We start from the raw sequence: 205,267 nt of genomic DNA, 5'->3' as shown, positions 1-205,267 counted from the left end.
CTTCTCTTGGCTGGATCTGTAACATGTCTATTCATCCTAATATTTCACAGACTATCCACAAATCCTTTTTCTGCCACACTTGCTGAAAGAGCATTAGGAGTTAAATGACTGTGGTGGGGGGAAGAGGCAGGAATGGGCTGCACCTGCCCTGGACAAGGATCACTTGTACCTTCCTTCACACCAAAACAGATCAGAAAAAACTACTCAGTTCTACGTCCACAGAACTCTCTTTCCTTGTCCCGTCCTGCTTTCCCTTGCAGGCTACCTTGACAGCAATATAGAAGATCCCTTTTTGCAGTCCGCTGGACAATGGCAAAGTGCTCCAGAACCTGCCCGTTTGAGGAAAAGGCAGTGCAGGGGCTGGTGTTTCACTGCAGCCACTGCCAGCGGGAGCAGCCCCGGGGCCGCAATGACCGCAGCGGGGTCCGGCAGCTGCGGGAGGCTGAGTCGCAGCGCTCCCTTTGCACATCAACCCCAGCAGAGGCCACCAGCAGCCCATGGCAGGAGCTGCAGGGAAGCTTCCCTGCTGATTCAGGCAGATTGTGTTCTGGAGGGAGCGCCTCTCTCCTCGGTGTGTCTGGATAGGGAGGACATGGAGGCAGTGCAGGGATGTTCCTGTGTCCTGGCAGTCCCTAAATGATTGGCAACACGTGCTGGTTGATGACTATATCACAGTTCTATATTACTGCCTTGGCATCTTCCCTTCAGCTTTCTGTGCCTTGCTGCTTTCAAGGGTGTCTCTTCCAAGTGGTGGGAAATGTGACAACAGTTAGAGCTCTTTCATGTTGTGTTGTGATAGCTTTGGGAATCAATTTTTAAGAGAAATACTAAAACCAGCTTACAACGTTTGAAGGATCCTTCAATCCTATGGCTTAGTGTTGTGATTCCGCCTGAGTTTGTAAGTGGAGGTTTAGAGATGTTCAGTAACTAGCAGGGACAATATGATGTGCCCTAAGATGTTAGAAGCAGAAGGCTGCTGAGGTGCAGAGGTTTGTAACATCCGACTTACTGAAATGACCCCTGCATTGCCTCAGAATGTATTTATTGTTTGTATCCTACCCTCTTTTCCATGATCCATTCCTCCTTTTTGCAGCAGCCCTTTTGTGTTTAAAAATTACTACTCCACTTCCTCTTGATCTTATCTGCACTGAACAAGTCAATTCCTTTTACCTCTTTTTCACAGGTCACACTTGTCACATTCATCTGGAGTCCTTCTAACTGCTCTGGGTCCTTCCCAACACATGACACAAAGTGGACACATCTCACCAGATGAATTAGTGGCATTTTGAAGTGCAGGGGTTTCTTTCTGTCTGTACTCTTGTAATTTGCCTGTTTCTTTGCAGATGAGCAATGGGTCTGAGTTGCGGTTAAGGCCCAAGTGCTTGCAGGGAGCTTCTTGGCATGAGTACATAGGGTTAACCAGATCCAACCCACAGCAGAGCAACTGAATTATTTCTTTTAATGAATTCAAATCTATTGTGACCTATTTGCCACTTCTACAAGAAGAAGAAGCTGAGTTTGTCAGATGATAAATCAGCCATTGCAAATTAATGGATTTGAAGGCCAAAGGGGACCATTACGCTCATCTTGGTGTGACCTCCTGCATAACGCAGGCTGTGGAATTCGACCCAGTGATTCCAGTGTCATTAACGTGCGGGTGACGTGTTTGCCCAGAGCTCTGTGCAACACCATACATCTGGCCAGAGCCCAAACTGGAATCTGGCCTCCACCCTCCTTTCTCTTACTCCCCTTTCCTGCATTGTTTCTCCAAAGGGCAATTACTCTCTCTGCCCACATCCATTTAATGCTGGCCCAGCGCTGGGGCCTGCTGTAGCGAAGCATCCTCTGTTGCCTGCTGTTGAGGAAGGGCTGTAACAACAGCAGCAGGTTTTCATCTTTAACATTGGTATTCTTGTCTGGAAGAGGGGCTGGGGAAGGGGGAGGCGCGGACAAACACCCCCTGGAAATAGTAAAGATTTCAGGGCTGAACCATTCTTTGTTTCCATGGGCTTGTTACGAGCTGCTTGTACCAGGCTGTTTGCTGAGTGAAACCACAATCCTGAGTGAAGAGTGGCTGGTGTGAGGTGCAGTGGCCAGGCCCAGGGTCCCCCCTGTCCCTCCAGTGGGGCTTCTCCAGGTGGTTGCTTGGGGGTGCAGAGGGGTTCCTTGTGGGGTGGTACAGCACATACCCTGGACACCATGGCACCACCCTGGGCAAGGAGGCAGCTCTTGGCAGGATAGTTTCAACTTTCCCTGCTGTGGTTTATCTACAGGACTGAGATAGTTCCTAAGCCAAGACACAAATACAGGTTTATGGGTGTTAGTTTTGAATTTAAATGCTCAATCAATTAGCTCTTGGGAAAGAGGCTTTTGTGGTCTGTTAGTGGGGTGTTACTGGTGATGTTTTTCCTGAGCAGAATCTCTGCTTGCACTTGAGAGGGGCTTTTGTGCAGGGTGAAACAGCCCAGTAAGTAGGACATGGCTCTGGCTTCCCTCCAGCCACAGGGTTCCTGTGTCTGCAGAGTGAGCTGCTAGAACCCCCTGAAAGCCACAATTCATTCCTGTGCTGCTTTGGGTGCCTGTGACAATGGTGATGTTTAATTTGGTGATGTTGTAGAAGTGACACTAATTTATGACAGACTTCTGCTGAGTGGCCAGCTCACGACTTTTCCAGAAGCATCTCAGGCCTTGGAAACCAGAGGGAGCTGGGTGCGGCACATAAAGATGACCCACATCCATCTCTAGATATCTGGTTAACGATAAACAGCAGGGGCCCTGGGATTAAGCAGGACACAGTTAACACAGGAGCAGGCTGCTGGACGGAAGCATCCCTTTTCCAGTGGATTCTTTGCTGCTAAAGACAGCAGTCAGACCTGGGTCTCAGCCTGCTTGTGGCACATCCCTTCTGACTCAGGTAAGGCTGACACAGCTGGGCTGAGTTCTGCTACTCATTCTGGTTGTCTCAGGTGTGGGCACTTACTCCTGAGGATAAAAGAGCTCAGGCTGAGCCAAATCAGAGGCTTCTTGTCATGGAGTTAAGTGGCCGCACATGGGGTGTGTTAGCAGTGCTGTGCCACTCTTCTCCTGCAATAACGTGCAGGTGTGGTGTCTGCACCTTGCTGTGGCTCCGTTCGTCCCTGCTGCGGCTGCTCTGAGGGCTGGGGCACTGCAGTGGGATGTTGAACGCGGGGACAACCGTGCCCCGCAGCCACCCCGCTGCCGGTGCTCCCTGTGGGTGGCGGCGGCGCAGCGGGGTGCTCGGCCCCGCTTGCCCCGTTCCGCCGGGCGGAGGAGGAGGAGGAGGAAGGGCCGCTGCCCGCCGCGGGGCTGACATCAGCCGGAGGAGGGGCCTGCCCGCGAGTTTCTTTGCTCGGTGCATCACTTCCCGCCGCTGCCATACTCCGCTGCCCGGTGCCGGGCTGCAGCCGCGCCTGCCTCCGCTGCGGCGGGCGGCTCGGCGGGGCTCGTGCCCATGGCGAGCCCGCCCGGCGGGGACAGCCCGGGCTCCGCCGCCCGCCGGCTCTACTCGAGGTGAGTGGGGCTGCGGGGGGAGCCCGGCCGGGCCCCGCGGAGCCCCGGGGCTCCTCGCCGGGAGGGAGCAGGGCGGGGGCCCCGGGGTTTTTCTCCCTCGCGGAGGGAGAAGCTGTTGCAGGGCTGGGGACCCGCAGGAGCGGGGTGAGGGAGGGCGGAGGGAACGATGATGTGGTCCCGCCGTGGGGCAGCGCTTCCTTCGGGTGTAGGATGGTGGGTGATGAGAGGGGGGGGAGCTGTGGCTTTCCTTGGCGCTAGCCCGGGGCGAGCAGCGCCTTCTGTTAAAGAGGCTGATGCTGGAGCCCGCTCTGTGCTGGGCATTTGCATGGGAGGCTCCTGATCGCACTGCGGAGACTTTAAGTCTTAGCTTTAAAATTGGGCGCTACAGAAAAATCACATAAGGCTGGGAAAAAATAGCTTCAGGCTGTCTGGCGTTCACGAAAACGCTGTGTCTTGCCTGCTCTTTTCATTTAGATAAAGTCTAAAGTGGAGTCAATTTGAGGCCTTACGGCATTGCTTGGAGCATCGTTCATATCATTGTTCATCCTCATTGTGCTTTATTTCTCCTCTAGCAGCCAGAAGTGGAGGTAGTGCAGCATCGGGGCTAGAGGGCAAAACAAAAAAGTACTAGAAGTCTATGCAATATAGTAGCTGCTCATCAGTTCTCTTTGCAATGATTAGCACAGCAGCTAGTGGATTGTGTAGTTTAGTGGGACAGCAGGTGGGGTTGGGTTTGTTGTATAGCAACTCGTGGGGAAATGAAAAGAGAACTCAGAGTTAAAGCTGCTGCTGTGCCTGCCCTGGGGGATGAGGACCCGGCTTATAACCAGTTGCATCTTTTCCCTTCTTTCTTGTTTTTCTTGAGAACTTGTTAGGGAATAGTCTTCGGTTGGTTTTGCGAAGGAAATCTGGGGGGTGTGTTGTGTACCGCTGTTGTGACTGGCACAGTTATAACCCCTCTTTAGTGGGAAGAGAAATTGGAAGCATCTCTCCTGTGCCTTATTCTGGGGGGCTCTGACAGGGCCTGTGGTGATAAAATTCCCTGTGTGCTCTTTGGACTTACTCTCAGGCCTTGAAAGTACACATCAGTGGTACTCTGCCTTTATTGCACTGTTTTAACTGGAGTTGGAGCTTCGAGTTTCTTAACTTCACCTTCACCGCAGTGTGGAAACTTCTAGCTTGAAATACGTGACTCTAAACTTCATCCAGTAGGTGTATCTGGGGTGATAGGCAGAACCAGGTGTACTGTCTGGGTGGTAAAGCCATACTGACTGGAATCCAAGCTTTCTCAGTGTGGGGTGTTTCTTGGCCTGGGAGCAGTAACGCGTGTGTACGCACTGCAGAAGGTGCCAGTGCAGGCAGCGGGTGCCAGACCCCTGATCTGGGGGGCTGTGGGAGATGTTTTCTCTAAGAAGAGAGATGGGATGGAAGAAATGTGCCACAAACCTGAAAGTGTTTGTTCATTTTCCTACATCCCTTGGTATTTCCCTAAATCCCACCCATCCCAAGCAAAGATGTGTGTCCTGTTGTGCTCGCAGCAGTATCCTGTTGCTGCCTAGGTCAGACTTGGAGACCAAAGTTGGGAGCATCTCTGCTACAACAATAACACAACATTTTACAAGAGAGGTCCTGTGCAGCTCTGTGTGGCCTCTCTCACCTTTCTAATGCTGTTTATTTTGTTGCTGTTGTCTTCAGGGAGACTTACTGGGAGAACAGGGCTTGGGAAGCAGGGAGCAGTTGTGGCTTCCAACAGTGTGCAAGTGGTGTGGCTGCCGTGCTCAGCTCCTGGTGTTGAACATGGTGGGGCTTGCTGGAAACATCAAACTCTGTGCTTGTGCTCCATGAGCTTGAGCTGAGCAAGTTTTGCATGAGCTCAGGTTAACGCTTTGCCTTCCATGGGGGAGGTTGATCTGGAACTAATATGTGTCTAATTCAGCTGTGTGTGACCTCTGAGGACTTCTGTTGGGGCTGGGCTGTGGGAGCTGTGAAATACCTGCTTGCAGCAGTGCCTGCTTCTCGCTGCCACAGATACTCTCGCTTGTTTTCTTGGGATGGCTGGATGACCTTTAATATATAGGAAGCACCAAGTCCATGAGGTGACTCCCTTGGATCATGGTTCCGGAGAGTGTGTCAAGCTCATGATGGGGATGGGCAAGTGTCCAGAGAGCTCCCCTGGATTCTGCTCTACTCTCCAAAGAGGCCACTTTGGAGAGTTCCAAGTGTGAGAGTGAGGCACGGGTGTCTTGGGAACCCATTACTGCACTGACATCACAGATGTTATTGATCCCCCAACAGAAAGAACATTATCTGTTGCTGCAATTAGACCAGGAATGTATAAATCAGTAAATCTGGCATGAAAGCTCAGATTAAAGCACGTATTGTCCCTCCTCTGCCCTGTTCTCTCCAGTGCTCTGTGTTTTCAGCAGAGCTGCTGGGGTTTGTGATGTTTAACAACTTCTCTTGATTGTATGCTCAACAGTCTCCATCTCGCTCATTAATGTCACTACAGCGGTACCTGACCTGAATGTGCTGCGGGCAATTAGTGCTCTGAGCACCAGGATCTCCAGAGGAGGGAAAGCTGAGGTGGAAAAGTTGTTGGCCTCCTGACGTGGAAGGCAGCAAGGAGGGGCATAGCTCAGCACAGTGGTTAAGGCAAAAGAAACCAGTGTTTTCAAAGTAAATCAGAAGGCAAGCCCATCACTGGAGTGGACCTCCCTCTGGGTTGGTTCCTGTTCATTTTGTGCGTACCCAAGGGATCACAAGACCATGTCATATTCTCATCGTTTTCCTGCTGCTAGTGCTTGCAAAGTAAACTTTCAAAACCTTAAGTCTGGACTTGCTATCATGCTAAAAGCAATGTTGCCTTTTTCGTTCAAAAGGAAAAGTTACATATTACTTGTTTTCAAGATGCATTTGTCCTTTCAAAGAGGTGGTGTTTAATTGTGTCAGCCTCGGGAGAAAATCGACACCCCAGCAGTGCTGGTTTTTAGTGTTCATAAGGGATTTCACTGAATATTCAAGTGAAGGAGCCTTCTGGTGCTAACCTGGGCTGGATTTAAGCAGCAGTGCGGTGCCAAAGAGCTTTGTGTCTGGCTACAAATCCTCTGATCCCAAGGGCTGGGGAGCTGCTGGCTCGCAGGAGGGTGGCAGAGGCTGCTGCAAGGTTGGTCTGGTTGTGCTGTGCATGCTCTGAGGGAGCAGCCCTGTGCCCGGCAGCCAGAGCTGTGGTGGAGCTCGCAGGACGTGCTGGGATGCTGATGCTTGGGGTGGCTCCTGATGGGGGGATGGGAAGTAACTACTTGTTGGTTTTTACCTTACAGAAATACCTGGAGTTGGTGCAGTGCTATCGGTTGTGCAAGCAGGACTTACGTAGAGAAGATAATGTGTATGTGATTTTGATCTTGCAGGCTAGTTTACCTACTGCTTGTGTCTTTGACTTCCTGGCAGATTTTCCCTATCTCCCTGTTCTGATGTTCCAAATAGTCACAGCTGTGCTCTTCTTGTCTCCAGGTAAGGATTTTCCTGCTGAAAATGACATTGTCATTGGTGCTGTGACTGAAGGTTCTTGGTCCTGGATGGGCAGATGTGCAGTGGAGGGTAGTTGGCATCACAGTGAAAATGCAGTGTTCTGTACCACCAGGAAGCTGGGAATGGCCCTTTTTAAATCTCTCTTCACTTCATAGCTCAAACTCAAGATCCCTTGATTATGACATTTAAGAATGCTGATTGAGAGCTTTCTGAAAGATTCCATCTTCTCCTTTGGAGGCCTGTGCAGTCAGTCTCCATTAGGCAGATATGAAAACAGGACAAACATCTCTAAAATAGCTGTGCTGCATCATAGGTGGCCTGAGCAAAAGTTACAGGAGAGCTGAGCACGCAGGGCTGGGTGTGCTGACATCTGGTTTGGGGCATTTAGAGCAACTTGTTCATAGTTTCAGCATTTGTAAGTAATGTGGTCATCCCAGCATGGAGCCAGGCAGAATATCGTCTCTACGCGGCAGAGAGAGGGACCCTTGCTGGTCAGGCCTTGGACTGGGAACCAGCCCCTGGTGCTGTGCAGGTTTCCCCAGGAAACACCGGATTGGACGAAGCCTTGGGTGAGATGGTTTGATGTGAGGTGTCCCTGCCCATGGCAGGGGGTTTGGAACTTGATGATCTTAAGGCCCTTTCAAACCCTACTGTTCTATGATTCTATGACCTTGGGCATCCCTTATGACTCTTCTTTGTTTTGCCTTGTGGGATGCACGGAGAGAAGCTCTTTTCCCCTTCTCTCTTTGGTCTTTGACGTTAGACAGGTAGAGGATGTGCCTTGTACCTGTGCGGTGCCTACCACAGCCTGATCTTCATCTTACTTCTGACCTCTAGGTGCTGCTGCAATCCAAACGATTGGTGTCTGCAGGGTGTTAATTTGATGTGTAGGTGCATGTGTAAACCAAGCTGAGGTGGTACATGGTGCTTTCCTGCTGACTTGCTCTTCAGTGTCTCAGGTTATGCCAGGCCTGCTGCTTGTGCCTCCTGCTCCAGGGGTGGGAGCTGTCCCTTTATCCCAGAATACTTCACATTGTATAAGGCACCTGTGCCAGGCAGACTAGAAAGAGCTTTGTATGTTGGCCATGTATTTGTAGGTTATATGGTGTTTGCTACTGTGTCAACTAAAATCAAATGAGTTTATGCGACTCGTGTGGCCTGAGGACACCACTTGGAGCCAATTCCCTGTGAGAAGAATGTGAACGCTTGATTTGGTCACGCCAGGAATGGAGAGCTGGCTCTGGAATCAAGGCAGCCTTTGACTCTTCCCAGCTGGGTGCTGCCTGTGAAGCATGAGTGAGCCGCAAGCACGGTGCTCCATGACTAACCACTGAGGTGCCTTTTGCCTGCTGTTATGTTAGTCATCACATGCATTCCTCCTGGGAAAGTATCTGAAAGTGTTCATGGCTAACGGGTCTTGTATTTTTGTGCTTTAGGTGATGTCCAAACTTACAGTCAGCCGTGCTTGAAAAACAGGTTTGAACTCTGCCAGATCTTGGGCTGCAAGAAGTTTCTTGGAGGGATGCATCTGATTTCACTCCTGCTGCTGTTCTGCTTTAAAAGCAATTGTATCTTCAAGTGTATGTAGCTTCCTCCCTTCCAGTCCTCTTCTGTGTGCTGCTTCCAGCCCAGCTTCCAGAATGCAAAGCCACTTCCCTGTTATAAAGAAAAAACAACTCCTGCCAACCAGAGCCACAAAGCAAAAGTCCCTCCTGTGCCTGGGCACACAGGCTGCATCTCCCGACCACAGAGTGGGGCTCTTCAATTCCAGGCTATTTATACTGCCAGTGGGAAAGCAGGAAAGCTTTCCACTGACCCAGCTGCTCCTCCCTAGAGACACTCAATTAAATGTTATTTGACAGATATGCTTTTCAACTGGCTTAGATTTAACTGGGATAAATGGGATATTTTTTTCCCCACTGAAAGCTGAAGAAAGTAGGGATAATCATAATCTTGTTGGAAGGCTGCTTGTGTTCAGAGTCGGGTCTCTCTGTTGTCTAATGTACTAAGCAAACCCCACAACAAGAAAGGTCACAGTCCTGCCAGTGCTTGGGGAGGACAAGGGGAAAGGGACACCAGCACCAGCTGCCTCTGGCTTGGAGCACAGCAGCTCTGAACAATGCCCTGCAATGTTATGCAACTGCCTGGGGAAGGAAGTGGAAATTTATCATTACAGTGCAGTTTCAAGGGCAATATTCAATGAGCAATTTGCAGCACAAGCCTGTAACTGCCTTAACTAACTTCTCCCAGGATAAGAGGACAGTGCTGGTAAGGGCAGTAGCTGTAGCCTCCATTCCACCAGGAGTGGAGCAAATACAGTGTCTTCTTAGGACTGAATCTGAGGCATTGGACTGAGAGTCTTCCAAGTGAGTATCCAAAGCCCAGACCTGTGTAATGGCCTGATCTGCAAGTGCCTGACTGATCCCTGCCCCATTAAAGCCTGGGAAAGGGGAAGCAAGCATGTGCTGCAGCATCTCAGTGATCTGTTTGCTCTTTCTTCTTTTAGTGGTAGCAATAAAAAGACCCCTGTGTAAGGCCCCAGAGAGTGGAGCAGCAATACAAACCCTGAATGAATTACTTGAAGTCAGTGCTAGTATGTGATCACTGCCTTCAGGGCAGAAATAGCTTACAAACCTTTTATTCCCGGGTTTCTTTCAGCAAGAGGATTTTGCCCAGGGATGATGGGCACTGAACCATAGGCCTTTTCCTTCTCACTCTGAGGTTAAAACTGATGTATCTAAAGAAGCTGCTGCTTCTGCTGCGAGTCAGTAGCTCTGTGGAGCTGCTAAAACTGAAGGAATTGTGAATGAAGAATATTGGATTCTTTTGTCTCTCCTCATGCTTTGCTGTTACCTTTTGCATTTGCACCTCTGGAGCAGCCAGAGAGGCTTTCCTCTGGGAGCGTGGAGCTAATGCATCTTCCCCCAGATGCTGCAGGAAAAAGATTAGGAAAATGGATTTAAAATGGGAGAAACACCAATGTTATTCATATACTATAACTCAGCATAGAAACTATTTCATGTTGAGCCCTGGCTCCACCTGAGAGCAGATGTTCTGTCCTGGAAGCTGCTTTTAAATAGCTGTCAGTAGATGGATGTGGTTTGCTGCAGAAGCTGCGCTGGGTTTGCTCCTGGAAGCAGCTCTGCACACGTGCTGAGCCAGAGGGTTCCTCCTGCCCTGGGGATCAGCTCCAGTTCCTCCCAAGCTCCGGCTCCTGGGAGCACACAGGGATGGTGGACAAGCAAGTGACCCATGGGAGGGTGCTGAGGCACTGGCACAGGGTGCCCAAAGAAGCTGTGGCTGCCCCATCCCTGGCAGTGCTCAAGGCCAGGTTGGACACAGGGGCTTGGAGCAAGCTGCTCCAGTGGAAGGGGTCCCTGCCCATGGAACTGGGTGAGCTTTAACGTCCCTTCCAACAAACCATGCTGTGATTCTATGATCCACACTGCAGAGCTGAAGTGGTTCTATGTGAACTTCATCTATGGAGAATTCATTCATGCCTGAGGCAAGCTGGAAGGTGCTGGTTAATATTAATCTCTCTGGGGCTATTTGTTAATTACAGTTTGTGTTATGGTGCTGCCTGGTGTCCTGTGCTGCTGCACTGGGCTGAGTGGGTCCTGGAAGGCTTAAATCCATCCCAGTGTTTTGGAAAATATCAATATTTTATTTCAGCCTTTCTGGGAAATATTTCTGTTTTCATGGGTGAGAAATTATAGAGTCTTCAGGGTGAAAGGGAATGTACGTGGCAAAGCTGGGAGCTGAATGTCCTGACCCCGCTCCTTCACTTCAGCACTTCCTGACCTGTGTCAATGAGGTTAACTCTGAATTGAAAAGACCTTGACATTGTTACTGACCCGTGCAGGGCAGCGCTTCCATGGTATTACAATGGTTCTGCTGTTCTGCTTAATACAGGAGGAGCCAAACAGTTGTGTAAAGGAAGTTAGTAGCTGGTGAATGAAATACCAGGCTCTGTCCATTCACAAGGTGTGCCTTGTGGTGGGAATGCTGCAAACCACAGGCCCTGGGCGAGGAAAAGGAGCAGCCTGGGCAGCCCCGGGATCTGGTCACCAGGAAAAGCCCGGCTCCAGGTACCGGCTTGAAGCAAGCAGAGCGGCAGCCCTGAGCTGTCGGTGCCCAGCAGCTGTGACTGCAGTGATCTCAGGCTTTGGGAATGGAGCAGCTCATTTAGAAAGGGAGAGAGGGGCACTGAGGAAAGCATTCCCTGTCAGAAAATCACCTGCAAGTTAAATAGCATCAGAACTGAGTGAGTTCCCGGCCATCCTGCTGGAGGGGTGCTTGTCTCTGGGCTATGGTGAAAGATGGAGAGAGAAAACCACATATCTTGATTATAGCAGTCAGGCAGGAAGCCCTTGGGATGGGCAGCAGCTGCCAGTGCATTGGGGAGGGTCTGTTGTTGCTGTGTTCCAGCTGTGCTCTTGTGAAGTTACTGTTTTGTGGCTGGTACTGCTTCAAGAAACGGCCCCTTTAGCAACTGCCTGCAGAGATTTGTGTTGAGAAAGTTGGGGGTTGTATCTTCTGCAAAGCACAAGCCATCAGATCCAGCTTGTTCCCTGGCCAAGGCAGGGCTAGAAACCACCAGTGACTAATCAGATGGAAATCTCTAACATCTGAAGCAATGGGGGCTTCTCTTTCCTTTCTGACAGATCAGCCCTTTAATTTCAGTGAGGAGCAGCAGCTTGGGGGACCTGTGGGCCAACATCTCATGGCAAGTAAGCAGGGACTTGGATGCATAAATGCAGACGAATGTCCTGGAATCAGGAGGCTCCACGTGTGCCTTGAGGCATTTCCTGGCCTCTGAGTTCAGCCTTGTCTGAGCTCTTGCACGGTCTAAATAATAAAACACATGAATTCACTCAATGCACCCGGAATTTCCAGGCTGCAGCCCTCGGCCAGGCCTGCATCCATTGCTGCCATCAGGGCTGTAATCCAGGAAACTGCATGCATCTAGTTGTTTGAAGTCTGTGGTTTGGTGCTTTCCTGGGTAAAGCCGGAGAAGAAAGGGAGGCTCTTGTGTCATCTGCATCCATCCTTTCATGTGCATGCTGGGCACACAAACAGCAGTGTGCCAGTGCCACAGGCTGTGTGAGGAGATCACATTCCATTAGGAGCACTGACAGTGTGGTCAGGTTCAAGGAGTTAACAATAAAATGCTTGAAAATAGCCACTTTTTCTTCTGTTGTGGAAGAAAATGGAAGCTCGCAAAATGTACATTTGGTTCAATCAGGCCATTCTTTGGCATCCATGGTTTTGGTAGAAACTTATCATTGGTCCTGCCATTGACTACATTGCAGAGTTGGGTGAGAGATCAGTAGTGGGAAGAGAAAGCCTGTGAAAGCTGCACGGTGTTGAGATGCTGGCCTGGCCTTCCTTAGGCATTGGATAGAAGTTCTTCCCTGTGAGGGTGCTGAGGCGCTGGCACAGGGTGCCCAGAGAAGCTGTGGCTGCCCCATCCCTGGCAGTGTTCAAGGCCAGGTTGGATGCAGGGGCTTGGAGCAAGCTGCCCTAGTGGAAGGGATCCCTGCCCATGGCAGGGGTTGGAACCGGATGAGCTTTAAGGTCCCTTCCAACACAAACCAGTCTGGGATTCGGTGAGGAGTGAGCAGAGAAAGCTGTTCTGTGCCCTGCCCTTGGCTCCCTCTCATTGAACAAAATGACCTTCTGTGGTGGTGGTGCCTCTGTCTGAAGGACCTTGGGTGAGGGTCTGAGCTGTGGTTTTGGGGAGCCCTTTGAGGTTGGCTGGAGCAGGGCCTGCTTCCAGCCATGCCTGGTGGAGCTCCAGGCTCTGCAGAGGGCAGAGCTCACCTGCCCAGGTAGCCGTGGGCAGGTAGGGGATGCTCCACAGACCTGGCTTCTATGAGAACCGAGTCACTTGTCATGGCTGGCAGCTCTCTGGGGCTGGTTGCCTGAGGCTAACTTGGCGCACAGACAGGAGACGTAAAACTGTAGCTATCTATACACAGAGGAGAGAAAAGTAACAGCTCAAAATGTGTGACTGGAATGAAAATTTAAAGCAGGATTCCCAATTAAAGCTGTGCATGTTGGAGGATGTTCCCGCTCCTGAAGGGCTCCAAGGCACAAATGCAGCCACTCCATAATGCCCTGGATTAGACCAGGAAGGCTCCTCCAGCACACGAAATCCTTGTGGAAGCAGTGTTGTTCCTGCACATCAGCACCTTTCCCAGCCTGCCACCCCTGTGCGTTAAGGTAAGGAGCTCTCTTGTCACCTGCTCCATAGCCCTGTCGCTGCTGCCTGCATCTCTGCTGCCTGCTGTTGTGCCGTGTCTTTCACTGCCAGATGATGATGTCTCTATGCCAGAGCAGGGATGTCTTCTGAAGACATGCATTATTCAGCAGCCAGGATAATTAACCCCCTGAATTTGGGCATGTGTGAGCCCTGGTGCTATATCCTCCCTCTTTCACCAGTGTAAGGCAGGAGGGGAGCTGCTAGAGCAGCCTGTGCTCTGTATAAGGTCCATTGCAGTATCTGTAAGGTTGCAAGAAGGATCCAACCTAATCCTAAAATAGGTCTGTGGAGAGGTCTCAGCTAGCCATTCCTGCTTAGTCTCCTTAAGCGTGTGTTTCCATCAGGCAGGTAATACGTGATAAAACATTTAACTTTTGGCTTCATTATTTCTACATGCACGGTAACAAATGCTGTGCCAAAGGCGACTGCGCAGCAGCAGGGAAGGCTTGGGAGAGAAAGAAATAGGGAAGGTGTGGGGAATTGGAGGTTAAAGCCATGAAGAATGTGGCCTTAGGAAGCTTGGTTTGGGGAGGGTGTCCCCTTTCCAAGGATGCTGGGTTCTGGCTCTAGCCCAGCAGGCGTGGATGGCTGCAGCTGTACACGGCCAAGGCAGAACATCCCGGTAGGCTGAAGGTCTGCTCCTGCTCTCAGCTGGACTTGAAGTGTCCCCCAGTGTATGAGGGATGGGAGAGTGTCTGCTGTGGTGTAACAGGAGCTGTTGTGTTTGGAGGGAGTGCAGGGTGTTTTGCTGGAGTTGATGTGCTGCACGTCTTTACCTTCCTCTGTGAGGAAAACAGAGGAGGATTTCTGGCATAGGAAAGCTGAAAAATCTGATGCTTCATCCTTTTATTCCCCTTAGCAAAGGCTCAGTTCCAAGAAACAACAGGAAAACAGAATTTTGGGTTTGGGTTTTGTTTTGTTCATAGTAAGTTTTGCAATTCTCTCAAGAGCTCATGATTTTGTGATAACAATGAGAAAATTATTGGGGAGAGCATTGGTGTTCATGCTGTATCCAGGAAGACTTTCCCAGAACTATATTTATACAAATTCCTCCCACGGAAGAACAGGACCAGAGTCTGTTTCTCAGATGCAGACATACCATGGCTTGATCAGATAGGGATATATGCTTACCTGCTACATCCACACGTGATGGAATTGCACTAAGTCCATAATGCTGGAGCAGCCCCTGGTGTGGAGCTGTGTTGGGGACTTGCCTTCGTGCACGTGCTTCATGCAGACGTACAGTGCAGCGGTGCCAAGCGCTTCCAGGGTAGGTGTTATCCATGGAGCTATACTAGGACAGAAGTGCTACCAAGAGGAGATAACGCAGTGGAGGACTAAGCCATAGGATCCTCTGGAAGATGTGAAACCAGCCTGCAGGATGCTGGAGCTCCAGGGTTCCCTGCAGGGGCAGCAGACATGGTGCTAGACAGTGGCTCTGCTCTCGGATGAGCAAAGCAGAGCGTAGTTCTCACCCTGCACACAAGCTGCGTCACTGTGAGGTGGTGGCCCGGCCTCCTGGGAATCCTGCCACGCTCTGGTTTATGGGCTGTGAGATCAGACTCATGGCACATGGGGGTTTTTCCGTAATGCCATGAAGAACCCAAAAGCAATTTTGCTGCTGCTCTGCAGTCTGGGTTGCACAGAGGATCCGTGTCTATAGATATGCTGGTAAGGGCTGCAGAGGACCCTGGCTGATATTAGAGCTCTTGGGGAGCCGCTGTTTCCTGGTTTTTCAGACGGATGTGGAATATGATCTTTATAAAACCCAGAGGGATGCCCTGGGGCTGTGCAGCAGCCTGGGAGAGCAGCGGTGTCCTGCACCTGAGCTCTGGCTCTGTTTGCCAGGACAGCCTTGCAAACACATCCGGGCTCGTTTCCGAGTTCTAGCACCCCTGAAATTTCCAGGAGAGCAGGATAATGCTTTAACAGCCCTCAGAGCATGAGCCAGCTGCAGGCAGACAATGGAGAATTGGTACAATCTGCTCTGCCAACAACAATCTGTCCCAGTGTGTGGCATCGCTTCCAGCCTGGACACGGGCTCTGCCCACCCGCAGGAGCCACCTTTGGCTCTCTCTGGGTTTGGCACAGAGAAAGGGCTGTAATCACAGAGGGAGGAACTGCCCTGGGCTCTTGCTGGTGTGCTCTAGCTTGATGTCAGCCTCTTGACTGGTTTTCCTAAGTGGCCATTTGAAAAAGGAGCTGCTGCTTGTTTGCATTCACTTGCCTTGATCACTTGGTTCCTGCTGATCGCTTTCCATCGAGTTCTGCAGGAAGAAGGACAGGTTCATGCTCTTAGCATCCCTAAAGTCACATCCAGACCCCTTGTAAGAGTGAGTGTTGGTGCTAGAGGGCTGCAGAGCATCGTGAGCAGTCTCCTGGTGAGCTGGGACTGCTCAGCATCTCCCTGGCTCAAAGCCTAGATAGCCTAGAGTGTGTGTGATCAGATAGATCCCAAAGACCTCTCTCCTGGACTGAAATACGTGGCTTGGGGCTGAAGGGAAGCAGATGAGACGGGAACCTGTAGGTTGCTGAGAACTCGGTGAAAAACCCACTGTAGTGTGAACTTTGCCATCATTGCCTTTTACCCTGCATTGTGCTGTGCCCTGAGCATGGACCAGTGTGTGGTAGGAAAGAGGCGGTGGGCAGGGGAGGTTTCACATGAGGCTGGAGGGGGCATGGGCAAGGTGCTGGGGGCTGGGACAGGCAGAGGTGGCTTCCTTTGGCTGGGCTTGACCATGGTCCAGCCCCTGGTGCTGCTGGGACTTGGCAGCATCTTTTCAATAGGCAGTTGTTTTCCTGCTGCAAGTCAGTGCTCCAGGGCTGGAGCAATTGGCAGGTTGAGAGAGGAAGGAGAAGGGGGGGCTGGAGCTGGAGGGGATTCCAGGCAGCCTCAGCTGAGGAAGGACTTGGGCCTGTGAGCTCTGCGTTTCTGGGAAGACAAGGCTTGCTTTCATTTGGCTTCAGGGACATAGCCTGGGTGTGCAGGGAAGGAAACCTCCTCATGCCCCTCAGCCTGTGCAGTGGCACAGCACAAGTGGAACAATTGTGCTGGGTGGCACCTGTGGAGCTGAGGCTGATCCTGCTGGCAGGACTGGGGGAGGCTGTGATGCCTCAATGAACCCCTATATAAAAGTGGGTAACAAAAGTTGAGTAACATAAAAAGGGATAATAAATCATCTGTTTTCATTGTATAGCTGTTGACTATATGTTTTTCTAATGTATATAGTAACTGTAACCCAATGTAGCAGCAGCACTATATGCTGATTTAAATCCAGCATATATTGAGAGGATGTATTGACCTAATTGCTGAAGTAATGTCATAATGAAAAGCCATTCAGACTGCACGTCCTCTCCTGCCCTCTGGTTTCTGAAGTAACTGAAGGAAATAGCACTTCTGGTGAAATCATCCCGAGGGGGTTGTTTCATCGCAGTGTGATGGATTAATTTCATTGAAGGCACTGTACAAGACAGCAAAATTCTCTTGGAAAAACTCAGGAAGTTTCCATGGTTTTGCTGAGCTCATTTGAAGCATCCTCAGTGACAAAATATGAGCTCCTAAACCTCTGCCCTGCTGCAGGAGCTGCCTTGTTTGGTACTTTGTGTGGCAGATGTCAGATGTTAGAGCTGTTGCTTTGACTGTGGTCTGCAGGTACGGGGGTGAGGCAGGTACTGCCAGCATGGGCTGAGCATCCTCATTTGCCCGTCGTCCCCCCCCCCCCCGGGATGGAGAGAGCATCCTCAGCCAGGAGCATGGTTAATCCAGCAGCACTTGGCAAACCAGCACTGCTGACCTTTGTGCTCCTGTCCCTGTAGCTCAAATGGTGGCGGTTGGGTTTGTACCCTGCTGATGTGCCATGCAAAGAGATGATGCTCAGCCTCTTCAGAAGGTTTAATTCTCACTCCTCTCGAAAGTGAGCTCTCCTGCACAGTTCCCCTTGAGAGGCATTTGATCTGTTCATATGTTCAGCGGATATGTTTTTAATAATTTCATTTGGGAGTCAGCATATGTTTTAATGAATTAATTTTCAAATTGGTGTCTCCATCATACTTTTCTTAGACCCTGAAAGTATTTGCAGCTTATAATTTAAGTGCTTTGAAACTGGGCAGCAAGTGAAACTGTTAACCAGGATGATTCACATTTGCACCTCAATCCCATCTGAGCTTCCTCAGCTGCTGTAAATTAATTACATCCCACCAGGATCCTTTGATATTTGAGTAATTTTGGAGCACCAAGGCTTAAATTTGTGCCTGTTGTTTTTTCGAGGTTTCACTCCTCATATGACAGAAAAATTTCATTGTGTTCCCTGTGCTTGCTCTGGGTTAAGCTGTATTTTGGGAAGGATTTGGTACATGGGTTCAAGATAATTACCAGTGTATGACGTATTGAGAGCCCAATCCTTCCAGGTGTAGAGCCACTTCTGGAAGTCAGAGTATCTTAATCTCCTGGAGTTGAGGCATCGCTTTGGCCACGGATCAGAGCCATGGAGGTAAGTCATGGTCAGTCAGTGAGTGGTGTGCAGCCCCAGGTTGCTGTGAGCAGGGAGTGCCGTGCATGACTTCTGCTTCCAAGCAGGCAATGGGGAGTTTGAATCTGAATTTCCAACAATAATGCAGCTTGTTGGAGCCATTATGAATTGAAATGGGGTCTTATTCAGCTCTGCTAATAAGAGGGTAAATGCAACTAAATACAGCTGTCTTCCTCGCTGCCATTTGGTATTTATTAGCAAATATGCAGTGGAATTGAATTCCTTGTAAGTACTGCGCAGCTAATGGCAGATAGCAATTAACTGAAATGACTACTCTTGAACGCTGATGCTGCCATCAGTGAGTGGAAGAGGAAGTCTGGAGCCATCCCACAGACCCAGCAACTTCCAAAACTCCCTGTAGTTTTCCCCTCTGGATTCTGTTTCATACCCTTATCAAAAGACTGCAGTGAAAATAGGTTCATCTTGGTACACCCTGGTGATTCTGGAAGGGGGATACATCTCAGCTTGATCGCAATCTTTAAGGATGTGCTGGCAGTTAATTATTTAAATGCATTTTTAGTTAAGCCCGTGAATAGACAGTTACACTGAGCACCTGGCAAATGTGATCCTTTTCTGGCTGGCAAAAAGTGTGTAACTGCCCCTGTCATCAGTGCTCTGAAATTTGTATGCAATTCAACCAGGTTGCAAGTAAGATAAGTAAAACCTGTTCCTTCATTAATTCGTATCAACAGGTACACTAAGGATTTGGGGATTTTTACTACTGTTGGTGGTTTTGGTGTTGGGTTTGTGTTTTTTTTCCTGCTGTTTCTCCTGTCTAAAAGCTTTGGGTTTTATTCCTGGCTTTAGAACTACAGGAGCTCTGAGTTTTGAGTTTTGCAATTGCCTTCATTAATATGAATCAAATACCTGTGTGTGTATAAATAGATATGTATGTGTATTTTTTAAAGGCAGCTTCACCTGGTCTCTTGCCCTGTGAGGCTTCCAATATTTAAGGCAGCAGACAACTGTCTCCTGGCTCTGTCTTGACATGATTATTTTCCGTGTAGCTTGATGGATTTGCTGTCAGCAGGGTAAGTGCTGTGAGCACGGCAGCCCTGAGCGGGTGAGAGGGAGGGCTGGAATAAGATGGATTTAAATTCTGGACGCTGTACAGTCTGCTCTGTCTCTGCCTGCTTGGAGCAGACTGGGGCGGAGGTGCAGAGCTGAGAGGTGGGATGGTGCTGTGTCCTTCTCTGCTTCTGTGGCCATATCTCCTGGCTGCAGGAGCTACGGCAGCGCCGAGCTTTGGGTCAATGCATGGCCCACAGTCCTGCTGAAGACACTCTGTCCTGTTGTTCTCCAGCCAAGGAAGGGAGGGCAGTGTGATGGAGTCCATGCAGTGTTGTTATCTTGGACTATTTGGCAAGAGAAACACAAGATGTGGGTTAGAGCTGGGTGTTGGGAGGTCTGACTAGTTCTAAGCTTCGGAACACAGGTTATGAGTAGTGTTCTACCTCTGGGGACCTGTATCATCCCACAGGTCCTGATAATTGTGCTGTTTTGACAGCAGTCACAGACATCATTGTAAATGGCATTGATAAGACCTCACACTCCTGGCTTTGGTTCTCACTTGGCAGTGTTCTTGTCATCCCCAGTGCTCCTGGGACCCGTACTGTCTCCTCTGTATTGCTGTGTTGCTTGAGAATGTTTGATGTGTACAAGTCGTTTTGCCTGTGCAGCTTTTGTAAAGGAATGCTTCTGCTCTTTCATGCTCCTAGCTAGCTTGCCAGGCAGCCAAGTGGCAATCTGTGATAGAGATCATCATTAGCTGCTATCTGACAGTGGTGAATGACCCTGGGAAATCTTGCTGTTAAAGGCAATACCTGCTCTTCCTGTTCTCTCTTTCCACCTTCACATCAGTTATCCTTTAAAGAAGTTAAAGAGGAGGGAGGGTGGCCCTGCTCTTTGTTGAGCTGGGAAGTGATTTCCTCATCCCTGTCACCACACAGTGGAAGGTCACCCTTTTCTGCCTTATGAGTGTCAGAAGCAACATCCATTCCTGGGCTTGAAATTCTCAGCTGTCACATTGATGGGAGCCGAGTGATGTGCCAGCATTATGCCACTCCGTTGTTCCTCCAGCAGAGCCCTGTGCAGATTGCCAACTCATCTGTGACCAAACACTGGGTTTCTTTGGTCTCTTTCTGCTTATAAGAAATTGTTCTTTTGCTGTGGACCTGGAGTCTGGGATGTGACTTCTGGGAATACTTGGATGGAATCCTGCCGATCTGGAGGAACACACAAATCTGTGTGTGGTGTGCGCTGATTTAGGGCAAGGCTTGTGAACAGGGGCTACTTCAAGTGAGCTTCTCCCCTCCCCAGGTCTCTGCCCAAAACCCTCAGTCAGGGATGTCCTGTGCTGTCAGCAAAAGGTTGAACGTGGTGGGAGAATTGCGTAAGCAAGCCCCAGCATCTAAGCTGTGGAAAAGCAGCTCATGTTCTGCAGTGTCTCTTCTGAACCACACCATATGGCCAAGCCCAGCACCTTCAGCTTGTCAGCAGTCATTTGCTGGCTCAGGAGGGCCTGAATCTTCTTTTCTGGTATTAAGACGTGAATAGTACATACTTGCTGAGGTCGTGCAGGCCCAGGCATGCTGCAAGCCTGTCAGCAGGGGAGGAGGGTAATATCTGGGGGGTAGAAGGCTGTGCATCATGGATGGGGATGGTTTGGAGCCCATTTAAATGGGCAGAGATGTGCTCCATGGGATCCATCTTCTGCTCTTCTCCAGTGTGAGAACTGCTCCGATCATTTCTGGAACTTGCAAAGCTTCCCGGGTGGCAGACGGATGAGACCCCTTCGGAGCCTGCCAAGCCAAGGGGTGCTCCTGCCCCAAAGCGGCCCTCTTTTGGAGGAACCCTTGGCTCTGCGCCTGACAAAGAGACAAATTCTTTCTACTCTTGTGTCTAAGAGGCACCAACAGGAATAGCTGGTGCGACCCCAGAGGCAAAGTGTTTTGGGAAGAGCAATTCAGAAAGGTGGGAGCTGCCTTGTACCATCTCATGGGCTCTTCTAGGGCCCTTTTCCTTTGAGCAGTACAGAAAGTGAGTGAACCAAGACACTCTTGTTCCTGGATTTCAGCTGTGGACTCTCCTATCTGCTGCCTGAAGCCAACCTGAAGACAAAGGACATTGTATTTCTTAAAGGAAAGACATTGCTTTCTCTAGATCTCTGGAAAGAAGAGCAATGCTCCTTTCTCCTTTCAGTGACAGCAGAGACAAAAAACACCCCAGATAAGCACAGCTCAAGATTCCAGTAACTTACTGGTAAGGTTGCCCCTGTGGTTGGAGTGAAGGCTGGAGCGCAGTGCGCGCTGTACGGACGTGGGAATGCCATCAGCATCTTTAAAACCCCAGATCCTGCCTGTGAACTTCAGGGAGAGACCTGTCTGCAAGATTGTGCCAAGCAGACCCCAGTCCCGCTGCCTCCTGCTGCCGGTGGGGCTGGAGCTCTGGGTCTATGTCCAGAAAATGCGCAACCTGCAGAAGAAGAGGTGGGTGAGGGCTCAGGTGTTGCTGTGGGGAGGAACCGGGGCTGCAGCTGGAGTCTGTTAGTGCTGGGTTTCTCCTATTGTCAGTGGTTTTCCCTTTGTCAGTCTGTCAAGGTGGGTCAGGTTGGCTCCATTGAACAGCAAATTCCTATAGTCACCTTTCTAGTCTTTTCTGATGGACAGTGGAGCTGTGGCCTTTGGAAGCTGTTGTATGTGGAGTGATTCAGTGTGCCCGAGCTTGTTCATTGACCTTTAGTTGGTTCCTTTGCCCTCGGCGCTGTGTTTCTGCTTGCTTTTAAGCCTGCAGCGACTGAGCTGCACGCAGAGCTGCTTCCCCAAACCAGCCCTGGCTGTGGGGCCCCGAGGATGTGGGAAGGGCAGGTGGGGTTTAGGAGTGGGTTGTGTTTCTATTAATAACTGCTGTCCTGCAGCCTTGTCCCTTCCCGTGGCAGCAACATGATGCGGAGGAAAAGCCTCCTCTCCCTTCCCCTTGCTTGTGTCGGTCCCGGCCTGAGCACTGATGTTAATCAGATCAGGCGGGTGCTCTGCAGGGCAGCCCGTGCAAGGACAAGCAGGCTGTAGCTAAAGGCTGTGTCACTGGGAGGGCATGCCACTGTCCTGTGCTGAGCAGCTACTGTGGGAGCACCAGGAGAGCACCCAGAGAGCGGGTGTGAAACTGTGTGAGTGTATTGGAATGCGGCCCCAGGGCACAGATTTCACTTCTGGTGGGTGCCACTGGCAAACATGGCCTGAGGGAGATGCCACCCTTGGAGGTGGAGCTGGGTTCTGTTGCTGAAGGGTTTTCTGTGTTGGGGGGACGGGAACCCTCACTTCAAGCTATCCAAATCACGCATTTGGTTGGAGCTAGTCTGCAATGCTAAGTCAGGGAAAATGGTCTTCAGCTCAGTTTTCAGCCTGTTTACAGGTGGTGAGCTCAGTTTCTTAAAGAGAACCTGGATATTGGGAAGAGTTTTGCTTGTGTTGAAATTTGAACTGGTTGAGATTTGCTTCTGTGTGCCATCCTCTGACTGGAATCCACAGTTAATTCCTGGGACAGTGGCTCTTTCGTGCACCTCAGCTGCCTGAATTTAATCTTGCTGATGTGAGTACAAGGTGTTCCTCGTCTGTCTTCGGTTCCAGTCAGCAGAGATTTGTCAGTACCTGATTATGACACTGGATAACCCCTCAAACCATGAATGTGTCTAGGGACTGATGGCGCTTTGGTATCGCCCCCAAGTGGGTCCCTCTAATTCAACATGCTGTAGCAGAAGCTCATTCTTACTAACCTCCATGTGGTCTGCCAAGAGGATCAGCAGAGAGTTGAACAGTTTTAGTACTGACAGTCCGAACATTTCTATTTCCCCTATGAAACAGAAGCTGAGGGACTGGTGCTGCACTGGCACCGTGAGCAGCCTCTTTGTGCAAGTGAAATAGTCACCCAAATGGGGCTTTGCAGTGAGCTTGAAATCAGATATTTGTGGAGGAGTTTGAGGTGGGAGCCCAGATGAGCTGCCTCAGTCCTGTTCTCCCTTGTGTGCCTCCGTGGTTTTGGGGACACATGAACAGTGAGACATGAGAGGTCACCAGGGTGTTCGGAGGGAGAGTCCCAAACCAGCTCTTTCACCATTTTGATGTTCATTGTTCTGTTGTTTGGACAGTCCCTGTGGGTTGTCCTGCTCTGGAGGATGCCATTTGGCTACCAAGCGTTGGGTGTTTGGAGCCATACGGAGCCAGCTCAGCAGGCAGGTTGCCAGACGAATAGGATTGGATTTTAGGCAGTTTATGCACTGCTCACAGAGGAACTGGCTTTGTTTCCTGGCAGCCGAGAAAACGCCATCCTTCCTGTTTGTAGGAAAAATATATCGGGAATTGGCATTTCATATGTGCATCTCCCCGTGCCCCTTGGCAACAGGCAGAGGCAATGCTGGCTGTGGGCTTGGCCAGAAGGTGCTGGAGCACAGCCCTGGAGCAGGAGGAGCTCTGCCCTCAAGTCAGTGGGCACAGGATGTGTGTGGGGGCACAGTGGCAAGTTGCCCCCTCAGGGAGAGGAGCCAGAGCAGCACAGGGTGCCCTGGCTTGGCCAGCACACCTCAGCCTTGGTCTACAGAGACCCTGGCTGCAGGGGCTGGGCTCGTCACAAGGGTGGTGTGGGGGGAAGCATCTTCTAGGGCTCAGCAGGAACCTGCTATGGGAGCTGCCAGCTGGGCTGCTGCTACCCCAGTGACAATGAGCAAGTTGTTCTTTTGCTGTGGGTACCACAGTCACGCTTCCTGCAAGTGCTCTTCGGCTGAGAACAGAGGAGCCACCTTTGGACGCTATCTTCTGCCTGTCCCTTGCTTTGCTGACTGGACAAGTGAGCTGTGATTCCCCTGAGCAGATGTCCACCTTTGGCCGGGAGGGTTTTTGCCTTTTAAAAATCCATTGAGCAGAAATGAAAAAGCCAAACAGAGCCAAGAGAAGTGTGAGCAGAGGAGCAGGAGCATGCTGTGTCCATCTGCCTCGTGAAGGGGCTGGCTTTGCAGCAGCTCTCAAACACGTGCTCTGCCCCCTCTGAGAACTTTGGGTATGTGTGGTCTAGCGGGGACAGCTGGCACTTGGAGAGCGCTTGGAGCACTCGGAGGAGCACGATTCCCTTCTCTTGAAGCAGCATCCCTGGTCTCACTCCTCTGCTGGCTCACACTGTGCTTACACTGACAGCACAGCATGTGCCATTGCCAAAGGTGCTGAGAAACACGAGGGAGGGAAGCTGGGCTGGAGGCTGATGTGCAGCGTGCCTGTGGAAAAAGTGACAGCAGGAGAGGTAATGAGAAGCAGACAAGGAGCGCTGGAGGCTGCTCAGGAATCCTGCACGGTCCAGGGTTTCCTCTGGTATCCAAGAAAAATGCGTTATGCCTTGGCTGCCCTCTCTGTTACCCCGGGAAGGTGGAGCAGGCATGGACAGTCTGGGTACGTGGCTTCTGCAAATGCCATGTTGCTCTTGTCATGTGTGTGCATCTTGAGAGCCACAAGCTCTGAGTTTCTTGTTCAGATTTACTGGGAACCCAGGGGCTGCCTCTGGCCACTTGCAGATGTGCTCTGTGAATCTGGATGTGTCTCATGCCTCCTAGGCTGGTTTTTCAGGGGGGATGAATGCCCACTGTGTCCACTGGAAGCTGGTGGCTACAGCACCGAGGTTTGCAAGCTGCCCATCCCTGAGTTGGTGTCACCCAAGTTCTATTTAACCTGGGGTTTGGGGCTGAAGGCAGAGATGCAGCTGTGGGTTTGTTCTCCTGATGCAGTGAAGGACACCATTGCATACAGTGTGGGGCACAGCAGGCCAGCTCCTCTAGAACTGATGGTTCTTGCTTTTGGCAGAATGGAGGCATCCTGCCTGGAGCTGGCCCTGGAAGGAGAGCGCTTGTGCAAGGCTGGGGACTTCAAGGCTGGGGCAGCCTTCTTTGAAGCAGCGGTGCAGGTGGGGACAGAGGACCTGAAGACTCTCAGTGCCATCTACAGCCAGCTGGGCAATGCCTATTTCTACCTAAAGGAGTACTCCAAAGCTCTGGAATACCATAAACACGACCTTACCCTGGCCAGGTAAGTGTGTCAGCAGCAATTCATCCTCGATTACATACTCATCTGTGGGGTCTGAGCCCAGCAGCCTGAGGGAATCTGCCCCAGAAATAAGCATCCAAAACTAGCTCTGAAGCATGGGGTGAATGTCCTTTGGAGAACTTGGGAGGCAACTGGAATGGGTCAGCCACCTTCAGAGCAGGGAGGTGGAGACAGGGATGTGGATGTAAGGATGTGGAGCAAGAGCCGGGCAATGTCCAGTTCTCCTATCCCCAGGTACTCATTGTAAGTACACCTGAAGTCATGAGAGCAGTTCACCTCAACCAGCAAAACTGGGAACAAGGATCTGTCTTCAAAATAGAGGGAGCCTGTATGAAGCACTCCAGCCAGGTGGATGTGCTGGGAGCTGCTGGATGTGGTGTACGTGCCATGCAGTGCTTGGGGCAGCTTCAATTCTGCTCCAACAGGTGGTGAATAAAAGGTTTTGAGCTCTGTAACACCTCATCCTTCCTCCCATCACCTTCCATGTAGAACCATTGGGGACCGCATTGGAGAAGCCAAAGCAAGTGGCAACCTTGGGAACACACTGAAAATACTTGGGCAGTTTGAGGAAGCTGTCGTTTGTTGCCAGAGACACTTGGACATTTCTCAGGAGCAGGGAGACAAGGTAATGTGTTCATGGCATCCAACAGGAAATATTCCCTAGCTCTAAAAATACCTGCCTGCGAGTCAGTAAATGTGATAAGGTGAAGGTGGGCTTTGGGAGGAGGTGGAGTGTAAAGCTCTTCCTTCTGGCTGCCAACACAGGTCTCATGCTGCTCACAGCAACAGCTGCCATGACAGTGAAGATGGGAAAGGAAAATGTGGCTTTGACCATCTCTGCCCAGCAATGGAAAAGTCCATATTGGGATGTGAAGTGTAATACCTTGCTGCTCCCTCTTCTTCCTCCCTTTAGGTAGGTGAAGCCAGAGCACTCTATAATATAGGAAATGTTTACCATGCAAAGGGAAAGCACTTATCTTGGAACATGGCCCAAGACCCAGGCTACCTGCCTCAAGAAGTCAAGGAGACTCTACAGAAAGCTTCAGAATATTATGAGTAAGTATTTAAGCTTGGCCAGCCCTCTCCCCTGAAGGGAACAAGGCTGTTGAGGCATCAGTGATTGCTGACATACACACAGGTACTCTGTGGTTCAGCTTCTCCTGCTCAGATCATAATCTGCAGCTGTGGTGCCCCTGTTCTGCTGACAGCTTTCGGATTCCCTGAGCTCTGATAACCACTGGGCTGATGAGAGCTGCAGGGGTGCAAGATGACAGCTTTTGCTGAGTCCTGTTGGAAGTATTTCTCATGGGGGGGATTTGTTTCCTGGGCCACTGAGGATGCGGGAGCTCTGGAAGATGTTTGCTGCAAAGAATGAATCTGTGGGCTCAGCACTGTTAAAAATCCGGCAGCTGAATGGGATTGTTTGTAGTGAATGAGGAAGATTCCCCTGAGATGCCAAGTTAAAATGGCAAATTCATCTCGAGAAAGGTGAGAGAGGATGCAGGCTTTTATAGAACTAGAGCTGAAATTCACCCTGGCATTGCTTTGCTAAAACCCACTGTAGTTTTTAAGTATGATCATGCAATTAAGTTCAGCAGTCTGCTCCCGCTCCCAGCTGTTTGGAAGCTACACTATCGGCTCCTGTAGCCCCTGCTGCTCTCTGCTGGCCTTGATGAGAATGGATCCCTGGGCGTCTCCATCACTGGGACCACAAAAACCCAGGGAAAGAGGCTTTCGCTTGCAGTCCTGCTTGTCCTTGTCGTGGATCTGTAGTTTATCTTGCTTGTACCACCCTTCACTTTCCTAAACAGTCTAAGATCAGCCTGTCCCACGCAGGAAAGTTGTCAGCAGACTTCTGGGCAAATGTTTTTCTCCTCCTACTTCAGAGTTTTGCTTCAATAACGCTGGGGGTTTAGGAGCCTTTTTAGGTGGAGTGACAAGATCTCATATCTGAGGATGTGATAGTGCCTATATATAACTCGCCATCCTTTTTCCTGAGAATGGTGCATGTAGCACAGGCAGTGGGTAGATTTGTGCTGGCTGAGAGCTCTGTGTGTGCTGTATGTGTAAAGGGTGGAAAAAACAAGGTAAAAAAATTGCTGGGATGCTCCGTGAACAGAGCCCTGGCATGGGACTGGATCTTGCCTCTCTCCCCAGATTTGTCCATGTCCTGCTGTAGGTAATCTCCTTCCTCCTGTGTTCCTGGTTCTCCCCTGCACAGTGAGGTGGTTCTTTCTTAGTTAAGGTGGGATTCTGTCAGCCCGTGTGTGTGTGAGCACTTGTGAGTGCCTGGACACAGCCACAGATTGTGTGAGGTTGGGGGAACAGCAGGGACTTGCACCACTGGATCTACACAAGCTCCTGGAGCTGCAGCTGCTGTGGATCACCAGACCTTCACCTGCCAAGGGGTGGCTGTGCACAGGATGGGCAGCTGGGGAGGGGAAATGCCTTCTCCAGGGTTAGCTCTCCTTTATGGTGTGGGTTTCTCTGCTGTGTCTCCTGCAGAGATTTGCCTGTTCTCACCAGATCTTACTGCTCTGGTTTCTTTCAGGAGGAACCTGTCCCTGGTGAAGGAGCTGGGGGACAGAGCTGCCCAGGGCCGTGCTTATGGCAACCTTGGCAACACCCAGTACTTGCTTGGCAACTTCAGTGAAGCTATAGCCTTCCACAAGGAGGTAGGATACTGCTGTGCCTTCTCCCTGGGTCCAGGGGCTGTGACTGGATGTAAGAGAGAGGCTTTTCTTCTCATCACAGCCCAGGAAGTTCTGCATGTACCTCTGGGTCTGGCCCTGTTGCACTAACTCTCTGAGTAACACCTTAGGCCAGTCACCATTAGCACCTGATGAGCAGCTTGAGGGAAGGGTGCTGTTGGCTTGGAAACCAGAGGAGGTACCCAAGGGCAAGTTGCAGCTGGGCCTGGCAAAGCTTTTCTGCTCTTAATTTGTATCCTCCTAGATTTTAATAAATGCAAGCCATGAATTTAATTAAGCTGCTGGAAGAGCAATTGATCAGGAATAAATGATGCTTGTAGAACATAACTCTGTAAAGCTTTGCAGAAGGGGGAGCTGACACAGTCCTTGCCCCAATTCAAATGCAGTTCAGCTCCTATTTCAGTTTCCTTGCAGTGGAGGGTGCTCAGCAACTTGGAATGTCAGCCCTGTCACAGCTCTTGTGATTCTTAAATGCTGGAGACAGCAGCCAGCAGCCCTGTGGCAGAAGGGGCCTGGAGAAGGGCAGGAAAACTCTAGTTTGGGACCTGCTTGTTAGTCTGATCAACCACATCCCTTCGCAGCTTGACCTACAGCTCTCTGCTCTGTTTATTCACCCGTTGAAGTATGTGTGTGGCACATTTTGCATTTTAGCTAGAGAGATGTGTATGGGCCAGGCTGGAGTAGGACTTAGAGGAGGATGTGATATTGCTACTGCTTTTCAAAAGGCCCTTTCTGATGCTGGATTGCACAAGAGGAAGCCTTCCTGCTGCATCCAGCCCCAGCAGCGTGTGCACCGCTACCTTGGTGGGTGGGAGCCTTGCAAGCCACGATTAATCTCCCAGCAATGTTGCTGTGTAACAGAAACCTGGTAGTGTCCAGCCTGTCCTCAGCAACCTGTGTCTGCTGCAGCGCCTCGCTATTGCCAAGGAGTTTGGGGACAAGGCAGCCGAGAGGAGAGCGTACAGCAACCTGGGCAACGCACACATCTTCCTTGGGAGGTTCGACATCTCTGCCGAGTACTACAAGTAAGCGACGGGCTGAGGCAGGCTTGGGGCACACGTCCCCTGGAAATCTTGACCTGTTGCAGTGAATTCACAGGCTCGGGGGGATGTGACAAGGGACCTGGAGGCCAATGGCATATGTGTGCTTAGCAGTGATGAGTAATGCAGCCTCTTGATACCAGTGTGTGACAGGCACCTCAATGCAGTACATGCTAAAGTGGTGACTTTCCTGTCACGTTGCAAAGGTGCCCTTCAGTAACCAGGTCTCTTCATCCCCACTTGTTCCATGTAGGAAAACACTCCAGCTCTCCAGACAACTCAAAGACCAAGCAGTAGAAGCTCAGGCATGCTACAGTCTTGGAAACACATACACACTGCTTCAAGACTATGAAAGAGCCATCGAGTACCATCTAAAACACCTGGTGATAGCGCAGGAACTGGGAGACAGGTAAAGAACTGCCCCAGGGGATGGTGCCTCTGCCCTGGTGGGTTCAGAGCACTGACCATTCCCTGTCCATGGCACTGTTCTGCTGCTGGGGTTAAACAGCAGTGATGTGTACTCTTGAAAGTCGTTAGAAATCTCTCAGAACCCAGGCCTCAGTCCCATCATCTGTGGAAAAGTACCATGATTGACACCTCTGTCATTCCAACCTGGAGATTGTGCCCTGAGCGCTTTGTCTGCGTGGGCTGAGCGAGGTTTCTAGTAAGAGGTAGCTGAAGAAAATGCATTGTATTTGGTGCTTTGTCACGTGGCTACTGCTGCTTTATCCCAAAAGGGCCCTAGAAGCTTCTTCAAGCACACAAGAATGTATGTTTCTCAGGAACTGCCTGCTTGGGGCACATATACCTGTCACTTCCTCCTCCTCCTCCGGGGTGAGGCTGGAAACTTCCATGTAGAAACGAATGATGTTACATAGAGCCAGTGGAGATGATATATTTTGCTTCTTGACTTCACAGAATCCCATGACCTTAAAGCTCATCCAGTTCCAACCCCTGCCTGGGCAGGGATACCTTCCACTAGAGCAGGGTGCTCCAAGCCCTCATCCCTTCTTCTGGCCTCATTCCTTCTTCTTTAGGAGGTTTGGCCTTTTTTAACTCTTTCCTTTTTAAAGTACATATTTCTGAGAGGTTGATTCCTTCCTCCTCGATGTTCTCTGTAACCCTGGAGCCTTCTTGCAGCTGAAGTGACTTAGCAGCCCCGTGTTCAGTGTTCCTGCTGATGGCCCTCAGGAAGCCCTGGGTGTCCTCCACTAGATGGAGCAGAGACATTACGATGGGAGATGAGTGGCACTACCCAGGATCTCTATCTGAGGCAGAATCTGCTCGGAGAAGGTCTAATCCCACCCTAGGGTGAATCATGCTGTGGGGGTGCAGGCCTGTGGGCTCCTGCATTCCTGGGAACACACCCTGTGAGCAGAAGGTATTGAACGGGCTGACAAGAGGAACGTTTAAATGCTGATGAACCCGCCCAAAGCCCTGCCAAGGGAGCTGCAGAGCTGCAGTCATGCTGAGCCGCCCCCTGCGCCCCCAGTGCTTTTTTTATCCCTTGCCCCCCACATCTGCTCCCCTGCAGGGCTCAGCACGCTCCCAGCAGCAAACAGATGCTGAAAGCTGCTCCAGAGAGAGCCGGAGCCTGGCTGGGGCTGGGGGCTGCAGGGTCCACATTCACCTGCTTTCCCTGCAGGCAGGCAGCAGCCCTGGGGCCGGTGTAAATAGGTCGATATTTGGTGCTCTTGCAGGCACTTTGTGCATGCATCTTGGGTGATGCGGTGCTGGTGCTCAGCAGGAGCGTTGCATGCTGCAGTGTTCTCTCCTTGCCTTGTTCTTGCTAGCTTAGCTCTGGGCTGCTGTTGAACAAAAGGGCTGGAGGAGGCTCAGGAGAGACATTATTACAGCCTTCCAATACCTAAAGGGGCTACAAGAAACCTGGAGAGAGGGGCTTTGGACAAGGGCCTGTAGGGACAGGCCAAGGGGAATGGCTTTAACCTGCCAGAGGGGAGACTGAGATGAGCTCTGAGGCAGAAGCTCTTCCCTGTGAGGGTGCTGAGGCGCTGGCACAGGGTGCCCAGAGAAGCTGTGGCTGCCCCATCCCTGGCAGTGCTCAAGGCCAGGTTGGACACAGGGACTTGGAGCAAGCTGCTCTAGTGGAAGGGGTCCCTGCCCATGGCAGGGGTTGGAGCTGGATGAGCTTTAAGTTCTCTTCCAACCCAGTCCAGGCTGGGATTTGATGTTGCACATCCCCTTGATGCATTGTGCATCTCTGGAGGGGAATCTGCACTGTGAGCTGGAAGCTGGACAGGAGCTGTGGCTTCTGCTTTCAGGGTGGTGCTCACAAATGAAGCCAAACGTCCTGGGCTCTTCCTCCCCTGCTTAGATTTTGCTACTGTGGATGCAAGCCTGCTTCTGAGGCTACTGCTCATCCCCTGCTCTTACTGACCTCAGCATAAGAGGAGTTGAAGGTGTACAGTGCGTTTCATGTTCCTTGGTAGAACCTTTCCATGGGTGAAAGCATAGCTCGGAGCTGGCCTGGCTGTCAGTGCTCTCGGAGGAGGCCCCGAAAGGGCTGCTGGGTTCTGCCTAGCATTTCTGTGGTTGACAGTTTCCTGTTTTGCAGGGTGGGAGAAGGAAGAGCCTGCTGGAGTCTCGGAAATGCCTATGTCTCCCTGGGGAGCCATGAACAGGCTTTGCACTTTGCAAGGAAACATCTTGAAATCTCCCAAGAGGTAAGAGAAGCTGGTTCAGATCAGAGGGAATTGGTCCCCCCTGTTGAGAGGAAGACTTTATTTTGTGCCAATAAGTTCTATTACTCTAGTTTTTTTCTTGCTGTAACTGCTCTGGAAAGCCCTTGTCTATGTGCTGTGTCAGTGGAGTCTTTAGGAACTGCAGAACTTGGCTGGGAAATATCCTCTTAATGGGATGCTCCCAGCCTTCTCCTTAATTACAGCTGATCCATTGCTGTACATTGCTGTCCAGCTGATGGTGAGAAGGGACCAAGGGGCTAGTTCTCCAGTCTGCTGGCCAAGGTGTTGTGAGCCCAGCTGGTGTGAAGGAGCTCAGGTACCTCTTGGGACCCAGTCTGTCAGTAAGACCCACCTTTCCTGAGCACAAGGCTGTGAGATTCCGACTGAGATGGACCTTGTGATCCCAGCTGTGGTATGGCTGGATTTGCTGGCAAATACCTGGGCAGGGTACTTGCCTTCACCCAGTGCCTGGGTGCTCTGAATCTGCAGTGGTTTGCACTGCAATTGAACAAGTTGTTTCCTCAATGTGGAGCTGGTGGGATCCCAGCGTTGTCCTGGTGCAGTTGGTTGCTGATGCTGGATGAGCACAGCTCACCCTGTACCACACTGCCCTGCCATGTGGGGCCTCATGCATGCAGCTCCTCTGGCTCTCACACATGTGCTTGCAGCTTTCCTGGCACAAGAACATAGGGCAGTTTTAGGTGGCCCGGAAGTACAGAAAGCCAGAATTCCATTGTTTGCTCTTTCTAGTGAGGAAATGGGCCATGGCCTCTTTAGTCTTCCCAGATGAAGAAATTGCCCTGCTGAAGCGCTAACTGAAATCACCATATGTAGGCCTTTGTGTGTTCTTTTCTTGTGTTTAGCCTTTAGGTTGGCTAAATCTCAGGGTAGGTTCTGCCAGTGTGCTCCTCTGATGCTGGCAAGGCTCTGAAGGTGATCTGGAATGCGTGGAAGTCAGGGAAGCATCAAGGACTGTGGGACCGAACCAGGACACAGTAACTTCTCTGGAGATGATGTCAACAGCAAATCTCTTGTAATTGGTGGGGGATTTGTGCCTGATAAGCTGTTTGATCTGCCTCCCTTTGGTGCTGGGGCTTTGTCATAATGTGGGGATTTATGACTTTGTCCTAGGCTGGCTCACACTGCAGCCTATCTCACAGGACCACAAAAGAGCTATTGCAAGGCATTTAATGAGGAGTCTGGCCTCTCCAAGGGAACAGCCAAGGTTTTCCTCTGTAACAAGCTGCTGCTCCTCTGAAGCTTCAAGGCTGTTTGAGTGACCTCTGTGTTCACTGGCAATGTGCAGTACAGTAACTTTGTGCTTTGGTTAAACTTTGAGGAGGCTGCAGCAGCATGTCCTGTGACTTCCCATTGAAGTAGCAGGAGCCATTGGACAGATCTCTTCCTGAAGATGTAAATTGGCTTCCTTGGATGGGAATGAGTTAAAATTTGGACTCTAATAGATTCTGGACCTTAGGTGGGCATCTCACTAGGAACAACTCAAAACTGTGTGGATCAGAGTGAGGAGAGAAGGGCTCTCAGAGCATCCAACCCCTGAGTGTGGCACTGCCCACATGGCTGGTAGTAGCGTGGCTGTCTGCTGCTCAGTAACTATGGAAATATTGGAGGAAGGGGGCTGAGAGTTTCAGGGCTCTTTGCCAAGCCATATGTGGCTACAGAATGGACCAGACATGCAGGTTTAGCTCTGCCCCAGTTCTGTAGCAGTGGGTGAGCTCTGCCCCTTTGGCTCACTGTATTGATCTCCAGAGAATCATGTTTTGTGGTGCAGCCAGTACATAGCGCAGCACACATGGGCCCTCTCCTGAAGTACCCCTGAGGAATAGGTTTAGAGAGTTCTTTGGTGTGAAAGCTGGGCTGTATAATCTCTTTGTGTCTCCAAGCTCTTTTGGCTGGCTCTGTCTTTGCTCTGATATGGGCCTGGCAAATCCCTTTGTTAGTGGCTCTTGGAGCACATGTCCTTCAACCAGCTGCCCTGTTGGTTTCCCCCTGCAGATCGGGGACCGGAGTGGTGAGCTGACAGCGCAGGGGAACATGGCCCAGCTCAGGACAGCCCTTGGCTTGGGTCCTGGTGAGGAAGACACGGGGACAGCTCATCACTATTCTGGCTATGAAGCACAAGGTGAGTTTTGGGGCTTTTGATGGCATTGAAAGGTTTCCTGAGAGATGTGGTGAGGTGCATGGGGAGGGAATGTGAATTCCAGAGCAAGATGAGGCTACCAAGTGCCTTTAGTAGAAAGGAGACTGCAGTATGTTTGCTCTGAGCTTTCCAAGAGCTGCAAGGGCAGGGAAGGATCTGCCCCCAGAAGGGCACAGAATGAGTTAATGGAATTAATCTGCATAAGGAATGAAATTCCACGATACCAAGCAGCAAATCAGCTTTTGTCTCTTTTAAAGCTCTTCAGGGCCATGCTAGCTGATCTGATGGATAAAGCAAGCTTCCACAAGGTGACTGGCAGGGATTTTTGGTTGCTCTCTTCTGATTAGCATCCAAGGAGCAAGTGTCCAGCATGGGGTGAAGACAAGTTGTGAGCATCAGCATGCTGGGTGCTGTCTCACACCTGGAACACCCTCAGAGATGCCCATCTTGGACATAAAGACGTGGCAAGGCTCAGTCAGAGCAGACAAAATGGTTTCACTGACTGCCCTGAGTGATTCTGCCTCCAGTCCTGGGAAGCAGGAGAGCAGAGCCATGTCCTCAGCACAGCACGTGGCCAGCCCTGGTGCCTGTCTGCAGTTCGGGGACCCTCTGCCTACCCTGAGCCTGCCCATTGCAGGCTTCTGGCATAGGGCACTTCCAGCTGGTTGCTGTGTTGCTGTGGACAGCCTCACTAATTCACACAGATGAAACTGCACCCCAGGAGGTGCCCACTGATTAAATATGACCTTGTTTGTGCAGCCACGTTTTCCCAGGCCGTGTGCTCCCTTTCCTGTTGATAGAACTGACGTAGAGAAGATGATGCTTCCTGGTAGGACTGACGTAGGGAAGATGATGCTGGGGTTGAGGCAGGGTGTTCTGGGAGGGAGAGGGCCGGCTCTGTGTGTTTGCTCTCCATGTTGATCTTGAAGGTGTTGCCTGCTATGTCAGTGCTAGAGCTTTTCCTGCGGAGTCGAGCTGTGGGTGAGGAGCCAGCATGTTCTGCTGTGCCCCAACAGGAGCTGCAGTGGAGCTGAGCTCCTTCCTCAAAGGCTGTGTGAGGCACAGCAGCTGCCCCAGCTCCTGTTTTACATCAGCTGCATCCTTACAGCTGCTGGGAAACTTATTGGCTGGAGCCTTCTGTTCGCTCCTGGCATCTTGCAGGGGCTTCCTTCTGGTGAATTCTTTTGCTCTGAAAGGGGAACAGGAAATTAACCTTGGTGCTGCTGCTGCCCCTGGGACAGAGCAAAGTGTGGAGGAAACGAGCTGGTGGGGTGCCAGGTCCCTTAGGCTGGTGAATGGAGGAGGCAAGGACAATGCCGAGGACTGTATGGGCATGAGAGCACTGCATGAGGCACGTTGGACTGGGAGGGTGAGCGCATTGTGTGGAAGGGTTTGGGCCAGTTTTACCTGGGAGAGGAGCTCTGCAGCTCTGACCACACTGCACAGTTGGGAGTGCATGGCCCATGGGCTGCTCACTGCCCTCCAGGGATCCAGATGTGGGAACATCTGGAGCCAGCAGTGATTTTTCTCCCATCTGACAGCCAGAGCCATGCCTGTCTCTGTGTGATTGCTGGAGGGTGGGAAGAGGGGCTGAGCAGCTGTGGCACTGACCTCCTTCATCTGTGATGCTATTGCTCACATTCTCAAGGCCGGGGCTTTGTTGACAGAAGGACAAAGTGTTCTCTGGAGGAAAACGAGGGAATGACAGGGGTTTGTGGTGTGATAAAGGGGGGACCACAGGGACTGGGACAGGTTCCCTGCAGAGGAGGGCTTCCTTGCTGTAGGAGGTGGGGGACGCTGTCCCTTGCTGTGTCCTGGGAACCTGCTGAGGAGGTAGAAGTCAGCTTCTCCTGTGTTTCATGTGCTGGAGCTGGGCAGCAGCATCTTGCCAAAGGAAAGGAGTGTGAGTGTTGCGGTGCTGAGCCACATGCATGCTTTCATACATGCATCTCGGGTGCTGTCCCTGTTGCGTAGAGACTTGGAGAGAGGATGGATCTGCAAGGCAGGCGGTGCCTCCCTTGGTTTCTCCTTAGCTTTTAGTCTGGCTTCAGCTCTCTTATTCTGAACTTGAGGAGGAAAAGAGGCCACCAATGTGCCTCCGAGCCCTTGAGAAGGGAGATGTATTTAATGTCTGTGAGGAGCTTTGGTACCCTCCTGTGCACCTATTACATTATTAGAAGAGCATAATTATTTATGTTATTAATAGCAGCAATTTAGAGCAGGAGGAACATCTGTTTCTGTAATGGGTAGCAGGTGAGAGAGTTGAGGCTCAAGCTGACTTCGGACCCAGCCTGCCTTTTGCTGGCACCAAGTCTTGTGCTGGGGAGAATTTCCAGGGCTTTTCCCTTCAGACTCTCTTCCCTGCTGAAGGTTATAAAATGGCTGCATGCTCATCAGGATGCTAAAATCACCTAGTAAGGCAGGCAAGTGATAAACCACACTGACCTCATCGGGCAGGTACCATAAACCTTCACAAGAAACTTGCTTCTGGGAAAACCTGTCTCCTTCACAGGTTTCTTTTGCTTCCAAGTCTCGGGCATTGCCCTCCACCAGGAATCTGAGGGTGGAAGGAGGGTCTGCTGCTCTCCTCCGCTGCTCCAGCTCCTCTTGCTCAGCTCTTTGTGGCCCTTAGGAATATTCTGAGAGCAATTGGAGGTCAGAAGCTTGAGCTGGGGGCCAGGGGAGCGCTGGGAAAGTCTTGTGAGAGCAAGGACCTTGCAAAAGAAGCACAAACACAGGGAGCATAAAGCAACAAACTGAGAGAGGCTGCAGAGTAGCTGAAACACAAAGCAAACGGGGGTTGAGTCCAGTTCTCCAAACAATGACGATGTGCCCCTGGAGAATGGTCTTGCTGTTTCAGACACACAGGACTCGGCTCTGCCTGGTGCTCTGCAGGTAGCAGTGAACCAGGAGCACCCCGGGCAGCCTCTGTGCCACTCCAAAGTGAAAACTGACTCTGGGCTGCCTTTCTTTTGCTCCCAGTAGCACATCGGCCTCAGCCATCTCCTCTGATGGCAGCAGTAGTGTTAGGAGACACCGAGCCTCCGTGCTGGGTACTGCTCATCCTCATGTGGGAGGCAGTCATGCTTCAGGTGGTATTCTCAGGTGGTGAAGTGGGCAGCCGAGCCTGGGTAGGTATGAAATCCCACTCCTTCCCAGCTGTGATCAGCTCTGCGTGGCTTTGAACACGGGTCTTTGCATCCTCAATGCAGTTTTGAGTTTGCCTTCTTCACAGGAATCTTTGAACCCTTGGATCAATTAGACAGGGATAGAAGAAATCTGCTTTTATGTTTCCCAGCCTGTTTGTTTTTGTTTGTTTGCTTGCTTTAAATATCTTTGAAGTCGCTAAGAAGTGTTTAGTGCTGCTGAAATACGCTGGATTGACCAGCCCTGTACTGATGCAGAGCAGGGAGGCAGCAGTGCCAGCCTGTGCCTCAGGCTGGGATGAAGCCCAGGGACAGGGATGTTCCCTCTCCATGGATTGCTCAACCCTCCTGTGAAGGACTGTGCTGGGTGACAGGAGAGACGTGGCTCCCTGAGAGCAGCAGTGTGCAGAGGGACAGCCCTGCACACACTGAGCTGTGAGTGCAGGGGCCAGGCAGCGTTTGCCTTCTGCTCAGCAGGTGATCGCAGGAGTCCCATCACTAATGGCTTCAGCATGGAGCCTGCCCTGTTCTTGCCAGGCAGACTGAGCACTGCAGTTGGAATTGCTCAGTATTCAGTATCCTCAACTATATTCCCAAGAGCTGCAGCTCAGCCTTTATCATTCTAAAAATGAAAGCCTGAGGCTGTGCTGGTTAGTTGTACCTGCTTATGCAGGGTTCTAATGGATGAGGTTGTTGATTGAGGCAGGAGCAGCTTTTGGCCGAGTGGAAGGCAGAACACAAGTGGTCTGGTTGCTTTATTGTGCTCTAACAGATGCTCAGTGGAGCCTCAGCCTCCAAGCTCGGAGGAGTGTTGGCACAAATGTTCCCAGAAAGGCACCTGCAGGAAGGTGTCAGAAAGACCTGAGTCTGCGGTGGTCCTTGCTGTGATGCTAAAGGGAGCAGAGCGGGAATGCCAGGAGTGCTGCTTGCATGGGGGGCTGCTTGGATGAGGATTTAGGACTTCTAAAGGATGCCTCCTCATAATCTTTATATTGATTGTTTCCTAAATGTGAGCAAGCTCTGCTGTTAGAGCTGTTGAATCAGCAGCACTCATGGGGGGGATGAACCTCTGAGTCATTTGGATTTAAACTGAGTAATTGAGCCTTCGGTTCAGACTGCCCCAATATTGGCTTTAGGAGGCTTTAGAATCTTCTCAAAGCATCAAGAAGTATTTCAGGTTCTTCTCACACCATGGTCTGCACCTGAGCCCCCTTCCCTTCATCCACAGCTGAAGCACAGCAAGGCTTCTCAGCTCACAGCAGAGGAAACCCTCCAGGACTGGGGGAGAAGATCTTGTGCTAACGGAACTCAGGTTCTCATTTTATCTTGATGCCAGGGGAGGGTGAGGAAGAAGCCAGCTCTTGAAGCCTGTGGTGGAGAAGGTACAACGTGGCTTTTGGCAAAGCCATCCATTGGATCAAGAGATCTCTTGTTGTGGGGAGAGCTGACTTTCCAGAAATTGCCAGGTCCTTACACAAACTCCTGCTCTGAGCTGGGAAGCCTGAAGTTCCCTTTGGCTGCTGCTGCAGGCTCCTGCAGCCATCCCAGCTCTGCTGTGTGCTGTCTGGCTCCTGAATGCACTTTCCACAGGCAGTTTCCTTTGGTAGCCAAAATAAGAAATGCCTATGGTTACGGTGATTTTCTGTCTCAGTGTACTGTATTACTATTAGGAACAAAATGCCTCTGCTTACTGTATTCCCCTGCAGCACAGAGCAAGAAAGGGACCAAGAAGAAGAAAGTTCTTTCTTACCCAGCTAGAATCCTTATTCTCAAAGGTTTTTGTATGGATGCCCATAGTCTGCTTTGGCACTTCTCTGAGCAAGGCAAGGCCAGACCCTCAGCATGAGCCACCTTTATCTCCTGCCTGACCTCAGGAGCCATGCCCCTTCCCTTGGCAGCAGGACTGGCCCCTGCCTGGCAGGAGCAAGCACTCAGACAACGGACCATTGCTTAGCAAAGAAAGAGACCTGGCAGCTTGTGGAGACAGAGCTCATGAATCCAAAGTCCAGTGTGGCCAGTGTGTTCCAGGAGCTGGAAAGTGCCTGGCTGCTGCAAGTGGTGACTGACTGATGACAGCATCCAGAAGGAGGGATTGAGTACATTGTCCCTCCGCTTAGAGGGCTCTACTCAGTGTTTGATCGCTGCAGAGCTCTTGTGTTGCTCTTTCTCTGCCCTCCCTGACTCAGCCTGTAGGACACAGCTGTGTAGTTGGGCTTGGCTGCCTGCTGGAGATGTTGCCTAATTACTGTGTGTCACTTTCTAGCTTAAACTCAGTTTCTTTCTGATCTCTGCTTGTTCAACACAAGCTGGTAATGGAGGATGGGTGGTCATGAGACTGCTCTATACTGGCAGAGAAAACCCTGCTCTCAGATGCAAGCCAGGTGTCCCTGCCAAGCCTTTCACACTGCTCTTGCATTAGCCCTGAGGCCATGTGCCTCCTCCCAGCCTGCTCCACCCCATTCATCTATCTCCCACAAAAGCCTCCTGTCCCCACAACTGTTAATCCATGAAGCAGACAGTTGCCTGGGGGAGGTTATGGTTATAAGAAGCCACCTCTAATATGGCTTTAAGCTTCCAACCAGCTCCAAGGCTTGTATTTGACTATCTGTTAGGTGTTGCATAATTGGGTGCTCTGCATTGTCTAGATCCTGCAAATACGCACCAAAATGCTTCATTCTTTGACCTGAATTGCCAGTACTTTATTTGCAATTAAGTCTTATTCTAGCCTTGCTCAGTCAGAGAAAACCTGATGCCTGTTGCACATGTGGGGGGAAACTGAAATCAAAGAGGTGCCCAACATCATGACCATTCCTAATAGCTGTAAGGCTACAAGATGCAAGATCACCTTGTCCTCAAAGACTGCAGCTTTCCTGAGCTATGTTGGGTTTGCTCCCAATGGGGGAAAGTAGCTCCCTGGTGCCATCTCTGTCTCCAAGGAGGACTTTGCTCCAAGTCCTACCTCATCCGTGTGAAGGCTCCTCTGGTATGTGGTCCAGGGTGTCTCCTCATTGCCTCTCCCCGTCTGAGGAGCCTCTGTGCTGGCTGCTAACCCTGACTGCAGCCAGCCAGATGTGAAGGTGCTCCTGGGTGCTGTGTGGATGTACAGCATTGCTGCTGTTTGCAGTTGCTCAGCTGTCAGACTGGATTCTGGAGGATGTGAAATGGGTGACACGTGCACAAAGCATCTTCTGCCAAGTCAGGCAGATGAGCATCTCTATTCAGAACTTCTCTTTATTACCACGTATTGGATATACTTTTTTTTTCTTTAAAGGAACAGTTTTGCCACAGAGGAAAAATCCCTCAGAATTGTTATCCTGGAGGTTTTTGTAGTGCTTGGATCTGTGTGGAAGGTTGGTATTTGCTCAGCTGTGTGCCAATGAATACGGCACAGCACACACACTGGAGCCCCATCTCCCCAGCAGAAGGGGTTTCATTCCTGTCACTTTGGCTCTGACAATGAAGAGCTGAGGCTTGGAAGGGCCTCGCATGGGACCAAAGCATTCCTGGGGAAATCTGATGTGACAGCACACTGAAAACAACCCCCCTGCAGCTTTCCCTGGCCCTTGGCTATGGGTTGACATCGTTATTTTCATGTATACTATCCCTTCTGTTGCAGTCCATACCTGCTTCTGCCTTTTGCAATAACTGGGCAGCCAGAAAAGTCTAATAACTGAGAGGGAGAATACTGTTGTCTTGCCCGTCTAGTCCTATCCTCAGACACAGAAGGGGCCAGAGCTGTTAGGATTCCCCTGGTCCTGGAAGCAGAGGGTCCTCCCCATGGATCAGCACACAATAGCTTGATGCTAGTGTTTTATGGTGCAGTCGTCATAAATAACTGGTATTATTTGCTTTCTCTGGTTAAAGAAAAGTATTGTTGTACCCCAGTAACAACGGGGAAAACAAATGCCAGCATTTATCATGCAAGTGCTGGCAATAATAGAGGTCAAGTGGATTTATAGTGCCAGAATCCATTATGTCTTTGAAGACTAATTAAAACATTAAATGAGATGCTTGTCCTACCGGAGGCTGCTTTTTTTCGCCCTCCTCCTTTCTTTTCTTGCTGCTGTGCTCGCTTCCCCCACTTCCTTGCTGTAATAATGGAGCATGAGCTTGGCAGAGCTTTCCTTGATTATATGTCAGTAGCATATGATTTGAGGTGGTCTGTGAGCATTTGGAGTGCTGGAGCGTATTTCCCCTGTCACCCCTGAGCCTGGGAGGGCTTACAAATGTCATGGTTTAAAAACCAGGCTGAAACCAGGATACCAGACTAGTCTTCTGCCCCAGATCAAGGTTCTGAACTGCTGGGCTCTGTACCAAGGAGAGAGGCAGTTGTCTGGGCTGGAAGAACTAACCCAAAAACCAAGTTGGTATCTCTCAGTTAATACACGTACAGAGAGAATTGACCTTTTCCTGTAAGTCTTGGCTGTCTAACCTTTCCCCACCGGTTGTCTTTGGAGTCCACTGTCAGGTTTAATTCTGCTTCCTCCTGTACAGCCACCCCAGAGGGATACAGCGTGTTCCCAGCCTGCAAATAGAACTGTCGCTTGATCTGCACTTGGGGGGGGGGGGATTCGCTTTGTCTCAAGCAGGGATGGAGTAGGCAGCTCTCCAAGCTGCTGGAGATGGGGGAGAGCCTCGGAGTTATCAAAGCGCATGTCAGCTTGATGAGAGCTCCTGGCAGGGCTCCCTGAGTCGCTGCTACACGTTCTCTGCTCGATCTTGTCAACTGCAATCTCGGGAGCACTGCTTAGATATGGAGACTGTCCACAGAGAACAAAGCTGCTCACACTGTCTACCCAGCTTTGCTCTACTGCAAATGTACAGGGCGTGATCCCATCATTATCCTCTGATAAAACACTTCCCTGTCTTTTCTGTGGCTACATCACGCTTTGTAGCAAGGTACTGTTAACTTCTGTTATGTGAGTGTTTCTCCTGTAATTGCACTTTGAAAACCAAAGACTTCCCTTGGTTTTCAAGGTTTCTCTTTCCTCCAGAGACCATACTGATCCTGGCAGTATGGAGCTGGGGACACATCCCAAGGGAACAGGAGAAGAATGGGGGGAAGATGCTGTGCTTGCTGTGTGTGCCATGTCTGAAGGGGGCCTATAGGGATGCTGGGGAGGGACTCTTCATTAGGGACTGTAGTGATAGGACAAGGGGTAACAGGTTAAAACTGAAACAGAGGAAGTTTAGATTGGATCTAAGGAGGAAATTATTTCCTGTTAGGGTGGTGAGGCACTGGAATGGGTTGCCCAGGGAGGTTGTGAATGCTCCATCTCTGGCTGTGTTCAAGACCAGATTGGACAAGGCCTTGGGTGCCATGGTTTAATGTGAGGTGTCCCTGCCCATGGCAGGGGGGTTGGAACTGGATGATCTTAAGGTCCTTTCCAACCCTAACTATTCTATGATTCCATGAAGGACCTGGCGCAGCTCTGCTTAAAATGAGCTTAAAAAGCCCAAGGAAGGTACAGAGCATGCACTGCCAAACATCTGGACATGAAAAGAGGCGTTAAATAACGGTCCCTGCATCCATGTCATCACAGGTAGCACAAGGATGTGCAGAGGGGCCATCCCTATCTCTGTGACAAAGTGGATGGGTCTAGATGGGTGTCTGACATGGATATGTTGGGTTAGTGTCCCAAAGACAGAATAGGGAATGTGTGAGGTGGAGAAAGCAGGGGTGTCTCACCTGCAGGCAGGCCAGCACATACATCACCCGTAGCTCTGTAGCAGTGCGCTTCCCCCTCCCTGGAGTCCACTGCTCCCTTTCAGGGAGGGAGGTGACTGCTTCATCCAGTTTTAAATCACAAGAATGTGAGAACCGTTAGAGGCACCTCAGCACCAACAGTAGAAATACCTCCCCCCCGGATCATGGGGGTGTTGAGCTTGGGGGGGGGAGATTGTTGAAAAAAACGATTTAAAAGAACAACACCCGAGGAGCTGCAGGAAAACAAGGCATGAATGCAGCCAGTCAGGAGCGTTGCTCAGCTGATGTTCACAAGAAGGTTTCAACTCGCCCTATTAGAGACCTCAGTAAACCTTAAAGACAGAGAGAGCATTTAGAAATGCCCCTGAGGTTTTCCGTTGCTCTGCAGCGAGCTTGGTAAACATGCCAATAAATACTGGAAAGGGAGGAAAAAACCTTGCAGAGGAACAGACCCGGGTTTTCAGCTGCTCAATCTGTTGCATCCACGGCTGCTGCTCTTGATCTGCACTGGGGCGAAAGGGGCAGAGTTGAATTTTTGCTGAGGATTGGGCAGTGCTGCAGGTATCTCTGGGAAAAAGAACTCGGAGGAGGCTGGAAGTTCTGTCCGGAGCCCTCTGAGGGAATGTCCTGGTCAGAGACAGAAAGTTAATGGAATTCCTTCTGTCGTGGGGTGCTTGTGAGTATGGAAATCCCTCTGCTCTCGGAAGATGAGTGCGTGGAGGCTACCGAGCCCGTCTGCGTGGAGTAAAGGGGAGAAGCTCCAGGCATCCAGTAGGAACTGCTGCCTGGGGGGATCTGGGTTACCATAGCCCTGACTGATGGTACCCTCTTAATCCTTCTAGCTGCTTGTTTGAATGGTGCTGCATGCTCCACCAGCGGGATGGCAGAGCCGGGGGCTCTGTGGGGCCAGCGCTCAGCCCCAGTGCCGCTTGTGTCGTCTTTGGGAAGAAAATAGCTGAGTTGATGGTTCTATGGTTTCATGAGTTGGGTGGCTCTGAAGTTGGGTTTGAAACTCCTGCCTTCTTCCCCTCTCAGCGTAACTGAACGTGGAATCCACACGGTAACAGAGGAGCACCAGCACCAAAACAAGCGAAGACAAATTGTTCTGTGTGCCCTAATTGCCGGGGCAGTCTCAGCTGACTGCGTTATTAAATTAGCAGAGGGGAAGGCAGGTTTTCTCAGATCAGAGATTAATGCTTTCTGGCCAGCAGTTTAATGCTATTGCAAACGCAGAGAAGCACCTGAGGATGGAGGTGTGTAATTAAGGACCTTTAGCCCGGTGGCAATGATGGGTGTTTATCTCATCAGACACGTTTGGCTCCTTTCTTGCTTTCCTGGAAGTGGCTGTTAAAAGCTGCTGTGACGCACGCTCACTTCCAGGTGCTGGTTTCACCTCTTGGGCATTGCTTTGAAACCCAAGTGTAGCAGCTGATGGAGTGCTTGTAGGCGGCTTTTATTCCTGACCCACCTCACTGCTCCACACAGAAGACTCTAGGTTATCCTGTGGGAAGCCAAGAGCAGCTATAGCCATGTCCAGAATGTGCTGATGCCCACAGGGAGTGCAGGGGAGTGATGGAAGCTGGGTGTAGGGCTTGTGTCTCCCACTAAGCTGGCCTCTGTTTAAGAGCTCTGGGTCCTCTCAGCTGAAAACACGCATCACTGATGCCTTGGAGGAGTGTAATCTTGAGTGGCATTTAGGGCATGGAAGGGGAGTCCTGTCCAGAGTGAAGCAGTGTCTCTGGCAGGGCGGTGGGTTGTGTCTGGCCACTGAGAGGGGTGCAGCTCTCCCCATTTTATGGTGGGAGGGGGATTGGGCTTGATCGTCTCAGCTGTCTTCATGGCTGAGTGCACATCCAGGCTGTGGTGATGGATGTGCTCAGCTACCAAATAACCCAGACCTTTCATTGGTGTCTAACAGCATGAGCCCTGCCCAACCTGTTCCAAGGAGATTCTTAAGATAGGTTCATAAACATAAGATACCTTATACAAGATCATAGTGAAAATAAGACTGAAATAAGAATGGTGAAGAGTTCTGCGTGCTTTGTGGAGGGCAGCAAAGTCCTTTCTTCCTGCCTGCTCCAAAGGGATGCAGCCCCATGTCTGAACCCTCGCCAATGTCAGCAGCAATTGCTGACCTTCCAGAATGAGATCCTGTTGTTACTGAACTGCTGCCAAGTGAGCAACTGGCTTTGCCTTGTGGAAAGGGGGAGAGTTTGGAAGAAATGATGGCTGCTTGTCGTTGGGTTTTCCTTGCTCTCTGTGTATTCACATCCATGCCTGTTCTGGGCCTGATGTCAGTCCCTTCTGAACCCAAAGCCTGGTAATTGTTTTGCTGATCTGAGTCTTTATGGCTGCAAAAATAAATCACTTTAGGGGAGTGAGGGGCAATGAAATGAACTTTAGGTCATTTATAGCTAAGATGTGATATATGTGCATGGACTTTAGTGAAGTCCCAGCTGATCTGAGCTTGTCTCGTGCCTCATGAAGCTGAGCAAAGTTGAACTTTCCGAATCAGCGGTGTCTGCTAGCTGGTGGCTTTTCCACCTAATCCCCATGTTCTGTGTACAGGCTTGACTTGGTTTCTGAACGCTGTGCTTTCCCTCTCATCAAGTTTGTCCAGTGAGCACTCGGTGGCACCACGGTGAGAACAGGGTCTCTGGGTGCTGCTGTAGTGTAAGCAGTGGTGCTGCCAGGTGGTGCTGGGAACGGGGGAATCTTTAGGTTTGGTGAGTTTGCTGTTGCAGGAACCACACAAAGCTCCGTGGTTTCCGTTCTCAGGGTGATGGGTTTCAATTCGCATGCATTCATTCACCCTCCCCCAGGGCTTCCCCTGAAGCTTGGAAGTTCTCATGGGACCTTGAGGGGACAGGTTTGGTTGCTGCCTCTGGGCATCGTGTGGTGCTCAGCTAAAGGGAACCTTCCAGGAAGATCAGGGAAGGAGGGGCAAAGTGGTAAGGACATGGTAAAGACATCCTAGGAGCATTTTGTAACCCTGGCCGTTAGTGAGCAAGGCAGCAGCAGCTGGAAGCAGGTTGGAGGGGGACAGGGATGTAAAGGAGAGCTTAGCAAGCAGGGGTCCGAACTGAGTGGTGTTTCACCCACTCTGTTATTGCTGGAATGAAATCTCAAACAGCTATCATGAATGCTGCCAAATTTGGATTTCTCTGTCAGGTTCAGGGCAAGGTTTTGCTTCTCTTAAGGCTGAACCTATGATAGAAAATATTTGCCCCTTCACTTCCTTTTCTAGCCCTTGTGACTGTAGAGAAAAGCTCAAAGCTGCATCCCAGATACACTCTTTAAGTTAGAAACATGAAGCAACAAATGCACCGAAGTATTAAACTATGGCTTTGTTCTCATTCTGCCATGCCAGTCTCATGACTTTTGTGGTTTAGAGTGGGGTTTGTAACTCCTGAATTCCAGAGGCCTCCCTGGAGATGAGGGTTGCAGTGTGACCCCCGTACTGGTCTGATAGCACAAGCTTCCCACCGCCCTCACTGCTGCTGACTGTGCTGTGATAGACCCAAAGCAGTAGAGAAGCCCCCCACATGTGAGCCTCAAGGAGGGCACAGCTGCAGCATCCCATCCCTTTGCCTTTGTAGTTAACAGGAGCAGAGCATTCTGCGTTGGATTTTGTCTGTGTGACATTAGTGCTGCCAGTGCGTGACACCCTCCTGATGCGAGAGTGCATTGTTTTGCAGGAGCCAGGCCAAAGAGACTCCAAAGGAACAGCATGGACAGCTTAGACCTCCTGAAGTTCCCTTCTGAAAAGGTAAGCAAAGATGTCTGGCCTCAAAGATGAAGTATCAGTAGGAATCTGTAATGGCTTGTTGACTGGCTTCATTTGCAGGGAAGTATGCAATTAGCAGATATCATTGGAGTCAATGGGATTAACCAAAGAGAGTTTCTAGAGAGCTTGGAGGAGAGGAACAGCTGGTCTGACTGAAAAGGCACTTAACTGAGAGCTGAAAAAGCCACTTCTGTGCTTTTTTGCAAACCCAGCCCTTCATTGAGAGGATAATTGTTAGCATTTTAGCCCCTTTAGTGGCTGGTGGCAAATCTCAGTGCCTTATTACCCCAGCAGAGAGCTGCACTGGGAGCAGATGGGGAAGGAGAGGGCAGGAGCTGGTGTGTTGCAGGAGGCAGAGGGGTTTGCTCCAAGGGGCTCTAAGGATTGCCCCTGCTCCGGTTCAGTGCTGGCAATGTCAGACCCACCAGCTCAGCGTTTCCTCAGTGTCCCCAAGGCAAAGGCTGTTTCCACAGTGGATGCTTTGAGCCTTTCCACCCCCCGGGATTGATTGAACTTCTCAGGAAATCCTGCACAGATCACTGCGTGTGCCCATTGCCATGGGGCTTGCTCATGCTCTTTCCCAGAGAAGGTGGCCAGGCAGGCAGCCGTGCTCTGCCTTTCGGGAATGGCTTTGGCACAAACCGTGTTCCTTCATGCAGTGCTTTCCAGGCACAGCTCTCCCCAGTGTCCAGGGAGAGGTTCCCTCGTACAGGAGTGTTGCAGAGAGGAAAACATGCCCAAGTTGCAGGAAGGTGCAGTCAATGGGAAACAGCCTCAAGCCTGCAAACCTGTTTGAGTGCCTAAACCTCCCAGTAAGCACTGGGAGGGCCAGACAAAAGCTCCTCCCTGAATTGACTCTTTTTGGGAGCTAAATGCCAAACATATTTATACATTTTTGCTAATTCTCCCAACTGCCTGTTGGCCATTTTGGCTCTGACCTGCTTTAACCCATTGACTCCAGCTCCAGGGTGCTGATAGTGGCAGGGACAGTGATACCCGGTGCCAGAGAGGCATTTGACTATGTATCCTCATCGCAGCAGCACGGCCCCAGGACTGGCAGGGAGAGTTTTGCTGATGTGTGATTTGCTGTCAATGCTGTTGCTTTCCTACTCTTTGCTGTAAAAGCTGAAGCTCGTTCAGTAGTTCAGGCAGGGTTATGGGATTTCAGGGGTTTCACAGGGAGGATGGAGCAAACGGGGCTGGGTACTCTGGAGTCAGACATGAGTAGTCCTCTTCCCCCTGCAGTGGTCCTGTGGGGTGCGTGCAGGTTCACCTCTCCTTGTGAAAGTGCTTTGGATGCAGTTCCACTCCCTCTGTCCCACTGCAGCTCCCAGGAAGGGTGATTACAGTCATGGGAGAGGGCTGTTGGCTTCAAGCTTGCAATGGTGAGGAATCAGCGGATTGAACTGCGATCAATCCAGCACCCTCATTATCGCCTTACCCTTTGCCCATTGTCTGTGCCAGAGACAGCCTTCGAAGTCCTCAGGGAATCCCATAATCACTCAGGCCAGGAATCCTTGCCCAATGCCCCCGCACAGAGCAGTGTCTGGGCAATGTATCTCCAGAAGCACCCACGTCTGTTCTGAGTGTCACATCAGACAGCAGGACCGCTGCTTCCCTGATCATTCTTCTGCAACCTGTGCCTTATTCCTTGTTTTGAGCTTCTCTGGTTTTAGCTCACAGCCGTTGGTTCTTGTTTATTCCTCTCTCTACGAGCCTAAAAATCTCTTCATCACATGCTGGCTTTTACCCTGAAGGTTCTGCTTGCTGTAATTGAGTCATCTATTCTTTTTGTCAAGAACTAAGTGGTCTGAGGCTCTAAGGCAGTAAGGGCTTTGTAAGGCAGTTTCTTTCCAGTTCTGAAATCCACTTCTGTAGTTGCTTTTCAAAATGCTGATGCCAGCCTGGCTGCAGTTGGTCCCATCAATAGCATTCAGGGGAATTAATCTCTCCTTACTCCTTCTTGGTATTCCTGTTTGTATTGCAAGGAATGGAAAAGCCATTTTGGCTACATCATCTGAGTGTGCTGGTGATGTGCTGTGACTTCAGATCCTGTTCAGTATTGTTGGCTCTTTGGTCTGTGTGCCCTTAAATCCCAACTCCATGGGCCATTGGGTCATCTCCTGGGCTGCTTTCTCCTGTTTGTAGTTGCTGCAGTGAGGACACCCTGGGGCATCCCCTCAGTGCTTTATGTATGATAACGGGGTGGTTTGCAGCCTGGAAGCACTAAAGCCCAGAGCATCAAGCAGGTTTAGGCACTCAGCTCCCACCAGTTAAAGTGGCTCGTGCCTTTAGTAAGTGTGGTTGGAGCTAAATGCTGAGTACTCCTGGTGCTTCTGTAGCAGGGCCTCATCTGCCTGACAGCAGTAATGAGGCCGTTATGATAATACAGGCAGGGCCATTAAACTTGAGTCTTTTGACAGAGAAGGGATAGAGTTGTGCATGCCTTATGGGAAGGGGGTGAGAATGGGAGAGCCAGGCATGGGGCAGGGCCTCGAAAAGGGGCTGCAGTGAGAAGGGACAAAGGCTTCAGGAAACATGCAGCCTCTGCCATCTCACTTTCCTCATGCCTTACACAGGGATGATCATCCTGTGTTTCATGTCCATGGGAGCACTGAGCACAGGCATTTCCGGGAGCAAAGGAGGACAGCAGTGAGAGAACAGGGGATGGCTTGTAACTGTCTGCTGCAGTTAGTCATGTTAGCCTGCAGCCCCCACGTGCTTCTGGTAGCATGAGAAAGAGCAGAATGGGACTCCAACCATTCATGTTAATCTGCCTTTTAGGAAGCTGTTGGGTAAAGGCCTTACTTGCTGAAAACAGTGGGAGATGCTGAGGCAGAAAATGCTTCGTCTGTGCCGGGAGCCACCTCCTAGAGGTGGGAAATGCTGGGGAGCATCCAGGAAAGCTGTGTTCCCTGCGGCATGGTTGGGTTATCCATGGCTTGGTGTAGGCTGCTGCATGGCTGGGCACTGGGAAGGACTGAAGGTGCAGCAAGTGGAGGGACTTGTGCCAAGGGCTTGGTATCCTGGGCAAGATGAGCTTGCCACTGCTTGGAAGAGGTTTTTGCGTGTGGTTGCCAGAAATCACTAGCAGCAGTGACTGCTTCTGGACCTTTCATCCATCATTCCCCATGCCCATAAATAAACCATATGATTCTGCCTGTATACCTGGGGTTTTAAGAGGATGCTACTTCTCCCTGACTTCTCCTTGTGGAGAAGATGACTGCTGTGTGTTGCTTGGGTGATGCTTCCTCTCCCCTCACTAAAACCATGTGCTGTAGGGATAGACAAAATATCCTCACTCAACCCAGCTCATGAGGAGTGGCAGCTCGCACCACCCGAACTCCGCATTAACTCCTTGCTTCTGTCTCCTGTTCTGTGGATACTTGCCAACAGATCTCCACAGAAACCAGAGCCAGGCAATTTGTGCAATGACTGTTTCTTGCTTTCCCAAGGACCAGAATGGGGACAGCCATCATGTGGGAGACCTGAAGATCTCAGGGAAAGAGTTCTCGTCGTTGCCTGCGAGGTCAAAGAAATACCGGGAGCACCACTCCAGCTCGGAGAGGAAGCCCCAGGGGCCAAGTACATCACCACTGCATGCCAGCGAAGTCCGAGTCCAGGTCTCTCAGTCGGTAGGAAGATGATGCTTTTCCTTTAGTACTGATCTGGGAGTTTGTTACAGTGTGTTGGTTCTTAGCCTCATTTCTAATCTGCTCTGGGGGTAGTGCTGTGGCTGGAAAACAGAGCCTGCATCTAGCTCTACTGGTGACTGTTGGGCAACTATGGACAAATTCTGCTTTTTTGAGCCTCCATCATGAGCTAGTTTATGAGAGCTTGATATTTAATGGTGGTATTTGTAACCTCCTGAGGGACGGGAGTCTAGACCCGAGTTTTCCTGAGTATGGGGCTCTCAGGATGTGATGACTCCAATTCCAAAAACACACAGCAATTGGGATCCCTTGCTTTGTGGAGCCTGACTTGAGCAGCCCTCTGGGGGCTATGAGGGGCGGGCTTGTTGCTTTCAAGACACAAAACCCTTTCCAGTTTTTTTGACGAACAACCAAAAATGCTGCTTGCCATTGCCAAATCTGGGACCTTAGGAACTGTTCTCTCTCATGTCCTGATCGCATTGATGGTCTCCGGAGTGGCAATGGGCAGAGTGGGCTCTTTGAATTCATCGATCATTAGGGAGAGATGATGAAAAGCATTGTCTAGGAGCTTCTCTTTGGAAGCAAGTTAGGTGGAGCGTGCTTCCTGAAGAGCAGGAGCTGGCCCCAGTGTCAGTGTTTTGTGGGTTACTGGCATGCAGCAAATCCTGTGCTGGTGTTGGAGAGCTCTGACTCAGTCTGTGCTTGGCTCCTCTGAAGGTGGTGGGGATCCGTGTCCTGGAAAGCTCTCCATGGGCCTTTCTGATGTCTTTAGCTCTTTGTTAGGCTGCTATCTTCTGGTTGTGTTGATGTTTATGTTGTGACACACAAATACAATGTGCTGGGGAGGGTTCATGCAGCTGTGTTGGTTTTGTTCTCAGTCCTGGAGACGGGGATCACACCCACAGAGGATGGCATGTGTCTGGCTTATGGGAGGGGATTTTGAGACATCAGAGGGTGGTGATCTCAAGTGAGAAGACCCAAGTCCTCAGCTTGGCGTTGCCAGGAGATATGGAGCATAACAACAAAGATTTAATGATTGCATGGGTGCTTGAGGGTACTTGGGCTCTTGCTTTATCCTGAGACTGTAACAGTATCACAGCGCTGCGATCATGCAAAGACTCCGGATGGAATAAATCCAAGCCAGGAAAGAGAGGCCTATTTTTTTCCTGGCATTTAAAAGCAAAATAAACTATTTTCATGCTGCGTAAGAAAGGGTCTGAGCTGCAGAGCTTGGGATGAAGCCTGTCTGTAGAGTGGGGATGCTTCAAGCATTCAGTCCTTTGTTCCTGGTCTGAGGATCACAGAGCGAACGTGCCCTGCTGTTCCTGTGTGCATGTCGTATGTACATATCCCTCTGACCACAGGCATTCCTGATTTTCAGTTCTCCATTCACTGGAGAACAGGATCTTTACACCAGCTGGGTTTTTTTAGACTTCTCTAAGTTCATTCTTCATTCCCAACGGTGCTTATGGAAATGGTCTAATAGGAAAAGCATTTCCTACTGCTCACCGGTGCAAACATGATCATTGAGAAGGAAAACAAAGCTCATCTGATCCAGAAGGGAGACAGCAGCATGGGGGCATGCAAGGCAATAGAGAGGCAGAAAAAAAAACCCACTTCTGCCAAAAATAGCCTTGTATTTTTAACTCAGACGTTCAGCCAGGAGCCAAACAAAAGCCACACTCTGTCAAGAGCAAGGCAAAAAGCATTCCTCGGGGTGTAGCTGTGAGCACATAGGCTGTGTCTAAGAAAAAGCCCCATGGGACTCTGCCAACCACCAGTGACCTCGTGAGAGTACACATGGGGTTTGGTGAATGTCCATGAAAGAGCAAGTGAAGGCACGGACACACAAAGCCAGTGGCAGGAGGTGCCTCTGGGGGTTGTGCTGCTCCTGACTGATGGAATTGTGTGAGCAGGGGAGGGATGTGCTGCTCCTCCCCTCCTTTAGGGGATGGGTGAGCACCCAGCAGGGACTCATAGGGTACCCAGGGGAGGTTCAGGCTCCACCTGGCTCCTGCAGTCATGTGCTGTGCCTGCCTGTTCTGAGGCCTTTTCCATGTGTGCCCTGACTTTGCTCTGTGTGTGTGTGTGTGTGTGTGTTAGCTCCCCACTTGCTCTGGATTTGGGAGCTGAGCCCTGGGAGTCCATTTTCAGTTCAGTTCCCAGGCACTCCTGGTGCACCCAGGATTGGAACAGAGCGGAGTGAATTCAGCAGGATGCACGGAGCAGCAGTGTGTGGAAAAAAGTGACATCTTCCTCCTTGCAGAGACTGAACGTCTCGGTTTGTGCCCAAAAAGAATAGATCAGTGCACACTGCAGTGGCTGGAAGAGAAGGGTAACTGCTTGTCTTGTGTCTTAAAGTATGCCCCTTATTTGATATCTAATGGACCATTGTCCACATCCCATCAAAATGACAGTGACGAGTGGTTTATTGGGTTTCCTGCAGGCCAGTAGCTTTCCAGAGTTACACAGCTTGTGTATAGGGCTCGTGCTCATTGTAGGTGGATGTTCAGGTGAATCCTGGTTTGTGCTGGTGCTCAGCTGGCACTTGGGCCAGCCTGAGCTTGTAGCATAGGCCAGAACAGTTAAAGTCAAGGTTGTCTTGCCAAAAGCAAAGCAGCCCATTGCCTTGAGTTCTGCTTTTGTCCCTGTCTGTTGGGGCTGGCTGGGCTGTGCCAGTCTGTTGTAGGGGACTGGGGGTGCTGTAATCCCCATCCATGGGAAACTTTTTAATGAAATGTAGCAAACCCCAAGCAGGATGGAGAGAAGCTGTCTCTGGTCAGGCTGAGACCAGAATCCCCCCGATCCCTCATTTTGTGAATGTTCAAAGCAAAAATCCTCTTTAACCCATCAGTAAACAGCGAGTCCTTAATTAGAGGTGAGGTCTAGCGACTGATCTGGGATGCCACAATAGCTGCTGTCCCACCTCAGACTGCACGCGCGGTCCTGCGCGCTCCTCTCCCACGGTCTTTTTGCAGGGGGACACTGAGGCTGTGTGCCGGGATGCCCGGGAAAAAAACCTCATCCCAGGACTCGCAGGCCCCAAGCCCGGTGTTGTAATCCCTGGATGAGTCCTGCTGCCAGCACAGCCACCGACCTCCTTGCAGAGGGCCCTTGTGCAGCAGCAGGTCTCTGGCGCAGGGAGGTCCTGCGGGTGCGGTGCCTGAGTCAGAGCTCCCGGGTTCGCTGCCCATCTCTGCCTCTTGTTTACCTCCCTCTTCCCCGTCTGTGTGGTGGGGTAATGCTGCTTCCCTGCCTACCCTGGGGAGGTTACAGAGGCGTGATGATGGCTGTAAAGCTGTTTGAGCTTCGGATGGCAGGAGCTGTGGTGGTGTTATTAGCAGTGGTGGTGATGATGATGCTAATTACTGAGCTGCTGGGAAACTCCCCATGGGAGGAGGTGGGAGAGGGAAAAGGAGGCGAAGTGAGCTTGGGATGGAGAGGAGCCTGACCCTGCTGGCAGCTCTGTTGGACCCTGGGAGAAGGGCTCAACCTGTTGGCAGAGCCGTAGGGATGCTGGGATGGATGGGAGAAGCCATGGCCCAGCTGCTGCGTAAGGTAGGAGGCGTGCCAGGGCCTGCGGAAGGTCCCTCTGCGTGGCTTAGGCATTCCTGCTGCTGCTGTGCAGGATGCTGGTGTGGAACCCAATGGAGAACCTACGCAGGAGGGGTAGAGCAATGGGCTTCCTTACCTCTCCCATGGCCCTTAAGTGGGGGAATTTCCCAGCCATGGCTGGTGGTCACTGGGGAGAGAGGGACCAGCACAGCCTGGGTCTGAGAGATGGGAAAGGGCAGGGTCCTCCTCACCTTTGAGGTCCGGTCTGGAGCTCCCATGGGAATACTCAGGGCTGTGAGTACCTGGTTCTCTACCGGCAGAGCAAAGGTGGGTTTGGTGTGGGTGTGATGTGTTTGGTCACATTTTCACTCTGTTGCAGCCAAGCCTTAAGCAAAAGCAGCTGCATCAGAACTCGGTCCTTGTGCCTGTAGTTGTGGGTGGCTGGATCCGGGTGCTCCCTGAGGCTCATGTACTGTGCACCTTGAGTTTCCTCTCTTTTAAAAGGAACATCAAAGCAGAAGGTTTTGTACCACGTGAAGCTTGCAAGCATCAAAGGCTTGCTCATAAATTTAACCTTCTGCTCTGCTGGGGAGAAGGTCATAACGCTCCAGCTCTCGATTGACTTGGTAATTGTGCTTTAGAGGGTTACTGGAAGGATGGGATTTTCCTAACACTTCAGACAGGTTGTGTCCCCCTCACCACCCCTCAGAAAGAGCAACCATGGTGCAAAAAGGACAGGGCCCATGGAGGAAATGGGCTGTTTAATCCTGTGTGGTGAGGGGCTAGGGACCTGCCCCAGTTCTGGCCCTGAGTTTAAGCTCAGCACTGAGCTAAAGTCTCTAGTGTCAGTGGGACAGTGCATGTGCCAGAGTTCAAGGACTAAAGCAGTTTATTGTATCAAGATCCAAAAGCTGGAGCAAAACCATGGAAAGAGGTGAGGATCAAACCCAGTCCTCTCCCCTCCTCGGAGATCTGCGCTCTAGAAATGGTCCTGTTCATGTGGACTCTCCTCTTCCCAGTGCATCAGCTCGAGGGAGTGCTTCCTCACTCTTCAAACCTGTCCTCAGCAAAGACCATTTATAGTCAAGAGAAAGAGGAGCAGTTTGATTGCAGTGATGACTTGCAGAGATGGGTTGCTGATGTATTTAGACACTGAACGATTTGCAAACACGCTGCTGCATCGCCAAACATTCCCTAGGACAAATGTTTTTATAAGACCTTTTTTACGATTACAGTGAGAAACAACCATAAAAGAAGGGGAAATTGTGTAAATCACGTTTCACCCCAAAGGCAGGTTGCCAGAGCAATTCCAATGGGTTTCTCCCTGATGATGTACAAGGAGATTGTCAGCTCATGGCTGACCCTCTGCCTGGCTCCATCCTGGTGTCACTGGGCAGGGAGCAGAGCTGCAGGGCAGCGTGGCAGAGCGGGCAGGGAGGTCCTGCCTGTCCCTGTGACATCGTATGTTGTCCAGGCAGTGCCCCCATCCATCCCCTGTGGCTTCACTGTGGACTGCAGAACTGGCCGGATGGGTGCTGGGGTGCGAGGATAAACACAGCATCAGTGCTGTGCTCTGGCCCCAGACCATCCTTCCCCGGGCTGTCTTGTATTGGTGGAGAGAAGATGAAGCCAGTACTCCCTTGCAGTCCCGCAAGAGCTTGAGCATTTTAGGGGCTGCAGCCTTTGCTTCTCTGTGTGGGCTCTGTGTGCATCTTCCCTCTCCTTTAAGATGAAGCAGTCTCATTGATGTTCAAACTACTGCAATGCAAGGGCAGCTCGATGCACACCCTCCTGTATCCCACAGCCTCCGTGTTTTGGTTTGCTGCATGGGTGTAATTATACCATTCTTGTTGGTCAGACTTTCTGTGTAAACATGTTCTAAGAGCAGGGGAGAGAGGAAGAGAGAAGCTGGAGTCAGGCAGAGGGAAGGCAGCTGCTGCTAAATTTAAGCCTGTTCCTATGACACCTGGAGGCTGCTGTGCTGGTGTCAGTCCCGTTGGAGCTGAGCAGGTAAACACTGAGCTGTGGCTTGCTCTTGAATGCTTTATCTTCCTGTTAGGTTGTGGAACCTTCTGTAGCGCTTTGGGCCTGGGAGAGAGGCTGCACTGAGATATTTCCTAGCTCAGAGGCAGGATGAGCTGGAAAACTTTCTGGATGGCTTGAGTCTGAGAGGTACCAGGAGGCTATTCCAGGGATTTTGGGCTGTTCATAGAAGCAGTCAGTGATCTGGTTGCCTCCCCAGAGTCATCCTAATTTATCTGACCTTTCTTTCCTTATGTCTGTATGAGTCTCTTTGTTAAGCTCTAGAGCCCTTCTTTTCCTTAACTCTTCTGACTCAGGTGGGCTGGTTGCACGGATGCTGCGTGAGCCAGCAGAGCTTTTAATGAATGCTCTCCCAAATCTAGATGTGCAGAGCCGAGACCCCTGTGAACTTTGCAGTGCAAAGCCCTGACACACTTTGTTCCTTGCTGGAACTTTGGTGCTGGCATGGGAGGCAGGGAAATGAGCAGGAGCTCTGCAAAGTAACTGCACAGAGGTGGTGGGGGGAGGCAACTGCGCTGCCTCTGCTGCATTCATCATCTCAGAGGTAAATTATCAGTTTCTTCCTTAAATATTAACAGCTGCCAGGTAATGAATTCCCCCTCTCTGTTTTATAATGGCACTAAAATTGGGATTTGCCTTGGTTTTCTCTGTAATTATCCAATGAGAGCATGTGAGTGAGAGGGAGGCATGGCAGCACCGGGCCTGCTGCAGGCGAGCATCGAGCATCGTGCCTGGGGGACTGAACCCAACGGGCAGCTCCGGTGTGCGGAGCTGGGGCCGCGCAAGCGGTTACATGAGGCTTATGGCACCATGATCCTTCATGAAGTTACCTTTTCCCATGCAGAAGGGTGGGTTTGGGAGGGAGGCTGGCATACACAGCTGGAGTAAAAGCCAGAATTACCTGCCAGGCTCCTCGGCATCCCACGGAGAAGCTGGTCCTGGTGAGGTGTGGTTGGATTGGGAGAGCACATGAGGAGGGAGCAGCATCCCCAGCAGGGAGAGGTGAGGCAGGAGCTGTCCTGGTCCTCCAAAGCGCTGGGGCCAGATGCTGAGCTTCTCTCTGGGCATCCCCTCCTCACTGTGGGTGGCAACTGCATTTGGACAGCTCTGTGACTTGAGGTTTGGTTTTGTGAGAGACCAGCTGCCTTCAAAGGGCTGTGCTCTGCTGCTGAGAAACAGCCCGTGTTGTGCCAGTCCATGGCTTTGCCTTTGCCTGGCTTATCTGGGTGGCCAGAGGAGAATTCCTTAAAATCACCCCTGTAGGGTCCAAAATGAGAGTCCAGAGACTCTGCCTTACACGCCTTGGGTGAGATGCAGCCTACTGCCTAGCTCGATTTAAGAAGCAGCCGTCATCTCTTCTACCCACAGCTTCTGTCCTGGGGCTGTCTCTGCTCAGAGCAATGGGCTTTTCAGCACCAAGGAGACCCAGTTGATGGTGGCTCTGATTTGGGAAGGTGACTGCCCTGCTACAGAGCCCCTGAAGGTGCTGTGAATGGCTTTGACATTTCATAGCTGGTCTTGGGGCTGCCCTTGCAGTGTTCTGTTCATTTTGCTCTGAACAGAATCAAGGCAGAGGTATTGCTGCCTCTGCGCCTGTGTGTCAGCCCTAGGCCTTGTCCTCAATGCGGTGCTTCAGTACTTAAGGACCCAGAGATGAAGCTGAATTCCTTATCTTCCTGTCTCTGCGATGTTCTCGTTCCTTGGACTCCCTCATTCTGCTTTTTCCTCATTCTCCTTTGTCCTCACCCCACCTTTCCCTTGTTTTTCCCTTCTCCCAGACTGAGGTCAGGTTGTGAATCAAAGCTGTGGAAAGGAGATAGGAGGCAGGATTTAACACAAGCCTGTGCTTGTGCATCAACCACACAGGAAAGAGAACATACTGGCTGCCTTGTGTGCAGCATGGCTGTCCAAGCCCTTGGCTTTGCACTGCTTTCACCAAGGACCCCTAAGGTCTGGATGCTTCTGAGATCCCTTGGGCTGGCGTCAGGGGCATGTATGAAAGCAGGTCTGACACCCCATGTTCTATCTGTATCTGGCTAAGTGTGGAGGCTCGTTTTCAAGCTAGAAAACTGTAAGAAAGAGCCTCTTCCCAGAGGAACCTCTTCTAGGAAGGTGATGAAAACTGAACTGGTTGTCCAGGGTACCCCAGCATGGATGGGAGTTACACCAGCAGGGCTGCAGCCAGGCTAGTTTGGTGGTCCAGCCTGGAGCTGACTAACCAAGCTGCTGAAATACAGTCTTTTTCCCTTGACTCACTGTAACTGAGTTTTCAGTTATTGGTACTTTGAAGCTGTAATTGAGGTCTGCTTTCCTCCTTGCACAGCCTTTTCTCCCGGCAAATTGTCAGCCATCAAGTGGTATGAGACAGTAAAGGAGATGTTACAGTCACCATTTCCTAGAAGCTGTTGCTTTAAAGAGAACAATACTAAAGAGAGGGATGAATTGAAGCCAGACCCAGAGCAATAAAACTCCAAGTGTTTGACTTCTCTCAAGATCTGGAACTCTTCATTCACTTCTGGGGTCTCTGCTGTGCCTGGGGCACTTTGTACATCCCCAGTTCCGGCTTCTCACATTCAATAACTCGCATACCAGAAGACCTTAAAAGAAATCCGTAGTCCTGCTTCTCTCTGGGTGTTAATCAGCTTAAATCACTGGTGCTATGATGACACTGCCTGACACAGGGGCCTTGACTGGGGGTTTGGTCAGCTTTTCTTGCACAACTCTCTTTTGCTCAGACAAATGTGAGTGCAAGCAGCAGCATGGCTGTGCCTGTGTTTCACCAGGGTGCCAACAGGGACCTGGGCCCTTACCAGCACCAGGGGCTGAGCTCCCAGCCATAGCTGGTGGGATCAGTATGGATCAGGAGCACCTGATGGATGCAGCCTGTCTCTGCATGGAATGAGGCTGGGAAGTGAGCATGGTCTGGCTGTGCAGGAGCCATGCCATGCACTTATCTATTACTTGGTGGATCTATGTAGATGATCTGTTCTGTACCAGTAACTTGTGTTTCTCTTTCTATGAACTATATTTGAAAACAGGGAAATGCCCCTGGAAAACGTGTGTTGGGTACAGGAGCCTGTACAATCAGACCAGTTTTGTCTGTACCTTGTCTTTGATAGTGACTGTTACCAGCTGCTGGACAGGGCGCTGGTTGTAGGGGCACGGAGAAGGATGTGAATCCTTAAATCAAAGGGGCCTGAAACGAGGAGGGTTCAAGTGCTGTATCTTGGAGCTCTCATGCTATGAGTGTGAATGCAGATTGGGGAATGTCTGGATTGGAGGTGCAGGCAGGGCACAACCTGTGTTCATGTGGCCATCATGAGCCTCTGCTCACACCTCACCTTCAGCCTGCCTCCACGTTCCCCATTAGCAGTGCTGGTTTGGAGCCTCCCAAGGCAATTAGCACCAATTAATCTAAAAAAGCCGAAATAATGGTTTTTCAGAGCCCCCGGCTCCTTTCTGTTCCCTGGGTGGCCCCAGAACACTGTAGCCTGAACCAGGCAGAGCTGAGCCCTGCTCAGTGCTTCTTGTGCTGGGACTGCTGGGGAAGCTTCCTGGGGAGGTGTGCAATTAGAGAATGGCCCCGAATGATCCCATGGATCCAACTTTTCCATCCTGGATTGTGGTGTCTGTGCCACAGAAAGACTTGCAGTCGCCTGCAGCGCTTACTATGGCAGAGGAGGGAAGGAGCCAGCTCCCCTCCAAAGAGTGAGACCACTGAATGTGCTTGGGTGCAGGAGGTGCAATCCCCATGGGATTGCAAGGAAGTCCCTGGAGGATTTTTTGCTTGTATCTAAAGCCATTTGCATCCTAATATTCTCTGGGCCCTGTCACACGGAGCAAATCAGCCTCCTCATCTTTGCCTTCCCCAACCAGGGTGTAGTTTCACCCTGCCCTTTGAAATAGCATGGACCAGGGCAAGAGCTGCTTTTTGCAGATAGGAGAAGCTGTTCCTGTCTTTGCATGTGATTTCTGTCTCACCTGTTCAAGCTCTTTGGAGAAGGGCTGTGTGTGACCGTCGCTGAAAGGGGAAACCCACGGGTACCAGCCCCAGGATCCTCCCCGGCCCTGGCAGGGCCAGGATTTCATGTTCTGTGGGGTGTCTTGCATAACGAAGCCTTGATCTTGAGCGCAGCCTTCAGGCATTACTGGAGTATGAGTAAATAATAATTAAGGTTTGGGCGTTTGCTGCAGCGAAAGGGTGTTGATGTGGAGGTTAGAGTGTTATGGGTGCTAAGGGAGATGGGTGTGCGTGGGTCCGATGGACTTCACCCCATCGTTACCACCCCTGGTAAAGGTGCCGCAGCTGCTCTCTAAAACAGCGCTGCGCTGAGAGCAAGTAGGTGTCGAAATCAAAGTGTGCTTGAAGAAAGCAGCACAGTTCTGGCAATCCAGAGACAAGCAGGCTTTTTTGCAGAGCATTCTCTAAGCACGCTGTCAGTGGGCTCCGATCTCAGCTGCACAGAGCGCAGTACATGGTGGGGAGGAGGGCAGATCTGCTGCAGGGGGAGCGTTGGATCACTTCCACTGCTGAAGAGGAGCGTGTCCTTCGCTGGCAGCGGGTTTATAGGCACCTGTCTCCTCCATCACCTCCTACTCCTCGGTAGGGCTGGAAGTGGGGAGCTGGTGGTGCGGTCTAGTGGATGTAGTAGGTGACTGGGAGTTGAGCGCTACACATTAACCTTGGCCTCCGTGCTAATTAATCAAGAATATGGGTTATAGCCTTTAAAGCAACCGAGTTATTTCGGTTTAGCAAATTGCTGCTGCTCAGCTGAGACTCAACAGCTGAGCGTGGTCCTACTTCCACCCCCCTCCAACTGCAGAGCAAATCCCTGGGACGAGTTTCAGCTCCAGCCTCGTGCTTTGCTGCTGGGGTGTGTTGTAGTGCACGGCCAGGTACCACAGCTCTGCAAGGGGAGCATCAGTCACGCTCCAGGAGCTCGCTGCTTGCTGGCATCTGCCTGTAACCTGAATGGTTTTGAGCAAGCAGTTTGGGTTCACCCCCACTTTCGGTATTTAAAGGATTCTTCAGGTTTTTCAATGGGCCAAATTGACCTCTAGAGCTGCCCATCTTCTCCCCTAGACTGCAGAGACTCCCCAGGAACGATAACACTTCCAACTTGTCTCCTTGGTTAGTAATTTAAGCTTCAAGGTGCTAGATCTGAGCTCGTGTTTTTCTATTAAATGGTGCCAGGGAAACCCAGCCTGGCGTGGTGAATGCTGTCAAAACCTCAGTGGAAAAGTTGCAACGTAAACTGCAGAGTATTGCTGGAGCTCTGAGGACTGTCTGAATATGCTGACTAATATAGCACCTCCTAAAAAGACACCCGAAGTAATCCCATGGCGTGGATGCCCTGCTCTCGGCAGCGAGGGCTGCCCACCTGAGCTGGGATTCCAGGGTGGATGGAGCTGGAGGAAAGCTCTGGTATTAAGGAGGTGGTTGCTCAAAGTAGCCGAATCCGAGCAGGGCAGCACCCACGCTGAGGCCCTGCGAGGAGCAGAGGTGTCAGGAGCACTTCAGACAGACACCCACATGGGAACACCACGCTCCTCCCCTAAGGAAATCAAACCTGATCCTGTCACCGCTATTGATCCGAAGACGTGGATTGAAGGCAGTGTGGCAGTGGGGCACGTTCCCAGCAGGTCAGCAGTTACTGTATTAGGGAAGGAGGGAGCGTGGGTGAGTTATTTTGATTTTGTTTGGAACAATAAAGCCCCAGTTATTTGGAATCCTCACAACAGAACCAGCTTCTAGCCCCGGCGTTTATAGGGACGAGTGGGCGAGTTGTTTCGAGGGAAAAAAATCTTTGGAAGCAGGCCAAGTGAGGGTGCTAATTTCATGGTGGAAGGGAAGCGTGGGGCCCCCGTCCTGTGTGTGAGCAGGGTGTGCAGGGGCTGGGCAGGTCACGAAGCGCACTGATGGGCACAGGGGTGCTAAGGGCACACTCGGGTGCAGGCTCGCAGCTCACTGGTGTGAGAGCAGGAATCTGAAGCTGCAGGTGGTGGCTCTGCGGATCATGGATGTCTCATTCATTCTCCTTTGTTGCATCCTAAACCCAGATGCAAAATGTCATCTTCTCCTGCTGTTCCAAGCACCAGCATCCCGTGTGGGCTCTGCTGCTCTAGCCTCTGCGTTTGTAAAATGTTCTGCATTTCACCCTCAATACCTGCCTCAGGTGTCCCCTCTCGCAGCTGTCCTAAGTTGACTCCGCTCTCCATGTATGGGGCACAGGCTCAGTTCTGGTTCATTGAATCCCAGACTGGGACCTTAAAGCTCATCCAGTTCCAACCCCTGCCCCGGGCAGGGACCCCTTCCACTAGAGCAGCTTGCTCCAAGCCCCTGTGTCCAACCTGGCCTTGAGCACTGCCAGGGATGGGGCAGCCACAGCTTCTCTGGGCACCCTGTGCCACCACCTCAGCACCCTCAGAGGGAAGAGCTTCTGCCTAAGAGCTCATCTCAGCCTCCCCTCTGGCAGGTTAAAGCCATTCCCTTTGTCCTGTCCCTACAGGCCCTTGTCCAAAGCCCCTCTCCAGGTTTCCTGGAGCCCCTTTAGGCACTGGAGCTGCTCTAAGGTCTCCCTTTAAGGAGCCTTCTCTTCTCCAGGCTGCACCAGCCCAGCTCTCAGCCTTTCTCCAAAGCAGAGATGCTTGAAAAGAGCTAAATTGAAGTTTAGTGTGTGAGCTCCCCAGGCAGCAGCTTAGTTTGAGGCCAATTCCCTTCCATAGCCTGTGGCACCAGAACAAAATAGGTGCAGAGTAATTGCCTTTTGCCTTCTCTGTCCTGATACTAGGACTCTGCAAGGTCGTGTGTGATGGAGGATTGGCCTCTTCTCTGGCACGTGACAGATGGGGCTGCCCCACAGGACAGATCCTGCCTGGCATCACTGGTGCTCCGGGGGTCATTCTTGCATTGCCCTGCGGTTCTGCCCCTGTCTCATCAGCACAGGGTGTTTCACCACTCGTTGCTCAGAGCTTGTTTGCCCCGAGCACAGCCTCACCCCCTCCCCATCAGCCAGACCAGCCTGGTGAGCACTGATGGATCCCCGCTTCCTGACTGTGGCTGCCCCAGCCCTGCTGCTCTCCTTCTGCAGAGGTTTTATGCATCCGTGATGCCTTGCCCTTGTGTCCAGGACTGTTGGGAAGTCCAGTGAAGCTTTGCAGCCCCTCCTGGGGATAGGAGGGATTTAGAGGCTGAGATCAAGCCAGGAGTCCTGGTCTCAGGCCCCACGTAGGGTTCTGTGTTTCTATGTGACTCCTGGAAATAAGCTTACTGGCATGGGAAGGCACAGGCAGTCCCCAGTAGCTGCATGGGTTCAGGGTAGGGAATTTTCCTACTTTTGCAATGAAAAATGGGAATGAAGTGTAAGAGAACAGCGTGGACAGAGCAAAGTGCAGCGGGGCTGTATCCTTGCTTTGCCACTGCCCTGCCAGGTGGCCTTTGGCTGCTGCTTCTCTTCCCAGTGACCCATTTCATGTCAGAAACTCGTATTTCACACAGGGGAGGCAGGAACAGCTCTGTGGCCGCCGTGGAGCGTTTCCATCTTTCTGTGTTTAAAACCTTGTTGCAATTAGAAATTTCCCTCTGTTAAACAGAGGTATGTTTAAATGAAGAGATGCTTATGGCTGAGCATCTTTGGCTCTTGCAATAGGACCAAAAACCATCATGTATCTAATAATATGAGGAGCAGGAGGACTGTCGGGAGTTAAAAATGGTCCTTTGGTATTTTGGTGCTTTAAATCCGAGTGATCCTATTGTGTCTGTTTGTGCAGAGGGCTTTTGCTGTGTGCTGCATGTGCCTGTCGAGCTGAATGTGTTTGCAGATGTAGTTAAGGAAAATTGATCCCGATCTATTTTTAAGGTAAAGTGTGTGTGGTGGGTAGGAGGTGAGGAGGTGGAAGGAAAGCTAAATATTCACGTAGCTCCGCTCTGTGTTTGAGAGCATCATCTAATACCGCCGGGCTCGTGGCAGCGAGGTGAGGGCGAGGAGCTGCGCTGGAGCACCCATTTCCCCCCCCGAGCAGGGGCACGGAGGCAGCGGCAGGAGCGGGGCTGTCGCTTTAAGCTGCATCCCGCAGCCAGCGGGGTCACTGGGGCTGGCGGCGCTCCCCGCATGGCTGCGCGCTCCGCATAAATCCCAGCGCCGGCCGCCGAGCGGAGCCGGGCAGAGCCCGCAGAGCAGCGGAGCGGCGGCTCCGGAGCATCCGAGCGGCAGCAGCGAAGCGCCAGGCTCTGCCCTGGGAGCTGCGGGCATCCTGGCCCACGGACGGGTGAAAGCGGAGCCCGGGGAGGAGCTGGCTGCCGGCTCGGTGAGTAAAACTCGGGCTGGTTTGTGTTTCCCTCCATCCTCTGCAGTGAGAGCCTCCACCGGGAGTACAAGGAGGAGACAGAGAGAGGTTTACTCCGGCCAGGGCTCTGCTATTGCCCGTGTGTGCTTGGGGGGGGGGGGGGGGTGTTAAGTTTTCAGTAGCTTCATTTTGAACTTGTATCATTGATATTTTGTCAACTTCTGGGCAGTGGATCCCGGCGGTGCACAGGCTGCTGATGTAGCACAACGTGGTGAGTGTGGATAGCGGCTCCCCGTGCCTGGCCGTGCTGCCTGGGGGAGGCTGGGGTGTGCAGCCCTGCCTTTTGGAGGGACCTAAGGGTTGGAAGTGATGTCCTTAGCAAAGACTGGACAAGCCTCAGAGCTTTGCTGACTCTGAAGGTGATGGTCCCTTCAAGGAAGGGGGACTCCAGCCGAGGTGTTGATGGTCAGGGACTGGAAGAGCCCCGCTCCCGAGCCCAGTGTTGGTGCTCCAGACACTTCAGCTCCCGGTAAAACGGGCTGCAGCTTTTGGCCAGGGATTTGCTTCCATTCCTCTCCTGCAGCCCCGCTGTGCCTCCGGGGAGCCTCCCTGCAAACCTCCCCTCCGGTGCCTTTCCCAGGTGAAGCGGTGAGATGGGGACGTCAGTTCAGTGCCTGATGCACCTGAGAGGTGAGAGCTTGGGGCTGTGGCCATGCTGGTGGTGCTGGTCCCCGCAGCCGGTTCCCCTGGGGTGAGGTTTTGGGGTAACGCAGGGATAAAGAGCCACGTGCAGGGGACAAGCAGGGAGTGGAGCAGTCTGGGATGAAGCGCTCCCAGCACCACCACAGCCCCACTCCTGCCTGATGGTTTTGATGTCTGCTGCCTTGAAAAGAGAGGAGGTGAGCAGTTGGGATGTGTCTGGTTTATAGAGGGACAGGCAGATGAGGCGTGTAGATGTGTTGGGATGTGTATCTGCCAGCCTGGGCAGACAAGCACCTGCTAGAACAAGGGATGCTTTCCCCAAGCACTGTCCATGGTCAAGAGCTTGCTCCTGGAGACCTGGTCCTGTCCCAGCTCTGCCACTGTGGGACTTGCTCAAGTCACTTCATCCCCAGGTTGTCTCCTCCCTGCAATAAGGTGAGGAGGAGGAATCGTGGTGGACACATCTAAATGCCAAGGTTTAAATGCCCCTCCCTCTTGGAGGGGGTGAGGGTAGGGGCTGCTGTGTTATCGCTGAGCCTGCTGCTGCCCTCGCCTTGTCCCTGACCCGCGCACGCACACCGGAGCAGGATTGCCTTCGAGCAGCAGCTCCTGAGCTGGATCTGCTGTGCCAGGCTCGCCGGGGTCCATCGCCGCTGGGCAGCGGGTCCTGCTCACAGGTAGGGCAGTGCCGTCCCCTCGGAAGGCTGGGCAAAGCTGCGGGAGAAGCCTTTGGTCTTGACAGCTCTTTGCTGTTGTATTGGGGCAGGAGGGAGAGGAGGGGGACCAAAGGCAGGCCAGCGCCCCATGGGGACACCAGATGTGAGGGGGGAAGCTGGTCTGTTAGAGGAGCAAGGTTTGGTCCTTGAGGTCGCTCATGAGAGCATCTGCAGTTTGGTTTGGTGGGTGAAGCTCCCTTGGAAGAGGATGCTTCACCCATGCATGGTACATCAGGTACTTGTGGCAGTGGCAGAAACCTCTGTGGGATGCGTGTGGCTCTGCCGGAGCAAAAATCCTCTGCCATGATCCCCGGGGACCTCTGGAGCCCTGTCCCAGGGCACCCTGGAGTGTGTTGCTGTGTGGCTGTGATCGGATGGGCTTTCGGTGGGGCTCAGTGACCGGGTGAGCCGCATCCCACCCCGGCTGATGCCGCTTCCCCAGCTGCCCGGGCTGATTTTAAACCCGGGAGGACAGCAGGAAGCTGTGGGAGAAGCCACCATTGCCAGAGCTGTTCACTGAGGGCATTGCTAACAGCAGGAGCTGGGGTGTGAGGGGGGAGCGCAGCCGGGGCCGGTGGTGGGTATGGACTGCTGGGGTGCCAAAAGGAGACTGGGGACGGGGAGCTGGAGCAGTGCCATGGGGCAGAAAGCCCAGGCCATGGTGCCAGTGTTATTGCCCTGCTCCCCCAGAGACTGGCTCTGTGCGTGTGGGGCTGGGCACGAGGATCCTCCTCATCTGCCTGCACAGGGCCCTTGGGACCTCGGGCATGGGAGCACCATGTGAGATTAGCATGGAAATAATTAGCACGTCCCCTGCTGATCCTAGGGTAGGGCGCAGGAGCAGGAATGTGTCAGAAGAGCTCTGCTCTGCAGAGACCCCAGTGGGCAGCAGTGTCCAGGGGTAGAAACCCTGTGGGGTTGTGGCTTCAGGCGTTAGGAGCTGGGAAATGGTTTATTTCTGGCAATGAGGCTTTCAGCATTTGTTTAATGGTTTTCCTGAGCCCAAGTGACTGTGGCCCCCATCACCTCCTGCTTCTCGCTGCCTTCCCGACACCCCAGGTGTGTTTTATACATCCCAAATCCATCCTCTCAGGTTAAGAAGTCTGCTCATCCACTGCAGATAAATGTATGCAAAAGCTTGGCCGCCTGTTTGAGGTGCCACGAGTCCTGCTCCCAGGCTGTCCTTAGCCAGGTTTCCCAGCATTCCAGTGAGCCAGCAGTGTCCAGGTGGAAAACAGGACCAAGCTCTGATCCCCACATACGGGACCTCCTGGGGCATTGTCTGTCCCTGGCCTGCCTGCGGTCAGGGAGCAGGAGCAGCAGCTCCGCACTTGTCGCACACAGGGAGAGGTGTGCATGTGTGTCTGTGTTTGCAGCCAGAGCTGCCCCGGGGTGGTCTCTGCAAAGCCCCGGCTCCCTCTGCCTGCTGCAAACGGGGCTGTTTTGCCTCTTTGCCCATGGTGGAGGTCGGCTGAGCAGAGGCAAGTGACACAAATAGGGCAGTTGTGGTGCTAGAGGCAGAGGATGGGCGATGAGGCCAGGTAGGGGCACCAGCCGTGGGGTGAGAAGTGGTCTCAGGGCTGCAAACCAAAGCAGCCACTCAGGAGCCGTGCAGGGCTCTGGGTCCCGGGCCCATGGTGGCCGTTGGCCGTGTCTGTGCTGTTGCTCAGCCCCATTAGGGGATGCCCTGGCTCTCGGGAAGCCTCTGGACCATCCTGGACGTGCCAAGCACTGGGCAAGCACAGCTCGGTAGCAGATGGGGGGCTCCAGGGTGCGATTGCGCATCCATCTGCCCTCCCAGCTCCTTCCTCGGGGCTAGGAACAGACTGCGAGCGCAGGGAGCCGAGTGCCCCGTGCCTGTCACATCAGGGCGTTTTAATTAGAGAGGGGCAGGCCTGGGGCACGCTTTGGCTGGAGGAGCAGCGCCCCTGTCCTGAGCTGGCCCCGCACCGGCCCTGGGGCACCACCCTGCTGCTCCCATGGGTGCTGCGGCGCCGGGAGGCACCAGGAGCGCAGCAGCCCCATCCCACCCCGCCCGGCTCAGAGCATCCTGCCCTGTCCCAGGCACGTTCCGAGCAGGGATCCCGGTGCGTGGAATCACCGCGTCCTGGTGGGATGTGCCCGGGGGAACGTGGTCTGTGCCGGGGGGGAAGCCCGGAGCCGGGGCCTCTGACCGAGGCGGCTGCTCCGTGCAGGGCAGAACTTCCCCAGGGACCAGGGGCTGCTCTGCTTTACTCGGCGTGGTGCGGGGAGGAGGCTCGGTGTGAATGAGCCTGGAATGTGGGTCACGGAGCTGGGGAAGGTGCGGTGCAGCCTCGGCTCAAGCTCAAGCAGGCTTTGGTTTCCAAGACACAACTGTTGGTGGTTCAGAGGGTCTGAGCACTCGGCACACGGGGAGAGGTGAGAGGGGCTTTTCCCCTCCCTGAGCAGCTCCCACATTGCTCGTGTGCCTCTCTGGCCCGCTGCTAATTTTGACGCTGCCCTAAATAGAAGCTGAGTGCATCTCATCTGCTTTGCTTTGCATACAGGGAAATTGGTTTCCTTCATTTACTGAATCCAACTTGTGGCTTTAACCCGCTCAGCTCGGGGCCCTCCCCACTGCAGACCTCCATCGAGGGCCTCCGTGTGCCTCTGCCCCAGTGCAGAGCTCTTTGCTGGGGATGGCACCGGCACCATTCCTGGTGGGGTTGGGAGGGCTCCAGCGGAGCTGGGCAAGGGGCTTCACTTCATGAACAGCCAAGGAGATCCCTGCTGAGAGGTCTGGTGCTTGGGGCCAGCTCTCCCTGGGCTCTCCATGGGGATGTGCTGCTCCCCAGGACGGACCCAGCCCCACGCTGCTATAGAGCTGGGCACAGGCAGACCCAAATGTAGGAGGTTCTGCTTGGTTGCTGTTGGGTATCTTCTCCAGCACACGGTGGGGAGCAGCTCAGCACACAGGGACTCATCCTGAGCCCGGCAGGTGCCCTCTTACCGCTGTTCATTTTACATCCCGTTCGGAGTGGCTCCTTGGGAAGATCTGCTCTTCCGGCTGCCCTGGACTCTGGGATCGCTCTCCCAGTGTGCAGCTGGACACAGCCCGGCGCTTCCCAAAGGCTCCTGAGCACGATGTAAATAAATCCCTGTTGGACACAAGGGGCTGGGGCTCTGTGCAAGAGCTCTGCCCAAACCCTGTGATTTTGTGGCGTTTGGAGCTCGGTGCCTGTCGGGGGCTGCGGACCCGGAGCACCGAGAGGAAGCGCTGGGGGTGCAGTGGCCTGGAGAGGTTAAATGGAGGCTGGAGCTGGGTTGTGCACTGAGGGAAAGGGAGAGCTTGTTCCGGAGCCAGGACAAAGGCACCGAGCAGCCGTGGCCCTCCAGGCTTGGCGAGAGCGGCCCGGCCGGGAGCCACCTCGGAACAGAGCCGGAGCGGGGCCAGCGCCGGCCGGAGCCATTGGGCACCAGGAGCTGTCTGGGCTGTTCTGACTCCCTCCTCCTTTGCTGCCTTCCCAGAAGATCAACCGGAGCCCTTCGGAGGAGGAATGCTTCTTTGACCTGTTGAGCAAGTTCCAGAGCAACCGGATGGACGACCAGCGCTGCCCGCTGGAGGAGTGCCCTGCGGAGGCTGCGGAGGCAGCGGCCACGCCGGTCCCTGCCCTGGGAGAGCGGATCTGTAAGTACCGTGCGTTTGCTACGGGAGTGATGCTGCTCCCCTGGCCTGGCCCGGCCGCTGTGGTTTCACTGCGAATCCTGTGATGTTCTTCCCCAAGCCTCAGCTCTCTGAACTGAGCAGCCCTTTGGCAATCCCAATCCTTATTTAAGGAAGGAAGAGACATTCTTATGTTAATGGTTGCTGAGGGGAAGGCTGCAGAATGCGAGCTGAGGCTTGGAGAGTAAGAGGTAAAATACACTTGGATTTCCTCAGTATGGACCTTTAGAGGGTTTCACCTTTGGAACACAGCGAGGCTGGCACAAGGACCTGGGCCTCTGCCAGCATCTCCAGGAGGAAGATGCTGATGGTCAGTGCTGAGGGAGCCTTGTAAGAGCCCGAGGAGCTGGGGCCCACAGGGCTGGCACGGGCTTCCCCACACAGCTTCAAGGGCTGCCAGGTTTCCTCATAGGGTTGCCATGGAGGAAAAGGTCTGGAGTTTGTACAGCTCTTGGTGATGGGTGCTCTGTAAGAACAGAGAGGCCAGAGCGATGCACAAACAATGGGAAGCCGCAGCAGGCAGCCCGCTCCCCATAGGAAGACCAGGGATAAATGGAGGCAGTGTCTGGCGAATGGATGGGACAGGAAAGGCAGCTCCGGGCTGGGTCTGTGCTTTGGGTTTGTGTCTTTCTTACAATGCGGGGTTGAGGACCTTTGCTTAAACAGAAAATAGTTGAAACGTGCAGGGTCGCCCTCAGTCACCACCACACGGGGCTCAAACCCCTCATTAGAGCCCGTGGATTCATTTACCCACTTCATAATGAGCACTGAGTACGGACAGGGCAGGAGACCCCAACATCCCTCGAGTGCAGCAGGACCTGCGGCCAGAGGCTGCTCTGAGGAGCGGTGCTGAGCAGGGCCCGGGTGGCAGCGTGGGGCAGGTTGGGCTGTGAGGGGAGAAGAGTTTTGTTCACTAAAATGAGGGTGTAAATGAGCAGCGCGTTGCTGGAGCCATTTCTGATACAGGAGCGCGTTTGGAGGCGGGAGCCGGGCACTTCAGGGGGCTGAGTTTGAAACGTGGAGCTGTCCCCAGAACGCACAAGCAGGCACAGGCTGGGTTCAGCTCTGGTTTGGTCTCAGCCTTTTGGACACATTGCAAGGTTTCTGTGTGAGCTGAAGGGGAAGAAACTCATCTTTGGGTCAGTGCTGAGGTTTTTATGCATTGCTGGGGCTCTGGAAGGGTCCCGCTGTGCCGGGAGCGCGCTCCGCTCGTGTGCTCTGTGCTCACTGGGACAGGGCTCTGGCAGTTCTGTGCCTGTCCTGCCCGGAGCACAGGGGCTTTGTTTGGGAGCTGCCAGGAGCCAAGAGGCTCCTTCCATTGAGCGCTGCCCAAGAGGCGTTCCCAGGACTCGCTTGGCCCAGATTCTGTGCTGTGTTTGAAGCCCTCCCTTTGTCACTGCCCCAGACAAGCCCCTGGTGCTTGGTGAAGAGCCCCCTTTGTGCGGGGCAGCTCTGGGGCCGCAGCACAAGGGAAAGGGAACAGTTGTGGGATGGGGCAGTGGGGTTTGCTCCCCGTAACACTTGTGCTTTGAGGGCTGGGTTTTGAGCTCATGTCACGGGCACTGGGATTGTTCCCGCTCCCCTGTGCAGGGCGGAAGGTGCCGATGGTCCTGCAGGAAGGCAGCGTCCTGCCCGGCTCAGGCGCTGCCCCTTCGCCCGGGTGGTTGGGCAGTGTTTTGGTGGGGAGGGTTTGGGTGTCCTGCAGAGCCGTGACCCTGCCCCGTGCTCCTCTGCCCCTGCAGCGCAGTCCTCCCTGATGGCATCTCCGCAGACAGAGGAGTTCTTTGACCTCATCGCCAGCTCCCAGAGCCGGCGCCTGGACGACCAACGCGCCAACGTGGGCAACCTGCCGGGCCTGCGGATAACCCAGAACAACCTGGGGCACCTGCGCGTGGAGGGGGACGCCCAGGAGCCCGGGGACGAGTTCTTCAACATGCTCATCAAGTGCCAGGTACTGGCACAGGATGGGTACGGGGGGGGCACGGTCCCGCCATCGAGGGCGGCACCGGTTTCACCCACCCAGGCAAAGGCCACCCCTGACCCCCCACCCTGTGCACCCAGGCAGGGCCCTGGCGTTGCCTCCAGGCCCTTCTCTTCCCCCCGTTCTGAGGGCTGTGCTCGGTCACTGCTCTACAAGGGAGTGGGTGGCCGCAGAACCCCTCTGCGTGGTGCCACAGGGGCTGTCTCTTCCCCGATGCTGGAGCCACGAGCTCCGCATCCCCAGCCAGGAGCGCGGGCTCTGGGCACCAGCCCCAGCCTTCACCTCCACGACAGCACCGTCCTGTCACCACCTTGTCCTAACGCCCGCTCTCCCCCCTGCAGTCCGCCAGGATCGATGACCAGCGCTGCGCCCCCCCGGACTCCATCCCCCGTGGACCCACCATGCCCGACGAAGACTTTTTCAGCCTGATCCAGCGCGTCCAGGCCAAGCGCATGGATGAGCAGCGGGTGGATCTGGCCTTGGCACAGGAGGCGGCGGAGGAGCGGCAGCGCTCCGGTTCCAGCTAAGAGCTGGGCTTGGGCTTGGGGGGGCTGCTTTGGTTTCCTTTTGTTTCTCCTAAAGAAGCGTGGGTGGTTTCAAACCCAGGCTCCTGCACGGCCACAGACTGTCCTGCAGCTGCAGCTCCAGCACTGCCCCAGCTGCTCTCAGAGGTGTTGCAAGAGGCCCAGTGGATGGGGGAAGAGTTTTTAAACACGGGGTTTTATAGGACACACGGACACTGTAACACCGGGCACAGCACGAGGGAAGGCAGCTGTGGCGGCCCCTCTGCTCATCACCTGAAGTCCCAGGAACTTGTTCTGGCAGCCAAGGAGGAGCCCAGCGCGGGTGGTTCGCTCCAGCCTCCATCCCTTTATTTCCACAACACCTTTCATTCAGTCGGGAAGGGAAAAGCTCCTTCTCCAGTTTGAAGTCTTCGTGTCTCGCCTGCATCACGAACAGCTCTGGATTCTTCCCTGGAACATCTTGCTCAGCTTTGTTCCTTCTACAGGAGGAAATAAGCCCAAGTAAGAGGCCACAAGAGTCCTTTTAAACCTCGCCCCCCAGCAGCAGCCTCGGTCACAGGTTTGCTGAGGACTCTGCAGTGAGCCCTGCACCAGCCCCTCAGCCTCTGCTCCTCGGGTGCTGGAGCCAGGCCCTGCTCACCTCTCGAGGACAGCGGTGCAGCACAGCCCAGAGGGAACTGCCCCTGGGCCTGGGAAGGGGCAGGAGGGCTCTGCCCAGCGGTTCAGGGCACACAGGGACACCTCATTGCTGCTGGTGCCAGAGCCAGGAGGCTCACACAGGACAGCCCCGTGTGCAGGTGAGTATGCCCAGGGCAGAAGCCTGCACTCGGCAGTGACCTGCTGCGGAAGCCAGCAAAGCTTTCTGGCCCTGGCTTGGCAGGAGAGGGAAGCAGAACCACCGCCTCCTCTGTCCGTGTCCCACAGCAGCCGGGGATAACGGCCCATTTCTTCCAGAGCAGAGCAGAGCCTCTCCCGGACCCTGCGGAGCTTTTCTCCGGTTCTGACTCCAACGGATGGAGCCTCAGGAGAGCTCCAGGCTCGGGTGCTGGCTGGGAAGTCAGCTCCACCCCACACACAACTGCCAGAGTCTGCATTCACTTACATTCCTTCCCCTTTCCGAACAGCTGGAGAGGCCCAGTGAGGAGGGGAGCAGGGACCTTCGGGACGTGGAGTGTTGTCTTTTCTCTTCACCACCTTGGACTTCAGCAGCTCCAGCACCGAGTTCTGCCCAGGCAGAGCTGCTCCTGCAGAGAACAAATCAGCACTTTCTATTTGCAGTGCGTTCGATGGAGACGTCTCCCACCAGCAGCAGGACTTCCAGCCCAGAGACGCTGCTCGTCGGGCACTCACCGGCCTGCACTGCCCACGGAGCTGCTGCGGGGAGCTCGGAGCAGGGCCCTGGGTTGTGTCTGTGAGAGGACACTGACCACGACCGTGACGTGGCCCCGCTGCAGCAGGGGCTGTGCAGCTCTCAGCCAGGCGCTGGCCTGGAACTGCCCCCGAGGCTTCCCGAGGTGTTGATTATTTGCCATATACTTGAATGTATGAGCTTATTTATTTTTTACCTGTGCATTTGCTAATGTCATTTTAATGGGGAATTTCAACCCCCAGGTACTTCCTTTTTTTTTTTTTTTCTAAAAAATAATCTGCCAAATGAATTAATATATTAGAAATGAATAAAGCTCGAGGGGAGGGGTTGTGCTTAATAAATATTTGTGTCGAAGCTTCAGTGACCAAGTTACTTTTCATCATTTCTGGGCCTGCAGATAGGGAATGGGGCTGGGGTGGGTGTGCTCTCTGGTGGCAGCTCTCACCAGGGGGGAGGGCTAAGACAAGGGTGTAAGCACCCACCTGCACATCCCCTTACGTGAAGATCACAGGGGCCTCTGAGGGAGCCTCTTCCCTGCCCGGCTGCGGAGGGAACACACAAAGCCCCAAGCATTCCCAGCCCAGAGCAACGGCCGAAGCCCAGGAGTCACCAGGACAACAGGGGCAGACCAAGCAGCCCTGCAGTGGCCAAGACCAGCTTTCCTCAGGCAGCTTGAGCCCTCCAGGCTCTAGGAATGCGGATGAGCTTCTCCTTTCAGGCTCTGCTCTGTCTCGGTGCCTGGGTCTTGTTTCCCCAGGGCAGCTCCCAGAGGAAAGGGGCAGTGAGTGCTGTGCAAAGCCCTGGCATCAGCCCTTAGCAAAGGTACTCACGGAGCAGCAGGCAGCAGCATGAGCTCCAGCACAGTAGGGTGAGCAGGTCCTTGGGATTCACCAGGGAGTGGGTCCGGGAGCAGTAGGTTTTGGATCCTGAGCCCTGTGGGGATAAAACCAAGTCACAGCTGCTCTTCCCACGCACGGTAACTGGTGCTGCCAAAGTCCTGACCAAAGATCATTGAAGAGCCACCAGCCCCTTCTCACCAGGTGCCAGGACATGAGCAGCTCTGTGCTGTGGTGTGTGTGACCTGGGGACAGAACCATGTCCCCAGTACACAAAGGAGGGAGGCTGAGCATCCCCAGAACAAATCCCACCAGGCCCCCCATCCCACACTGCCAAGGCACCCACAGAGCTTGGGCCCACACAGAGATGAGCTCTCCTGTGCTGACATCCCCCCGAGAGATGCAGGACTCTTAGAGCCCACGCAGTGCTAACATGGCCACCTGGCTGGAGCTGCAGCTGTAAAGTGCGAGTTACGCAGCGCAGGGTCCCTGGTGCAGGGCTGGAGGTGAAGAGGAGCTCAAAATCCAGCAGATTCCAGCAGAAAACAGCTCCTGCTCTCTGGTACGCAGCTGTTCCCAGGCCCCAAGGGGCTCTGGTGATACACGGCTGATGTCAGGCCTGTGGGGGTTTTGCATTGCTCATCTGCCAAGTCACGTCAGGGCCGAGTCCCTGCGCTTACCTCAGCCTTCCCCAGAGCCTCGTGCTGCTGCTTGGGCCACCGCTGAGCTCCATTTCACGGCAGGGGCTCAGCCTGCAGGACGCTGGCCCCGAGCACCCAGGCACTGTAAATTCCAGGCTGGAGCTGGACAGCTTCCGGCAGCTCCCCATAGCAACCTGCTGGGACCCTGCCTGCAGGACACAGCCATGGGCTAAGTTAACTCCTGCATGGCTCTGCAGGCAGCCCAGCCCAGGGGCCTGCACTACAGCAGGACCTGGAGGCCCAGAACTCGCCTGTATTAGAGCCTGTGCAGGCAGCACAACTAAGTGGTGATTCATTCCAGAGCCTCCAGCACCCCTCCCCACTGCACTGATGCTACAGAAGACACGTACCTGCCCCATCGCTGTCAGCCAGGCAGCAAATCCCTGGAGCAGCTCCCACGTGGCTCCTCGGTGCAGCCGGGCCCCCGCAGCACGGCAAGCGTGGCAGTTCATTGCTGCCGGCTCTGTGCAGGGCAGCAGAAAGCAGAGGGGGTTATGGCAGACAGCCCCAGATAAGGAGGGTCTGCAGCCCACACCCCCCCCCCCCCCCCCCCCCCCCCCCCAGGCTGGGCCTGGCACAGGCCTGCCCTCAGCAAGTCCCACAGAGCCCCCATCACACCCCCTTTCACCAAACACCACTGCCTGCAGGGCCTGGGCCACACCACCAGTAACCACCAGTAACCACCAGTAGCCCCAGACACAACCCATCAGAGTCCCGCACCGGCCCGATTGACTCTGGGATCTGGCTGCATTGCAAAAGGAAGGAAGGTCTGCTCAGCGGCAGAAAACAAGAGGCAAAATAGTTGGTATTTTACAGAAAAGCCCCTGTGGGACAGGATTCAGGCTCCATCCCTTAGGAGCCAGTGAAATGCTCCAAGGAACCTGCAAACACTTCATGTTTGCTGCTCACCCTGTGGACACCACTTTGTGCCCCTTGAAGTCACCTCTTTCCACACCACAAAGACTCACCTGGCTCATTTCACCGTGAGTCACTCCCCTGCCCCGCAGCACCAGGCCTTCCTCTTGACTTCCTCCCATCTTGACGCAGCTCCATGTCAGGAGAAAGGCTCCTCTTCTCTCTGCTCCCTAAAGCCCGGCCTGCTGGGTTGCTCCGAACCAAAGCGAGCTCTCCCGGGGCCTCTTCCAGACCAGAGCCACCTCCCCACGACACAAAACCCACTTCAAAAGGCAGCACAAAAGTGTTTTACCTGCAATCTATGAGCCCCAAATCCTTCTGTGTTCTATGCAAATTCCCTCACACAACTGCAGCCCTCACCCCTCCAGCTGAAAGCCCATGAGCAGCACCATTAAACAGCAAAACCTATCCCCACCTTTCCAAAGCTGGGGCACAGGAACAGGTCAGAAAGGTAAAGGAAAGCAACATTAAAGGGTCAGGTTGTAAATTAACTGTCTCCAAGGCAACCCTGCTCCTGCCAGGGCTGCTCTGTGCCACCCAGCAAAGCATCAGCACAATGGAGGCACGATGCTGATCTTCAGGGAAAAGGTGATGAAACAACCCCCCTGCCAGCAGAGAGCAAACACACACAGGGACTGAGAGCCCAGCCCTGAGCCGAGGTGCAAGCCTCTGTTTAACTGACCCAACACCAAATTGCTCCAGAGCTCTGTGTTTCACCAGGATCTGAGCACACACAAGCAGCTGACGGATGAAGATCCTGCCCCTCAGCGCTGCTTCATCACCCTGAACTTCCATACAACAGGAACACAGCTGAGCTGTGGCTATAATGCAACACATATGAAATTACCAGGAACACTTCAGATGAAGTAAACCCATTAACACCTGCAATGCCCTCACTGAATCCTTGGCTGATTAAGGACCACAAGCACCTGGATGTGCTTGACTGAAAGAAGGGGGTTTGTTCAGCCCAAAGACACAACGGCCATGAGGGATTTTACTACTTTTATAGCTTGCTGTTAACAAGGGCAGAGAGAACAGAGACAGGGTCTGATGCCACCCAAAACACAGGGAATTTCAGTTACTGGCCAAATACCAGGAGTCCAAAGAGGTTGTGGGATCTGTATCCTCAGAGATATTCAAGACAAGACCCTGAGCATCCTCCTCTGTACAGGGGGTTGGCCTAGAAACCTCCAGAGGTCACTTCCAACCAGAATTACTCTTTGATTGCAAGTTTAAAACCACAGAAAGCAGCTACTTCACTGTGCTTCATGCTAATGGGCCTCAAGAGCAGTTAAACTTTCATGCAGGCAGAGGAAGCAAAGCACAGTGTGCTCACCTCCTGCCTGATTCATCGCTACCTGAGTGCTACATGCTGCTAAGCTCCTACATTCTTCATTTCTCACAGCATTATTTTTTCTTCTAGCTGATTTTAACATGCAGCAGCAGCGTTAATAAGCTCAATAACTGTCAAGTAACTCTTCAGACAACTTTCTGGGTGCTTCAAGAAACATTAATCTTGCCTTCACGCCCACCCTCCCCCTCAGCAACACCGAATTGCATAACCCAGCACCGGGGCCGCTCATCTCCGAGTGGGAACCCCGAGCAGGGGGGCAGCGGAGCAGAGCCCTGGAGGATGGCGAGGGAAGGAGAAGAGCAGCACCCAGCACTGATCTGAGCCTCCTGCGGGGTCAGTCTGGCCCTGCCAGCACACACAGGGTCAGGCCCATCTCCTCAGGTGATACCAATTGTCTCTTCTGCTCATCAGCTCTGCAGCAGCACCTGGGCAAGGCCAGGAGCCATGGCTGAAGCCTCCAGCCCCAGCTGCACCTCCTTAGGCTAAAACACCCAGACAAGAGGCTCCCTTCTCAGCAGAGAACAAAGCTCCTGCCTCTGCTGAAGCACCAAGGCCTGAGTGAAATCAGCAAAACAAGTACCAGGACAAACATCCAGACCCCATCTCTAAAACATCAGCTTGCCCAAAGGCAAAACTACACAAGACACACAATAAAGAAAGACCAATCCCCCAGTTTATTAAACACAGACCACTGAAATCAAGGAATGAAGGTTAAGAGTCTCTTGCCATCAGCAGAGCACACAGGCCCCGTCTGTCAGGTCTGCCCCTTGCTGCCGATCTTGGGGGGGGCTTCACCACCTTCTCCCTCTGTGGACTCCCCTCCGGACCCGGTCTCTGCTGAGCTCTCCAGGAGCAGCTCCAGGGCTTCCTCCCCAGCCACACGTCTCACCCGCTCCCCTTTGGCTGCCAGGATCTCCTCGATATTCCTGAACAGCGATTTGAGAACCAACAGTGACTCCACAGCCAAGGCAGAGCACAGGACCACTCTTCCACACTTTGGATTTACGCTCCACAGTGCATCACACATGAGCATCACCAGGATATGAAGTCTTTGGGAAGCAGAGCAAACCACCCAAACCTTCTGGGGCTATTTTAGTCCAGCAGGATCAGTGATTTAGCAGTGACAGCTAAACAGAAATTCTTAAAGGCATCTCGGGGAGTTATCACTGAAATCTGCATTGAAGTCTGCATGTCTGGAACATTTAGCCAGGGAAGCCTGGCAGTGATGTGATGAAGCCTGAGGAAGAGGAGAGCTCCATACACAGTAACCCACCTACTGGCACCAATAAGGTGCCTGTGTACCACACAGCTGCTGTTGCAGCTTTACACCGTGGCACTGGGGTCGGAACTGGATCTTTAAGTTCCTTTCCAACCCAAACCATTCCAGGATTCTATCTGGATCCTCAACAGTGATGGTGAAGATTACAGATGATAGAACCCAGTTTGATTACAGAACCCGGTTTCAGAAACTGACACAGAACTGAACCACCCAACAACCCCTCCGGTTTGCTCTGAACCACGTTTTGGAGGTGCCAAACAAAGCAGGTGTTGGCTGAGGGATGCCCTTCCCTCACCAGACCCCACACACCTACCGCTTCCCCTGCAGGTCCGAGAACCAGCCCAGGTTGTCGGCTATGACGTGGTGGTTGCCGCAGCCCGGGCACGTCACGATCACCACGCCGTTATGGTAGGCCAGTTTGGAAATGGTTTTGGCCGATCGGGTCTGGCAGACCTGCAAAGCAAAGAGAACGTGGCTGTGAGCACCGCAACGGCGCCCTTGGCGAGGAAAACGCTTTAGTTACTTCATTAACAGGTTTCCTTCCCCCTCCCGTTACAAGGCCGTTTGTGTGACGATGCCGTGCAGCTTTGTGCTGACCTCTCCCGCACACACGGGCGATGCTTCCTCTGGAAAAGCCGTTTACCCCGGCCCGCAGCGCCCGGCGCCGACACGGCCTCTGACACCCGGCCCCGCACACACGGAGCCGGTTCCTCACACAGCGACCCGGTTCCTCACACACGGACCTGGCCCCTCACACACGGACCCGGCCCCTCACACACGGACCCGGTTCCTCACACACGGACCCGGCCCCTCACACACGGACCCGGTTCCTCACACACGGACCCGGTTCCCGACACACGGACCCGGTTCCTCACACAAGGACCTGGCCCCTCACACACCGACCCGGTTCCTCACACACCGACCCGTCCCTCACACACGGACCCGGTTCCTCACACACGGACCCGGCCCCTCACACGCGGACCCGGTTCCTCACACACCGACCCGGTTCCTCACACACGGACCCGGCCCCTCACACACGGACCCGGTTCCTCACACACGGACCCGGTTCCTCACACACCGACCCGGTTCCTCACACACGGACCCGGCCCCACACACACGGACCCGGTCCCTCACACACGGACCCGGCCCCGCACACACGGACCCGGCCCCGCACACACGGACCCGGCCCCTCACACACGGACCCGGTTCCTCACACACGGACCCGGTTCCTCACACACGGACCCGGTTCCTCACACACGGACCCGGCCCTCACACGGACCAGGCCCCGCACACACGGACCCGGTCACTCACACACCGACCCGGTTCCTCACACACCGACCCGTCCCTCACACACCGACCCGGCCCCTCACACACGGACCCGGTTCCTCACACACGGACCCGGTCCCTCACACACGGACCCGGTTCCTCACACACCGACCCGGTCACTCACACACGGACCCGGTTCCTCACACACGGACCCGGCCCCGCACACACGGACCCGGCCCCGCACACACGGACCCGGCCCCGCACACACGGACCCGGTTCCTCACACACGGACCCGGTTCCTCACACACGGACCCGGTCCCTCACACACGGACCCGGTTCCTCACACACCGACCCGGTCACTCACACACGGACCCGGTTCCTCACACACGGACCCGGTCCCTCACACACCGACCCGGTTCCTCACACACCGACCCGGCCCCTCACACACGGACCCGGTTCCTCACACACGGACCCGGTTCCTCACACACGGACCCGGTCCCTCACACACGGACCCGGCCCCGCACACACGGACCCGGCCCCGCACACACGGACCCGGCCCCGCACACACGGACCCGGCCCCTCACACACGGACCCGGCCCCTCACACACGGACCCGGCCCCTCACACACGGACCCGGTTCCTCGCACACGGCCCCGGCCCCTCGCACACGGACCCGGTTCCTCACACACGGACCCGGTTCCTCACACACGGACCCGGCCCCTCACACACGGACCCGGCCCCTCACACACGGACTCGGTTCCTCACACACGGACCCGGTTCCTCACACACGGACCCGGTTCCTCACACACGGACCCGGCCCCTCACACACGGACTCGGTTCCTCACACACGGAGCCGATTCCTCACACACGGACCCGGTTCCTCACACACGGACCCGGCCCCTCACACACGGACCCGGTTTCTCACACACGGACCCGGCCCCTCACACACGGACCCGGTTCCTCACACACGGACCCGGCCCCTCACACACGGACTCGGTTCCTCACACACGGACCCGGTCCCTCACACACCGCCCGGCCCAGCCCGGCCCGGCGCCGCCCACCTTGCAGGTGTACACCAGGCGATAGTGCTTGGTCCTCGGCTGCTCTGGGTCGGTGGCGGTGCAGGCCGGGCGGTGGGGCGGGCGGTGCGGCAGCGGGCGGTGGGGCAGCGGCGCGGGCCAGGGCCGCCATGGAGCGGCCGCGCGGAGCAGGACCCCGAGCAACGGCCGCGCCGCGCGCTGCATGGCGCTGGCGCAGGCGCGCGGAGGGGGCGGGCACTGAGGCGGCGGCGGCCATGATGGGTAATGGCGGCGGCCATGCCCGCTACTGGCGGCAGCCATGTTGGCTAATGGCGGCGGCCATGGCGGGCGAGGGCAGGGGCTGCGCTGGGGGCAGTGCCCGTCAGAGGCTTCAATTACAAGCGCGTAATTGAAGGGGCTAACTGAGCCTGGGTTTTGGGCCCACAGAGAGTGCATCCTGGTTACTTGTGCACCACACACGTGTACCACCACTGCAGGGGTAGGAGAGAGAGCACAGCATCATTGGGGGTGGAAGGGACACCCAGGGCGGGTTACACAGGAGCGTGTCGGGGTGGGCTCACAGCGGCTCCAGGGAGGGAAACGGACAAGGGGACCTCAGCCCTAAACCCCACTGTTACAGACATTAACGTTCCACAGATGTTCCTTTATCGGGGTTAAAAGCAGTGAGTCCATGGGCACACAGACCCCGCGCCGGTAGCCTCCACGCTCAGGAGCCCTCGGTGTCGGTGTTGTCGCTGCCGGTGGTGTTCTCCCAGTCGGCCTCGTGGTGCCGGCCCTTGGGTGCCCTTCGCAGCGCTCTCTTTCTGAAAGAGGTTCAGGTTTAGAAGAGGTTTTGTGCAAACGAGCGGCATCTGAGCGCACTCGGAGCTCAGGCTGGGCCAGCGCACCCAGCGCTGGCTGAACGCCAGGGTTTGCTCTCACAACCCACAGCTCTGACTGGTGGCAAAGAGACAGAACAGGTCTAAATCATGGAGACATTCTTCTAGAAGTGTGGGATAGGGCTGATGTCCTATGCAAAGCCCTTCCTTTAATAAAAATACTGTTGTCAACAGTCATTAGGAGCACACCTCTAGCTAAAACTAGCACTAAGGTCCCTGTTTGACAAGGTTTTCATTGCTCTCATGCTCCAGAACAGCAGTGATCAGTGAAGACATCAAGCATTAGGAGAACAAGCCTTCAAACAAGAGCATCTGAACAGGATGGAGGATGGAAATCTGCCCCCATTCACTGTCATGGAGCTTGGTCCTGACTGTCAGCAGTTTGTCAGACAGTGAATGTCAGACCTTCACTCGCATGGGAGGAATCTATCAACATTATTAAACTTGCAGTTCTTTGGAACACCCTCCATTCCCTGCTGTGGAACCATCTGCATGGTCTGGAGCAAACACGATCACTGCTACCTTGGCTACCTGTGGTACTAAAACGAGTCTCAAACAGTTCGGCTAAAAGCCTGAGCCTCTAAAGACAGGATCTGTGATGAATTTACACCTCCATGTATCAAGCTTGAGGACAGGGGATGGACAGAAAAAAAACACATACAACAAGCTGATCCACTAAGTCACACGAGCATGGCTAAGTTAGTCCTGCTTAGTGAAGTCCAGACCTTTGGTAACGCTCAAAGCAGTCCTTCATCCTCCTCCGCTCCTTTTCTGCCAGTTCCTCATTGGCTAAAACACACTCCTTGAGCTGGAAAAAATCCAAACAAAGATGAACTGAAGCCCCCTGAAGATCAGGTCAGTGTCAGCACCAGGCAGTGCAAACCTGGTCCACAAAGGTCCCAAGGCTGAGGTGCTGCTGCTGGTCCTTGCAGGGTGAAGGGCTGCAGCCCACCCAAAGGAGCCTGGTCATTTCTGCTCTACCACTTGTTTGTGCAATTAATCATTTTACATTTAATGAAGGAGAAAAAAAATGGGAACCTTTGCTGTCAGATGACCAAGAAGAGCTGTTCACTACCAAACCCCTCCTCCAGGAGGGCAGTCCACTGCACACAGCTTCCTGCCTCTGCTTGGTCCTGCAGAACGAAGTACAGCCTGTTCATTTCTGGGCTGTCCACTACTGTGTGTGCTGGCTGGCAATAGCTCTGTTTCACTGTCTTTATTCTCTCCCATTTGTAAGTCTGGGATTCTGTTTCCTGTACCAACAGTAATACTGTGGGCAATTAAACTGGAAAACATCCACACCCAGAGGTGAAGGCCAGAAAGTTATCAGGCATTTCTAGACACAGATGGAGAAATAACCACCATAAGTGTTCTGCTGTTCAGAGCTCACCTTTCTGGAGGGTGAATTTTGCACAAAGTGCTCAGGCTTTGGGAAAGCAGTTTCTGCTTGTCAAACCTGGTAAATGCATCATTAACAAGAACAGTAAAGATCACAAACCCCAGTTGTAGTAAAGAAGAGCCCACAAAGGTTCTCTTACACTTGGTGACTTTGGAGGCAGGCTGCTCTCTTGAGTGCTAAATTGCTGGGTTTGTCCTTCAGGGCAACCTTCTAAGGGATGGAAAAATCACAGGTTTAGTCACAGTTGCCATTATGAAGCAACTTCTCCCTCCACCAGTTCATCAAACAGCTGTAATGCTGTAACAGCAGAACTGAAACCAAGCTGCAAAACGTCAGGATTCAGACACTTCTCATTTCACTTGAACCCTCAGTCTTGCTCAGGATGATGGAGTTCCCCACCAGGTTCAGAAAGGGACAACAGCTTTCTGGTTTCTGTGTATGCAGGAGCAAAATGAACCTTTGCAAAGCAGCACCTCTGCTTAGCATCACCAAGAAATAATCGTATTAGACATCACCACAAGAACCATGTTCATCATTATTTTAACCATAACTTGTCCCTGTTCCCCAAGAACTCAGTTGTGTGTATCAAGGCACTCCACATCAGACCAGATCCTAGCCTGATGGAATGATCAGGTATCCTGATACATGATTTTGAACCGAGTGAGACAGAACAGTAAAAGGCTTTCTGGATCTGTTATTTGGCTTTTGCAAAAAATCTCCCATCTCAATGAATGAAAGGATCATTTAGGTCTCCCGGGAGAGCAAAACAGAAAGCTGCTTTTACTGTGCCAGTTTCCTTCCTTGCTCAACATGTTTTGAAAGAGATTTTCAAGTTCTTAGAGGAGCCTATTAACTCCTTTCCACACTGCTGAATCATTTCCACCGGGGATGCCACAGAAACAGAGCCAGTGACAGCATTAACTACATGGTTCTGCTTTTGTGAAAATAGCCGGCAACACAAAAGGGAAGAGGGGAGGGAAAAATTCCTGGAGAATGCCACATGGTCCAGCAGAAGCGGAAGGAGGTTTGTTCTGTTCTCAGCTCTGCCACAACCGCGAGAGGACTGGGGGAGGGAAGGCACGCAGGAGCTATTTCTCAAAGGCACCAGGTGATTTTCCTGGACAATTGCAATAGGCAGGTTACTTCAAAAAGAAAGACTGGAGGTGCTAGGATGGTCTATCTAATGATACTGCTTTTCCCAGGTCGTTCAGCTGTAGCAAAGACCGTTTTAGAGACCATGTAATAAAAAGACAGGCTGTGGAGCTTTTTCTCTCAAAAGAGCTTTACAAACATTTACCGTTCTCAGTGTTCTCCTTTTGATAGGTGAGAAGGGTGGTGGTACAGCAGGATGCCTTGATTTGTGAGCACCTATTCTGAGCCATCTCACGGAGGTCTTACTCAGAGTGCCAAACACACCCCAATGAGAAGCATCCCTCACAAACCAAGTCCCCAGTCAGATTACCTACTCCTCACTAAAAATAAAACCCAGGAATGTTTTTTCCTGACCCTCTGAAACACAGGACCACCCTCTCAAGAATCCTACTCTATGTTTCCCCAGAAAAAGCCTTACTTTTAGTTGGTTGTGTGTCTTCATCTAGGTGACCGTGAAGAGTAAGCTGTGGGACAGAAAGCAAGAGCATAAGAACTACCCCTTTTTCTATCTCACACTGTAGCTAGGAACAGATGGAGGAATGTAAGAAACAGGACACACGTAAAACTGACCTTTCCCCAGTGCATCTTACTGTCAGCAACACAGCACACTGAGCGAGAAGTCACAGATCTACTCATGGATTTATCCTCCACGAATAAATCTCATTCCTTTGGCCTTATTGATACTTTTGGCCTCCAGAACCATCCCAGAAGTAAAAGGTAAACAAGGCACTGTACTCACTTCCTGGGAATCTCTGGAGGAGGTATCATCCAGGTCAGAGGTCTGCAATAAAACCAGTGTAAATTAATCATTCCTTATAAGCAAGGAAGTGGCAGTAAGAGAATATACAGATCAGAAGCTCCAGAAAACAGAGAAGTGTGAACTTCCTCCCTCCTACACTCCTGTCTGATCACATGGAGACAGAACACAAGCTACCTCACTAATTAAACCCCCTGCATCTCTCTTTTAGTTCCAGAAACCTTACACCTTACACCCTGTTCCCAAATTCATCCAGACGGCTCATACACAGTCAGTTTCTAAATAGACTTCACTCTTTGGTGGTCACTCATTATCTTTGGACATGCTCCTAACACAGAAAGCCTCAGCTTGCATGAGTCCAGCTTACCCATGCAGGAGGTAATAGGAGCCATCATGTCTTTATTCTAAACTCAACATTTGTGTGGAAATGGTTACCCACCCAGCTGAATCTGAACTGGTCAGGGGCAAAGAGCTCCAAGTAGCCACACTCTGTCCCCACCCTCCCCTTCCCACCCCATCATACAGGTGACAACCCCCCAGGCATACCGGTGCAGGTAGCTCCAGCTGCAGCCTTTTCAGCTTGGCTTCAGTCGCCAGTAACTGGGTCTCTTTTTGGAAGAGCTGCAGCTGCATTTCATCACAGCGCTCGCCCAGCTCCCGGATCTGCTTGCGGTACGTGTCCCTCTCGACCAGGTTCTTGGAGTACTGCACATAGAACTGTTCTCGGGTCAGGAGTGCCTGGTGTAAGGGACAATTTGTCATGGCATGTCACATGGGTACATTCAGGGTTACATTATCTGCTCGCTTCAAGCAGCAAAGCAGGGATTAGCAGCAGCTCCAAGAGGAATGGATGCTTTATCACCTGGTCTCTTTCTGAAGCCACTTCCTCCATCTGCTTCAAGACAGCTTCAATCCTTTTTTTGTACATCTGGGAGTCCTTCTTCAGGGATGTGCATTGGAGTTCAAGCATCTCCTTTTCCTCTGCGTACTGTTAAGACAAGGTCATGAGCACCCTGCTTGTGGGCAGGGCCTGAGCTAGACTCTCCCCACTCCTGCTCTGTGCCACCGATTGCTGTGGCCAGACCTCCTCCATGCCATGTCAAAGTTCAGCCAGTTGGAGCAGGGTGAACCAGAAGGCTGGACTGCTGACATGATGGATTTACATGCTCCTGAGCTGTCAGTCGTGATTAAAGCTCCCATCGCCCTCCAGGCTGAGGCAGGGACTGCAAACAGTTAATGCCACAGACACTGCATGCTAAAATATTACCATGCCTTCTTTTACCAAACTGTAACCCTAGAACAGGAGCAGTGAGGATTGCTGGTGAGCAGCTCCTCTGCTCCATGTTGCAGGTGCTTCACCTGCCTGTCTCACCCACTGCCCCTCAGCAGGGATTTGCATGGCATCACGTACTTTGTCTTGGAGCACCTCGGCTCGCCGCAGCTCCTTGCGAAGGCTGTAGATGGTGTTCAACAGCTCCCGGCGTTCTTCTAGGATCTGGCTACAGTTATTCTCCAGAGTCTCCTTGGAGAGGCTCTTCTCCAAGTTCTGTTCCCTGGCAACCTCCTGGACAAAGGAAAAAGTGCGATACAGCAACCATCTAACCCCATATCAACTCTGTCCCCACAGTCCCAAGTGCTCTGTTTCACCTGGGAGAACAAGATGACCAACACAATCTGCAGTGCAGTCTCATCAATGCACTGGTGCTACAGATAATCACTTCTCAGGAGTCCATAATTCAACCACCCCCACCAACCTGGAGAGTGTTCTCCAGCTCCTGATTCTTGGCCAAGAGCAACTCCTTCTCCTGCTGGATCTCCCACATCACCTCATGGCTTGGACGCTGCTCTATGGCGTGCTTCAGTTTCATCGTGTGCTTACGCTCCAGTTTGCAGTCATCCTCAGCCTTCATGAGGCTGTGCTTCAAGTGGTCTATCTGCAAGAAGGTTCAGAGCTCATCAGTAATGAGGAGAAAATTCTGACCTGCAAAAGCAGTTCTCAGCTCCATTCCCAGAGAAACATGGGGCAAGCTCCTCCCCAGCTCTGTTTTCTCAGGAAGTTCGGTGCTCTGGAGAGTCCTGCTTGTGTGCCAATAGATGTGTGTTATTCCTGTACTGCTTTTGTGAGAGAGCACAGCTTGTAACACGTGGGCCCACAGGGCTGAGCTAGGAACCACCAAGACATGCCATGCGCTAGAGAAGATGCATGGTTCTTTACACTGGACTGGTCCAGACCATCCTGGGCAGAACCAAGTCTGGTTCACAGCACAGCCTTCCAGGGACCACATAAAGGGGAAGCTTGGGGAAAGGCTGACTGACCTCTAGGATCAGGTCCCGGCTCTTCATGAGGGCAGCACTCTTCTCCTCGCTCTGCCTGGCATAGCTCATTGCCAGGCTGTAGTTCTCGTCCTTGCACTTCCGCAGCTCCTTGCTCAGGCTGTCCCTCTCCTCCTTCATCTTCTGTGCCAGCTCTTGGTGCTTGCGGAGGAGGCTGTCCCTCACCCACAGCTCTCTGATGGTGTCCTCTTTGGTGTGCAGCCAGAGGGTGAGCTCCTGTGCCTTCCGCCGCTCCTCCTGCACCGTGCTCTGCAGCTTCATGATCTCGTTCATGAGGAGCTGGCTCAGGCCCGATTCCCCAGCGGTGTCTGTTTGGGGGGGCAGGTGTCAGCCTCTGCTGTCCTGTCTGTCCCCAGACACACACACAGAGCACAGGCTCCCACCCACTTGCCACTGCAGCTCGGGATCACCACATGCCACACGCAAGCATGCAAATCCTGAAGACACATGTGATCAAATTAGCCACACTGCTCCCCCCTGCTCTGCACCTTCCTACAGCAGTGTCACCCCAGAACAGGCAGAAGGAAGAACTGAACCTTCTTCTCCCTTCTCCACCCTGTGACATTAGTCTTGCCAGAACCCTTCTGAAGCACACAGGGAACGCTCCTGACTCTGCTCACTGGGGCTGAGGAGCAGCAAAAGTGGGAGTGAACCCCCTCTTAATTTGCAAACAACACCCAAGGAAAAGCTGTTTTTTCAGAACACAGCATTACCTATAATCATAGAGAACACCCTGCTGGGTTCCTTGCCAGTTACTTTCTTATACAGTTGTGGATAATAAAGCTCAAGACTCTCCAGAAATGCCTCAAAGCCCTTGTGTCCCGTTCGCTGCAGAATGTCCAGAAGAACACCTGAAATGATTGCAACAGGATATTCTATTATTTTCCTCTTTACCCATTTCTAAATTAACAAACTGCTTCACTTTCTCCACGTGCAGATTAAAGTCCCTGGGATGAAATGCTCCAGCCAGTCCTAAGCCAACTACCCAGTAACTAACCAAAAGTATTTTAACTGTAAAGAACAGTTCAAACCTAACCTTTGTACCTTAGTCCTGCTACAGCAGCTGCAAAGAGCAGCTCTCAGAAGAGCACGTTATGTTCCCCGGCTGATCCATGGAGCCAAAGGCTGCACTTGACCCACCTGCCTTCCGCTTGCGCATGACCAGGCTGGGGTCATTAAGAACTTGCTCCTCATCATCGTGGCTGATCACTTTGCACTGCCGAAGATAAGGTGTTATGCGGGAAGGATCTATCACAGAGATCAGCTTCACTCGGAAGTTCTCCAGGTTATTCCAACATGTCTCATCCTTATCTTCTTCCAGCATGGTGGTGAGTGAGAAGTATGAGCGAGCAATGCGGTCCTGCCTTGAAAAGCAAAACAAGCAAACTCTGAGCCTCCTGGAGCAGTGGAGGCAGCGGTGGTAGAACCAAGTATGTCAACAGGCTGACAATGGGAAAGCATCTTTTAGACACAGAACCTCATCTCCATGTGGTCTATAGCTCACTGGTTGCAAATCACCTGCAGAACATGGTGATATGCTACAGTCACATGACAGAAAAAACAGTGGTACCACAGATTGGAAGCATCAACAGCTCTGAGGCTAATGCCAGTGCTTCTGATATATATGTGAAGGAGAGATAGTGTGAAATACTGAGTAAACAGAAGTCATCAAAGCTTGATGCCTCCCTCCAACCACCCAAACATCTCCTAGATCTCAGTGCAACACGAAAGTGAAACTACTTAGGAACAAGTCTGCTGGCGATAGTCACTGAGAGCCCCATGAACAGAGGAAACGCCAATGAACTCTCGATTCTCAACAGTGGACCCCAAGACATCACTGCCCAGTCTGACTGACTTCACCACAGATTTTCCAGATACTCAGCTATGCTTCATATTAAATCTTTACTTTACAAAGAAAGACTCCAAACACCTTCAGCACGCACTTGTTACACATCACACTGTCAGTTAACTTCAGTGAGCTGGACTGACTTACAGAGAAATACCCTGCCTGCCATCACACCAGCCCCACCAGATTACACGAACTGCATTCCCCTGTTGATAAAGACCACATCCTTACCTCAGAGCTGTAAAATAGAACTTTTTTCCCTTGTTAATATAAACCATTCTGCATTACGGGGACCAACCTGAGACTGTGCAGTCAAAACAGCCTCCTGGTTTCCTCTGCTGGTCTAGCACCACTCATCTGTGTCCTGTCTCTGAGAAAACTTGTCTTGGATGCAGCATCCCTCTATATTCTGGCTAGAGCAAAGATCATTCCAGGAGCAAAACTGGTTTGAGAAAAGAGAAAAGGGGAAACTACTCAGCTCTGCCCTGAGAGGGGAAAGGGAAGAGGGGGGAAGACATAAAAAGCAGCAAAAGAGGAAGCCAGAATGGGTGATGGGGGAGGAGTGGCATTGCAAGTTGGCAGCACTACATACAGAGTGATTTTAGGTTCATTCTGGCTTTGTTTTCCAATCTGTAGCACTGAAGTACCAACAAGGGTCCAGAAAGTTTCGTTGTGTTGTGGTCAAGAAGACTAGAGAGAGTGAAGGTCACAGATCAGCTGACTTCAGGGGACAAAATAAATCATAGAGAAGAAAGAGGCTCTTCAAATGGCCTTTCAGCTGATCATGTAACATCTTTATACAGGAAAGCAGGTGACAGCAACAATTCTCTCTTGGTTTAGAGTTCAGCTGAAAAGGATGATTTCTATAATGATGCCTCTAATTTTGGATGTCCTTAAGCTTCAAACATAATGATGACAACTCAGTATTTTGAGGGAAAGAGAGTCAAGTCTTGGCAAAGCAAGGAACATAACCCACGATTCCCAAATTACAGGCTGTGGCTCTATCAGTAATTAAAGGAGCAGCACAGCAAGCAGCATTGTGATGATGTTAAAGCATCAACATCATACCTTTGACTGCCTCCCCGCCTTCCCACAGTCCCAGAACGGTAGCTGCAACAAGAACTCACTAACAGTCTGTTTTAAAGAAGTCTTGAGAACATACACTCTGATACCATGGCAGCATGACACATTTTCCCATTAGCTTCCCACTCTACTCTTTGTTCTGCTTTCTAAGTTTCTGGAGAGTTTCTCCATGTTATCATTAGGAGTGGGGCAGAGATGCTCAGAGATTCTTTATGCCTGTGCTTCTTGTTAGGCATTAAATTAGCTTCACACTAAAAAAAGATACAGCAGCTCTATTAGCTCTGCCCTTGCTGAAGGTAATCAGAATGTCTGTTAAGTGACCAATCCAGCCTCTAGAGTATTTGTTCTACTGTAACAGATCAGTTTAATCCTGAAAAAAGAACAAAACCAGCTGCTTCTTAGTTATACAAAGCTTTTCCACGAGCAATAGGATTACAAGGACATCGCTTGAGCAGCACTTGCAAAAGAGAACAATCATTTAGAGCACAGATCACATTTAGTACCAGTGCCTCATGGTAACAGCCCTATAGTGAGCAGCAGACAGAACTGCATGGCAGAGCCCCTGCACATCTGAATTTCTTGCAAGAAGCGTTACCTATACTGGCTTATGGAAAAGAGAGTACCCTGCAAGAGGAAAGCCATTTCAACACCATTCCTTTTGCCCCATAATGTCCTGACACCCAATTACAGCACTACTGGTACCCAGTGTCCCTCTGGCCTGAAGCACCTTCATAGAAGAGTTGCAACTCACAGTGCTCTGACCTGCCTGTGCTCTGGGGAAGCTCAGCAGTGCAGTGGAATGAAGCAGCACATTCTGCAGCACTAGATCTGACAAGCTTCGCCTCAGCTAGCCTCACACCTCTCTGCAAGATACAAATTGCTGGCTTGTGAATGAAGAAACAAGGTTTGAAATGATTTGCTAACGTGTGTACGGGGCAGGCTGTGGAGGAATCAAGACAGAATCCAAGCCTAATTCAACCCTGCAGTTCCAGCCACATGCATATTCATTTTCCACATCCTCCCTGGCTTTCATGCATCTTGCAAGCTTCATTTTTCTCATTAGCAATCACACTCACACACACATTACTAAAAGCACAATTTACCAGAAAAAAAAACCCACACAGAATACATCAGTAATTTTTAAGTGAGAAAAATAAAACATCTGTATTTCAACAAATACTCCAGGCTCATTTTGATACAAAATTAATCTGCTGATTATTCAGCAGTATGCAGCCAGTCAGCTATGGAGCAAAACCACTGTAACAGCACTAAAAACCCACCCAGTGAATAACGTATTCTGAACATGGATAAACATTCACATAAATAGGGGCTGACACAAGGAAAAAATAACCAGGATTGCTGGTTTTCCCAGATCTCCAGCAATCTTCTCCCCAGCAGAGAAAGAGAAACAGAATTGGTCTCTGCTGGAAAGACTTCCTTCAGTCTTTGCATCTTGTCCAAAGATGCAGGCTTTAGGCAATGGGAAAACCAGTCCAGCCTTTTTCCTCTTTTCCCCAGGTCCATCTAGTCAGGCTGTTGGAATTGTTAGAAGTGAATAGTGCAAACAGCATCTCCTACTGCCATGTAGGAAGGCAGACCTCGTTCAAGTGACTCCTGCAACAAAGCACAAACAACTCCCATTAGTCCCAGCATTTTTATAGGGAATCTGCCCTTCCGGAGTATTTGAAACCAATTTTAGAGAACAAACCCAAACAGTCTCATCTGATAACCACATGAATCAAACCCTGTTCATGTGCGTTCAGTCTGTTTCACCAAAAGCCTCAACAGATATTCAGAGAGCACACGCTTGTACCCTGCGGGTGGTGTCCTGTTATACATGTACAGGTACAATACCAGGAGGCAGCAGCATGGACTAAGTCTGCCAAATCCTTGAACTTCATGACTTCTGTACAGAATTTTATCATGCAGACATCAGCTTTTCCTCCCCCAAAAGCATCAGCCTTAGTCTGTGATTAATGGGTGATCACAAAACTCTGTCCTATAGTAAGAAGTCAAGCTAATTTCAGTCCTTTCCTAGGGTCATGATTCATTGTCTCACTGTACCACAGACACATGTGTTTCAGGTTCTCCTCTCAGACAAGAAATACAAGGTTCACTGAGTAGTTACTAACACATTTCCTTCTCACATCCTCCTCCTCTTCCTGAAGCGGGTGCTTCTCCTGATTTGAGGAGCACTGGCATCAGCTGCATCAGTGCAGGAGTGCAAGGCAGACTGTGCAGCATTCTCTTCAGCTCCCATGCCCTGCAACATAAGCAGAGAGACTATCAACACCACGAGAACCAGCATCATCACAACAGAACCCCTTCAGCCATCTTTTCATTTAGGGAACTCAGCAAGATTTCCAGAATCTTCCATTTACCTTCCAAATGAAGCATGCGGACAACATCATCCTATTACCAATGTGTCAGCAAGCACAAAACACACCAAAGATTTCAGAGTGAAACTTACAGCCAACACTGGCATTTCTTCTTGCTTCAGCTACCAAACTAGAGCAATTCCTGCTGTAGTTTCTGTCTGGGTACAGCCACTCGTGCCTGCCACAAGTGATACATTAGCTGTCACTGCTGGAGCCAGAGCATCCCAAACAACACAGGTCTACACAAACTCTCAACTCTCATAAATTATACCCCTACCACGGATTTTTTCCTGAAAAGCATTAGGACAACCTGGATATAGCATTAGTAGCAGGAAAGGGAGGGAGCCTGGTGAAGGATGACACAGGACTGAGGTTGGCAGTAGAGCTGTTGGGCAGTGAAGAACTGCTGTGAGTGTTGGACCTACTGCTCATAGTTCAAACTACACTGAACATGGCCCAGACCCAGAAGTCAGAGCCAGAATAGAAAAATATCTGCTGGCTTTTACTATGGGAAAGTACTGATTCTTACCTGATTTAGTAAATCAGCATCTCTGTCTACAGGCTCATCACCAACTGTCCAATCCAACTGTACTCCTCTTAATTCATTCCCACAACTCTCTTCCTCAGACACTTCCTTCTCACTCTGCCACTCCTCTTCGTCACTCTCTTCATATTGCTTCCTGCTGGCTGACAGAGTCGTTGCCACTTTTGGAGGAGGCAGATTTGCTAGTACAGCTGGGAGTGTGAAGGCTGCTAGGAATCTGGCTTTCAGTAGGAGGTAAGCAGGGTTATCACCAAGTTTCTCCTGCACCAGTTCTCCAACAGCGTGCAAATCAACCCCGGTGCCCTCATCCCCCCTGAAGCCAGGAGGCAGAAGTGATGCTGCTTGCTCTTCCAGAGCTGCTTTCTGGAGAAGCAGATTTGCAAGGGCTCTTAAATTGCACAGAAAAGGTGGCAAATAAGGCAGCCTGGTCTGCAGGGATGGTACCTGGACACCCTGTTTCCCACTCAGCCACTCCTTCACCAGCCTCCCGTCTTCAAGGGAAATGAGGCCCAAGTCAACAACAGTCTTTTCTGCCCTGGAAGTGGCTGGCTGGGGTGCACTGTCAGCACACTGCACAGCTGGGGGCTTGGAGGCAATAGGTCTGTTTTTCAGTACTTGTGCAGCAGAGTTGCTTAGGGAGTTGTTATGAGGAGCTGGAACTCCTGGCTGGAGCACAAGTCCTTTTGTGATGATGCCTGGATTGGATGGTGATCCATTTGTTGTAATGGAATCATGGCTCTTTCCCAAGCTAGTGAGACTCGACACACGCTGGGAATCAGCTCCCTGAGTGCCTGCGGGTTGCTGTGTCTGGGGCAGCAGCACAGCATGCAGGGCTGGTGCATCGGGTGGAGGAGCAGTCTGAGCTGCAGGGGAGTCCGAAGCCTTGGAGCAGCCCTCTGAACATGCTGGTGTTGCCAGAGAAACACTGGCTGTGGTGCTTCCAGGACTTAAAGAGGTCATAGACAAGGTAACTGGGGAATGGTTGCCTGCCTTTCCCAAAGATGCTCCTTCTGCTACCTGGGCACTCGGGGCTTTTGTCTCTGTGCTGCTGGGGTGAGGTGCATCTGCTCCAGCTGGAAAAGGAGGCACTCCTAAGCTAGAGACATTGCCACTGGAAGTCACAGTTGCCTGACATGGATTTCTCACAGCAGCAGCTGGCAGTCCTTGGGGAACCCCCACCACAGTTTGTACAGCAGTGGGGAGCAAAGCCTGGGGGGCTATGACCCATGTGAAAGGCAGTATGCTGTTGGGAATCAAATGAGAACCAGTCTGTGGGGTTACAAGAGTCGACAAGAGACTGACAGGCCTCTGTTGTGGCACACTACTATTCAGCTCACGGGTAACTGGTGCGGAAAGAGGCAATTTGTTGGTGCCAGACTCAATGCCAACAGGCAGCACTGTGATCTGATGTGGCACAAAAGCTTGGTTTTGTAACACTACTGAAGCTGAGCTGCCTGCTAGGACCTGACCATTGCAGACTCCCTGATCTGGGGCCTTCTCTGCTGCAGCTGGATCCACGCCTGGAAAAATCCCTGCTTCAAGTCTACCTTCCAAAGCTTGTTCATTTTGTTCCTTATTGGACTGTAGTTCTGTTCCTTGTGAGGAACCAGGGCTTTCCCCACTTCCTGGCACTGATGAGGAATGGTTTTTAAGCACAACAGTGGTACAAGTTGAACCTGTAACAGAAGTAAATGCTGGCAGTGCAGCTGGTGCACACTGTACCTGGTTGTTGGTACAACCAACTGCTGCAGGTTTGCTCCCTGCTTGTGCAGAAGGAATGATTTGCTGTTGCGTGTGCTGGATTATCAGAGGTGCCGAAACCAGCATCTGTGGGGCAACAAACACTGTCCTCTGCACAGCCTTCTTAGCCCGGGACTCTCTGAGCCGCTTCTCTCTCAGCAATTCCGAGACAGTTTTAGGCTTACGCCTTTGCACTTGGGCTGGAAGAGCTGCCTGCGTGGCTGGGGTGCTGCTCTCAAAGACAGCAGCAGAAGTCTCCCTTCCTTTTGAGGTAAAAGGTCTCCTCACGGCATTCCTCGGGATGCCCCTTCGGGAGTTCCTCTGAACACAAGATTGTGATGAGCTGCCTGCAAAGGAGGGGAAATAAAGCAATACAGTGAAAAAGATTGAACAGTATTTTCAAAAGCCATTCCTTAGCTACTGAGTATCGAGTACCCTGCACAGGAAACAGCAGAATTCCTGTTTGTGAAAGATCCTACAACACTATAGTTTTCATGTAATCAAGCCCCATCCTGACATCCTTCAGATTAAATGTGATGCAGCAGCAAGCTCACCACTAGTTCAGTAATGATGTAACTTTCCCCAGAAATCACAGATGGGACAGGATGGCACCTGAACACTGCACCCAAGGAACTGTACTGCTCAGCACTACATGGGCACTTCACCCAGCTGGGGTGACAACAACAAACTGGGGTTGTGGTTAGTGCCAGCACCTTGACTCCAGTACAGTGCTGGAGAAAAGCTTAACAGTGATAGTCCACAGACCTGGTGGCCCATTGACACTGGTCCCCCAGCCCTTCGGTATCTTTTCCAGTCTTTACCAAAGGGTAACATATTTAGCCAATAACTGAAAGATCCAAGAGCTAGGAAAAATGAGCATGGCAATGTGGTTTTGTTCCAGAAAGTCTCCTTCAGTTTAATCGGTCATTAATGTACGGGTAATGGATTAAGGAAACGTTCTTGAACATCATAAATGTTCTGGCAGGTACCTGAGGAAGCGTCCATATTTTGGGAAGCCTGCAAAAAAAAATTATATTAAATTATACTTCTGAGGTATGTAAAGATAATTAAAACAGCACAGACATGAATCAAACCCACATCTGCCAACATCCTATACACGCAGCCACAGAACCAGCACTTTATTATGCTTCTGAACCAACACAAACTGGTAACACACATGCACAAAGAGCTCTACTGGCCCCACAGTTCAAAAAACTCTGCTTTGGTCAAGATTTGAGAGGGAAAAGCTTAGAAACCATGCACAATACCTGCTGAGGCCCTGCATCAGCCCTAAGCAGCGCTAACTGCCTCGGCCTCCTCTCACGAATAACCTTCATACAGCCGTTGGTATCAATCTGAAAGAGCTGCAAGATGAGAACTTCATTAAAATTTGCCTGAGAACCAGAACGTTCTGACAGGGCCCGAGACAAAACATGATGGATGGGGGAGGCTTTATGTGCGAGGCTCTGGGGACATTCTTACACTTACAGAAAAAAGCCTTGACAGTATTAGATTTTGGGTGCAGATTTATTTAAGAAACATCATATGCAAGCATGAGGTCAGATTAATCCAGTAATTCAATTAAGAAACCAAGATAAACCATTATTTAAACACAGAAGATTGCTACTGTTTGAAAGCAGAAAATCCTCTTAAGACAGTAAAGCTCACCTGAATGAAAAGCGCAAACAGGGGCGTGCTCGTGAGATTGATCGATTTAATCTTCTCTCGAATATAGTCAGCTAGAAAAGAAGCCCAACATCGCAATCAGCTGGGCATTCCTTTGCAGGATGCCAGGAAGCAGCAGAGCACTATCCCTGCTGGGTCTCACTACCTTTTGTCTGATGAAAAGCCATCCTCCCAGTCTGCAGGCTGCAGGGCAGCAGAACGTCGCCCACCCAGGGTGTCACTGCCATCAGCAGCTTTCTGTCCAGGTTCATTCTTCTCAAGCGCTCTCTCTCCTGACGACACGTTTTCTCTGTGATGTCCTGCAGGCCCGGAAGCTTCTGGCCATCAGTACTAACTGCAGATGCTTTTGTTAGAATGGCAGCAGAAGGTTTTAGTATCTTTGATTGCTGTGCATGAAGAAATACACAGTTAAGAGTTCTAGTTAGGAAGGCTCTACCACAATCAGCCCCAGGACAAACCATTCACAGGGCAGTTCTGGAAAAAATTAGGAGCTTTTCCTCTTGGGACTACAACAGTGCAAGATGTGTGATTCTATCACAGCAAGTACAACCCGGCAATGCTCGTGGCACCGGAGCAGACAGGACAGAAAAGGCACTCACAAGTTTCCTCTGGAAGCATGTATTATTCCTCAGTATTCTTCTCACGTTCTCCAAGGTAACCCGCAGCACTTGCTTCCCACACCTGGAGGCCTTAATATGAAAACATACAAGATAAAAGGGAGGTAATCTCAGAAAATTCCTTGCACTGACCATACACAGAGGTACAAAAGTTTTCAACAAACCTGCTGGTTAAAGTACCTTATTCAATGAAATCAGCCTACCAAAGAGCAGACTTTTACTTTATCTTTTAGTCCTTGTGCATCTTCACAATACCAAATGTCTATGTCATAAAAACCTTTGTGTGAAGTAGCTACAAAACCCACACTGAGGGTCAGGATTTATCGGATGATTCTCACTGCATCTTTTAGCTTAACAGGACAAAGGAAAGAACAGGAAGAAGTCTGGAAAAGCCACTGACTCTTCCCTAAACTTCTACCAGTAAAGTAATGCTGTAAGACTGATTACACTAGATAAGTACTTACAACCCTCCCTTACCATAACCCCAGAACAGCCACTTCTGTAAATAAACTTGTCATCAGTGCAACTGGCTCCATAGTCTAGGGCATGTAAGTCAGAACAATATTGCTTACATGATCCTAAATAGCAATTTAGACACTTAATATTTTGCTAAGGAGCATCTTTCTGCAAATATGCTCCAGGAGTTTGCAGTGTTTCAGTACCTGACCTGGGCTGAAAACCAGCTCAGAATCAGAGAGAGATGTGTACGTTAATTCTTCCAAACCCTAAGCCAATACACCCTAGTGACCAGGGTGGAGACACACAAGTCACTGAACCATTCTGCCTTATGAAGACCTAAATAAAGTTCTGTTTCTGTGACCCCACGTGCAGAAAAAGCACAGCAATTTCCCAGGTAATGCACAGGAGGCAGCGCCAGATATTTCTGTTTAATTTACAGCTCAGTTTCCAACAGCACCTCCCGATGGCACAGTGAGAAAGCGGCCAAGCAGCACGAAAAAGATTTGCCGTCTGTCCTTCACTGCAGCAACTGCACTTCCCGGTCACTTCTGATCTAAACTCTGATCCCATCGAGAATGGGCTGAGAATCCCAGGATTCACCTTGCTTATTACTTCTGCTGGATTCCTCACAACGATGTCTGTGGAATGCGGACGTGCAATGCCCCTCAGGAGGGTGCTCAACTCTGATGATTGATTGGCAACTCTGTCCTTGTCTCCGTCACTCATTGTACTTGGAACTTCACTGCTACTGGGCTTTGTACTCGCAGGAAAGAAAAGGGATGGAGTTTGATAGGTTCCTTTGTTTGACTCCTGTGTATTTGTCTGTGTTGGTACCCACAAATCAATGTCGGGCAATGCGCACTCCTCCTTGGCTGTCGTCGTCTCCTCCTCTGAACTGTCTGACAAGTCCAGTTCTATGTCTTCACTGCTGGTCTCGGAAGAGCTGGAACTCTCTTCCACATGCCGGCGCTTTGTTGGTCTGGATCTTTTCTTCTCAGTGAGAAAAAGGACAGACAAATTTTAGCCAGTGTCCACCCTTCACTTGTTAAAGTTAAAAGCAAGTTCAAAAGTTTCACAGGGCAGTATCCTATCAGTAGCTTCCAAATGGACAGCTCTGCTTTACTTCTGCTAAGATTAACTAAATCCAGTGCAAGTTTAGAGAAGCTTAATTAAAGAGATGGGGCTGTGTCACAGCAGGAATTTGCACAATACCTTAGACCCAATCATGAGCTTCCACTTGCTCAGGCACTGGGAGCCAGTACGATGTGGCAACTCGGAAGCTATTTTACTCCAGTGACCTAAAAAAGATGCAGAGCAGAGCACACCTATTAGTGCAGAAAACTGAACAACAGGCCTTTTCAGTGCAGAACTTTATACATGTATTATGTGTTTCCTTGTATAAGAGACAGAGTTCCTATGTGAATGGATCTCAAAAACTTAATATCCAGTTGTGTTCTTCAGACTTTGTACTACTATACATTCAGCTCAAGTTAGAAACTAGTAGAAAATGAAGCAATGATGAAAACCCAAGCAGAACTACACCCTCCCTTGCAGCAGTAAGAGTGTTTAGAAGAAAGCTTAAACTGAATGTTGAAAAGCTTCTATTTGCTAATTAAAGTTGTCTTAGGGAAAATAAGACAACTCTTTCACAGGCTGTTTAGAGGGGAACTCGCCCTACTCAAAGCTCTGACACCTGGCTAACACACCTATACAACTGTACTACACAATCTCTCAACAACTGAATTTCCAGGAACAGAGCACACAATATAAGGGAGGCTGCAATCATCAGTACGATGTAGAGCCTGCTACTATCAACTGCAGGGCTTAAAATAAGAGAAGAAAATTCCTTAGTAATACTTACTTCTCGCAACTTCTGAAGATTAAGCCACAGAAACACTTACCCAGTCCATGCTTTTGAACCAGTTCAATTAGCTGCTCCTCTTCCTTCAAACTCCACTTGCCCTTCTTTACATCACAGTGCAATGCTTTTAAGTACCTCCAAAATGAAAACACTAAAGTAAGTAACATTCAGTCCTGCTTGTACAGTTCTGATCATCACTGCATACTCCAAGGCTGAACAAAACCAGCATTCCTAGTCAGATCTTTCCTTTTGTTAAGGGGTCCATCCGTACTCCCTTAATATAGCACAGCTACAATCTCTTTTGTTCCCAAAAATATCAGGCCACATGATTAAGAATGACAACAGGCAGCTGTAAATCGGGTCACTGGAATTAGGCCATACTGTACTCTGAGGCTCCTGAAGCTGGGTCCAAGGCTGACAATTGCTCAGCAGCTCACTGTTTGTGTTCTGTTACAGTCACTGAGTAGACCATTGTCACAGATCCACAGACGACACAGATGACAACCTTCCCTCCCCACATGCACTCATTCACGTTTAATGACCCCTTTGCTTATTTTGAGCAACATCCTTTCCAACTTCTGCTAACCCACAGGCAACTCCACAGACGGAGTTGCACAGCACAGGCAACAATAAACTTGAAAGCTCAGTTACCACATGGAACGTACCGGTCTCTGCACTGAGCATCACTCCTCCCTGGCACTTCTGTCCGAATTTTGTACCAGTCACGCTCTCCATACTTCTTAACTGCAGCCAACAGCATCTGTGTCAATCAGACATAGCAAGAGTTGAAATTCTTATCAGCAATAACCCTAATAGGCATGAGACAGAAGCAGTTGTGTTTGTTTCTACTGTGTTATAGAACTCTGAACAGACATGTTTAGGAACTTCTAAGCCTTCTTGACTTGTGAACGGTGCACCTCGGTCTGTTTTAGATTCCTTTGTGCCTCTCTTAAAGCTCAGGTGTAAACAGCCATGCAACACCTCAGCAGTCTAACCCTCCCAATTGCCCTAGGCATCAGAGAACAGAGCTTACAGCATCTTCCTCTGGTGTCCAGGGTCCCTTCTTCAAACTGGGGTCCACGCTCTTTGTCCAGCGGTAAATCAGCTGAGCAGAATCTCTTCCTTCCATGTAATAAGCAACTAGAAATGCAAAGGTGTGTTTTAAAGTCTGATGCAAACAATGTTTCTTCATTAACTTACAACTGTGATATTTCCAAACACTGGGTTGACATAAAGTCTCAGCTTAAATACTTAAACAGTGTTACACAACAAGAATCAAAAGAGCATGGCATACACACTATTTGTAATGGCATTATCCACACTAGATACATGACAACCCAACAATCCATCTTGAAACAACACAGAACTAGTAAGTTTTGGCTCCAATATGTATCTGACAGGTTCAAGACACCAGGTGTTACTCACAGGCTTGGATTTAGGACCCCAGAGACTTGGTTACTATTCTCAACTGTATTCCTCACTTGTCACACAGCCTCTCACACTGCTGAGGAAGAGGAGCAGCAGTATTGACCCCCTAGAATAGCTTCTGGGCACAGCACTGAAAACTGCCAAAACAGCTGGGCACAAATGAATGCTTTCTAGGGAAGAACTCTGATGATTTTGCTATCATCAGATATAAAATCAAAACTGACACAATCGGAGTGAATAACTCTGTCAGTTTCAACCAAATTTCAAAGACGGATAAAGGTTTCAAGAGATAATAAATTCTTGCTGATATAATGAAACTTCCGCGCTGGCACAGGAAAAGCACATACCACTGTTCCCACCAAGGAGGAAGAGGGAAAACTCAACCATCCCCTTTCATTCATCTCCCCAGTGGGGAGGTTTATAAGTGTGTACATCTGTAGTTCCAGGTGAGTCACAGCACTGTTGTGCCTTGCTCTGCCCAGAATGTTAAGGTGAAAATGCAGAACTATGACTATCCTGGAAATGGAAACATTCATAGGAAATAAAACTTCATTAGTTCCTTGAATCAGAGCAGGCTGGGTGCTCCAGTGTGCAGAAACATCAAGACGTGAATGGAAAGCACTTTCACTTGTAGGTCACTTACTTTTCTTATATGGGATGTGACTTCCTACTCTCATTTCTTGAACAAGCTCTAAAAGCATCTGATCTTCACCTTTGGTCCACTCTTTTCTTTTCAGATCTTTATTATAGACTTGATACTTCTGCAAGCACTGGAAAGGTGTCCTGTTCGTCTTAATAGAAGGAAGAGAGATATGCAGGTAACTGGTTATTTATGAGGACAAAAAGCAAAAGGGAAAGGTTGAAGTATCAGACCTTTTTAGTACTGCTCTTGGTAATTTCTAAGAAAAGAATTAACAGTGAATTAACACCGTTAATGAGGCACAGTCCAGTCAGAATTAACTGACTTGTCACCTCCTGTTTGAGCTCAGAACCTTACCCCCAACTCCTGGGCTATAGCCTGCCAGTCCAGATAACCATGTTGAGCAGCTATCTTCTTTAGCCTCTCGATTTCCTCCTCAGTCCATTCCTTTTTGTTGATGCTTGGATGCTCCCAGTTTTGCCAAAACTTCCTCAGTTCTTCCGGACCACGTTGTCCATCAAACTAAAAGAAAGAGAAGAATCTGTTTTGTCTCATAGCTGGGACTGAAACACCCAGGCAGACAGGAACACAGATGCAAGGAATCTATTTTGCATTCCAGTTATAGTTTATTGTTAAGTTTTGCAGAACTAAAACATCAAATTAACAAGTTGAGATCATGGAGCAAGCAAACGAGACCAGGTCAGGTAATTGCCAAGGGAAGGGACACATGTATCAAAGGTAACAAAACTTGGTCTCTCAACTTACATGGATGTTTGAGATTTTCTCCCAGTCATGCTCATCGAATCTGTTTCCTAACAAGTCGCTTTCTGGGAGTTGGCTAAAGCAGAAGGTACAAAGAGAAAGAAAGAACACGATTCTTAGTAAAGAACTGTGGGGATGAGAGCTCTGCAGAGCCTGAACAGCACTTCATTCTTTGCAAGCCAATGCGAAGGAAGATTTCTGCAAATGTCACCTCTGGAAGTGCTCGAGAAAGGTGGGAATGTCAAGAGGAAAACTCCCAAGAACAGACTTTCATTTTCACCAAAAACATAAAAACATTTCTCACTTAATTGCCTCTATTTCTCGCTCCACTTCTTTGATTTGCTTCTCCAAGATCTGTTTCTCCATTTCAGTCTTGACTTTCTCCAGTTTCTGATTCCAATAACTCATCCTGTTCAAAGACATTTTGATCATTACTTATTATGACTGGATGGGAATAAAACAATGGCATCAGAAGACATAGGGCAATGCTGCTTTCTCCATCAGTATCATGCAAGTTTATTTCCACACTACACAAACTATTCTTGTTCTAGGTTTTCCCACACAGCACACTCATTATTCTATTTTTGCCCCTTCAATCCAAATCACTGACCCAGAACAGGTCTCAGATTAATCATTTGGTATTTACAGAGAGAACCAATGGTTGCGGCAACAGCAACAAAGACTGTACCAGCACAGAGATCTCCAGCTGGGCACACCATTACAACTCACTGTGCATCACTGGTGCTCACAGGACATGCTGAGGGAAGGTGCAGACCCCACATATATCCTGTCTTTCCTTCATATATAATGTTCTCATCAAGAGAAAGATTTTTGCACAGTACTTACTTCAGTAACTTGGGCTGGAGCAGGCGCTGCAAGCGGTCACTGACTACTGATTTCTGCAGTAATGTCTTCTCCCTGCTCTTCCCTAAACCAGAGAACATAATTGAGCATTCAGACATCAGTGCAAAGCCACTGCCAAGAAAAAAAAGAGATCCACTGCATTCAATACCCCAGCTAAAGCATCCCCCAGGTCTCCAATAAGAGCTCCCTATCTAAATCACTAATATCACGCCTGACACAGGCAAGGCACAGTCTCTAGCTCAGTTTCAGTTCCATAGAGTTCAATAAAGATCAGCAATGAAGTGTTTGGAACCCTTTAGGGCTGCAAGTGTCCCTGGAACTGCTCTAATCTGAGCAGTGCCCTTGCATGATCTCATCTGGCTTTGGAGAGCTCACGGGGTTATTGCATCAGAACAAATGCAAATGAAGGAAGGGAGCTGTTAATCGTTCCCTGGAACAATTTCTGGAACATCCCATTTTACTTTTAACTGCCTTTTTTGTGAGTCAAGTATGAAACATCAGAACATTTAACTGCAAATGTGGGGGACTAACAATATGAACATATACATTTGTTATAGCTCTTAAGGAACAGTGAACAGCACATGGAGTTACTTACATTTTGCTGAAATCAGTTGTTCAAAGGATTTTATGCCCTGAGCTGCCTTTTCCTTGGCATCCTCATTGGCAGGAGGGCCCTAATGAAGATTACAAGGGTTATATATATACTGGAAGAGTCAGATACACATTAAAATTGCCTTTCCTTCTTAGAACTTAGCATGAATTGTTACAAAAGAGACTGGTAAGAAACTCAAACCTGTGCAAACTGTCACATTCAAACTGCAAAGTTACTTTCACTGACACTAGCTCAGATGCACCAGAAGACCTAAGAAACCAAACAGATACATGAAAGAAATAAATTTGTCTGTGCTTACACAGCACATAGCTCAGAGCCAGGCCTGCTTGTGTTAGCTGACCACTGAAGAAGCGTTTTGAACATGTATTACATGTTTGTACGTACTTCAGATGTGCTACCAACTTGGGTAGGATTTAACAGATGAATTACCAGGCAATGCTTGACTGTTGGGTTAATAGAAGAACAGTGACAGTTGACATCTCAGCTACAACTAAAAGTCAAGATCCCCTTTTGCTAACAACACTTTAAAAACACATGGAAAAAAAGTAGTGACATTTGCCACAGAAAACTCAGTTTCAAAGACAATGAAATTTCAACAGTACTTTAAGCAGCAGCATGGAATTGGACTGTGGAGATGAAAACAATCAATCACAGTTAAGTTGAAAATAAGAATGGTCAAGTGCCCATGGCTGGAATGTCTCTTCTCAGAACCTGCTTTCAGACATCACAGACATGGGCTGAACAAGTATTTCCAATAGAGAGTAAAGGACAAATGAGGAAAAAACAACATTTCAAAGCCAGTAGTGACATTCAGTTACGCAAGTAAAAGGTAACGCAGTTTTAACAGTTACAATTTATATCTACCATTGAAAGCCATATCAGTATGTAATCTAGTGATGTTTACTTACAATTCCTGTTGTTTTATCCTTAAAGTACGGCTTCATAAAATGACCCAAAAATATATTTGCTGGTAGATTTCTGCCATCTCCTGCCTTTCCTATTTTTGGACCTCCAAGCTCACACATGATCTCCTTCTGCAATACAAGAATTAAACAGTATCACTGTCTCCTTCAAATTCCTAATTTCAGAGAGCAGTGGCTAAGTCACCACAAACACCCCAGGCAGGGTCCAAACTCAATTTACACCAGGCTGTAAACCAGTGTATGTGTTAAATATGGCATTTGGAGCTTCCTAAGGTTGTACAGTGCACTGCAACTGATTAAGAAAAACACTAACTTGCTACAAGAAGCTAAAATATAAAATACCCAAGTGATGCATTTTTGGTGATAAGAGAGCATGGAAACATCAGTCAGAAAAGCCATTTGAAGGCCAGCGACACCCGTTTGAAGTGCCACGAAGAACAAGAACCTGGTTCTTGGCCAAGCCACCTGAGCACAAGAGACTGCAACTGGTGCAGTCAATTCCACTGGTACATATGGTGGTCTAGGAATGCCCTGGAAAGTTTTACTGGGCTTGATGTCAAGGCAAGATGGCAACCCAAAACAGCACAGGAATGAACATTTTACTCCTGTTCCACTCACCTGCTGCTCTTTGTTTTGTGCAAGGAGAAGCTCAACTTCCTCAATCTTTTCCTGGATGACTTCCTGGTATACATGGTTCATCTGCAGACAGGTTTCTGGATCCTGTGGCAAACTGCTTTCCATATCATCACCATCATCATCATCATCACTACTGTCATCTTCTCTTTCCATTTCCTTGGAGTAATTGAGGCATTTAAGGGAAGGAAAGGGAGAAAAATGCTTGCTTGAAAAGCAGGTATGTAACATAATTATTTCTGTAACTCATGAAATAAGAACAATCCTTTGTAAATAATTAAATTCAGTTGAGTTTTGCACATAGAATTAAAGGTCACAGGTCTTTAGTAACAAATAGCAATGAGAAAGTATCTTGGGTATTGGGTTTCACAATAACGAGCCAGAACTAGATGACTGGTTGCTGACAGGACAATGGGACCTTCCAAACCTAAAGTTCAGCCAGAGGACGAAGCGATGAAGACCAAGATGATGAAGAAAGGACCACCAGGGGTCCCAAAGACCACTGCCACGTTATTGTGCGCATGCAGAAGCGGCCGTGGATCTATGTAAAGCAATTCTCAGAAACCTAATTAATATGTATGACATTTACTGGAAACGTAATGAATACATATGCTAAGCAACAATATAATCACAGTCTGTTTGATGCTTGAATGAGACACATTAGGAGGAGAGATCCCCCGTGTCTCCCAGTGCTGCTTGCCAACTTCAGCTTTGCTGGCAAGTTCTTTGAATCACTCAATGCTCCTATTACCTTACAAAACTGATTTAAAAAGAACTGGAGGCACATAACTGCTTGTCTCTCCCTGGCAGTTTGAACTGAACTCTCCCAGGAGCGGGTTCCAGCCCAGCCCAGTGCCCGTTTGCCCTGTTCATTAGTTCAGCTGCTATCCGAACCAGATACAGACCTCCTGCAAACCAGGAGTACTTTACACTGGAGCTCTCCCAGCTGCTAAATCTGCTCAACCCTTCACATTTCCAGTTCATCTGTGTTTCTACTGAAGCAATTCATCCTTTGCTTGATTTATTGTACAAGCACAGCATACCTCAGGTACAAAGCAGTAAAAGACGGCTTGATCACAAACTGATGATTTCTTTCTGTGACCTCCCCAGAAGCCACTGTGTTTCCAGTGACAGAGATCAGCAAGAACTAGAGCAGTGAGGCCCCTGATCCCCTCATGTGTTTACATATGAACAGATCTCTTTCATGTGAATTACAAAGTCCTGGGCAGGAATAACTAAACCTCCATGTCTATTAATAATCCTTCCTGAGCTCCATTCAAGCCAGCTGCCTGGATTTCCCCAGCACAGAGCTCCCTTCAGTAGACAGATGGAGAGATACATGTAAAGAGAAAGCAGTTACCATTTCAGGATGAGAATCTGAGTCATCATCTTCATCATCATCTGTTAGACAACAAAAATACAGAAACACTGACTGCAGTGGGAGTACAAGAGGAAAGCTTCAAACCCAAACCTTTTCAATCAAAGCACATACAATAACACATTGTATCTCAGTCAAGACCACTGGAGTTTTTGGCTACTGGCAATATTGTCAATATATAACAAAATATATATATATATATTTTTTTTTTTTAAGTAGGAAAAAAGCAGCTCCTGATCGCTACAATCAAGTTGCATTTTGGTGCTACACTTCATGGCACATTGCAGGCTCTACAGTATGCAGTCAAGTGAACATTCCAACCCAACAGAACCCATAAAGCACCTGACAGCCCTTCCACCCTCTTCAGGAACATCTGGGTTTGCATTCAGTGTGGCTACAGGCTTCTGACATACAGTATTCAGACTTGCATGATGGGGTCAATTCAAATACGGGTGGATGAAGAGACTGTGACAACCGGAGGTACCAAAACCCCAACTCTATCACCACCTCCTCTTTGAAAAATTAACTCGGGGAGGCACAGGCAGGGTGTGAAACAAGAGCTGCTCACACAGCAGTGCCTGCACTGCCACCCTGACAGCATAAAAACAGCTGCGGTTTAACTACGGACAGTATTTGGTGGGCTGCATTTCATGAGTCAGCTCCTTACCACCCGCCCTGACTGGAAACCTCCACCAGCGGTTGGATGGGTGCTCAGCGCTCCCCGCTAGCCTGACCGGGGCTGCGCCGGTACAAAAAGCTCCTCCTGCTAAGGGCAGCACTAAGGAGACGCCTCGAGTCCGCCCACACCGGGCAGGAACGGCGCAGTCACCGGCCAGCGCCGCACCTCAGGAGCCGGAGCAGGGGAGGCAGGAGAGGGCCGAGCCCGCGCCGCGCCGTACCCGTGCCGGAGCTGCAGTCAGACACGTCCGCGCCGCTGGCGGCCCCGCCGGGCTCCAGGCTCCGCTCCAGCTGCTCGATCTCCCGCCGGATCTTCTCCCGCTCCGCGTTCAGGTCCAGGGCCCCGGCCGCGGGGCTGCTGCGGGGCCCGGCCGCGCCCGGCCCGCGGGACATGGCGGCTCTGCGGCCTCGGGCCTGGCCCGCAATCACCGCCACTCACCGCGGTCAGCTGAGCCCGTCCGCACGTGATACCGCGCAGCCAATGGAGCGCACCGCCGATGCCGCGGAGGGGCGGGGATGGTGGCACGTGGACGGGAGAGGGCAGCCCCGGGTCCCCGCTCCCCGCCCCGGGCCCGCAGTGACCGGACACCGGCTGCGCCGCCGCCGCCGCCTTTAATGGCTCCGCAACACCCGTCACACAGCGGCCGGGACGAGCGTTACAGCCCGCACCCGGAGCCTGAGCCCTCCCGCGCTGCACGAACCCCTCCCGACCCCTTCTCCCTCCGTGGCAATGGAACAGTCCGGATGGGGACAGAACGGCAGCGGGAGTTCCAGCCAAACCCGAGTGCTCTGTGAGGTCCCAGCGGGAAGTCGGGGTGCAGGGGAAGCAGGACCCGCAGCCCCAACCCAGAGGCACATACTCTTGTCCATTTGGGCTTTAGGACTCCAGTGGCAGCAGCACCAACAGCTCTGTGTATCACAATGAGGCCAAGTATCAAAACCAGAGTTTTTGGGAATGGTTTCCGTCCTGTTCCAGTCACTGTCCATCTTGGGACACTTCCGAAATCCTGTCTATAGATGTGAGGAGATCGGCGACAAGCTGCAGTGACTCTGCTCCAGAGACCAGCTGCCTGCAAGGAGGGGGGGACACAGCGTTAAGAGGGAGAGGGTGAAGCAGGCGCCAGGCCAGTTGTTTTTACTCGGGTACTGTGATTTTCTCAGAAGCAGTTTATCTGGACTGAAGACTGTGGTTCTTGAGGTACAGGAGCCTTGAAGAAGCGTAGGAGACCTACAGAGCCTCTATAATGGTTTGACATTAAGTAAAAAAGTAAGACTTGCATGTTCCAGTCTTTTTTATTACCTAAACTTGGAGGAAAACATGTTGCAGGTAAGAACATGGAGCAGCTGATAACATACGAGATGTAAGAACCCAAGTTGCAATCCAGAAAGGAAAGCCCCTGGGGACATTTAGCTGTGACCTCTGGATGGCGTTAGGAAGTCATCATAAAACAACTCACCTGATGGAAGCCTGAGAGTTGGTTATGACAGTGAGAAGGTTCTGCAGGGCAGCATCCGCGTTCTGCCTCACTGTGGCCAGACTCGCTGCCTGGCCCAACCTCAAGGCTTCGTTCTCCGACTTGTAATTCTTGAGCTGAACCTGGGGAGGGAGCAGAGAGACTTCACCTCAAAACCGTAGAGCTCGCACAGGTAATAATCCCCAGCTAAAGCAGCTAAAGAACACGTTCACAGTTTATTAGGTATAACCAACAACAGATCCCGTAACCAGACCACCTGGAGAGGCTCCTCCCAGCTCTGGAGAGCAGCCTCCCACAGGAAACTGAGCTGGAATCACACATGGCACATCCACAGCAGCATGCCCTCAAGCCTGCTTCCTTCACAGACCCAACCAGGAGCCAGTGCTGGAAGCAGGGATGGAAGCTGCCACCGATGTGTTGACACCTCATCTAATGCCATACAGGCTCTGCCGAACTCCCTGCCATATCCCTCTGGCTTTGAGAGCACTGCTTCCCACCTGCAGTAACGCGTTCTCCTGTTTCAGTTTTGTAGCACTGTTCTCCGCTTTAACAGCCCGTTTCTGAAATAGAACGGAGATCATTTATCCCACAGCAACGTGTTTAGGATGCAACAGGCAGTTTAAGCTACATGGGAATGCCAGATTCCAGCACAGAACTCTGTTTGGGATGCACCACCCCGTGTTCTAAATGCATTAGAAGGGAAAGTGCCCCAGACACGTCTGAGCAGCTGCCTCCTCTGCACCCTCCCAGTTTTCCTTTTTGATATCTTTCAGTGCCACCCATCACTTCTGGATGTGAAATTACTACTATATTTGGGGAAACAGTAGTTGGTATAAATAAGCAGCAGGAGAAGCAGCTCCCTCCCCTAGCTCACATGGAAGGTGCTTTCGGAAGGCTGCAAAAGAGCTGCTGAAGTTGTTGATGAATCCAGAAACAGGACTTATACAAAAACCGCCCTTATTTTAGGTAACAAAAGTTCTTGACTGGGACACGGTGTTGTTGTGGGGGGAAAGTCCGAGCCCACATCAGAGCTGCTCAGTGCTCACATGGGGGATGGGATCACTCCATCTTCCCTCATGCTCCCAGGGAAGGAAAAGAGAACTACACAGCTCTGACTGCAAGATGCCTCTGCAAGGACCACCACTCACAGTCATCAGCTGGAGGTTCTGTTCCACATGCTGCACCATTGCTTCCAAATCCTGTGCTTCTTTTTCCTCTTTGATTTTGTTTTCCTCAAGCTTTTTTTCAAGCTTCCTGACCCTTAAAAGAGACAACATTCAGTGAGCACCTGCAGCATTAAATACTTTCAGAAGAAAATGCTTTTCAGAAGAAAACAGAGAAGGAATAAGAAGCTCATTCTTTCCTGTTTAAGAGCAATGAAGACTTCCCACAGAACTACACTTCTAGGGGGTGGCTCAGGGGATTTCTGTGTTCCACAGACATTAGCATTAGTGGGACCCATCCAGAGGAAAGGCCTTATAGAAAATAATCAGCCAAAGAGTGTAATTCTGAAACAGTTACCCCATCACCAGGGAAGCACCAGGTGCCTCACTGCAAGGAGCAGCAGAGGATTCAGATGGGAACTTAAGGAACCCTTAAACACCACCCTACCTTGTCACCAGGTTGTTTAACCTCAGGAAAATCAAGGCTCCCAGTATCAAAGTGGTCACCAGCAAAAATGAAAAACACTTTTCTTGTTTTAAATGGCAGAGATTAAGATTATTTTGTTATTTTGAAGCTTTATGAAATGCCTCTTGTCAAGGCCTACCCTCATTGTTGCAAAGCACCTAAACTGCATGAAGTGTAAGCCATACACACACTCCTCAGCAGTCAGTTTGCTACTCACTTTCCAAGCCTTTTTCAAGATGAAAATCAGGTTAAAAAGCTTTTTAAACAAATAGCACAGATTTCAGCTACATTCTTCCTCTTTAAAGATGGTGACTGTCTCCACCAAGAACCTCTTTTAAGACAACTCCTTATCTATGTGGTTACTTTCCCCCACACTGTGGCTTACGCACTTGTCTGCTTGAGTTTCAGAGAAAATCTGAAGCTTGTTGATCTTGCTTCTCAAAGTGGCATTCTCTTCCTTCAGCTATGAAAAGAAAAACCCTCATTAGAAAAGAGGGTGCTGTTTCCCAGCACTACCAACACTCCAAAGCCAGTACCACAAAAAATACCCAGCTTCAACTCTAGTGCCGGGGGGTTTTGCACTTTCTATGACACTCAAGCTTACTTTCACACCTTGTTTTGCCCTCTTGAAGCCACTTAACCACACTGACCCTGTGCGGCACTGAGCCACCAGGACAGGTATGAGTAATCAAACACCGTTAATTCTAAATGACCTCAAAGGGTATTAACTCTAAACTAACAGGACCTCAAAGGGCAGGAGCATGAGGAAGTCACCTGTTGCCAAAAGCTGTGGGACACACAAGGTACAGGCTCCTGCTCACGCTGCAGCACAGCTTTTCAAGCCTACTGCTCTTCAAGCTGCGCTATCAAGCTGCCACGCGCAGCCAAGCGGTGCGCGCAGCTCCTGCTGACAGCAGCTTCGAGAGCGAGTTTATGCAGCAATCCGGCACTGGAGCTCGGCTAATACAAGACGGAGGCCGCGTTAGCGTTTGTGCCTGCCCCGGGCACGGTGCCGGGAGCCCGGCACAGGCGCTCACCTCCTCGTAACTGGGCTGCCGCAGGGAAGGAGAGCCCGGCTCCGCGGGGACTCCGAGGAAAGCCGCGCTCCGCTCCTCGCAGAAGGAGCCGGCGGAGGGCGATGCGGGGCCCGCAGCGGCGAGGTGGGCCTGCTCCACGGCCAGCGGCTGGTAGCTCCCGCTCCATTCGTCCTCCTCCTCCTCGTCGTCCCCCGCCTCGCCGGGCGGTGCCGGATCCGGCAGCAACAGCAGGCCGAGGCTCGGGCCGGGCTGCGAGCGGAAAGCGGAGCAAAGGCGCTGAAGTAGGCGCGGGACGAGCCCCCCTCAGCGCGGAGGGGCCCAACCGCGCCCCGGCCCCGGCCTCACCTGCGGCGCGTCCCCGCCGCCCCGCGCCTTGCTGCGGACGAACTCGCGGAAGGAGAAGGGGTTGTGCTCGGCCGGCAGCCCGCCCGCCGCCATGTCCGAGCCACCGACCGCCCTGAGGCGATGCCCCGCCCTCCCTCAGGACCGACCAATCAGCGACGGCTCCTGCAGCCTCACCCAATCGCAGCCACACCCCTGGCGGCGCTAAGCCCCGCCCACCCACTCCCGGGGCACCGCGGCTGCGCAGCGAGGCTCCCGGTGGCGGCAAGATGGCGGCCGCCATAGCGTGGCTGAGGGGGCGCGCCTGGGGCCCGGCCCGGCGGTGAGCGCGGCCCCGTGGGGCGGGATGGGGCGGGCGGGCGGGGAGGGGGGAGCCGTTCCCGGACCCGCGGCGGGGCTGCCCGGGCACTGACTCGGGTCCCGCTGCCCCGCAGGTGCGGGCTGGCGGGCGGCCGGAGCTACAGCGGCGGCGGCGCCTACCCCAGCGTGTCGCTGACCTGCCCGCTGCCCGGCGTGCCCAAGGCGGTGTTCGCGGCGGCCGAGGGCCGGGAGCGGTTCGAGACGCGGGTGTCGGTGCTGGAGAACGGGCTGCGTGTCGCGTCCCAGAACAAGTTCGGGCAGTTCTGCACCGTGGGCCGTGAGTACGGGCGGAGCGGGGGCTATGGGGCCCGGGCGGAGGAGGGACGCGATGGGGCTGTGAAAGTGCCACTGACTCTTTCTCTTCTTAACGCTAGTTCTGGTAAACTCGGGATCAAGACATGAAGCGAAATACCTCAGTGGCATCGCCCACTTCCTGGAAAAGCTGGCCTTCTCCGTGAGTCCTGTACCGGGCCCGGCGGGGTCTGTGAGGGGCGCTGTAAATGTGCACAGCTTGAGCAGCACCAGGGTCTGATCTGCTGCCATGGGTGGTGGCAGCATGCCTAGTTAGTTATTGGGACTGCAGATGTATTTTGAAGGTCCATTGTGCTTTCACCTTCACGGTTAGTGGGTGTAAAATAGAACCGTGGAATGGTTTGGATTGGAGGACCCCTAAAGCTCATCCAGTCCCAACCCCTGCCACGAGCAGGGACACCTTCCACTAGAGCAGCTTGCTCCAAGCCCCTGTGTCCAACCTGGCCTTGAACACTGCCAGGGATGGGGCAGCCACAGCTGCTCTGGGCACCCTGTGCCAGCGCCTCAACACCCTCACAGTCCAAGATGAGCCTTGTTCTGGGCTGCCCTGAAGGTGTATGAACAGTTACTGCTTTACTAACTCATAGCGTTGCTGTTTTCTTTCTTAGTCCACAGCTCAGTTTGGCAGCAAAGATGAAATTCTCCTCACCTTAGAAAAGCACGGGGGCATCTGTGACTGCCAGGCATCGAGGTATGACTCTCCTCCATGCTCCATCACCTGAGTAGCTCTAACACTGACAGTGCCTTGAGGTGTCTGTTCTGGTGTGTGGCAGTAAAAGCGGCTTCTTGTTTGGAAGGAGCAGAAATCCATTGTGGTGGCTGTGCAGAAACTACAAAAGTGAACCTGAGAGGGGTATAAAAGTCTGTAGGCAAAGCATGACCTAGACTGGATGTCCCAGCACCCTCTCCAGCCAGACCTCAGCAGTGTCCAGGGCTGGACACCACTTCCCTGGGGAGATTATTCCAATGACTGGTAGTTCTCACTGTGAAAAATTTTCCTTTTGTGTCCGGTTGGAATCTTCCCCAGGAATAACTTCTCAGTGACCTCTCAATGCAGAACCCAGCTTTGTGTTGCAGGGACACCATCATGTATGCTGTTTCTGCCGAGGCCCGAGGCCTGGACACAGTGGTCAACTTGCTGGCTGATGTAGCACTCCGGCCCAGGCTGTCAGGTGAGGGAAGAGGAGTCTCTGCCTCAACAGAACAGACTCCCAGTGCACAACTTGCTGTTAATCTTCATGAGATTGTGCTCATCAAGAAGTTATGCAGAGATCAGGGATTTTGCATGGTGGTTGTGATGTGTGATCTCTTCTTTCCCTCGTATTACAGATGAGGAAATTGAGATGACTCGAGCAGCAATTCGATTTGAGCTCGAAGACTTGAACATGAGACCTGATCCAGAGCCTCTCCTCACAGAAATGATCCATGCGGTAAAACACCCATTCCATCTTCCATGCAGCCCCTGTATGAGACATACTGCGTTCTCCTTTTCTGTTACTAAATTACATTTCAGTGGTGGGGAGGGAGAATTTTGTTGTCCCTCCACTTTGAAATCCTCCATTCTACCCACATGAAAGATTTTAACCTAAACTGCAATTATCTGTCACTTGTCTTTGTTGACATGGGTGACAACATGTCACCGAGTTGTGCTGACATTAGTGAAATGATGCTCAGCCCCTCCCCTCTTACATGTCTCAAACAGACAAGCATCATTCTAAAGCAGGAAGGTTTAGATGGACGGATTGAAGTAGTATTTGTTACTTTAGTGTATCTGTTTCCCTTTAGGCAGCCTACAGAGACAATACAGTTGGACTGAACAGGTTCTGCCCAGTGGAAAACACAGACAAAATTGGCCGGGACGTTCTGCATTCCTACCTGAGGAACTACTACACACCGGACAGGATGGTGCTGGCCGGGGTGGGAATCGAGCACGAGCAGCTGGTGGAGTGTGCCAGGAAGCATCTGCTGGGAGTGGAGCCGGCGTGGGGCAGCAGCCAGGCCAGGGATGTGGACAGATCCGTGGCGCAGTACACAGGAGGCATTGTCAAGGTGAAAGGAAGGTGGAGGTGGTGTCGTGCCTCGTCCTGTCTGTTGGAGAGGCAGATTTGGACCTGAGGTGGTTTCTCCATAGATTTTGATTTTAATATCTGAGGGACAGGTTGATTATTGGGAGCACATCAAGCTGGATGCAGTGGAGGTGAAAATCAGTCCTGATAATCTGTCTGCCCTTCCCACAGGTTGAAAAAGATATGTCAGATGTGAGCCTGGGCCCTACTCCCATCCCAGAGCTTACCCACATCATGATTGGGTTAGAAAGCTGCTCATTTTTAGTAAGTATTAACCTAAAATCCCTTGTTCTGTGCTTGAGGAATCCCAGAATACTCTCTCATTATGCAAGCACTGGCACTTTTCCTGCTGATGCTGCACGTACAGACAAGCAGCATTTCACTGACAGTTTGAAGAAGAAGGCACTGACCTTGAAGTTCCTCTTGTGCCATGTCTCTTTGTCCCTCTTTACTCACCCCAGACTCTCAGGAGCTCTGCTTTTAACTGACTGAACTTCTTGTTGGCATTCAGGAGGAAGATTTCATTCCCTTTGCAGTATTGAACATGATGATGGGAGGCGGAGGTTCTTTTTCAGCTGGAGGGCCTGGCAAGGGCATGTTCACCCGACTGTATCTTAATGTGCTCAACAGGTTGGTTTGCCTTTCTCTTTAAGGTTTAGCAGAAACAGTCTTCTAGCAGGTGGCCTGGAATTCTGTCACCCTCCACTAGCCCAGTCCGTCCTTTCACTAGGGAATAGTAACAGAATTGGCAGTAGGTACCAGTGATACAGCTCCGTGGTGTTCTGGGCTTGGTCTCAAGGGTGCAAACGAAGAGCAGGAAGTAGATAGCACGTGCAAGAATCCTCAGAGGCAGGAACTGACCAGTCCCATTGGCATTGCTGAGAACCCTGACAAGGCACTAGGAGGGTGTTGGTTTAATTTTTACATTTAAATTCTTGTTTTTATTTTTTTTAATACTGTTTCTATGCTCCCAGGCACCACTGGATGTACAACGCGACCTCTTACCACCACAGTTACGAGGATACAGGTCTCCTGTGTATACATGCCAGTGCAGACCCAAAACAGGTACACAGCCCTGTATTCAAAAACCTGTTACCAGACCCACTTATTACCAGACAGCAACGTTCTAATCTTCTTTCAATTATCTGCATTCCTAGGTTCGCGAGATGGTGGAAATCATCACAAGAGAATTCATTCTCATGGCAGGAGCTGTAGGAGAGGTGAGCAGCCCAGTGTCTGCACTTGGCAGATGGTCTTGGAGCTGAAATAGTACATTGCACTGGCCGGGCTAGAATGGAGTTTTGTAGATAAGCATGTCTGTATTTCTGTAAAACAGTATGGTAACTTCAGCAGCACATTCAAAGAGGAAGGTGTTTGCAAAACTGTTTCTTACACAGTACCTTGTGCTAGAGCACTGGCCAGGCTTTTGGAAACATCCGTTTGTATTTGCTGCTCACTGACAGGTAGAACTGGAGCGAGCGAAGACGCAGCTGAAGTCCATGCTCATGATGAACCTTGAGTCTCGGCCGGTTATCTTTGAGGATGTGGGCAGGCAAGTGCTGGCAACAAACACAAGGAAGCTACCTCACGAGCTGTGTGCCCTCATCAGTGAGTAGACAATGCTTTTCCTCAACTGAACTGTAGGTACAGTCAGCATTGCGCAACTTATACTCTTGCAGCACAGATGAGTTGCTTTGGGAAGCTGGGGGGGCATAAATACTTCAGATACATATTTCAAACTGATCTCAACTGCTTACAAGCTAGCACAATGCTTATTTTTGTCAGAAGGAAGGAAAAACCAAGCAGGGTAGAGAAGCTCCAGAGTTGGTGATTGATTTTCTGAGCATCAATCACTTCATAAAGCATCTTTATAAAGCTTCATGCTCTTCAGAATGTAGTTGTCACACCTCTGGCTTTGTTTTTTTCCTGCAGGTCAAGTGAAATCTACTGATATCAAGAGAGTGGTCACTAAGATGCTCCACAAAAAGCCAGCTGTGGCTGCCCTGGGTGACTTGACAGATCTGCCCACCTACGAGCACATCCAGGCAGCGCTCTCCAGCAGGGACGGGCGGCTCCCACGGGTGTACCGGCTCTTCCGATAGACCCTGCACGTGCCAGAGCCGCTGCCTTTTGATATGGTTTTGAGATGATAATATTGCTGCAAACCACTTCCCCTCTCTCCCCCAGTCTTTCCAGGCAGACTCTGCAAACATGGAGCTATGCTGCAGCTGAAATAAACTGCTTCAGAGCACTGGGCTCTGAAGAGCTCGGTACCTTGGGCTTAAAGGCCCACCCTGGCTCTGGATGAGTACTTTGACCCTCTGAGTAGGTTACAAGAGAGGATGGGTGTATACAGCCTTCTCTTGGCACTGGGGAGAACACTGCAAGCCAAAATGTCCATCATTACAACTGAAAGCATGTATCTGAGCAGAAGTCACTGCTGTGTGTTACCACTAAACCATACCAGCAGCAGAAGCAGAGCGGGCACACTGGAGGCCCTGGTGTGTGCCCTTGTTGAGGAATGGGGTGGCATGGTAAGAGCTTGGCTTCTGTATCTGAGTTAAAAGAATATTTATAGCTGCTACCAAGGTGAACAAAGACTTGGTCAGACTGAATTAAGAGAATACAGGTTATTATCTACGTGAAGTTAGGCGACAAGTTTCCTGCAGTCCAGGTTTTGTTACAAGCATCCTGGATCCATTTCTTCAGCGTAATTTACCAGCTGCAGGAAATAACAGTAATTTTAGTAGAGCTCAGAGAAAAGTAGACCTATGGCATAACACTTACTCTAGGATAAAAGTGATCCTGTTCTTCAGGTTTTTCACTTGTAAGTGAGCTATGCTCAAGAACAAGGGTTCTTTTACTCCAGAGATAGTGTATTAACAAAGTTCATTCTTAAAGGAGTTGCTGCTGCTGTATCTGAAACTTGTACCTACTTCTTCATTGTCAGTCAGATGAACTTAAGGCCTTGCAAAGAGAGAACACAATTATCAGTCTTGCAGCAGAGATGTTGATCTCTGCTCTTAGCTGAGCTACACAATACCATGTAGAAAGCTGATGCTCTTGAAATTGGCTGGCACTGTTACAGAAAAACATGAAGTGCCATGCATGTGACACTGAAGAAATGGAGACCCAAAAGAGAGGACTAAAACATTTGATTTACACAATTCCCCTAACGTACGTGCTTAAAACTGTAGACAGCTGCAGTGCAGCACTTCACTGGCTAGGTGTGTATTGGGAGGAGCAATCAAACTGGGAGCAGAACACTGAAGCAGCTATTGCCTGCTTTATCCCCATACCTTTCCTCGTGCAACTAGAAGAAAATGTTGCATCGCTTCTTGTGGAACCCACAGTGTGGAAATCCCATTCAGTTGTTGTGTATGTATGTTTGTAAGAAAATAAAAGAGAACTTGACATGGAGTAGTGAGAGTTCTGAAACACGTTAGTTAATGGCTGGGTTTCATGAACTGGCAGGTGAAATGTGTTTTGTCTGTTCAATGCAAGCGATTCCAAAGGAATCTGTCCTGCTCTTCCAGGTGAAGCCGAATGGCTCAGGGCACCCAAACAGTGTCACACAGTCAGTGCTGGTTCTGACAGCCTGGCAATAAGAGCTGGTGCTCATTTCTGGTATTGCATTAATTTATTTTTATTCCTTTAAAAAGAAAGGAAATCAAATACCTGATGGCTACAGCCAGGTCAGTGCCATGAACGTTTGTACCGCAGAACAGAAGCTCTGTCTTGGACAGGTTGCATAGGTAGCAGCACTTCCTCCAAGTTGTTTGCACGGTGGTTTATGTACTAAGGTGATTAATGATCCAACCCATCTGTGCCCATAAAGAGTTCTTAAGTATTAGCTGTACGTGACCATTTTACCAGTGCCATACTGGTCCATGTAAGACGTTTAGCCTTAAGACAACACTTCAAAACCGGGAAGTTACTCACAGTTCACTGAATTGGAAAAATCCAAAGGAATTAACTAGTATCAGAGGTAATGGGACTGTGCTGATGTGACTGGCTGCAGTGTCTCTGCATTGACATCCCCTAGCATCCTGATCCCTTTGGTGAAGCTGTACTCAGACCAAGTGTCCTGCTGTGAAGGCAGGCAGCAGCATCACCCCTGCGGAGGGCAAGTGAGTTACAAGGAAGGGATTGTTTCAGTCTCAACAGCCAGATACATGGTGTGAGAGACTGATTTTCCCCCTTAGCAACAGAAGGCCTATAGAACAGTTATTGAAAGGCAGTGTCCCTACACTTCCAATGTACATTCACACAGATCTTGTTGCAGAGGAACAAAAAAGCCCAACACAGGAGCACTAAGCTTACACAAACCTGCCCAAGTCCCCTCACTGGTCCCTGTTATGCATTTGACAGAATACCACCATACATTTGGCTACAGATAAGGAGAAGAAAACAACCCCACAACATAAGTTAACCCGATCAAACCAAACAGACAAACAGATTCACCTTCCTGCAGGCTTTTCTGAGGTCCCTTGTCATGCCAGTTCCAGAAGCTGGGCCCCCTGCATGGAGTCATTTTAGAGGCTGCATCCGGTTGCTTCCGAAGATAGTATGGATAAAATGAAATCAATTACATCTGTTGGGATGGATGTCCTACATAACTGACTCCATTTTCTTCAGCAAAAGCACTGAGCTACATGGATTAGCTCATGCAAATGAATCCAGGATGAGGTTTAAGACATTCTGCAGGAGCCACAGTGGCTGCCAGAGGTGCTTAGGCAGACAATTCCCTGCAGAGTTTGTTGTGGCCTGAAATCCTCTTTCCGGGCACCTCTAACACAGAGTTCTGAGCTCAGGAAATGCTACATATGCTGCTGGATTTTTGGTCCTTTTGCTCTTTCCGTTTCTGAAGTTCCCTCGTAATCCGTCTCTTTATGCCGATTAAATAGAGTTCTCTGTCGAACTGCCCTGCAGCCAGTGGAATGCTACAATGCAAACACAGGGAATTGGATCAGGGTACAAACAGAGTCTTGTTTCCCCACCATTTCCCAACTAGTTTATACAACAAAGGCCAGAAACCTTATTTTTACTTTCTTTAGGCATTCAGCTACTGCTGTGGGCGAAAATGGCTAAAACATTGTTCTTCCACAGCAACAAGTGAAGCTTTTTCCCATTGAAATGAAGGAAATACTGGTTGTAAAAGGCAAATGTACATTCAATTTAAGCATGAAAATGCCAGCATTCACGGGGGACATTCTTTATGACCCTAAACAAAAAACCACTCCTTTGAAAAGCTGAACAAGCTGACTCCTACACCACACAGTTCTTACCTCAGTCTCTTCTACAGAGGCCAGAGGAAGACCCAGCAGCATAGCTTCACCTATTTAACAGGTATTTAACAGCCATAAACAACAACAAAATAATCCCAATTCTAACTGCACTGCTGACCAAGTGCTTTGAGAAGTCACCATTTTCTAGATACCTGGGTCTTGACATCCCCGACCACGCAGAAAAGAGATGAACTCAATTTCAGCGACAACCCAATTTTCTAAGGAGTTCTATGAGCACAAGAGCCCATGAGGAACTTGGGAGGATCTCACTCCACTGATGTGTTGAAATGCAGCCACCACTGAGGAGGGAAAACAGCACTGCTCCCAAGGAGAGAAAGAGGAACAGAGAGGAAAGCTGTCCATGCTGACAGAAAAACCAGAGAGCTGCAGCTCAGATAAAACAGATTTATAGTCGATTGCAGCAGACTCTATCTCCCTCAGGAGGATTAAGGAACCCAGCCGCAGGGATTTCAGATGTCAGTGCAAGGTTTAAGCACTCTTACTGCTCTGACCACTGAAAGTGTATATTGGGTAAAAACCCAGAGGCTGCACAGAGCTGCATGGGATAAACTCTATTTCAGGAACTCTCCTGAGAGGACAAACTGAACAGGAGCATATCCTCAGGTGGAGCCATGGGCAGTCACACACAGGGGCATAAGGAGGTACTAACTTGTCTCTGCCAGGCCTCACTTTCACCCGAAACAAGGCAAACACAGGCCGATGGTCTGAAGTTTTGATCACAGGACACGAGGAGTACTTGACAGCGTGGATATCATCCCTGTACCGACTGCGGAACACAACTCGGTCCTGCAGGGCAGAGAATGGGGGAGAGGGATGTAATTCCTTTAGCACATCCACCTGGAAAAAAGCACGGGTTCACAGGAGACAAATCCCTTCATTTATCACATTCCAATTAGTGAAATTAAGTGTCCTGGACAGGGACACATTCATGAAGAGTGAAGAACCAACAGTGGCTCTGCATCCAGCTCTGAGCACAGCACAGAATGCAATGAGCAGGATGGAAGGCAGGGAAAATAAGATCTGCAGCCTGTGCTCAACTCTTCCTGTGCTCTCAGATTGAACAATCCTTTCTTCCAAGCCAGCTCCACATGCCCTGCTGCCCCGAAGCAGTACATCTCAGCATGACTGTATGTCATGCAGGTGGTCTGTGGAAAGCAGCTTTTCCTCGCAGCTGAGAATCCCCTTTGGAGGCAGACATGGGGCTGAGCAGCCCCTCTGAGCCCGCTGCTCTGAAAACGTCCCTACCGTGTAGGAAGGAGTCCTCTGTTTGGAAGTGGTGTCATAGCTGTCCTTTCCTATGTCAAACTTGTAGGAAGGGCGGAAACGAATGTCAGCCTCTTGGAATCCTTTGAAAATAGACCCTGTAAAGGATGAGAAAAGCATGAGAGACAACATTCCTCCTTCCTAAGAACACAGCACATTTCTGCATGTATTCAACACTGCTGGCTACAAGCAACAGCCATGTACATCCATGACTAATAAAAAAAGCTGGGCTTGGGCTCTAGGAAGGAAGAACTGGAAGCAAGCTCCAGTTCTTACACAGTGAGGATAAAAACCAGGCAGTGGCTATTTAAACAAAGAACACTTGGTGCATGCACGTCCCCTTCCAACGAAAGCTCAGGATGCTTTGCAAGTGCTACCGTTCAAATCCAAATGCCTGAGATTGTGACAGAATTAGGTCCAGTTTATAGAGGAGTCAGATGAAACAGAGATCGGGAGATTAAACCATATATAGCAGAAAGCCCCTTGTACAAATTGCCACTGTATCTGACATCTGCTGACTTCCTTTTTTAGGGAATCTAATGAGGAAGCAGGAAAGGTCTCTAGGAAATAGGGATTTGGCTGTAATTATTTCTCTGTGTAGATATCTCTGCTCCTGGAGACTGGGAAGAAAACCAGCTTCCCCTCACCCCTGCTCATTTCACTAGTGAGCTGGTCATACGCCAGGAGCCTGGACACGTCTGTTTCAGGGTTCTGGTTCAGGATGGAATCCACAGTCTCCCGATCCTTATTTAGTCGGAAGTTAAAGTCACCAAACCAGAAGACTTCATCAAACCGTGTTGTGACATCACCTGCAAATCCAAGCCAGAAGGGTCAGAATGAGGGAGAACTCCCTGAGAGGTTTGAAAGCAAAACAAGAATCCCAATGTTTCTGCCCCGGATCTTCCCTTTGACTCTGGAAGAAAACTGAAGCATGGGATGTAGCTACACTCAGTAAAATGAAACTCCATGCTTTCAAGTGAGAGGCAGAGCTTACTGAGAGTGCTGCCAGGTGTATGACAAAGGAACGGGCATAAATTCTTTCTTTTTACTACCAGGAGCTAAAATACTTGAAGCACATCCCTAATATTGATAAAGTGAAACCAAAGTGATCTTACTGCTGCTCTGAGAAAAAATACATCACAGGAAAACTCCTTTTGATTTTTCTCTCCTCCTCCATTTCAACTTCTCTCAGATTTCCCCCCAAATTACATCCCACCTAAAAACAATGAATCGTGCGAACAGCACCATCCTCAGACAAAAAGAGCTCTGGTCTCTTTCAATGCTGTCTCAGATCAGCACTCTCATTCTCCCTTCCTTAGCACAGACTGAAAACTATGGCACAAACCCTGTTCATTTGGGCTCCCACCCAAGCGAGGTTTCACACTTACTAGAACTGGATCGATATGGGTTTGTGTCCGGAACATTCTTGGGAAGTGTAAGGCTCTGAATGGTTTTATTGTAGTCCAGTTTCCTCTCATTCACCTTGCTGTCCCCAGCTGAAAGACAAAGCACATTACTGCCAACGATGCATCGCTTTCATTCAGTTACCACTTTTGGTTAAAACAGGAGCTTCCAAAGGACATCGGATGTTTCCCACATATAAAATGTTAACACTGACCCAGGGCATACACACACTGAAAAATGATGACAGGGAGTGTGCAAAGAGGGATATAATTGTGCACAGTTCATTTCTGGTTTTTTAAAACCAGTTCTTTTGCGAGTTTAACTACCAAAAAATCCTCTTCCCTTATTGTTCTCAGCTCAGCAATCCTGAGCTTTGACTTCAGCCTGACCTGCACCTCTATTCCCCTGCAGCTTTCTACCTCTGTAAAGCAGCCCCTCTCCTCCCTCCCTCAGGACACTTGAATAAGACTGTAAACATCTCACATGTGAAGTGGGAGGTGATGAAGAGAAAGGAGGTCCCAAAAAAGGTGAAGGAGATTCCCAGAGCTCCCTTGGTTTTGATCTGAGATACGATTCGAGTTGTCACCGTGGCATACTCCACTTCTGGAAGGAGAAAAAGAAGCTGCTTTTACTGAAAAGTCTCTACAGACAGGGAGCAGGGAAGTCAGGGGAAGAACAGCCCTGGAGATGTGATGGCAGCAGTCCTTCAACCTCCCCGCTCTCCAGCTCTTACTGGACCACGCACCTGAGCAGAACCAGATCAGGTCCCTCCGAATGAAGACCGACATGTACAGCACCCCATGCGCAGCTGAGTAGAGCATGACGTAGTGGGGGCCCAGTGTCTCCTGCAGGCGGATCTCCCACTCTCTTCTGCAGGAAAGAACAACAGCTGGATCACAGGGATGATACAAGAGACAATAACCAGGAGAGGAAATCAGCGTTGTGAAAACAGAGCAATCCCTCTGATAATGTCAAGTGTGTGTCAGCAAAACCTCCTGGGCTGCAGCAGGCTTCGCTGCTGCCACCATACCCACTTGCACGTCTCAAGGAAAGACTCCCACTGGGAAATACCCTAAAAAAGCAGAGTCTGACATGAGGCTTCAACCACTCTTCCTGGGTTGATCAGCCTCAGAGAGACTACAAACTGGAAGCATGTAACACTGCTGAGTACACGGCTGCTAACGCCAACAGCCAGCCTGAGCTCGCTCATGGCCAGCTCAGACCCGTGGTGAGATGCCCACAGAAATCAGATGGAGTTTTGCTGTTACCTGCTCTGACAACAGCACCAAGGTCTCTATTTACAGATCTTTGTGACATTTCCCTCCCAAACCCACTTCCCCTGGTGCTCATGTAATGGAATTCAGATTCTTATTAAATGTGGGGGGGTTTATTGACAAGATTAATAATACAATGGAGACTACCTCCAGACTAATTAAAACAAAGGAATTAATTAGCAATAAAAGAGGATGGTTCATTACATTGTTTTTGCTACCTGTCTGGACAGCCTTCTTGAACCCCAATGACATACATGTCCTGGGCATAGTCAGGGTCTGTTGGTAATAAAAAGTCATCCAGATTCAATGGAAGTTCCTGTTATTAGAAAAGAAATAAAGATCAAATAGCAATATTGGTTATGCAGAGTTTTAATAGAAAAGTACAAGGAAAGTCCAGGCTAAACTATGAGTTCCGCAGCATACGCAAACAATTCAGGCTTCAAAACCCAGGTGAAGTGATATTACTGAGGAGTCTCCTTCCGAAAGGCAGACTTCAGCTGCTGCCACTGCAGCACTAACCCAATACCCACAGTTCAGCCATGTGGGGCAGTAACGTGATGTTTCTGATTTCCAGTGATGCTTTCACCAAGCCCACAGGCTATTTCCTGAACACCTCAGGGGTCATCAGTGCTCTTCCAAGTACAGCTCCCCAGTCTGCTGGCAGAATCAATCCTGAATTCCTACACTACATAAGGATGTAGGCAGGAGACTGAGCAGCAGGGACATTCTCATCGTAAGCACAGAATCATCAGTCATCTTCATATGGCCCTAATTCCAACAGGGTGTAAAGGAGCTGCCAGAAAAAGCCACAGAGGTCCCTGTTTTCATAGCCAGTATCTAAGGAACCCCGTTACAATGCACTCTCACAAAGTAAACACACCAGAGGGCCTCATCACTGTAGCAAGACAGTGAACTCGGGTGGACAAGGAGCATAGTCATGAATAGGAAAAGCCACCACACCAGTCCTTACAGTAAGGCTGGGGTAACCTCGCCCCTGCCAAAAGACCTGCAGAGACTTCTGGGCACGTACCTTCTGACCCTGCATGTTCCAGGTGGCCACAAAGATTCCAATATTGCGATCAGGGAAATACCTGCTAAGTTCTTCTGCTCCCAGTAAGGCACCACTTGCCAGAAGGCTGCCTTCCAAATAGCTTCTGTGAACAGAAGAGCCATAAAAGAGCATCTAAGGAAAGGGCACAACAGTTGGAATAATGATTGGCAATGCTTGAAGCTTGAGTTAATCAAGAACATACCTTTAGCTCAAGAAAATGGCATTTAGCATTTATATACTGTTCTGCTTGCCTGAAGCTCCTTATAAAGTTCCAGTCCTCATGGATCATACACAGGAAAACAAAACCCTTGTCCCAAACCAGCCTTTTCAAAGCCACGACATGAGTACCATGGTGAGACCGATGCTGCACAGGCTCTGTGATGAGGAGGCTGAAGCTATCCAAAGTCTTCAGTCCCCACTGTACTTACCACAGACAGAACATGAAGAGATTGGTTTGATATCTGAGCATCCTGAAGCAGCTCAGTTTACATAAAACACAAAAATACCTCCAACCCTCCCAGTGTTCTGGTACCAACTTGCTCCGAATCAAGGATTCAAACTCACATTCCTCCTTCAATTCAGCTCATCATGACAGCGTGCAAGTAAACGATTTATTGAGTCTGAGGTCTAAAAGAACATCCCATTCAATAAGGACAGCTCTACCCTGCACCGCCTGCCTCTCCCAAGAACACACTGCTTATGAAACCAAAGGGGTATTGGCAAAGGGACAGCAAGTTGAATAAGCATTTTTAATCTTGCTTAAGCTCTGCAAGTAGAGATGGCAGTACACTGGCCTGCCCAGCTCCCAGCTCACTCCAACAGCTTCCCAGAGGGAAATGAGAGAAAAACCCTTACAGCAAACAAGTAATGATCCATCTTTGGGGCTTTTTTAGCAGTAACACTTTACCTCAGAATTCATTTCCCCTGTACCACTGTCTCCCCACTCTTTGGATCAATGATCAGATTTATCCCTCAGGGCCTCACAGACTGCTGTGTCTCTCTAACATACAACTGGTGTCCTTTACCTTCTATCACACTTCCTGCCCAGCAGCACCATCAGTAATTCCTGCTGCAGTGTATGTGTGCGTGCTGTGTGCTGGCAGTGTTCACAGACAGATGGTCTGCAGCCAACACAAGGAGAGGGTTCAATACACTGACAAGCAGATTAAAGCACCTCCAATTAACAGCCTAAACTTAACTAAGAATAAAGACAAATGAGCAACCAGAGCAGGAGGTCAGGGCCATGCCAGGAGAAAGTGCTGAGATTTGCATGGAATCACACCCTTCCTCAAGAGCTGATCCTGCCAGAAGCCAAACAAGCTCAACATCTGCAGAGGACCCTCAGCACCTTACAGGACTGTGATAGCATTGCAGGTACTGCATGACAGTTTTAAGCTAAGCTATTTGGGTATTCTCCTGCCATTTATCATTTCAGTTCAAGCCCAGCACACTTTTATTGGCACAGCTACTGCTCCTTATTTTTAGAAAGATTACTTAAACATTACAAGCAAGCCAGGAACAAACCAAACTTACATTTATGAAAACCAATACCCAGCTAAAAGGAGCAGATCCAGTGTTTGTACTAATCTCTTCACCTTCAAATTGTTTCCAGTCTCTGCAGGAGGTTAAACACAGAACAATGTCTGTCCTTGCTGATCAGTTGGAACTTCCCTGCCCCTGCCCAGCAGGATCCCACAGGGCAGCTGGTCCCTGCTAACACCCTAAACCCTTCGCCAGGAGAAGCTTGGGGACATACCTGCTGCGGACATCCTTGGAGCGGATGGGAGTGAGCAGGCTGAACGTAGACTTCATGGAGTCCGTGGAGCAATTATCATAGACCATGCCGTTGCCATGCAGCCTGGTATCGCTCAAACTGCTGCTCACCCTCCCAAACTTGTGCTGAGAATACTGTCGGTAATCCAGGCAATCCGAGTCAATCCTGTTTGCTGTCCTCAGCGAGGGAGAGGCCACGCTGAGCTCCAGGGGCGGCAGAGGTCGCGCCGGCATTACCTGGGCCAGCCGGGGCTTGCTGCCTGCGAACGCCTTCCCCCGCAGAAGCCCCCCAAAGGCACTGGAGAGCTCAGAGGCTCGTTTCCCCAGGTCGGAGGTGCTCCCTCGGCTCTTCCCCGCGGCACTGGCTTCCGAGGCACCCGGTGAACTGTGCAAGGAGTTCTGGTGGCAGCACCGGTGGCAGGGGCCGGCCCTGCCCCGGGCAGGAGGGCCGAGGGCCGCTTCCTGCAGGGAGCCGTTGGAGGAGCTCGTCTCGTTGGGGTCCGTCAGACTCTCCTGGCTCGTTCGAAACCGCCTCCACCTCCTCCAGCTCTTCTCATCCAGAGACGCAGCACGCTCCAACCGGGGCTTCTGAGGAGGCCTTGGGGAGAGTGGCTTCATTTTCATGTTGGCTTTGAGTTCATCGGGTAGGAGCTTTAAGGTTTCATTTAAAGCAGTGCCTGCACTTGGAGTATCTTCAAAGGTAAGCGCCCCATTGCCACCAGCATCCTTCTTTGCTGCTTTTCCTGCTCTTTTAGCGTGTAGGTCCTGCACTGCTCCACCCTCCGTGCTCCGAGTGACACACGCCCCTGAGTGCTGCGGAAATCCATTTGGAGTACTCATTCTCCCCCAGATACCAGCAAGTCACTGCTCCACGTGAAACGCTCCTCACAGCATAGTTTCCTTCCCTTGCTTACCCCGTAGGTTCACGGGGCTCTAACTAAGCCACAAAGAGACGGCAACTGAAGACAGCTCAGTGTGTGTTGAGGAACGACGGGCAGGCGCAGGCTGCTGCATTGTCTGCAGGATTTCAAGAGGTGGGATACCTGGATTTCCCCAAGAGAAAGGCATAAGAATGAAACATCACAAGCTGCAAACTCTGCTCCTGAGCCAGAAAGCAAGCTCCTCACAGGACCTCCCTCCACAGCAATGCCAACCTTAACGTGACCTTGTTAGAAAACCATTGTTCTCCCTTTCAAGAGGTGAGCAGGGAACCGACCTCCCCACCGCCGGCGGCACCACGGCTGCGCACAGACTTCCTTAGGGAACGGTTGCGTGCGCTGGCAGCGGGGAAGGAAACGCGAGCAGCGCGTAACCCGCAGCGCGCTCCCCAGCCCCCGCACAACACCCCCGGGCCGCCCGCAGCACCCGGTGCCCGCGGCCGGGAGGTTTCCCGTGACCTCAGCTCCCACCGCGGGCTCACAGCGGGGAGGCCGCTGCCGCCGGCACTGGGGAGCAGCTCAGGACCCACAGTGAGGGTCCTGGGCAGACCCTGCTCGCGCTCGGCACACACCAGCGCTCCCTGCCCCGAACGCCGGCGGGGCACCGAGGGAAGCCGCCGCCCCCTCCCACGCCCGGGGACGCCCCCGCCGGCTCCTCGCACCCCCGGTCCCGCCACACGACCCCGCGCCCCGGCGGGGAGCGGACGGGCGAGACCCGCCCCCCCCCAAGGCCACCCCCCGGGCCCCGCCGCCGACAGAGCACTGACCTCGGGTTCCGCCGCTGACGGGACGCGGCCCGGGCCCCGCCGCCTCCACCGTCCCCGCGGGGCCTCGGCGGCCCGGGGCGGGCGCAGCTCGGAGGCCCGCGGCGCCCGAGGCCGCCACAGCACCGTAGCAACGGCGGTGACGCCCGGGCCGCCCCGAGGCAGCGACCCCTGGCGGCCGGAGGACTGCCCCGCCCCGAGGGAGCGGTAAATAAATCACTTCTGAAACCGCTCTGGCTGGAGGCGGCGTTTGAATGAGCGGCTCCAACCAAGGCCTTTTCCGCTCCAAAACCATTAAAAGCGGCTAAGATTAAGGCTAGAACTTCAGTTTGGGCCGCTTCAGTGATGACAGCCGTGCAGAGGGCAGTGCACTCCCGCTCCCTTCCCTCACAAATCGATGGCAGTAGTGGAGCGGTTCCCACCGCAGCAATAACCACAAGAAGAAGTAAAATGTGAAAGTGCTCCAGAGCGCAAAATATTTTATTTCAGAATGTACAGTGTCAAATCTTACACTTAGGAAAGAGCCGCTCCCCGCGCAGAGGAAGCCTTCGTCACGGAACGTGGCTGGCAGTCTCTACTGAAAGGAGAACACAATCAGCAGCCTGGCCGGGCTAGAGGGAAGCCAAGCGTCTGCCAAGGTTTTGATTATAGAAAAGTAAACCACACTGACTGCTGCTGCCCGCGGCTGGAGGATGGACCGCAACGCAAAGGTTTCTAATCCCCTCCAAACAGCGTTCGACTTCGGCTACATACAAACCTTCTAGGACACATGTAAGGCGATCGAGAGCTCAGAAAGGTGGCATTATTCAGGAGAAGAAAAGAGAAAACTATGGGGGACTGACACTGGCAATTTCACATTCACGTTATTTCTACTCGGGGGCAGAAATTCAAGTAAAATCAAAGAGTCTGGTGTCAAGTTCTAAATAAAATATGGCCTACTGATTTAATAAATATTTAAAGTTTTTTTCTCTCTTTGCAGATAATTCAGATTCTTCAGCGAATATGAATGTTGCATATCATGGTTTGCAAGATTTCCTATATTAAATCTAAAGATTTTAAAGTCCTTCAGTAGAGGTCTAATCCGTCTACTTTTAGTACGTTTGAAATTCAGCCGTTAGCTATTTAAGACCTCGGTTATTTTAGCAATGGAATTTCAAGAACAGAGTATTACACTGATTCTGGCACTCAACAGGAAAAGAAACTTAACTTTCAAGCTGTTACCACCTTAATTGCACAGTGCCAGCAGTTTGAGAGAAAGCAAGTAACCGTATTGCACTTAAAAACACTCACTCATCAAATAGTACAGCATTGGCTATTATACAGAGAGCTTCTTCCCCACTATACAATTTGCTTTACAAGTAGTCTAAACCACAAACTACATACAGACTAGGTAAGTTCCCAATCAAATTACCATTAGATTACAGTCACAGTTTTCATTCCATATAGGTCAATTTATTTGGATGAGCTGTGGCCCCCTCCCTCCTCCAAAGAACCAATCAGCACCAGGCGTTTCCCAGAGGAACATCTCCAGTGCCTCACACTGGGAAACCCAGTCCTGTTGGATAAGTGTTACAATTGTGCATGGTCCTCTTTAAGGCCACAGAGCGTTATGTTACAATGTGGACATGGTTTTCCCCCCCTGGGAGGGGAAGCATCCTTCAGAAATTAAGGAATCCCTGAAACTCTGCCTTCCAAAGTCACACTAGTAGGTTTCAAATAAACTCATGGAATAAATTGCCTATGCAATTTACAAACAGTTTTTGTAACAGACAGCAACTATTTCCTCCCTCATGTCTATTCTTTATCTCAGCAAAGCTATTTCCAGCCAGGTTTTTAAAAAGGAAGTTACACATATTTCATGTTTGGTAATGGTTTGCGTAGATGAGGTGCAAGCAGGGAGACCCATGAAAAAAATCACCCATCATTCAATCTGTCATGTCACCTGCAGCTAGTACTGATACCATGTGCCATAACTGAATAGCTCTTTGCATACTCAGAACACGAGTGAGAATTCCAAACACAAAGCCACTGTATTCTACTTCAATGTTGGATACTTCCTCTGTCCAATTCTTCCCGGTCTTGAACTTCCAGTGACTGCAGGAGACTGAAAAAGGAGAACAGGAATAAAAAGCATTCTGTAAAAGCTCATCCTGGAGACAAAACGCAAAGTTGGCACTGAAGTTTTGAACACAAACCCATTAAAGGGGTGCTAGACTGGTCTGTGAACACATTTAACACTCTACATGCAACAGGCACAACTGAACTAGAGTAAAGCAAAGGGATGGGTTTGTTCAACAGGTTTTGTTCAATGGTTTTGTTCAAAGTAAAGACAAAGCCTTTACTCACTTGTGCAAATTGAGAAGGATTGTAGAAAGGAACTGCTCCTGCTGAAGGTCCCCCTGCAGGTGGCACAGCGGCAGGCTAGGAAGCAGATAATACTGAAGTTACAAACTGCAGAGCTCCCCTGCCTCTCAGACATGGTTTGCTTGGTCATCTAGAGCAGATATCCACAGTACTAAATGCCAACAGTATGGGCAGCACAGCATTTGTAACAACTGCAAAAGTGCTGGTACAGTTTGCATCCAGATCTTAAGTATTACTTGCTTAATGTAGGAACTGGCAAAACATCACATGCACAAACTGTAAATAGCTCTGAAAATCCAAAGCATGCAAAACCAAAACAAGACACCGGTGTGACTTCACTGAATTAGTACCTTCTGCTTTTGTTAGTACACCTGAGGGCTCGCCCCAAAAGAAACGTTCTATGTTGAGTTTTGCTTTACTTAGAAATATCAGAGAGAGTTTGTGTCACCCCTTTATGGTGAGCCCACAGCACTGGAACTCACAGCAGAGATGAAGCATTCCTTTAATTCCTACAGGGGCTTTTGCAGATGAAACAGGAATTGGTGTTATTACCAATTGGAGGCTGGCAGCAGCAGGATGACAAGGTTTTGCTTGGGTGAGGCTTTTTTTGTTGCTGTTGGTTTGGGTTTGGGGTTTTTGTTTGTTTAAAATCAACTGACAACTTTGGTATCCCAGGAAAGAGCTGATCAAAATGATTAAGTGAGTCTCTTAGGAACATGAGCATAAACAAAAAGCATGCTTGGATTACATGCACTCTCATGGATACAAACAACTCTGAAGACCCTGTTTGAGTGTTAAAAGGAACACTACATCATTAGTTACTTGTGATGTTACTGTGGTGAAATGAGCAGAGGGGAAAACGACTAAACAGTAGCATTAGTATTTGAGCAAATGCAAAATAAAAGGGGGGGGGGAGGGGGGAGTAAGTAAGTGAACATAAATGAGAATGGCCAGCCACATGTACCTGATTAAAATGCTGGCTTACTTCACGTGATAATGAACTCATTGAACTAGAGCGCGAAAGCTACAAAACAGCAAGAACACACAAATACAAAAAAACACAAATAAAAAAGTCGTCATGCATGTCACTGCCCCAAGCTTTCAGTTGTTTTATTTCAGTTTCAAAGTCTCTGCCAAAGGTTAAACCAACTTCAAGTTAAACCAACAAAATAAAACGTAAAGCCAGAAGTTAGTTTAAATCAAAAGGGCTTCTTAAAGCACAACATTATGTAGCTATAGAGAACATTTAGTAGGAACAAGGGCAATGTTACTCTGCCTGGCACATAGCAATCTGTTCTCTTTGTCGTGTCTTGCACTCAGTATTAGTGAAATTATACGCATGCACGGAGGCAAGAAGAGATCCTCACACTGCTACTGGTATTTTACTCTGACAAAGGTTTGTCAAAGTCTACTTCATAGAAAAAAGATTCCACCACATGTAGGACACAGAGGCTGAACTTCACACAGGGGCTTAGAGTTCTTGTCTGTACAGTTTTGGAGGCAGTCACATGATTCCATCTTGGCTAGTCATCAGCAACTGCATCACTGACTTGTTGGCTGGCCCATGATAAATCCTCTACAAATTAATGGTTAAAATACGTGTCAGAAGTCATCAGCTAACTACTGTGAATTACGCCTTACCTCGCCTGACTGGGAGCCATCGGGGTTAGCAACAGGAAGTCCAGATCCAGGAGGAAGGATTGCAGGGTTTAAGTACTAAAGAAAAACAATGCACTTCTGTTTATCTTTACTACTATGATGCTATCTCACATTTCTGCTGTATTGATGCAGATGTGTTCTCTGGTCCCTCTCCTGACACATATTGCTCCCATAGACAGAATGCAACTCATTATGGGCTTCCCATTTCCATTTCCACTTGCATTTCCCTTCCCCAGTTCTTTAATCAAAATGCTATACACAAGCATCATCCCTACAACATCATGTTTTGTGGCCATGAAACTATTACTCAGAATCATGAAGGGTTTTTAATCAGAAGCTTGAATTCTATATATAAGACATTCTTTCTAACCCACCTCTGGTTCCACAGCAGCAGCAGGATCTGTGCTGGTTTGACTTGCAGCTGGTGCATGTTCTGCTGCACCACTCCCTTCCATTGGCTGGGGTTCCCCTGGAACTACAAAGGAAATAGGATTTAACCAAACACACCATACCAGGGTGTTTGATTTCACAGAATGAGAAGCAGGAACATCAGCAGAAATGAGCTTTTACAATATCAACCTTCCCCCAGGAAAAAAAGTAATCTAAAGAAGTAAACTTACAAGTTTACTGACCCATCTGTTTCTTTCTAAATCAAACTGGAGTTAATGAGATTGAACATACTTACTGTTTAATAAAGGCTACGTAACACAGACACTCAAAAGTGACATAGATAACCACATAACCATAGATAACCACACACCTGAGTTTGGAACAAATACATTCGCAGGAATTGGCATTGGTGCCAAGGGGGCAAATAGGTCTGATGGTGCTGGAAGAGTACCACTCGACTTGGTTCCACCTGGATTCAGGACATCAACATAACGGGCTCTGCTTCCAGCTAAAACAGAAAAATCCAGAAATAACAGATAAGCCTCATGTCAGTCATCCCTGTGTCTATCTTCACCAGTCTGCTGGCTAAACCATGCTTCAGGATCAGAAAATAGTGCTCCAGGGACACAAACAGTAATACACAAGTCATGACACAGCTGTGACAACAACCACAGTGCAGAAGCTAGGCACAAGCAAGGACAGCAACAGCCACAGCTCCATGACATCGCTGAGTTGCCAACTGTTCCCTGATCAGTCCAGAAAAGGTGAGACTTCTGCCTTCATATTTTATGCAAGAGAAAACCTGAAGTCCTCCATACTTGAAGCATCACTGTTGCCTGTTACCTGCTCTCCTGGAGAACATGTTGACAGGGGCACCAGGAGGGCCTCCAGGTCCGCCTCCAGGTCCAGGTGGAGCAGCCTGAGGAGCCTTAGGAAATCCTGTTGGAGGTGGTGGTGGGGGTTTGCTCTGCAGGGAACAGAAAATCCACATCATCACTGACCAAGAGTTTTAAACAAAGTACCCATCTGACTTCCCTTTTCCTTACTTCAGAGCACATAAAAGAGACATACATCCTGTATGTCTGTTCCTCATCTTCCATCTGATAACTAGTATCAAGGCACTACTACAACTCATCTATGCTCACTTTGAAAGGAAACACAACAGTGGTTCTTGCCATTTGTGTTTTGAGAGAGATCCTTGAATGACAAGGATGGTCAGGACATGTGATTTTCTTTGCTACACAATGCATTACATTTTCAAAACTATAGAATCTTCCTCTTTTTCCCCCCTATATTCTGTCTGGAACAAATCAATTAAGAAGCGACCGTGTAGGTGATTCCAACCTCTATGAACAGATACACAGGGCAAACTTTAGAGCAAACTCCATTGTAAATTCAATCACAATTACCAAATCAACACCAGCAACTAAAGATACAAATGGTTCCATACGGATAGAGCCTGCAAGAATATGTAACCTGTTGCACATTTTAATCCAAATTCAGTAAAAGGCATCTCTTAAGAGCCAGTAACAGATTAAAGAGAGTGTGCCCAGTTCAGATCAGTTTCCCACTTGACAAAATACCGAGTACTGAGATTTTTACCTCTTCTTCTGGTTCATCCAGATTAACCCAGCGTTGTTTCTGTTCATCCCAAACAATCTACAAGGAAATCATAGTCAAGGATTAGGAGACCAAATTAAGCTGTTAAGCTCCTGCTGCCTGCCCCCAAAAAAGGAACTTCTTTTTAACAGCCAGTCTTGGAATAAGCAGAATCCATTTACACTTATCTATTTGCTTGTCAAAACAATGTTCCTCTCTCATCCAGGAAACCCTTTTGAACCAACTAAAATGCATAAAGGCTTCTGTGATTTAGGGGCCTTACTGATTTGTTCTTGTCATCTGGAAGGTGAGCTTCATTCTTTCCTTTTCCCATCAGCCAGCGAAACCAGGTTGCACCAGTCTAAAAATAAATGCATCTATTCAGTTAATTCTCTCAAGACTGTCTTTACAGGCAGATTAAGAGAAACATCCATGCAACAATTTATTCTCTCCTAAGGACTTCAACTCTGAGCCAGAGTTGCACCTAATAAATAGCAAGTTGTTCAGTCGAGACTTCTTAAATCAGTACCCAGAGCAGGAGTCACCCCATGCACTAACATACCCCCTCCAGCTACAGGTACTTCCTTAGTTTACCTTTCTAGGTGCTGCCTCCTTTTTTGTTTCCTTTTTAGTCTCTTTCCCTACAGGAACAGAGGGAGGAGAAGACTGCTTTGCTGCAGAGTTGGATCTCTCTCGCCCCACAGAATGAGCAGAGGACTCTGAAGTTGTTCGGGATCTTCGCCCATAGCCCTGTATTACAAACGTACAGGAAAGAACAAAGTTGGCAATGCTGGAGCAATCGATCAATGGGTTAAATATAAACTTACTAAACAAATCCCTTCTTTGAAAAATATTAATAGGAAGAGATATTAAAGCAGATAAGAAGGCATAAAAAACAAACACAAATAAAAAAGAAGACTTAGTGAAAGAAGCAGCCTGCTCATGGCATACCATATGTGCTGAAGACTGAGATGCAGATCTGGATCTTCGTCCTGGTGCCTGGTTAGATACAAAGCCAGGACATGCATAAGCAGCAAGCAGCTAAATATCTGACACAACATTCACTTCTTATCAAGAATTCCCACACAATTAAAGATATTCAAGCTGGTTATTGGGGTATTTCTATCTCTTCTGACATATAGGAGGTGCAGAAAAAGAGCTGAAGTCTGTCCAAGCAATTGCACTATCATGGAACTGGCCCATTAAAGAGAGTTAAATCAGGGCATTGCTGTGCAGGCCAACCAGCCCATGAGAGGAAAAGACACAAGCTGCACCAGGGAGTGGCTGCTGCATTTCCTCCCCACCTCCAACACTGGATTGCTCTTCTAATGTTTGTATAGCAACTCAAGCATAAAAAAAAAAAAAAACATTCACCGTTTCTTCTATAAGGATGGTTAACTTTTAGTTAAAAAGTCTCTTCATCCTTTATCAGTTGTCATAGGTACCCTTATTTAAAATGTTTAAGCTAATCTGATTTCCCAGGAGACACCAACTTCAGCGATATTTAAACAGTGAAAATACTATGTATTTGAAAAAGGGGGCTTGGATTTTGATAAGACACTTTCCACATTTCCAGTCACTACAAGTGTGCTTTTAAAACAGTCACAGAACTGTTCTTTAGGGCCTCATTTGTTGAGGTATGCTACGAGTTCTTCTGGCTATGAAGAATCATTCTGGGAGGTGGGAGAGGAAGGAAGAGAAAGATAAATCAAACTCCTTAGACAACAGCCCAATACCCCCCTCCACCTTGTTTAAATTGTAATTATTTTTAGAGAAGTTAGGGCTAAGTTTCTTCTACTATTTCATTTTTTTATTCTACTGAAGGGGAAGAACAGTGGGAAAGAAAAACCAAGCTTCAAGTATTGCTGCAAAGCAAGACAGAGCCCCAGTGTATGCTTGTGTTTGCACAGATCTGCAGTGCAGCTGACACTTGCTGAAGAGATGTAGGAAATACAGATACCATGCTAGCCATCCTGCCATAGAAATCCTCCTCTCTCTGGTCAGGGAAAGAGTTCTGTGCAGGAGATTCCGATGCAATTCTTTGCATTCCTTAAAAAACAAATGAGATTATGTTGGGGGGGGGGACGGGACACAACAAAAAGGCCCCCAAACCCCACAACAACACTTTTAAGAGAAAAGTCTTCACTAGTTACAAGTTTTGTGCTAGGAAGAACCTGGCCTTTTAAAGAATATGAACTGTAGTTGCTGTAATTTTGCCTTTTTTCTCCTGCATGAATATGAAGTTCATTTTAAATAGGCCAGGACAGGCTGACGGATGCGATATGCTCAATATGGAGCAGTTTAAGGTTCTTCACATCTCTAACACAGCTCTGCCAAACTTGTGTGTGCCTGCTGCCTTCACAGGTTCTGCTGTCACCAAATTAAAATGTATCAGGTTTGCAGGAGCTGATGTCCAAGGCAGAAATCCCTCAGACTCCAGTCACAGACCTCACAGACAGAACTGCTAAGCCCAGTGCACTCAGAGTTAAACCCCTAGCCTGCTGAGTCTGATCTCTCTTTTAAACTAAGCCAAATAAGCAGAATGAATAGTGAAATTCTCCACAGATGTTTCTGTACCATTACATGGTGGGTTTCAATTTCATCACAAGACTTGACTTACTGTTTTCTAAATACTGAGATATTTGACATTATTCCCCCAAATACTTCAATCCCCTGATAAGGAAGGAAAGCTGTTTACTGATACCACAGACCTGTTTCCAGGTTTGTCTGCTCTTCCAATCGTGGTTCATTTTCTTGTGGAGGCCCTCCTGGTGGTACTGCTGACCCCAAGTACAGTGGTGATGGTTCAGTTCCATACGGATTTGAGAATCCTGGAGGTGCAAAGCCAGGCCCTGGACCAATAGACTGAGAAGCCACTGGATAGAAAGGGACACTTCGGACAGCTTCCTGGTCACCAGGAGGAATCACAGCAGCTGATCCATCAAGGTCAGCCTGAGGTACTGCAGCACAAAATAAAAACATTAAGAGTTATAACTAAACAAATTCCAGTGTATGAACCTTTCACTAAAAGGATACAATGCAGAAGTGAAATCTCGCTCTTTCTGCCACCCTCTTAAGTGGTTTCTATTCCAGAAACCCGAAAGGTTTATTTTCTGTCGTGAAGAAGGATCTGAAGCACTAACCTGAAGGCATGAGCTGCACACTTTGCATCTGTTGAGCCACATTGGGTAGTAAGGATGCTAACAATGCATTTTCAGCACCTGGACCCACGTCATGGCCAGCTCCTGCTCCATCACATTGACTAGCACGGTCTAATTCAGAGCTTGGTGTACTACAGGCATACGGTGGTGGAGTGGATCTGTCTGTGTTATAAGCTATTGCACCCTCCTGCACAAAAAAAAGACCAAGATATTGTTAACATTAAGTTTGCAACCAAGGGAACATAGAGCAAAGGAAATCTCACTTGCACTTTGTGACATGAACATATAAGGTCACTTCACATGCTTCTGTACTTAGTAGCATGAACAAAGCCATTTAAAAAAGTGATTTACACTAATCCTCAAAAGAGGAATTCATGTTGAAAAGCACATTCTGTACCTTGATCTGTCCATCCACATGTCGAAGCGTTACTAACCATGAAGGTTCAATAAAAGATTCCTGTTCTGGTTTTTCTTTTATCTGTGGGTCAAACAGGCGTAGCTGGGATGACATCTAGAGAAAGTAATCATTGCAGAGTTTAAATTAACCAGGCAACAAAAGGCAACCTCAGCCACAGCTTACCACCTACAATACAAACCCGCCAGCACTTAATTCTCCCTGTGTTACCTGGATTAGCTGGTCAATAAGTACAGGTGAATAGTAATGTGGGTCTTTCAGGACTGTTCTGGAAATCACTTCACAGTAATGGAAAGCCTGAGCAGCGAGTCCCATTTCAGCTAGTCGGCAAGCATAGATGAATTTAAAAACCTATGGAATGCAAGCAGGGGAAATACACCAAGTGAGCAGAACATTCATACTGAATGAAAGGCAGTTTGTCATTCCAGTTACACGCTCAGATATCCCATTATCCCACCTATACTAGGTAGGAAAAAAAAAATTAGGGAAAAAGAACTCTCCTCTTCCACCCAAAGTATCCAGCAAAAGTTATTTGACTACAGCCAGCATCATCAAGTTCTGATGCATTTTTCTTTTGGAATATAGAATTACAGTAACAAAATTAAAAATAAACAAGTTCAGAATGCACAGGTGACAAAAATTCAGAGAAGATTTAAACGAAAAACAGGAAAGTTACCTTGCACTGTTATCCAGAAATGTTTCATGTTACAACAGAGAAAGTATTTGCTATGATTTTAGCACATTAGAGAGAGAAACCTCCCATTAAACCTGTTGAAATAAAAGCAACTGAAAAAGAAGCAGCTCCTGACCTGGAAGTTGGGCAGGCACCCAGGCTGAGTTCCCAGGGACTGTGCATATTCATAGGCTTCTGTTCTCTGAATGGCTTCATTGGTGGCAAACTTGAAAAATGGCAAGCTATTCAGGAATGGGAGAGGAAAAATACCAGTCAACATTCAGGTGATACATGCCGACACCAAATACAGACCTCTCAATCAGAAATCAGCTCTGCAGACACACAGTATCAAACAAGGACACAGCATCAAAGAGTTATCTCAAGGCCAGCTGTGGATAGTGGTGATAACGGGACCAAGGCAACTCAGTCTCAAGCCATTATTCTTTCATTTTTGCATCTAAAAAAATCATGGTTTTAAACAAAAGAGAAAGACAAACCTATGGTTTGATCCAATCAGGACAAGTTTTGTTGTCTTCCTTGTGTAAACTCCAAAACCAACTTGGGCCATAAGGTAACAAAAATGAGCAGCATCCAGCAGGCCTTTTGAAGCTGCAGAGAAGTAAGTGACATAATCAGGGTATTTCCTCTCAATGGCACACTGTAATTGAGTGTCCCATATTGGTTTGGCTTTGCATCCAAATACCTTCCCAACAGAGACATGCCCACATCAAACTGTTCCCCTTTACATTTTACACAGCAATTGCTTGTTTTCAAGAAAATAAACTGAGTAATTAAAGCTTTCAGAAAGCCTTCCCTTCAGTCATTGCCCTGTTCATTCCCCAAGAGTTACCAAGAGTGTCTCCCATGGTAGCAATGGTCCTGGATTCCAAGTCCACATTATTGGTCAAGTTGGATAACACCATTGCTAGATGAGGCCTCCAGTCTCCCCATTTCTCATCTCCACAGCACTAAAATTAGAAGAATTACTTAGTCAAATCAGTGACTGGAGCTCTGCATGGGTAAGTGCTTCAACCTAAAAAGGACCAAAACAACTTATCTGACCTTCTAGGAAAAGCAGAGATTACTGTTGTGAACTACACCACTCACTGCAGCAACAATTCTGTCTCAACTGCAGCTCACACTTGAATCTTACCGTGGATGCAGCTGGCATCCTTCCAGACATGAGCTGGTAAACAGTCTGCAGAGGGTCATTAATTGGGAGACTGTTGGCAAATCTACGGAGACAATACACAGAAAAACAAAACACAAGCATGGGGTAAGCAGTTAAAATGTACCTGAACATTCAGTGGCAGTTAATCCAGCTTAGTTTAAGAGAAGGAACTCCTGTCTGAAAATACTACACTGAATAAGCGATTGCCCAGAGGATAATGTTCAAAAGCAAAAGATCACTACTTAACTGGATCTGCCCTCTGATACAGCTCAGCCCAAATGAAGGAAAACCTCAGGATTCCCCCCAAGCCAGCTGACCAGACTTAGTACATGATTTCACAACCTCAGGAAGCTGACAGAATGTGTTCCTGTCTACAGCAGGCACAAAGACATCTACTTCTCACAGGCCAAGGAGAATGAAGGGTACAACAGAGCTCCTTGGCTTTAACAAAGCTGACAATGGGATTTTGCAGTTTTTTCAAAGCCTAACTAACAGCACCTGTCAAAGAAGCCCATGATGACACTGTTCAAATACCCCTTAAATGGAACAAGTGGCATAGAATAACTTCTCAGCTTTAATTTTATGGCCAGCAGGCCCTAGAGTGAAAAGTAACAGATAACTGTTGAATGTACAGGTAAAATTAAAGCTTAATTCTTGTATAAGCTACTAAGGTAGCTCATCATTTTGCCATTAAGTTTTCTGAGCACCAAGTCTCTACCTTATTAGCAAAATAAGTCACATTGTACTAATCAACAAGCAAAACAGTACCTGGTCATAACTCTTGCATGTGTTCTGCTGTCCATTTTGCTGGCAAGTAGCAGAGCATGACCCCATAAACCATGTTTCATGGCAGACTCCAAAGCATCCTAGTGAATACAGAAATCGGTTTCCTGGAAACTGCTTAGCATACCACTCAGATGAATGAATGAATGCTCTAAAGTAGCACTTGGTGGCTTTGTTTAGATCAGATGCCAACACATGAATATAATTGTTTTATATTACAAACTGTAGGGCATAACATTTTTCCGTATCAGCACAGCGCAGTGAAATATTACATACACTGCAAGTGGCACAAATTATTTTAACCGATGCCTCGAGCTTTAAGATTTGTGACAAATAAGTAGACAAAATTAGACAGATGCAGATTTGGAACACCAGTACAAGCACTCACCTTCTTGCGGCCATAAAGCAACAACTCTCTGAACCTCTCCGTCTCTTTCTCAAGACTGTCAATAGTGGTTAGAAGATTATCAGTGAGAAACGAGAGCTGAGCTTCACCAGATTCCTCTTCCGCTTGTTCCACAGCCTCGTTAGTGAAATCAATCAGGTTTGCCTCATTAGGGGACTTCCCAGGAAGCCACACTGTTTTATGATCTCGGAGCAGAAGTTCTGCCAGGTCTGTTCCCACAACGGTCTGCACACGTAGAGAGAGCCCACAGAAAAATCTGCTATTTCAACACTGCTTTCATTTTAGCTGTCATTTCAACAGCAATATGTGACTGCCACCTCTGAGCATCTGGGGACAAGTGGCCAGTTTACCTGGTCCATCAATCCATGAACTATTCCAAGATAAGTCCCTATACACACATCCCTGTCTTCTACATAAACACCATTCTGCATATAAACTATTTTAGGACAGGTAACAATTCAAGCAGTGAGACATACCCCGTTCTGCCGGCACAGCAGGACAATGAAGTCCCAGAGCAGACTTGCAGATTCTTTGTCAATTAAGTTTTCATTCTTAAAGCACTGTGTAGCTTTATTTTGTGCAAAATTAATAACATCCACTTTGTGGGTGTCATCCCTGAAAACAAAGAGAACAGGGCAAAAAGAAGAAAAAAGCTTTAATGAAGGAAAAGTCAACACTGAGATCATAACTGTGATTAGCATGAGGAACAAACTTAAAGATCATATCTTATTTAAACATGTGAAAAGCCACCAATATTTGAAGTTGGTTTAAGTCCTGTAATTTACAGACAAGTGTTCAATGAAGAAATGAACTCTGAAATCTGTAAGAACATACTTAGCCAGAGGACCAGGAAATGCTCTCATCTCTTCTTGCTCTGGAGAATGCTGCAACATAGTCTAAAACACAAATACAATCTGTAAGAAACCCTTATAACTGCAAATTTTGATTTTTAGCAGTAAAACCCCCAAACCTGAACATAACCCACACTGTAAGCAAGCCTGTATCCACCACCTCCCTTTTTAACCTTAAACTTTACCTCCATACTGTGTATCTCAACCAGAGCTGGCTGTCCTTCTGAAGGCAGGTTTGGCAGCACTTTGATTAAGAAGCCACCAGGACCAAACCTGGCACAGATATGAGGCACTGAAAATTTCTCAGGTGTTGAGGGCCTTAAAGGTGCTGAAATGGGAAGAAATAAAGTAAGAACAAGTAGCCTGTCTTGCAACTAAAGTAAACTTGCTGATGTATTTATCCAAACCAGTATTCCTGCAGCACTGGTGGAAAAACCCTGCCACTCAATTTGGCTGAACTTTATAGGCAGCAATCAGTTCCACTATAGCTCCAAAGATCTTCTGAAGATTTGCAACAAGAACAAAACTAAACTACAGAACTTTAAAACACGCTTATTTTGTCAGTGTAGGGGCTTTGATTATCTGTATCAGACACATTTCCATGATATCTGTACAAATACGTGATGCATCTTCAAAGAGCTAATGATGTACTTCAACCTACTCTGCAAAACCTTTTCCAGAGAAAACAGTGGTTTGTTACACACCAAAAGGGCAAGAAGAAACTATGGGAAAATCTGAAGTTTAAGCTAAACTTTATAACCGTTTCCCATGAGGCAGAAGCAATAGTTAAAAACCTGTCTAAGAAGACATTTACAAACGGAAGTATGCAGTATTTAATAGCAGACGCTGCAGCTACTACTGTTCTGTGATATACCCAGGTTTCAACAAGCAAGTTATCCTTACACTGGAAGAGGAACAGAACTTTGTCCACATATATTTGTGTACATACACTGTGAATCAGCCTTTTTTTTTCCTGTTAACAGGTTCACTGAACACATGAAAGGCATTTTGTACACTATATATAGTAACCAACATTTACAGCAGTGTAAACTACCAAGGACAACCTCTCAAGCCCATGCCTTCCCTCCTCTTTCCCCAGTGGTGCCAGTACCTTGTTCCACTGCTGACCATCCAGTTTCAGGTGGGTAGCCATAATCTGTAAAAGGCTGTTGTCCATCAAAGTTGGGAGCATATCCACCATAGGGATAATCCGCATGGAGTGACGCTGCCTGTGCAGTTTCATATGTATTAGCCGTTAGATCATGATTACTTCTATACAGCTGGCTCTAAATAGATCATATTAGTAATTGTTAGCAGAGAGCATGAAGTTACACAGAGCAAGCAATGCTGCAGGCACGAGTCAAGGCAGTAAACGTGTCTTCTCTCTGGCTTTGATTCTTTACACTGCTCATAAACCAGGCTTCCTAATTTCTGCTTTGGAAGAAGCTCTCCAGGAATCCACCTGCAGCAACAGGCTAGAGAAGGTAATTTGTATCTCCATGTCCCCCCTCAGTGTTTCGCTACCATTTGATCTGTTCACATCCTAGTACTTCCATTTTCTCACAATGGAATGTCGATGTGCTTGTGTGAAGAATATTACAGAATGAGTTAAAAGTGTTGCTGTATCAGCAGCAACATTCACCTCTGCTGTCACACTGACAGAAAATCCGAACTGATTATGCCTGATGAATGCCTAAATGACTTCAGGTGCCTACAGATGAATGCCTAAATGACTTCAGGTGCCTACAGATGAATGCCTAAATGATCTCCAATACTACTTCCAATATTAATGAATTTGCATTCAGACTGGAAAACCACCTAAACCTTCCAGGGAACATCATGAACCAACATGAGACCATAGCTGTAACGACACATTCTAGTAGCAAAGATTGTACTCCAAAAGCTACCCAAATATTCTGTGTTTTTCAGGTACTGTACTTATGGTATGAGCAGATGAGTAATCAGTTAGATTTGGGTTTTGCTTTTATAGTCAAAATAGCACCATTCAAATACAGAGTTAGTCCTTCAGCAGATCCCAAGTTCAGTAATAGCATTCATGCTTGTGATGTGAAAATCAACATAACACAAAGCCAGGCACATCAACTACATCCAAGCACAGTAAGGGCAAAGTTCTCACAAACAGCAAATGGATTCAGTAGAGGAAATTTTCCATTTCTCTGTGTGTGGCAACTTGCACAGCTGAGTGCTGATTTTGGTTAAAGGTCTCTTGTCAACTGTGATAAATATTAAGTTCAAAACCATGTTACAAAACAGCCTTAACTTAAAGAATAAAAGTTTTCAAAATGCATTTTCCCCCCAAGCTAAACCCAGAAATATTTCCATATTTCTCCTGTTTCACCCACCCTAAACAGAGAGAGACCCAGCTCAGCTGAAAGAATGCTTGATGAGACCACGTGAAACTCACTTGCTGAGAGCGAGAGCTGAAACTACTCTGGTGACTGTGAACACTGCGGGAGCTCCGCAGACTGTGGCCGGAATGCTCACTGTGCACACTGCGTCTGTCAAACTCATCCCCGTAAGGATCCCGATGGGGTTCGGATTCATCATCAAAGCTTCCAGTAAAACGAGGGTCGTATCTCCAGTTTTCATCATATCGGTCATGTCTGGAGAGCCAAGAAACACATAACCCAAAAATGAAGAGAGCCACCTATATCCCTGAGGGAAGTGACTTCACTGCACACTTAGGAATCAAACTGACATCCTAGAAGAGACTCCGAGTATGAAAACCCACAAAATATTCACCCATTCGAAAACAAGCCCTACTCCTCAAATCCTTGTCTTGATTGATATGACAACTCATCTGTCTTCCTCAATAGCCTATATTAAAGCTAAAGAAAGGAGTAGCAAATGTATCTGTAATACTGCTTTTCAATAGTCTGTTACAGGATGCACCTGCATTCCTAGACAATATTGAGAGGATTTTACTTCAAGCTACATGATACCTCAAAATCCTGATGCCTGATACAACTATCACAACAGTTCATAACTTCTGAAGGCTTTGGGGCAGATCTTCAGCAAGTAAAGTAATATTTCTGTTAGTGCACAAGCAAAGCCTCATCCTTTGCCTGAACACTTACTATCATAACTTCATTTTCTGCTGACACATTTGACTGTGGGGAACTCAACCCTCAGGAAGCCAATACCAGATTCTCCACCTTTACTTGGACACACACACTAGTTGTCTGATAACCATCAGCACCTAAGCCTGTGCTGCTCAAGATCTGGAAAGAGCACCAAGAACATGGATCAGATGGACAAACCTGCTTCCATATGGATACGCTTCTCTCTTCTGGTAAGGGTTGTGTTCAGCATCATACCAATACCTCTGATCATAACTTCTAGGATCTCTGTATCTGGGGTCATATGCTGATGAGTAACGTTCCCAGCGACTTGGATCTTTGGGAAACAAGAAGAAATGGTTTAGCTATTGGAAGCTATTGCCTATAACCTTTTCCTGCTCCTCTCTCTTTAACAACATGCTGATTTGGTTATGATAAATAGCTTAACACTTTTGAAGGGCCAGCATTCACCAGCAGACAGACAGATCTTTCCTAACAACTTTCCAACTTGATCATCACATGGTAACTCAACAAGTATTAATAGAATCTTTGTGATCAGTCTCCAGAGCATTGTGCCAAATGTCTCGGGATGTGGACAGATGCTGCTTTAAATCCTCCCAGGGACCATACAAGCAATTATCTGCAGATTACCAAGTCCAGAATGTCTCTGTGAGCAGAGAGCAGATCACCATGGAGAAAACAAATTCAAATCATGAGTCAATTCCTGGTCACACCCACCTAAAATTTACTTTCCAAGCCTGCCTGCATGTTACACACCAAGGATACACCTCAGTGAACGACAGGCTTGCAACACACTGAAGAAAACTACTCTGTAGACTCACTGTGGTGTGCTATCACGATGGAAAGCACAATGAAGGCTGGGAGTGAAGAAAAAACTTACTTTATTTTCTGTTTGCTACTTCTACTCAATAAAACTCAGGAAGGATAGCGAATTATTAAGAACTGAAGTAAGTCCAAAGATCAGTTTTCAGCAAGTATAACCTCATTCTTGCTGGTTGTGGAAAGTATATCAGCTTTATTAATATGGAAAAATACAATAATTCTCTGATCTTAAAGTTCCTTTTCCCTACATTTTTTTTTTTGCTAAAACCTGCAATTTTCTATAGAAAAATTCAGAATTCATTTTGAGACATTACCTCCATAATCATATGAGTTCGGGTAATAGCCTGGGTAATAATCACTCCATCCACTTTTGGCATAATAATCTTCAGCATACCCTTGCCTGAAAGAAAAGGCACAAGTATGAAAAATTATTATTCCTCTTCAGTCTCTTCTGAAGTCAGCACAAGACATAAAGAACTATGTGCCACAACTGAATAGGTATGGAATGCCATTTTTAGGACCACCCCACAATTATGAGAAAGGCTAGAAGATGGGTATTAGATCAAAAATGTAGTGTGTCTACCTGTATGCACATGTACACATACATTTGTATCTACACATGTGCATATTCTCACACACACATACATGCATAGGAGGTAAAGATACATAATGTAGAACAATAGGAACTTTCACGTTCCTTTACAGCTAATCATACAACTGATAGTACAAACTCCAAAGTGGCCAAGCAAGTCAAGGGATGCTCCTCCCTCAAACACGTGGGAAGTTTGCTAACACAGCACCTGCCTCTGCAGAGGAGGCGATGCGATCTTATCAGATCAGGTTTATCCACCCAAACAATCGGCTCAGTCTCCTGCAGACAGATACTATTCCCCTCCCCAAACAGAGTTGCCAAAGCTGCATTAACACTGGCACATTCAGGGCAACTCTGAGAAACACTATCACTGACTCTGCCACTCCCAGGCTCTGCTGCCCTGCAGAACTGTCCCACAGTCCGCATCCACCTGCGCTGTCACGTCACGCCTCAACACATTGACAGAGCTGCTCCTAACAGGCTTTGATCTGCCCCGTGCCACCCGTAGGCATTTCAGCCTCTTATAAAAATAGTACATAAGAATAGGCACCAGGAAGTGCTACTGGAGGTTATTATCTCATTACAAGATCTCACAGTGCACTTAGATTCACTTAAGATGATGATAAAAGTTATCACATGCAGCCATTGGTGTGTACGCCTCAAGGCCAACGTGCACCTCCTATAATCTTCTGGAGGTGGTAGGCAAAACGTATTTTTAATCTGAAGACTGCTCCATTAAGTGAGCTGCCAGCAACAACAGACAACTACTACAGAGGGTTTCATCCTTTCCAGTCAGGTTAGTGGGGTTCTCCCTTGGAAACCTGCAAACCCACCTGCCAAGTAATGCAACAGTAACACGTCATCATTAACCTGAAGTTTATACAGATCACTTTGGCAAAAGAAAGCAGTAATCCCTGGAAGGTAACTTGCTGCTTCTTGCTTGAGAAATAACAGATTCCATTTCTGCTTTGTTATTTAATACTTGTAAGTGGCATCTGAACACGTTATGTCCCTCTCTCAAATTTTTTATTTCACCTAATCAAACAGACCAAGACTTTGAAGCTTGCCTGATTCACATACTACCTGTATCAAAACCTGTAGTGAAGTCAGTAGGTGGAACATGCCCACAGAACACCTTTACTACACAGAGTTTGGGAGTTTTGTGAGAAAGATGATCCACACAGTCAAAGTAACCATCAGACAGATTAACCTGAGGCAGCACCAGAATGTTTTCACGTGATTCATCATCTCTCAGAGCTAATCTCAGCACCTAGTCCATCACAGTGACCTCCTGCCTGGCAGAAATGCCAGCAACCACTCAGAGAACTAAATGAAAGGAGTAATAAGGCTTCAGCAACAGAAAAGGCTGTGGAATTGTACCCTTTTCAGACGTGGCATTTGATCCTGCCCATTCCTATGGCAGCACACAATGAGTTTTTGAACTTCCTCACTGAGGCTAATGCTACAAAACTTCAACAGCCATCATTACACTCACTGCTTCAGGGTCCTTACTCTGATTTGACTCAATTTAGGAACTGCATACCTAGAAGAAGGCCTATCAGAGCAGTGACTTGCCCTTGAACTAGGACGTTCAGGCTCAGGATACCGGTAACTCCCAGGCTCCATGTAAGCAGTGCTGCTGCTGTCATAGTGTCTGTACCGGGGGTCATACTGTCCGTAGGCATCCTCCTAGAAAACAGATTGACACATATAGGAGGAGGTTTCCCACCCCTGAGCATGAACCTTTAAAACCAAACAAATCACCATCCACACCACAACTGTGGTACCTGGAGAGATGCAGATCAATAAGACTACAGTACAGCTTTCAGTACCTGCTGCAAGTGATATTCAAGTCTTTAATATGCTAAACTTAAGGGAAAACCATTATGTCTGGACTAAAGGCAGTTCAACCACTGTACTGGTCATTCTGCTAACCTGCCAATAATACAGGCAGCAGATGGGAAACAAATCTGAACTCCTGGGCAGCTAAAACAGTTACAACTGCCACCTTTCTCCAAAGAACCACGCTGACATCTGTGCCAACTGGAACTGGTATAAGCAACTACTTTATATTTTTATAATCTTTGTAATGCAAGTTTTGTTACTGCTATCTGGATTTTCCCTACAATTAAATATTTAACATCAGTGCTGTACTGAATGCTAGTCACAACACAACTGCTTAAAATTCAAAGATGAAAATTATTAATACATACTGAGGGGGGAAGAAGGGGAAAAAAAGAACTTACCATGTAATAAAGATGAGCTGCTGTTCTGGGGTCTGCAGGAGGATAAGGTGGCGGATATGGAGGCTGGTAAGGATCGTAAGGATGGCGGTAGTAGTAATAAGGATTCTGGGGTGGACCAAAGGCATCCTGAGGAGTCTGAGGCAGGGATGGACGCTGCAGGTCTTGTTGCACATTTGGCATTGCTGGCTGACTGGTGGTGCTTGAAGGAGCTGAGGATGTTGGAGCACCCGGTGGCTGTCCAGATGCTCGCTGCTTGTCAGGACTCATCTGATCATACCCTGCTGGCTGCTGTGCTGAAGTTGCCTCCTGGGGACCCACAGGCTGAGGATGGCTGCTCAGCACCTGGCTCTCATGCTGCTGCGACGCCTGCATGGCCTTAGCACCTGCAGTAACCTGGTAGTTTGAAGGAACTGACGGCTGCCCAGATGATGTTGGCTGCTGCATCTGAGCTCCTTGCATCTGTGGTTGAGACGGCAATGCTCCCTGTGCAGCTCTCTCTGATACAGCCTGATGCTGTACATCTTTTGTCACCTGTTGATAGAAATGTTTGTCATGCATCTCAGGATGCCCCTGACCAGCTGAGTGCTGAGGACCACCAGGAAGTGACTGATTGTGCACCTGTACAGAATTACTTGCACTGCTTGTCTCCACCGTTCGTGTCACTGTGAAGTCGACCACTGCAGCAACTTCTTCTTTGCCATTTGAATGATTTGCACAACTATTAGCCTGTACTACAGAATTAACAGGGGGGAGCAGTGCACTTGCACTTCCACTGGGGAGATTTGTCCCAGGAGAAACGGATGAGTTAGACCCCGGCTTGCTGGCAAATTCAGGAACAAAACCTTCCATGTTAACATTCTTTTGCCCTTCTGGAGCCAAATTAAGCGGAGTTTTCATAAGCAAGTTTGCAGGCTGATTAGAAGCAGCATCAGAAGAATTGACAGGACTTTGTAATAGATTATGCTTTAACAGATTAGTATTTGGAAGTGCATTCACTAACAGAGATCCAACCTGCATCACGGGTAACAGCACGTTTTCCCCAGAAACGATCCCACCAGCATGAGAAGGCTGGGGACCCATTGCAGGTTTGTCCCCAAGCCCAGAGTCCTTCACTGGCTGATTGTTTTCATTGTTGCTTAGCTGATTAGATAGAGAAAGAGAAAAATTAATTGGCTGAGCCAAGTTATAGCTTTGATTAGGCTGAGCAATCAGGATAGGCTGATTTTGCAAAGACTCTGTAGGTGGAGAAGACAACAAACTTGCATAACCAGAACTTGCCTGAGACTGAAGTGCCTCCTCTTCTCCCATTTTGGGAGGATTCTCTAGATTTTCAGAAGTTATATTTCCATCCTGCGGGAGCTGCACACCCATAGTCCCTGGTTTGCCTGGCTCCTGATTAGCCAGGCCTTCTTCCGGTGGCTGAATGACTTCTACAGTTTGTTTGGCGGGTACATACACTGCAGGAGCAGCAGGAGCCAGAAGAACATTTCCCCCAAAATTAGGCAGATCATTATGAGCCCACAGAGTTGTTGCTGGGCTATCACACTTCTTCACTGCTCCCTGAGCTCTTGTTGAGGACCTTCTCTCAGATACCGATTGCATGTTTTCCATAACAGGCCCAGAGTGCAACATGTTTCCTGCTTCACCAGTGACTGCAAGAGGCAGTGGGTGTACCGGAGGCATGAAAATAGTTTCCAGATTATCTGGTGGCTGTTCAAGATTGCCTGGGGATGCAGCTGGCACAGCTGCATTCTTGATGTTCTTCTGGTTTGAGTGGTTCTCCCTTAATTCAACCACCATCTTTGCTTGGTCAATCTCTGCAGGTTTTATACCAACTCCATGGGACCTCACAGGTTCAAAAGAACTGTTTGCACTTGTCTGAAACACCCCTGTAGGCTTAGGGGGGCTCGGTGTTGGAGGCTGGGAGAGGTTACCATGGTAAGTCTTGCCCAGGTTTAGCTCACTGGAATCAACTCCTAAAGGAGAGGAGTCAATCTGTTTAAAGAAACTGGCTGAAGATTCTTCATCAGGCTTCCCACTTTCTTGCTGAATAAATGTACCAACTTGCTCTTGAGGCCTTGCTGAGCTGGAAGCACTCCTGTGGCTAATGGTGCTGTAGTTTGAAGAGACACTATCTGGTCGGACAGGATGAGGTAATGAATCAGGTGCCTCCAAATTTGGTCCTCCTTCAGCATGGCTCACAACTGCATTCTTTGGAAGCATCTGACCTGGAAAGGAGCCGTACCTGTACAGATCAGGGCCAGCAGCAGGGGATGAAACACTAATGTTCTGTGGTTCACTTGGCAGCACTTCTTGATTCTGAATGCACTCCAGGTTCTCAACATTTTCATACTGTGACCCACCAGACATGTCACCTATATGTGCCTTGTCATCACCAGCAAACATAGAATGCTTAGTGGCCTGTGCCTCCTGCTGACTGACAATTTTAGGGAAGTACTGATCCATTCCCTTTTGTACCATCTCACCGACTGACCCTGCACCAACCTGTGCCTGAGAGAGAACATTTGCTGCAATGCGCTGAGGATGCACTGGCTGGTGGTACAAGGATGCTGAATTGGGCTGACAAGCATCAAACTCTGTTTTCTCAACCATGTAATCTTTTTCAGATGAAAGTATTTCTTCATTTTCTGCCTCATCCCCTTTGAAAAACATGGAGAGAGTTCCTGGATCTTGATCTGTGGGAATAGGTCTGTTTGTTGTTTCAGACATATCTGGAGCCTGGTTTTGGGGGTTATTTTCCTGAGCTGTGGGAAGGACAAAACTGGAGTCTTGCAGTGGTGGCTGTGGGTAAAACTGTTCCTGGTATGGTTGACTTAACCAAGCATTAGTCATTTCTGTGTTCTGCCTGAACACATTGCCAGGCTGGATGCTGTTCATGTGGTGACTGCTATTTGCAGAGCCATTTTTCCCATTCTTTTCACAACCAACAGCTAAAGGCGCTTGCATGGCATTTTGTGGAATGCCTTGGTGCACAGGACCCTGCTGGAAATTTGCCTGCAGAGGAGGATGAGAAGTGCTAACAGAAGACTGAGAAATGTTTTGAACATCAATCTGAGAAGATGGCTCAGAATAGGGCACAAAATTTCGAACTGGAGACTGCAGGTTACCTTGAACAGGCCTCCACTGAGACATAGGCTGCTGAGGAGGAGGAGGGAAGAACGCTGCTGCACTGGGTCCTGAAGGAATGTCATTTGGACCTCTACTAACATCTTGTCTACCTCCAGGTTTGCTTGATGCAGCCATTCCAGGATGCACACTGAAAGAATTTTCAACTGCTGCTCCTGTACTATAGTGCAGTGGTACCACAGGCCCTTGGAATCCAGGATCTGCATTTGGATGCACTTCTGTAGTACTGTTCATAGCATATCCTGGGGACGGTGAAGGAACTGGAACATTAGAAAACATACTGGGATTGATTCCTGGTTGAGGTACAGGAGCTGCTAAAGGTGTGTGCAGTCCATGAGGATTGTCCCCGGCACGTGGTGGTGAAGTGTGCGTATGGGCTGGCTGCGGACACCCCGTGGGGGAAGAGCTTTGCATAACCAACGCACTGCCCTTGGATGGATTATCTACAGGGGAACCCTGTGGAGTCTGTTTGCCAAATGCCAAAGCGTATGTCACAGGCTGCACGGGGGCAGCTGGTGCATTTGCTCGTTTACTGAGTGAGCTGTTTCTCCGGTACATGTTCCGAGGGATGCCTGCAGGAGGTGGAGCTGCTGCTCCCGCTGGCACAGGCTGCGGAGGCTGCTGCATGATGGCCTTTAACAGGGTCAGATGGGAGACGACAAACTTGTAGTGGATGCTGTAGAGAGATTCCTTCTTCCACCCTGTTAAGGCAAAACAGATGACAAATCAGTTTCCTTTCTCATAACACACACAGCACTTAAACAGTTTTCATTTTAGAAACCAAATTACTCAAAGAATTTGAAGTGGGAAATACCTCTCTTTCTCCAAGATACATAATACACACACTATATTGTATTTCTAAATCCAAGGCCAGGTTTAACTGAGTCTAATGCTCTGTGGTAACAATGTACATTATTTAACCTCCATATTAACAAAAAGCTCCAAGTAAGAGTAACTAAACACAGCTGAGTCCTGTACAAACCTTTAAATACCAGACTGAAGCACCACTGCTTTTACACTGTTACACTGCCCCAGATTTCTTTTAGGCAGGAACATGCATCATAGACAAGAGCCAGCAGCAGTCAGCCTACAACAGAACCTGCAAGCACTATGGTAAGCTCAATGGAATTATAACAAGTGGAGAAGTTACTATCTAACTCTAATTCCATTAGAGATGATCTTCAGCTCTGTTGTTCAGTGTGAATGGACCTTTTTACAGGTAAGACTTCAGTATTTGTCCAGTTCAGCTCAAGAAGCTTTAGCAACACATGAGAGTCTTGTTTCCCAATAGAGCACAACAAGTATCATTTATATCATGTAGAGTGAAGAACCCACAGCAATCGTTTCATACCAGATACACTTCTGGTTACAGAACACAGACAAAAGCTGTGCAATTTTTAGGTTTAGGGCGGTTTTGTGTGTTTTGCTTTGTGTTTTAAGATTCAGCGTCTTGTCAGTAATAAAATGGGAAGCCAGAAAAGTCAGAGGTTTGTAATTAAGCCAAAATTTTAATAGCTCCAGAGAAGTTCAAATGCAAACCACTTCTGGTTTCTGGTTAACAAAAGTACATGTTGAGTGAACACCATGTAACCACATGTATTAAAGATTTATAACTGAAAAATGCCAATACATGACCACAACGTCATCTATACAGACTTTATGGGACATCAGTACAACTTTCCCTAGGGAAAAGAACAGTCACCTCCTGGAAAGCCCTAACTTACCTGCTATCTACCCACCATAAAATTGATTCCTACCTGTTCTGCTCTTAATAGAAAAGCTGTTTCTGAAACAGAGTTGAGCACAAAAGCCAACTGTTTTACAACTTCAATACCTGCTTCCAAATTTCAAATGCGGATTTCAATCCTTACCCGTCCTCCCAGATGTACTCAAAGGAAAAGAACCCAATCCTTTGCCACTCTTTTGTAATAACCAGTCCCAGTGCTCAGCTATTACACCAAGTGGAGGGTTTACTTCAAAGTGCTGGTTTGCCATTCCTGTGGCTAGAGCTCTAATGTCACATTACAGCAGTTCTATTCAATAGGAGGGTATCAGCTTCCTCACAGGAGGAAAGTTAATATTAACAGACTGCACACAGGAGGAAAAGCATTGCAAGCTTTGGGGATTTAAGTCCAAATAAAATGAACGTGCCCATGTCAGGTAATTCAAACAGAAGATACCAGCTGGGTGAGACTGACCCTCCCTGCCCCCGACCCACTATTAACAGAAATGCTGATTTGAATAAATGTATAAATAGGAAATAACCACGTAAGTTAAGAGCAATCCAGCTCTGCTTTATCTAGTCTGGAAATTCTTAACTTTCTACACGCTTATGAATAGAGAATGCAGAGCAGGCTGCCGAACACTAGCAGATGTGCCAAAAAATGTTACCAAAGAGGGGGAAAAAGATTAAAACTACCCTGTAGGCAACGCCATCGGTAAATTTCACCTGAGGAGCTCTACAGCCATGATTATTTTTAAACTCCTCTGGAAATTCATGTGTGAAAGAACAACTTATTTAAGGGGAATTAATTAAATTGTCTCTCCAACAGACACAAGCCAAACAAGCTACACTTAAACAGCACAACTGTGCCCACGAAACAGGTTACAGAGTGCTAATATTAATCCTCACATGTGCCTATATATACGCAAGCACACACATCTGTTTGCACACACATATGCATGTACCAAACAAGCAATATAATGTGTTCACACACACAGATTCCAAACAATGAGAACAACGTGAATGAAAACCCTGCTGCAATCCCAAAGGCAAGAACAGCTGGAAAATGAGATCTGCAGCTTTAAAATCAGCATCAGGGACACCAGTTTTTCTGTGTAGACAGCTGCACATCTGCAAACATGTGTGTGACACTCAGACTGGACACACTCTACACCTTCAGTACTCTTGAGAGCTTCCTCCTGGCCTTCTCACAAATGACAATAGCCGCAAGTGTTATTCAGTGAAAAAGCACTGACAGGACAAGGGGAATGACTTTAGCTGGCCAGAGGCGAGATTGAGATGAGCTCTTAGGCACAAGTTCCTCCCTGCGAGGGTGCTGAGGCGCTGGCACAGGGTGCCCAAAGAAGCTGTGGCTGCCCCATCCCTGGCAGTGCTCAAGGCCAGGCTGGACACAGGGGCTTGGAGCAAGCTGCTCTAGTGGAAGGTGTCCCTGCCCGTGGCAGGGGCTGGATGAGCTTTAAGGTCCCTTCCAAATCAAACCATTCCAGGATTCTCTAAGAATTCTTTGGCAACCAAACTCACAAGGATCTGTAGGCAGAAGCAGCATTAAATGTTCCCGTTTGCTCTGTTCAGGAGACTGACCACTGCTCCAATACACCGGCAGGTCCCGACGCATTCAGGCAACTGCGCTCCTGAGTCAGCACCAGTTGCTGCTCCAACAAAGCCACAACTCAAAAATCAACCCCAGCCTGCCAGAAGTTCTGTGTCTTGTCAAAGGGAACACACAGTAACGAATGGCAGGTGGAGCTTTCCACCGCCGGCTCTCTCTTTTGCTCCCGCACCCCGTGTACCCCCACTCAAACACCTCGGGGTGCGCACGGTCCCCCTGTGCCACCCGAGCCGGCCCCGAACACCCCCAGTCCCGCAAGAAAACCCGCCCCTGCCGCCTCACTGCTTCCCTCTCCGTGCGGCACCGCGACCTGCGCCAGCAGGGGCCAGCGCCCGAGCCGGGGCTGCCCGCGCCCCGCCGCCTCCCTGCGCTGCCACAGGCGGCACGGGAGCCCTCCCGGCCGCACGGGGGGGGAGCACCAGCGGCCGCCAGCCCCGGGTCCGCACCTCAGGCCCTGCGCTCCGCACACAGCCCGCCCGCACTGCCCAGGGTTCGGCCCGCCCCCGGCCCGGCCCGCGGTACTCGGCAGCCCCCGGTACCTGGCAGGCCTCGGCCGGCGGAGCCCCCTCAGCAGCGGGCGCCGCCCCCCGCCACGGCCGCAACACCGGCCGCGTCCGCCGCCATCTTGGCACATCCGGCTCCCGGGTTCCGCCGCCACCGCCGACGTGTCACGCCACGCTGCGCAGCGCGATGACGCCACAGGCCGCGCGCGCGCCCGCTCGCGCTCCTCTCCCCGCGGAGGCCCCGCCCCGCCGCCGTCCCTGAAAGGGAAGGGGCGGAAGTGTCGGAGGATAAAAAACACCGGAAACGGCCTCGACGGCTCCCCTGCCCGCGCAGGCGCAGTGCTGTCCCGGCCCTCTTCGCTGTGGGTTCGAGTCCCGCGCGGTGCCACCGGCCCGGTTCTGCGGAGCGCGGGTCCCGGTGTCCCCCCACCGGGCACAGCCCCTGCCGGGCTGCCCCAGCCTGCCGAGCCGTAGGGGTCGCCGCGGCGGGTGCAGTGGCGAAGGCGGCCGCCAGGGTGGGACAGAGCGGCTGGAGCCGCTTCCCTCGGGGCGGTGGCAGCCCGGGGCGGTGCAGCGGAGAACCGGGAAGCGGGGGGGTTCTGTGGGGGAGAGGCGGACATACGAGCCTGCCCCTCGCTGCACTCCAGGGCTCCGTCCCGCGGGTCCGTGGGGGCTGGATCTGTGCAGGGAGATCAATCACGGGACACCCTGGAACGGACTGGGTTGGGTTGGAAGGGCCTTAAAGTTCATCCGGTCCAAACCACGTTCCGCTAGAGCAGGTGCTGCAACCGCTGCGTCCAACCCGGCCTTGAGCACTGCCAGGGATGGGGCAGCCACAGCTTCTCTGGGCACCCTGTGCCAGCGCCTCAGCACCCTCCCAGGGAAGAGCTTCTGCCTCAGAGCTCATCTCAGCCTCCCCTCGGGCAGGTTCAAGCCATTCCCCTTGGCCTGGCCCTACAGGCCCCTGTCCCAAGCCCCTCTCCAGGTTTCCTGTAGGCATCAGTTTAAAGGCGTCCAAACCCACTCTGCAGAGACGCAGATTTCACATTTCGGTTTTTCGCAGACCGTATCAGCCACGTGCAGCCCCCTCCACGCCCAGCTCTGTGTTGAGGGTCCGTTTCTCACAAACACCGAGCTTTAAGGCAGGGAGCTGCTGTGCACCCGGAAGGCTGTGCCTCCTATGCAGGCGGTGATCCCTGTGCTGATGCTGCCACCGCCTCGGAGGGGACAGCACAAATGACCTTAACAAACACCTCGATCGGGGGTCGTTATAAGCACAAGAGCTGTTGCTCGGTCGTTAAAGCGAGGCGATATCCTCAAAGCCCCTGCGAGCCGGGGAGGCAGCGCTTTGATGCTGGTGTGGGAACCAGCGGCAGTGCTGCGGTTTTCCAAACGCCTTTCGTCTCCCTCTTTTGGAGGAGCCCTCTCACAAACCAGCTTGTCAAACGCAATTGCCTTACGCGGGCACGAATTGGAGATGGAGCCCCGGTTTTCCCTTGGTATTTCCCCCAACAGGTACGATCTGAGGAAACACGATTTTAATGAGCCGCAATGGCGTTAAAAATACGTATGTATTGTGTAAACACCATCAAAAGCTTACACCTGTATCTAAAGCTCTGTATTTACACTACAGACCTATCCCTCTACCTACAGACTTACCCAGACACATACACAGTGCAAACACTGCAATGGGATCTCACCTTTGCTCTTCTCCTGGCCAGTATGCGATTATAAATAAATGCCACATTAAGACATTCAATCACTTTTCACCCCAAAGCTGACAGATTCGCTGTACTCGGTGACTGCAGCCGGTTCTGGACGTGAGAGCGACCCACTGACAAAGTAAAGGCTTCCTGGTGGCAAGGGGACAGCGTGTGCCCTCCCTTCCTGCTTCATCAGCTCATTCTGGGTGCAACAAAAAGGATAATGACCTTTTCCCATGATATCCCGATAACTTCTTCAGCCTGTCAGGGTGCAGGAACCATAAACACAGCCCTGGAGTAAAAGCATCATTCTCCAAGTTTAGAAACAGAGAAAACATCTAAAGGAACCTTTCTCTTAAGAGTATCAGTATTCCATGCCAGGTCAGCCAGCTTGGGCAAGCTGAGCTCTATTTATTTACTCAGTGGCTGTGATTGTTCGACGTGCCCACGTTAACCCATGTGTGTGTAATTGGAGAGAGGCTACACCTTGGTTGAATTTGGCTCCTTTCGCGCATTCTTCAGGGGGTGATTTGAGCTGCAGGAAGGATTCCTCAACCAGGGTTCAAGCAGCTGTCAGCAACTCCGGGCAAACACGGACAGCCTGGAGGGAAAGGCAGCACAGAGTAACAATTTCTGGGTGTCCCGTCTAATTGAGCAGGAATAATGAAAACAAAGCATAAGAGCACCAAGCCCTCCAGTGTGTAAACAAATGGCTCAGGTGCAGGGATTCCTCATAGCATCAACCATCGGAAGAGCTGGTGCTGGTCTTGTGCTGCACAAACACTTCTGAACCCTCCCCTGGGACTGGCAGGAGCCTGTGGGTCATAGATGTAAGTCATGGGGGGCTAAATGCTTCAAAACTAAAGTGTGGCTCCTTTATTGCTTAAAAAACCCTTTTCTGACTTCTAGTCCAGACAACTCTGTGGCCAGTTTATTGGTATCTATTCATGTGCTAGTACAGACCTTATTTTTGCTTCTTTCTCTGGCATTTAGCCCCCTCTTTTCTCATTCTGCCCCTCTGACCCATCCTCATGGAAAATTACAGTCGTCCTCCTCATAATGAGCCACATGTGTTCAGTTTCCTCTTGCAACCTCACATTGTTTTACACATCCTCAAAACCCCTCCTTTTTTAATCCATTCCAACCCTAATTCCTGCCTGGACCACAAGTGACCAGTGTTGCACACTGGACCAGACAGGAGAGAGTCTTCTGATGCCTGATGGTGTGAGCATCCCCGTCTCACTGGCAATGCCATGGGCACGAGTGCTGGGATGCGTGCATGTGGGAGAAGCCTGGAAGGATGGGGCTGCGTGGGAACACAGCTGGATGTTCCCAGATGTGATCCATGGCCAGCACATGTGTGAGTCGCGGTGAAGGCAGGCACACTCCATCTAGCGTAGCCCAGATGGGATGCAGCGGACACAACCGCGGGGAAGAGCATGTCTCAGGAAACCACCCCCAGGGTGTCCCTTGGGGTACACTGATGCTCAGCCACATTTTGCAGGGGGAAGAGGGATTTGTGCTCAGTTGAAATCCCCCTTTCCGTGGAGTTTGCCTTTAAAGGCACCGTTTTGCTGCTGCTGGATGGCACATGGAATGCCGCTGCTGCAGCACCAGCTTCTGACCAGCACGTGTCTGACAGCCCCACATCCATCCAGGGCTGGACACCGGGTACATGCTCGCACATGCCTGCTCCTTCCCCAGCCATGGAGTGGAAAATACCAGCATTCCAGGAGTTACCATGAGGAGGTCCACGGCTTGGCTATTTATATCCAGTTATCTGGGGACTTTGCAGCTGCATTTGGCCTAGAGAGCCCCTGTGGGGAAAAGAAAGAATCAAATTACCTTGAAAACCTTGAGTGCAACAAGGACAGCAAACGTTTGTGTGGTGTTTGTGCCTGGAGTGGTGTTAGTGAGACCTTCCCACGGTGCTGGTGCCCTTCGGATGGCTCCCCAGTTCCTACCTGTGCAACCAGCACCTCTGAGAGCCCAGCCATATGCCCAGCCCCATGTGTGAAGAAGGAAGCACTGAACATAACTCTTAACACCCCTCATAGCAGGCTGTTTCCATGGGCACTATTTAATTAGAAGCACATGGCCATTTTTATCTTTGGCTGTGTCATCAGCCAGAGAATGCCCCTAAAAACCTGATCAGAAAGCAGTTTTAAGGTGGTGGAACACAGGTGAACATGCGCAAGTGACAACTTTTCAGTGCTTACCCCTTTGATTCAATGATTACCCATTAGATCCTGACCTAATGGCAGAGGCCTGGAGGACATCAGAGCATCCACAGCACAGGTAAAGCAGAGCCTCTCGTGCTTGCTCAAACCAGACCTCTGACATTGATGGGAGTTTTGCACAAGTCAAGGAGAGTTTCATGGTCCAGAGCCCTGCTCTGAGCTTTAACCCAGGGAACAAGCTGTTGGGAAGGTGCGGCCCTGCAGGCGTGGGAGACAGTGGGTATCGAGCCCAGATTTCAACCCATCCACAACAAAACCACCAAGTTCCAGTTTTAGTAAAATCTAGATGCCCAGAAGCATCATTTATTGCAAATCAGTTAACCAAAAAAAATACATCATTTTTGCAAACTACAACTTTGCATGTAGATAACTTTATTACAGAAGATATCTTTTCTTAAACTACACTCTAGTTTATAAAACATAGGAAGATTCAACACCACGGGATGTTTGTATCACTCATATTAGGCATGTCACAATAACAATGGTCTGAAATGTTCACTAAGATGAGTGCTTGGCAAGGCGCTGTGCCTTGAGAAATATCCATTTTATTTGGTGTTCTAAAGAGGAACGAGGGAAAGGAACCCTTTCCTTAGGTTTTCTTGATTCTCTGCTCTCTATTTGCCTGTCCCATACACATATCTAGTCTTAGGGTGTCTGCTTGCCTTTGCACCCGAGTGAGTGATATTCCAACACCTCTCTAAGGCGATATATTTAGGATATATTTAAGACTCGTTCATTTAGATTTTTGAAACAAAATCCACCTTTTCTTTAAAAAAAAAAACAACGTATTTACAAACATTAAATCTGCCACAGGCTTATACTATATTTTACATGATACACAGGAAGAGTGCACACCAATATAAAAGAGATGCATCACTCCAGACTAACAAGAACAAAATGTCAACGTTTCACGGCACAGGCTCGGCTGTGCTCTCCTTCGCCCTCCTGTTGAACCAGGCCAGCATCCCACCGACGCCAGCAGCGCTTCCCACCGGGCCCCCAGCGATGGCACTGCCAGGGGAGCCGGGCTCGGGCATCACTGGCGGTGGCAGGGCTGCGATGCTGTGTAACCTCACTCAGGCTGTCTGCACCGACAGACAAACCTTCCTTAAAACAGGCAGGCCATCCTTAAAATAAGGACGTGCGTTACAAGTTCATAATGGCATTTATGTCTTAAACAGTTACTTGAATGCAAACACAAGAACTAAACAACAGTAAAGATACTCAAAGTGAAATTAAGTCTCCTTTGTGTATGAACTCCACGGTTATGGGCTTGCTCTCTGAAAGGTTTGGCAAATACTCTTTCTTTTGTGGTGGGGGACAGTATTCGTGTTTTGTGGTTCGTTGGGGTGTTTTAGCTTAGGACCTGTTCTGACAGGTCTGTAATCCCGATTTATGTTTTCTGTTAGCTCATAAAAATCATTTAAATATATATATTTTTATATATATATATAAAAACAAGAGAGAACAAAAATTTCTATTATCAAGGCAAATGTACAACTATATAATACTGAAATTTAAACAAAGGTTCGTGACTGGTACCATAAAATGTCCTCTCATATAACAGCAAAGGAACCATTTTAAAGTACATTCCAAGAATCCCTCCGTACTTAATTTTTCCCCCCTAAGAAGCGGTGGTTTTAGTTAATTTTTCCTTCCCCTTTTTCACCTCTTTCCGAGTTCACAAACAATAAATTAATGGCATTTCAGAATCACAAATCGCCGCTGATAGCTTTACATAGACATTTCCTCTGAAACCAAACACAACGAACCCCCGAAACCAAAGAGAACGTCCTATAAAACCCTAATTGTTCGATCCCTTGAAACACAACTGGTGTCCCACATTGAGTTCTTAACAATAGAACATATAAATAAAAAGGCAGTGTTTTCATGTCAAATAAAAAGTACATAAATAAATACTAAAAAAAAAAAGGAATTAATTTGTCTTTTCGCTTTTTTTTTTTTTTATAAAAACATATTTAAAAAAGGATCCTTTGATAAAAGCATCCAATGTCCTTTGAAAAAAGGGCTCCCTCGAGCTTCGACCTCCCCCTGCGCGCCAGCGTCTCTGAATCACTGCCTTTCACTTGAAGGCTTCGGGGATGTGTCCCATCTGTGACTGCATACTCGTGGGAGGGCTGGAGATGCCCTCGGACCAGTCGGACACATTGGAGTGAGGAGACGAGCTGGACCACTGGTCCGGAGACTCCGGAGACGGCGTTAGGAAAGGGTGGTCAGGCACCTGGAGCTGGTGGCTGGGGGTGTTGTCCAAGGGGGAGGAATAACTGTGCTGGGAAGGTGGGGTTAGAAACTGCGTGGTGGTCATGGGCTGGGCGAGGGAGGACGGCAGAGAGGTGGGCAGCATCTGGGACTCCTGCGGCAGGATGGTGTGCACCGCCATGGTGCTGCTGCTCACCGGCTGCATGTCGGGCTGGCTCAGCTCCGTACCAAGGAAATTCTGGCCCATGTGGCCGCTCGCGTTGGAGCTGGGGTTGTGGTGCTGCTGCGGCGCTGGCTGCGGCGCCGGCTGCTGTGCCGGCTGCTGCTGCGCCTGCTGCTGCGGCTGCAGGTTTTGCTGCTGGAGCTGTTGCTGCTGCATCTGCTGGAGCTGCTGGCTCTGCATCAGGTGGGGCTGGGAAGCCAGGCGGGTGCTGGGCATGGCCTGGTAGCTCATCATCTGCGACAAGCTTGTGGTGGGCAAGCCGTTGTGCAGGGAGGTCATCATGCCGTGCTGCAGGTTCTGCGTCTGCTGGTGCGCCCCGGCTTGCATGTTGCCTCGCATGGGGTTGTACTGGTTCTGGACCATGCCGTTCTGCAGCCGGGTGAGCCAGTCACACTGCCCGTTCAGCCCGGAGGCCCCGCCAACAGAGAAGCTCATCGGGGCATTGCTCATCACGGTGCTGGGGCTGGAGACCGGGAGGTGGGAGAGGCGCGGCGGCACCGCATCGAAGCCCATCCTGCTGGAGCTTCCCATGGCCATATCCTGCTTCCCCGCCATGTTGAGGTGATTGATGCTCAGGTGGGCATCAGGCATGCCTGGCAGATGGTTCAGAGGCATGGAAGGGGACTGCTGAAACGGGGAGGTCATCAGCGGAGGAGAGGCGACATCCGACAGGTACCCATGGGGCGACTCCAGGGAGTCCACTGGAGACAACACACTGGCATTGTCCAGCAGACACCCTTTGCCATCTTGCGACTTTTTCCTCCGGGCTTTGAGGTCTTTGGCATCCTTGCCATTGCAGCTCAGGCCCTTGGTACTCGGCTTCCTGGCCTTCTTGCCTTGCACGGCAGGCTTCAGGTTGCTGATGTAGCCGTTGGGGGAGCAGAGCGGTGGGGACAGTGTGGGTGCTCCCAAAGGGCCGTTGTGCAGCGGTGGGCTCCGCACCAGGTTGTACTCATCCAGCAGCCTCACGATGTCGTGGTGCATGCGCTCCTGCGCGATGTCCCGCGGGAGCCGGTCCATGTGGTCCGTGATGTCCCGGTTGGCAAAATGGTCCAGCAGGACCTTGGCGGTTTCGTAGCTCCCTTCCCTGGCTGCGAGGAACAGTGGGGTCTCCTCCTGGAAACCCAGCAAAGACGGTTAGGTGTAAGTTCACAGGTTCTACTGGCTAACACTGTGCTGCGCTCCGCACCACCACCATGTGGTTGGGTGGCAGAGATGGTCACTACCACCTCTCCTCCAGTGAGGTTCTGCTGCTGCTTCTTCCTAACCTTGCTGAGCCATGTCCTTATACTGATTATCAGACTCTACAGATAATAATATATACAGATATAATATATATGTATATGTATATATCTGTATATATATATATATACACAGATATAATATATACAAATATAATGACCCAGAACATGCAAGGAGATAGCCACAAGAACACTGTTATACTGCTCACCAAGCACTGCATGGCCCCTCGACATCACCCACATGTAGGACCAAATCCCACATGCTGCTTTGATGGTGCTGAGGCACTGGCACATGGTACCCAGAAAAGCTGTCGCTGCCCCATCCCTGGCAGTGTTCAAGGCCAGGTTGGACTCAGGGGCTTGGAGCACCCTGCTCTAGTGGAAGGTGTCCCTGCCCGTGTCAGGGGTTGGAGCTGGATAAGCTTTAAGGTCCCTTCCAATTTAAACCATTCCATGATTCTATGATTCTATATAATCCAATAGCTTCATTCACATCAGAACAATCAAATCAGTCTCAGTGACAGTGTTATATTTTAGGCAAAAGATTACCATTTAACAGACTTCCCCAATGGTTCTTTCCTTGCCTAGGTCAGCCCAGGAGACCCCTACCTTATTGTTCTGCATATCCTTATTGGCACCATTCTTCAGGAGGACTACTGCAGCTTCCACATTATTCACAGCAGCTGCCCAGTGCAGTGCTGACTTGCCTACAGAGGAAGATCACGAAATACAGCACTCATTAGTGAAGAGTAAGAGTAACAGCAAGCAGTTCTCTCCTCCCGCCTCTGAGGAAGCCTGTTTTAGATGCCCGCAGTACCTAGATCATCCACGGCATTGACGTCTGCATGGCAGTTGATGAGATCATCCAGCATGCCCTCCACAGCCAAGCGAGCGGCCAGGATCAGAGGAGTGGTCCCGTCATGCATTCGGGCATCGAGGTCAGTTGCCCTGTTCCTTATCAGGATCTGCCACAAGAGCCAGAATCACACGTGTTAACAGGGACAGAGTCAGGACCTGCGGCACCCTTTCCATGGGGCTGATCCCTCCAGTGGCCGCTCACACTCAGTGCCCTGCCCTGAGACCACAGGGCCTCCAGTCCTCAAGACTTTCACCCGCACCTTGCTGGAGACCCAGTGATTCGCTCAGTGTGGGACTGACTCAGTGCGCACCAGCACCTTCCCCACTAGACCCCGACAAGAGGTGGAAGCATCGTTTACCTGGAAGACTCCCTGGGCATCGGCAGAGACGGCGGCGTGCAGGGGGGTCCTGCCCATGTTATCCTGGATGTTGGCATCGGCGCTGGCTTCCAGCAGGCGCTTGGCAGCGTCCGAGCGGGAGTACCGGGCAGCCAGGTGAAGCGCCGTCTCCCCGGTGCGGTCAGTCTGGTTGTGCAGGCTGGCGCCTTGGTAAATGAAGTCCGAGATGACGGCGGGAGCATCGTCCTCCTCTTCGCTATTGCCCGTCTCCAGCCCTCCTCCGCTGCACGAGGCGATCATGAGCGGGGTGAAACCATCTGAAAAGCGCAGGGGAACTCGGTGAATAAAGGCTTTTTACCCCATCAGCAAGATGCTCTGTCTGCAATAGATGCTTATTCTCAGGGGTGCATCCAGATGAGTTCCTGACTGGTTCTAAACATCAAACATGAATATCCTCCCTCTGATACAGATCTGAAATTCCTTAGTGGTAACTCACTGCTCGCTGCTTTTCCTATTTCATCTGTTGGAGCTTGCACACTCCAACATGTAAGGTGCAATTTATACGGGAGATTGCTCAAAGCAAACATGAGCATGGTACAGCACAGCCTTAGATATTTTCACTATTTCAGAGCACAGTTTCACAGATGTGGAGAAGACCAAATGTTTGTAATAATATAAAAGCCTATGAGCTATTGATGTAGTTAAAAACCTGAATTGTGAAACATGCAGTTTGGTGGGAGGAGAGGAATCTAGGAGTGGCAGAGAGATAAACTGGATGATTTAATAGGCACTTCTTATGTATTCTCTTAATTTCCATCTCAGTGATTAAACAAGAGATCTCATGGAAAGTGAAATGTCACAAGGTCCATCACTGGATCACACACAACAGAAGCCATGCAATGTAGAAGGACTGTCAGCAACTCAGTCCTAGTGATAGAAGTCAGGCTGTCTGGGACTGCTCATCAGCAATAGGTAAGAAAGGATTTCAGCTTCCCTGCCAAGCAGCACAGAAGGGAAAGGAGTCACCTTACCAGGACCTCTGACGTTGACGTCCATGCAGTCCGCATCGATCTCCCCCTGCGGTGGAGTAGGTGCCATGGAGGAGATGCGCAGGTCCGCAGCATCCAGGTGCTGCTGGGTCCACTGCCTGTGGTCCGTCTGGTCGTCCGTGTCGGGCAGCATCGCTTGCTCCTCGAACTGAGGAATGACAGCAGGAAGTGAGCACAGAGCAGAGCACACGAGGAGGGGGAAGCTCTGTCAGTCCCAAAGGTGTTTGTCACACATAGGTTGCGAAGGAGCCGGCAGCAGCCACACACACACAGACCGGGCCCCTGAGAGTCCCTCTGCTCTGCTGCTTTCCACAGCACCATGCTCCTTCCATGGCAAAACCCAGCCAGTGACTACTTGCAGCACAGAAAGGGGATGTGGCAGTGAGCTTACCCTGAACTTCTTGGTGTCCAAGGTCTCCTCATCACCCCACTCATTTTGGTTGTCATCCATCAGCGTGCCATCTGAAGCATTTTTGAGGGGCCTTTAAAAAGGAAAACGGACAAAAAAATGAGCTCCTCTGCAGGCAGTGCTCTGTGATGGGCTCTGTTCATCGGCATGCACAAGCTGAGAAGAATCAAGAAGGGAATTTCCAGGAGGTTTCCCTCCTGTAATATTTTACTGAGCGCAATTGGACCACGGAGCATTCAAAAACCTCCTCCAGGTGGGAACACTCTTTTCCCCATGCAGAACTTTCAGAAACCTGATTTTTCTCCTCCCCACCACACCAGTTTGATGCCCTAAAGAACAAAACTCCCCTGTGCTCGTTCAGAAGAGCCCCGAGCAGCCCCGCTGCACTGTGTTTTAATGGGTTAGCAAGCAAATTACTCACTTCAGTCCAACAGAATCCTCCCCAAGTGGTTCCCGTCGCTTCTTCTTGCTCGACTCTGTCACTTTGAAGCCTTCAGGGAACCAGAGCTGCCCATGCTCCCTGCGCCGCTTACGAGACACCAGTACTCCCACCCCGATGAAAGCAAGCAAGACCAGCACAGCCACCGCCACCACGTACATAGGATACAGCTGGGAGTTCTTCGTGGGCTCGGCTGTTTCACCTACAAAACAGTGGGGCACAAAGAGATGCTGAGACATTAAGCTGCATAGCAAACCAGTGACCGAGTGGAAATGAAGGGAAAATTAGTTAATAGAGGTACCTAAGTCTGGTCTAAATCAGCCCCCCCCCCCCCCCAGATAAGGTCATTTTATACGCTATTAATCAGAATTGCAAACCATCGGCAAATTCTCGGCTGCACAAGCCAGGCTGCACCAGGAGACAGCTTCACTTTTTTCTCCTTTAAGGAACAGGATTAGTGAACTTCAAATCACTGCGCTCGCATTGAGCTGTTAAGACAAAAGGATTTAGGGGGGATTTTCGAGATACAAACTTCAACTCCTTGCGTGTCACTGATTGATCGGAGCTGGTTGGGATTTCTTTGCTTTTTTTTCTATAACTTTTATAGTGATAATGATTTTGAAATAAACCTGGAATGAGCAAAAAAAATTTAACTGGTTTTGCAATTTTTTGAAGAACAGACTTAAAGAAAAAGACCCCAAAACAACAAGGTGGTTAAACCCAGGTCAAACACAGGCAGCTGACAGCCAAACACGGGTGAGGCAGGGCAGTTTGGGCTGGCTCTCCTCCCCAGCTGACCGGACATGCTTACTTTTAACAGCTTCTATTTTGTAGGGTATGTTCAGGTTGCCAAGGGAGGCCAAGGCCCCCAGGAATGCCGCCACATCCGTGGCACTCTGGAAGCACTGGGAAGATGACTGGATGCATTGGCGGTTATCGATTTCCAGGTAGACGATGGATCTGTGTGAGGAGAGTCAATGAGAGACACGCAGCAATGACCACACTGTGCAGACAGTGAGCCCCGTCTCCCCTCTTTAACCCACCATCAGTGGGAAGTAGAAGGTGGGAACCCATCTCCTCGCTTCCCTGTGGCTCAAGCCCTGCAGCTCCCCATGCTCTCGGTCTATTGGATTTGCCTCAATGAGTGCTATGAAATCAAACTCCTTATCTACAGGAGTGGAAGGGATTCTCTGCTTCACAACATTTTAAAAGTACCCAGATGCTACAGCAGCTTAAAAAATGCTGTTTGAGAGCCTTCAGATCTTTCCACATCAGTTTCACTGCTCTAACTCCTTTGCTTTCAGTGGCTTTTGATTGAGCCTACAGAGAGGGAGAAGGTTAGATCTGTATGTTTATACCAAAGACCTCCAAACACAGTTTGCAGTAATTGAGCTTTACAACAAAGCTCTAGAAAGCATTTCCCAGGGAGAAACTGAGGCTTAACTTAATGACTTCCTGAAGTCAGACAGGCGGTCAGGCCAACCTCTGCTTCCAGGTCCCACCCAGCCCGGCCCTGGCTCCCAACAATACACAGGGCTCCTTCAATCGTGAGAGTCGGCGCAGCATTGTATCAGGGATTCCTGAACCATCGCTCGATTTTCCCACATGAGAGCAAAATCCGGTTTCTATTCACACAGAAAGCAACATCTAAATACAATTATCTGACCTACATCCTTCCCTTTATAGCGTGTTACTATTATCAACACAGAAAACAAATGCTGCTCGGTGAAAAAGGAACCCACTGGTCCCCCTTACCCTCTGATGTCCATCTGATCGAGCTCTCTCTTCTGCCTTCTGCCAGCCCTGGAGTACAGGCTGCTCTTTACTTTGTTGATGACAGCACTAGACATATCTGACCAGTCCTCTGTTGACCTCTTGATGTAATGCTTTTTGAGCTCCTCCTCATTGCCATAGTATGGGAAGATCATGTACTCCCCTTTGGGGTTCTTCTTGAAGACCACGTTGGTGTGCAGGACGCGGCTCAGCTCCCGCAGGAAGTTGAAGGAGTTGTTCTTCAGGTTCTCGGGAGTGATGAGGACCACCACCACCAGCGTGCCATCAGCGAGCTTCTCTGGCATGTTGTTTGCACAGTCCAGACCATCCCATTCACACTCAAAGTTATTGCAGCCCTGGTCACAGTGACCATCTGAGAAGTGATCTTTGCAGTACTGATCATAGAGAGGGCTGGGTGGGAGACAAAGAAAGGCAGAAGTGTGAATTAGACCAAGCACTGCACATATCACCCATCTGCTGAGAAAATAAGAGGTGGTCCACAAAGACCTCTCTTGTGTGTAAATATTCTTCATCCTGATACACTAAGCCAGTTTTCATTGAGGACAACTGTTCCCTGCAGTGCCGTGAGGTGTTCAGCTCTGCAGGTGAAAGACAGCAGCTGTTAAGTTGTAAGTTTCAGTTTAGATGCCAGAAAAAGGGACAAATGGCTGTGACTCACAGAAGACATGGGGACACACAATCGTTGTTCAGACCAGAGCTGGTCCAGGAATCTGGGATTAAGTTCCTGCTGTTGCCAAAGACAATGTTTGGTGAATGCCTGGATGTTAACATCATCATGGTTTCTGGCTGCTCTTCCATCTGGGGTCTCCCTACGCTGAAACTCACTGCGCTACTACTGTGAGCTGAAGAGCTCACATCTATGGCATGATACAGGCAAGGACAGGGAAGCCATCTGGAATGAGCTAAACCCAGAGAGCTTCCAAGTATATAAACTCAGTAAGACCACAGGGGAGTGTGGTTGCTTGAGTTGCAACCCCACAGGCAGCAGGACAGAGCACAGAGGGTGAACAAGTCTGCACTCAGGAGATGATCTTCAGGTCCTTTCCAACCCTGTTCTATGTAACCAGAAAATACCCCCAGACAACCAGCAGAGATGGCTTTAAACAGGAGGATTGAGGAGCACGTCACTTACTTGCACTGCCCTTCATATTTCTGGCAGTCAAACCCATCGTACAGACAGCCAGCGTTGTTGCACTGGGAGTCACACTTGCCATCGTTGAAGTACTTCCAGCACTGCAGGGACTGCGAGCAGTTCTTCCAGGGGTCGTTGAAGTTGAGGGAGCAGTCGCCCCCATCCCAGCCACAGGCATGGTTGTTGCATTTCCCATCGCAGATCTTGTTGCCGGCGTACCCTGCGCACACGGCGATCTCACACTTCTCCTCGATTTTGGGGGGGATGATGTCCTGCCCGATCCCGCCTTGGAAATCGAAGTCGAGGATGTGGCAGTTGAGGCCGTTGAAGTTGGCGGGGCAGTTGCAGCGGTAGAAGGGGGAGGCATCGCTGAAGAACTCGCAGGTGCCACCGTTGTAGCAGGGGTTGGAGGTGCAGGGGCTGCTGGCCGGGTACTGGCACTCGGGGCCGGTGAAGGCCGGCGCGCACATGCACTTGGAGCTCTTGTGGATGGAGATGCAGGTGCCGCCGTTCAGGCAGTGCAGGTTCCCGCACGTGCGGGAGTCGTTCTCACAGGTGGCACCCACGAATCCCTGGGGAGGTGAGAGCAAGGAGGGAGGCAGGATCACTGATGCTGTCCTGTGAGCAGCCCAACACGTGTGTGCTCTGGGAAACTCGGCACGAGCCCAGTGAATCAGGGCATGGCTCTGACTTGTCCTCTGAAACTAGTGATGGGCAAGGATAATCTAGAATGTAAGGCCTGTTAGAGCATTCCCCTCAACACAAAGGCAGCAATTCTGCATAGCTGCCTGCTCCACCTTTATATGGCACAAATAACTGTCAACCAGGCAAGACTGTTCTGCAGAGCATCCTACCTGCAGGGCTGAGGCACCTCCTTCTCCGTGACCCTAACCCAGTCTCCCTGCAAGTGAGGAGGGTATGCACATACGGATACACCTCCCTCTGGCGAACACCACAGCAAAGCATCTTCCCCTCCACGCTTACCCCAGGCTATCCCCACTGGGGAAGCCTCAGGAGCTAAACTGGACCCTTAACAGCCCCTCAGTGCCAGGGGCTGACTTGCAAGTGAAACATCCCATGCTGGGAGCTGGAGAGGAGCGGGTACCTACCGGGGGGCACTTGCAGATGAAGCCACGGCCGGTGTTGCTGGCAACAGCGCACGTTCCACCGTTCCTGCAGGGTTTGCCTTTACAACCATCCACCACGGTGTCGCAGCGACGGCCTGTGAGGGAGAGCAGTGTGAGAGGAGCAGAGGAAGGCGTGCGGGATGCTTGGGGTGGCTGCAGGCTGGGCGCTGGGCACGGGGAGGACGTGGTGCTCACCTGCGTAGCCGGGCCGGCACTCGCATTTGTAGTCATTGACCCGCTGCACGCAGTTCTGGGTGCCGCGGGCATCGCAGGGGTTGGACAGGCACTCGTTGACGTCTCCCTCGCAGCGCTCCCCTACAAAGCCAGGGGGGCAGATGCAGCTGTAGCCACCTACCCGATCCGTGCACTTGCCATTGTTAAAGCACTTGGGCCCCAGGGTGACAGGATCAAAGAAAGGGCTGCAGTCATCCACATTGATCTCACAGTGCACCCCTAGAGAAACGGGGGAACAACCCACACAGCTCATCAAACAGTATCGGGGTGCCCGGTGGTCCCTTTTGTGAACCCTCCCTGCGAAGGGGCTGATCCTGACCAAGTCAATGGCAGGAGGAACCGCGCAGCCCTTGCCCAAGCTTGCGTGGCCTTGATGGCTAAGCCCGCAGCAAGCACAAACCCCTACCACGGCAGCCCGAGCAGCTAATGAGCAGATACCGAGGATATCTGCACTCAACCCACTAATGCCCCAGCCTGGGGAGTTAATTTACCTTGAGTTCCTCTGGGGCAGGAGCACTTGTAGGTATTGATGAGATCGATGCAGGTTCCTCCATTCTGGCACGGGTGGGACAAGCACTCATTGATCTCCTCTGAGCAGTTAACTCCATGATAACCAGCCACACACTACAAGGAGGGAAGAGGGGAGCTATTAGAGAGGTTCCCTCAATTCCCACGTGGCTGCGGGAGCACAGCCTCTAAGGGGACACCAAACCCCTTGCGCAGCCCAACAGCATCTCCGTGTGGGTCTCTGCCCGCCGTGGCACCCACCTCGCAGGAGTAGCCTCCCAGGTAGTCCGTGCAGGTGGCTCCGTTCTGGCACGGGTTGGGGGAGCACTCATCGACCTGCTCCTCGCAGTAGCTGCCAGTGTAGCCGGCCTGGCAGCGGCAGAAGTGAGTGTTGCCGGTGTCCACGCAGAGCCCCGAGTTCCTGCAGAGATGCGCTACGTCGATACCTGCAGGGAGAGCAGAGACGTGGGGACCTAGGTGACAGCCACACACCATGGGGCCATGTCCCGAGCACTGCGCATCCCACCAGGGACTGCAGCCTCAGGGGCGCACGTTACAGCAACCCTTGAGATCACTTCGGTTGCGCAAAGATCCCCACCAAGGGAACTGAGCCTGTTCCTGCTCAGAGTCCAGCATGGGGGGCACCCGAGAACCCCAGGCCTGGCCCTGTGAGGGACTTACCTTGCTGCTTGGCAGCCACCTCGCAGGACACGCTGGGGACGTCGCAGTAGAGCCCTGTCCACCCGCTGTTGCACTCGCAGCGGTACAGGTTGTTGGTCTGCCAGCACTTGCCTCCGTTTTTGCAGGGAGAGGAATCGCACCAACGCACCAGGTTCTGGGGGGAGCAGAGCAAGAGATGGGGCTCAGGACCCAGCAGGGCTTCTGCAGGAGTGGAGGCTGCAGTGACCCCCCCACAGCCAGCGTGCATGGATGGACATCATGGCTCTACCTGGCAGTTGAGCCCGGTGTATCCCTGGGGACAAGTGCACTTGTACGTCCCGTAGCTGTCCTGGCACGTGCCCCCGTTCAGGCACGGCTTGGAGTCACACTCGTTGATGTCATGCTCGCAGTAGCTGCCCGTGAAGCCGGGCAGGCACACGCAGGTGAAGGTGTTGATGCCATCCACACAGGTCCCGCCATTGAAGCAGGAGCTGGGAACACACACACCACATCCCAGTGAGCCACCGCTGGTCCTGCTCCACACCAAAGCCCCACGCACTGGCCCAGCGCTATGGGGCAGCGCAGGGACCTCAGCCCCTTGCTGCAGCCTGACAAAGGCAGTGCCCGGCAGGAGCTGCCCCGGCCGTACCTCTCGGTGCAGTCAGGGGTGTTGTTCTCGCAGTGGATGCCGCTGAAGCCGGAGGGACACGTGCAGGTGTAGCTGTTGACGCAGTCGGTGCAGTTGGCACCGTTCTTGCAGGGGTTGCTGGCGCACTCGTTGATGTCCTCCTCGCACTTGGGCCCACGGAACCCAGCCAGGCACTCGCAGAAGAACGTGCCGATGCCATCGGAGCAGGAGCCGCCGTTGCGGCACGGGTCTGGGGAGGAGGGACATGCATGTGAAAGTGAAAGGGGTCCTGGGAGCTGCCCCACAGCACTGTCCCCACACGCATCCCTGGCCATGTGGGGGGATGGGACAGAGCCCACGAACCAGGCTGGACCAGCCCCACGGGGGGAGCAGGCACATGGGACACACTTGCTCACTGCCTGAACATCACTCTTCCCCCCAAGCCTCCTTCCTGCCAGCTCCCACCTGGCCCTGGACTGATGCGGCTCAATGGGACGTGCTTGAGGTGGCCCTAAAACCCCACCAGCGCTTGCAGCACGGCCAGGGCTCACCCCAGGATGGACACTGGGGCCAGGCTGAGCGTGGTCCATGACCAGCCCCTGCTCTTACTGGACTTGCAGTCGTCGATGTCCGTGTCGCAGTTGCGGCCGGTGAAGCCGGTCCTGCAGGCGCAGCGGTAGCTCCCGTTGGTGTTCTGGCACGTGGCCCCGTTGCGGCAGGGGCTCTTCACACACTCATTGATGTCGATCTCGCAGGTCTGACCTGTGGGACACAGCGGGACAGGGACCGTGAGGGCTGGAGGGGCCGGTGAAAGCCCCAGGGACGATGATGCTGTCTCGGGCACTGCTTGCACCAGTCAACGAAGAGGCCATGCCCCTACCTTGCCAGCCAGGGGGGCAGCTACAGGAGAAGCTCTTGTAGTCCTCCGACTCCTGGCACTCGCCGCCGTTCTTGCAGGGGCTGCCAGCGCAGGGGGCCAGCACATCCTCGCAGGTGGCTCCTGCACGGGCACAAGCCACAAGCACCCAATGAGACTCCCTCCAAGACCCCACCACCCCTGTGCCCTGCCTGGGGCAGGCTCTGGAACCACCCAGCTGGGGCCTTCTCCTCCATTCCCGGTCCCCCATGACACCAGCCCCCCATGAATCCTTCAGCCCTGGTAATCTGGGCTGCGTTACAGTGCTGCACACTTCCTTTGGCAGGGAAGTGCTGCTCGGGTGTCTTTCCCCCCTTTGCGCTCCCCCCCCATCCCTCTCAGCTGCTTTTCCTGTTTACATCCAGCCAAGGGACACGTTCCCTCCGAACCCTTATCTTCCCTGTCAGCCAATATCTCCCCAACTGGCCTTTGCTATTTTCCAGAGCCTTCCCCGTCCCCGTCCCCCCAGGGGTTTCTATGGCCACTGCCGAGGGCAGGAAACAGCTCACAGCTTCCTGCAATTGTGCTCCGGCTGCCGCTGTGCGCGAGCGGAAGCGGGAGGCCGGCAAACAGGAATTGGCTCAGCAGAATCCCCCGGCCCCTCGGCCCCTGCTCGCCTCTTCCAGCCTGAGCATCACGGCAGAGAATGGGGCCGGCAGCAGCACGGGCCCCCCCGGGCAGCTCGGTGTGAGTGGGGCAACCACCCGGTGCCACTGCCCCAGTGCCACTGCAACCAAAGCACTGCTTGGTGCCCTCCAGGAGGAGGAGGAGGAAGAGGATGAGGAGGGAGGAAGCTCTGGCTGGCTGCTTCCCAGCGCTCCTCCAGATTTCCTCCAGCTGCACCCTGGCACAGGCAGATGGAGCTGCAGCCGTGGGCAGCCCCATTGCACATGCAAAAGGGACTGATTTGCTGTCACACACCAAGCAGCAGCCCCACAGTGAGGGCCTGGGGCACAGGGAGCTCCCCCTCACCTGTGTAGGGCAGGAGGCAGTTGCAGGTGTACCCGGCGACATCGTCGATGCACGTGCCCTGGTTGAGGCAGGGGTTGGAGGCACATTCGTTGATATTGGTCTGGCAGTTGGGTCCTGCATTAAGGAACACAGATAGAAGCGGCTGTGATGCAGGTGTGCTGCTGGGAGAGGGCTGAGGGTACAGTGGGGCCATGGTGACAATGGCAACAGCCCACCCATCACCCTGGGAGAGCCTCCTGCTCTCAGCTCCAGCCCTGGGCACCCAAACCCTGCTGAAGGTCCCCATGCACTGCCACATCTCCCAACCAGACCTGGGGTCTCCACCATCCTCCAGCCCATCCAGCAGCATGGGGATACCCACCCCCAGCTCCAGCCCAGCCTCAGCAGTGCCCCTGGCTGCACCCTTACCGCTGAAGCCCTCCCTGCATGTGCAGATGTAGCCGCTGGTCATGTCCTTGCAGGTGCCGCCGTTCATGCAGGGGTTGGACTCGCACTCGTTGTTGTTGATGTCGCAGTTTGTGCCGCTCCAGCCTGGGTCACAGTCACACCTGTAGCTTTGGGGGAAATTTGGGGCATAAACCACAGGATCTGGTCTGGCCTGGCCCTGCTACAGCAGCCAGCACCCACCCAGCAAACCTGGCTCCTCATCGGGCCCCTGCAGGGGAACATCCCTCAGCACTAGAGCAGAGCGCGGCCGCACACCCTGCCCCTGGCTTTGCTGGTGGCCCTTTGGTCCCCATCCCTCCAGCATACCCGTTCAGCCCGTCGTGGCATTTCCCATGGATGCAGGGGTTGCTGTTGCACTCATTCACTTCGGACAGGCACTTGGGGTCGTGGAAGCCCTCAGGGCAGAGGCAGGTGAAGCCGTTGATGCCATCCTTGCACGTGCCCCCGTTGTGGCAGGGGTTGCTGGAGCACTCATCGATGTTGATGTTGCACATGCGCCCTGGGAAAGGGGGTGTGAGGAAGCGTTAGCCCGCAGGATGCATGGCACGGTGGACACACACTGCATCCTGGGGGTATCCACTGGGCAGGGCCCCTTCCAGCCACCGGGAACGGCTGCTGGAGGCTCCAATCTCCAGGCACACGTGTGCTGGCTGCGTAGGAGCGGGCTGCCCTGCAGGCAGGGTGACTTCACACCCCTGCGCTGCCCGCCTGGCTCCATTAATGTGACTGGGAAGAGGCTGTGCCCTGGGCTCCTTTGGTCCAGGAGGGAATAATGAAGGGAGCTGGTTTCAGCCTGTAACCCTACCTGGCACGGCTGACAAAGCCCAGCTTTATTGCGGCTCCCGGCGGGCAGGAGCAGAAGGGGCCGTGGAGCAGGGAGAGGCGGGGGCTGCTCCCATCAAAGCCCTCCGCCATTCCCATCAAACAAACCAGTCGGACAAGGCAGCAACCTGATACCCATGGGAGTGGGCGCAGCGGGACTCGGATTCCCGGCACCAGACACCCCTTTGATTGCGGCCAGAGCCAGGGTCACCCTCCTGGGCAAGCAGGAGCGCTGGAGGGTGAAAAACCTCCCTGTAGGAAGCGGGATGGCAGCATCAACCCTCCCCAGTGCACCTCGTCCCTAATGCATGGGGCATCCCGGCACTGCCATGGGCACAGGGGACATCCCAAGGCTCCCCTGGATCTGCACCATGTCCCTGGGGTGCTGCAGTGGCTGCACTGCCCTGCCCTTACCTGTGTAGCCCAGCTCGCAGGTGCACTCGTAGCCGTTGATCTTGTCGATGCACTTGCCATAGTCGCAGGGGTTGCTGGCGCAGTCATCCAGGTTGATCTCGCAGTTGGGTCCTGGGGAGGACAGTGGTGCCATTAGGGGCTCCCCAGACCCACTGATGAGGCGAAACGAAGCCCACCAGCACCGATGGGTGCCACCGCTCCACGGCAAAGCACCTCTGCCATAAGCAGCTCCCAGATGGGGACCAGGTCCTGCAGGAGCTGGGCACCAAACTGGGAGAACTCACCCTCACCAAGGATGCCCCAGAACCAACCCACCCGGGGATGAGGCAGGGATGCTGCACTGGCACAGCCAACCCGCATGGAGCCCCAGGGGTCCCTCTGCTCACCTGTGGTCCCTTTGAGGCAGAGGCAGTTGTAGGCGTTGTTCCTGTCCTGGCAGGTGCCCCCGTTTTTGCAGGGCTGGCTCTGGCACTCGTTGATGTTGATGTCGCAGCGGTGGCCCGTGTAGCCGGGCTGGCACAGGCAGGTGAAGGAGGCGATGCCATCCTTGCAGGTCCCGTAGTGGCACGGGTCAGGGTCGCACTCATCAATGTCAATCTCACAGTGAGCACCTGAGAAACCTGCCAGCAGCGGGAGGGACGCGGGGTGAGGATGGGAGATACAAGGTGAGGATGTGGGATATGGGGTGAGGACGGGAGGTGCAGGATAGGGGATGCAGGAGAGGATGGGGGATGCAGGACACCCCTTCCCACCCCGGCCACGGATGAGGCTGTACCGGGGTGGTCTGACCTGCCCACCCGCCCCACCACAAGCCCCAGGACCCCCGGCGCAGGGCGCAGGCAGGGGAGCAGGGGCAGCAGCGCTGCTCAGAGCCGGCTCAGGGGCTTTGTCCCGGGGTGCACAATGACCTGCATTAAACCGCCCCGGCTCACGAGCGGGGCCCCGCGCTCGCCCGCAGCTCGTCCCGGAGCGCACGGGGGGGCCGGCCGCAGGCACCCCGAATAATAACCCCCCCGGCAGATCCTATTCTCCCGGCCGGCTCCCTCCCCGCCGGGTTTGGGGGTGGAGAGGCGAGGACAAAGTACAGCTTTGACTAGACCCCGCCAAGCCCACATAGCAGCTTTTCATCGGGGCTTGGCATTAGCAAGACACTAATTAGAGGCCATTCAGCTGGAAGATTTCTGGCGGGAGCTGCTCCACAAAAGAGCCACTGTTTGCCACCAGGGCTCAAGTCATCATTCTGTGCAACCGCTCCTTGGGTTTCGGTCGGCGAGCCCCCGCGGCCCTGCACCTTGCGTCCCCATAGAGGCAGCTTTATTCCTTCCTTCCTGCCTTCCCCCTCGCCGCCGCCTGCCGCCGAGGTGGGAGCATGGCGGGAGCACGGTGGGACGGCTGCTGCAGGGCCACACCTCGTGAGCACCGGGCTCCTTACGCCCGGCACCGCTCGCTCTGCCAACCCCCGGAGCCACATCAGAGGGGACCATCCCCCTGTGAGGGCCTTTGGGGGCATCCCCACGGAGGTGGGCACTTGTTGCTACAATGGGGTTTTATGGGACACGATGGGGCTTGCTCCTGACCAGCAGTGTGGGACCCCAGAGCCCCCCCCGGGACACGGGGACCCCTCACCTTCAGTGCATTCGCAGCTGTAGGTGTTGGGGCCATCCACGCACTTGGCGCCGTTCTTGCAGGGGGTGCTGGCGCACTCGTCGATGTCGAACTGGCAGAGGTGCCCGTTGAAGCCTGGTGTGGAAGGAGAAGTCACGTCCCTGCACAGCGCCCGCACCCACCGGCCTCCCCCCGCCGCTGGGCCCCCCGCATCCCGGCCAGGGCGCCGGGTTTCCATGGGGATGGCTGCTGGGGGCCCTGAATGTGGGGCTGCGACCAGCCATTGAGAGCATCTTATTTACATCTCTAGAGCAGCAAAGTCTCTGAACTTCAAAACCTCCTTTCACAGATTAACCGTCTCCCCATTCTCCGCTCCACCCCGTGACTTTGACACCGCATTCAAAGCGGCTGGTGCGGCCCCCCCCGGCCCCCCGCCCTCCTTCCCAAAGAGGGGCCTTTTCAAGTGCAAAGCCGTGGGGTTTAATCCTCCTGCCCCTCTCCCATGGGCTGGACCTGGAGCAGCATCGCCTGCACACACATCGCAACGGGGGAACCCCCACCAGAAGCACCAAGAGGTGCTGAGCCCCTTCTCCCCATCTTATGGGGCTCTGAAGTTGAAGGAGCCCATTTTTGGGAGCTGGGACACATCCTGGCTCTGTTTCACCGTGATAGCAGTGGGACGGATGCCGCGTACCAGTGGGGCACTCGCAGTGGAACTCATTGATCTTGTCGAGGCAGTTGCCGTTGTGCAGGCAGGGGCTGCTGGCACACTCATCTGTGTTGATCTCACAGTAAACCCCCTCGTAACCTGTGGAGAGACCAAGAGCACCATCAGCACCATGCACGGGCCCAGCACAGTGCACGGGATGGGCAGGTTGCACCAGGGTGCATTTGGTTCCTCATCTTTACAAAGATGTGCTACAGGTGGTGGGCCCTGATGCGCAGCCTGCCTCATGGTTGTCCATCCTGGGTCTCCCTGCTCTTGGCTTGACCCAAGCCAGCAAGGTCAGAAGAGGAGGAGATCAGAGCAGGGCAGATGGTGCCCAGCTCTCACCTCCTGTCCCCACACTGCTGTGGGAGACCCCCCAGTCTTTACCAGGCTTCTTTTTGGTGCTGTCCCCAGACACGCACCTCCCGTGGCTCCTCACCCAAACCAACACTGAGCTGAAGCTCAGGGTACCCAGAGCCCTCCTGCCACCCACACCAGCACCGGGGCAGGGGTCCATGGGCTGTGCACCCACCGGGCATGCAGATGCACTGGAACTCCCCGATCTGGTCCAGGCAGGTGGCATCGTTCTGGCAGGGGTTGGAGAGGCACTCGTTGACATCGATCTCACAGCGAGGGCCCGAGTAGCCCTGCAGGCACTGGCACTGGAAGGACCCCTGGGTATTGATGCACTTCCCTGCGTGCTCACAAGGGTTGGCTCCTGCAACACAGAGGTGTGGCTCAGAGGACACGCTCCCGGTGGCACCGGTGCTTTCCCCATCCGCAATCTCTGCCTCCCACCCGGTGCTCACCCAGCGAGCACTCGTCCACGTCCTGGTTGCAGGCCGGGCCCATGTACCCCGAAGGACACGTGCAGATGGCTTTGCCATTGACGGGGTTGGTGTCGCAGTTGGAGCCCTCGTTGCAGGGGTTGCTGATGCAGGCGTCATCGAGGTGGCACAGCAAACCTGGGCAGCGAAAGGCGCGTCAAGGGGACGGGCGCAGAAGTCACCAGGCACCAAAACCTCAGGTAGGAGCCAGGGGACACGCGGGGAGCGGGCACCCTGCACGTGAGCAGGGGACAGGACAGGACGTGGCCTCACCCGTGCGGCCGTGGGGGCACTCGCAGTAGAAGGAGGCGACGCGGTCGTGGCACGTGGCCCCGTGGAAGCAGGCGGCCATGGCGCAGTCGTCGATGTTCTCGCTGCAGTCCTCGCCCGTCCAGCCGTTGACACAGACGCAGTTGTAGCCGCCGTGGTTGTTGTGGCAGGTGCCCCCGTTCTGGCAGGCGTTGGGCATCAGCTGGCACTCGTCCACGTCCTCGGTGCAGTACTGACCTGCAGGGGACAGGGCACCGGCGTGAGGCTCCGGCAGGCTCTGTGAGCATCGCTGTGAAGGGGACGGTTCTCCCAGCACAGTCCCCAGCAACCCCTGGCACAGGGTCTGTCCCCAGCCCAGCCCGTGCCACGCTCAGTGCTGATGGCACCGTTACCTGTCCACTCGGGCGGGCACTGGCAGTTGTAGGTGTTGACACCGTCCACGCAGGTACCCCCGTTCTTGCAGTTGTTGCCTGGACAGTCATTGATGTTCTCCTCACAGTTCTGGCCCGTGAACCCTGTGCAGAGGACACATCTGCCGTGATGCCAACCAACCAACTGCCCGCTGCTCCCTGGTAGCCCGTGCTGATGGCAGGCTGCTGCGTGAGCACCAGGCACGCCCAGCTCAGCTTCGAAGCCACCCGCTCGGTTTCACCCCCAGCCCCATCCTGCCTCTGCCGGGGCTTGGTTCTGCCACACCGCTTTCCCTGCCAGGGCACCATCACCAGAGCCTGGCAGGCAGCAATGGCTTCCCTGGGCAGAGCAGAGCAGATGGGGCTCCCCTGCCAGAGCCCCCGGCTCCGCAGACGCTCGCTCTGAGCAGTGGAGGATCCAGCTCCGCAGCAACCGGGATGAGCCAGGGCTGCTCCCACACAGGCTTGTGGCACCGCTGCTTTTAATTCCACATGTGAGGAGCCTCAGCTGCCCCCGGGCGATTCACTGCCATGAGCTCCGTGAGCTCAGGTTTATGTCATCGCCTCCACCCGATGGTGCAGCACGATGGAAACCACCCCGATGTCAACGGCATCTGCAGCAGAAATGACGCAGCCGGGCCCTTTGCAGGGCATCTGCCGAGGCACCCAACTGCACCTGGGCTGAGAACTGCACTCACCGCAAGACCCCCAGTGCCCCCAGCCATCATCCTGCCCAGGGTTGGCACGCAGTGTCAGCCCATGGCTGGTCCGCGTGGTGCTGGCATCTATCTGCAGCTCCCCAAACTCCCTGAGGTGTTTTGCAGGTCCAGACCTGGCTGCTTGCTAAGCCACCCCTGCCTCCATGGGAAAGGACTGGTGCCCTGGCCCATCCTCTGTGGGACCCCAGACCCTGGCCAAGCTGGGCTTTTCCCCTCACTCGCTCCGAAGAGCCGTGTTTTCCGCTCCCTCTGCCCCATCACAGGAGGAGCAGAAGCTCCTCACGTTGCTGCTCCTATTTACGATGGCTGGTAGGAATCCAAAGCAGATAACGTTGATTTGTGCCTCAATTTTTAAGCAGCTGGGCTGCAAGTGAACAGCAATAACTGGCAATGTCCTAGATACCAGGATTAACTCATTTTGAACCATCTGAATGAGTAATTAGCACTGCAATTACTTTAAACTCAGGGTTACATTCTACAGCGATGGCATGATAAAACAGCCGAGATTGGTTTAACTTGAAGAAACTCAGCCCGGCCCGGCCTCCTCGGGAATGAAAAGGGGACATTGTTCCAGGTCTGCTGCGCTGCATACCAGCCTATCAATCATCCTCTTATCATGGGAAACAGCCCCCATGGTCCCTCCTGCCTGCGCCCCAAGCCGATGCAGCTCCTGCAGCGAGCCACGCGGATGGCAGCGGGACCCCCCAGTCCCGCTGGAGCATCCCGCAGGAGCCGAACCCGCTCGTGCAGCGTGCAAATGTCCTGGAAGCAGCCCATGGAGCCGCACTTGGTGTGCACAGCAGGGCTGCCCCCAGGGCCGTGCCTCACCCCGACGTGCCCGGCGCTTGGGCTGCTCTAAGGAAAGTGCCTCGCCAGCAAACGGCAGGGCAGGGCCAGCGCCGCTCCTCCTGCCCCTCCGCCTGCTCATCCCTGCGGCAACGCCGCTCTGCCGGGACAGGGCTTGGAGCTGCTCCCGTGGAGCATCGCCCCTGGCAGCTCCCGGCTGCACCGGCTCATCCGGGAAGGGACGGCTTCCTTCCTGGCACTGCTCGCCCGGTCACCCTGTGCCAGCGCCTCAGCACCCTCACAGGGAAGAGCTTCTGCCTAAGAGCTCATCTCAGCCTCCCCTCGGGCAGGTTAAAGCCATTCCCCTTGGCCTGTCCCTACAGGCCCTTGTCCAAAGCCCTTCTTCCGCTTTCTTATTGGCCCCTTTAGGTATCAAAGCAATCCCAGAGGCCTCTCAACCAGCTTTGCGCTGCCCACAGCTTCCTTCCAAGGCAGAAAGTGGATGCATCCCCTCAGCCTCAGCCAGCCAGCGTGCTGGCTCGGGTGAGAAACAGAACTTTGTGCCCTGGCAAACGCAGCAGGGTCCGAGCATGGGGCTGCTCATCCCACCCGTCAGGAACCTCCATTGCTTCACTCTTCAGCGCTTTGGGGATGTGGGGCCACGCTCAGCCCCTTCCCTTCCCTGAGCACACTGCAGACCGCTGGCCCCAGGGCAGAAACGAAAGGGCTTTCCAGGGTCATGGGGCCCTTTCACAGCCCTTGCCTTTCCTCCGGCACGCAGGGTGCTGAGCTCCCGTGCATGGTGCTGGGCCCCCACTGGCCCCCTCCTGCAAGAGCCCTTCACTCGAGAGGCTGTAACTGAGCTGGGCTGCTCCGGTGTTTGCTGGAGGGAGCAGCAGCGAACACGGAGAGGGTCTCCCTTCCCTGGCTCTATTTGCACTCGGAAACTTTCCAAACCAGCTATTCCGGACCAATTATTCCATTCTGGAAGTGGATTAAGCTAAAGCGGAAAAAGGCACTCTTATCCTGGAATATGAGCATCCGCACAGGGGCTTCTGCTCAAGCACTTGTTTTGGAAGAGCTATTTTGGTGAGTCAAGTCGAAAAAGCACCCGGATGACCTTTCCTCTTCAGGCACTGCTGCCCAACATCTTCCCAAAGGCACGCGGCGCAGCGAGCCCACATCCCTTTGGCTTTACCCTTCCCAGAGCCATAACCCAGGGGGAAGATTGGGCGCTGCTGGTTTTGCAGGGGCAAAGGAGCTGGAAGGGGGTTCCCTATCGCTGCTCCCCCCGCGGAGGCAGCCCCTACCTGGCAGGCACGTGCAGTCGTAGGTGGTGTCCCCGATCTGGCGGCACGTGCCCCCGTTCTGGCAGGGCGAGGGGTTGCAGGGCACGTAGAGGTGCTCGCAGTTCTGCCCGGTGAAGGCCGGCTTGCAGGAGCACTGGTACGTGCCCACCTCGTTGGTGCAGCTCCCGCCGTTCTTGCAGATGGGGGGCGAGATGTTGCATTCGTTCACGTCCTGCTTGCAGTTGGCGCCGTGGAAGCCGGTGGTGCACCGGCAGATGTAGTGGGCTTCGAAGGGGACGCACTGGCCCCCGTTGGCGCAGGGGTTGGAGGCGCAGGGGTCGGCCTGCTGGCAGGTTTTGCCTGGGGAGGGCAGGAAGGATGAGGATGCAAACCACAGCTCGGGCTCTTAGTGGGAGCAATCTGCGCTGGGGAGCAGACTCAGCTCCGGGACTGTGTTCATATGGGATGCAACTAATTCCAACCCCATTGCATCCCACGAGACCCTCAATGATGCAGGGCGCTTGCAGCAAACCCAGCCCTCGAGACCCCTCCCAAGCCCCACGTGGGTTTGGGACCATCTCCCACCTTTCCCCCATCACTAAGAGAACCTGCACTCAGTGCCAAAATCAGCGCCTCTCCCCATGCGTGGAGGCACCCCCTGTCCCAGGCTGTCCCCGTGCCTGGTCCCCCACGTCCCCACCGCCTCACCTGACCACCCCGGCGGGCAGCGGCACTTGTACTCGCTGAGCGTGAGCAGGTCGCAGGTGCCGCCGTTGCGGCAGGGGTTGCTGAGGCAGGCGTTGTCGCGCGGCGTCAGGCACAGCTCGTCGGTGAAGCCCAGCCGGCAGGCGCACGCGTAGTCCACGGTGCTGCCGCGCACCACCGCGGTGCAGGTGCCGGCGTTCTTGCACGGGGAGCTCAGGCAGGGGTTGGGCAGTTGGCACCGCTCGCCAACGAAGGCACCGCCGCACCTACAGAGGGGACACAACAGGGTCAGTGGGACCGGTGCGAGGGGCTGCGGGCACCCGGACACCCCCAGGGACCGGCACCGGGAACGCTCCCCCCACCCCGCAGCGCATCCCGGCACGGTGGGTTTGGCAAGCGCAAGGCTCTGCCCCGGCTGCTCTGGGCTGAGGAAGATGAAAGAGGTGCTGGGAACAAAGGCGAACCCCATCCCAGGGCCTGCAGGGACCTGCAAAACCGCAGCCTCCCCTCCTGCTCTCATCACAGGGCAATGGGTTTGCCCCACACCTCGCTGAGGAGGAAACCAAGGCACATGTGGAGACAGGAGGGGCACCCCCACACCTGCACCCAACGCAGGGACCCCACAGACCCATGCACCAAGCAGCACGGGGATAGCCCTGCTCCCCTGCCTGCACCAGGGTGAACTTTACCCCCCCTCTATCCACAGAAATCCCTTAACCAGCACCAACCCCGGGCTCAGCACTGCTGGCAGCAGAGGGTTCCTTGCTCCTTGCAGCAAGACCTTCCCGAAGACAAACCCTGTGCAAGGAGGGGTGCGTGGCCCCGGCTGCAGCATTCCCTCTGTGTGGGGGCTCTGAGAAAAGGCCCCTTGCCGCAGCCACTGACTCCGCCATCTGTCACCATGGGTGACGGGACTGCAGCGACCAGGGCAGGCGATGGGGATGTGCTGCAGGGACAAATCCTGCCGGCCAGGATGCGGCAGAGGGGGAGCTGCCCCCGGGAAAGGGCAGACAGAGCAAAGCTGTGCACGGAGACACCGAGGGCACCAGACATCAAAAGAGGATCCCAGGGCCCTTCAGCACCTCCCCAGCACAAACCCTCCCGCACGGCATCTCCTGTATCACGTCTGCAACACGAGATGCCACACGTTTTGTCCCCAACCAGCACCGCTCACATTACACCACTTCCTAAGGGGATGCGCTGTCCTGGCTGGGCTGTGCTGGGCAGGGGAGGAGCGAAACGATGCTGGCACGCTGCTGCCCCACACCACAATGGCAATGGCACTGCAGCAGAGCAAGGCATGCCATGCGCAGCTCATGCTGGGATGCAATAGAGGCCCCTAGAGCAGAAACAGATCCGGGGGTGATCACATCCATTTCCACAAACTTGGGGTAAAGCAGCAACCACTGGAGGTGATGGATAGGGAAGATGAGGGCACACTGGGGGACCACAGCTCTCACTGTCCTCAGTGCTCACACCCATCACCACCCAAGCTGATGGGACCTCGTGTCCCTGCGCCTCGTGCAAGGCCCCCAGTGCTCCATGGCAGCAGGGACGGCCCTGGGGAACGCTGCAGAGTGAAGCCCTCCACCTGCACCCCCAAACCAACACCATGGGGCTCCTCCCGCGAAGCGCAAGCAGCAAATGCCCCCTCAGCCGGCCCCAGCCCGGCGCCGCCGCGCTATGCCGCGCCTCGCCGGCTGCAGGGCCACGTTTCAGCCCCGCTCCCCCTCTCCTCTGCCCCTCCTGGCTTTTTTTTTTTTTTTTCTTTTAACCCAATTCTGATTTCATTGTTGGGGATTGTGTGAGAATTTGTCCGGATTCGGAGACATTTTGAGTTAATGAGACGGCATTATCCCGGCCAAATGGAAAAGAAAATGTGGATAATAATAAATCAGGGCATCTGCTCGGCACACAAAGGGCGGCGGGGAGCAGGTGTGCATCCTAATGAGGCCGAGCAGCTGCCGGCGCCTGCGGCCCATGCCCGGCTCGCCGGCGGCTCCGAGCCCGGGGCGCCGCGGCCGTGGGGCGACGGCGCTTCTGGGTGGCTGCACCACGGCCCCGGCAGCGCCGGAGCCACGGCTCAGAGGGGGCATTGTGCGGGGCTGGGCACGAACCGCCCGCACCGCACACGCTTCGATGCTTAAAGCAATCCGCGGGGCTCCCGCACCGGGGGCATCACGGGGCTCTCCAATGGGAGGAAGAGGCGGAAAAGGAGAAGGAACGGGAGGAGAAGGATTGGTGCTGGACAAAGAGCGCCCTGCTTTGGTGCTGCCGTGGGCTGTGCTCTGCATCCCGGCGGCACCGGGAGAGCACTGGGATCAGGGCTCCTGCGCCGTGGGGCTTAAATGGGGCCAGGACGAGGGGCGCGGAGCTGAGAGCCCTCCCACCAGATTAGCTTTGGGGCCGTTTCCAGTTTCAGTGCAGGCAAGGGGTGGTTTGAGCTCATGGATGGGAAGGGGAGCAGAGCCCAGGCACGATTATTAGCCAGGAGGTTAATGAGTGACTGGAGAGACTCCTCTGGGAGCAGGGAGCCGTTGCCTGGAGGCACAGGGCTTTGGGGCTGGGGGCTGCCCCGTGCTCCGGGGGGGTTCCAGAATTTTGCCTTGGGAAAACCCTTAAATTCCCTGGAGTTTGAAGGGGTTTTAAACGGGTTTGATGTTTGTTTGATTTAAGAACCGGTTTATGGACACAATCAGCTCAGGAGGGGAGGAGGGTGCTGGGGAGGGCTTGCATGGGTCTGCCCTGGCCAGAAGTGGCTGAGCTGAGCGATGGGCACACGTGGGCAGGCGGGACTGGGACACGCTTCTGCCTCGTGTTCCTCCTCCCCACGAGGGGTATTTCCAGCCACTGAGAAGTGCTGGAGAAGCAGCTCTTCAGGAAAACAGCAGTTACAGCACAGGCATCCAACCGTCACTGCTATACCCCACAAGGGAGTCTGCATCATGCAGCAAGAGGCTGTGCAACATGGACCCGCTGTGAACGCCTGGCAATTCCCATATCACAACCACAACAGGGACAGGGACAGCTCCCATGTACCCACTGCACCAGCTCGGGAGCCCTCTCAAACTCCTGCCACCATTTCTAAGTCATCTCAGTTTCTTTGCAAGGTTTCAGAGCAAAAGGTCTCTGATGGGGGGGACACCACTGTCACGATAGTGCTACTGCTGCTCAGCAAGAGCATGGAACAAGGACACTGAACACTCCTCTGCTCATGTATGGCAGCAAGCGAGATATGCCCATGGGCAGCCTCACACCCAGGGGCTTCAACACCGCTCCTGCACCATCTATAGATCCTTTTGCTCACAAACAACACCATTTCTGCCCACATCTGCAACAGCAAGTCCGAGGCGAGGTAGGGAAGGGGATGGCTGTGGATCGAAGCCATGGGATGGGTTTCCCTACACAGGTCCTGGAGCTCACTCACAGCCAGAGACTCTGCAGCTGCATTTAAAAACCCAATGACTGCAACGCCTTTAGAGCCCTGGCTGCAGAGAGAGCCTGCAGACAAGTCTTGCATGCAAATGAAGAGATCAAAACCCAGGTGAAGAATAAGGCTAGCCCAAGACGTGGTTATTTTCAGCTCTGCCAGGTCTGGAAAGGCTGGATCCGACAGAGCCAGCTTCAGCTCCCAGCCGTGCTGCAGCCTCATCATGTGTCCACCTACTCCTGCAGGGGCTGAAAACCTCTCCTGAAGCTGAGCTTTATGTTCAGCACAGAACACACCGGAGGGCGGCGGCAGGGCTCCCGGCGAGCAGACGTGGAGGATGCGACGTCCCCGTGGGCTCGGGCAGGTGAACATCACCCTGCGGTTTTTCCTTTGGCATTTCCCAAGCGAGGGCTACCCAAAGCAAACCCCAAGCGCTTTATGGAAATCAGCATAAGAGACATTAAAGCTAAGATTTAATTATAGCTATATGTGCTGGCAGAGGACAGGGCGGGTGCTCCAGCATCAAAACAGCTCTGAAGGGCCATTAGAAACCAGCTTTGAGGCGGTGAAAGGCAGCTGAGCTCCCCGGGGTGCTGAGGAGCCTCCATGTGTAACACACGGCCCATTCCCAACCCAACCAGGAATGGCTAAAAATACCAGTGTCTGCCCCCCGAGCATGCAGCTGAGAAACGCTTCCAGAGTCATTAACCTGATGAGGAGCATCAAACGTTCCAGCCACGACCCACCTCAACACTTTAGATGGTGATGGCATCCAGCCCCTGCGGATGGCCAAACCCTGCTCCAATGCACGATGCTCCCTTGTATCGCGCCAGCACAAGGAGCACGTGAGGATGGGCAATCTCACAACTCTTAGCTTCTAGGGTATTTTCTACATGACCAAACCAAGACACGGAGCTGTCACTGAAGCACCAGGCAGGACAGGGGACGGCGATGCAGCAGTTGGTTGCCATCCCTGCGGATGGGGATGCTGCATGTGCTCCTTGCAGGAGTGTATACGGGGCTGCCATCCATCCTGGTGGCTTTTTGTCCCCGGGGTCAGACGGAGGCTGGGGGCTGCATTCCCACAGCACCAGGCTGGATGCATCTTCCCCCTCCACGCCAGCCCCGAGCCCGGCGCACAAACTGCCGAGAGGGGGGAGGCACAATTACTCATGCACCGCGCTCCCGACCCATAAATCTCCGTCACGACTCACGGGTGATGTGAAGGGTGACGGAGAAGGCCTTGTCCAAGGTCAGACAGCGAGTCCCGGGAGGTGGCCTGGGAACGGGAACAGCGGCCCCAAATTCCCACCCCACTCCCAGCGCCAAGCCCAGGCCAAATCTGGATCTGCTCAGCGTGGGCACGTGCATTTGTTGTGTCTGCTGCACATCCTCAGTGGGTTACCAGGAGCCCAACGCTGCAGTCCTTTCACAGCAAGGCTCCAGAAAAGCCGAGATCAGAGAACCAAAAGCACGAATGAGCTGCACCGGTATCAGTGTGAGCACGCTCTGCTGCCCCAGCGCTGCATCACACACCTGCCTGCCCGGGCTGGCAGCACCAGCAGGGTTGGGGTGCCTGTCCCAGCCCCGCTCCGGGTGCTCCGTGGATCGCAGCCCTTTGTTCGCTCCCTCCCGCTCGCAGCGCACGAGGCTTTTCCTCCAAGCCACCAGCAACAGGTTGCGTCCCTCCGCAGCAATGCGGGCACTGAAAGCATCCCGAGGCAGATGTTCCTGCGACCTCTGACCCCACACTAATGTTTTCCTCCCCGTGCTAAGCTCCATCTGCCATGGCCGGCGCAGATGACACCGCGGCATTCCCGCAGCCCAGCCCGCCCGCACGGCTCCGCATGGCAGCACCAGGGCTTTGTTCCAATAGGGGATGTGCCGGCCCTGCACAGGCACAGCCCAGGGGCCGAGGGGGTTTCAGGGGTTCCGGGTGCAGGGGGGATGCTGTGGATGCGGGGGACTCAGTGTCCATCACCCCACAGCTGAGAACAACCACACTGACAGCACCCATCGCCCTCCTAACCAGGGCATCCTCCCAGGGGCTGGAGGCAAAACCCACCACACAAAATAAGCCAACAAGCTAAATGGAAACCAGGTGTAATCTGGAGCACGGCCACTAGACACAAGGGGCTGCCCCCCATCCCTATCACCATCACCCTCCCATAGCGGGGCAGGTCCAAGGGTGCAGCCCCACACTGCAGGAGGGGACAGGAGCTGGTGGGGAGCTCCATCCCGGCCGCTGGCCCCATGTTCAGGCTGCCTCTTATCTGCGCTGCTATCACATAACCTCTTCCTCACCCTCATCTGCTGGAAGCATAAACGGCTGCAGTTGTTTTCCCCAAGGTATGAGCACCGTGGGAAAGCCAAGGAGGAGAGGCTCAAGCATCTACACAAGCCTGGTTTTGGGGTTACTTGAGAGTAATGGGGCCAGGAGAGTCCCCGCTGCCTCTGGGGCAGCAGCGAGCCCAGCCCTGGGTGCAGGGTCTCCCATGCCACCACCCTGACACCCATCCCCAAGGCTGGGCTGTGGGCGATGCCGCTCTCTGCTCTGTGGTACCCACAGCAGCATCCCAGAGGAGCCACCCTCCCTGTGCCACAGAGTCCCTGCAGAGCCAGCCCAGCGCAGAGGTGGTTCAGAAACCATGACCATGACCTTGTGTGGTGCAGGGGGTCCCACCAAGGCACCATCACACTCACAGAGTCCTATGTACCACCAAACACACAGTGTGACCCCATGGAGCCAAGCAAGTGTCCAAACGTGAGCAGGACACTCGGATTTCACCTCTTTGCTGGCAACAGCTGAGGAAAGGACAAATAACCATGGGGAGAGCGTCCCTCGGTGCACACCAGACCACAGTGCACGGTGCTCCCAGCCACAGAGCAGTGACACGACCCTGCCCCATCGTCCCCACACCGCGGGGTAACCGTCATCCCATGGCTCACAAACGGAACCACAACCACCGGCTTGCACGCCCCCTGCCAGCACCTGCACACCCGGAGCGTTAAACCTGCTTCCCATCAGGCAGCCACGCACAAGAGCCACCTTTCCAGTTGTGCCAGTGGCTTCCCGCTTGGCCCAGCCTGGGAGCAACACCGCAGCTTGCTCCTGAAGCTACACCCATCCCGTTAAGACATGTTTGCTCAGTGCCAGCCCAGGGAACCCTGATCTGCTCCGGCTCCAATCCTGACAGAGAACAGGCTGGTGCTTGGGATGTCTCCATGTCATTAAGAGATCTGCTTCTTACTCCATCTTCCCACTCCCTCTTACTCCATTTGCTCTTATTCCACCACCTTCCAATGAGCATCACTGGGACCCACAGGTGCATGTAACTGCCTATGAGATGGATTCCCAGCAGCATCAGCCCACCTTGGAAACACCCCACAGAGTGCCGAAGCAGGCTCTGGGGCCAGGGAAAGGCAGACAGGCCTGGAAAACCATCCTGCTGGGAAAGCAGAGCTCAGCACCCTGTGCCCTGGTCCCACCTCCTGCCCTGTCATCACCACCCTGCTCAGGGTAGCACAGCACCCACGGAGCCCATAGAAGGAAGATGGATGCAGGGAGACAAGGAGCCCTTTGAACACTGCCCTGCCCTCCCTGGGGCACATGGGGCCATGGATGTCCCCCTGCCCTGCAGCCTGGGGCTGCTTGAGCCCCATCCTGGCACGGCCGCACTCACCACCCCTCATCTGCAGCTCCACGCTGTGGTTTATGGCACATGCATCCATCAAGAACCCAAAGGCTTCACCACGCTCCCCTTGCCCATGCAGGGCACCCCAGCTGGACCATGCACCCCAAGGTTCCCACCGGTGCCACCGCGCTCTGCCGGCGCCGGCGCAGCCCCACAGACACCTCCAGAGCCACAACAGAGCTCCCGGCACCAAACCCCAGCACCAAGCGGTGGTTTTCATGGAGCCCCATCCAGGCCCTGCGTTATTAAACACGCTGGGACACCATCCTGGGAACAGAGCCGGAGTTTCACCCAGCAGGTTACTTCCAGTGACACCAGGTTAATAAAGCAAGAGCAGATCCCCAGTCTTGTTTAATTAAAAAAAGCAAACTGCAACCCAAAGCCTTTGATGTGTTGGGGTTATTTTTTTTTGTTCCATTTCATTTTTGACCTAGCCCAAGCCATCTAATTGAGATTTTTAAGATCCAGGCTTTCATCTTGAGAGAAACTAAAGGAATTCCCAAAGCTGGATATACTCATGGATGGGAGCGGGGAGAAAACATGCTAGAGCCCTGTTCCTCCTACCACTGGGATGGGGAGAGGGAAAAAATAATGGCTTTGTTTCTTAAGCAGACATTAGTCAGGACACTTTGGGAATCAAAGTTCCCATTGTAATGAAAAACAATATAACCCCATTGCTAAGCAGTGGCCAGGCTGCTCACCGCCTGGTAACCGGCTACCTGGGAAGGAGCTGCCTTTCAATGGAGCTTCATTCACAATAAACATGAAAGATGCTGAAGGAAGAGACCAAGACAAAACTCGTCTCATTCCCACCCTCAACAATGGCAGCTATGACACAGCTTTTCCCCCGCTGATGTTTTTTATATCCTCTGCTGGTGCAAATCCCCATTGTCTGTGGGTGCAGCGTCCCTGCACCGAGCTCTGCTCTCCCCACTCATCCCGATCCCCGCTCCTTCTCTTGGAGGAGCCCATTCATGGGGGGACCATGAAGGACGTGCTTCCAGCGGAGGATCCCCAGGGAACACAACCATGGCCACCCCTCACCATGCACTCACAGGCAGGGCTGAGTGTTCCAGGGCTGGTCCTAAGGCAAGTGCCCACATCCACATGGGAGGATGCCCATGGGACACTATGAAGTGACCTGGCTCTTGCCCTCCATGGTGCTGTGCAGCAGCGCTGGCATTCGGGAGCAATCTCTCTCTGCTCGAGTTCCCGTTTGTCATCATTCTCCCTCGAAAACTGTTCTATTCTTTAAGCCAGCAGAAGGAAAGGTTGGAATCTGGGGGAGATGAGGAATTTCCAGCTCCCGAGGCCACCTGCAGCCCAGCACTGCCGATGCCACCCTCCCTTCCCCATCCCTCTCAGGGTAAACGCCTGCTTTCACCAGCTCTGGATGCCAGCGCAGGGTGAATTCCCTCTGGGAGCTCTGGCACACACCGGTGCCGGGGCCACCATCGCGCTAAGTGATGATGAGCTCTCGTATTCTTTTCCCTTTCACTCTGAAACCAAGTTTTGGCCAAACACCGCGCTGCCTGAGAGCCAAATATGGAAAACTCCCACCCGGGCCACGCGTGACCCCAGCATCCCACTCTTCTAATCCTGAACATAAAACCCGAGATTAGGATCTGCACAGGCACCAAGAGTTTAAACAAGCTATATTTAGCTCTGATATTTATAAACAGGAGGAGAGGGGGGTCCTGCAGAGCACACGCGTGCCCCTGCGGCACAAACCCTACCAAAAGCCAGAGCAATTCAAACCGGGATGAGATGGTGAAGCAAAGACAGCAATGGCCAAACAGCAACGGGTCCATCTCCCCCAGCCATGAAGCTGCTGGTTTCTCTTTACAAGCGAAGCAAAGCTCCCAAAGCCGGTGATTAACAACAGACCCCTCACCCATTGGAAACTATGGCCCGAGGGACGTGCAGCACCTCTGAGCAGACGATAGCTGCCCCGGGATCTGTATCCCGGGATTTCTGTTGCTGCAGACTTTAACCAAGGAAACGGGGAGGGAAGGAGGGAGGGAAGGCTCTGCCTCCGACACCTTTTGCCGGCAGCAATCCCTGTGTCAACATGACGCCTCGCCGAGGGAGCAGGGACAATGGTGGCGGCTCTGCCCTCCGGCCGCAGCCCGCATTCCTGCCCCCTCCCCTGGAAACCCCCCTTTTGTGGGGAGCAGCAGGCCCTGTGAAAGGGCCGTCTGTCGCCCTGCCTTTTGACTTGTGGGTCTGTGTCTAACATGTTAATAGGGGCTGCGGAGAGCCCCCCCCATCCCGGGCTGCTCCCCGCAGGGTCACTCTCCCAGCCCGCCCAGAAGCCAATGAGCAGAGGGAGCCGGTGGCAGCGCACGTCCCACTGCTGGTCCACGTCCCACTGCTGGTCCACGTCCCACTGCTGGTCCACGTCCCACTGCTGGTCCACGTCCCACTGCTGGCCCACGTCCCACTGCTGGTCCATGTCCCACTGCTGGTCCACGTCCCACTCTCGGTCCATATCCCACTGCTGGTCCATGCCCCGCTCTTGGTCCATGCCTCACTCCCGGTCCATGCCCCACTCTTGGTCCATGTCCCCCTGCTGGTCCATGCCCCACTCTCAGTTCATGCCCCGCTCTCAACAGCCACATTCCTCCACCAGCCCCAAAAGAGCTGTCCAATGGGTTAACCCACAGTGTCTTTGGGAGGGCCTTTTCCCTATCCCCGTGCACAAGGATGCACCGGTGGGGTGGGACACGCTCTCCTCCATGGCTGCTCATCGACAGGATGATTTTCATCCTTCTGAAAATAAATCACTGCTCACTCACAAACACAACCCCCTCAAGGGCACTGTGGTCCTTGGGGTCTCCATTGCCCTGCTGATGCTTGCTCTCTCAACACAGGTACACAGCCAAAGGCCCCTTTCATTGCTCCTCTTGGGGACAGTTGAGGTGGAAACACCATGCCAGGAGCCACAGAGGAGGATGAGGAGGAACGAGCAGCACGCATGGCTCAGCCCCGCGGCCCCAGCTCTTGTAACAGCCTGAGACTGATCCTGCACAGCCCTGGAGGTCCCAGCACAGCCTGGCACTGCTGCTCTCTGCTGCACTGACTTTAGACCAAGCCCAAAGACACAGGCTCCCAGAGCCCACCACCACCAGGCTGCTTGCCTGCGGGGTGCCCCTTCTATTAAATAGGGGCAGCGCTATAGCGTCATTAAAACTTAATAAATCCATTTCCCATATAAATACCATTAAATTCAGATTTTGGGGAAGGAATTAGGATGAAAACTTGTTAAAAGAAAATGACTTCTGCACAAATAAATTTTTGCAACTTGACTGAGCGTGAAAGTTTCCCATTAAAATGCAGCTCCGCTCCCTTGCTGGAAATGGGCAAGAGCCTCATAACCAGGCCCTAAACATTAACTGTTTAACTGGCTTTTCCAATATTAACTCCGGGCTGCCGTGGGGGAAGGGGAGGGCGTGAGGGGTGAAAGCCTGAGGTAGACATTAACTACCACTGTGGGAGGGAAGTGCCCACTGCTCTCATCCCAGTGGCATTGTGCTCCCGGTGTGAAGCAGCGGGTGGGATGCTGCCCCATCAATTGGGCTGGATGGTCATTTTAGGTCCATTCCAACAGTATGTTCTTATTCTGAGGCAGAGCTGCCCATATGGCTCAACCAAATGTCTACTCCCCATCCTCAACTCCTCACATAGCCTTTAGTCCTGATCCTGCACCTCTCACACAAAGCACTGCATTGCCAACAGGCACCTCTATCACCTAATTATAGAACCCCAGACTGGTTTGGGTTGAAAGGGACCTTAAAGCTCATCCAGCTCCAACCCCTGCCATGGGAAGGGACATCTTCCACTAGAGCAGCTTGCTTCAAGCCCTGTCCAACCTGGCCTTGAGCACTGCCAGGGATGGGGCACAATTATTCACCTCCAGGAGCCAGGATGCTCCTGACAGCTCCTGCTGCTTCATCTCGCACCTAAACAGCTTTTAATGTTCAGATAAGCAACAGCAAATGGAGGGAAACTGAGGCACTAAGAGGTCCTGGCTTGACACATCTGGGAACCCCCAGGACCACTGCCCATGGGGTACTTGCTGACACGGGGAGGGGGGGGCAGGTGAGAGGAGAGACCTGACCAGACACCCTAGAGCTACAGACAGAGACACTGCACCAGGTCCTGGCACTGCCACACACTGAGGAAAGAGTCCAGACAAGTGTGTGAGTCTGACCAGGCACCATCACACCTCTGCCAGCTGGAAGCAGCACGGAGCAGCTCCACCAGCAACACTCAGATGTCAAAGTAAGGACTGGGGTGTCCCCAGCTGGGCACTTCACACTGTCCTGGGGCTCTCCAAGCAGACACATGGGGGCTCCTATGGTCTGGGGTCACTAAGACGTAGCAGAGAGCTGCAAAGACCTCCCAGCATCGCATGCAATAGATGTGCAGAGAGAGTTGTGCTGTTAAATCCAACTGGGGCTTCCTCAGCCCTTTAGAGCCCCAGCTTTGCAACCCTGACCAGACCCTGCCAACACCAGTGGGGCCAAAGCAGGGCCCTGACCCTCACATGTGTCTGCTCCTGCTCCTGGATGGCTCCATGTTCAGGCACCCAAGAAGCAAAACTGCAGCATCCTCCTCAACACCAGAGCAGTGTTTCGTGCTTATTCTGGATCTTTGCTCAATGTGAGGAGCTGCAGCTTTACCGCAGACCAAAGTGCGAGCACCAACACAACACCCATGGTCAGCAGTCCTTGCGTTGGTGGTACCATCAACCTCCTGCTGCTGACACCTCCCAAGGCCAACCCCAAGGAGCCCAGCACCACCGGATGGAGCCCGGGACAGATGGTCTGGGAAAGCTGGGATACCTCCTCCCCACAGCAAATGCGGGCTCATGAGGGCACCACGCAGCAAGGCAGCGTCAGGGATTTGTGGGATTTCAACACAGCTGCTGGGCTGGGTGGCTGCAGCATCATCTGTTGTGTGCCAAGGGATGAGGTGAAAACGCCATTGAGAAAGCATCTGGAATCACCCCAGACCATCACCTCCCCATCCTGATGGCCCTTCTAGCCCTGGGCTCCAAAGCAAGGAGCAGCCCAAGCACCCCAGCTCCACCTCAGGCAGCAGAAGCCAGGCAGTCCTCAGGGATGGCTGGACACCAAGCCACAACCCCCAGCCCCACGTGGAGCAGGAGGACCCTGAACACCTTTTTGGCCCCTTGGATATAGAAGCAGCACTCAACCAAGACCCCACTGCAGGTCTGCCTTCCCAGAGCGCTTCAAGTTGTATCCCAAAGGCTCTTCCACTCCACAGCCCCAATACACGGTCTCAAACCTCCACCTGGAGTTCGGCGACACGTTAACCATGGAGAAGTCCCCATCCAGATCCAGAGCTCACCGGCTCTCAGCAAGTGCACCCCGAGGCTACTCCCTCGTTAAACACAGCGATGCTCTATAAATTCCACATTCCACTCATGTACACACACCACACCGTTACCGTGCCGGACACCTCCCAACAGGAGCAAAACGAGGGTCACCACCTCCAGGCCTGGAAAGAGCAGGTTAATTTCAAAACAATGTTATTTTAAAACTTGCTAACTGCCTCCTGATTATGTTATCCAAGCCCTTAATTGGTGAACAGCTTGATCTTGCAGTGACTTATACGTGTCTCCCTCATGTTACATACAATAAACTGGAACAGCCTGGGAACAAATGGATATCTCATGGCTTCCAGCAGGTAGGAAGACAAGGAGCCAGGTGGTTGAGATGCAAGAGATTTTAGTGGAATAAAACATACCCCATATCATAGAGCACACAACCTCCAGAAGCTGTCCATGGAGCAGAGCCCCATGCACTGCATCGCACATCTAAGAGCTGCAAGAACCAGGACACAGCCCCTGATCCCAGGTGACAATGGCCACTGTGAACATCTCATCCTGGGGAGCCCCTGAGCACGTTCATCTCAGCAGGCATCACCCCATCTCTCCTGCTCATCTACCTACGGAGGTATCTCCTCTTGAACGTGACCCACACTGGCTCCTGCCCGAAAGCAGTACAACCAAGCATCCAAGCCATGAAAGAAACCAACACAAAACCTCATCCCAACCAACAGACTCCCAAGGCAAGTTAATGGGAGACAACTGATAACCACCACGACACCTTGCAGAGGAGGGATGTGAACAGAGTCCTCTGGAGCCCCGAGCTCCCGCTGCTGCAGCAGTGACCTCACCAGCTGGGCTCCTCAGCTCCACTTCCCTTCCACTGGAATCTGCAGCAGGTGACGCTTTTGTGTTTGTAATTCCCCTCTTACCCATTTCCACCTTGTTCTTTCCGAGAATGAGATCAGACTCGAACGAGCCACCGAGAGTTCTCAACATGGCTGAATCACCGCTCTGCTTCTTGAAGGGCTTCCTCTGGTTGATTGTCCCACACTCCACCCTCTTCCTCCCCAGCACCCAGACTGCATTTTTTCTTTGTTATTATTTCATGGCAATAACGTTGGGTTAAAGCACATGAGAAAAACCAAACCAGAAGGAAACTTCCGCCCTTTACAATGAGATAACAATGACTGAGCAGTTGAATAACGTGAAGGGCACAGGGAGCTGCAGGGCTCACATCGCTCCTCTGTCTTCCTCCTCGGCTCCTGAAAGAGTTTGGAGCTAAAATAATCATCTCTTCCCACAACAATCCCCCTCTCAATGTTTCTTCCAATGTTTCTGGCCCTCTGCCCATGGAAGCTGGTGATGGCAACGGGCACCAGCTCAGGAGCCATTGCCCCGGCTGAACTACAACACGGTGCTGATTCATAAACAGAGGAAGTACTTTAGCAAACCGACTCTTCCCCCTTTTCAGTGTAAGCCCAGGGATTAATTTAACTTGTTCTTTCCCTTTGCTGTCTCCTTTGCTTCTCTGGGAAGGACTGTGACAACCAGGCACAGCTCCTCTGACTTTAATGGTGAAGGGCTGGTGGAGCGGGGTTTGAAACCCAGCCCTCTTTCATGCCATCTGCTTTTAACTAGCGGAGCAAGGGAGGTCCTGGGAATAAAAGTCACATGGCACAGCAATCTAAAATCAGCCCCGCTCATTTCCAGGGATGCCAGTCAAAACGAGGCTTAGCCAACAGCTTAATTAGGAGCTATTGCTAGAAGTCAAAACGACCTTTTGGGAAAACCTTGTCATTTTGCCTGGGAAAATGCCTTTGACTGAGGCAAGTGCCTTTTCTGGAAAGCCACAGCTCCCCAGTGCCATGGGACCACACGTCAGACACTGCAGCAGCCACCAGCTGCAGAGCGGACCTTGCAATGGTGTGAGTGGGACAGAAACATCTCATGGGTCTGTGCTGGAAGTGCCAGCACTGAAAGACCCAGCTACCCCTGCCAACATGGAAAGCGGCTCCAGAGGCAGCTTAATGACCCCCCCAGCCCATAACTGCTCGGTCCTCTCCACTCAATTCCAGCCCTGCAAGCCCCAGACTGCCTGGCAAAGGGACAAGCAAGATAAGGCAGCCAGAGCCTCACAAACCACTGTAAAATAATGAAGGCAGAGAAAGCTGCCCGTCTCGCACTGGTGATTCCCTTTCCGTACCAGGGCTGATAACCGGGGTTGGGAGTTATCAGAGTTGTCTTCACGTAACCCAACCAAGCAGCCGCTTGTCCGCTGGAGCAGCGTCTCCCTCGTACGCTCTCTATTTCACTCCACTTTCTAATTGGATTTGTGGGGGCAGCACAATGGGGCTTTATGGCCAAACTTTGTTAAGTGCCAGCCCGAGCAGAGATGTGGCCAGCAGCCAAAATGGTGCGTTTCCCGCAGGCGCCAAAGGGCAGTGCCAAGCTTTCCTGCGTCTGGTATCTGTGCTCTTGGCTCTGCTTTGTTTGAGAAGCTTGGAAGCAAAACTCCTCGTAAAGAGATATTCAAACAAGTGAAACCCCAGGATTTTGAAAGCTGCGATCAGACACCTTGGGAAGCTGCACCTCTAACATCTGCCCCCATCGCCCACAAAGTGTACCCGGCACGGGACAAGTGCTTCAACACACTGAGAGCACACCTTGGTCTCCTGCAGGAATAACTCACACGCGCTCGTGAAGCCATCCCAGCATCCGCAGCCGAGGGCAGGGGGTTATTCACAGCTAAAGGAGTTCTTCAAAGTTAACTTTTCCTCTTACAAACCCCACCCCAAGCCTACTTCGGAGGCTTCTCCTCCAAATAGAGCTCGCACACATCAGGTCTAATTAGATTCCATCACCATCTGCACATGAAATGTAAATCAGGAGTTGCAGAGACTTAAGGAAAAAAAGGGAAGAATGACCACAAGGAGAAGGAGGGGTGTAAGGTTGGGGAGGGGGTGGAGGGTTGGGCATTCTGGGAAGCCATACATGATTAGTCACACAGCATTAATCTGCCTCCCTTAACAATAGCTGCCGAATTTCGACCGAATCCCAGCTGTCGCTCTTTGAATGAAAGAAAACAAGATTTAGAGCGTCAAGCGTTGGTAAGGGCTTCTGTGCAAAAAAAAAGTGGCGTGCATTCATTAGTGGCTCACAAAGGGACCCAGCCTTTGTCCATTAAATTGCTCATGTGCCTGATTGATTTGCTGATTTATTTGCACCAAAGGGTTGGGGGGCTCCGCTTGGAGAAGGGGGCGGGAGGTGCCCGGCTGCTGGGCAGAGTAACGGCACCCAGGCGGGTTTGCAAGAAAGCAGCACACATTGTCAAGGGGAAGCGCCATTCAACAGGTTGGGATTGGAAATGCCTTCAGGTTCCTCCGCCGAGGACTTCCTCTTTGGGAATCTGGGGTGGGTGGGAACATCTCCCCGCCTGCTCGCAGCTCAGGCTGCGTTCAACAGGCAGAGGGGAAATCTGGCCGGAAAACTGAGCCTTGCCCATTCACATTTCTTTTATGGAATAGTTTTTAAAAGGGAGCTGGAGCCTTATTCACTTCTCTCGGTTATTGTTCCCTGGGAGCCGGGAGTGAATCGGCCATCGCTGCGGTGGGTCGGTTGGTCCTTCAAAGAGTCCCAACGCTTCACACATCCGTTTCTCCACAATCAGCTCGGAGAAAACTCTGGCCCGGGTGCCAGGTCCCGCCAGGAATGCCGGGATGGACCCAGCTTGGCACCGGTGCCAGTGGGATGCAGGAGGGGGTGGCCCTGCTCCCCCAGGTGATGCCCCACAGACAGCAATAGGGCAGCTCCACCAGCCAGAGCCACACCATGAAACCTCTCCTGAGTGTTTATTGGAGATGTACTAGCCACTGCACCCCAAACAGCCAGGGTGCAAGGACTGAAAGGCAACGCTTCAGGGACAGGAGGGAGCAGCTGGAAGACAGACAGACAGCCTCCCTCCCTGCCCCACGGTCCAACGAGTGCCATGGGCTGGCCCTACCTCCTGCTCCATCAGCAGGGCAGTCTGCATAGGTTAACACCAGCAAAACATGGCCCTTTGCCCATGTTTTTCCACCCAGCGAGGAACAAAGCCCGATCCTGCCAAACTCGCGGCGACTCCTACACAAGCAGGTTATTCTTGCCACTCAAGGAAAGAAAACGCATCTTGCCCTATTAAATCCAGAGCCTTCAAAGCAAAGTCAACATGCATGTCAATACTTTGGTCGGGGGAAGATGAAAATCCTCTGGCTCCTCCATACTTACTGGCACACCTCCGTCCCGTTGAGGAAAGTTTCACACTTGCCCCCGTTGAGGCAGGATTCAGCAGGCTGCGTGCACCGTAAACCTGCAGAGAGGAGGAGAGCGTTACCCACAGCGCAGGGCCCGGTGGCAGAGGCAGGGGGGTCACTTGGAACGGGGACAGGCTCCTCCTGGCCCCCAGCGAGCCGGGGGCTGCAGCACCTGCAGGGTGATGGAGTCAGGCAGGGGCCGGGCGCTGAGAGCCTCTACCTAAAAATAAGCTCGGGGTGGGCTCGAGGGGAGCCTCTGAGGGCTGACAGAGAGAAACCCCAGATCAGGCCCTTGAGTGACAAATGCCATTTGGGACAAACCGCCCGCCCGAGGGCCCATTGGTTACCGAGAAGTCGGTAACGAAATGAGTCGCCCGTCGTAACTTGCTGTGAGTAAAGGTTTCATTGTCTGGCCCTCAGAGCCAAATTCTGCTCAGTTACCACAGCAACTCGCTCAAAGCACCAGAATCGCTTCCGATTTGCACCCTGGCTCGCTCTTCCCCTTCTCCGTCCCGCTCGCTCTTCACGGTAACCGGTTCTGCCACACGCGTGTGCAGCCCGAGCGGTTTCAAAGTGAGAGACTGCAGCTTCGTGCTGCCACCACCAGAACACAGCTTCTCCCCTGCACAGGCGGCTGCTGAGCCCCCCGCAGCCGGGACACCCCCCTGCGCTCCGGGCTCTGTCCCCCAGCAAGTCCCATGGGGATGGCGCAGGGAGCTGGGGACCTCTCCGGCCCCACACAACTTTGCCTCCGAGGCGCCGGGCTCGGTTCTCAGTCCGCGCTGCCCCGGTGCGGAGCAAAGGAGCCGGAGCCCCATTGCTTTCCCGTCCCAAAACCCTCCCAGGACCCTCCCGCTCCGGAGGAAGCTGCTCGCTCAGCCCCGGGTCATGGCTGGGGTACGCAGAGCCCCGGCCCCCCGGGGGAAGGGGGGGTGCTCCCCGCTCCGCCCCGCACCTCCGGCCGCTTTTAGGGCTCTTTCCCCCGGCCCCGGCCGGTCGCCCCCCATGGTCGCTCAGCACTTTGCGGGCGAAGCGCCGGGCCCTGGGGGAGCCCCGTCGGGCTTTCAAGAAACAGGAAACCGAGAGAAATGCGCAAAACGGCCGAAAGCTCTCGCGGAACAAGCGGCAGGAGCGCGGCCGCCCTGCGCGCCCCTCCGCGCCCCGAGCCCATCCCCAGCGCTGCCTGCCCCGGCTCCCTCCGCGCCCCGCTCCGACCGGCCCCGCGACGGCGGCGAGCGCAGGGCCCCCAGGACCCCCCAGGACCGAGCCCCGAGCGCCACCTCCAGCGGGGCACCGAGCCCCGACCCCCCCCGCGGTGATGAGCCCCGCTCCCCCCCCCCCCGCCCCGGGGTTCCGGCCTCGGCTCCCCCGGCGGCGCCGAGCTCCGGTTCCCACCGCAGGAGCTGAGCGCGGTTCCCAGGCATCCCCCGGCACAGAGCCCCGGTTCCCACGGGGACCCCGAGCCCCGGATCCCCCCCACCACCACCCCCGAACGCCTCCGCCCCGCGGTGCTCGGCCGGGACCGGGGCGCACACCGGCACCGGGGCACACGCCGCGCCCGGCCCCGCGCTCGGCAAACTTCCTGCCGGGCGCCGGTGGGGCCGGTGCGGGGCCCGTCGCGGCGGCCCTCACCTCGCGTCAGGGCGGGCAGCAGGAGCACCAGGAGCCCGGGCGCCAGGAGCCGCTCCATCCCGCTCTGCTCCCGCCGCTCACAGCCGCATAGATCCGCGGGGCCTCGGCCGAGCCGAGCCGGTACCGGTACGCGCTGCCCCGCAGGGAGCCCCAGACACACCGCGCCCAGCGCCGAGCGCAGCGACTCCGAGCGCCGGCGCCTCCCGCGGCTGCTCAGCCCCGGCGGGCCGGGCCGGGCCGGGCGGGAGGGCGGGGGGGGGGCGGGACGGCGCGGGATGGGGCGGGATGGGACGGGACGGGACGCTCCTCCCTACCCGGCCCGAGGGGCCGCCGCTGGGAGCCCCCTTCCCGCCACGGAGGGACCCTGCGTGGGGCGGGAGTGGGGTTGCGGGGTCCGCGTAGCCCCCGCGGGCAGCCCCAGTGCAGCCGCTTCCCCCCTGCACCCGCCGGACACCCCCGGTGCAGAGTCCCCCTGCCCCATGCAGCCACCGGACACCCGCAGTGCATTTACACCCCTCAGCCCCGGTGCAGCCTCACCTCGATGCAGCCAGCCCGGGCAGCCCCGGACACCCACAGTGCAGCCCCGCATGGAGCCCCACAATGCGGCCCCCCTTCCCCATCCAACACAGCCCTCCCATGCAGCCAGCACAGAGCCCCAGTGCAGCCTCGGACACCTCCAGGCAGTCCCCACATGGTCCCAGTGCAGCCCCCAGACATCCCAGTGCAAGCCCGGACCCCTCCAGTTCAAGCCCTCACCCCAGCCTTGGTGCAGCCCCCCCTGTACACCTGCATAATCCCAGTGCAGTTTTCCTCATTCCCATTGCAGCCCCAGTACAGCCCAGGCGGAACCCCCTTAATGAACCTCAGTACAGCCCCTGCATGGGTCCTTCAGTGCAGCCCCTGTCAAGCCCCTGCACGACCCCCACGGGCTGCAGCACCTGCCCAGGGACCACAGGAGGACCCTGACCTGCAGCATGTCCATACAGAGCCCTGGGCATGGGAGCCATGGGGAGACACGGGCATGGGGTGGTTGTAGCAGCTGTTTGCACTGGGGGGGCCCAAGGCTTGGGCTGAGCATCCCCCGGGATCACATGGAGCTGGGTGCAGGGTGTGTTTGAGGGCACAGGGTGGGATTTTCCCTCCACACTGGGTGCACACAGGTAACACCAAGCCACTTCCTACCTGCCCTCCGCAAGCGCAGGCAGCGCGCCCGGAGCTGGGGTCGGGTGCTGTTTGTTGTGTGCTGTGAAGCAGTGAACTCGCAGGCCCAGCCCCGTGCGCCGCATCCACATAAACAAATAAAGGAGGAAGGTCGGGAAGCCAAACCCAGGAGGCAGCCCCACAACCCGAGGTGTGCATGGGCTGCCTGTGCGTGCAGCCCCAGAGCCCCCTCCAGCCTGCGCCATGCTCAATCCCAGCACACCAAGCTGCTCCGGAGCCGCTGAGGTGGGAGCATGGGGATGTCCCACCCGAAATCCTGCAGGCCCCGAGCCCATGGATGGGCTGAAGCGCTTAAAGTTGTGTTTGTGGGTGCCACCGGGGTGCTCAGCGGCTGTACCCACCACCAGAAACAGCCCGTGTCAGGGTGTTACTGACTGATGCTTCCTATGGGCTTGTAGGGGCCAACCCTGCTCAGCCAGGACACGGTGTGTGTGTGGGGTGTAAATGCCCAGAGCACAGAGAATTGGGGGTACCGAGGGCCCTGGGGTTGGGGGTACCTAAATCCCGTTGGGTACCTGGGTTTGCCCCTGAGCCCCTCGAGCTGTAGCTGTTGGAAGCCATCAGATGGTTCTTTACAGCTCTTAAATATGGGAATGTGTGGGGCTGGCTGCCAGGCTTTGGCTGAAAGCTTGGGAAAGAGGAAGAGGAGCGAGGGTCGGCAATGGGTTAATGGGAAGGAGGTGAAACCGCTGTCATCTGTGTCTCTCATCACAGGGCACCTCTCCGCCAGCCCCCCAGCTCATCCCATCCCATGTCCCATGCCAGGCCTGGTGTTATCCCACTGCTTCCTGTTGTAAACGATTTCCAGAGCAAGTGTGAAACAATTAAACAAACCCAAGGGCAGAGTCTGCTGCTCAGATCAAAGCAGGGAGCCCTGCAGCGGGACCTCGCTCCCGCGCTCCCCCCTTCCCTGCTCCTCCTGCATTCAGTTGGGCTCCAAACCAGTGCCCTGACCTGGGATGGGGAGTGGGGCTCTGAGGGTGCTTGGGGTGCTCGGGGCTCGAGCGCCAACGGGAGCTCAAACCCCTCTGAAACCTTAAAGCATCCCAGGGAGAGGCATCTCGGCTCACTCTGTCAGGACAGAGCAGGGGCAAGGCCAGGCTGTCAATGGGTTTCGAGAGCAAATAGCAAATGCCGAAGGGCATGAGGCTGTAATGGCTCTTCACTGTCGTTTGCTACCCTTGGCAGGGAAGCGGGTGCTCCCTGTTTTATCCTCCCGGCATCACAAGGGATGGCAGCAGCCAGGCAGAGGGATGTGGCCTCTGTCTCCCCCCTGGCTGAGCAGCATCCCTGGGCCAGCTCATCCTTGTGCCACCACAACCCTGTGCCAGCACCTTCAGCCTCAGGTCCCCCGCACTCAAACTTCCCTGGAGATGGACACTCCTGCTCCCATTCTCCATCCCAGGAAGCAGGAAGCACCTCGGCTCTACCTGCCTGGAAACAGGGCTGTGGCTTTGCCCGGGCTTGTTCCCCACATGCAGAAAGCTCCCTGTGTTCAGCTCCTGCGGAGAGCCCCCAGCCCCACAGGGCCATCGGGGCTATTCCCGGGTATAAACGGCTGTTGGGGTCCCTGCTGTGCCCATGTCACCTGGGGATGGAGGGGTGGTGATGCCTTGAGCAGCCTGCTCTAGTGGGAGGTGTCCCTGCCCATGGCAGGGGTTGGAGCTGGGTGAGCTTCAAGGTCCCTTCCAGGCTGATTCTATGCAGTGGAGACATGGGGGGCACGAGCATCTCGGTGCAAGGATGACCCCTCCATCCAGGCGCTGCTGTGGGATGGTGCCGTCCTTCCCCTGGTACAGAAGATCTGGTGCAAGGCCCTCACAGGGAACCTCCTCAATCCCAAACGCCTCCTCCGGAGACTCCTACCAGGAACAGAAAGCAAAGGGAGGAAGGCAAAAGTCAGCGTCCAACATAAATCTTTGTGCAAGAAGGGGTGAACACGACATAAACCCAGGGAAACCTTTTCTTGAGCGGTCTTCAGGGGTTAAAAGTGATGGGATTTTAGGTACTTTTAAAAGCAGCGTTCATAAAAGGCTTTAATAGAACCCCTGGCACCCGTCCACGCGATCAGCGATGGCCAAACCCGAACCCTCCACACACGGTTCAAAGTTTTAATAAGTTACAATTAAATGAGCGAAACTCTGGGAATATTTTTTTTTGTTCCTGCGAGCTAAGAAAACGGCGTCCGTTAAAGCGGAGCCGGGCGCAACCAGGAACAGGTAATGCACATCTGTAAAGGATTTTCATGTCTCCAGGGGCTGGAAAAAACCCCTCCGTGAGAGCAGCGCTCCTCGGGTATAAATTCTGACGGATATTTTGCCTTGACAGCTCCGGACAGAATTTGCCAAAACGCAGCGCTGGAGCACGGGGCTGGCGTGGGAAAGTTGGTTTAGGGAGAAATTTGCCCCAGGCTATTTAAATAAAAACAGGCGTTTTTCTTCTTAATGGCAAATGCCTGTTAAGTACAAGCAAGGCTGCTCCCAATCGCTTCAGTCGCTGCTGCGCCCGTTCCTGCTTGACACTTTCATCTCCTTATCATCGCCATCGGTGCTTTGCTCTTCTACATTCGATGTGATAAACACAGGAGGGATGAAGCAGGCACCGGGCCGCATCCCTCCCGCCCCCCCCCCGTGCCTGCCTTGGTGTTATCCCCCCTCGCAGGGGTACCGGCACCCCCGCCCTCGCTCCTGCTCTCCGAAAAAGGACAATTTCAGTAATGAAGCCTGAGTCAAAGTGGGTAGAGCACCCGGGAAAGTCTGAGCAGATAAACAGCCGGCCATGGAGCCGGCGGTGTAAAACTATCCCAGCCAAAGCTGCCCCATAATGGGATTAAGCTGCGATTCCCTGGGGCGCTGGAGAATGAGGCTGGATTTGCAGGAATGGTCTAAATCCCCATTTATTTATTTAGTTGAGGGGAGGATTGCAAATAGAGATAGGATAAAGCACAGTGATCGTGCCATCCCCCTGGCACGGCA

The 205,267-nt window shown here is 51.8% G+C and overlaps 10 protein-coding genes across 28 annotated transcripts; 2 read left to right on the top strand and 8 right to left on the bottom strand.

The window, feature by feature from the left end:
• Positions 1 to 3,248: 3,248 nt before the first annotated feature.
• On the top strand, positions 3,249 to 71,660 carry GPSM1 (G protein signaling modulator 1). 3 transcript variants are annotated; one of them, XM_061476477.1, is made up of 15 exons: positions 3,249 to 3,531; positions 6,979 to 7,041; positions 24,693 to 24,914; positions 25,422 to 25,557; positions 25,846 to 25,988; positions 27,484 to 27,607; positions 28,553 to 28,668; positions 28,937 to 29,092; positions 31,259 to 31,367; positions 33,399 to 33,525; positions 46,095 to 46,165; positions 49,639 to 49,818; positions 68,628 to 68,787; positions 70,566 to 70,774; positions 71,146 to 71,660. In XM_061476477.1, exons 1-15 carry the CDS (start codon positions 3,473 to 3,475, stop codon positions 71,329 to 71,331), a joined length of 2,061 nt encoding a protein of 686 aa, XP_061332461.1. In that variant the 5' UTR covers positions 3,249 to 3,472; the 3' UTR covers positions 71,332 to 71,660. The 3 variants fall into 3 exon arrangements, with proteins under 3 accessions (XP_061332461.1, XP_061332462.1, XP_061332463.1); XM_061476478.1 differs by lacking the exon at positions 6,979 to 7,041 and having other exon boundaries at positions 3,251 to 3,531; XM_061476479.1 differs by lacking the exons at positions 3,249 to 3,531; positions 6,979 to 7,041; positions 24,693 to 24,914; ... (7 more) ...; positions 46,095 to 46,165; positions 49,639 to 49,818 and adding an exon at positions 63,399 to 63,741 and having other exon boundaries at positions 71,146 to 71,655.
• LOC133281327 (uncharacterized) lies at positions 71,381 to 74,707 on the bottom strand. The gene is made up of 4 exons (XM_061476741.1): positions 74,585 to 74,707; positions 73,528 to 73,630; positions 72,431 to 72,572; positions 71,381 to 71,807 (listed from the first exon to the last, which is right to left on the bottom strand). Exons 1-4 carry the CDS (start codon positions 74,684 to 74,686, stop codon positions 71,381 to 71,383), a joined length of 774 nt encoding a protein of 257 aa, XP_061332725.1. The 5' UTR covers positions 74,687 to 74,707.
• A 2,447-nt stretch (positions 74,708 to 77,154) lies between these two features.
• Positions 77,155 to 80,323, bottom strand: DNLZ (DNL-type zinc finger). The gene is made up of 3 exons (XM_061476934.1): positions 80,109 to 80,323; positions 78,096 to 78,235; positions 77,155 to 77,429 (listed from the first exon to the last, which is right to left on the bottom strand). Exons 1-3 carry the CDS (start codon positions 80,289 to 80,291, stop codon positions 77,258 to 77,260), a joined length of 495 nt encoding a protein of 164 aa, XP_061332918.1. The 5' UTR covers positions 80,292 to 80,323; the 3' UTR covers positions 77,155 to 77,257.
• Positions 80,324 to 80,770: 447 nt separating this feature from the next.
• Positions 80,771 to 90,928, bottom strand: CARD9 (caspase recruitment domain family member 9). 9 transcript variants are annotated; one of them, XM_061476925.1, is made up of 14 exons: positions 89,046 to 90,928; positions 88,752 to 88,895; positions 87,748 to 87,971; positions 87,321 to 87,458; positions 86,590 to 86,915; positions 86,028 to 86,207; positions 85,685 to 85,837; positions 85,136 to 85,261; positions 84,820 to 85,011; positions 84,256 to 84,297; positions 83,935 to 83,980; positions 82,504 to 82,574; positions 81,691 to 81,773; positions 80,777 to 80,890 (listed from the first exon to the last, which is right to left on the bottom strand). In XM_061476925.1, the coding sequence occupies exons 3-14, from the start codon at positions 87,929 to 87,931 to the stop codon at positions 80,794 to 80,796; spliced, it is 1,638 nt and encodes a 545-aa protein (XP_061332909.1). In that variant the 5' UTR covers positions 87,932 to 87,971; positions 88,752 to 88,895; positions 89,046 to 90,928; the 3' UTR covers positions 80,777 to 80,793. The 9 variants fall into 9 exon arrangements, 7 of the variants coding, with proteins under 7 accessions (XP_061332908.1, XP_061332909.1, XP_061332911.1 ...); XM_061476927.1 differs by having other exon boundaries at positions 90,299 to 90,928; XR_009747498.1 differs by having other exon boundaries at positions 80,771 to 80,890; positions 82,464 to 82,574; positions 88,752 to 90,928.
• A 6-nt stretch (positions 90,929 to 90,934) lies between these two features.
• SNAPC4 (small nuclear RNA activating complex polypeptide 4) lies at positions 90,935 to 107,177 on the bottom strand. 2 transcript variants are annotated; one of them, XR_009747497.1, is made up of 23 exons: positions 106,962 to 107,177; positions 106,045 to 106,085; positions 104,670 to 104,843; positions 104,037 to 104,162; positions 103,111 to 103,189; positions 102,498 to 102,579; positions 101,956 to 102,060; positions 101,655 to 101,727; positions 101,247 to 101,411; positions 100,893 to 101,040; positions 99,855 to 99,961; positions 99,487 to 99,581; positions 98,862 to 98,956; positions 98,173 to 98,258; positions 97,561 to 97,950; positions 96,484 to 96,573; positions 96,030 to 96,270; positions 95,867 to 95,937; positions 95,467 to 95,562; positions 95,188 to 95,215; positions 92,444 to 94,545; positions 91,601 to 91,799; positions 90,935 to 91,150 (listed from the first exon to the last, which is right to left on the bottom strand). XR_009747497.1 is itself a non-coding variant. In XM_061476918.1 (23 exons), exons 1-22 carry the CDS (start codon positions 107,131 to 107,133, stop codon positions 91,680 to 91,682), a joined length of 4,686 nt encoding a protein of 1,561 aa, XP_061332902.1. In that variant the 5' UTR covers positions 107,134 to 107,176; the 3' UTR covers positions 90,935 to 91,150; positions 91,669 to 91,679. The 2 variants fall into 2 exon arrangements, 1 of the variants encoding a protein (XP_061332902.1); XM_061476918.1 differs by having other exon boundaries at positions 91,669 to 91,799; positions 106,962 to 107,176.
• A 256-nt stretch (positions 107,178 to 107,433) lies between these two features.
• Positions 107,434 to 111,328, bottom strand: ENTR1 (endosome associated trafficking regulator 1). Its single transcript, XM_061476933.1, has 7 exons — positions 111,227 to 111,328; positions 110,882 to 111,130; positions 110,234 to 110,307; positions 109,364 to 109,475; positions 108,713 to 108,775; positions 108,198 to 108,337; positions 107,434 to 107,810 (listed from the first exon to the last, which is right to left on the bottom strand). Exons 1-7 carry the CDS (start codon positions 111,317 to 111,319, stop codon positions 107,717 to 107,719), a joined length of 825 nt encoding a protein of 274 aa, XP_061332917.1. The 5' UTR covers positions 111,320 to 111,328; the 3' UTR covers positions 107,434 to 107,716.
• A 111-nt stretch (positions 111,329 to 111,439) lies between these two features.
• PMPCA (peptidase, mitochondrial processing subunit alpha) lies at positions 111,440 to 116,685 on the top strand. The gene is made up of 13 exons (XM_061476951.1): positions 111,440 to 111,545; positions 111,658 to 111,860; positions 111,958 to 112,037; positions 112,504 to 112,586; positions 112,973 to 113,067; positions 113,225 to 113,325; positions 113,681 to 113,944; positions 114,133 to 114,225; positions 114,473 to 114,591; positions 114,936 to 115,026; positions 115,119 to 115,181; positions 115,425 to 115,569; positions 115,894 to 116,685. Exons 1-13 carry the CDS (start codon positions 111,493 to 111,495, stop codon positions 116,061 to 116,063), a joined length of 1,560 nt encoding a protein of 519 aa, XP_061332935.1. The 5' UTR covers positions 111,440 to 111,492; the 3' UTR covers positions 116,064 to 116,685.
• An 897-nt stretch (positions 116,686 to 117,582) lies between these two features.
• INPP5E (inositol polyphosphate-5-phosphatase E) lies at positions 117,583 to 127,122 on the bottom strand. The gene is made up of 10 exons (XM_061476949.1): positions 126,019 to 127,122; positions 124,242 to 124,365; positions 123,430 to 123,527; positions 122,683 to 122,807; positions 122,421 to 122,540; positions 121,922 to 122,029; positions 121,181 to 121,342; positions 120,516 to 120,631; positions 119,920 to 120,056; positions 117,583 to 118,904 (listed from the first exon to the last, which is right to left on the bottom strand). Exons 1-10 carry the CDS (start codon positions 126,873 to 126,875, stop codon positions 118,772 to 118,774), a joined length of 1,980 nt encoding a protein of 659 aa, XP_061332933.1. The 5' UTR covers positions 126,876 to 127,122; the 3' UTR covers positions 117,583 to 118,771.
• A 1,068-nt stretch (positions 127,123 to 128,190) lies between these two features.
• On the bottom strand, positions 128,191 to 155,166 carry SEC16A (SEC16 homolog A, endoplasmic reticulum export factor). Of its 7 annotated transcripts, none has more exons than XM_061476655.1 (33): positions 155,010 to 155,166; positions 147,971 to 151,818; positions 147,268 to 147,413; positions 145,447 to 145,532; positions 144,491 to 144,626; positions 143,635 to 143,833; positions 142,321 to 142,495; positions 141,395 to 141,537; positions 141,193 to 141,254; positions 140,835 to 140,973; positions 140,341 to 140,583; positions 139,938 to 140,035; positions 139,152 to 139,233; positions 138,849 to 138,966; positions 138,496 to 138,607; positions 138,135 to 138,240; positions 137,536 to 137,676; positions 137,308 to 137,421; positions 136,893 to 137,097; positions 136,461 to 136,709; positions 135,710 to 135,798; positions 134,701 to 134,748; positions 134,344 to 134,499; positions 134,033 to 134,110; positions 133,753 to 133,809; positions 132,994 to 133,117; positions 132,521 to 132,658; positions 132,135 to 132,235; positions 131,743 to 131,817; positions 131,066 to 131,125; positions 130,084 to 130,158; positions 129,731 to 129,841; positions 128,191 to 128,314 (listed from the first exon to the last, which is right to left on the bottom strand). In XM_061476655.1, the coding sequence occupies exons 2-32, from the start codon at positions 151,742 to 151,744 to the stop codon at positions 129,773 to 129,775; spliced, it is 7,398 nt and encodes a 2,465-aa protein (XP_061332639.1). In that variant the 5' UTR covers positions 151,745 to 151,818; positions 155,010 to 155,166; the 3' UTR covers positions 128,191 to 128,314; positions 129,731 to 129,772. The 7 variants fall into 7 exon arrangements, with proteins under 7 accessions (XP_061332639.1, XP_061332640.1, XP_061332645.1 ...); XM_061476656.1 differs by having other exon boundaries at positions 128,191 to 128,311; XM_061476661.1 differs by having other exon boundaries at positions 128,191 to 129,841; positions 147,971 to 148,501; positions 149,249 to 151,818.
• A 4,523-nt stretch (positions 155,167 to 159,689) lies between these two features.
• NOTCH1 (notch receptor 1) lies at positions 159,690 to 201,299 on the bottom strand. 2 transcript variants are annotated; one of them, XM_061476820.1, is made up of 34 exons: positions 201,072 to 201,299; positions 199,414 to 199,495; positions 182,670 to 182,932; positions 181,983 to 182,321; positions 179,150 to 179,272; positions 178,761 to 178,994; positions 178,470 to 178,625; positions 178,193 to 178,378; positions 177,646 to 177,759; positions 176,973 to 177,086; positions 175,733 to 175,966; positions 175,347 to 175,457; positions 174,417 to 174,609; positions 174,072 to 174,217; positions 173,664 to 173,777; positions 172,656 to 172,775; positions 172,385 to 172,537; positions 171,797 to 172,025; positions 171,437 to 171,638; positions 171,169 to 171,322; positions 170,749 to 170,933; positions 170,472 to 170,604; positions 169,942 to 170,199; positions 169,729 to 169,841; positions 168,620 to 169,191; positions 167,449 to 167,877; positions 166,505 to 166,653; positions 165,676 to 165,895; positions 165,237 to 165,327; positions 164,828 to 164,993; positions 163,818 to 164,113; positions 163,418 to 163,565; positions 163,210 to 163,307; positions 159,690 to 162,475 (listed from the first exon to the last, which is right to left on the bottom strand). In XM_061476820.1, the coding sequence occupies exons 1-34, from the start codon at positions 201,127 to 201,129 to the stop codon at positions 161,000 to 161,002; spliced, it is 7,659 nt and encodes a 2,552-aa protein (XP_061332804.1). In that variant the 5' UTR covers positions 201,130 to 201,299; the 3' UTR covers positions 159,690 to 160,999. The 2 variants fall into 2 exon arrangements, with proteins under 2 accessions (XP_061332804.1, XP_061332805.1); XM_061476821.1 differs by having other exon boundaries at positions 169,942 to 170,061.
• Between the last annotated feature and the right edge of the window lie 3,968 nt (positions 201,300 to 205,267).

The sequence above is a fragment of the Pezoporus flaviventris genome, unplaced genomic scaffold (assembly GCF_033815535.1).
Source record: "Pezoporus flaviventris isolate CSIRO_AGI_PZ_B2104156 unplaced genomic scaffold, CSIRO_AGI_Pfla_v1 ptg000097l, whole genome shotgun sequence".
Taxonomy (NCBI): Eukaryota; Metazoa; Chordata; class Aves; order Psittaciformes; family Psittacidae; genus Pezoporus; species Pezoporus flaviventris.
This window is presented reverse-complemented; position numbering and strand designations above follow the sequence as displayed.

Bases quoted from the DNA above. Each gene is read 5' to 3' on its own strand.
- GPSM1 (XM_061476477.1), top strand. From the start codon at position 3,473: ATGGCGAGCCCGCCCGGCGGGGACAGCCCGGGCTCCGCCGCCCGCCGG. The intron at 27,608-28,552 runs GTAGGATACTGC...TGTCTGCTGCAG, and splicing joins CTATAGCCTTCCACAAGGAG to CGCCTCGCTATTGCCAAGGA. The intron at 46,166-49,638 runs GTAAGCAAAGAT...TGCTTTCCCAAG, and splicing joins TGAAGTTCCCTTCTGAAAAG to GACCAGAATGGGGACAGCCA.
- LOC133281327 (XM_061476741.1), bottom strand. From the start codon at position 74,686: ATGAACTGCCACGCTTGCCGTGCTGCGGGGGCCCGGCTGCACCGAGGA. The intron at 72,573-73,527 runs GTGAGTACCTTT...TGTTCTCTGCAG, and splicing joins ATGCTGCTGCCTGCTGCTCC to GAGCAGCTCTGCCTGGGCAG. The intron at 71,808-72,430 runs GTAAGTGAATGC...TTCCTCCTGTAG, and splicing joins GTTCGGAAAGGGGAAGGAAT to AAGGAACAAAGCTGAGCAAG.
- DNLZ (XM_061476934.1), bottom strand. From the start codon at position 80,291: ATGCAGCGCGCGGCGCGGCCGTTGCTCGGGGTCCTGCTCCGCGCGGCC. The intron at 78,236-80,108 runs GTGGGCGGCGCC...TTTGCTTTGCAG, and splicing joins GCCTGGTGTACACCTGCAAG to GTCTGCCAGACCCGATCGGC. The intron at 77,430-78,095 runs GTAGGTGTGTGG...ATCGCTGTTCAG, and splicing joins TCGGACCTGCAGGGGAAGCG to GAATATCGAGGAGATCCTGG.
- CARD9 (XM_061476924.1), bottom strand. From the start codon at position 87,931: ATGCTGGAAGAAGATAAGGATGAGACATGTTGGAATAACCTGGAGAAC. The intron at 86,916-87,320 runs GTAATGCTGTGT...CCCCCCAAACAG, and splicing joins GGTGTTCTCTATGATTATAG to ACACCGCTGGGGAATCGGGC. The intron at 84,298-84,819 runs GTATGCCTGGGG...GTTTTATTGCAG, and splicing joins AGCTGGAGCTACCTGCACCG to ACCTCTGACCTGGATGATAC.
- SNAPC4 (XM_061476918.1), bottom strand. From the start codon at position 107,133: ATGTCCCGCGGGCCGGGCGCGGCCGGGCCCCGCAGCAGCCCCGCGGCC. The intron at 106,086-106,961 runs GTACGGCGCGGC...GTTGTCTAACAG, and splicing joins TGACTGCAGCTCCGGCACGG to ATGATGATGAAGATGATGAC. The intron at 99,962-100,892 runs GTAAGTGACCTA...TTGCATTTCTAG, and splicing joins TCACATCCCATATAAGAAAA to TTGCTTATTACATGGAAGGA.
- ENTR1 (XM_061476933.1), bottom strand. From the start codon at position 111,319: ATGGCGGCGGGCGGGCTGCCGGCCGAGCACAACCCCTTCTCCTTCCGC. The intron at 110,308-110,881 runs GTGAGCGCCTGT...TTCTTTTCATAG, and splicing joins GGCAGCCCAGTTACGAGGAG to CTGAAGGAAGAGAATGCCAC. The intron at 107,811-108,197 runs GTGAGTTGTTTT...CCCTCCTTGCAG, and splicing joins AACTCTCAGGCTTCCATCAG to GCAGCTGGTCTCTGGAGCAG.
- PMPCA (XM_061476951.1), top strand. From the start codon at position 111,493: ATGGCGGCCGCCATAGCGTGGCTGAGGGGGCGCGCCTGGGGCCCGGCC. The intron at 112,587-112,972 runs GTATGACTCTCC...TTTGTGTTGCAG, and splicing joins TGTGACTGCCAGGCATCGAG to GGACACCATCATGTATGCTG. The intron at 114,226-114,472 runs GTAAGTATTAAC...GTTGGCATTCAG, and splicing joins TAGAAAGCTGCTCATTTTTA to GAGGAAGATTTCATTCCCTT.
- INPP5E (XM_061476949.1), bottom strand. From the start codon at position 126,875: ATGAGTACTCCAAATGGATTTCCGCAGCACTCAGGGGCGTGTGTCACT. The intron at 122,030-122,420 runs GTGAGATGTTTA...TTTGTCTTTCAG, and splicing joins CATCACCTCCCACTTCACAT to CTGGGGACAGCAAGGTGAAT. The intron at 120,057-120,515 runs GTAGGGACGTTT...TCTGCCCTGCAG, and splicing joins AGAGGACTCCTTCCTACACG to GACCGAGTTGTGTTCCGCAG.
- SEC16A (XM_061476654.1), bottom strand. From the start codon at position 151,744: ATGCAGCAGCCTCCGCAGCCTGTGCCAGCGGGAGCAGCAGCTCCACCT. The intron at 138,241-138,495 runs GTTTGTCTTTCT...ATTCCTGAATAG, and splicing joins CTGATTGGATCAAACCATAG to CTTGCCATTTTTCAAGTTTG. The intron at 133,810-134,032 runs GTAAGGCCCCTA...ATTTCCTTGTAG, and splicing joins CAGATGACAAGAACAAATCA to ATTGTTTGGGATGAACAGAA.
- NOTCH1 (XM_061476820.1), bottom strand. From the start codon at position 201,129: ATGGAGCGGCTCCTGGCGCCCGGGCTCCTGGTGCTCCTGCTGCCCGCC. The intron at 173,778-174,071 runs GTAAGGGTGCAG...TCCTTAATGCAG, and splicing joins ATGCAGGGAGGGCTTCAGCG to GACCCAACTGCCAGACCAAT. The intron at 169,842-169,941 runs GTGAGCACCACG...TCTCCCTCACAG, and splicing joins GTGCCGGCCCGGCTACGCAG to GCCGTCGCTGCGACACCGTG.